Source organism: Acipenser ruthenus, chromosome 5 (assembly GCF_902713425.1).
Source record: "Acipenser ruthenus chromosome 5, fAciRut3.2 maternal haplotype, whole genome shotgun sequence".
Taxonomy (NCBI): Eukaryota; Metazoa; Chordata; class Actinopteri; order Acipenseriformes; family Acipenseridae; genus Acipenser; species Acipenser ruthenus.
The window spans coordinates 78,938,050-79,226,407 of record NC_081193.1 but is presented as its reverse complement, the minus strand read 5'-3'; the positions used below and the strand labels follow the sequence as shown (position 1 = coordinate 79,226,407).

Below are 288,358 nucleotides of genomic sequence, written 5' to 3'. Positions count from 1 at the left end.
TGTTACAAGATCGAAACATAACATCTTAATTATTATTGTTTTTTAATTTACATTTTTTGAACTTAAGAAAATTATGTATGGAAATATATTGTAATGTTCACTGTGTTGTCCAGTCGCTCTGGCTTGCTGTTATGTGACTGGCTGTTAAAATGTCTGTTCTGATTGGGTCAAGTTTGAGGATAGGGCTAATATCATGTGTGTGGGGTTCCGAATACTCATTTGCATATAAGGGGGCAGGACCGAGGAAATAAAAACAGGCTGTGCTCAGTGTTGCTGATTCGGAACTGTGGACTCTGAATCTGCCTGTGAAAGTGGCATCAATAAAAAGAGAATCTATTCCCAAACAGCGGTTTGGCTGTTTTTCTTCTGCTTTGCCAACACGCTACATTGGAGTCAGAAGCGGGATGGAGATCGATCCAGGCAGCATGAATCGACAGGAGACAGGAGATGGATAATCTTGAGAGGAACACCCGCTTCCAGTGGACCATTCTCCAAACTGCGCCATGCCCTGACCAGCGTCCCCGGGCTCGCCGGCCCATCCACAACAGCCTCCTTTACCCTGGACACAGATGCAAGCAATGTAGTCATCGGAGCCGTGCTGTCCCAAGGAGTCCCCGACAGCGGAGAGAGAGTGGTGGCATATTACAGCCGTGTCCTCAGCAAAGCTAAGCGGTTGCTGTGATTTCAGGAACCAGAAGGGCAAGTAGCGTGTTGCTCCAAACCTTTGAATTCGACACGATAATGCAGCTGCCCTGTCCAAGCGACCGTGCAGCGAGATGGGTTGCCGGTACCGCGATCAACAGGAGATTAGGGAGAGATATTCCTAACTCGGTTGGAATGACTAAATTAAAACAAACAAACAAACAAACAAACATAAAAAACACAGTTTTAGTTCTTTTCATTTTCAGCAATATAAAATATCTGCTACAGTGTTGCCAGGGATGTAGGAATATCCCTATTATTTCCATATTATACGTTTTTGGAGAGGTTAGCTGCATATAGTAACAGAAGTCAATGTGAAACCAAAAATTGGTTATATTTGTTGCTTGACTTGAACTGTACCATTGTGTGAATGATCAATTTCAGCTCTATGTTAGTATATGGGTTTATTCAGCCAGGTTTATCTCACAAGCAGTAGCGTAGCCCGGATTTTGTTTCGGTGGGGAATGGGTTTTTTGCAGATGGGTAATCATTTATAAAAATGTTTCTGAAGTAAAAATGAACTATACTAAAAAACTTGTAATGAAATTTGCCATAGATGGATAAATACCAATTTATCCATCTATGGCAGGGGTTGGCAATTAAATTTCATGGTGGGCCTAATGACCTGATGTGTGGCTGTATGGCGCATGGCATAGAGAACACATACTGAACAATTTCAGTGTATTTCAACCTATTATTCATATGATAGTCCAGGGCGCACGGCACATTTTAATAACCTATGCATTTCTGCTGCTGCTGCTGTATTTTTGGTGCACGTACATTAAGATGTGCCATGCACCCAGGACTCTATGAGCTTTAACTACATTCCCGGCGGCAATGCTTCAATAATCTTTACCTGCATATACGACCCAATGTATCGATAGCTGTTCCACGATGGAAAAAAAATGGCTGATTAAATTGTTTCACCAGCAACTGGCTCATCAATAAAAAAGCAGTTGAAAACAAATGAAAAAGGAATAAAGTAACAATTGTGATAGTGTGTCCTTGTAAACCCCAAATACATACATAGAGACAAATTAGTTTACTTTAACATTCCGATATGTTGAAAGTGAAACGTAACTCAAAATGTCAGCTGTTCAGCCGGTGCCCCCCACATTTGTCAAGTGGTTTTGAGTGACATATTGTGCGATTTGGTATTTCATCAAAATAATGAGGGGCGCGTACATTTTTGGAGGACTGCCTATTATTGCTGTCAAGTCACACTCACACCTGATATTTTAAAGCTGATCACAAAAGGAAAGTGCATCTGGGGACTCTCCCATGACAGCCCCCTTGCGGCAATATTACAATGACGTTCAGCTCTCGCTCCGCCCTTGATACAGCCCTGCCAAGGAGGCTTCCGCACACCAGACGACACACTGATCTATGGCATCCGTGATTATCTGCCACTTTTTATTTCTTGTCTTTGTCAGTTAAACTTCCAGACAACTTGCTAAATAGAACAGATTTGTGTTGCCCAACCATTACTTTAATTGTATCAATTTCTTCTTTGGAAAAATTGGTTTTCCTTTGCAACCCTGCCATTGTGTAATTACCTAATTGTTCACTGGACTTTAAAGTGGATTACCGAGTTACTGATTTTTTGGAGTGCAGATCTCTAAAGAGTGAGCGCAAGCGACGGCACTTGCAAAGTGCTTTATGAAATGCACGCAGCGACAACCTCTGCATCCTCGCAACCTCATCGTAACCACATTGCAATCACACAACTTATGAAACGGGCCCCAGGTGTCCTTAGAGGTGGTCAAAAGCAGAGGACGTCTAGTAACCTGGCTAAAGGTTACTAGAGGTTACTAAAGCTTTTGTGCATGATTTGTAAACAATTAACTGGGTTTAAACAACTAATTTTGTTGTACCTTCTTTCTCAAAGGCTACAATAACCATTTCGTCCTTTGAGTGATATGTATTTCATACATATCTCCAAATGAAACTAATAAAACATTCATTTAAATTATGTTTTGTATTTTCACCTATCCCCAATTTGGTTATGCCCAATCATTGTGTTTTACTGAACTGTATAATTTCAGGACAGATCAAACCAATTTTAATATTAAGGTTTATTGCGAAGGCTGGTATTTCTTTGAGGCGAATACCCTGGAAATGCTATATCTATTGTATAATAACAGTGACATGGTTGATTCGTACAGGAGTAAAAAGACACAGGATATTATCTGGGATAAAAAGAAATAGACTTCGGGCTTTAGATTGCACATCGTTTCTGCCTGGTACACCTGGTGGTCCCTGCTGGAAACACTGGTACGTGAGATGAAAAGCATGAAAACCACTGGTTTAAAGGCAGTAGAACAAATGAAAAAATCACTGATCTTTTAGTTATTCTTTCCTTTTCCTGTAATGCTAGTATTAGCTGAGGCCATAATTTCTATATTAATCTTCGACTTCGACATCTCATCACATGTCGGTTTGAACAGTACGTGCACACGCGTTGTACAATCAAAGGAGTCAAAGGCTGAATCTGGTGTAAAAATGACAGGACTCTACCCAATCACAACTAGATGTGTGTTTGATTTTTTTTAAGTGTGCTTAGGCAGGCACCCCACTAGCTACGTCACTGCTCACAAGACTATATGCCAAAAGGAAATTTGCTTAACACTACTTCTGGAAATAATGTGTACTGTTCTTGATGCCATCATATTTAAGCAAAATGCTATAAATACCATTGACTGTGTGCCACCAATCCTGTTTCATTTACACATCACAGCTCCCCCCAAAAAATAGCTGACAGTGCGCCCCCAACCAACACCAACCTGTTAGGTACAGCTGTAGTCTGGGGGAGGACGGCCATGGGGGACTGTGACAAGATGGTGTGGTGTGTGGACAAGAAGCAGATCCAAACAATATTTAAATTCCCCAAAACGTCCATGCTTTTTTTTACAAAACCAAAACAATAAATCCACCCTTCTATTAGCAATGGTATCGGGGGGTACACGGCAGGTTGCAGTCCCAAATAATATACATCCCACAGGTAATCCACGGTGCACGAAACTGTGCTCATCCAAACCGGGATGTGGTGCATGTCTTGTGCATTGCAGTGAGGGACAGTCAGGACTGTGAGCCCAACATTCAGCATGCTGCCACCCACTGCTTACAGAAAGGCCTGGTCCCTGCGGTGCCCACCAGGATGCTGCTTCAGCAGCAGTGAATGCAGTCTGTGTGGGGCTTAGTCCAGCAGCAGGTTCAGCTTCGGGAACTGTTGATTGAAAATACCTTTGCAACCAGTCCTGAGGCAGCGGGCCGTACTCACTTAGTACAAAGCCATCGACATGGAGGAAGCAGCACCTTTCAAGCCCCTGTCTGCCCTTGGCCCAGCAGGAGGTTGCTGAAAAGATCCTCGGTGAGATGCGGGAGGATGGGTTCATCCTCCACTGGCTGCGCCGGTCGTTATGGTCCGACTGCCTTCACCGGTTGGGGGCTGTAGCAGTTTAAAGTCATGCCATTTGGTCTGGAAAAACAGACTGACAAATTGATTTTTGATCAAAAACACTTTATATGAAGAAAAGGTATACCCCCCAATACAATCATATAAGCACTGTTACAACCCGACTTCAACTGCAAGTCTCCATTTGGCTCAATGCATATGTTTGTATTAGAACACAGATATCAGTGGGGTCAATTCAAGGAAATGACGAACCCATAACAGGAAAACACATATATTTATGCACAAACATAGTGGGTGACTCCCCTCCCAGTCCCCTGTTCAGTATCCAATTGTTAAGGTGAACACCCTGTTAACTCAGACCTTTAACACACCTCATGTTAAGGTGGGGGGGGATATGCCCACACCTATAGAACATTCTATAACATGTCACTTCTGTTACTTAAATGAACTTACTTAACCTAAGATCCTACTTTTGTTGCTGTAAAAGCCAGTTTAAACTAGTTTGCTCTTTCTGGTTCTTTCTCTTCACACCTTGCACCCACACATAGGCCTTTTTCCATCTCTCTGTGCATCTATGCTAGACACCTGTTACTTTGGCTGTCTGCCCAGACATCTTATTTGTGACTTTTAAGTCAGTGACAGGATTCAGATGTCTGGTTTCTGCAAGGAGAGAGAGAGACTTCAAAATTTTAATTCTTATTGCTATATTTGCTTAAAATATGAAATTACAAAACACATTAAAATATTAAACTTCATGATAAAAGAAAACTTATAATCAATAATGAATTACGTAATTAGTACTTTATGCAGAGAGCCATTTTTTTAAATTGTAGAGCAAGCAAACAAACATACCCTTCGTGATAGTCATTTCTACAGGGTAGCCGGTCCCTGAACAAGGCAGAGCGGCGGTACTGCGTCACCCAATGGGAGTTGCTTGCAGGAGTGTCGGCGGTCCGCCATTTCTGTTACTATCTGTGTGGATTGCCCTTCCTCATCTGCACGGATTATGCTGCATTGCAGTGGCTGCTTTCATCTATTGGGACCGGCTTGCCCCGTACCAGGGGAGGGTTGCAGCAACAACCTGGGGCTGGACCCTCAGGCTCACTTTTGTCCAGGACTTCCACATTGCCAGCTGGCTCTAACAATCAGCAGCCTGCCAGGGTGAGTCCCGCTGACAGCCCGCAGCCACCGTCCACAGTTGGGGTCTCCACAGTTGGGGTCACCCCAGCGACTGGGGGGCTATGTAGCAGCGGGTTTGTCTGTGGCTGTATTGCATTCCGGAACTGTTAACTTGTGGGACTTGATTGCTTGTAGCAGGGTGCTGAGACTTGGCGCTGGATTAGGCAGTCTACACAGGAGTTACCAGGTGCTGAACCCCAGTGGCAACGCTGTGGTAATGCTGGCAGTGGCAATGCTAGCAGTGGCAATGCTGGAAGGGGGAATGCTGATAGCAGAAATGCTGGCTCCTCCGGACCTGTAGCCAGCAGTGGCAACGCTGGCACCTGCATCTTCGCTTACCTTTGGGAACAACCTTCCCAAATGATCCGCACCAGAACAAAACATAAGGCACGGTGGCCAAAATAAACAGGTTTAACAAAACACACGAAAACGTAAACAAACAGACAGAACAGCATGGAACATATACCTGCACTTGCACCTTCACCTTCACCAACATTAACCCCAATCATTTCTTCTAACTAACACCTGTGGCTGGAGCCTTAATTAATCATGCAGTCATTTATTCAGTTCATAGCTCCAGCCACATCCCATGTGTTTTGACAGGGAGAAATGTAACCCCTTCTCTGCCAACTCATTATTCTTCACACCAACACATACACACGTACCTTGGCAGGGCTTTCATCCTGCCACTACTCCCCAGCATTGTTTAAAAGAAACACATTACTTTACCTTTACTGTGTCCCATGTTGTCCATAGTGCAGTTGTAACGCCCAACATATTCCTGATTTTATATTTTTTTATCCACACATAATAGGTAAATCAACTAGGATATTGCTTTTTTTCAACTTTTACTCTGGAACGTTCGGCAGGAGAAAGATAATTTTTCTTCTAAACATTGCAGTGTATCCAGTTCATGCTCCTTCCTGCACCAGTGCTGGTGCTCTGATTGAAATGAATGGTGGGAACAGAAAACCATCATTGATGCAGGAGGGATGGTCATCTGGATACACTGCGATCCTTAGAAGAGATCTTTCTTTCTCCTGGCGACTGCTCCTGAATAAATTTCTAGAAATGTATTTCCCGATTGATTTATGACATATAATATGTGATTAAAAAAAGAGTGCAAAATATAACTATATTATACGGACAACACGGGACATAGCAAAGGTAATGCAATGTGTTTCCTGTAAACTTTGCAGGGTGTTCTGTAACACTAAAATCTTGGCTAATGCATTTGAATTGCATTGTGTTCTTGCTAATTATCTCATTCTTTTTTTCACAAAGCAATTCTACTGATTAGAAAACCTGATTCAATCAAGCTCACGTGATTTTGGTAAATATTTACTAACATACTGGTTACCAGCTTTTGAAACCTAAGACACCGATTTCTATATGAAAAACCTATATGATATTTTAAACAAGGGTAGTATCTTTAGAAGACAGTACATTTAAAAAGCTGTTGATATCTCATGGGCCAGAATGTGGAGAATATGAATATGTTGTTGAATATGTTTGTGGAAAAATTGTTGTTTGAGGAACATCCTTTTCATAAGAATGTTATGTATGCAATACTGCTAAAGTAAGTTAATAATTTCAGAATGTCTGTCTTTAGACAACTTTCCTTTATTTTTACCCAAGGTATTTTAGCTGATGCAGTTTTAGTTACTAACAATGTGCACTCCCTCTCTGCATCATTTAGTTGTCAATATTAAACCCAGAGGTGTCAAATTGGTTGACCGGACAGGTTGCTGAATATTTACTTATCAGCTTGTTGTAATATGTGCTGACAGTCTGTATCCTTGCTGGTGTTTTGTCTTAAACCGAGATTTGTTGCTATGGACAGGTGGTATTCTAAAATAAATTTTCCACTGCATAAATTATATTCCTCTGTATTTTTTGCTGAAGGCGTAGTTCTTACCGTAGGCAATTTTTCTCATAAAATAGCCTAGATTTCCATTCCTGTCATCAGTGATGTAAAAAAGTAACCCAGGCTGTCCTGGGTTACTTGCAGTCCTTATAACATAATATTTAGGCCTTGGAATAATATTTACTTTCACTTGCGTTCTCCAGGACAAGCAAGCAGTGTTCACTTTGAAGCCGAAGAAATAAGAAAACATTGTGTGACGTTTCTTCTGTATGTGAAGGTTTTTACTTCAAGGTAAGTTCAAAGGATGGTGGCCTATTATTGGGGTCCATTCAGTACGTAAAACAGGAGGTTATACATCCCCAACAATGCATGTGAGTCTTTTTAGGGTATTTTTGTCTTTAAAGGCATGTGCAAAGGGTACGATTGTTACGCAAGGCCATGTGGAAAATAATATAATATCTTAATAGGTGTTTCTTGTAAAATGTTATTGTACAAACATGTCAACATCTCCTTTTTACCTTCCAGTATAAAGCTGCTCTGCACTTACATCTGGCATTCCCATAGTAACAGAGTGGGCGAAAACAGGATGGAAGCTTGTGTGGCTGCAGCTAAAACCACATTAGCATCTAGTTACGCAGACTGTGATTAGCACTAGTCTTGGACTAACTTACCTAAGGTTACACAGGAAATCCAATATTAGGGCTAATCGTGGTCTGTGAAACCTGCCAACAAGTCAGTTCTTTTATGTCCCTGAACTTGCAAATACCATTATATATATATATATATATATATATATATATATATATATATATATATATATATATATATATATATATATATATATATATATATTTTTTTTAAAGTATCTGATGCGTTATAATACAATGAAAATACCTATATGCCTATCTGTCTATCCATCCATGATTCATCCACCAGATCACTTGAAGCAGTTGTTTCTTCAATCTGGCAGGTATTTGGATCCTTCTAGGGGTATGGACGATGGTACAGTACACCCTTATGAGGAGCTGGAAGCCAAGCTGTCCTCAGCCCTGCTGGAGGAACTTCATGCCACTGTACATCAGGCATCTTCAAGATCTGCCCAGCAACATCCACAGGGCATTCTCAATACAGAACCATGGAATGGTGAAATACAGATGTTTGTCAGATAGATGATTTTCTCTAGACTGTTAATTGAAGTTTAGATGTTAGCCAAGCCAATATGCATATTGGTTCGAGTAGTGCTGGGACAAACATTTTCTTGTTTGAATATTCTTTCAAAATTTAAATGAAAGTATATTTTGTACCATATTACAGTAATAAAATATCTCTGGAGCAATATAAGCATGCATCAATTGACCCATTAAAGAAAGGAAAGAAACACCCCATTGTACAGTAGAGTGTGTGATATGTTTTTTAGATGTCATTCGTGCATTGGTTTCCTCTAGTGACTAATTGTGACATGATGGCTCATGTGGTGATGTCAGACCAGGAAGTAAATCACAACAGTACTGTGGTATGGAAGCGCTGATGCGCGAGTTTATTGAAAATAAAATATTTAAATACAAAACACTGAACAAAACAAAAGACACGATGGCCAAAACAAACAGACTAACAAACACTGACCTAACAAGTAGCGGTCTGGTGTAGAACCAGCACACGCAGCAATTGTTATTCTTAAGTTTTAATTCTCCTTCTCTATCCCGTTCCTTCTCCCTGAACACACGAACCCTGTGTCGGTGAAAAACGGACTCTTTTATGCAGCTGTGCCGGGCCTCACTTGCTAATCAATCATTCATTTGAATCCTAGCACAGTCTGCACGTGAACTAATTGTGCACTCCCCTTGCCCACATACAAATACCCACTTCAATCTGCATGTGAAGTGATTGTGCAATTCCCGTGCCTAAATACAAATATGCTAATAATGATTTGGTGAAAACAGAACATTTTAGTTTACTGAATTTAGTGTACAAATATCTATAGACATGGAAGCCTTCCAACTCCATTCTAACTTTTTTTTTTATAAATACAGCCTTTGTATGCAGTTATTGCTTTACTATGAAATGATTAAAAGCTGCAATTTTATGCATCCACTGTTAAGTTGCAATTCTGTTTTTTTTTGTTTTGTTTTGTTTTTACACTGCTGTGTTTTTCTAAAGTTTCACCTGCCTGGTATTTCCAGGTCAAGTAGTTTATGCTCACCAGTTCATGAAGTTATGCATGATGGAATAACTATCCCTATATTTTTATTAAATATTTATTTTAAAAAGTAATTTAGCATCACTGTGAATGGAGCTCATGTGATTCTGTCAATCTTCTGCTGCTGCATTTCAACTGCTAATATCTCATAAACCAAAATTGTGGCTTTGATATGAGTCAAGCGAAGGGCATGTAGATTAATCACAGGCTTACAAGGTATAAATTAAGAAGACTGGCTGAACCCATTTAGGTTTAGTGGAAGTCCTTAAAATCCTTAACACTTTAAGGTACGAGGGACATGTGTCCCACAAATAAAAATGATGCTAACTTTATTTTTGCAATGTGCATAAAACAGTTTTAAAATGTACTTAAAGATTGGATCTGGTCATCCAAATGGTCAGTTTCTTCATGATACTCGAGTCACTCTCAAATGTATTATAACAAAAATACGTTTGAACAACCACTCAATTTCTTTTGTACATTTAGGGGTTAAAGACTCAACAAAGTCATTTTTTTCGTGACTACTGTACTTCATTGCAGCACCGAGACCAGGACCAGTGGAAACAGATCAGAGGATAGTACAAAGAGTCATGTTGTTGCTACTGAGTCATTGGGATGCTTTAGGAACTGACAGGGCAATAAGTCCTTGGAAATGGTCTCTTTTCATTTTAATTGTTTATTGCTGTCCCCTGGAATTTGAAAGAAGCTTTGTATGTAACAGAGTTGAATTATTGTTTTAGAATTGTGATCATTGTAACAGAGTGGAATTATTCTTTTCAAGTTGTGGTCATTGTCTTTAGGTCAGACCAACTGATGTTCTGACAAGCTTCCATTATCTGTGCAACTGTACCAAAGAATTCTGGGGAATGATTACTTCTTGACCAGAGAAGCAAAGCATCTCACGCAGAGGTAAGCTGGGAATGTTAATTCAGTCAATTCTCGTTAAAACAAACTTGATTACAAACATTTGCTGGTATTATGAATTTTCTGCATTGCTCCCAACAAATTTAACAGTTGCTTATAATAAATTATTTCTTATAATATTAATTTCTTGTTTGTGTGAATTATTTTGGAACCTGCCCAGGGATGAAAAAATTGAATACAATGAATCGCCCTAGTTTGAATGTACAAGATATTGGGAAATGTATTAACTTGCATCCAGATTAGTGCCTCTGTACTGTATTTTAGTGCTTTTCTTCTGACCACTGATCCTATGTGCATTATCTATCCTCACAGACAAAAATGGAGGTGCAAAGTGGTGGATAAAGATGTTGCTGCGGATTTCAACATTCCTTACAACCGTATTTTCAAATAAAAAACAGTACTTTTAAATGCATAATACTTTTCATTGTACTGTAATTAAAAAATGATTTCAGTGTTATTGAAACTTAAATAAAAACTGCCAGTACGCATTTGGCTTAGACTCCTGACAATAAGAATTACTAAGACACTTTTTTTTTTTTGCTGGAACCTTGAAAGTTGACTGCAGTTCATAGTATGGTTTGCATGTTCCATCAAAAGGGTCTATGTTGTGACTAGGGGTGGGTATTGGGACTGAGGATCTGTTTTGCAATATATTGTAATACTGAAAACAATATTGTGATATATGCCCAGTAACTCATTTTTGTTGGATCATCTGAAGTATGTGCATGTCCTCCCAATTTGAAAAATAGAAAAACAGTGCTAGATATTTAAAATTCTCTAAAAACATTGATTTTAAATGTAATTTTTATTTTTTTATTCTAAATAATATCTGTATTTGCATTTTATATTAAACATATTTTTCAAAAGTACATCCTATGACACGGCCATAAACATGGTCAATGCAGAGACCAAGACTGACCTAATATATATATATATATATATATATATATATATATATATATATATATATATATATATATATATAACAAAACCATAAATAAGTGCTACACATTTAATTAAAATGAAAATAATCTATTTATGTATCTGCTTTGCTTGTTTTTTTTTTCCTCACAACTTACAGTACCAGAACTGCCATTTTTTTTATCTGATGAGATCAAAAGCAGTAGGGGTCCAGGGAAAAAAAAAAGACAGTCAGAATATAGTGTAAAATTACATTGTCCAGAACTGTGGGCAGATAAGTCTTTAAAAATAAATGTAAAAACAATTAGAATAGCACTGATACAGTTCTTAAATTGGTGATGAACATTCACCCGCTAGCTGCTTTCAAAACAAGCCAAAAATGGCTGGAAAACCGCCAGTCTGGCAGCACTGATCAAGGGGGAGTAGCATACAAGTAATTAAATGTTACCTCAAGTTCAATGTACAAATCAAACGTGAATTTGTATAATTTGTTTAAGAAAAATCTATACTGTAACTGGTGTTCCGGTACTTTAAGATATACGACTACACCACTGTATGTAAGGTTGGTTGTACCGCCAGCATATTTTACTTCAGCCTTGCATAAACAACATACAGCAATATTTGATGCTATACAGCCATCCTTCTTATTTTTTTTTATTTGGACATGATTCCACACATGTGACTTTCCATTACAGAATTTAAGCAGCTCAAAAGATTGGTGTGCTTCTGCCATATTTTCTTTTGTGTTAACACAGCTTGCATTACGAACTCTTGCGGGAAGTGATTATCTCGCGAGATAATAGCCGACATTTTCCTGTAGACGTTTCCCTGAATCAGTTTAACCAAAAATATTTCTATTGTTGTTCAAATACCGGTTATTGTATTGCCTGATGAATTATGCAATATGACGGTATATTGGTATTATCGTGCAGCCCTAGTTGAGAAAGTGCCAACAATGGTCAAGCTGCCCACCCTACCATATTTGTCATACCTTCATCTTTCCAGGGTATAATGCTACAGTTCCACAAGTCTCATTGCACTGCAACCCTGTAAGTAGTTATGATGTAATGAATAAACATATAAAACATTTAATGAAGAATCCAAACACATCCTCTTGAAGATGTTTCTTAATAAGAATGTGAAACGTTAGGCAAATGCTTAATGAGTATAATCAAAGCACAGACAGCAGTGAACCCTGATTATTTTTTAAAACTAGGGATTTGTTTATTCAAATAGTGGTATTTTTTTTAGCACATAAATTGACACTCTTGAGAATTGTATGCTTGTAAACTTGATCAATACAATTGTTATGTGCTGCTTCTTTAATATCTCAAGGGATGTTATTGTCAGCCTAATTGGACTTCAGAAACAAATTTTATGAAAAATAAATGTATAAACTTGAGGTTCAGATGTTTATTAAAGTAAGAAAAGGGTCTCCCTTTTGTGTTCATTTTAAAATCTGCTATATTAAATTGGAAATTGGTGCTTTTTAATTATTCGCTGTCTTGTTATTTTTTCTGCAGCAAAATAGAAAAAAAATCTCAAGTTTCAACAAAATAAATAAATAAAACAAAGCACTGGACCACATAGAAAGAAATATTGATTTATTCTGTCATTTGCCAAATGCTAGAGATACTATAACACTTTTCCAAGGTAAATATCGATTTGTTTAGAAAAAGGTGGCAACAAATCACTGAAGTAACAGATGACTGTGACATCACATCTGCAACTCCACATTTTTTATTTATTTTTTGCTCTCTTTCTTGTTTAACCATGGATATCTTTTTATTGTGGTGTGTGCTTCATTTTTTTTTTTTTTTTTTTTGTTATATAACTAGTTCTTCTGGAATTACGTGAACAAGTTGCTAAGGGCAAGATTTTCAAAAGTTTGTAAATGATAACTCCAGTCAACAAATCATTATTAATGTAGCATTAATTTTGACATTTTCAAGAAGTCGTTATGCCTATCTAATTATTAAATAATCATGCTAACGTGATTTCCGAAATTATGTTGATTCGTGAAATAATGTTAATATCTTAACGAGCAGGGCTTCTTGCGACTATTTCTTTTGTTTGCATGGGAATTTAAAAGCAAATCTGTGTTAATTGTCATAAAATTTGCACTTGGAAAAGGAGGGTTTTAATTAACAGAAGATTGTAACTCACCTTGAAACAGAAATTTAACAGATCACGACTGTGATGCCGACGATACAGAGACTACCTAGATAATTCAATATTTCTAGTTATGGAAATATTTTCGACTTTTATATACCTGTGGTTATGAATGAGATTTGTTCACTTGTTTTAACAATTTGTAACCTTAAGCCCGGAACACACTGCCGATGACATCGCAGGAAGGGATGCATGGATGCATAAAGTACAATGGCAATGGGGCGAAACAATAGGAAAAAATATAAGGCTATGGCAGTAATAAATATCTACAATTTTGGCTAGAACTTAAGGCAACATACATGATTGTGAAAACCACATGTTGTGTAATGTAGTAGATGGGAACCTTATTACAGGGAGATGGTGTCTGGTAGGAAGGTTATTCAGGAAGGAATTTAGTGGAGAGTTGAGTGCATGGTGAATGGTGTGTGATTAATAATAAAACGTGTTCATTAAGAAGTAATACAGGTGTGCACCTAAATCTTTTGCTGAAAACCCCAATCTACAACACCACATATGACTGGAGACATGCATGTACACACACATACACACATACAAACTGTAGCAATCTCGGTTAACATAGGCAAGCGCATCACACAGGGCGAGGCAATCCACACACATTATTTTGTATTTCCATTTGGCTGCTGCTCTCTGGTGGGAGAGCTGTCTCCCTATACACTAGTAGTTTTCATAACAGCGAATTATGCTTCCATTCATTTTTCTTGATCTCGTTAACATGCATTTTGATTGACAAGTTCCCCTTAGCTAGTCATTGAGACAGGAAGTGATGTAGATGACCTGTGACAATTAAGCTTTTTAAAGAGAAATGCATTCCTTAACAACCTCATCGACTCAATTTCAAAGCATTAACGGATTGATTAATTAACACATTTCGTTTGAAAATCACTTGCTACTAAAGCTCTCATTACTGTACCATGAGTTAACAACACTGTTTTTTGAAAATCTTGCCCTAATGATCCTCCTGGAGGGGAACTAATGTGGACAAAACATGGCCGCATTTCACTGCATGCCACAAGGACCCACTGGGTTAGGGTTATTTAAAGTGTTTGCTAAGTTAATATATATGTGTTTGTTTTCGAATACATTAAAAATATGTGCTTGTGTCCCTTCCTGTCTTGTCGACTTGCTTAAACCATTTTGCTATTTTAGACTTATTCATTGCAGCACAGAGTTAAACGTTACTCCCCTCAGAGGAGGAATGTACCTTATTTGACTGTAGATTACGTTTTAACAAGCGCATCACTTTGGGGAAAATTTTGCAGAATATCTGAAGGGGTCTGAGCTCTGTCACTGGAGTGCTAGCTGTGTGTGATCCCCATCACTAAAACATTTCAGTTTGGCTCGGAGTGCTCTGTGTGTGCGTGCAACAGAGGCTTTACATTCCAACAGGACTTAAGTGCTGCCAGTTGAGTCTGATTCCATAGCCTGCAATGGATAATACAATGGAGTCGACTAAATTACCCCAGATTATTGCAGTTTTTCTTCACTTTGGAAGCACATTTTGGAGAAGACTGAACAAACATTAAAGCTATTATTAACTAAAAAGCATGAGGGCTAGTTTACCGTAGTAAAGGACTGTCCTTCCAACCCAAAGGTATCCAGGCAGTTTGGCACAGCCGTGTAATGATTGCATTTCCAATACTTTAGCTCCCGTGCAGATTTCTGTAGGCTGCACTCATTTTTGAGGAGTACACATGCTTTTGAGAGGCTACATCTTTATACTGTACATTTGAACTACAATACAGCATAACCGGTTATAATGGGGTCTGACATGCATGGGATTGAAACTATAACCTTCAGTTTGCAAGCGTGTTGTGTTACTGTCATCATCAGTGCTACACGATTAGTTGAGACAAGCAGTATTTTGAAAGATGAAGTCAGCCAGCTGAGAATTCTCGGGACTTTGGTATATTTTGGAGATTTTTCGAGTCATTATTCATCTTCATCATTGGGGCAGCCTTGCCCAGCACAATGCAAATAGGCAGAACTGTAAAACAGATGGGGGTTTGTGTTTTTCATCCAAGTTTGATCCGCTTTTATTGTGCCTGAAAAACACAAGCCAAGTTAGTAGAAACAATTGGGGCAACCTTGGCCCCCATCGCTTTTACAGTTGTGCCTGTTTGCTTTGCACTGAGCAATGTTGCCCCAATGATCTCTTGAAACTTGGCTTGTGTTTTTGATATCTCCACTTTAAATGGCTGGACACTTTTGATAACTTGGCATTTTTTTTCATATTTCCAATGTGTTTTTTGTTTCAGATAATAATACATGCTTGATGTAATATGTGCTGCTTTCAAAATCCAATCAAGTTAGCAAATCAGTGCACAACAAGTACGATTTATAGTACAAAGTCTGCTTAAATTAGAATTCTGATTTTAATTATACTTTTTTTTAGGACCTCTTTTTCCTAGTCTGACAAGTAGATATTCATGCAGTCTAAAAAAAAGAAAAATAGCATATGTTAGGCCCCAAGGGTACTATCGAAAGGCAGGTCTCACTGTTCTTTAGTATGGTAATTTGTCACCTAATGCTAACTCTCGAGTCTAATGAGCACCTGTCTATTTAGACCCTTTCTCTGTGCTCTCAAGGGTGGTCTCAGACTGCCTGTTAGAAAGATGGGAATAATAGACTAGATATTGCTTGTATAGTCAAACATTGTTTTAATTGCAAGAAGAGAACAGATCTAAAACTACAAGTAATTAACATGGGAAATATAGAAACACTAGGGTGTAAAACTGAGAAGGGCCTGGACATCAACGTGCTGGCTGACCAGCTATCCCTTGCATTCCAGCAGACAGCCAAAGAGTTCTACCTAAAGACCACAGACAACACATGCAAGCTCACCCTCTGGACTCTACTGTCCACCTACACTAAGGGGGTCCAGGAGGTGTTTGAGACCAGCTCCTACCTGCAATTCTCAAAGGAGAAGCTGCTGAATGAGGGCTTTGCAATGCTTTTACCTGCCTGCCGAGAGTCGGAACTCTGCATCACGCTTGGTTTCACACAGATGGTGCCAGCACGATTGCGGTTAGGACAAAAAGTTGTTGTTTTTTCTTGGAACAGTCAGTTGATGATGATGAGAACTTAGGGTCAAAGTATCAGGAGATGTCTTTTTAGACCTATCTAGGCAGCTGATTATTTAATTGTGATACAGCCAGGTTACGAGATTCTTTCATCCGATATATGGAGGAACCTGTCTGTCAGTCAGTACGAACAGTTCAGTTATTCCACGTGTGAATGTAGGTCAAGATGATTTTACTTTTTCACAGTACTGAGACACTTGATTGATTGGCTGGTGAAAACTAGACTTAATCTTACAAACCACTTGACTGATTTTGATGAAACTACGCACAGGTCTATTATACTTGATATTGTTGGAAAGGGGCTTCAAGTTTTGCACTACAGACGGGGCTGTTTATTCCCAGCTCTGTAAGTGACTTCTTAATTCTGAGCTATCGGGCAATTAAAAAGATAAACAGATTAAAGAAAACGTCATTGTGGAATGAAAGATAATTGCATTATCTTTTTAATACATTAATATGGTTAACAAAGAAGATGAATACATATGTAAGATTCTGAAGCATGTTTTTTTTATATATATATATTTATATATTAGCCAATATTAAGTTTGTATTGTTAATTGACAGAAGGTGTTTGGGGAATCAAGCATTAGTAAGACATGAATGCAGTTTGTACTGGTGAACAGCGATATATATTATATGATAACCGATACTTTTTAAAAAGGCCTAGTAACTAATAATTTCTTCCTGGAAAAAGACAAAATAAGTCACTCAATGCTTCATTGTACTTATAATTCATGATTTCTAATAATGATTTCTATTTTCAAAATCATAGTGAGTACTCTAGCACTTGCTAGTTCTCACTGTTGCTGCCAGTGGCATAGCAAAACAAAATAATAACATTGATTGAATAAAATAAGTATGAATCAAAGTACTTGATTTAACGATTTTTTTTTAGTACTTGATGATTAGAGTACCATTACTCACCACTAATTTGTATTAGAAAGCAACTGTGTTGATCTGTAGCATCTTTCCTGGTTAAAATGTTTTAAATAGACATCCTACTGTAAGTGTGGACCTGCAGATGATGAGCGAGCTAAACACTATTGCAGTGTTTGGGTATGTGGCGGAGTTTTCCACCCCTATCGTTTATTATTATTTGTATTACTGTTTGCGGCACGGATAAAAGCACCGCGTATTTGTTATTGTTTTTATATTTTAAAAATCTTGTGAGGATGCGTGGCTGATCAGCTACTGATTTATTTAACTAGCTGTCAGTCACGCATCCTTACTAAACTCGTGCAGACTGTGGCCGAGGGGTAATAAGATAATTAATAGCTAGTTAACCCCTCGACCAGAGTATAAGAACCTGCAGCTGTCCGTGCTGCGGGGGAGAGTGTACAGCGGAGAGTACGGGGAGCGGAGAGAGCGAGGAGAGAAAAACTACATTTGAAAAACAACTGCTAAGTATTGTGCTGGTGCTAAAACCAGCACGCGTGTTTGTTTGTTTATTTGTTTGGACAACGTGCCCTTTTGTTTAGTTGTTTGTTTAAATCTTTTGTTTTGTTTTATTATTTAATAAAACGCTGAGCGCCGTTGCGTTCAGCTTCACCCGCCCATCCATTGTTTTGTTTCTAGTACTTCCTGGTCCATGACGTCACCATACACACACCACTCAACAGCTGATCGACCACATATGGTGTTAGGGGTGGGATACTCCGCCACAGGATACAGTACATCTTCTATTTATTTCTACTTGGTGGTCATGTATTTAATTAATTGATTTTAGTTTTACATTTTTTATAAATAGCTAAATGCACTTCTCTAGTCCAAATTACACTTGTGCTAACCACCTTTAAACCATTGTGTTGGTATTCAGTGGATGAACTGGACTGACAAAAGCCATCACTGTTTGCAAGCTCCCCAGCCAGCTGAAAGTCATGCAAGCTGAAAATAGATATACATACATTTATGTATTGAAATAATTACTATAAAATAACCTCTAGCTATTTCTTTAATAGAACCTTTCTCTTATTCGACCTCATTCATCCCAACGTGTTCTGACAGTGTAGACGGCCCCTTTGTCACTCTTAAAAAGCCTAAGATGAGTGACTTCTAAAATTACCTGAGTGTGCCCAAAGTGACGGTCCCTGAGAGACTCTGAGAGACTTGGAGATTAATCTCTACCGGTGCCTATGGGAAAGCCCTGGACCCAGTCAGGTGAACAGGTCTGGACTGCAGAAAACTATTCGGTGTCAGTCAGTTGCTACTGGAAACTGTTTTAACCCTTTTGTAATGACAGTTAACTGAGAGTTCACTTGGAGTACACCAGTATTTGTTACATGATAATGTTTCAGTGTTTGAAGACACAAGATACTTGGGTCAAATAGGCTAGTGGTGATAACAAACTATTATTTCTTAGTTTCTTAGTATGGCCCCATAATGGGGGGGGGGGGCACTTGTGTTTGTTACATTTATTCAGAAATACAGCAGGTGCTGTCTTGGAATACCTCTGCAGATGTGAAGTTTAAATATCTTAATATTCTATGTTCTACTTTGTAAAGTGGCTTGAGTCACAAGAGAAATGTAGGTACGGTATTTCTCCGGCAAAGCAAGTATGGCCCAAGGAAATACATGTTGGAAGAGAAAATGGTTGGATTTTCAAGGAAGTGACTTAACACAGAGAAGTTTATTTACAATCTGCAGAGCAATATGCTAACGCATGTTTGGATGTCAGCCAAGTATACTGTAAATCCTAAATTATGTATGGTGGTGCTGTGCATAATCTATAGCTTCATTTACTTTAGAAAATAAGGAACCAGTGCAGGAAAGGGACTTTTTCGACCTGAAAAAAGAAACATGGTCCAGGGGTCACAAATAGTGATTAGATAAAGGGGCATTCAAAACAGAAAATAGGAGGCACTTTTTTTACACAGAGAATTATTGGAGTCTGGAACCAACTACCCAGTAATGTTGTTGAAGCTGACACCCTGGGATCCTTCAAGAAGCTGCTTGATGAGATTCTGGGATCAATAAGCTACTAACGACCAAACGAGCAAGATGGGCCGAATGGCCTCCTCTCGTTTGTAAACTTTCTTATGTTCTTGTGTTCTTAAGCAAAGTACAGTGCAATGTTCCCTGCTCCCCTTTCCCTCACAGATCATGTATTTGTAGAGATACAGTAATTGTGAACACATTTTGCTTCAAAAAATACTGAAATCAAATTATTTTCTCTTCATAGCAGCTAAAATGTACTACCCAAAAGTTGTGTATATACAAGTGTATTCATTTAGTTTAAGTGGATGATCATAATATAAAAACATTACAGAAAGGTTCCCAAACATCTACAGCATATTCACCTATCTGTGTACTATAGGAATGTTTTTATAATGTTCTTAGCTATACTGTATGTGCTGTGGGGACAGGGGTATATAGAACACACCGTTGTCAGTCTGAATTCTTCTCACACATATGGGACTTGCACACAGATGTGCATTATTTGCACACATGTGCACACAACATTACACAAGCAATCTTCTGCATAAACAGATATTATACCGAGTGGTGTTGGCCTGTACATGACCATCTTCCACATAAAGCACATACTGTAAATAGAAAAATATTGAAGCATTATAAATTCCAAATAGAATGAGCAAAAAAAAGTATTGACCTGCAAAGTCTTCTTTTTAAAAAAAAAAAAAACAATTCTATGCATGTACATTTAAAAAAATAAAAATAAAAGTGCCAAAATTGATCAGGCTGGGTCTCACCCAGGGTCAGAAAATAATGGGCCATTTTTATGTATTCCATTTAGTTCCTGTTGCTGTTCTCAAATCATGAAAATTCGAGTTTTAAAAACGGATAGACCTGTTGCAATTGCGAAAACCCATTTTGGGTCTGAGTGCAGTAAAATGGGCAACAGATTCTACTACGCTTTTGTGTGCGTGAGTGTGTGTGTATGTGTGTGTGTGTGTGTGTGTGTGTGTGTGTGTGTGTGTGTGTGTGTGTGTGTGTGTGTGTGTGTGTGTGTGTATGAATCAAAATAATAATGGGGAGCATGAGTATTATTTCTTGCTAGTGGGTAGAAGATGATTTTGTCATATTTGTAATGCTTGATGAGTAGTGTCCTTGGGGTCAAGCTTAAGCCTGTGTCACTGTGCTGCTCATTCCTCTTGAGCTAAATAAGGGCAGATTGGATCTAAATTGCCTGCCGCCCAGGCCTCAGACGAGTGCAGCGAGCTGGGACGACCTGCTATTCAGGCTGGTAGTAACCCTGGTGTGCTAGAGCTGCATTAGCACAGCGCAGGTGAATGAGAGGCTACCGACGCCGCCAGCAAAAGGAATCTAAATGTAAAAATCCTTTGATGCCGGCCGTATTAGAATTTGAAATGTAGGAAGTGACAGGGTGATGGTACTTATCAGCTCTGGCAGGATTAGGGAACATTGTCATCTGGCTGTATTATGACTTAAGAATAAAGATTGCAGCTAAGCACTTGGCAGCTAGAATTTGGCAAAGCTGATACTGCCGCCTCCTGCTGCTTACACAGAACTGTTTTTCTTGCCCCCTGTCCTCGTCCCACACAAACACCTCCATCATTTCACGGGCCTGCTGAATCACTTTTTTTTATGTCCTGTGGAACTTTTTTTCATTCGATATATTCACAGACAGGATTGGTTGTTAAGAAATGTGTCTTTTTTTCATACAAAGTTTTCATATCATAGTTGCAGTAACTCATTATTATTATTATTATTATTATTATTATTATTATTATTATTATTATTATTATTATTATTTACTTTTTCATTTAATATCTTCACTACTGCCAGGATTGGTTGTTATGAAATAAAGGTTTTATTGTTATATTATTCTATAGAAATTATATACCACAAATTTCTCTTTGTTTGTGCTTGATTAATGAAAGTTACTCCAAATAGTGTGGGTGTAGGCCAAGGTATTCAACTTTTTCAGGCTTTTGACATGTCACATGTCAAGCTATTTAAAGCTTACCTTAAATTTGATTAAACCTTTTTTTATGGAATATTTTACAAAATCTGTTTTGTGACCCCAGACTAAAACAGGTAAATATGAAGTTTATAGAAACAGCATATATATAGTTAATGTTTTCTAAAAACATGTATTTCTGCCTTGCAAGACATGAAAATTGGACTGCTTCTGCTTGCATTTGAAGCAGATGTCTATCTATCATTTATAACAATGCTGGTATATGTTTCAGTAACAATAGCCAACAATTGCAGTTTGATTTGGCTTACAATAAAACAAATGATTTTGCTGCATTGCACTTGAGTTTCTTGAGGAGTGCTCCACTAAAGTGTTAGTGTAGAAGGTACTGCAGAGTAAAGCTGAAGTGGGGTGTGATCTACAGTATAAAATCACATTTCTGTACCATAGCCCTCCGATTTGTCTCCTAGCCACTCCGTGTCACCCACTGCAGACCCCGTCAACATTCACTCCTTTTTCTGCCAGCGGCTCCAGTTAATCGCTAATCAGGGTTAATTAAAGCCTAGGGGTAAGACTGAGACCGGAGTAACAGCTCAATGGTGCAGCTGTAATAGCCAATTTAACTTCCAAGTGAAAGAAACCAATAATTGCTTTGAGCTGAACAAATACAAGAGAATGACTGAATGGAATTCAGAGAAATAAAGGGGTGGGCAGGTGGGATACACAGAGAATTTTTTCTTTCACAATAGGCTGCAGATGTTTTTGTTTTGCTTTTATTTGGTTATTTTTTTACACAATCATTTTTACGATGTTCAGTATTCTGTCTTAAAATTCTTATCAAGGATCTCTTCCTGAAAATCTGCTGGTCTAGGCCTATATTGTTGATTAATTTTCATAGTTATAGATTGATGTGCCATAGTTATAATTAGCGGTGTTCCTGTGTTTTGATTAATAACCCCCGCATGGCTTTCTTTTTACATACAAAACATGATCAGGGTTTATAATGATATTACATAACTGATGGAGTAAACAAACAAATAATATTGGCTAATATATATATAATTCATGATGTAAAGCGGCTGATGATATGAACCAGGTTTCACGTTTGCCTATGACAGTTCATTACGAGTGCGAGAAAAAAAAAGAAAGACAACTAAGGTGAATTAAAGAGCAGTGTTTTAATGCTGTACATTTAGTCGTTCTTTACATTTAAACAAATGCATATAGTTTACTACAGGACAAATACGTTTTGTATCATTAACTGGAACGAAACAGTTTGTCATTACAAAAAAAAAAGACATAAATTGTCGACTGATAAGAGCTATCAATTAGGCGTTGCACTTGGTGTTTTTATTTATTTATTTTTGTGAATAAGACTGACTGTTAAAAAAAAGAAAAAAAAATTGGTGACTGGTGTTTTGTAACTGAACTGTATCCCGTTAAGACCGCCCACGCAGCATTTGACAGGCTGCACAAAATGACAGTTTATCAGCTGAGATGATTATTGGATGTTGGAAATTAATTCTATCCTGTGGTTACTTAGTAAAGCCCAGCCACGCAGCATTTGACGTGAATACATTTACGAGCAACATGAGGCAACAACAATGATATTTATACATATGTAAAATATATCTGTCCATCACAATATGTCCATCGCATTGATCGCAATATATATGAAAGACATTGCACAATTATAAATGACAAATTAATAAAAAATATAAAAAAAAGATGTATGTTTATACAGTAAATGATCTGTGGCTACCTCTAATCATGTAGACTCTTGTGTGTGTGTGTGTGTGTGTGTGTGTTTGGCACAACCTATTGAATATATGCCTTCTTTTGCACAAGTTCCGGCTTTGGATTGGTCGGGCTAATAAACTATGAAAATAACTATGAAAATGAATCACCAATGTAGGCCTCAGAACTGGTTGAAACTGTATGGTCATGGCAGTTATGTAGAAGCAGAGTGTTACACCTCTACATCCGTTTTGTGCAGCGTTTGAATTTTAGACAGGGTGAGGTAATCCAGTGGGTTAATACACTCTAATGTACAACAGTTTATTTTAATTTAGTTTAAAATATGCAGCAAAAAACGTTCTTCCTATCCTATGCTTGCACACTGTACAAGTGTTACTTACAGTACAAGCTTGTAACTGACACAAAATACACCTTCGAATTAGTGACAGTACAAAGCCAATTTCTGTTAAACAAGGTGAAGGAAGAGAACGCATACATTCATTTAATTTACATTGTCTGAACACACGTATTACAATTATGCAAAAAGTTACAAACAGTAACTTTTTCTAAAACAGGCATTTTTTACTTGTCGTCGCTGTTGTTAATGTAAGAATACTCAAATGTTTTTTTTGTTGTTTTTTTTGTAGTTGCCAGTGAGTGCTATTTATGATGAATTACTGAGGTTTATTTTAAGATGTCATTAGCTGTCCCTATTTTTTCTCCCCTCTATTCCTTAAATGAGGAAAGTGGGTGTCCTTTCTTGAAGCTGAGCTAAAGTACTGTATTAACTAGCAGTAAACTATCATTCACTAATATATACTGAACAGTTAAAGAGAAGTCAGGCAATATCAGATTAAACTGGAAGAAAATAGAGCGTGTGCTTATAAAATTGATTTTGTACGTTTTTCCCTGTCTCTTAACACCTTTATAGTAATGCAAGCTGTGGAATAAATCCAGCCGTTGCTTTAATTTTTTGGCTCAGCTCTGTAACACAGCTTCTCGTTAACTTTTTAATACCCTTTAGCTGGCCTGGATTTTCAGGTTGGAGGGCATTCATTTGCACATAAATAGCCGTTAACTGATAGATTCCCAAAGGTCTCCTGTTGCGTTTGAGCCGCGGTGACCTACTTAGCTAGCTCAAATTTGTTTTACTGTACCAAATTATTATAATTCCTTCCACAGATCTTATATTTTTTGATTAATGCTTTTTTCACGATACAATTAAAGTGTAATTACATAGTTTTGCAGTTTGCTATCGTGGCATTATCGTCATTAGAGGGGAGCTGATTTTGCAAATATTAGAAGAATTAGACTCCTGATACTTATTAGTTTTATCATTAACTAATTAAGACTGGAGGACCCTTTGTCTGCAAGATTAATCTAAAATGGCAAATCACTCGATCGCAACCGAGTTTCAAAATAATAAATTAGTAATTTATATGATCCTATTCATTACACATGTCTTTGTCTCAGACCTACAGCAGTGCCTGTCACCCCTACCCGTGTTCTAGTGTAATAATATCCCAGTGGGGTGTTGATGTATTTTGTTCTGTAGCTAGGACATTTTATCCATGGCAGGGTCATCTAATCCTCACCAATCAGTTCCATCTGCGTCTTCAAACCACATGAGATATATCATGCTGCAAAGAAACAAACACAGCGAGCGGGCAAAAGTTGGTGGTGTCTATTTTCTGACTTTTTAACAGTGGTGCTCCTGTACTAGATTGAAAGAACCAGGCAAAGTTAAATAGCATGGCAAAGATTGTCATTCAATTCCTGTCAAAGGCCAGCTGATGTCCCAGCCATGCAGGCATTGACCAGTAATGCACTGAGCGGAATTAATTGGATGAATGATCAGAAAAGATTACAGCACTGCCCTTGACAGCTTTTGGGGCTGCAGGAACCGGCACCATCTTTTATTCTCTCAACAGAACCAAAGGTTGGCTATAGACTGAACTTCAGCTTTTTCATAATTATCAGTAGTAGTTATTTTTCAAATTGTTTGGAGGGGGGGGGGGGGGGGGGGTTGAACACATTCAACTTGCTTTTGTTTTCTTATTTTATATTCACCATTTTATACCACAATAGGCAACTCCAAACTGTGCATTGCTGTTAATAATCAGACTTTGGTGGCTTAAATATGGATGTGGCTTATTGCTTAAATCCCTTCAATTCCATAGTTGGAATATATCATTGCTGATTTTCCACTTTTCCTGTATTTGACTAGGAGTAATTAAAAATTACAGAAATCAGTTAGATTTACTGAAGGGAGGTACCTGGCCTGCCATGCAATTGTTGAGCTGTCTGGTGAGCAGCTGACTTGCATACAGATCATGGATGGTGATCACGGTACACAAATATCTCTTAATTGCTTACTCTTCTGGACAGTTTAAGGAATCCTGTGTATTCTCTATTTATCAAACACATCCGTGGTGGCATTTCTGAACAGTACTTGTCTATGGCCATCCTTATATCCGAGGAATACGTATACTACTGTTAATCCACTTAACGTTACAATTGGATAGATCCTATGCCTTTCATTCCTCAATTTACTCTATGTAAGATGACTCTGTACCACCTTGTTTGTGGACCCATCAGGACCATAGGTGATGTACACATTTATATTTAAAGATAATGTGTTAGAATGCAATGACATCAGCCTTTCTTTCTCTAGGACTTTGTCAGAGGAATGTTTTTAAGATTTTTCTACAGTGAAAAATAATAATAATTATTATTATTATTATTATTATTATTTATTTATTTCTTAGCAGACACCCTTATCCAGGGTGACTTACAATCTCAGTGTGGCTAGAAAATGACAGCTGTTATAATTCAACATTTTGACCCTTAGTTACAAATTCTGATGGATTTGCAATGTAACTTCTTACAGCTGGTGTTTCTAAGGTGGGGATTGATCTATTGCAGCACTAGGAAAGGTTAAATGGCCATCATTGTAGTACACTGAATGCACGTCTCTGAAGGACAATGCCATAATGAAGACTGACGATATTTGAAGAAATAGCACCATTTCATTCTGATCGTAATACCAGTTTTACTGTGACATCTCAAAATTAGATTTTTTTTGGTGTATGTATTTCTTTGATATCGAAAAAGAAAAAAAAAACTGCAATTTTTGTTTCTTACTGAAATAAGAATATATATATAGGTTTCAAAATCTGTGATGGGTGTGAAAGCCTGTATTCTGCAGTAATAAGAGGGCTAATGAATTCAGACTGTAATCGATTGTCTCAGCTCAAACTAGATTAGGTGCAACCTTGCTCAGAAGAGCAGAATGTATGAAATGTGCACAGCAGCGCCCAACACGCGGGATGCTGCCTCATCAGTGGTTTGCTTTCATCCTGCGGAATGAAAGGACAGGAGGCTCAGCTCAAGCCTAAATAAGATTACAGCTCGTTCAGCAGCTTATCTGGGCTAATGCCAACTAGTGTGGCTTTGCGCATCCTAAGGGGTTTACAACAGAGACTGTTTACTGAGTATCATCAGCCAGCTCCGTGCTCGCAGGCTAATCCTCCTCCGTGCTGGAGAGTTATGGGATTCTGAGTGAGCCGCTGTGAGTGACAGTCGAGCCAGCCCCATCCAGCCTGCAACCTGATATTGATTTGTACCCGAGCGAGCTCCTAATTTATAACATGCTTTTATAACATGCTCTTGCTCTTATTGTATTACTTGTATTGTAACACTTGAAATGTATTTGCTTACGATTGTAAGTCGCCCTGGATAAGGGCATCTGCTAAGAAATAAATAATAATAATAATAATAATAACATCCCCCCCACCCCTTTCACAGGTAAATATATATATATATATATATATATATATATATATATATATATATATATATATATATATATATATATATGTGTGATTTCCACCTAAAGTTTTATATTCTAATATCACAGGTACGTTCTCTTCCCTGCATTGATTTCACAAAGTGCCTTTGCAGTGGTAGCCTACACAGTTTTATATCCTGTTAGGTTTCCAGTACTGGGAGGTCAAGTGACTTGTCCATGATCACTTGGTGAGATGAAATTCCTTTGTCATAGGCAGCAATAGTATTGATTCCTTCTCTGTGGCTGCTTGTTTAAAGTGACTCTATATAAGCATCATCTGGGGTGTTAGGAACAGTGAACACAGGGAACTAGGAAGCTGCAACAAAAATAATCTCAGAAGGAATCCGTAGTTCTAAAAGACTTTCTAGTTCTGAAGCCAGGACTGACTCTAGCTGAACAGTTTCTTACAGTACATATCCAACACTGGGTTACACATTTTAAGAAACCCACAGAATACCCTTAATATATGTGTTTCAAAGGATTAGACACAATCAGATAATTTGGTTTATCTGCAATTAAAAGTGTGGGTTTTGTCATTCTTCCTGTGAACATTTTTAGAAAAATAATTATTGATGTAGTGTAAGAACGCATGATAGGGCAGATTGATTTGGATTTTTTTTTTTTTTTTTTTTTTTTTATGAGTGTACATTTGTATTTAAATATAATGATTGCCTCCGAGTAGCCCTGTTTGTTTTTTGCTGGGTTCAAATCCCTCAGTTGGGCTGGACTGAAGCATAGAAAGACAATGGTTAAGGTGTGAAAGTAGTGCCCAGTATCTCTGTCATTACCACAAGGATGCAGTGTCACACTATTATAGGACATTGTTGTATTGTGCTGTGTTATGAATGAATGATTGATGACACAAAGTGCTGCCTGTTGCCTTGGGACCCTACCGAGAAAACTCAGTGTGTTATCTCTGTAAATTAATTTGAACCCCAAAAAACCCAAAAGCTTGAAACACTCTACCCAAACTCGTCCTAGCTCCTGATTCTCAGCAGCACCAGTGATTTTATTTTATCTGCAACCGTATGAAAAAAAACTCTGTCCTTTCTGTAGGATCTTCACTCTGCAACGATGCACATTTCCTGAATTAATAACCAGCTCAAATTAAATAACAGACTGTCTTTTAAACCAGCTAGGGCAATCAAACAAATAGATGTATGTACTGCACACTGCCCTAGATGTGTTCACATACATCAAATGCATTAACCTTTGATCCACTTGATAGCCATTTGTAGAACGTAGAATGCCTCTCCCCCATCCGTTACCTACTACTGATGGAAAGAGTCAAATATAATTACTATGGTAAGTGCTGCTAAAAATCTGTCTAGTGTATCTGTATATAGGGGGAAGCATTTGGTCTGTGAGAGAAAGAACATTGCTCTTGGTTGGCAAAGATTTGTGCTGTAAGATAACAGCATTCCACTTTTATGTCTCTGTTGTGCAGGCAATGTGTAAACAAAAACACACATGAAAGTTTTTTAAGACAACTTGTGAAATCCTTTTGCATATGCCCAGTGACAGAAATATTGTGGCTGAAGGGCACAACTAGAATATCATAATCAGGGGATACATAGAGGCATCAATCTACCCATGTGTTACCCTTATATTTGTACATGAATATATAAAAACATTTATTTGTTTGACATTCTTTACAAAAAGTTGTTGAGAGTATCTGAATCTGAGATTTTAAGGAGGTGTCTGTCAGTTTGAACACATTTTTTTATATATATACATACTGTCAATGTTGATTACCTGAAAAACAAGGGTTAGGCAAATCCTGTACTAGTATGTTCTATCAAATACAACTAAACCTGACCCACATGGCCAACAACCTTTCTTTTACAACCATGCAAATCAGATGCACGGTATATTACTGTACAAGTGTTTAAAACATTATATACATTTTATTTTAATTAATACAAGTTAAAAGTATAATCCTAATATGAACATTAGAGTTTTAACAAGGGATCAAAACTACTTCATAGCACAAAATGTTTTTTTTTTGTAGCACTGAGCTGCATTGCAATACATCCGACTCCTTGTTTCAGCAGGTGTTTGAATACATCTGCAGCGGCGTTGTGTGCATGCTGTTAGATTTATACTGCCGTGCTTCTATCCTGTCCCTCCCTGTAGTGCTCTCAGATGAATTGAGTAACAAAGCATTTCATTTCTCAGTGATTGGGGTTCAAACTATTTTTGCAACTGAAAACAGTATTTGTTTGAATATTCACATAGTTGTCCCAGCTCTACAGTAGTCCTTATTTAAAGTACCTGCATGTATAGTTGATGAGGTGGGGTTAAGTGAGGTTCCAAAATGGAGGTTCTCAAGGTGTATTTTTTTCTTATTTAAGGAATTTATGAAGCTAACAATTTTTTAATATCCTTTCAAAATTCATATTAAATTTGAAATGTCTTTCATTTTAAATTAGGCCAGAGAAAACATTACAACAATATTATGGTTGAGTAATAATATTTCAGGACTTTTGCTTGTACCTCACATCACATTACAAAGCTGCAGCCAGTAAGTACATTTCAGATAAAATATACAATACTGCACTGTTTTCTTTTTTAATTTTTTTTTTTTTACATGTGATACTTCTAGTGAACATATTTCAGGCAATGTGTCTTTGAATATTGAAATATTTGACCTTGCACTACTTAGTATTATATATTTTAATAATAATGGTAATAATAACAAATTATTATTATTATTATTATTATTATTATTATTATTATTATTAATAATAATAATAATAATAATAATAATAATAATAATAATAATAATAATAATAATAATTGTTCTCTGTTTGTCTGGTAGTGTATTGTCTTTAGAAAGGGAATACTATCATTTATTGACATGTATACTGATTCCTTGTTTCCTCAGCATCCACATAGGTTAATATCACTTTCATATTTGCTGTTCCAAATGAGCACAGGCTTAGTGGCACAGAAATGAGTGACTGTCTCAATTCTTATTGTCTTCTGAGTTTTGTGTGGAATTTAATTGCACAAACACAATAATACCTTCTGTGCATTAATGGGGATTCTCAATTGAGTTGACCAGAAGATAAATGGAAACAGGAATGATAGCGCGTTCATACAGATTATTTTTAATAAGCGTGCGTTTTAGTTTATCAGCTTGATGCTGTAATGCCTTCCCAACCAGCTCTCCTAGACACATTTGTTAATGCCTTTTTTCCTTCTTTTCTTCCCACCAGGAACATTGATTCCCTCCAGACATATCTCTATTAAACCTCTAGAAACTCGCAAGTTCAAAATTAGATTAAGTAGCAGAAATGGAGCTAGTGGAATCAAAGGAAATTGAGTGAGTTATTGAATTCATGCCATATTGTGTGAGATATCCAAAATTATAGAGAGTATCTTGCTTTCACTTAGCAATGCAACACCACTGCAAGATTTCATTGCTGGCTCTTTCAGCTTTGTTTCTTTTGCAAGTGTAAGTGCCCCACCCACCCCCTCAGTTATGGATGTAATTCTGTTAACTGCTAAAAACATAAAATAAATACAAAATAATCTTTAGTTTGTTTGATTCAAATATTATATCATCATCATCATCATCATCATCATCATAATTTTCAGCCTTTTTCAAGCCACTGCTGGATGAAGGCCTCCTTCTTCCTCCACAAAAGCCTGTCTGCTGAGTCTCTCATCTATGTTGCTCTGGCGTGTTTCCTAATTTCATCTTGCCATGGAAGTCATGGAGGTCTTCTTCTTGGTCACTTTATAACTCTTGGGATCCAGTCTAGTATCTCCTTGGTCCAGCGATGGTCTGTTCTTCTTGCTACATGTCCGGCACACTGCCATTTCAGTTTTTTCGCTCTTATAATAACATTGCATACTTTTGTTTGCACTCTTATCTATTCCTTTCTTTTCCTGTCTCTTCTTGTTATTCCCAGCATGCATCTTTCCATACTCTGTTGAGTCGTTTGTAATTTATATATATATATATATAAATATATATATATATATATTAAAACATCATCAAATTACCGAAAGTAGATCCAACTCTTACCCCCGTTACGCTGTTTATGGTCAACAGTTTTTATACAGACGCCCTCAAATTACATCATCAAGCTGAACGACATTCCTCTCTTCACACAACAAAATTAAATTACAAAATATACTACAAAATTAATTAGAAAATATACTACAAAACAAAGATGCTGCAAACACTAAACTTGTCATGAAAACTTTGTGTTTTCTGACTTCCTAAAATGCAAACAAATCCAACACAAACTCAACAGACTCCTTCAAGAATTCTATGCCGCAGTGAGAAAGTCAGACAGACAGTTCTATGCCCCCAAAAAAAAAAAATCCCTTTAATAACTGCACTATGGACTTCAAAAACATTACTTTCTTGACTGATTCATAAAACAAATATAAACTGCAGACCTCGGCTCATAGTGGTCTATGGGCAGCAGTCTGGAGTAGTGGTTAGGGCTCTGGACTCTTGACCAGAGGGTCGTGGGTTCAATCCCAGGTGGGGGACACTGCTGCTGTACCCTTGAGCAAGGTATTTTACCTAGATTGCTCCAGTAAACCCAACTGTATAAATGGGTACTTTTATGTAAAAATAATATGATATCTTGTAACAATTGTAAGTTGCCCTGGATAAGGGTGTCTGCTAAGAAATAAATAATATAGTTACCTCCAGGGCTTCGAGCATTATAGTTCCCTGTTGTTACTATAGTTCTTCTCTCAGGGGCCATCATTTCCCACTATACGCCTCCTAGTGGACTATAGTGGATAATTATTGACCCAAGGGAAGCCTATTGTTGCCGACAGGGGGGTAAATGGGAGCCCTGGAGGTAACAATAGTCTTCCCGAGGGGCATTTCATTTTCCATTGTGGCTGAGTCTGCAGTACATATTTAATATATGAATCAGTCAAGAAAATAAGTGAGGCAAGGTTGGATAGTAAATACGACTTTATATATTTTGTTTAAATATAGCTGATAGAGCATAAGTAAATAAATACATAACATAAATAAATAACGGAAAATATTTTTGAAGTTCATACCGCATAGTTAGCAAAGTTTTTCTCCGTCTGGTTTGTCGACTGCTGCATAATCCAGTTTATATCCCGCCCGTCATATTTGTTTTCATCGAGTTGAATTTGTTTGAATTTCAGAAAGTCAGAAAGCGGTGACTGTGATGTATTAATCACCATTTTAGTGTTTGGAGCATCTTTCTTTTGTAGTATGTTTTGAAATTAATTTTCTGTTAAGTCACAGAATCACTATGGAGCAGTTTTTTTCACATTTCGACATTTTCTCTTGTTGTGAGGAGTAAAGATGAAAGCCATTCCTTTGAAAAGGGGCGGGACTGACAGTGATGTGAACCAATCGCATGACAGATCGAGACTATTGCCCGGTGGTGTAAGGATGTTAGGGCAATAGTTCAATCTATTTTTGCTTCTGTAATAAGGTTTTAACCAACCACAGGGCAGAAAGTCCAACCATATTTATATCCTGCCATGGCTCAGCTATGATTTAACATGTAAAAATGACTCATAAATGGCCTTCTTTTACATGCATGCATAGCTAAATTAACACAGTCAGGATACCTAAATGTATTAATGATCACTCTGTGCCAATTATCCTTTAGATGGAGAATCGGAGGAATACACAACTGGTTTGAGTCCTTACTTTCAAGATGTTTGAGCAGCATCACATCATAAGCTACTTCAAAAAAATAAAAACATGATCTTTCTCTTTTAAAAACTGAAGATATACGGGAGGCAAATCTTAATATCTCCACTTTTTAGATTCCTTAAAATAGAAAATCAAACATATGATATTAGGGTCGATAAAAGAATATGCAGAACGCCAGAAAACATACTACTTAAGGGTTTTTTTTTTTAGATCTGCCTCATTTTATAATTAATTTAACAGACCCCATTAGCTGGGTATATTATACTATTGCAGTTAAATGCAACACTTTGGCTGGGCATTCAGCATGAGATACTACTAGTAGTAGTAGAAATAAATAAATAGTATCCACACTGTTGTGGTAAGTCATTTCCTACTTGTTCAAGTAAGCCTTTGTTGTCGTTTTTTATTAAATATGTAAATTACTTAGATTCTGTCCTAATCATCTTTATAGCCAAAAGAAATCTGTGCATAAAAAATTGTCCACATCCGAGCAATTGCTTAGAAACGCATGTGAGCTGGTAAAAGGTGATGACTGTGTTGTGTGTTGTATTTGGTTACAAAGTGATACAGGTTTCTATTTGCCAGTGTCAGAAATTGGGGGCAGAGAATGGAAGGATAGAAAACAGCCTTCATTGAAAAACATAAGAAACACTGTATGCTGCTCTCTTTGTATTCAATACTTGGGAGCCATGGAGCCTTAGCACTGATTTCTTTATGTTGTGCCTTTGAAGCAGGGAATCTGCTGTTGACACCAGGTGGTGCATGAATTTGGGCAGGTGTGGCTAGCATCCTTCACGGACTACAGCCCACCAGTTTGAGAAAAGCCTGCTAGAACAACATAGTGTCTCTCCATGGCAGGTACCAATATCCAAAGACTGTGTTTGTAGCCACACCATCAGTGAAGCAAAACAGGAAAGCCCCCTGCTCCAGGCCGATGGATACCCCTGGTATGCACATTGAAATATTTATAATCACTGTGTGTGCATAATGAGTTTAATAGCATGTATAGGGTTAACATCTTGCACTGGAAAGAAAGAACAAATGACAGTTCTTGTTTTGTGTGCCAGAAACTTTCATCCTATTGTTCTCTTGTTTTTTTTTTTTTTTCCTAATACAGCTGCAGCTCAGAATGCTCCTTTGCCATTCGTGGCTAAAGAGCGCCACCTAGCATCACCAGTGTGCTTTGGAAGAATTTCTTTCATTTCCTCAAGAGCCTGAGGCTGTCACAGACACCTCCTCCCCAGCTTGCCGACACAGCTGTAGGTCAGTATGATGTTCACACACGCACACAAAGGGATTGGATCACAATTCCTTTGCCTTCTGAATAGGGCTAACACCACACTCAGCAAGGACTGTTTTAGTGTAAAAAACTAAAATAATAATACATTGCTGCCTCTGTCGAATAACATTCATGTTCAAAGTAATTTCTGTTAATATAAACTTCACATGTGCCGTTGTCTTTTATATGAAGTTTTTTTTTTGTTATGTTTCAAATACATTTCTAGTATCATTTTAGTAAAATAAGAATAAATGGCGTAATGTGCTGTCATTTATATTTTTAAAATATATTTATCAGTGAGTTATATTCAGTTTATTGAATAACTGATTGTTCCCACTGAGCTTTATTTTCTTGTAGCTGTTTCATCCTTTCAGTGGCAGCAGGGGACATAAACAGAGCTAAAACATGCTTTTATTTTTACCAAAACCTCTTATCGCAGAAAATGTTTCTTTGCCAGTACAAAAGTAAAGATAAATTAAACTTTGTTTCTTCTTTTCAAATACGTTTTGCCACTGAACCGGGATCTAAAGTTTATTATAATTATTTGTTTATTTAGCAGACACCTTTATCCAAGGCAACTTACAGAGACTGGGGTGTGTGAACTATGCATCAGCTGCAGAGTCACTTACAATAATGGCTCACCCGAAAGACGGAGCACAAGGAGGTTAAGTGACTTGCTCAGGGTCACACAATGAGTCAGTGGCTGAGCCGGTAATTGAACCGGGGCCCTCCTAGTTACAAGCCCTTTTCTTTAACCACTGGACCACACAGCCTCCTATTATTATAGATATATGCCCATTTTTTTTTTTATAAAAAAAAACAAAACATGAAGATGTTTAGATTTGTTTAAACAACATTTTTTATTTGTTGCCATGAGTGCATATTAGACGAGATCTATTATAGTGGGTATTATAGTGGGTCTATAATAAATTATAGTGGAACATAAGTAATTCAAAGATTACTCTAAGTGTATTATAGTAGCTGTTTTTTGTTTTTTTGTTTTTTTACTTGGGCTTAACTGAAAATGTGAAAAAAAAGAAAGAGCAGTTGTATTTAAAACTTCAGAAAAAAAATATCAAAAGCTATTCAACTAGTGGGTAAACGGTATAGTGATGCAATATAGTGAAATAACAACTGAAGATCAACAGTTAATTCAATGTATTTATCCTTTTGTAAATCCATTTTTTTTATAATATACTATTAATGCTGCAGATTCTTCTTTGCTGGCAATGGACATGCACAGCTCCTTCCACCCTCCAGCCACAGCCACTCCTGTCTCTAATGATGGACTTCGGATGGGACGAGATGTTGAATCCACAGCTTATCTCCAGATACCTCATTCATAGCAGGTATTGATACAAGTCCTGCTAAGAGGTTCCAAACCAATTACACGGAAGCCTAAATTAAACAAAAAGGATGGATCATTTGGTGGCTGCTTTTTCAAGAGGCCCGTGTCATTTACTTATGAGCAGGTGACAGCTTAATTCAGCTGACCCTTTAATACAGGATTTGCTGTACACAATTGGTTCTTGTCATCTTCCTGGATTGGTGCATTTGCAGGAGATTGGAGCAGTCATTCTGTTTGGTCTTGTTATAAAATTACACTGGTTCAAATTCTTTAAAACCTGTTTCTAACTGGATTACAATTCTCTGTTTGTTCATTGTGCACTGCATCACCCCTGCACCTGTACACAATAAGCCACTTTGCTACAGTCCCCTAAGAACAAAGAATGATATTTCTCATTTAGTATAAATCCATTACAGCTGAAATCTGACCACCTTATTTGGTTAATAAAGGTCCACCAGAAGGCCTCCAGTTATCATATTGGACTGTGGGTATGTATCAGAAAAATTACATTTTCAGAATATGGGGATATATGATGGAACCTTTCTGTCTTTTATGTTGCCTGTACCAAACCGACGAGTGTCCATATACTGTAATCACTGGGTCATCTGTATACAGCATGCATGTTGCTAACTGTATTTTTTGATAAATATTATGATATGATATTGATAAATCTACCTGTAATTAGATTTTTATTACTAGTAAATTGTGCCTGGCTTTAAATGATTGAGCTTGCTAACAATTATGTAGTATAGAAGATGGCAAAAAAACAGCACAAACTAAATTAGAAGGATAATGAGTTTCTAATTCATGCCTTTCCCATGCATGCACGGTTTGTGGGAGTTCACGGTTCTGAACTCAATCATGCCTAAGTAAGATGTTAATGAAGTGACTGTCACCTTTGGCACTGCTGTCTTTGATACAGCGTGAATGCTAATAGAGCTGATTTGTTGCAGCCAAGACCTTTCATCTCAGAATAAAAGGTAAGCTGAAAAGAAAATGAGATAGAAGAGGTGAGAGTGCAACAAATAAAACAAGCTGGTTCCTAGTCTTGGAAGCAAACCTTAGTATTGGTTTGCAAGCCAGTATGTAATGCAGATCGGTACTGATGCAGGTCTTCATTTTCCAGATCCTTGTCAGCTGTTATCAAGAATCTGTGCAGAATGTATCTATCTACTAATTTACTAAAGCTGCTGGGCCATTCCATGATAAGTAATCAATATAAAACTGCTGAGAAGCCCAAGACTTTTTGATACTCAAACTTCTATTCATCACGATAGACTCATCGACACATAAGTGTTGGGCTTGATCTGATAGTTCATTTAACAGTGCAACAAACACACCAAAAAAATTCTACCGGTACACAATGTTTAATAAATGTGTAAAAAAAAAAAAACAATTACACAAAGTCTGTTAATCAGTTCAAGTTGTATTTGTTATGTGTAATCAAAAAATTGAAAAAAAATTAATAAATGGAAGTGCTCAAAAGTTTAAACATATTAACAAGGTAAGATTCAGTATCTTAGCAAATCATTACTCAGTACCATGGCCTACAGGCACGTCCTCTACATGAAAAACAAAATTGAAATATTAGTACTGCAGAAAAGTCTGACAACTACAGTAAGATGCTGTCTTTATGTGCTAAATTATGTTAATAGAGCTGATCGCAATAAACAGAGATGTCTGCATACTGAATGGGACTGACAGAAAGAGTGTTCTAAATGGTGTGCTCGTCACAAGTTCTGTGTCAGGGAATAAGATAGCTGAATATCTTTTACGGTCTCGTTTTTGTTAGAGCCGGGTTTGTTATTGTCTTACAGGGTGTCTTGTTAAGCACTGGGCTCTGATATTGGCCACTTCAAAAGCCTAGCAACTCCTATTCCGTATTATTGATTGCCTGATGCTACCTCATGCCCTCTTTCAGCAGGACAAAAGGGATCACACACCCCCATGCTGTCTGTCTTGAGAGGCAACCTTCCACTTTTCCTCCAGGTGAGTGGAACAGCTAGACATCATAGAGCAACTTGTACACGACTCTGTCAGGTGGCAGAGTCAAAGTAAATGGCTTGCTAGCTCGCTTCATGAAAAAGTATGCAGGCAAAAAGTTGATGTGCTGTTATATTTATTGTTTTTAGTCTTTTCCTCATCAGAATATCAATCATTTAGAATTAAAAATAAAGAATGTAGAATTGAATAGCCTTTTGTGGTGAGGCCAAACAAATGTAGTCTATATGTATAAGAATGGTTAGTATGTTAAGGTAAGTAAAGAATGGATGGAAATGGAAATGCATAAAACAGAACAGGACAGAACAGAGCAGAGATGAGAGAGCAGAAGTCCTGTTCCCCTACCTCGACCAGAAGGGTGAGGAGTGGGAGAGGACATAGAGAGGAAAGGGTGGCCGGAGTGGTAGAGATATCAGGGAAGATTCAGGTTTCAGTGAGAGCTATGAAGTCAAGAGAGAGGCGAGAGGCAAAGGCAGAGGTAATCAGCTTTGTTGGAAGCCAAACAACAATTCCAGAGAGCACCAGAGAGAGTGTCCTGGGGGGGGAAGGCAAGGAGATCAGGTTAAAGGATTTAGATTTGCAGCGGCAGGGAAAAGCCAGAGGAGAGGAACAAAAGGAAAGGATTACAGGGATATTGAAATTAGTCATGGTAAGGAGAAGTATAAATGGCTATGGGAGAGGGAGATGCCGAGAGGAAGGTGAAAACAGACAAGTGCAGGAGGAGTGAGAGCATTATTTAATAAAAAGAAAAGAAAGAAATGTATGCAAACCTGGTCTGGAGTTGGAGCCTTCACGTTTATTGCTAGGATAGAAAATGAGGACTACCATAGTTTAGACTACTGGCCCTTTGGTGAAAAGGCCCTTTGGTGAGTGCTGGCACACCAGGTTAGTGTCAGTGCATGTATAGTTCTCTAGAGGTCGAGAGCTGTGTGCATCAGACAATGGCTTTGCAAATTAGTCTAATCAAGTCAACCATGCCCTGTTGTGACTTGCAAAAATATGTTCTACTCAAAATACACACTGCCTAGTATCATTAACTTTACACCATCAAAAAATAGCAACAACTCTTTACTTACTTATGAGTGCGATCTGGCCCTGCTGCTTCCCTGCTTGCTGTTCTGTATAATGCAAACTCTGGCAGTTGCCAAGAGTAATTAAACTCCTCGCTTGAAATGAGACAGTTTAATTGCTGGTGCATCAGACAATGGTTTACATTACAAATTGATACATTACAACATGCTAAGAATGGGCACCAGCCCCAAGAACCACACTTTGCAGTACAGTATTGTTCATTCAGTGGGCAATGGTGAGATGGTAATCATATTATTAATGAGTAATTTAGCCCATAGGAAAAAAAAATTGAAGATGTGCCATCTGCTCAACTAATACATGATTCTGTTTTAGAAATGCCTATAAAAGGCTGCTGTCTCATCTTGGGGATGAAGGACAAGCAGAAATCCTGAACCTCAATACTGAGTGACTGCTTCATCACAATGGCAGCAGATCAGACCATCGGTGCCAGAGCCACACTCAGAAACAATATTCACACAATGTGTATGTGCATTTCTTTATTATATATATATATATATATATATATATATATATATATATATATATATATATATATATATATATTACTCTGGAATAAATTAAATAAGTCTATTTATTGTTAAAAAAATTTACTGTATATATTTATACGTGTTTTGCTCTGCATTTTTGAAAATAAAGGATGTAACTACACCTCTGGGGGTTTGTTTTTGTGACAGTGTCCCTATAAAATACAGCCTGTTGGAAAATTTCCTATGAAATCTCTTCCTAGCCAGTATACAGTAATAACTGTGTGTGTGTGTGTGTGTGTGTGTGTGTGTGTGTGTATATTATTATTATTATCATTTATTTCTTAGCAGACGCCCTTATCCAGACGACTTACAATCGCAAGCAAATACAAATACATTCAAGTGTTACAATACAAGTAATACAATAAGAGTAAGAAATACAATAACTTTTGTTCAAGTGTGACAAACCACAATTCAATAATACATCAGATAATAGTTATAGTTACATCAGGATAGGATTAAATAGTGATAGTTACATCAGGATATGATTAAATACAAAGTACTACAGGTTAAACACTTGGCAGATTACAGTATTCTGAAGTACAGGATTAAATGCAGTAAAATAGGGGGCAGATAAGAGCAAAATAAAGCACATTTAAATGAAGGGTGATAGTGTCCCAGGATACAAACAGAGGAGTTCTACAGGTGCTGTTTGAAGAGGTGAGTCTTAAGGAGGCGCTGGAATGTGGTCAGGGACTGGGCAGTCCTGACATCTGTAGGAAGGTCATTCCACCACTGTGGAGCAAGGGTGGAGAAGGAGCGGGCTCTGGAGGCAGGGGAGTGTAGCGGAGGTAGAGCCAGTCTTCTAGTGCAGGTGGAGCGGAGAGGTCGAGTGGGGGTGTAGGGTGAGATGAGGGTCTGGAGGTAGCTGGGTGCAGTCTGGTCAAGGCATCTGTAGGCTAGTACAAGAGTCTTGAACTGGATGCGAGCGGTGATCGGGAGCGAGTGGAGTAGTGGAGTAGTGGAGTAGCGTGGGCGAAGCGAGGCAGAGAGAACACCAGGCGGGCAGCAGAGTTCTGGATGAGCTGGAGCGGACGGGTGGCGGACGCAGGGAGGCCAGCCAGGAGGGAGTTGCAGTAGTCTAGGCGGGAGAGTACCAGGGCCTGGACCAGGAGCTGGGTAGCATAGTTGGTGAGGAAGGGTCGGATTCTTCGGATGTTGCTCAGGAAGAATCGGCAAGTGCGTGCCAGAGTGGAGATGTGCTGGGAATAAGAGAGGCAGGGGTCCAGGGTGACTCCAAGGTTCTTAGCGGAGGAAGAGGGAGAGAGTGTGGTATATACACATACACATAGGATAGGCTTTATTGTTTTTAGTGTTGGGAGTATAGTAGTGGTATTTCAAATTACTACTATTATTGGAATTGAAGCCCTAATTCAAACTGCTTCTACAGTACATATGCTAACATGAAAACTGAATCACCCAAGCACTTTATTTTTAAGGGAGGTGGAGGCCCTGTGTTTTCCATTTTGTTCTTTTACAGCTGTTTCAGATACAGTTTTACTTTGCATGTACAGTACATGGGTTGGATACAAATTTTGAAACACTGTCAAATAGGGTGTAGGGTCACCAGGATCTCACTGATTCAGGGATTCGTTTTGAGTAACATAACATATACTTGGTGTACACCTTAAAGGCTGTGAGTTTTAGGTAGCTTAGAAATGTCTTGCACCTACGCACACACTACGTATTTAGACAACGTGCCAGATAAAGTGGTCTGAATAGGAGAGTTTGAGTTACAGTTTTATCTTTCCAAAAGCTACTGTATAGGTGAATGCTGTTTTTTCACATTGTTATCATTATAAGTACTGGCGCGTACCAAACTACTCGCAAGCCAGGTCATTGTCCCAGGATGAGTTTATTTATAAAGCTTAGTTCCTCATCTCCATATCGTTGGTGTTTGCGCTGCTCTTGTTGAATGAAACGATGCTATTTCAGTAAAAATCCACTCCACGGACCTGATACTAAAGTCGTTTTTTAGCAGCACAGAACAGTGAAGTTAAGTGTAGATTTTAAGGATTGTGAAAAGCATGTATTTCCAGATACACTGTTTGTGACAAGCCAGCTCCAGTAACTTGCAGGCATAAGTAAATGAAAATTGGAGCTGGCAGAGCACATATATTACTTTGATTGTGAAGGTTAAGCATGCCTGAGGGAGATGTGGGTACCGCTCTGCATTGTATTGGTTTGTTTTTTCCAGTCCTTGGATCAAAACCATTATGTGACAAGAGTAACTGGGTGGTGCAGTGGTGTCATAAGATTTTAGGGTATTATTGTTTGGTTTCGCAGACCCTCACAAGCTACTCTTGGAATACCTAATGTTACATTGAGTAAGGCAGTTTATGCTTGGTGTGTAAAACCAGCCCTAAGACATTTGCTCTTTATCGATAAATGTATTTTTTTTTTTTAAAGGAAAAAAAATTTGTACAGTACTAGAAGTTTATAATTGAGTGGTATATTTTTTAAACAAAAGCAACTGGAATTTTGTGTGTGTGTGTCCTATCACACGGTCATCAACACTCGACACTCTGAGATCGACTTTCTTGCCTGATGGGGCTTAATAAAACCCTGTATTAAACTTGGCTTTATCTTTCTAAATTCAAGAAAGGACACAGGAAAACAAACTGAGAATCCCAGGCATGCTTGGCTCTAGTCGGGAGCACATTCCCATCTTTGACTGGTAATGGTTACCAATTAGTACAATGTCTACACTCTGCTGTGCACTTTATCATGTACAGTTTTATATGTTCAATAAATCTGGTTATTATTACCGCACTTAATGCAGTAACTAAAAGCCTCTTTAGGACACTTATTTGCCCAGGACATGAATCTTTTCATTATGAACGTAAGTTATTGAACCTGTGCTGTAACTGCTTGTAAAGCACAGGCACCTGGGGTGGGTTTTAGATGTCTCAGGAGAAAGGCTGTATCTGAAAGCCTTTATTCTAGTAGCCTCAGAATGGTAGACACGTCTCTGTAATTCCAGACTGTGTGATGACTGGGATAGCAGTACAATACCCTACAGGGTTTTTCTTTTCTTGAATGGATGTGGCCATTTTCAAAGGCAATTAGATCCAAAGTAGTCAGCCAAAGCAGCCCCATACATACTTTATTATATCACTACATTCTGTTGTGCTGCCCGGGAGAAAATACTCCATCATGTTATGGATTTTATTTGCTACAATATGGTGAATGTCAAAACACCTTGAAATACTCTTACAGTTTGTTGTAAAGACTTGATATTGTCCTGATCTGTGAGAAATATGATTACCAATCTTTGTCCTGGTATTTTACTGAAGGTTTGCAGTTAGTCAATAGCTGTACAACAATTCCAGATCATTAGGGATTCATAAGTTAAATGATTATTAACCACACCCCCAAAATGCATTTGCCACTGCTTGGCTGTGGGTTTGGAGGACACCGACTGACCTTTCATTTTGACTATTGTGGGAAGTTGCTGTAGTAAGAGAACAGTATTGGACATTATATATATATATATATATATATATATATATATATATATATATATATATATATATATATACTGTATATGAGTATTAGATTAAAAGAAACAGTTGAGATTAAAACCCATTTCATACATATCCTTGCTTGATATGGTACAGACATACCTTGTGCAAACAGCAGACTCTGCTCATAATTGGTTGGCCTGCAATCTGAAGTGGGAGCTGGAATGCTGGTTTGTAGCTGGACTGGGTGTTACAGTACGTGACTGCTTGAGGAAGGGAATCAGAATGCTTTCAACATGCAGTATGGGTAACACAGAGCAAGGAATCATGAAGTCGCAGTGCCTCCTCAAAATGCCTTACAGGTTACAACAGAATACAACTAGTCCAGGGTAGTAAAAGGTTGTTAATACTGATTTATCTGTCAGGTGAAGCAGTTTCACCCTCTCATTTCATTCGTAGTAAAAAAAAAAAAAGCACTTTATGATGCTATAAAACTGCTATACGGCCGACTAGTGCTTTGAAGGCCTGGGTTCAAATCCAATCTACAGTAGGTAGCATTTTAGATGATTTTAGTGATCCTCAATGGACTACAGTCAACTAAAAAAAAAAAAACACTCCACCATTGAAGTTGTTCTTGGGACAATCCCAAGACAGGTATCTAGCACTGCATATACCTGATGAGCACTAAAGTCTCAAACGCCAAATTAAAAATACATGAAAGAAGGTTTTGCATTCCCTTAGCAGTCATTGCCAATTAACTAGAGCAAAGCTGTGCTCCTGCCCTGCTATCCAATAGCCCAAAGACTACTTTTCTAGTCACGAAACTGATTGCGGTCTGAGGCACTCTAATAAGCTGCAGGAGATGTAGAATACAATAAACTCATTAAGAACAGCTTCTTTTTTCCCTCTCTTTCTCTTTGGATATACATGCATATACATCCCTACAGTTATTTGATATTAATCGCATTTCATGAAAGCCTTTTCTTGTTTTAGGACTGCATGTCACAGCTAAGAGAAAAGCCATATCATGTTTCAGACAGTTTTTTAAAAGTAAGTGCAGAATTGAGTCTGTGTGTCATCTCTTAGTCTTATCATGTGCAGAAGGGTGATTTCCTGTTGGAAGTGGAACTCAGCAATTTGTAAAGTACCACTGGAAAAGTGGGCCTATTCCTGATTTATTTAAAAGGTTTGTTCCGCCTGTCAGGTGTGACTTGCATCAATGAAACCTCTACTGGATCCCCTATTCAGATGTCGTCACAGTTATGTCTGGGGTTATCTGTTTAATCAAGATACAATTTAAAAAAAAAAAAGCATTCTGTCCTTGTGGGTGGTACAGGTCAGATCACGACCAGGTTTCTCTCTGTCTAGAGTCAAATAATTGTGTTAATAAAAGCAGAGTTATATTTTGTACACTCAGAAATTTCAAGCACGGATGGTGTTGGGTGTATGATGTGTTACCCTTCGCAGGGTCTGCGAGGAAGGCCAGCTGAGGCTAGTTCACCTCGTTGTGCTTTAGCGGCCCATGCTGGTTAGGCACCAGATGATTCCAGGCAGAAATTTCCAAAGCTGGGATCCTTGCCTCAAGAGTTCAGTAGATTGGTAACATCTGTAGATCAGGTTTAGCAGGTGGAAAAGGAAGATTTATAGGAACAGAGGTTGCAAATTGGTCAGAAAAAGGGGTAAAATAGAGATATAAGAATGCTAATGCTGATTCAGGACCTGTGTGGTCTTGTTTAGTTGATTCACTGCTTGGTTACATTGACAGTAAATTGTACATGAACTATGCTATACTTTACTCTGTAAGGACCATTCACTAATTCACTGTCCTGATTCCTGAATATGTTTATTTATTTATGTTTTATTTTTTATGTGTGGCAGGACGGCTGGGGGTGACGTCACAGATGAGGAAGATAACAGCCACACGCTGGGCTCACTAGGTTAACTGGTTGTTAATTATCTCGTTTACCCCGCCACCACATGCTGCAGAGGCTTTCCACGAATCGTGGTCGACTGCCAATTATCAATAATCCCATCATCTGCCGACTGTGCATTCTCACGGGTTTGTATTTTGGCAGAGACGAGAATGAACTACTGTCTCTGCCTACCAGATTTACAAATACACGTAATAATACAAAATAATACAGGTGCGGGCGTACCCCGTCAAAGACAAAAATTATAATAATACAAAATAATATAGGGACGGGCATACCCCATCACACTGTGCAAATCAAAAATAACTAATTCTATTTACTTTAGATAATATGGTAAGTTATCAGTCTTGAAGAATTGAGGCTCTACTTAGATAAATAAAAGCGTGAGCACTCATGCTGCAGAATAAATGGATCGTCCTTCTTACCTAAAGATGATTTTGCTAAGCATGATCGCCTTTTCTGTTTACTGTCAAGCCACAGTAATTCCAAACTACAGCTGCTTGCTCCTGCCAATAAAAAGCAAGTTCAAGAAAATAGACTAACCAACACCCCAGAGTACTTCTTAACTTGCGTGGGCTTTGAAAGATCAGAACAATTATGGTACTTTACAACAATTGAAAATCTGTCTGTAATTGCATAGCAGTGCTCAAGGAGGTCAAGACATACAAATGTTGCATATTCAGTATTGTCCATTAGTGCCACATGCAAATAATTTGAATGGAGACATACACACTTATAGAATGAATCCTAAGACACAGTGAATGGAGAAGAATTCCAAAAGCATTTATTGCAAGACTGTGATGCACCAAACTAAACCTGCTTACTGTATTCATTACTGTAAAACTTCAAATAATAGCATGTCTCCAATATGCGCCGGGTCTGCTGGCAAATGTTGTAAATAAAGGAGGAAGATGAGTAGGAGCTTGAGCGTAATGAACTGCTAATAAGTGACAGCGATGAAAGTGACTCTCTGGATTAATAAATAATAATAATAGAAAATGTAAAGACCGTAATAATACTTTCGCTTTATACTTGAGGGTGTACAATACAATGTAATTTTGTTATAAAACAAAACTGTTACTGACACACAGCCTTTTAACAAAGTTGCTGGAATGTTTAAATTCACCTAATTAGTGAGATAATTGATTGGACACTGGATATGGAGTGATTTCAGCTGTTGAATTGCAAGCTTGAATAAAAGCAATAAAGAAAATCACAGAAAAAAAAAACAATATGCCACGTCTGTCAAGAGAGCAGCATCTTCGTGCAATCGGCATGTTGGAGGCTGGACTAGGGCAGCGTACTGTAGCTCGCCGTCTTGGGTGCTCACAGCCAGCAATTTCAAACCTGGCGAGACAGCATAACCAGACACACTCTGTCAATAACAGGCCACGAACTGGGAGACCAAGAGTCACAACTGCCCATTTTAACAGCATATCCTTATACGACTGTTTCTTTTTTGTAACATTCTTATAGATAACACCTCCTGCAGCCCCTATTTATTGATTTTAAAATAAACATTTTACTTTTTTTTTTTTTTAAGAAGTGCTGTACCGTTCAAACAAATAACATGGCCTTGTTCTTATTTCAACAACATGCTAAGTTTCTGAAAATCCTACTAGAAGTCATTTTGTATTTCACATTCTCATTGGGGGAAAACTGTTGAGGGGGATTCTGCTTTTGATTTATTGAGCCCAAGACATCAAGGCTGGGCAGTTGGCAGTTTAAAAAATACACATAATTTTAAGATCTTAATGTACAAGGTTTCTTTTTTCAGAACCAACAGCAATATACACCATTGGAACGCAAAGGAATGAAATCAACAAGTGAGAGTTTCATTTTAATTTTTGAAAGCTGCAGCGATAGAGCTTCCTTCCTATCACATTTATAGATGTGTGACTAATCCTTTCATAGTTTCCCCTGAAAGAAGCGAAAGAGTAGGAATTCATTCAGTACATCTCATCTTAAGCGCAGTGCAATTCACTAATGCGATGCCTCAAATCCTGTTATGGAATAACCACTTTTAGGGAAAGATGTAATTGATTTTTGAAGTATATTTCTGTAACTATTTACTCTCCTATGTGCGCAGATGTTCGTTTGATGAAATATGTATTTTTTTTAAATTAACTGATAAAAAAAACAAATCTTTGTTTTTCCGTGACAAAAATAAAACACCAAAATTGAGTTTCCCCAAGCTACAGTATAGATAAGTAATAAATAATTTGAAATGACAATCATCACAGCATGTGTTTATTTATACACCCATTTGTTTTCAACATGAAAGCCTGATTTATGAACTCCTGTACGTGTCTATCATTTTAAAGGTGGTGCTGTCCACTGGTGTTGATAATTCAATTGATTTTGTTAAAAAATAAAAATGAAAAAAAAAGTGTAATAAAATTAAAATAGAAAATCGATATTTTTCTCAATTGTTATGCATCAAATGTATTCATAGCATCCTTGCCTATCAATAATCATGGGATTATGTGCCGCCCATCTGGATATGAAAAAAGACAGACAAAAGGGGGTAGACAAAAATGTTTTTACTTTGTGAATATTAAACATTTTCATTTCTGCTTAATGTTTGCGGTCAGCATTGATTTGAAGTAGCCCATATTGAACATCATATGTGACTCATACATGAGATAGACACTTAATATGCTATACAGTATACATACAGCATATCATAACATTATATAAAACACTCCCTACATGTCAGAAAGGGAACATACATGTTAATATAAGGCAAAATATATTGTATATGCATTATACACATATGCAACATACAGTATATTTTATGTTCCACTGTAAGGCTTTCATATCATTGATTCTGCACTGAGTAGCCTTTTTTCTTTCCATTATTTGTCTAATTGATTGCCTGACAAAAACTGCTACATATGACACAAACTAGAAATGACCATTTAATGTATTTGTATTCATTTATTGTTGTTCATTATGTAAATAACAACACATGGTAGTGGGTACACTTATGCTAAGTTATCATCTTCCATCCAGTAAGTATGGCATAACCATAACGCTTATGTGTGTTTTTGCAATATAAATATAGGGGCAGCTATTGAAACACATTCCTAGGTGACACAATTCAGTCAGTTTGCTGGACCAAGCTGTTTTCTAAGCAACAGTAAGTATAAAACCAAATGACTTGAAGTACATTTGTTCCTGCGTGTGCAGTATGTTGCAATTATATTGTAATAATGTAATTACCAAATCCTGCTCTTACTTGGTAACTATTGTGTACTTACATGGAACTGCTCTTGTGAACAGCACCTTAACACCTGCATGGTGACAGATTTGTACAGGCCACGCCCATATGATTATACACTAATTACATCAATAGTTACAATGTAATAGACTCAGTTATTACCATGTTATTACATGTATATGTATGCCCTGTAATCCAAGTTGCTGAAGCCTGCTTGTTTCTTGTGCTCAAGCAGTCTCATAACCTGATGCACATCTATCATAACTTTCTTAAAGTTCACATATTTCATGATGTACTTATTTTTTTTAATCTAGGTGCATACTGCCTCCTGTTGTCGGGTGCAGGTTGTGGCACTGTCCATAGCGGCTGCTGGGGTCCTTGTAGATGCTGTCTCTATGCCTTAGATTTCTAAAGTACTTTGTGGGATAAGAGCAAACTGTTTTGACATTTAAAAGCTAATATGCAATATCCAGAATTTCAGTACAGTAAATTCTGTCTAATCATCTACATACTGGCATTCTGTATAATTAGGCATCATTTTTGTGTTCCAACCAAATCCCTATTGAAATGAATGCCATGATGCTCTCTAAAATGTGGCATGATTTGTAAGTCTTGTCTGCCTAAAATCAATGGATATCTGACTGTCTGGCACAAAGTCATCAGATTTTTCATTTCTAAGTTTATAATCAAGTATGTTGCATAAATACACCAGGCATGTCACAGTACATTTACAGTAAAATCCTTGTTTATATAAAGTAACATTACAATTAATACAATCCTTAATTGTATACCTGGACACTACTTTTTAAAGTGTTCAGATATTGTATACATTTATTTTTGTATGTACGGTATTAGATTTTACAGTAGCTCTGTAAACAATCTGGCACAATGTTCTGGTCCCAAGCGATGGTGGATTTCAGTAATAATTTTGATGACATCAATTTTTCAATAGCAGATACAATAACTTTGGTATACAAAATGCAGTCAAAATTTAAACAAAAAACTGACTTTATAAAATCTAATTTGCTTACTTATGATATTGGTAATTTAAATCTTGGTATCACTTTATGGAATACATTTTAAAACAGCTTGCACCATCATCAAGCACTCAGAACGTCTCAGTGTTTGGCTTATATACGCCCACTGAAAGTATGTTTTAAAATTGATGGCCATTAAAATGTGTTATGCACACCAAACTAGCGTCCTAAACCTGTTAATGTATGCAGGGGTTTGCTTTATTGGCTTAATTGGAACTTTTTGTACCTTGAAATGTGTGAAGAAATAAAACAGGGAGGCAAACTTGGGCATTTAATACAACTCAGATTTCAATTCACACTCAACTTTCTCCCATACTGTACTTTAAAGTTTTAAACAAAATAAAAGAACCCCGAACTACAGTAGCCCCCTCAAACAAAACGTGTGCTTCTCTTGAGGGAAATCCCATTTATATTGAAAGTCCTAGTGATCAGGTTAAAGTTGCTTGTTTTTCTGCAGAAGTGGATGACATAAGGTTGGTCAGGCTATTCGCCAAATCCTGATTTGTTATCAATGATAACAAATAAAATATATATGTTGCCTTCTAACCTTTATTGCAGATCTCTCTATTCATTGCTTTTGTTTTAATGGGGGACATTCTTCAATCTTATACTGAGGCTCTGTACATATACATGTCTATGTTTCTATCCTGTCTGCTGAAGCTACATCTTCCATTTTTTACATTCGGTTCTGGAGAGTGAGATCCACTGTCTTTTCAGCTTTTATGCTGCAGAAAGTTACACTGCAAATGAGAGACATTCAGGTTGTTTTGAGGATGTTTTTGTTGGACTGTCACATAGGATCTTGAGGCTGCAGATGTTTTCATTGCTTCTGTTTCTCTCTCTTTTTTTCTTTTTTTGTTTTTACACAGCACCGATTCTGTGATGAGGCACCTGCAAGGTCTGGAGGTTGGGGCAGGTGAAGTATGGAGCTGGGAGGAAGCAAGTTGCTATGCCATTGGAAGCGAATGGGAGCGTCGGGCCATAGAACACCTCCTCCTTGCCTTCTGCGCTAACATCCAACACCTGGATAAAATAACACAGGATTGTAAACCTGCAAACTCAGAAAGAAAAACACCAGAATTACCTGATTCCATGATAGATCTCAGTAAATAAAATGGAATAAATAAAATAAAGCTTAAAAAAAAGGAATTGGTTAGTAGGTGAAATCTGCAGTACAGTTACATGTAGTAGATCACTTGTTTTGATCAGCCAGCAGATTTGTTAACAGATTTTTTAATTATTGAACTGACAGTTCAACTGAGAATGTTTACTCTCATTGTTTTTTTTAGTAGTGATAGCAAAATATGAATACATAAAAGAAAAAATATACAACTTCTGCATGCAATATATAACTCGCTGCCTTTTTTTTTTTTACATTTTTAAAGGAAAGAGCCTGCCAACCAAGTGGGAGAATTTTTTTTCTTTTTTTGGAAGTCTACTAAAAACCAAAGGCTATTTACACACACATACCTATTAACAACACCACAGTCCATTTCCTGTTTGTAAAAGATGCAGTAAGTTGTAATAAGCAACCTGATAAATAAATCACTGTCTTTTCTTTTTTGCCTGAATATTGCTCCTATACCACTTCCTGTCTCCACCTCAGAAGCACATTAAGACACACACACACACACACAGTGCCAACAGGGGCTAATCAATTGTCATTTCAGAGGCACATATTCACTTGCCATGTGTAACAGACCTTCCTTCTCAAGGTTCACTCACCTGGATACAAGCTAATGGCTCATTGGTCCAAATGGAATATCCCCCTACAAGATATATTCTTCCATTGTGGACAGCTACTCCTGACTCGTTTTGCCCTGGGAAAAAAAACAAACAGACTGATCAGGAGCTTAAATACTGTACATTTTAAGAGTAAAGGCCCTTGCACACTTGATCCGATTTTAACGTGCGTCGAAGAAGAAAAAAACGATCATGTGCATTCCTTATTGCACCTTGCACACGGAGACTGTAATTGTTGTACGACGATGATGCGTCAATTCTGGAACTGAAACAAGTTCGATTTGATCCGATTTGACGTGCGTTAAAAATGACATTGACCAATGAAAAACAACTGGGAAGAAAAAAACGTAAAATCTAATTGTGTGTGCTGCCAAACAAAAATTACTTTATGATAAATGCAACAGAGATTACAAAGACTTTGGGGGGAAAAAAAGAACACATATGGGAAGACATTGCCGTGGACTTGGGCATGAATGATATGTATTATAAAACTTGAAATTATGAACTGACAGCATATATAAACACAAGGATTTTGTGCAGTATAGGTTATTGCAAGCATATACTTTGCATTTCAATTGTAGTCGAGGAAGTAAAGAAACAATGGCCTAACCTGAAGACACATATCAGAGAAAGAAGCGTGACAGGGCAAGAGCGCTCAGAGCTTAACAGTCAGAAAGAAGGGGCAGTACATGAAAGTGATGGAAAGTATTTTTGGTAGCTCATTGCTAGCTTCCCAACTTTTAGATTTATTACAGGAGCGTGTTTGAAAAATGTAATATTGGTCATATGGTTTCTGATGCTATGTCAACTGTGTTGTGTAATATGTTTTTTTTTAAATTATTATTATTATGTATTGCGTAACAACATTATTGTAGATCTAGTAGAAATGTAATAATTAGCAAACATCTTAACTTCCATCAGTGTTTGCTGATCATTAAGTTTATACTACATTTTAAAATTGTTGTGTTCAAAGTTATGTAAGAATGAACAGAATTGTATTTATTTTTTATTAAAATACTGAAACTAGTTATATTTACTGCAAAGCCTCCACTGCACATCAGCACTCTGAAGTACGATATTAACGCATCTAGTGTGCAATGGATTGACGCACACATTTTTCGGATGACGGATGATAAATGACGGAACGGATCCAGTGAGCAATGACCTTAAGTAGCTTCAAATGTCATTTTTTAGTTGAAGGTCCCATTCTCACATGAATGGAATGAGGATGTCTGATCTGCATGATCTGCATTTATAGTCAGCTCAGTGCAATCTCAGAGCCAGGGAAAAGTCAAAGCGAGCAGTGATGGTAAAGCACAACAAAATGACATAATCAAGTAAAAACAGCAACTAGACTTTCATTCATGATGGTGAGGCCCATGAATGTACAATAAAAAATAAAATATTAAAAAAGGATTGTTTCAAAGCCAGAACTGTACATGATTTTTGCCAGGTGTTCAGTGTTTGGTATTTGACTTGGTTAAAATTGTCTAAATGAGTTGATTAAGAATCTTTAGAAATAGCCATTCAAAAAGACATGATTTTAATTAACACAAGAACAGCGAAAGATACGACCAGGCCTCACTTGAGTAATGAAGATCGCCTGATTGCTATTGGCATTATTGAAGGCAGCCTGTCTGTGAGAGAAGTTGTCCGGAGAATGAGATGTTCTGCTGCAACAATCAGCGAACTAGTCCAGAAACCAGGAAACCGGTTCTGCGAGGGACAGGCCACGTCCTGGAAGGCAGAGGGTCACCACACCGGCCCAGGACTGTCACATCCAACTGATACAGCTGTGTAATCGTTTTCAGACTGCAGTGGCTACAGCACGAGAAATTCCAGGAAGAAATAACCTGCACATCAGCAGAATGACTGTAGATCGCCGTCTGCATGAAAATGATGTGCAGGCTCGGAGGCCATTCAGAGGTAACATGTTGACATCTGAGACGAAATTGTCATCTTCTGTGGGCCAGAGATCTGAGGTGGCAGCAGTGAGAGTGGTGGAGTGTTTTATTCACCAATGAATGTCGTTTTGCCCTTGACAGACCTGACGGAAGACAACATGTGTGGAGACGTCGTGGTGAGCGTTATGCTGACTGTTGCGTTGTTCAAGCCAACCGGTGGGGTGTTGGAAGTGTGATGATGCGGGGAGGAATCTCCTTCAACACAAGAACGCCTTTGGTGCAGATTGAGGACAACCTTACTGCTCAGCGATACATTGACGAAGTCCTTGAGGCAACAGTTTTTCCATTCCTGCAAGCCAATCCGGAATTATCAATTTTCCAGCAGGACATTGCAAGACCACACAGTGCTAGGATTACAATTGAACGACTTCAAGAAAACAAATGTCGAGGTCTTGCCGTGGTCAGCTTTTTCTTCTGACCTGAGTCCAACAGAACATCTGTGGGACCAAATCGTCAGTGACATCCACAAGAGACAACTGCGACCAGCCAACCTTCGCCAGCTGAATATGAATATGAATATCTTTACCCCAGTCTTCAAGCATCTACATGTCAATACCATACTGGTGTTCGTGGTTATTAAAACAGCTTCTTCAAGTACTCATTTATTTTCTAATCAGCTGCTGCAGGTGGAGCTCCCATATTCTCTGGAAATCCTGAGACCTTGAGGCAGGTACATCTCTTTATCCCTTAATATAATAGGCATAGGAGCAGCTGCTGACTTCCTTAATCAAATGTGATGAGATCTCATTCTGGCAGTGCATTACTGAACAAGGGAAGGAGAACAATAAGTAACAATTAAGTGTTGAATGTAGAAAGCCAGCAGAGTTTTGAGCCATTATACAGTCGCACATGTCAAAACGTATGACTTAAAAACATGCACTGTATGTATTGGTATTTAATCAGTGGGGTGTCAGTAACAGGAGACCATGGGTTCAGTACCACATGCTAGATGGCAAAGTTCAAACCCAAGCCTGCAGCTACACCACAGAACTGATTTCCTGCCTTCACTCCCTTCCTGTGTACCAAAGACAGACGTGAACCTACCTGTAAGCAAACTGAAGCTGCACCGTGTCCACTGATCCATGTCAATGTCGTAGGAGTCTATGTGCCGCACCAGGATCCGATCGTTGTTGTAGTCTAGATCGTTTCCCCCCAGGACGTAAAGCTTTCTGTGGACTGGTGCCATTACATGATACACTCTCCTCTGCAGCATTGGACTACGGCTAATCCATTTGTTCTGCAGTAGAGGGGGGTGGGTGGGGGGGAGGTTATTACACAGCAAGCACAAATTACACAAGTTTCAGCAGCAGGTTCTACTACATACGTTGAAATCAAGCTTTGTTTTCACCTGTGTTTTCTTTTTTCAATATGCCATCATAAACACCATGACCTATATCTAAAAAAGTGAAAAATGCATGCAGGTGTCATACACACTAACAGACAGTTCCATATATACCCAGATTGTGACACCTTATGCTAAAATATTTTTTCACAAATGGATATGCTGTTCTCTCTCTGTATTGTCTTGTGTAATGGTTTTAATTTATATAAGAAGTCTGCTACTAGAGCTCCTTATGTTAGTCATTTTCATTGGATTAAACAGTCAAGAACATTGAAAGAAAAAAAAAATGCTAGTTTGATCAGCCATCAGACATTTTTTCAGTTTTGGGAATTGATCTTGTCCTCAGCTGTGATATGTTGTTGACTGTATCTCATTCACTAAAGAAAACCTCTTTTCAAATCCAGGGAGAACAAAAAAAAAAAAAACAATCAAAATAAGTTAGTGTCTTTAATCCGTGCATATAGTGGATAGGCCCTGTGAAGTATTACACACATGCCAACAGAATTAAACTCTCATCCCACATTGACAGGGATTTGTGGGAAAGTGAAGATACTATCTGTCCCTAGCCATGTGTGACTACCTTTCAGAAAAGTTAAAAAAAAGAAACACCATTGAGATACCATTATAGTAGCAGTGTACTACCCAGAGGAAGCTTCTGCAGAATCATCATAGAAGATCCCAGCAATAACAACAATGACAACACAGCCAGTGGTCCTAATATGGTGACACCTTGCTTTTCATAGAAGTGCTGCAACGAAGTACAAGCGCTTCCTGGTGCATTGTGATACCCTGGATTTGTAAACATGCTGTAATATATCATTGTGTTGACAGTAAAAATCTTTTGGCAAGTCTTACCCTTTCTAGACATTAAGGAATGCTAAGCACAGATTGCCTAGCAGCATTATCACCTGTCACACTTTCCATGTGTTCTTTTGGTTCTTTTTTTATATATATATATATATATATACTTAGGACCTGTAGATATTTCAAATTCAACATTATAGCAGAAAAAGTGTTGCTCCTTCCTGGTACATAATCATTTCCTGGTCATGAGTTCAAATACGCTCTAATAATGGTCTAGCTGTATACAGACAAAGGGGCATACAGCACATATCCCTAAAGCAAGCCAAAGAATCAAAATACGTTCAATGCAAGAAAAGGACCAGTGATAATAAGAAGTAAGAAAATGTATTTGAAAGCATTGATTATTAACACCATAAAGATTGAACAGCGTGCAACTTACATAAGTCAAAAAAGGTCCATCTGCTTTTATACAGTGTGACATGGTTAGTAGGTTAATTATTTTTGTTGGACAAATAAAATTTTGTCACTGCGTTAATATTCTGTAGTCCAATAGTTTAGGAGGCTGTGTGGTCCAGTGGTTAAAGAAACAGGCTTGTAACCAAGAGGTCCCCGGTTCAAATCCCACCTCAGCCACTGACTCATTGTGTGATCCTGAGCAAGTCACTTAACCTCCTTGTGCTCCGTCTTTCGGACGTAATTGTAAGTGACTCTGCTGATGCATAGTTCACACACCCTAGTCTCTGTAAGTCGCCTTGGATAAAGGCGTCTGCTAAATAAACAAATAATAATAATAATAATAATAATAATAATAATAATAATAATAATAATAAACCAAAGAAATTTCACTTTTGCCGGTCTGGCTTCAATTTCATCTTAAGTCCCTTGTGAAAATAGTTGTACTTGTGACACTGCTGCAAGGTACTAGTTCCTCACCTTTCATGAATATTAAATATTATTAAAAAAACAACAAATGATAAGATACCATGTGAATTGACATCATCAACTATCATCAGTACTAACAATAAAAAAATCAAATTACATTAGCTTTCTGTTCCCTGTTATTTAATCATTACTTCCCAATGTTTCGGTATGTGTTTGAAAAAAAAGAGTGGAGATAGTTATAGGCTTTTATATATATATATATATATATATATATATATATATATATATATATATATATATATATATATATATATATACATATATATATATATATATATATATATATATATATATATATATATATATATATATATATATACTAAATCCCTGACAGAGTCTCTTCCAAAGCTATTTAATTATTTACATTACCATATTAAGTTTTGTAATGTTTGTGTAGTCAGAATTAATTTCTGGGTTAGCTGCTACGTCCCCTGACAGGAGCCTGTAGACACCATCTGGCTGTGTGAGGCTGAGATGTGTCCCCTGGCTGCACCTCCGCTCCCCCCCTCCCTTCCTCTGCAAGGACTGGCAGGTGAGCCATCAAGCTCTGCATCGGCAATGAAGCTCAGGGGCCTGGAGGGGTCACTCCTAATAAACCACTGTTTGAATACTAATCAGTGGTGGGAAAGCGGAGGTCACTGCTGCCTGCTTGTTAGCAGGTAGCTGTGTGCTCTGCGGCAGATGGCACGCATTATCGGTTCCCCGCACACACGAAAACAGAAAAAAAAAACTGAGCAACACAACCACCCTCCCCACCAGCAGATATAGTGATTGGGATTCTGCACAGGAAGTCACAGGCAGATGGAATATTTGCCTGCTTCTTTGTCTAAACAATATAGGGAATGCAGTGTGCCCAGAGCTGACAGAGAAAAGAAAATCCTGACACGTGCCTTTTCTTATCTGAATTAACCCTTTACCAAAACCACAATTTATAGACAGACACCCCCACCCTTCCCTTACCAGTATTATTATTATTATTATTTATTTTTCTTAGCAGACGCCCTTATCCAGGGCGACTTACAAGATATCACATTATTTTTACATACAATTACCCATTTATACAGTTGAGTTTTTACTGGAGCAATCTAGGTAAAGTACCTTGCTCAAGGGTACAGCAGCAGTGTCCACCACTGGGGATTGAACCCACAACCCTCCGGTCAAGAGTCCAGAGCCCTAACCACTACTCCACACTGCTGCAGTAGTTTTGCCTACAGTACCTAAGCCTAGTATTTTAAATTCAAAGGCTATCTGTACTGTCATTTGAAGTTAAAGTAACTGGGTCGGTACGATAGTACACAATTTTTCAGATCTCTGGAATGGCCTTATTGTATATGAGATGTCATCTTGTGTAGTCTGGACGACCCTACACACGACATATTAGATTATTATAGATCACAAAATTTGGATGATATTTACACATTATAACTCAAGATGCAATTAGGTGTGTATTCACTGATTTTAAGGGCTGTCGTGTTGCTTTTGATGTAAACCTACTCCAACATGCTCAACTTGCTTTCTAAACACATCGCTGTGCAAGATCAATGGTGGGTACATTCCTGCACTTATTACTAGCTTCTTCACATGTACTGACAATCTACACATCAAAACATACTGGAGCAGCTGAGGCAAAACAATATAACTCTCCAAATTGACTGGATCTGATCAATGTGTGTCACTAACATGAGGACTGGTCCTGCAAACAGGTGCAATCTAGTGATAGTGTGCTTTTCTGCAGCTGATTAAAGGAGAAGCATCAGAGGCATGTGCGAGAGAGAGAGAGAGAGAGAGAGAGAGAGAGAGAGAGAGAGAGAGAGAGAAATAAAAACTCAAAACAATTGCAAATGTCATGAGATGAGATGAGGTGATGAATTTCAGGAATCTGTTTCCATGCATCGGGATATTCGTTGGGAAATCCTGACTGTCAAACTGGAATTGCTGGCATGTATGAGCAGTAACTTGCTGGAGAACGATACGCACCTGACTTGGGTCATACACCATTAATCTGTTCTGATACTGTGCAGTGTTCGTTACACCACCTGCAACATGAAAAACACAGAAAATACAATTCAATCTCACCTGTATTTTTGCACTCTGCATTGGGATGTTCTAAATCTGCATTCTTGGATACTTCATTTGCATATTTATAACCAATGCAATTAAATAAATATGTATAATAATACAAAAAAGAACAACACTAATAATAGTAATAATAATATCACAGATGCAGAATGTGTGCTGCAGTTCACTACCTCACTGTGCTTTTTTATATATTAATCCACCAGAATGAGATCCTGCAGATTTGCATATAGCCTTGACTATCCCAAAACGGATACCATATTAAAATTGATTACCGTACCGTGTTTCTTTAATTTCTGCAAGACTGTCGAGAGTCTCCTTGCCTGTAGTTCTTCTCGTAGCTTTGAAAGTCATCAGGCTGATTTGTCAGAGTTTAGGTTATGATACCACATGCAGGCACCGCTGTCCCTTGCAATCAAAGCGACTGCTTAGATTTGGTGGCTGCTCTAACAAGTATATTATATAGATTGACAATTTTGATTCCCCACCCCGGGGAGTTAATCTGCATTTTAAGAGCTTTCTACCCAAGCAACTGTCATTAAAAGTACCTAATCCTTCACCAGTTTCACTTCAATAGACAGATTTTTTTTCAACTTTAAAATGGTCCCATTTGTGGGCTGATACAAGTGCCTCAGGCCTCCTTGCTGATTCCCTTTGCCAGTGATTTATTATTTAAACTTGCTTCAACCCATATCCTTTGAACAGCCAGTAAAAATGATATTCACCATGAAAGAGCATGAGACCACATGATCGACTGTGTACCCAATACTCAAATTGAAGAATAAAAGCTTGTGTAAAATGGATTCAAACTGAAATTATTAAATTATTAGGGCTGCTCCGATTAATAGATTTGCTCGCAGATTTTTTTTTTTGGACAAATTTAATTGTGCAGAATTTTATTTTTGTATATAAAATAAAATCAACCAATGGAAGATCTGCATTTTCTCTGTGGCAGTCCAAACATAAGTGAGCAGAGGCAGGACATAAACAGTTGAAGGTCTTTAGTAGGTTTAACCAATGGGAGAATCAAAGACCTGCCCCTTGTTATACAGGTGTCCAATCATAAGTGAGCAGAGGCAGGACATAAATGTGCTTGGGTAGGGTGTAAGAATAGCTGAATTTCGTGCAATATTGCTTATCATAGAGACCGTTATTGAGAATTATACTGAGAACTTCAAAGTAATATTTTGAATTGCTTTTTACAAATTAAAAAAATGTCATCAGACAACGGAGGAAGGGAAGGGATATACTCGCCACTTCCGAAATTGAAATTATAAAAGGTATCAGTGGCTTACCGGTAGCTGTCAATTAAAAAAAAAAGTATACTGCTAGAACTGTATTTTGTTCAGTACAGAAAAGGCAATATGGAACAGCACTGGCAATAGCAATCTAGGATGTCTAATGAAGTGAGCACAAAAACATTCCCAAAGTCACTTGCGAGCCACTGTAACACTCAAAACTTTTGGACAAACCCGGATTGATGTTCAACTGGATGAGCAGAAGCGTAGGGAAACAATACATCACAATGAGCAAGTAAGAAAAAATCATGAGGTTCTCAAACGCTTGATTGATTTTGTTGTTTACCTTGGCAAACAAGAACTGGCATTCAGAGGGCACGATGAAGGCACCAATTCCTCAAATAGAGCCAATTATGTGGAATTAGTTTCTCTGATTTCTGACTATGACAACATGTTAAGCAATCACTTGTCAATAGCCACAGTATTCTCGGGTACCTGTAACAAGATTCCGAACGGCTTAATCTATTCAGTGCCCCAGGTTCTGCTAGATGCAGAGTACAGGACAGTCAAGTATGCAACTATAGTGGTAGATTAAACAACCGATGTTGGAAACGCAGCTCAGCTGTCTTGTGTTTTCCGGTACTAGTATGTGACTGACTGTGGCCCAAAAGAACGGTTCTTTTTACTAAAATAAAAATAATAATAATTATGCTTTTAAAAAGACCAAATTCCCATTGGGCTTATTTTTTTTTATTTTTTTTAGATTGTATTGATTTTTTAGTATTACTATGCAGGACAGCCACTTTAACATCGCTACCGTCATTAAAAATGTGCAAGGATTAATCAACTAATGCCCATAAATTAACCGATCAAAAGTTTGATTGACAGCCCTACAATACATATATTTTAGTTTGTGGTCTGGTCCCAGAACTATCTTGAGAAAGAGCTCAGACTCAGTACTTTCAAGCACATACGTGATAATTAAAATACAGAAAGCTGTTCTTGTTTTACAGAATGTTGTTTTAAAGGTTTTTGATTTTGTGATAGTGGCTGGATGGGCTGATATTTGTAACTGAATGACGTGTGTGAGATATTTGATGTTCATGTGTATTTGCTGCCTGCTTGGGCAGATCTCTTTTCTAAAAAAGATTTTTAAAGTCAAATGACTTTCTGATCAAATAAAGGCGACTGTGACAGGCTGACCCAGGTAAGGAGACTCAGAGTCAGGATGTGCAGGGAAAATAAGACTTTTAATTAAACAAAATACACAAAACAAAAGGCACGATGGCCAACCAAAAAAGACAAAACACAAAAACAGGCTTTAAACAAACTATACCAAAAAGAACCACTCAAACAGCGGCTGCTGTGGAGCCTGAGCTTCACGCCCTAAAAAACACAAAACCACCACAAAATAGGCTGCACCCCATCACAGCGACGTAAACAAAAAATGCATGATCCCAACCATTATTGGTTTGTCCATTGATCACCACCTCATTAAAGATGAACTGAAGGAATGATATCATTTAAAAAGCTCTAAAAGGACTGGTCATTAATCTTCACTTGATTTTGATTTCTGACCATTTATAGGGTGTGAATTCTGCAATTCCACCACAGCTACAGTACTTCATAGCCTCTGAGAGACGCAAGGTCTATACCACAGTCCCTGCATACTGTATGTACCACTGATTTGTACTAGTTCTATGTAAAAGTACAATCAAGAGTTTCCCATGCACTAAACACACCCCAAACTTATTACAATTGTCATTCAATTAATACACCTAATGGGCTCTATGTAGCATTGATTTTTCTTTTGTATCTTGACTTTTCGTAGGTTTTTGTGACTTCGTAGACCTACCCGCGACGTATTAAAACCATTCCCATAACTTAGCTATACCCTGCTGCGGTAGTTAGTTATGACTGTTCGTTTCAAACTACTTTTGTATGCAAATGTATGAATCTCATTATAATACCGAAGTTTCGCGCTTACCCTTGATGTATTACATTTTTTCTTGACTTTGGTTTGTGCCTGTTATTTCACGCATGCCTCTCACTGGTGTAGATTCAACTAGCTGTTCGTATGTTTAAATGTTTACGGGCTTTTAGTTACTTTAAATTAAAGCACCTTAAAATATTTATTTTAAATGTCACTGTTATTACTATTATAATACTGTTCTTGTTCTATTATAGATGACACTGGCTACCCTTTGCATTCCTGGTTAATGACTCCAGTTATGAACCCAGAAAGTGTAGCAGCACGAAAAATACAAAATATCTACTGTACTTTTTTCCTTTACACAACTAAAATATACGTAGACTCAAACAAAAGTTGTCTGCGATACTATTAAATTAGTGAAAGCAGACGGAATCATGGTTCGGGTACAGATGAGCACAAATATGGTAAACTACAGAATTAGGAGGCTGTGTGGTCCAGTGGTTAAAGAAAAGGGCTTGTAACCAGGAGGTCCCCGGTTCAAATCCCACCTCAGCCACTGACTCATTGTGTAACCCTGAGCAAGTCACTTAACCTCCTTGTCTTTCGGGTGAGACGTAATTGTAAGTGACTCTGCAGCTGATGCATAGTTCACACACCCTAGTCTCTGTAAGTCGCCTTGGATAAAGGCGTCTGTTATAAACTAATAATAATAATAATTACTGTGCAAATTTACCATGGTAAACTTCCATATATAGAAACAAGCTTAGTTTTATTTATGCTTTCCGTTTTTGTGGAAATGTTTTAGTTTGCTTTCAAGGTGCCCAGGGTCTGTTTGCGCAACGTTTAACACATCACATTCAGTTTGTCATAATACATTATTACATTGTAATTTTCTTTGTGGAAATTAGTTTTCCTTTTTTTCTTTTGACCGGTGCCGTGAGCATCAATGTCAGAATCTGAAGAAGCCACAGCTCGATCCTATTATATATTTGTCTATTACTTCTTTCTGTTCACTATACCACTCATTTGTCTTTACTGGAAGGAAGTTCTAAATCTTGACTTTTGGCATTGCAAATCTATTTATAATGAAATGCAAATTCCGATCTCTCCTGTATAATGAGCACTCATTTATGCTGTTTGTAAACTTGCGGTGATATTACAGTAGTTGTTCAAGAAAAATAGTTTAGTACATCGCACGCAAAAATTCTACGAAGGGCAGAGGCTACGAATTCGCAGTATTTACGAACACGTAAGTAATATTAGTACATGGAGCCCAATAAAAGTAACTAAATAGTTCACATCATATTGAGGATCTGTTTAAACTAAGAACTGCTGGTATTGAATGCCTTTTTTTTTTTTTTTTTTTAGCTGAAGACAGCATACATCATAAAAATCTTAATACAGGCAATTACTTCTCAGTACACACCAGTATGATCTGCATAAAGCATTACTTCAGCAAGGCAAACACATGGTGGATATTCTTAATAAACAATAAAACAATAAAAAAAAGTTCCAAGTATTAAACCTTGGGGCACTCCAAAATTCACTGAAAGGTTATTAGATTTCAGGCCCCTGAGATTCAGTGTACAGAGTTCAATGTACAACTTAAACCAATTAGGAGCACAAGCTTGGGAACCATGAAGTTAAATATTTATACATATTAAAGGTTAACCAAGCGCAGGTCAGAAAAATAACCAAAAAGACAATATAGAATCCCTGCTGCTAACAATTATTATTGTTATATTTTGAAAATCCCTTGAATATTCAATGATGCTATACAAAAGTAATTCAGTAATAACGGAGTCTACGGGCCATATTCACAAAGCATTAGCCCCCTAGTAAAAACATTGGGTTCTGTGCATAACCTGAATGTTAATGTCTTATCAACACACACCTATAGAGAGAGAAGTCAGCGTACCATTAATAATGTAATGAGTGAGTGTACGTGTTTGAGTGTTAATTAAACATGGGTTCAGTGGCAGCAGGCTTATTTGAAACCTTATCGGAAAAACGTGTGTTGATACATTTCCCAAAAATGTATTACAATGTGCATTAATACTAAAAGCAATGCATTTTGTTTTTCTTGAAGATGAAAGTTAAATCGATGCTCAACTATTTACAATGTAAATATATTGCATATAGAGACTGATCCCTATAGATATTGACTGGCTTTCAAACCAAATCAAGGCTGTTAAACTGCTGGTAAAAAAGGATTTATCAAACCTAGAATTACTCAATCTCTAATTATGTTAAAGGGAAAACAAATTAAACAAGAAAACATGGAGCAACTCAAAACAATAACTTCACTTTCCCTACCTGACTATGTTATTGACTGTTAAATTGTTTCTTGGTACTGTACAAACATCCCCTCAAAACCAGGCCTAAATATGTACAAGGTTATTATTGTCTTAGTACCTGAAATGTTTTTTTGTTTTTTTTTACCTGCTATCCAGAGCAGCCCGTCAGCCACACAGCCAGCATGACACGACAGCGATCTGTCAAATGACTGCACAAAGGTCCACTTGTTTTTCTTTGGACAGTACCTCTCGACGGTGGGCAAGACTTGGCGGAGCTCGTTCCTGCCCCCCACTGCATACAGGTATTCATCCAGAGCCCCCAGTACAAAGTGTTCTCTGCAGTTTTTCATGGGAGCGATCTCGGTCCATTTGTTGCTGCGTGGGTCATACCGACAGGCAGTCCTGACAGCGCTGCTGCGCCCCGTGGCGTGTTCCACCTCCCCCCCCGCCACAAAGAGGAAGTCCCCCATGACGGCCACACAGTGGTGGCTCCTCCCCACGGGCATGGGGGCCAGCTCGCTCCAGTTCGACACTCCGGCGATGTGGGCATGCTCCTGGTTCATGGGGTTGAAAAACCTCAGCTCTTTCACCTTACAGACCTCCCTCTTCTTCCCCCCCACGATGTAAAGCGTTTCAGACTGGAAGCGAGGCTTGGTCTGAAGGGTCTGCCAGATTGGCTGTGCGTAGGGGCTGCGGTGGTATTCTAAGGCCTCCTTGACCAAGGCGGTGGCGGTTTCACTGGCCTGTACCAGAGGGTGTGACTGGGCTACAGTGTGGAGGGCACTGACGTCCATAAGGCCATAACGCACGTACTGCAGGAGCTCCTCCATGTACTGGTAGTGGCAGTCATGCTCCAGCCATCTCACAGCCAGCTGCAGAGGAGAACACAAGCACAGGAGTTTAGAGATTTTCAATATCAGTTATTAGTTATAGTGTAGAAGGGTGGGGTAACATCATAATGGGGGCTATATAAATAAATTTACTGCCGTGGAAATCAAACAGCTAATATATACAGAACAAGCAAGAAACAACTAAGGTTGTGAGAGCGCCTTAAATAACATTGTTTTCCTTTTAGAAAAGCTGGTGTTATCCTAGCACAGTGGTAAGTGCTTTATTGCCCTGGCTCCTTACAAACTGTGAAGTCAAAACAGAAATAGTAGATAGAAGTAGATAAATGATTGAGCAAAGAGAAAAAGGTAAAAAAAAAAAAAAAACATGGATATGGACTCTTGTTGTGTAGTGTTCATTGACATTACCATTAGGTCCCTGTGCATCTGTACACACTGTGCGTATCCATCTGTCTGTCTGATAACATGATAACTGCATCTTATCCAAGCTTTCAGATAACGTGTGTATAATCCGATAAACTATTGATTTTATAAATATTTACTGCACCCATCTTTTGTGAGTGTGTTTGCTTTAACTTCAAGACAACTATTCATTCATACAGAATTCTTTACAGAAGGATGAGATTAATTGTATTCCATCTTTTCCTAATCATTTTTGTAAAGTTATCTTGGGTAAGCTACCTACTTGAGTGACTGAACACCAATTGAAATAGTTGAAATTACCTATATTTTGAGAGGGCTGCTTTTATTTACCCCACAGTAAAATTATATATATATATATATATATATATATATATATTTTTTTTTTTTTTTTTTTTTTTTTTTTTTTATGGAAATATAAATTGTTAATATGGTTATGCAAAAGGTTTTGGCAGGCCAGGCAGTGAATTTGAAATTTTGAAAAAAGTATTTTGAGGTTCTGTTTTATTATTAATATAAATACATAAAAAAAAATAATAATAATAACAGGAGGCATCAGGAGGTAGTGGTGTCTGATCCAATTAGGATCAATGCTTTTTTTCCAGCTTGTGATAGAAATCTCTGCCTTCAAGTGTTTCTCCTTGAGCCAGATCCAAGAGAAACTTTCAATGGATTTAAACTGACAAAGGAGAGTGGAACAAAGGGAAATGAATTGGACTTGAGAGCAATTTCAGGTTGTTTAGCTGGAGGAAAGACCTGTACCTAAGAATGAGAAATCCGTGTGAACATGGCTGGAAATAAATTCTTCTATTATTCTGAGAAACAAAGTGCATTTTAGAACAAACAGATCCTCAAGTACAGGCAGATGGGCTGAGGTGAACATACACAACTAGGAGAAGATACATTCCCTTCTGTGGCATTTCGTAATGTTTGAATATCACATTGACATCGTATGTACCTTTAAAATATTGCTTCAATAAAACATTTTAGACACAGAAAAAGGATGAACTCAGTATGAAATGTACCTATAAAAGGAGATCTCAAATAGCTATCCAAGTGCTAGAAGTTTACATAAATGCACAGACTCAGTGGAAGCTCTGTGTTCGCATTCATTTCTCTATTCCCCTCTTTGGTTTGGTCATGCATTTATAGTAATCAGCAACTAGCTCTGGGATTAGTGAGTATTCCACTGGACATGTGTGACTTTATGAACAAAACCAAAGCATCCCCATGTCACAACAATGAGCATTCACTCAACCTTATATAGACACATCAGCTTGTGATGCAATCATTGTTAAATTAAGACCACCAAAAGGCAAACTAATGGTTGTTTGGCAGCGACAGTCGACAGATTAGATGTAAAATATTAGACTGAAAGTCACATTTCAGGACCCAAGTGCAGCAAGAACAGCTATTCAAAACACTATATAAACTTGAAGATTTGTATGTGGATTTTTAAATTGACCAGTCAAGCATTTTTTATCCAATCCCCCCCATGTGTAATCAGTAGACCTTTATAAGTAGGGCAGTTTTGAAGATTAAGAGGCGATCAAGGGCAATGGCATCCATCAAATCACCCAAGCAACCCCCCCCCCCCGGAAAAAAATACACTTTGTCCAAAAAAATGAATAAAACAGTGGTGCCATCATGCTGCTATTTGCATTAATGAATGCTCTGCTGCGTATTAATACATTCCAGCACCTATGGAACAACGAGAGCTGGTGAATATCAATGGCAATGAAGCATTAATGCTGCTCAAGCTCAGACTACATTAAAGTAGTTATGAACATACACCTGCAGTGCAGTCTGATGTTACGGTTTCTTACTGTATCTATCTATGCATATCTATAGATGCACATTTAGACATACTGAATCAAACTTAGTAAATTCAATGCTGAAATTATTTTTATCACTGGGTGATGCGGACTCCGCCCCAAGTGGTAAAGTGTGCTCTCTTCATGGTCCCATTAGGGGGAATGTGCGCGTGCTGGTTTTCATGTATTAGCAATTAGCCTAGCACAGGTGTAAATTGCACTAAATACAGTATGTCATGCAGGCAATGAATAAACTTAAAAATAAAAACAATTCTAGGTAAGAAAAGGTAGATGGCAGACAAAAGAGAAAAAAAAGATAAATAAGAAAAAAGAGTTTAATTCAGTATTTCTAGATGTATTTATTTATGGTTTGATGGTTTTTTTTGTACAAAAGCATAATTAGGGTACACACCTTTTTAGCAATATCAAGATTACTATTTCAAGAAACCAAAGCTATTCTCCTACTTCTTTTTTTAAATGGATAAAACTTACAACTGGTCAGCTTTGTTTTGAAAAGCAATAGAAATGTACTTTGTGTTGAACATGGTGGACTTAAACCATATGCACCTCTGTAACAGACATTTTAGCATCACACTGCTGCATACAGTGGTGGTGGGTGTTCAACACATCATTTCAACTGTCTTTGTATCTAGACCCCCCACCCCCCACCCCCACAGAATAAAAAAACCCTCCCAGGATACAGTACGACTAAGGAGCAAAATCCTGTGAATGCTACTTTGTTAGCTGGCTGTGAAGGTCACATAGCATAAAATAACTTCCTATGGGCCAAGGATAAATTCATTCCCCAAGAAAAAAAGAAGAAAACAGAAAAAGAAAATGTGATTTTCAGACAGCCTGAGACTCAAACTTTAAATGACAATGACTGACAGCTACACTATATCCGTGCAATATCACAGACTGCACGTTCTCATTTACCTCAACATTGCCAGCGAGCGCCCATTAAACATCCGTCTGATGCCCAAATTAACCTTCTCTGCAAACTGAAGGAGGCACAAACTATCATAATCAACCTTTCATTATCACAGCAGCATCTAGTTAAAGGGTCAGAATAATTGTGCCATCAGAGCCCTGATTGTTTTCAATCAAGAGCCGGCCAGAGTGACAGCTTGGTGATTGAACAGTTTGATGAAACCACACTAGGCTTAATCAGGGGAGATGAAAGGGAGGCATGATTGGTGCAAATGAACAGTCGTGCCTCGCCTCTTCTCCCACAATCTGAAATTACACTTAAATTTGGCTTTCTTCCTCTGCGAGTGCCATCGGAGAGAAGGTTTGATTTGTTATGAGTTATGACTGTCGTGTGTTTAGCAAATACAGGGAGGAAGGCTTCAGTGTGGTCATCAAAAAAAAAAATTACAAAAAAAACACCCACAACACCACCAAATTACAGAAAAGCACAAAATGACAAAAGGTTATCTTCACTTAACCTTCCGCAGAACAGAAGGAAATAAGGCTGCTCCATTGCTGTGGTTAGAACGACTGCCAAAATACCCCCATTGAAATGCAAATTACTACGTTAATCAAGAATTCAAGTAAAAGCAGAGAAATAAATAATGCTTAACACAGAGGCATAGACTTGAGTTAACTTTAAGACAATAAAGATGAAGACAGTATACAGGGGGGTTTACATCTTAAGAACAGGCATCCAGAACAGAAAGATAGTGTGGATTTTCAGTATGCAATTCTCTAGTCTCATTTTTACACTCAATAATGATGGGAAGGGTAGGTAATGCTTTAGGTTCACAAGGGACGAAGGCAGCATTTCACAACTGAGAAACAGATTCTTAACTAACAAGTATCCGTTCATGCTACTTAACAAACCACCACAACTCTTTACTGTTCCAAGCACTATCATTTGCTGTGTACAAGCCCAATTTAAAGCTATTCAGCATCACATATTATACCACCAGAAGCAAATCTTCTTTTACTTTCTAATTAATGCAGGGTATTTTAATAATGTCAGGTAATCCACACCGAGGCTTGATTAACACGTGGATGCATTAGCTTGTAACAACACGCTGGGTCATCGATCCAATTTATATTGCAGGGCCTCCATTCGCTATGCTGCAGCTGAGTGTACAATTACCATAACTCTTCTGATATTTATTTCCCCTTGTTTATGTCTCCCTGGGAGATGCGAGTGCAACAGGGAGAGGAAGACCTTCCCACATGAAACCAGGGAACATAACGTTAATGAGTACTGAGTGAGTATCATTTACCCAAAAGATGGACTCTTTAAATGAGTTTCAGTCCTAAAAAGTAATAAAGTTTATTATGTGCATAATACAATGCATAGTGTAAGGTTCTGGTGGGGTCCTATTTTCTGTGAAGCAGGAAGTAAACCAGTAGCGCTGTAACAGGAAAAATGTAACAATGTCTGGAAAACAAAAATGGCAAGAGAAATGCAACAAGGGGCTTCAGTGAAAGTTGTTGAGCTGGTCACAGGGAATCATTTTTTTGGATAAGCAAGCAACACTGAAGGTCCATGCACTTTTTTTTTTTTTTTTTTTTTTTTAATAACATAGGAGTATAAAATATGGTATACTGGTGCACAACAGCTCCCTCTAGCACCAGATCTGCACGGGAAACGTGGACAGGACAGGAAGCAGCAGGTGTATTCTACCCAGTGACAGAACCTTTGATACATCCTGAATCCGAGCGTGAAGGAGTGTGCTTTTGTGCACTTACAATTACTTCTTGTTGCCAGGTGTCAGTACAATCTCTAGTACAGCTGACTGCTTGTACAAACAGGTACAAAGGGATTGATTTCAGAACATTATCCTTTAGAACACATGCTTCACCATCAATATAGTGAAACAAACATTTAATTACCTGAAGGGTGCTGTCATAATGCAAAGTACTGTACAAAGAAGGATGTTTAACTGTTTAACCACGGTCATACTTGCACACTCCCCAACATGTAACATGTAAAAATGGAAATACAGTATACTGATAAAATGAATATTGTAAAAGGGTAAAAAACTACAAGCAGATAAATATTTTTGACTAATGCCCCCATCAACTTAGTTTTAACTATGTTTAATATTTGACCTAAAGCAGTGGCTCTCAAACTTTTTGGACACACACACACGTACATACACCAGTAAAAAATAATTCCAACATGCCACAGGCTGTTGTGTTTTTTCTTTTGCACGAACCAGCCACCGATCCATCATAATAAGAGCAAACTTAACACTGCATATAATAGTTTACCGATTGTGTCCAACGCTTACTGAACTGCACACCATGTAGTATGCTGATAAACTACGTACATCACCAGATGGCAGCAGGCTTTGTCCAATAATAATATGCAAGCTTAAAAGGCAAGTCAGATGCACAGTGCCATCTAGAAACATTGACATGCCAGGAGGTGTCAGCAGTAAAATCTCACACACATACACACACCCCCAGGATACATTCTGCACCCCCTGTGAGGCCCGCACCCCCCAGTTTGAGAACCACTGACCTATAATTGAGGACATTTAAGCTCAGTGGCCTTTAGGAGATCAGCACTAAGCAATTCTCTAGTCTATAGATATTGAGTTTGCATCTGAGCTCTACTGCACTGTTCCTGCTCGTGGGATGCAGAGAGACTGCACTGAAGTAGAAGTAGGTTAATACACTGGTATTAAAATGATATCCCAATGACATTTTTCAGGCTGTCCTACAAAGGACAAACCTAAAGTAGCAAGTAGCTTCAAAAGTAATTCTATGTACTTGTACCATGTTTCCCTTTTGCAACCATTGAGGCTTGATCTGGGTTCTCAATATCCAATCGTTTTTCTCAGTACATGTCTATAACTGTCTTTAAACCTGCTTTGAGCTTACTTGGCTTTGAAATCTCGCTGGGGAACTCTAACAGCCTAGCACTGAACAGCCTTCTTCATTCCATTCAAACCATGTGACAACATGACATTTCTGCTGGCCCAACCAACTCTAAATATACAGTACAGAGGGTGGGACCTGCGTAGTTGAAAAGCCATTTTGTCACATGATTTGTAATGAGGAAGTTTGTTCAGTTCCAATGCATTTAAACAAAGTGAGAGGTAAAGATTAGAGAGAGAGAGAGAGAGAAAACAATTGCAAACGTCATGTAAAGGCAACTGGCCTTTTTTTTGGCAGTCAATGAACACTTTATTAAAGCGAGGCAGGCTTGGTAATAAGCAATTCAGCACTTTAATGAGATTTTGTAGCTCTGTCTCCGGCCTGTCCATCAAGTTTCTGTTCTATAAAGCACCCTGACATTTATCCTCCATCCCACCCAATCTTCACCTAGAGCTGGGTATTAGATTCTTTCATGGTATATCTTGCATTAAAAGCATAACCTCAGCAGAAATCCAAGCAACTTAACTGCACTTGAGGCATTACGGACAGCATGATTAGATTTTTTTACACCACACTACCGAGTATAAAGGAATTACTCAGACAACTCCTTACGGCCCACTGAACACCTAATTGGGCATCATTTATGTGTGCCTTTTAAATCTGTTTATTTTTAAGTATTATAATAAGAGAAAACTGCTACCACATAAAAGGATCATACGCTTTTACAATGGAAAATTGAGGCACATACTCTGTGGGAGGGCTAGGGTTACTTAAAGGGCACACCCTTTTTTCAATGCAGGCTTGTCCTCTCCTTTTTGGTTTGGCAATTTTAATGGAGAATGTTTTACAATCCATTTTACTTACTCTACTTAGCTTAACATTAACACTGGTTTCCCCTTCATTGTCCTGAGTTTTTTTTATTATTCATTTTTTTTAACCGTAATTAAGGCATATATTTGAAGTACAAAACTATAGATAAAATACTGCATCCTGGTGCTGTAGGTCAATGATTGGCGCTAGACCACTGGAGTGAGTTTGACACCAAAATGGATTAGATACCGGAAAGCAGTTGAACAAAACAAGCATACTGTATAAAACATTTTTTTAAACATACAGTAAGAAAAAGGGGGGCATTGAAATGTTTCTAATGCTTATAAGAGCTAAGGAAATAGCATTCAAAAGGATCTATTTTTCTGTTTTGTTTTGTTTGTTTGTTGTTCCGTAACAACTTTTTTTTTTTGTTTTTTTAAATTTAGTTGTCACCAATGTTTTTCTTTTTACCCCAGTTTTCTCCCCAATTTGGAATGCCCAATTGTTATTTGAGATCTGATGGCTCCACTGCAGAACCGCAGGCGCCCTATCGGCCACAGGAGTCGCTGGTGTGCAGTGAACCGTGGATTCTCCTGCCAACCTAAGCCCTCCCTACCCGGGTGGCGCTCGGCCAATTAGGTCGCATCTTGAACTCCACGCGGAGTGCCTTTACTGGATGCGCCACTCGGGAGCACCTGTAACAGCTTTTTTAAACAATGCACTGCTGCAAGTCATTCTTTTGAACCTTGAGAAAGTCCATCATAGTTTTTTGTTTCAGTAAGGCAAAATATGTTTGCCGGGATTCACTAAGTAACTGCCTCAGGAGAACTACTGTTACAGAATCGGCATCCTTCTGCTGCTCATATCAAGAAATACATCCTCCCATCTGTAGCATTGCTGTCTTCGCGTCAACTCCACAGGCTTTAGACTGGCGCATGCATCGTTATGTGTGTGTGTGTGTGTGTGCACCATGGCATTAAGTCAACATTGGCAATAATGTACTGTATTTCAGAGAGAAAACTTGTCTGGGAGCTGCGGGTTATTGAAGTCACGGATGAATGGGGTGTGGATAAATGAGGTTCTATATATATATATTATATATATATATATATATATATATATATATATATATATATATATATATATATGGCCTAAAGTTTGTGGTTTTAGAAAAAATAAAATTAGATAATGTACAGTATAGAAGAATAAAAAAAATGGATAAATAGACTAGATACCATGATGCCTGAAGGTTTAAATAGAAAGGAACAGTAGATTGCTGCATCATTATTATTATTATTTATTTCTTAGCCAGGGCGAATTACAATTGTTACAAGATATCACATTATTTTTTACATACAATTACATTATTTTTTACACATTATTTTTACATACAATTACCCATTTATACAGTTGGGTTTTTACTGGAGCAATCTAGGTAAAGTACCTTGCTGAAGGGTACAGCAGCAGTGTCCCCCACCTGGGATTGAACCCACGACCCTCCGGGCAAGAGTCCAGAGCCCTAACCACTACTGCACACTGCTGCCCATTAGCTATATAGTGAATGATATCACAAAGACATTAGATTCAAAGATAAATAAAAGCCTATAAATACCTCCAATGTTTGTTTTCAAACACACTTTCCCTTAATATATATAAATATATATCTCTATATATATATTGTTTTTAATGAAACATGCCTGGTGCCAGAATTGAATGTTGCTGGCACTATATGAGGTACCCACCAAATTTGCACCCCTGTGAATGGCAGCTGAAGCATTAACGCTTTGAAGAAAACGTATTGCCCTGAAAGGACCAGTCGATAAGTAATTAGTAATGAACAAGGTGGCTCAGATGCTATCTTTAACGTGTGTGAGAACTTAACAGCTTCACTTTGGGCAGAAGCTCAACTTCACAAACTTCACACTGAACTCTACAGCCTTGCACTACTAGAGGCCTTTTAATAGGCGTAAACTAGCCTAAGTGCTTAGTGGTTACAGGATTGAGAGGTCATGACTTTAATTACCTAGTCTAGACTTAAAATGCACAGGTCACTGGGGAGTGCTGGCCTTCTGTCTGATATGCAGATAAGTTCATGTGATTATAGCACACAAAAAATAAATAAATAAATAAACCTTAGGGACCAGCTGCTTAGGCTATTGCAGAGATGGTGGGTGCTGCTAGCAATATAAACCAGAAAAGGCATTATGAGGAATTTCATTTCAACAGTCGGCTTATAAGGAGACTTTTGAGGTTCTCCAATCCATCACCTGTCGTGAGGTTCACTCGCTTTCTAGTGCTTTATTCACACCACAACAGCTATAAAACCTTAGCCCCCCCCCACCTTCTCCACGAACATAAACAGCAGCCTTTTAGCAAGGCTATCCTGGGTACTCTGTTTCAAAGTGCTTCACTCTATTAGCACATCAATAGTGTCAAAGACTCTCATCTGTTCCGAAGTCTTCTGTGCTGCTCCACACTTATTTACATCCTTTTATCTTGTGCTCGCTGCAGGTTCAAAGAATCTCTTCAGTAGATGTTGCCTATACACTGTTGTCTACAATGCCTTCTCTGCTGAGACGCTTGCATACCTCCCTCGTGGGTCAGTGATTTGAGACCCCCCCCCCATCCCCCCCATTATCAAGATAGGTGAAAGTTCACCATGACCGATTCTGGTTCCCAACCTAAACCTGCCATTGGAAGGCCTTGAAACCTCAAGCGCAAGGTCAGCACATTCAGTCAGAGTGTGCTGAACCGCTACACCAGCCTTTGTTCCACGTTTTGTTTCATATGTAAATGAGTGCACCATCAACAGGGAACGGAGATGTCTAGAAAATAATACATTCAGCTACAAAAACAGGAGGTGAGCGCTAAAGACCAGCTTAACAGATAGGGGCACATTTCCAAAAAACATGCCGAATCCATCAATGGCCCATCAGTTTTAATATACCATTTTCAAATAACACGACTGCCCAATATATTTGAAATATAACTTATCTCTCTGTTTTACTATGTTCATAATAGTGGTGTTATTTTTTTATTCACCATAACTCACTCTCTACAGCAGGGGGGTGTTAGAAGGGTGTTTTATTTTTTTATTTTTTTTAATTACAGTGCACATCTTAACCTAGGATATACTGTACAATGGGCAGATACTTTATTTGGGCTTTATTGGCTATTGTGATTGGATCGCCAATAATACTTCCACCAATCAGAGGGCTGCATACAGTACTCCTAGCAATCCCACCCTCTGTCAGACTGGTATACAGAACAGATTAAAGAAGCGCTGGACAAGAGAAATAATGTGTCAGATATCAAAGTGCATATGAGAATGGCAGTGATAAAGCCAGTTTGCTTGAAAACATTAAAAGTAGACCGGACATTTCCATCGAAGGATTTAAAAAATGCCTATCATAAAAGTTTACTGGTTCTTAAAATTAAGGGCCATATAAGAACGATAAATACAGTAAATGATTAGAAGGCCTTCTTTGTTGTTCTCCAAGTTGCTGCAGTTACATAGCAGATGCTCTACAGCATGGCTGCACAATTCTGGTCCTCAAGATCCATATCCCTCTTTGCCCATCCAGGATATACCTGCACCCCATGTGACTTAACCAAACCAACTGAACCTCCTTCCAGACCTTAGTCAGGCAATTATTTAAGATATTGATAAAACCTGAAGGCCCGGATTTGTGCACCCCTGCTCTACAGTATACCTTGTTTATGGCACAGTACACCTACAAATTCCTTTCCCTCCAATACGGCATTCAACACGGCTAAGTGAAGCAGAGACAGCAGACCACATGGTCTGTGCTGTTATTCAAGGCTTTCAGCCCATTCTTCTCCCAGCCCAGACCCCGCTTGTCAATTCATGGTCAGTTTAATATATTTATATTTTACCAAGCTGCTGATTGTTTGCCGTCTACACTCCTAAACTAAGTGCTCTAGAACTGTGATCATGTTTATAGAGCTGTTGGCTGTCCTGTATGAAATCTGCCAAACTGGGTTCCGGTTCCCAGCTCTTGCTGTAATGCTCAGCAGGATGGTGTGAACACTCTGATGCCTACCTGCCAGATCTGCTCCTCGCTGAGCGATGTGAGCCGGTCGCTCTTGAGCACCTCCCGGAGGAGACGGTAGGGAAGCACCAGCACCTCCTCCTGGCGACTGCTGAGCAGCTCAGACAGGTGCTTCACCAGGAAGCTCACCACAGCCTCCTCCAGCAGCGTCAGGTTAAACAGGTCCGCCAGCTTGTACAGGTCCAGGTAATTGAAGCTGTTCAGCTCCTGCAGCGAAACACAACACGCACACTGAGCACTTTGCTAAGCAGAAAATAAGCCCCCCATTTCACTAAGGAGGCATACATTTAATATAAGAGTAAAACCAGCCTTATTATACATTATAGTAAACATTTTTGAAGTCACTAAATTAAATAAGTTGTGTCTTCTCATTACAGTACAGTAGAAATGTATGATATAATAACAATATCAATAATAATAATAATAATAATAATAATAATAATAACAACAACATCAATAATAATAATAATAATAATAATAATAATAATAATAATAATAATAATAATAATAATAATAATAATAATAATAATCAATAACAATAGGGTTCCTGCAACTTTGTTGTTTGGCCCCCTAATAATAATGCTCTACTTGTTGTTCCCAGTCCAGACCTACACTGCGCAGGGACCTATGTGGAAGAATAACTAACCAGAAAAGGCATGGAGACACCAGAAAACAGAGCGTGAAGGCTGTCTATCCCAGCTGATGCAAATACCCATCAATCTCTTTCCCTTTAACAAGATGTTAATTGATGGGAACACAAAGATGAGTGTAGCTGGAAAGCAGTAATGAAGGAAGGTAGAAAAAGATAAAAATAATAAGGTAACTAGATAGATAGGCAAGTGTGGCTTTTCTTTGAGATTGATCCTGTACACTAATTAAAGATCCCTCTGCATGCTAATTCAAATCACATCCAAATAAAAGATAAGGAGGTCTAGGTGATGCAGTGGACTTAGAAAGTGTCCTGAGGGCATCAGATGATTGTTAATGGTTAGGTTTAGGGTTAGTATTGGGTTTGAGGTTAGGTTTTAGGGCAGGGGTTGCTTAAGGTTAGGATTGGGGTTAGGTTAGGGACAGGGTGGCTTGATTTCGTAGAGTTGTCGAGCTCTGGAAGTGAAAGGTGGGAGTGCTTGGCAAATGCCCTAAAATCATCTGATGCCCTCAGGACACTTTCTAGGAGATATTCCTTTACGCTGCACCCTGGACTGGGTGGTCTGGCAGTTCATTCCAGGGTCAGTCAGAAGTCAGCCATCCAGAAAGGGGCAGAGTCACAATACCAGAAGTCATCGTCTTAATGCGGTAGGTGATGTGTCAGTCATGGATTGGAGGATATGTGATTGCACTCGCTACTGAAGGAGGGGTGACTGAGGGTATATCAGGGGATGTGGCGAAGCAATCTGTTCCTTTGTTATGGTTGCGTTAAGAGCTGTAAAGGACGTACGAGAGAAAAAAAAAACGTGAGTGTTTAGTGTTGTCTTATCTGTCTGTTTAAACTGTTGTTATTTGTTATTCTAGACGGCTAAATATCGGGGAGCTGTCGTGTTAAGCCAGCATCAAACCCGGACTACACTGCACTACTGTATTAAATCACCACTTGCACTAGAAGCCTCACTATTGGACTTGTGATCGTGTGTGTATTAAGTGGGTGTCATTATTAGTATTATTATTTCTGAACCCTGTGGTTTAACTGTGCCAAACACATTGCTGTGTAGGGCCAGTTATTATTATTTAAGAGTTGCAAGGACGCAACCCAGCCAAATAAAGAGCTGTTTTTCACTGTGAACTGTCTTGTGTCTGTTATTACTGAGCACTGCAATCACCTCTACACCTGCGCACTGCAAACCACTTTGCCACAGTGGCATGGCTGACAAATATCCTGGTGATGGTGCTACAAATCAGTCAGTATAAACACATTGGAGCAAAAAACACAGAAAAGTGAAGTTTAGTTTCTTCTAGATCTAGACAACACCCATTGCCTATACAGTATACCATGGAATTTTGGCAGTTTTTACACATAGAGAAATATAATAAAAAAACAAACAATGTGGTTATCAAAGCAAATCCTCAGCTGTTGATTGATATGAAACGGAATAAATGAAATGTTTTAAGCAGAAATAAAACAGAAGACTTAATTTAATGTTTTAATATTTATTTTTATTTATTTATTTAATTTATTTATTAGTACAGCAGGAACGATTTTAAAAAATGACATTATTTTGAAGGACAGACCAGTGACTGTAATGTCATCTTAATGCATGCATGAAAAGGTGAAAATGTATTTTTTGGCAGCAGTATGATTTTAAAGCCCAGCAGTGCCAAACTCCAATGTACAGCATTATTGAAAGTCAATCACAATCTAAGCTAAAATAATATTGCTCAATTTGGCAGTCTGCCTTTTTTTAAGGTTTATTCATTGCATTTTAAATATGATCTATCTTTGTTGTAATTGTACTAAATTATGTTTATTGTTTATGTGATCTAATGTCTACTGTGTACTATACGTTGAGCCCACTACTTTGTCATTTAAACTGGGTTTGAACCCAAGTCTCCAGAGGCAAAATGTGAGGGAATCACCCCACTGCGCTAAATAGCAGCACATTCATTTTATAAACAAACAAGTTGTCATCATCAATGTACCCTTTTCTAAGCATTGTTCAATATTGCTCTACAGTATGTGGCATCATCTTTATACTTACAACATTTTAAACATAATACAACTGCTACACAATGCGCCACAATACACTTCAATATGAATCCCCTACTGGCCATTCTATTTAATCTATATTTTAATATTTATATGAAACAGCCAACACAGGATTTGTCTAAAGACAAGTTGCATTAAGTGGAGCCCATTTTAGCATTAAGTCTTCTTATGAATGATCTAAGTACATGGTAGGTCTTAAGCACCATTAAGTATTATTAAAGGGATGAATATGAAATCCGTTGCTAAGACAGCAAATGCACCCGTCCCATAGCTGTATTATAGTGTAGGCTCTTAACTATGCTTACATAGGTGCTCTCCAATATTAGCACTTGAATTACCATGATCTCAATCCCAGGGGTGACAGTATAGAAAACACACAAACAGAAACACAGATTCATTAAAGAGCTTAAAAATCCCATAACTCAGCCAGGTAACAGAACCCTGTTTACAGTGTGCTGTCGATACGCCAGGAATAAAAAAAAAAAAATTGTTAGATTGGTCCTATTCATGGTATCCGAGTTCAAATGTCATCTTTCAGGTCACACAAGTGTTAAACTAATGCTGCTTAAAGACAAATTAATAGCCATCAATAAACTATAGCCGCGGTTAGTGAGAAAATAATTTGCCATTACAATCTCATTATTGGACATGCACCGTGTTTAATAAGCTGTGTTTAATTCATAACCAAATGACTGATGCATAAAGGAATGGAGATCAGCCTTGCAATTATTTTCATGGAAGCCTGTCCCCTTATTTGTAAAAACCTTGGTGTAATTTACATCCAAATAAGAACAAATGAGCGATTTCACAACGCAGAGTAATAATTGGCTGTTCCCTCAATAACAACGCTGGATTGAACAACTAAGTGAATGCTATTTAAAAATAAAAATGTATCTACTTTAAAATTATTACATTTATTAAATAGTGTTAGGCAAATAAAGCAAATTTGCAGCTGATTATTCTTGCAGTCTCTATTATTAAACAAAATTAATAATCCTGCAGAGAGAATTTGGAACCTCAGTAATCTTCACAAAACTAGTGAGATGCTGCCATCTGCTGTTCAGATAAATCCTTTGCACCATTTATATCTGAGAGAATGTTATACACCCAGAAATAAAACACATGCAGACATAGTAAGGAGTTTTGAGTGGACGGCCAAAAGTCAGGAGGAGTCTCACTAAAACTGAGTAAACACAAAATAAACAAAATACAAATAAAGGTCGTCTTGGTACAGACTTTTTTTTTTTAAAATCAAAGAAATAAGCTCTGCAGAAGCAGAGCTACACAAGGACGCAGGCAGCTGTCCTCTCAACAATCGTTCTTCTCCTGAACTACACTACAGTTCTGTAGCTTTCTTACTGAGGCAGCTGCTTTTAGACACGTGGCCAGGTTAAACTGGAAATCAATACACCAATTTAACCTGACCACGCATGTATGTGTGCCAAACTTTCCAGAAACATACAATTTATGAATATCATAGTACTGTGACCCAATTCGTCTATTAATTATACTTATGCATGAAAAAAATATATATATATATATATATATATATATATATATAAGAAATATTTACTTTAAAACAATTTGTTATCTTTGGTAGATGAACCATGCTGAGTTGTTTCCAAACTTTTTTTTTATTTATTTATTTTTTATTTACCCCAGCATAACATCGCGGATCTAGTACCGGCAACCTCTTCACTGAAAACCTAGTAAGACATATCCATCCGCCACAACTGTCAATAACACAGAATAAATTGCACAGTTCCTGAAGTGAATTTCACCTTAAACATGACAACTGTGGAAACCTCGTTTGGCAAAGAGCCTTCAAACACAGAGAAGCCAGGAGACCAGACCAGCACCTTTCAATGGGATAGTATCTGACAGAAATTAAGTATCCACAAAACGACAAACCAACTTGGCAGTTAAGCTTTTTATGACTGGGTGAGTGAGAGTAACACAAATATAGACTTGAAAACTGTCACGATAGAACAGCTTAATACAGTTCTACAACAATTTTATGCCTCTGTCAGAAATACGTATGGCATAAGCAGTTATGTGGGTCTTAAACAGACACTTAAATGAACCGCCCCTGAGCCGTAACATTATACTGGCAATTGCAGAGTTCAACAATGTGTTCACGGCATACATAAAAAACTTGAGAAGTCCTACTGTTATTATAATAATATCTTTATATAGCACCTTTCATAATGGATCACCATCACAAAGCGCTTTACAGAGGTAGGCTGTGAACTGTGCATTATATGCAGAGTCACTTACAATAGGACACTGATTTAACATCTCATCCGCAGGATGGAACACAAGGAGGTCAATTGACTTGTTCAGGGTCACACAGTGAGTCAGTCATTGGCAGAGGTGGGATTTGAACCAATGACCATCTGGTTACAAGGCCTGAACTTTAACTAGCTATTTTAGCTATTTTCGAGTTTTATGTAAATCGTTTTTTCAGGGCTTTCGTTTTTGATATACAGTATGACATTAGTGTTTTCGGTTACTTTCCAAAATGCTTGAGCGGTTTTTTTTGTGTCAAAATATGTATAGTAACTCGACAGTACTTGCACACTTAAGTTGTACCAGACATGCAATCCCCAGTATTTCATTGGAGGGAAGTGATTACCTATTCATGTCTCTTTTCAATAGACAAGTACAAATACAGCATGTAAAGATAAAAATATATGTGCACGTTGGTATTAAAACCAAAACAGTATTGTCTTCTGTATTTAACAGCTCCACTTACAAAACAAAAAGTAGCAATTTAAATCAATTGGGAATGCAAAAACAAAACAAACAAAAAAAAAAGGTGCTAACAGACCAAACTAATGCTTAGAAATGAAATAGACGCAGAGGAGCATTGTATTTTATTTTATTTAGAGAAAAAGGTAATAGATTGTGTTAGTTTATAATATCCAGTCATCTACATTACATGTATACATTATTGAATTCTGGGCATCTTCCCTCAAACTCTAGTCCAGTGGTGCCCAACCCTGGCCTTGAGGTTTGTTCCAATCCTGTCCTAAATTAGACCTGGGCCTACACTAAATCAAGGTTTATAGCGGTGCCATCAGTGCTTAATTTGAGCTCTCAGATTTGACTTTTTTCGTTCAGGCACCTAATTTACCTGGATCCGGTACCTCTCGCGGCATGATTTATTATTTTTTCCACTGTTTGCACTGTAAACATTCTAATAAAAGCGATCAGAGTTAAAGTTGCTTCTGCCTCCTCGTTATTTCTCCCGTCCCCCCAGTAAAAGCGCATCCTATCCTGCCACACCGATTCCAGACCTGCTCTCTTATTTGTACATAGAGGTTATGGGGCGGGCCGGCGAGGTAAAACTGATCTTGAAACAGTGGTGGTCAGCTAGTGAGAGGTCCTACGTAATCACGACACGTAGCCTAGGCTAATCGTCGCTACTGAATTTGAAACGTGTCGTGGGAAAGGAAAGCCAAATCAAAAATGAGGGGGAAACTGCTCCTGATGGCGATGCCTTAGCATCCAGTTCAGCATCACCGCCGGCACGTCCTCCGAGGTATGACACAGGCCCGGTTTTTGGGATGGAACCGCATAACAGTCTCGCGTTTTGATTGGTCCATGTCTGTCACATGAATACGTCGTCACACGAGTGGAAAAGCGTGCAGGCATTTTTAACATTGTGATCAGATAGAGAGTGATCTGCTTTCCACAACCTTACCATTAAAATATAATGTGGTATTACACTGTACTGATATAACAAACTATGGGTGATTACTTTATATAAATTATCATATTATGCACGAATGTAAGAATTGGCTTTCTGTGGTGGTGTACTTTTTTCTTTCAAGTAGCATATATCTATAATCGTTTTTGCGATATATTTTAATATAAAACATATACGCTATTGCAGTTTTGTTACAGGATACATTAGTTTATCTCTAATGTAATCACAGTTTTACATATAGACTGCCCCTGTTTTCATTTACGTCGCAAATTCTGGGCCGCTTTACTTTTCAGATAATGTCCCAAATTCTGGGCCGATTTGGTTTGCAGATAACATCCCAAATTCTGTGCCGCTTTGGTTTTTAGATAACGTCCCAAATTCTGGGCCGCTTTGGTTTTTAGATAACGTCCCAAATTCTGGGCCGCTTTGGTTTTTAGATAACGTCCCAAATTCTGGGCCGCTTTGATAACATCCCAATTTCTGGGCTGCTCTGGTTTTCAGATAACGTTCCGAATTCTGCATTTTCGAATTCAGGCCAGTTTTTGAGATATTCTGCTTAGCTGACAGCCGAGTTTCTAAGTCATGCATGCACAGACCATAAACGGGACCGTTAATTCATTTAAGAGTACATGAATCAAAGTTAATGTATTTTTTACTCTCCTCAGAAAACATTTAGGAACATGGTATTCCAAAAAAAAAAAAAGGTCATCTCATTTGCTTATGTAATGTCCATCAATATATAGTGAGGCATAGGGGTTTATCAGAACTTCTGGGTTTAAGAGACCAGTGCCCTTCAACAACTTCAAATAAATCCTATTGTATTGTATTAGTCAGCATTTCCCTTATCGCTTCCTGATCATTTATACTGTAGGTCAGGGGTTTTCAACCTTTTTTTGAAACTGTACCCCTTCTATCTGGAGGTTTCAGCTCGAGTACCCCTTTACAATTTTCGCTCAACTGAACGGTACCTCAGTTACAATAAAATGGAGAATAATCTGATGACCCCCCTCCCCCCCCCCCCCCCCCCGTTTATTTAATAAATCTGGGTGACAAACTGCTGGTTTAGGACAGAACAACAAACAGTAAGCTTAATTCTTAAAACTTTTAACTACAAGTATTTGGATGCACAGAATTAAAAAGACAAGTATTGGGCTAGGAGCACACCTATTTTTTTGTAACTTTGACGGCCTTTTGTAAAAGTTTGAAGGCCTTTTGATACCCAGCATACACTGCAATACCCAGCAAAGTTATACACTGATATTCTGATAGCACAGCAATTCAAATGAAGTTTGTAATTGGTTGTGTTCCTCAAATACACAATAAAAAGTGATATTTATAGGGTATAGTTATACAGCGATACAGTGGTTTCGGACATCTAAGAACAGGTACTGCGAGCATCTGGATTCATACCCAGAGGTACTCTGTAGCCTCCTGGGACATTCACAGCTTGTTTGACACCCTCTTGTAGTTGCCCATTTCTGCATATAAAGCAAAATGCTGTTTGTCAATCTCTCTTTTTTCTTATAAATCAGTCTTTGCAAGAATCATTCCAAAAACACTGAATCAGTTAGGCACTACCAGTCTGACACTACAGGCCTTTAAATTGCAGTACCAATTTGCAAGTTGCTAAGTGGTTGCGTTCCTCAAATTTGCACTGCAAAGTGATATCTTAAAGAATAGGGTATATAGTGCTTTTTTCCGATACACTCAGGCTGATACTGTGATCACAAAACACTTGGAATGGACTTAAATTGGTGCTTCTGTACTCTCTTTAGATGCACAACAATCTTAGCTAAAGAAAATGGGTTCCTTCGAGTTCGTAAGACCCACGACCACCATTAGCTGAGCCTTACCCCGATGGTGTTTTTATAATGGGATTTGCCATAGGGAAGGGGGTGGTCTCTTATCGTACCCGTATCTCCACGACCCCTGGGCCAACAAACTCAGAAGGACATTCTTTGCGTGCACAAGAGTCTTAGCTAAAGAAATACATCAGCCACGGGTTCAAACGCCACCCCACCTCCAGATGGTGGGCGTTGCCCCAAAGGGGTTTTATAATGGGATTTCCCATAGAGATTTTTCAGGGTGCTGTATCTCGGGTTCCGGGGGTCCCCAAGACTTGAAAATCAGTATGGAGGTCCACCTTGGAGCCCCTGTCGATCCCTCCAAGTGACGTGTCCCCAGCTAGAAAGGACACCAGTTTAGACTTTTTTTGCCAACCTGGAGCTCAAAAGCTATTGGAAATGCAACCTTGACATGCCATCATGCTGAAAATGTGAAAATTTGTTGAAAATGTAGCATTTGAAAACGGGTGGCTCCCTGTGAAAGAGGGCCCCCAGACATGACCCTAGGAAGTTCAACCCGGTTTCTAGGTCCCGGGGTCATAGAGATATGACCCCGAAAAGGGTAGTTTTTGGACATTTTTGACAGGGTGTATCTCGGGTTCTGTAGGGGTTAGGAACTTGATTTTTTTTTTGCGTTGGGGCCCCATGGGGCCCCACACAAGGAGTCACCATTTTCATGGTTCAAATGCCAGGACGGGTTGGCAAAGTGAATTTTTTCGTCATGACATGAGTTTTTGGGTGAACCACCACACCTTTTTAGGGGGTGGTTTGGGGTGCTCCCCTGAGTCTATATCACTTTGAATGGTGGTTCTACGTGCTCGGGTTCGAGAGATATGCCTGAAAATGTGTTTTATAACACTGCCATAGACATGAATGGGGCTGAATACCCTAAAATATATTTTGCAAAGAATTGCTACGGTGGGTGTATGCGTGCAGGGGTTGCATGGTGGTGTGTGCGTGCAGGGGTTGCATGGTGGTGTGTGCGTGCAGGGGTTGCATGGTGGGTGTATGCGTGCAGGGGTTGCATGGTGGGTGTATGCGTGCAGGGGTTGCATGGTGGTACACGTGTGTGGAGGGGAATTGGAGTTCAGGTTTTGCGCACAAGAGGGGCGGGGAAAAGACTGGGAAGGGTAGGGTAAAAGAAAAATTACTACAATCATTTATTTTCACTTTCGACTCCCAGTCTCCTTTCCCTCACTTTATGATTTTATTTTGTGATTATTTAATTATTGTCAAAATAAACGGCCTTCATCTACTCACAGTTGCAGTCTCATTCCTGTCCAAAAAGAACCTGAAACACTACAATATACTGATGGACGTTACATAAGAAAACGAGATGTCCTTTTTTCGGAATACCATGTTCCTTCCCAAAAATGTGTTTTAATATTAGCCTTTAATAAAGGAAAACGACTGCTTAAATTAATTTTCATGTATCTATTTCAGTGCAATGTAGTTTCTTACATTTTTGTTTTTTTCATTAAAAAAAAAGATTTCTGGGGAGAGTAAAAAATACATGAACTTTGATTAATGTACTAAGGGTTACTCTCAAATGAATTCACGATCCAGTTTATGGTAAACTGTACATGCATGACTTAGAAACTCGGCTGTCAGCTGATTCCCCAAAACTGGGCTGAATTCGGAAATGCAAAGCGGCCCAGAATTTGGGATGTTATCTAAAAACCAAGGCTGCCCAGAATTTGGGACGTAAATGAAAACAGGGGCAGTCTATATGTAAAACTGTGATTACATTAGAGATAAACTAATGTATCCTGTAACAAAACTGCAATAGCGTATATGTTTTATATTAAAATATATCGCAAAAACGATTATAGATATATGCTACTTGAAAGAAAAAAGTACACCACCACAGAACGCCAATTCTTACATTCGTGCATAACATGATAATTTATATAAAGTAATCACCCATAGTTTGTTATATCAGTACAGCGTAATACCACATTATATTTTAATGGTAAGGTTGTGGAAAGCAGATCACTCTCTCTCTGATCACAATGTTAAAAATGCCTGCACGCTTTTCCACTCGTGTGACGACGTATTCATGTGACAGACATGGACCAATCAAAACGCGAGACTGTTATGCGGTTCCATCCCAAAAACCGGGCCTGTGTCATACCTCCGTCCTCCACTAGCTAGCAGCCCTACTAGTGAGTCAGACTCGGCGGGAGAGGGGGACGGGGAGGACTAGTGATGGGCAGTTCGATTATTTTTAGTGACTCGATTCATTTGATTCAGTTCAGTTTGGTGAATCGATTCATTTCGTTCATTTGATTCACTGATTCAGTGACACAAAACCAATCAATATAGACCGCATTAAGATTGTTTACGTAGGTTTATCTGAACCGGAAAAAACGAGTCGTTCACGAACTGCACATCACAAAAGCAAGGGAGAATCTATATTTGGTTGTCTGGGTTCATAAACATTAAATTAAATATAGTTTGACAAAATAATAATATATATATATATTTAGAATACTGGAGATAACATAACAGTTTGACCATTAGCATTGTTTAGCCATCAGTATCAATCTAATTTAATTTAATCTTTAAAAAAACCAAATAGTCAATTGCATTTCTTAGGTGTTTTTTTTTCTATACATTTGGAGTCAACCATTGTTTTTTTTTACAACATCAAAAAAGAGAGGCTCGAACGAGTGGTATTTGTGGAACTAATCCGTGGTATTTATTCAGCACATAGCAAAACGCTGTTTGCCCAATTCCTCTTCTATCCATAAACCTTTGGGATTAGTCATGTAATCAATCGCCCGTTGAAGCACACCCATAACCACAACATGTACATTTTATATAAACAAAGTTTAAACGTGTATATATTTAGTAATTTTTTAGTGTTTAACACAGTAAAATAACATTTAGAAAATGTATATTTAATGTGTGTGTAAAATATAATAGACGTTTAAGAACGTCATCCATTTGAATGTGCAGCCAGTATATCCTCCTAAAAGGTTGTTGTATCGTAGCTGATACTACGTGTCACCTTGTGGACTAAGGGGAATCGCCGTCATTATTAAATTATAAAATATTTAACCGTAGTTGTAAATTGTCATGTATAAAATACATTCATTCCTCAAGGTCAAATATTTAATCACAAGTTATATAATTAAGCCTTGGGTACAATAACGTTACAATACCAGTAGATGTTTGTATTTATTTATTTTGGAAATGAGGTGTATATCTCAATTATTATTATTATTATTATTATTATTATTATTATTATTATTATTATTATTATTTAGTAATTTGGCTGACTTTACTCAAGATGACTTAGAAGTATTAATCATAATTTGTGCAAAATAGTTAACTGTAGATATGATTAATTTTGTATGTGTATAAAAAATAACAAACACACATAGACTACAACTAGTAGTGATTCATTTTATTATTTATTTGTTTGGCAGACTTACACAAGGTTACGTACATAGTAAACTAAGAAGAACTGTAAGAAAAATAAAAAATAAAATTACGGTGCACAAACCTGTAATCTGAGTTTCTGACAGCGTGAAGCAGCACTCTAGAAAGTACACACCGTCTGGATCATAGATATATAGCTATGGTCTGGAGGATGTAACTGACGCCATTTTGGCTCACACAGAGTTCTTATCATGCACTAAGTAAGCGCGAATTTGGATCCAACATGGCACATACGGTCTTCAGTTTCATAACACTCAATGAGTTGAGAGACAATCCGGTTTCATTGTTACCACGAACAAATCAGCCAGACTCGAGAGGTAAGGAATCATTTCATGACTTTTGATAGGCTGGTAACTCGACTCCTGCGCCACGCAGCTTGTTCATAGGATGAATCAAAAGAACCGATTCAATAGGGACTCTGATCCGATTCCTATCGTTCACTAGTGAGTCGTGCAAAAAGAACGATTCGTTCGCGAACTACACATCACCAGGGAGGACAGTGCATCCACCGACGAAGTGCCCGGAGCAGGTGCAGTTTGGACGGAGGCTCAGTTCTAGTAAAAGCAAACGTATAACCCCTGGCTTGTCATGCAAAATTCAAAGCTGGGCTGTACAACATGCAAAAAGGTAGGGAGCTTGGGTCCGGAAAAGACTGGAGGGATGAAACTAGCAAAAGAGTGGGTGGAATGTACAGTAACGTCCTCTGCCTCCGACGTAAAAAAAAATAACAAAGAGCCCTCAGAAAAAAAGGTTTTTGAACACCCACGAACCAAGGCCCATTTAGCGGCAGCAAGCATTGTAGCCAAGGCTAAAGATGACACCTTAACACAGGTTATAGTTACAGTGTGTGGATACATTGTGTTTGTCACTTTTTTTCTCATGCGTTCTGGTAGCTCAGAGCCCCCCCCCCTCTCGCGCGCACTATGTGTTCCGGCACCTCCCGATTTACAAATTAAGCACTGGGCACCATAACTATACTTTATAATGAGCATGGCGTCGCCATAATTTTTATTTAATCCAGGCCTTATTTTGAAAAAGTATCTGGACTGGAATTGATGGAGTTGGTAAGTCACATGACAACAAGGAGACATTCGCCTCCTAGCTTTAACAAGCCTTGTCCATCTGAATCCTAACCCTAAAGTAAAGGAAATAAAGCCTATTTTCTGGAACATTCTGCTCAGAGACACCCATAACAGAGGAATAAAGACTGATGCCTGGTGCTTTATCATTAGATAATTGACTGACGGCAGAATAAAGGACCAGGACTAAGGATTGAAGCCAGGTCTTGGTATCTGCTATGCCAAATGAGCCAGAATCTATTAATGTAATTCCTGTACGCTGTGAAGTGCTTACTGTAACTCTGAAACTCTTCTGAAGGTACGCTCAGCATTACACTAAATATTTACCAGTCCTAATAGTTTTAGTACAGCAGGGAGGCACGGTGCACTGGCTTCTCCTGTTTCTTCACGTACTTACTACATTTTTATATTGATAAAAACTTTTTTTTTTCTTTTAACAGCATTGAATATATTTTTAAGTCAAAATTTGAAATCTGTCATTTTTGCCACTTGGTTCGTACAGCTGTTCGGTGGCGAAGTCATTCCTTTATAATCTGCCAGTGGCAAGGGCAGTCTTATTATCCAGCACGTGCTGCGAGCCAGTTGTAAATGATAAGACTGTGAACCCCTGTGCTTCATAAAAAAAAAAATACTACTACTATGACTACAGCACTGACATCGAAACAATAAAAGAGTCACTTACCTGGATGAGATAGTGAGAACACAAGCTGAGGAGCTCCAGCAACTGAAGATGACTCCCTGCAGCCAATAAAAGAGTCACTTACCTGGATGAGATAGTGGGAACACAAGCTGAGGAGCTCCAGCAACTGAAGATGACTCCCTGCAGCCAATAAAAGAGTCACTTACCTGGATGAGATAGTGAGAACACAAGCTGAGGAGCTCCAGCAACTGAAGATGACTCCCTGCAGCCAATAAAAGAGTCACTTACCTGGATGAGATAGTGAGAACACAAGCTGAGGAGCTCCAGCAACTGAAGATGACTCCCTGCAGCCAACACGTCCTGTATCATACTGGGATCCAACAAGATCTGACGAGGCAAAAACAAATAACGGGTGTGACATACACGTCAAAATACAGGCTCATTAACAGCACCAGAGCTACACTGTCCTTGCACTTGCGTCACACTATTTAATACATGTATGTAAACCAGTTATATGATTGGGTAAATCACTATATATGGTATAGATGGAGTTCCATTCTTCCATTTACAATACATGTTGTGAGTATTAGTAAATGGTAAATGCGGTGTTTCTACATGTGCAGTAGTTCATGTACTCGTATTATGATGTGTAATGTATAATAGGGCATCAATTTTACATTTGTAACTTCAAAATACATTTAAGTTTGATACAAAATTCAGAGGGAGTGGCAGCATATGCCACATTTCAATACTTAATTGTATTGAATCTAAGTTTAAATGCAACATCTGACTTATTATTATTGAGAAATGAAATAACATTGCAGCAAGGTATTAATTGTGATGAGTGTTATTCTTGTGTTGTCCACTAGAGGGAACACTCTACCTAGATTATTACAATTATTGGGAACTGTTTATTTGAATGTGTTCGTTTTTTTTTGTTTACTTTGTCACTTACGTCATTTAGAATGCCTGTCAAATGAACCAGAGACACACGAGGAAAGAATCAAACTAAATGATATGTGCTCAGAATTTATTTTAGTATGTGTCTCAGCTTGAGTGAATTACATTCTGGTTTACAATCACAATAACAGATTTATGTTGATTCAGCAGAGTTTATTAGGTTTTGTATTAGCTGAACAGTATTATGGTTAATTACTGCGAGGTCGCCATTACACACTCAGCGTCTGTCTGGGCTTTGTTTAAATCTTACGAAAGAGCACCCAAACAAGAGTAGTATGGGGCAATTTAAATAAAAAGGTAATTGTAGCCTTCTCTTGGACAGCCCGAGATCTGGGATTGTGTCAGGACTCATAATTCCTATCTGACGTAAAAATAAAAAAATCAGCAATGGCATGACCCTGTTTTACCCAACTGGGGCTTCATTACACTACACATGTAGACAACTGAGACCAAGATTCAAATCTGAAGTAAGTTACCTGCACCACATCAGAAAGCACTAGTGACTCGAAGCAGTGGGCCAATCAATTTCACAGTCCAAAATCAGGGCAAAGGTAATTGCTACTTTTTCTTCAATTCTTAGACAATAAAGCAAGATAATCTGGTTATATTTACATCTTCAAATGTTTAAAGCACTCATTAATCTGGGTTCCACTCACGCTGCTCTTCAGCCATGTCTTAAATAAGCCAGCAGTGTCAGCTTTGTTATTTCACACGCAGCCTCTGCCATGCTGAATGCCAGGAGACGTGGCAGGGATGACACCGGGTAGATTTAGCCCTTGACCTCCAAGCCATTTTCACAGAGTGGGCTGTCCAGAAGCATATTACACATTGATCAGCTAAGCGTTTACTATGCCAAGTTTTGCTCGGTTTGGTTTGCATTGTGTTAGTACAGTACAGTGATTTGAATGGGACCAGGGTGTGGACTATACCTAATTAGAGGTTTTTATCACATTCAATTAATAAATCCATCAGCAATTGAATGTGTCAGTGCAACGGCTGCATGTTTTCTCAGAATGTGTCAAAGTATCAACACCCTTCGAACAGTAGTAACAAAAGGTAAGGACACTTAGTTGAACACTTTGTTAGCATATGTTATACACCATCACAACCAATCAGATCGCTGCGTTGCCATAAGATATGTCACGATACACTACAGCTTTTGATTTCAGTAGTGTATGAAATAGAACTAGTTTAGCATATAGCATATATATTTAGCATATATACTAGCATATATACTATAGACTGTCCTGCTTGAAAGATGCAGACACGGAACAAATACTCTCCCTAAATGATGGTAAATACTGTAATTGTTCATCAGTATGCCTATTTTCATCATCCAATCCTGTTTCTCTCTCTCAGGACTTAACAAATCATAACCAGCGTGAATTCAAAATCTGCTTATTTTACATTCTTTATTAACAAATACATATTAAAACTAAATATTAAAGGATTGATTTTTATGCATTTTTCTAATTTGTACCTCTTAAATATCCTATTACATACAATAGGATAATATTATTATCCTATTGTATGATTCTCTAATGCTGTTTCTGCTTAGATCTGTATTTGTCATGCTTACTAACTGTTCCAGGAAACATTGCTTCTGAAAATACTCCCCAAGGCTAATTGTGGGGAAACATTAGTGATGCACTAAAGTCAATATGTGGTGCATTGTGTAATGAATCCTGTGTTCTGAATCATAAATCCTTATGTTATTATTTGATATTTCAGATTTGTGGATACTAATAGACATAAAATAATAATGTTGCACTTATGTCACTGTTTTTTTGGTAGTGACCCAGTCCTGTTAACGGATGTGTAAAAAGAAAAAGCTGAACTCTTGCTGCAGTACACAAATCTACCAAAATTACATACGTTTATTGTCACCAAGCGTTACAGCTATAGATTATGTACAATTCTGTCAGCCAAGCCAAACAACCTTTAATCAAAATATATTTTTCTATACAATTTCAGGACAGATAAGGCCAGGCTATGTTATCCTGGCATCCCATAATTTACTTGCAACGCAGCACACGCTGCATTGGGAATGCATCCCATATACATCACCAAAAGCCTCAGTATATAAACTTGTATTTTACAAAATATCCCCTCCCCCGCCCCACACACACACACAAAACCACAAAGCTAAAAATAAGGTGAAGAGGTCAACTAAAGGGCAAATATACTTAAAAAAAATTGCAATCAATACAATATATAACAATCAAGAAGAACATTGTGCAATAAGGTAAAAACTAGCATAATTTAACCAAGTACAACCAACTCCTGTACACCTAGTATAAACAGGGATTCATTGAAAATTCTGTACAAATACCCCGTCAGAACTGCTGTCATAATATAACAGGTTTAGGGCCTGACCACAGCTGAAGCCTTTACTATTGCTATTTTAGTCTCATATTACAGACTGATCTCTCACTGAGCAATGTTTGGTACACAATTTTAAATTACATATTAATGCTATAGTTTTGTGTTTTTTTCTTTTTTGTATACTTTATTTGCCTTTTTATGATGCTTACATGGTGCTTAGCCCTGTTGCCCCAATACTGAGATATGTGTAAGACCATGTGCCATGTACATTTGCATTAACTCATGAAGGACTTGTCCAATACCACAACTAGGGCTAGATTTCCAAAGCTATATATTCATCCAAATTGTCATTAGCACAGTTTAAAAAAAACAAGACTAAATACAAAGCCCCACCATTAATGCCTTAGTAATGATTACACCGTGTAACAAATATATATATCTTTTTTTTGGTTCCTGGGTAGTAAGTAAGTGTTATTTCCTAATTGCTTATGCCTCAAAAGTATAGAAAATGGCTATTATTCCCCACAAACTTTGCTTTTGTGACCAGGACAGTGATATTTTGAAATTTACCTATTTTCCAGAACATTCCAGATAGATTCAGTGCTGAGTAAACTTGGAGTAACTTCTAGAACTTTCTAGAACTTTCCAGTAATATAAATAGAAGTATAAATACAGGGGCCTTAAGCCCTCCAGTTCAGTTTAGTTCCAGATGCCTAAGTGGATACATATCTGCATTTTTCTGAGATGGCATCAAGGTGATAGGAGACTTCAAAATGGTGGCATTCCTGATGGGTCTCCAAGGCGGTTTTACCAAGTTTCCCTGCTATCTTTGCCTTTGGGACAGCAGGGACACCAAGGCGCACTACCACAGGCGGGACTGGCCACAGCGGACCGAGTTCTCTGTGGGGAGGAACAACGTCAAGTGGGAGCCACTGGTGGACCCCCGGAAGGTGCTGATGCCACCACTGCACATCAAATTGGGCCTTATGAAACAATTTGTCAGAGCTCTAGATAAGGAGTCGGCAGCCTTCAAGTACCTTCAAGACTTCTTCCCTAAGCTGTCTGAGGCAAAGGTCAAAGCCGGTGTCTTCGTCGGACCACAGATAAAGAAGATCCTGGAGTGCAATGAATTCCCCAAGAAGCTCACTAGTAAGGAGAAAGCGGCTTGGAACAGCTTTGTCGAAGTGGTTCGGGGCTTCCTGGGCAATCACAAGGCCGAAAACTATGTGGAGCTGGTTGAGACTCTGGTGAAGAACTACGGCACAATGTGCTGTAGGATGTCCCTCAAAGTCCATATCCTTGATGCTCATCTTGATAAATTCAAGGAGAACATGGGAGCGTACTCGGAGAAGCAAGGCGAGCGCTTCCACCAGGATATACTGGACTTTGAACGCTGCTACCAAGGACAGTATAACGAGAACATGATGGGAGACTACATTTGGGGGCTGATTCGTGAAAGTGATTTACAGTATAATCGTAAATCTCGAAAAACTACTCACTTCTAAATCTTTTGTAGTCATTTTTGTATTACATTAGTATAAATACATGTTAATTTGGATTCATATGTTGTTTTTTTCTGACTTTATGTGAACGAAAAGACAAATTCGCCCGTTTTCTCATTGGAAATAGGTACATTTCAAAATATCACTGTCCTGGTCACAAAAGCAAAGTCTGTGGGGAATAATAGCCATTTTCTATACTTTTGAGGCATAAGCAATTAGGAAATAACACTTACTACCCAGGAACACTAACTACCCAGTGATCAGTTAAAAAGTAAGTTGAACTAATGATGGCATATCCAACATCGATATTAAACAAATGGAGTAATTTTGCAGATTTAAAATAATGTCTTATAGGTCAGGTGTGATCTAAATACACACCCCATGACTATACTGTAGATAGGAGACCCCAAAAGGGAAGAATGGTGTGTGCTTTTTTTATTTGGATTTGTCTAGGACAGATAATTGTGGTATTAAAGTAAGTCAGTATATATACAGTATATTTAGGTCTGTACTGCAATGGAAACCAGCTGATAAGCATTTATAGGTAGCCTGCTTTGAGACGTTGATTTAGAAATGTAGCTGTGCTCTTTGCAGCTGTCAATGATCAGCAACAGCATGTGGTCTAGGAGAAAAAAACAGCAAAAAAAAAACTAATATTATCCACTACACTGTGAAACACAGTTGTTTTTGTTAATCAGCACTCACCTGCCCAGTGTATGCAAAGTCTAGAGCCTGCTTCAATCCCACGCTGGTGACACCGTGTAAATTCACTTCGTCAGCTCCACTTTCCACCATGCACAGACTAAACATGGCCTAGAAACCCGAAGAAAAAAAAAAAAAAGAAAAAGAAAAAAGTATTACTATCACAATCATTTTACTGATTTAGAATTATTTTAAAAAGGCTTTTTTTATAACATGTAACGTATGAGGTTGTTTGCTGTAACTTGAACATGATTATCAGTACAATGAAGCTACTTTTTAGCTGCTGGGGTCTGGATTAAGAAGGAATTTGATTATATTCCCTTTAATTCCATAGAGGCTTGGTTTAATTTAATTGTGCTTATCTCCACAGCACTGGACCTTGGAAGGACAGTACAAGATGAAGCTTTAATTTTTTTTTTTTTTTTATTTTTTTTTGGGGGGGGGGGGGGGGTAGTCAAATAGCTAAATGTATCTATAAGAAACTTAATAGGAGTGATAGGTTTACCTGAATCATTTAGTACAGTTAGTGGACAGATTATTTAAAGCAACAATATATGAATAACAAGCTTAAGTTAAGATACTGCCCAATACAAAAAAAACAAAAAAAAAACAGCTGGAAATGTATCCTGATACCTTTTGTGCAGTTTAGTGATTTGACCACAAGGCATTTCTTCAGGGGTGAGAAATACACCAGATTGGGGTGCTGCTGCAGTTCTAACAGGCTTTCAACTGTCAGTCAATTGTCAAATGAAATTCTGCTTTTGGAAAGGCACATATTCGCAAGCCAAACCCTTTACACAAACAACCAGCTGCGCCACTTATACAACTTGGCTGGCAGACTTGCACTCAGAACCTTTATAATGCCTTTCATCCACAAGGATCTCAAAGCAGTTTCCTTGAACACTGTCCAATTGAAGCCCTGAGCAGGCCCAAGTGACAATTACGTATAAGCTCCCTTCACAGGGGTGTTTAATTATGCAATACCAGATGCACAGCATGCATGAGTGAGATATTATACTAAAGCTGACGTTTCACATTCTTATATTATGCTTTCTGTATCCCTAGCTTAGGGTAAGGGTGTTTAAGTCTGTGTTTTGTTTTGTTTTTGCCTTTAGAATCAAATATGTTTAAACTTTAACATACTGGGAATTTTGAATTCAGTGCCAGTGCCACTGCCAGAGAGCCATGCATCGCAGCTGCTAGCATCACCACTGCTGGAGTGCCCCACGCCACTGCCAGCATGGGCAACATGAAAAGTGCTTTTTATTATCAGATGCCATGGATCTTGATTCTTTTTATAGATATTACATATTTATAAGGATGATCCCTTTATTATAAACTCACCCAGGGATTACATTTTGAATCAAAGCAAGAGTGCAATTATTCAGTGCTAACACTGAAATAAAAAGCCCAGCTGTTATTACTAGCAGTCACTGATTTTGAAAGGCACTATAACAATAGCTGTGGCATAATTACAATGTCATTACTCTGACCCAGATGAAGCACATGTTGCAGGTTATAGGATCCCATCTGAGTTGCAAACTTTGTGGTGTCAGGATGGGGTCTAAATACTTGTAACACAGGAAGTGAATGGTGAGAGAATCTCAAGTACTATACTTCTGTCTAACTTCTAGTATGGTGGCAGGAGGCACCTTAGAGACTTCTAGTATGGTGGCAGGAGGCACGTTAGAGACTGTTTCTCTTCATCGTTCTACAGAAGACCCTACTGGCCAAGCATATCCTGAAGCAATATAAAGTACTGTCATGACCCCAAGTGAACTGTGACATACTAAGTTACTATGCTATGCAGAAAACTTGCATATTCTAGTTACTTCCACCAGTGTCTTTGTTACTGCTTGTATTATCACTGCTACAGACAGTTAAGCTGTTCTTTTGAGACAGATCAAGGAAAATCCAGATTGGATTCTAAATCATAACCATTTGCTTCTGAGAATATTTAGATTAGGAAAATATGTTGTCCCCACGTGAACAATAAAAACAAGCAGCATGAAATCCAATTAAATAAATAAATAAATAAATAAATAAATAAATAAATAAACCTGCTAAACATTTTCTTAGTATGCTGTGTGGTCCAGTGGTTAAAGAAAAGGGCTTGTTACCAGAAGGTCTCCGGTTCAAATCCCACCTCAACCACTGACTCATTGTGTGACCCTGAGCAAGTCACTTAACCTCCTTGTGCTCCGTCTTTCGGGTGAGATGTAATTGTAAGTGACTCTGCAGCTGATGCATACTTCACACACCCTAGTCTCTGTAAGTCGCCTTGGATAAAGGCGTCTGCTAAATAAACAAATAATAATAATAATAATAGTATGTATTCTCATACTGTAGTGTAATCCAGCCCTTTGATGCATCACACATATTACACCTTGGACAGACAGCAGGCCTACATCAGTTGGATGACATTCTACTGCTGTTGACTTTCTTGTCAGCTATACATGCGCATTGTAGGTCCAATAAGTTTGCCTGATACTGTGTTCATATTTTAAAAGTTCAGAGACAGTATTCAGCCAAGGTTAATGCTGTAATTTGATCATAACAAGCTCAAAGATGCTTGACTCAGCCCGGTCTCTAAGTGGTGATGTAATTTACCAGGTGAGCCACTCTGGGAACCTAAACCTTTTCAAAGCCTTGGTTATCAGTTACTTACCAGGCTAAATAGAAATTAATTCAGTAAATCTCCATCTCAGAGATGAGCGAGCAGCTAAAGCCATATACTACTGTACATTTTACAACACCATCAATAATTCAAATTACTCCACCACGCTAGTGACCATGTCAGGGGAAAAAAGTTAGATTTGACAACAGCATGTTACACTGAAATCCAAAAGAACTGATATGAATATGATATTCCACTGTAAACCATTATTAAAGCAAAGCGATCAATGCATTACAAAAAAAGATAATGGTATGCTTCCCTTCTTGTTTGTTTGGTGGGGTGGCAGAGGGGGAATCATTGTATTCAAATTGTTTCATCAATTGCCTGTCATACTTGGAAAGAGCTTGAGTGAAAAGCACACAACAGAGGCACTTGGACTTTCGTAATTGTGTACTGCGCTGAGCAGTTAATCTCTGTCTATAGGGTCCACTTTAAAAACATGGACCACCATGCAATGACCACGTCTCTATAGTGTGAACACGATGCCTTGCATTTCCTCAGATCTCCTCCAAACTTTTATTAAAAGGCACCTTATCTCCTATTGACCTTTTGGGTTACATTTGGACAGAGTCTAATAAATCATTAGTTTTATGCAAATTTTACAAATATTTAGTATAAGCATTGTTTATGAGGACCGTCCATATGTATGTGCACTGGTTCTACCATTTGATAAATCTGTATTTTAATGTAATTTTAACATTACATTTTGGAGTGAGAGGTTAGTTAACTGTCATGACAGAACAATCCTTATGCCCTTGACATGGATTAGCAATGCACACATGTGCCAAGACCCACGGCTCTGCAGTACTACTGAAAAAACTAAGTGTCAATCTCAATGTATTCACTGCTTTTAACCAAATCATAATGCACTTAGTATGGTTTAATATGCATTTTTAATGAAGAAATGATTCATCTGTTTCAATCACTCGGTTCTGTTAAAATAAAGGTCCCATTCTGACCATTAAAAAAATAAGATTAATATAATAACCGCAATTGATATGATTCAACTTCGTTTATTTTTGTTAAGTGCAAAAGAGTTTAACATGTTTGACAAGCAATTGAATTATGCAAATCAGCAAATCAAATTGGAATGTGTACAGCAGAGCAGTGCTCTGTTACACTTTGTACACCAATTGCTCATTGCAACAATTACATAGTTCAAGTTGTAATGCAAAATATGAATTAAACACTGATGAGATACACAAGTCCCATTTTTATTTTCACTTTGACCACTTTTTCTGTCATAAAAATATGGGCCATGTTTAGTCTTAAATGAATGAGAAAAACAACTGTTAATATTTTGAAAAACTAGCCAACCTGACAAACAATCTAATTCAATGACTCTTAACAGTCTCAGGTTGTTTGTTTCTCAATTTTCTAAGATTAGTATGGAATCAAAAAGTGAATTAAATACCCCTATAGTTCTTATTAGCAAAACCTTTTTATAACACAGCTACTTTTTGCAGTGCCATGCAAACATAGCAACACTCTATGTTCTGCCTGTCATTTTAATTTGAATGCTACTTTGTCGCTTCTGTTTTGCAGTTAACAAATTAAAACAGATGTAAAACAAAAAAACAAAAAAACATACCTTTATTTTTTCAAACACTGGCATTCAATGTTTTCTATATGCTTCTTTCAAAGCTGTACATACAAGATGTACACAGCGAATGGAATGCACGACTGCTTTTAAAGGGTACATAAGGACCTTTTTATTTTTATTGTGTTACATGTTCCCACGTGTTGCTACAACTGTTTACGTAAGGTGTGGGTATTGTTATTTTTTTTATTTTTTTACATTTTGACCACTCGGCCAATTGAGCACCGCCCCCTGGGAGCTCCCGTCCACAGTCGGCTGTGGAATAGCCTGGATTCGAACTCGCAACATCCAGGCTATAGAGCGCATCCTGTACTCTAGCGAGTGCTTTTACTGGATGCGCCACTCGGGAGCCCATTTTGACCACTTTTTTAAACTTTTAAATTACATTCCTTGCCTCAAGATGGCTTCCCATGTACCCACATGGACCTCTCAGAACTACATTTCCCACCATCCTGGTAAATCCATCTCAGTTACATATGTGAGCTGGAGGATGATGGGAAATGTAGTTCTGAGAGGTCCATGCGGATACACAGGAAGCCATCTTGAGGCAGGGAATGCAATTTAAAAGTTTAAAAAAGTGGTCAAAATGTAAAAAATAAATAAATAAATTAAAACAATACACACACCTTACGTAAACAGTTGTGGTAACACATGGGTAACACAACAAAAAATAAAAAAGTCCTTATGTACCCTTTAAAACCCAGTAAATGGTTCATCTTAAAAACAATTAGGCATAAACCTTACCTTCTTCAGATTGTAATCATGTATGTTACACAGCAAATGAAAGCCTACTGTGCACTCTGTTCTTATTAAAAACGAATCAGAAAGGAATGACCTGCACCCATGGATTTACATTACCCTTCCTTTTAAGCATGCCATTCCACCCGTGCGCACCAGTGGATATTGTGCAGGGGGTCAGACCTCCAGCTTTCGATCTCTTGAGGCAGGGTTTATGCTCTGTGCCGCGCAGGAGTTTTCATGACTAGCCCTTCTTTCAATGATTTAAATAACATAGGTTTTCAGACCAGCCACAGTTTAGATCTAAATAGACTTCATAAACTGCTGTAACAATATTTTTCAAAACGAGTCCAAATCTGATTTTTGTGTGGATTCCTGGTTCTTTATGCAGCTATTGGATTTGCATATTGCGCATCAGCACATGTAGTCGTCATGCTGTGATGAATCAGACAACCCCTGCCTAGAAAGGTTAGTTACAAGATGAATTAATAATTCATCTTGGTGGATCCCTCACTATGCTGCCATTGAGACAGGCACCACAGGAACTGACATTTTTGAAAGTCAATTAACAATTTGTTTCTTACACATCTTGATCATACGCCAGGGGTGTTGCCTTCCTGCACATTGTGTCCACAGACTGCCTATTGAGTACCAAGAATCAAAGAGTCTAAGAGTGGTAATCCCTTCATAGTTGCCTGGTCATTCTAAAGGTTTATCATACTAGAAACATAGCAAAGTGAAATAAAGCATAGTGAAAGCATGGCAAACCGGAGTAAAATATGGTAAATTATTCTCCAAACTCGGAAATGTTCATTATATGATATTAATTAATATTATTTTTTTGTTGTTGTTCTGTGAACTAGACCTTTTAAAGTGCTTCTCAAGTAATATTACATGTAAAAAAAAAATGTTTATTACCTTATAGTAAAAAGTATCAATATGGGCATTTAATTAAGTTCTCGATCTCCTAGTACTGTCTTCTCAATGTCACAGTGCTGTCTTCTCAATGTCACAGTGCTGTCTTCTCAATGTCACAGTGCTGTATTCTCAATGTCACAGTGCTGTATTCTCAATGTCACAGTGCTGTATTCTCAATGTCACAGTACTGTCTTCTCAATGTGCACTATACAGATCTGACAGGTACACATACTATATGCACAGTGATACAAATGATCTGCCGGTAGTTATTTCGAGTTGAGTTAGCTGATGATAATTTGTTCCTGTACTGGCTGAATAAACATGAGATTGTTTGCTGTGGTAATGCACATACATCATATGATGATGTCAAAAAATACATGCAGTATATAAACCAAAGACCGTTGGTAAACTGCAGTTTATAACACTTGGTTTCAGAGCAGCTTTCATGACACCCTGTATATAGATCTTCAATGCCTGGTCATTTCAATGCCTGGTGGTCGTTTATACTTTCATTACTAGTGGTGTTATACAAAATGAACTGCCCCTACTTGTGTATTATAAGAAAAACAGCACCTGCTACGGGCCACAGGGGGAGCTGTACGAATGAGTAACCCATCACGTAGCAGCTCTGGACTTGATTAAATCACAATTATGGCATTGTTACTAAATGGCAGCACCATAAACTTTGATTGAATTCAGGACTCTACCTTCACTAGCAAATTTCAGTTCTCAGTGACTAATACCATATACTTTATAACCAACATGTAATTGCAGACATACTGTATAAAACTGGTACTGTATAAAGTACCAGTATTTGTATATTTGAAATATTAGGAAGGGATTTTCATTCACAAAGCTAATTAGTGTCATTAGAGAAAACACCAATCGACGTTACAAAACTGAAGGATTTAGATACATGGCTCTGAGGTCTTCTTAAGTACTGTAGTTATGTTGTTGTTTTATAAGAGGTGTTTTCCCATTTCAGAATGAATGAAAATGAGAACTTTGGAGTCCAAGTATCATGTTCAAGAAACAGAATCAACCGAACTGAGTCACAACACACAGCTGTGCATTGGCGAATACTTCCAAGTGCTACTAAAAAGACTGTAAAACGAGATGCATGAAATGCCACATCTGACCATCCAACAAATGCTCAAATAACAATTAAAAGTAAATAGCTTTGAGGATCTTCTGAAAGCTAAAATTACTACACAGTATCTAATAACAATGCAGTACAATCTATCATTAAACAAGATACCAACAGAATGCTTTTGAAAGTACATTACCAGAAGAAGAACACGCAAGAGAACATAAACCCCAAAATGGCTGGAGCCAAGCCCAAAACCAATTAAATATGCAGTTATGCAGGCATGATCTAAATACTCTTGTAAATGAGGACAGAGCTTTCAAGCATATACATTAAAGGAGACAGGGCTTAAAAACCGTGCACTAACTCTGCACCTAGTACTGAGTTTCAGAATTCCTTTGTTTGGATATATTATTAAAATGACTAGAAGCCAGTAGTTTGAACAATTAGGCCTGTGATAAACTTGTAGGATTAATAATAGGGGTTGTTCATACAACTATAAGGCAAGAACAATATAATTAACATCAAACACCTGGCTTTTTCTGAAACCCAGAAAACAGACTACAATGAGTTTCAAACCATGAAGACAGGAAATAGAAATAGCTTTGATGGCTTTTCATGAGAAGAAATTTGGAGGAACTTACCCTGAAATAGTCACTGCATGCTGCCAGGACAGCCTTGTGGGCATGGAATTTCTGCTCCTCGGCAACCAGGGTGACATCACAGAGTATCCCATCATGTCTCTGCTGGTTCAGAGCTGTGAGGACAGCATCCTTGTGAGACTTGGACTGGCAAAGCCTTTCACCTGTGAGCATTTCTTGAATGCTGGACAGAACAGAATCAGTCGTTAGCTGAAGGTAAGGGCCAGGCAAAGGCAAAGGCAAAGGCAAAGGCCAAAAAACTATGTGTCCATGCTTTCCGTGATGTGTACGTTCAAATGATCATCAACCACCACCTGGTAGAAAAAAGGCCACACGATGGATTAGGAACAAAGCCTAGCTGGTAAATCTCTTCGCCGCATGCAGCTGGGATAATCCTTTTGAATAAGGCGGAAAAAAGGGGAATGAGGGCAGCAGCAGTAGCGACATGTGCTGTGCGCCTGGCAGTGAACGCAAGCAAGCTGAAGGAATACATTATAGCACAGCGGCAAACTGCTGGGCAGATCCTTAAATAGCCTGCTTTAAAGACAAACGGTAAGGGAAGGCTGTGTTTGAACAGTCGCTGAAAAGTGGTATGCTGTACACAGACAGGACTGTATGTTTCCTATTAGCACTGCACGTATTTTAGCAGAAGTGTTGTAGGGGATATAATGTTCATGCTGTTCTGTAAACTAGTGGTTGTTAAGAGTCTTTCGTTTGTGTTCTTTTATTGCAGTATCAGGTCTAAATTGCAATATAGGTTTGACTTTTTTGTTACACCTGCATGCATATTTATGTTTCATTGTATGATAAACGTGTAGCTAGTATTGATGTGTAGGCTGTATGACAAGCAATTAAGAAGCTCTCATTCTAGCTCATAACCTACATACTGCCCATAGAGCAAAGACTGCTTCCGTAAAACTGCTCTAAACATGATCCTTCTCTCTTAAAAATACATTCTGTAGAAGCATTTGCAAATGTCATAGTAAACATATGAATGTAGCTGCATACAGTAGTAAACACCAGTGTGTTTAGCCTGCAAGTTGCTACCAAGCCATTAAATACATGCTTAAAAAATGAAAAAACAAAATGCTTCAATGACTTACTGTTCTCTGCTAACTCTCATAATAAGAACCACAGAATTTGCTCCACCAGGTCATAACCATTTGGGTCGCAGTAAGAAGATCTATTTGCAGCAACAACAATAACAAAAAAAATAACTTCCTGCCCCTTATCATGCTCCCCGTCTGAATTATGGCTCAGTTAGATAGCGCAAGCTCAATGAGGATTACATCATACATCACTCGCAATAGGTCTCTGTCATACTGTACCTGAGGCAAGTCTCAGACGGCATGCTCCTGTCCTGGTGCAGCAGGAGGGGGACACAGAAACCTCGACTGGGGAGCTGCTGGGAGTCCAGCTGAATAGGAGAAGCAGGGAGTGAACGATAGATTATTTTTTCTATTGTTTTAGTGTATGATGTTTTCTTTTTACAATCTAGAGGCTTTCTTAAATCAAATGTAACTGTGTGAGTTTATTTATGATTATTTAATGCAATTCAGTTTAATAAAGAGAAGGGGAGATTCATTCTCATGGTTTAGTAGATTTTTTTTTTTTAGCGAGATCAATTGAAATGTCTATTCTTGGCATAGGCTCCATGTTTGTCTCACAAACAGAATATTCTGTCCGCTGCTGTATGATAAAAGCTGGTATCTACCTCCGAAGAGGTCGCAGCGCTGACCTTGAGTGGGGTGAAAATTAGCTTGTATCCTTTTTAAAAGATTACCGCAGCATTTTTGCATTGATTACCATTGATTACCATGTTCTAAAGTTTGCATTACCATAACTCTCTGGGCATTATAATGCTTACGTATGCTTTACGATGCATTCACTCTGCTTTATTACACTTCACTTTTATAAGGGATCTTACAGCAGACACTACACTTTTTTGTATAATGTCGTATGTAGTTGAATAAGAACCATTAATCAGTATAGGTAACTCTTATGTGACATCATTTCCATCCAGATGACTGTATCACATCAATATTATAGGTCTACAATGTATTATACAACAATTATAGAACAACATTAAATATACCTACTGTATATATTTACAGTAGGACGTGTTTTATATGGAGGAAAATTACTCCATAAAAAGTGACCAAACAAGAAGAAAAAAAATAACCAGTCTTTGAATTTAGGGGCTTGTATGATTGCAAGTTGGTTATTTTTATTTAAAATTACAGGTTTCCATGTAAGAGACATATACAGACACAATTACTGTTAGGGTTGTTAATAGTTTGGAGTCTAAACATTTAAACATTAGCCAATTACTAAATTGTGCCAAACGTTGAACAAAACACAGGTGCAAGCCAATTTATTTTCTTATTCAATATTTCTTCAGTCTTTTCCATATATAATTAAATGCTGTACATATGCATTCCTTTAGTTATGGAGGGCTGCTTATGATGGCTTTTTTATATCCCTAACATGTTCTAAAGTTTAAATGTGTAGGAAATTAAAACTGACCAAGAAAACAAAAACACAACAAAGAAAACTGCTTTGGATGTACACCTTGTGAAAACAAGGTAGGAGAGACACTAGAGAGTTGCATGACATTGTCTTTGGGGAGCTCTGTGTGTTCATTTATTCAACTTTGCATTCTGTATACCACCAGAAGCTTCCGAATCAATTATAACCTTGCAATTCAGCCCATCTATATATGAAAAAAATATTTAGCAAAGGGTTTTTTAAAGACATAATGAACACAGATTTATAGCCTTCACTTTCCAGAACAGTAGCTCTAATGGTCTATGGTTCTTGTTTCTCTGTATGGCTCTCATGGGTTGTTTTTTTGCTCCACGTTTCTATCTAAACACTGAACTTCTCACCCTACTGTATCTTACTGAGTCTGTGTTGTTGTTAATAAACAGGGAGTTACTTGTTTATTTATTCAGGCTTTATTGGACAAAGGATGAATGTCAGTAAGGCTTTATCTTAGCCCATGGCTAGCTTGAATAATTGTATTTCTGGAAAGCTCTAAACAATATGTCTTTCATAGAAGAAAAAAAAATGCATCTCTGCAGCTCCTTTCTGAAGCACTGTAGTTGAAGCTTGGCTCGGCAGTCTGGCTTTGAGCTGAGATTTGAAAGATGGCCTCCATAGATAACACAGATGATTCTGTTTCGGCTTGCCCTGTTATGTTTTGTTCATCATTTTTCAAGTCAGCCGTGGGCCAAAAAAGGCCTCATTAACACAGAGGGTATTGTAAATATTAATAAGCGAGTCTATGAATCACCCCTGAGAATATGAGTTTAAGAAAAGCAGTATTTAGTTCCTCCACTGTAAATTACTAAAACAGACCCCATACATGCTGTACAGGATGATGTTATTATAAATGCTAATAACACTGTATAACAGTGAAATTATCCAAAAGTCCCTGCCTTAAATGCAACCCTTATTAAAGTGGATCATAGTAAAAGCATAGCAAAGTGTAATAAAGCATCGTGAAAGCATGGTAAAGCAAATCCTAGAGAGGTATGGTAAGGCATATTAAAAAAGATACAGTAAATGCATAGTAAAACCATAGAAAAATCCTGGGAAGCTTAAAAAAAAATGCTGTGGCAAACATGTTTAAGTCTACCTTTTATCTATTTAATCGTCTGTAGGTTTTGTGGTGCACTGAGCCAGGTAAGAATCAGCGAATCAGAGTACAGCCACATAGAAAAACACTTCCATGTTTACCTTCTTTGTAGTCTAGAGCTGTAATTTAGAATGCTCATTTTAGATTCTGTCATAGACTGCAGTTTACAGATGACAAATGGCTACCAACTGAAATAATGTTCACTTTAGCCTCAAACAGCCTGGCTTTTAAACTGATGACTTGCAGTTTGATGCACATCCAAGATCAGCATTGATCTGATTACAAAATGACCTTCAAAATATCCAATGGCCGTGACCTGGACTAATTAAACCAAACCGCCCGTCGGCACATTTTCCGTATTAATCAATTGGGGGGGGGGGGGGGGGGGGGACAAAAAAAACACTTGTTTGAAATATGACTTCAGGGATCAGCATTAATGGCTTGTCAGGGTCACACTCCAAGGCCTGCACAAGTCAAAGGGGTTAATACTGCACTGAATTTGCAGTATTATCCCATTTGCTAATCTTTTTAAACCCCTTTTGACAGTGAGATTAACAGAGCAAGAAAGGAGAGAGGTTCTTATGAAACAGGAGACCAACAGCAACCAAAAGCCAGTAATTGATGTTCTAAAGGCCTATAGTTGCTGGATACTATGTTAGGATTAAGAGAATGTTTGCAATCATGTGGTTCTAACAGCATAATAGCAGACCTGCCTATTCTCACGTCACTGGGAGACTCCAAGTACCTCAATACCAAAGCATTAAACTGTATGAATGTATTGGTTTTTGTAATAGATCTAGATTGACTTTTCTTGGCATCATGGGACTCCAGCTTCTCCAAGCTCTCCTTCTCAGTGACAAAATACTGCTTTTCCCATGACTAACATGTTTTAAATTTCTACACAGTATGTTCCTTCGTGTGACTCTTGAGGCAAGCGTACTTTATGTGCAAGACACACAGTTCATAATGGATGCAATGGAACAATATTGGACTTAAAAATCTTTCAAATAAGTTTAAGGTCATATTTGAAGTACTATGATTCAGTAAAATTAGTAAAATTGCACAGCGACACAGCACCAAAGGCCTCCATTATAGAATGCAAGAGATTTGCTAGTGTTGGCAGTTATAAAATTGGATTATTCAGCCCCTCCAGAACACTGCCAAAAAAGGTTAGCTTGCAGATCAGGTGTATTTATGAAGACTGGAATATGTTCAATCGTAATTTCTGATGAGGACAGGCAGTACTGTCTGTTGATGTCTGTTGCTTCAGATCAGATCAGATAATTAATGTGTTACATGAGGACAAGAAGTGCTTGAATTATGGGGCGGCCGGGTATTTTGGCCACCTTACTTCTCATCAGGGGTGCTAGAAATGTGTTGGCTGCAGGAGGACTTTCTATTTTGCTGGATATTTCTTTTTTATATATATTGTGAGGAAAGCTTTCTGCAGTGTACATGAGAGCATACATTCTCTTACTACCAAATTGCTGTTTCAGCCACGTGCAGTACGAATGATTGGAGATGCTACTAATCAAATTGCTATTTCGGCTGCACACATTATTTTATAAATGTTATTTATTTATTTATTGCATTTATATAGCGCTTTTTATACAAAAGTATCACACAGCACTGTACATAGCAGTAATGTAGTACAGTATTATTATTATTATTATTTATTTCTTAGCAGACGCCCTTATCCAGAGCGACTTACAATTGTTACAAGATATCACATTATTTTTACATACAATTACCCATTTTTACTGGAGCAATCTAGGTAGAGTACCTTGTTCAAGGGTACAGCAGCAGTGTCACCCACCAGGGATTGAACCCACAACCCTCCGGTCAAGAGTTCAGAGCCCTAACCACTACTCCACACTGCTGCCACACTGCTGTATTTAATGTAAGAATATAACAGTCTACTAATGTTAATATAATGCATCAAAAATACAGGAATCATAATACTTTAAACCACGTGTTACAAGATAGCCAAGTACTGATGATGACGTTCCCAGACCAGACAGCTGACAGAGACACACAGACAGGTACTACGGGTGAAAATCGCTTGTGCGCCGATTTTATTCAGAAATAAATAAAAAGGTTGTACATAAAAACATTGCTCACAGAGCAAAAATAAAAGGTTTAAACAAAAACAAATCACGAACACAAACTGACACCAACAAATACAGTGCTGACGATTCCCAGCACGAGTAGCAATTATTTTCTTTTCTTTTTACTGTCGTTAGATTCTCGCTCGCTCACGTTTCTCCTTCCAAACACCCACCCGACCAGCAAAAGCTGCGGGGTTTAAATTTAACAATAAACTATTCAATTTCGGAGATGGTCACATTCTACATGAGTTTTAGTTTGCATGGCCTACAGTCAATAATCCTTGGCTGCCGACCATGCATTCTCATGAGCTGTCTGGCAGAGACGAGCTGCTAACACCACCTCTGCCAGACCACATTCAAACCAATAACAATAACAAAAACATTGCATTTTTTAAATAACACAACATGCATTCAAATCATACAATAACAACATCCCCTGTTTAAATAAACAATACATTTTAAATCATGCAATACATTAAATCACCCGTTTATATAACCAAAACAATACAGTATTTACAATATATTTATTTACATGCAGGCTAATTATGTGTATGGCTTGTCTTCTGCCCTGCCACAGCACCTTTCTAAGCAACGTTCTTATACTTTCAGTCGTCAGTGGCAATTGTTTCTCTTTTAGACACTTGAGTGTCATTGATTATTTGTATTTGTAAACTGTGAGGGTGGCTGATTTTTATTGATACATTTTATCAGTTTGTTGCAACGTTGCCAACCTTAAAGACCTTTGTTTTTTAGCATTGAAAAGACCTAACAGGACAATACATGATGTTTAAAGTATAATATCTGTTTTTCTTCAATTTAAAAAAGCTAAATATTTTACATTACCTATGTGTTTACTTTTTATTTCTTTGAAAAAAAACAAACAAACCAAAAAAAACAAGCATCAATATATCAAACAGACAAATATGTTGATTTTCTATTAATAGCCTTCTTGTGTGTCCTGGAATACTGTGATTTAGCCTACATACTGTTCGTATATGCTTGTGAAGTCTGTGAGGAAAACATTGATTTGCTGTGCTAACAGTCACTTCGGACTCCCTACGCTTTGTCCTATAATTCAAGCACTCAGGATAAGTCAAGATGTCAAAGCAGAAGCTGTGGCTCAACAAACATATACATTTAAGAAAAACACACTTACTTTTCAAGCTGTGGCCAAATGATACAGGAATAAATAAAAATGATGGCAGCGACAATACCATTATAAATTATATTTAAGGAGACTTACTGAGTTAACTTACTAGTGATGCAGGCTGATTCTCAACGCTGTTTTAATTCAGTCTTTAATTACCTGCTTTTTGAAAGGTGAAAATCACCTCTTCATTTTTCAAACAAAAGGGTGCTTGCCTAATACAACAAATCCCCCCAATTAGAGTTTGCAAATATATATTCTCATAGGCTACTTAGAACTTAGTTGTAGGCGTGTTAATAATAATTTAGAGTTTAAATGCTTTGAATTTTTCCGTTCAGCTCTTGTCAAGATTGTCAAGGCCAAATATTGGTGTTATCTTAGTGTACAGTGTCGGCCAATTTATTTCATGTTCAATAGTTCTTCAGTCTTTCTCATATACAACAAAATGCTGTACACATACTGTACGGTTTTACACACAAATGAATGTTGCAGTTCATTATAAAAAGTGGCGAAGGGCTACTTATGATGGATTTTCTGATTCCCAATTTGTTAAAATGTGTTTCTACTGTATTAAAATACTTAGCAAGGTCACAGAGATTCCAGAAATAAAATATTGTTCGAATAATCTTTCAATCTGCAACTTCCAAGCCCTTTATTAAAAATAAGACATTTACAAACAATAGATCTGTATTGCATCTGTCTGGCTGGGAAGTAATCTTCAGTTCTAAAACCCCTCCTCTCTCTCTGGCAACCCTTTTCAACAACATATACTGTACACCGGAAATTGAAAACAAAAAAGCTATAATTGTCACAAAAATATGTCCAAAGTAGTTCAAGCTTATTTCTGTTAACTTACTGATATATGATGTTCTATATTTCATCATTCATCCTGCATTTTGAGTATTTATCTTCTTACCTGTTTAATATCCTAGTATGTATGTTCGCTATAGTTCCATTCTGTAGTTCTTGAATTAGGGTTCTGATTTTAGTATAAGTATAACTTTACTTGTTTTTCATCACTGTATAAGAAATGGTCATCCTTCTCTAGCAAATGTCCTTGGTTGATGCAGAAGCTAAAACTAGAGGAATGATTGCAGCTTTTTTCGGTTTTGTGAAAAAACACACACACACACACACAACACTGCAGTGAATGAGAAAATTGGCTGGTCAAAAAACTGTTGCACAGGAGAGTAGGATGACACATTTGTGATAGCTCTGTATTAGTAATACCCCAGAGGGTAAATGACAGAACAACTCTGTCTGCCTACCCCGCTATCCCAGAAACTTCACAATGGGGTTCTTTTAAAAAGCTCTCTCATTCGATCATCATTTAGCAGTTACGGGCTATAAGGTTTTATATTTAAATGGCAAAGGAGGGGTACATCATTAAGGCTCTCTCTCTCTGTAGCCTTGCACCCAGCAAATGGTGCCCGCTTGTCTAAAAGAAACAAAATAACAAACTGGTTCTTTTATGATTCAAAGGGCAGTTGTGACTTCAGGCGGAGGACCTTTGTTTATGCAGGAGTTGCTTTGCTAATTAAACTGCTGATTTTGATCACAGGTGTGAACCACAGTCAAGCCAGCTGAAGCTGGCTCTGATCTACAAAAATTTTGGCAAAAGGTGTCATTATTATTAATTTAGCAGACGCCTTTATCCAAGGCGACTTACAGAGACTAGGGTGTGTGAACTATGCATCAGCTGCAGAGTCACTTACAACTACGTCTCACCCGAAAGACGGAGCACAAGGAGGTTAAGTGACTTGCTCAGGGTCACACAATGAGTCAGTGGCTATGGTGGGATTTGAACCGGGGACCTCCTGGTTACAAGCCCTTTTCTTTAGCCACTGGACCACACAGCAGCTTTAACGTCTTAAATTATTGTGCATCAACTCATTATGTAACTAGGTAAGTTGCTGTGGAATTAAATCCTAACCTCGAAAAAATAGCTGTCAAAAAATGTTTTAGGTCGCAGACTGGAGCTCTGATACGTTAATGTGACCAGTTCTAAATAATGCCATTTACACTTACAGCTCAATGTAATAGGTAAGGGAAATCAACGTCACTTTCCAGAACTACAATAAGGAGCTCGGCTTTTCAAAACAATTCAAAGAAACGTTCCAGGTAAAAACGAAATACCTGAGCATAGCACTCAGAACAACTGCAAAGATCATAAAACAGGTAAGAGAAAGTAATGAAGCTACATTCAAAGTTACGTGCTATTTAACAAAAGACAAGGTCAGTTAATAACATAAAACAATTAATAACATAGAACATATCACAACTATTTATATTAAAGTAACACAACCAAAGCAGTGCAAGCTTCTTTCTGTTAACTTTCTGTAGATCAATACATACTCGTTTTCACCAGAACTCGGAAACTGGTTCTCATTAAGGCAATGAAACACATCTTTTCTGCAACAAATTGCAGCTGATGTTTCCCTATGTTCACCAAAAGCAAGAAACAACTGTCTGAAAGAGAACTTGTGGTTGAATGCCTTAGGGTCCCAGTCATATGAGGGGCTGAATCTCTTAAGTAATTAATTTCTCTTGATCTCTCTGTGTAATCTTAAAGGGATAGATAAATCTCTGATTATCTCAGTTCACTTCATTCTTGAGGCCATGAAGCATGAGGCAGCTTTTCTTTCTAAAACCTGTTGAAATATTTTGATCTTAGTCCAAAGGTCAAACTTTTCCCTCAAATGATAACTGAATTGGGTCCTAAGATGGAATCAATAGTGGTAGGATGCTATGACTTCCCACAGCACTACATCTGCTCTGCCATAACACTGTCAACAGGGTGAAGGGTTGCGATAGTCAGCCAGGACAGCACTGGTTTGAAATGACGAGTCTACAGGGTGTCTTGGAAGGTTACACGACCATTGCGCAATAAACTGTCCGAAAACATGAATCAATTAATGATCGCCGTGGTTTTTGTGGAGCCTTGCATAATGCATAGCTTGTCTTAACTTTGTCTTTATTACGCCGGTCATAACCTGCGCTTACAACTGCATTGTCATATTTTCAACATTTTCTTTAAATTCTCAAATGACTAACTGATACCAAGGTAGTAAAAAGAGACCCGGGTCGGGTCAGGTACCCATGCCAACCTCATATAAACAAAAACACTTTTAAACAAAACGCACATAAACCAAACATAGGTTTAACTTTTACACAGTACCTTTTTCACAGTATATGACACACAGTTAGGCTCTTCACACAGCAGCCTTGAGCAGACTGGCTGCTCTCCTTTTATACTTGGCAGCTGGCCTCAATTTACAATAACGAGGCCAACTGCCAAAACAATAAAACACTTAACAAATAATCACAAATTAACAATAACACCCATTTGCACGTGTGTTTGGCAGGGAGGATTTTAACCCCCTCCCTGCACTGTTACTATATATATATATATATATATACATATACATACACACACATACATACAGTGCCGTGAAAAAGTATTTGCCCCATCTGATTTTCTGCATTTTTGCATATTTTTGACACTGAATGTTATCAGATCTTCAACCAAAACCTAATAGAGAAAAGGGACCCTGAGTGAACAAATAACACAACAATTTGATACATATTTAATTTATTTATTAAAGAAAGTTATGCAACACCCAATGCCCCTGTGTGATAAAGTAATTGCCCCCTTAGACTCAATAACTGGTTATGCCACCTTTAGCAGCAATAACTCCAACCAAACGCTTCCTGTAGTTATTGATTATTGTTATAGTTATAGTTATTGTCTCTCACAGCGCTGTGGAGGAATTTTGGCCCACTCCTCCATGCAGAACTGCTTCAACTCAGTGACATTTGTGGGTTTTCGAGCACGAACTGCTCGTTTCAGGTCCTGCCACAACATCTCAATGGGGTTTAGGCCATTCCAAAACTTTAAATTTCTTGTTCTTCAACCATTCTGATGAAGACTTGTTTGTGTGTTTCGGATCATTGTCTTGCTGCATGACCCAGCTGCACTTCAGCTTCAGCTCAAGGACGGATGGCCTGACATTCTCCTGTAGAATTCTCTGATACAGAGCAGAATTCATGGTTCCTTCAATGATGACAAGGCGTCCAGGTCCTGATGCAGCAAAGCATCCCCAAACCATGACACTACCACCACCATGCTTGACCGCTGGTATGAGGTTCTTACTGTGGAATGCAGTGTTTGGTTTTCACCAGACATAACGGGGCCCATGTCGGCCAAAAAGTTCCACTTTTGACTCATCTGTCCATAGAACATTGTTCCAGAACTCTTGAGGATCATCCAGGTGCTTTTTGGCAAACTTGAGATGAGCATTCGTGTTCTTCTCAGTGAGCAATGGTTTCCGCCTTGCTACTCTGCCATGAATCACATTTTTGCCCAGAGTCTTTCTGATGGTGGAGTCATGAACACTGACCTTAGCCGAGGCGAGAGAGGCCTGCAGATACCTGGATGTTGTTCTAGGGTTCTTTGTGACTTCCTGGGCGATTTTACGCCTTGCTCTTAGAGAGATTTTGGCAGGATGGCCACTCCTGGAAGGATTCACTACTGTCCCAAACTTTCTCCATTTGGACAATATGACTCTGACTGTGGTTCGGTGGAGCCCCAGAGCCTTAGAAATGGCTTTGTAACCATTTCCAGACTGATAGGCATCAACAACTTTTTTACGGCGGTCTTCAGGAATTTCTTTTGTTCGTGGCATGATGTGCCTCTAGAACAGGGGTGGGCAATCCTGGTCCTGGAGGGCCGGTGTCCCTCCTGGCTTTTGTTCCAACTGTGCTCTAAATTACTTAATTAGACCAATAATTGGTAATAATCAGTACAATTAAGTAATTTAGAGCACAGTTGGAACAAAAGCCAGGAGGGACACCGGCCCTCCAGGACCAGGATTGCCCACCCCTGCTCTAGAACCTCTGTGCTGACAACATCACTCTGATGGTAAGGGCCAAAGTTAGTCAGATTTATATTGGGCAGAGCTGCCCCAAATCAGGCCTGGTGTTAACCAATGTACTCAAACAGCTGACGCTAATTTAATTGGGTTGAGTTAACTAGGGGGGGGGGGGCAATAACTTTTTCACACCTGAAGACTGCATGTTTGATTACCTTGCACACCAAACAAATGAAAGAAGCACCAAACTTTGGTGTCATTTTTTCTCTCAGACTCCCTCTACATACTACTACAACCCACAAAAAAATCTGCCCAAATACTCTAGAAAGAGTGCAAAGAAGAGCAACCAGAATTATCCCATGTTTAAAAGGCATGTCGTATGCAGACAGGCTAAAAGAAATGAATCTATTCAGTCTTGAACAAAGAAGACTACGCGGTGATCTGATTCAAGCATTCAAAATCCTAAAAGGTATAGACAATGTCGACCCAGCAGACTTTTTTGACCTGAAAAAAGAAACAAGGACCAGGGCTCACAAATGGAGATTCGATAAAGGGGCATTCAGAACAGAAAATAGGAGGCACTTTTTTACACAGAGAATTGTGAGGGTATGGAACCAACTCCACAGTAATGTTGTTGAAGCTGACACCCTGGGATCCTTCAAGAAGCTGCTTGATGAGATTCTGGAATCAATAAGCTACTAACAACCAAACGAGCAAGATGGGCTGAATGGCCTCCTCTTGTTTGTAAACTTTCTTATGTTCTTATGTTCTTAATGTGAAAAATGTGCAAAAATGCAGAAAATCAGACAGGGGGAAATACTTTTTCACAACACTGTATATATATATATATATATATATATATATATATATATATATATATATAGTAACAGGGCAGGGAGGGGGTTAAAATCATGGGGTTGTGGTGGAGTATGAACATGCATGTATTAGAACAATGAACTCATAACTGTCCAATGGAGTCGCTGCTTTATTATACGGATACGAAAGCAGCTACCAAGCGAGCAGTCTGCTGTCACTTCCATTGTGACTGAAATAGACTTGCAATAGGCTACTTGCAGCTTATGATGTCACGTTTCAGCTATAGTGGTATCTCAGCTTCTGGCGAGTGAGCGGCGTATTTCAAATCCTGCTGTTTACATTTTGTCTGATGTTGTATTGAACGATTTACAAAGAATTCTCACTTGATTTTCACTTGCTGAGAGAAAGAGGGTGAGCTGTACTGTGAAAAGTGATGAGAAGGAAATGGTAGTTATCACTGCCATGTACCTCTATGCTCCGCTTCAGCACGGTACAATACACGGTACAAAAATGTGGCTTACAAATATTCAAAGAGAGAAATTCACAGTCACTTAACACACCAAAGTTTGCAGTCGACATTTTGTTAAGAAAGACCTAATTGAACCAACACCAGGAGGCCGTCGGAGGCTGCATCAAGGCTCTGTTCCAGTTCTGTTTGACTCGAATCAGTACTCCTTGCCAGCTCAAAGGCTTGGTGTGTTGGACTGAAGAGAAAAGCCAGCACAGAGTCCAGAAGAAGAAATGGACTGTACTTCTGCAGTGCAGTGTCACGACTACTGTTCGAAGCCCGAGCCATCAGCCCTTGATTTATCCATTTCTAAAAACGAGGAGTTGTCAAATGAGATCAAGGTTTTAAAGCTCAAGCTAAAAGAGATAGCGTCAAAGTTTTGGTCTAAAATGGTTTGCAGGCTCCGACGAGTCCATCCGATTGTACACACGGTTAGTATTATTCACTTAATGTGAGCAAAAGCTATTTTGTTTTAACTTAGAGTTGATACGTTTATATAATGTAGTGTATGTTCTTGATCAAGTATGTTTATGCACACATTTGTGTACCGGGCGTTAGCTATTTAAATTTGTAGCATGCAAATATTTACAAATGCTCATTTTATTTCAATGATAATGTCGTGAAAATGTACAATTTTGTATTCATTGTTATTCTTATATAAAAACAGATTTGCAAGCTACAAGAACTGGAACTCTGAACTTTACACCCTACTATTAAACTGTACGGCTTCTCATTCTTCTTCAAAGATTTATAACAGTGAGCCCTTATCTTGATTTCTGCTGTCACCTTGTCTTTGATACAAACAGACAAAGGAATTTGATGAGTTTGGAGAGTACTTTTATAATAATAATAATAATAATAATAATTATAATAATAATCTATTTTATATAGCGCAATTTATGTAGCACATTTCAAAGCGCTTTACAATATAAAAGTCTTTGATCGCCTGTGGGAGAGTGTTCAATGGCTTGCAGATTGCCAACTTAGTTATAAACACATCATGCACCACATAAAAATAACGACAGACAAAAAGTAACACATGCTAACTGAAACAGTTTAAAATTCAGTCGAGCAATGCTGAATTAAAAAAAAAAAATTAAAAGAACAAAAATTAAAATAAATACATCGACAAAAATGTAATACTCCCCTTCTTCATAGTCACAGAGCTGGAGGAACAGCTTGAACCCCTTTTCTAACTGGCTTGATGGAGCTTTGCATGAGGCTTTTGCAATCCTGTGCACTTCATTTATTGTTAACATCGGAAGGTCTTGAGACATCTCATATAAAATAGGTCCATTATAAAATTTGATGATAAATTTGAACTCAATGGCAAAAATAAAAGATGGAACGATTGAGTGGTAGCAGCAGCAAACAACACGTCATTTGCACTGAACGGATGCTGCTTTACTGGTACAGCTAAATGCAGAAGTATGAAGTGCAAGAAGCCTATAGGGAGATGCAGCTTTCATGTATTACTGAATACATGTCAGGGAGGTCATTTACTTTTGAAGGGCAGCCAATATACACATAACTATGTGTGTTTCATTCTGCACATTTCTAATGTTTTGTCCAAGCCCTGAATATGGCATATGGTTTAAAAAAAAAAAAAAAATAATCATAATTATATCTTGATTAGATTCAATAAAATAGATTGAACAGAGCAGAGCTTGATTTTACAAGCCTTGGAAAGGCCTATTGAATTTTTGCATGCATTTATTAAGTCTTGCATATATTTATGAAATTGTGCTTGCGGTAATGTATTATTAAACTTTGTCTCTATTTTGGGTGGTTGAGTCACTGGATTCATGTTAATCCATAGTAGATTCAAGACTATTCTATAATTATATGTACCAAAGGATTCGAAAGGATGACATAATACATTTTAAAGAGCAGGAGAGATTTCTAGCATACCATTTCCTCAAGACGTGCACTCAACGTCCTACGCAAAGGTTGTTCTAGAACATTCCCAGTAGAAAACATGTGCTTCTACATTATTCTAGAACGCTCCTGTGGAAGAACTGCCACACAATTAATAGCTGTGATGTCATCCCAAATCATTAGTCGGCAACACAATTACGCCATGAATTCTACAAAGTCACACAAGAAACTATAGGCCACATCAAGTTTCCTACCCGAAGGAGGGTGAAGTCACAGAGTGGAATTTGCTCAGTATAATGGAAACTTAAGTCAACATGTTCATTGTCTGACTTGAGATGGAATGAGACGATATTATTAAACATTAAATTAAATGGTACTATTTTTTTTTTTTTTAAACTCAATTATAAAGAATAATGACCTGGAATTTCCACTTCCCCTTATTAAGTTGTGTTGTAAATAGCTCTTTGTTTAAGCCACGCATGCCAGTTTAAGGAGCATGCAACATGAAAACGTTTCTTAAGAGTAAAAGAATAACAATTGTAATTTAAAGCCCACCATACACGGGGCGATTTTGTCACCGGCAATTTATCGCACCGACAAAATCGCTCAATGTATGGTGAAGCTGCCGACGCCAAGCGAGAAGTCGTCTACAAATAGAGCTACACTCTAATCCCGGCGACAAATCGCCAAGAATTGGCCAATAGGAAGAAGCTGGTTTTGTTACGTGACAAAACTGAAGGTTTTTTTTTTTTTTTTTTTAATAATTTAGTCGTTGCCAATTATTTTTATTATTTTCTCCCAATTTAGAATGGCCAATTATTTTTTTAAGCTCAGCTCACTGCTACCACCCCTGCGCTGACTCGGGAGGGCGAAGATGAACACACACTGTCCTCCGGAGCGTGTGCCGTCAGCCGACCGCTTTTTTTCACACTGCGGACTCACCATGCAGCCACCCAAGAGCTACAGCGTCGGAGGACAACGCAACTCTCGGGCAGCTTACAGGCAAGCCCGCAGGCGCCCGGCCAGACTACAGGGGTCGCTGGTGCGCGGTGAGCCGAGGACACCCTGGCTGACCTAACCCTCCCTCCCCCCGGGCGATGATCAGCCAATTGTGCACCGCCCCCTGGGAGCTCCCATCCATGGTCGGCTATGGAATAGCCTGGACTCGAACTTGCGATGTCCAGACTATAGAGCGCATCCTGCATCCACTCGGGAGCCCCCAAAACTGAAGGTTTTGAGTTGAAGTTAAAACAACATCAACACAATAATAATATCCCCAATCTTTTGTAGAAATAGATGAACCTCCTTCAAAGTGATTGTTGGCCTCTCTGTGGCTTCTCTCACAAGTCTTCTTCTTGTTTGAGCGCTGAGTTTTGAGGGACGGCCTTTTCTTGGCAGTGCCTGGGTGGTGTGATGTAGCTTCCACTTCCTGATTATTGATCCAACTGTGCTCACTGGGATATCCAAACACTTGGATACTATTTTGTACCCTTTCCCTAATCACTGCTTTTGTATTACTTTATCTCTAACTTCTGTAGAATGCTCTTTGGTCTTCATTTTCCTTCAGATTCACAGCCTGACCAATGATCCTTCAACAGTGGGGTTTTTATCCAGAAAATGTGACAGCAACTTTAATGGTTCACAGGTGGAGGCCAATGGTAAGGTAATTGTGTCCTCGTTAGGGCAATTTCTTTCATCGGTGTAAACTGGGAGCTTTCACAGCACAGGGGTTGAATACTTATGCAAGCAAGATATTTCAGTTTTTTATTTTTCTTAAAAATATTTCCCAACATAAAACCAATGTCACCTTACAATAATTGATTTTGAGTTTCAGTGTTTTAAAATAAAATATCAAACAGAACGAAATTTCAATGTACCATTTGTAATTCACTAATATGAGAGAATTCGTCAGGGGTCTGAATACTTTTGCAAGGCACTGTATATATATAGCTGCCCTCTGGTTATATTATTCTCCAGAAATGTTCCACTTTGCTGCACAGCACAAAATGTACACGTCATTCTAACTGCTATCGCTGTCATTATTGATTACACTAGTTAGAGCGGGTGCACTTGCCTGTTAAATGCTCTGTGTTGATTGCAAGACATAAAAGGAACCACAACATTAATTAGAGGACAGGAAATGTACTCCATGTTATTGGTAATGCTTAATTGAATACTTCTGTTTTAGTTCATTATTTTTGTAATACCAGCCACGTTTAAACTGGTTCTTAAGTAGGACAGGTAGGCCAATAGGAGTCAGAAACCTTTCTGTTGAATATGGTATAAGATTTAGTAAATGATATTCAATGCCATGGCAATGTGATACGATATAAGTAATGTTTCTGGATTGTATATGATAATCACAATGAACTGCTAGTCTAAACATTAGTCATTTCATTTATTACGTTTATTTTAGTATTTCTAAATAGGATAAATAGGATAACCACTGAAAAAACGCTGTGGGTTACAGTTTATTTGTTTTGCTCATCTCTGTTCATGATGAAGTTTACTGTAAATTTACAAGGTAAAGTGTGCACTAAGATTCCCATCTGTGCTGATATTTGATTTTGGCAGTTCATAGGATGAATACAAAAATCCAAGACAGTACTTTTGGGTAGTAGCAGAAAGAACCAGTCAATTCATTTTTCATTTTATATATATATATATTATATATATATAAAATTGTCATATTATTTATAAATTATGCTGTTGTTTCCTGGTATCTTTTTCTGTCCTGCGCTAAGGGTCAGATTATGTGAACACAGCTAGACTCCCTAATTTAGGTATTCAAAAAAAATGAAATCAGTGATACTGCTAATTAATAGAAAGTAAAAATAATAATAATAATTTAAAATACACATCACTCCTTAACTGTATTATTCACTGCACTACATATCATGCACTCTATACTGTAGTATTTACCAATTGACAGAGAATTATGAATCGCCAACCATCTTAACCAACTAAACCCAGAAATGATTAAGTTCATGGCTGTCCCTTAATTAATTTACGCCGTGCTACTAGCAAATCTTACATTTGAAGTCACACGCCGCCTCTGGTTAATTACATACATGATGACCGTAATACTTTTGAACCTTTGGGGATAAATGTATCCTAGCAACAGGGCAGCTGTCACAGTTAAAACACTCACGCTAAAATAACATTTAATTAAATGAGCATAGCCGCCTACAGCTGTAATTGTTCAATGGCTATACGTCTCTTTCCCAAGCCTTTCTGACCTTGTTGAATGTCTTGTTATTCCAATACAATCACGCCATAGCTACCGGTAACCTCATCTTATTTGCAAGGTGCACCATGTAAGATCTACGTACCTCATGAAGCTGTATTCAAGTTGCCTTTCTTGTACCGTTTTGGAAAAACAAAATAATAATAATCTTGTCACATGATGTCCTGAAGCCAGAAGTGTTCCGTTCAAGGTAAAGGAAAATAAATAAACAGTGACTTCCCTGACAATTGTTTGTTTCTGCTTCAGTGTGCCGCTACATTGTACTGATAGTGTCATCTCCAAACTCCGCCTTCTCCTTAGTCTCGGTCACATGCAAATCAACAGGGGTAGACACAGCTCCACCTAACGTCGGTAATTCAGGAAGCTGGAGTCCGTTGTTTTCTACAAAATTGTAATTTCCTGCAACAGCTTCTAAAGAACCAGGGCAAAATCTTATATCACGTTTCATAACCAACCACAAAATAGGTCAGGCACTCAAGCACTTGTAAATTCAAATACGTGTGTGTTGAGAAGGAATTATATTTCATTAATATAGTATTACATGTTATATTATAATAATAATAATAATAATAATAATAATAATAATAATAATAATAATAATAATAATAGTAAAAACAAAGCTTTAAAAATAATATTTGACTCAATCAAGATACCAAAACATGCAAGAAATTGTGCATTGTTTTACAAGAAGACGTACTTTCTAAATCAGTCACTTTATTTACTGGGATTGATGTTATTCTGCCAGGTAAAACACAATCCCATAGTTCCATCTCCTATTCTCAGGAGTCCTCAGTTGTAACCACTGAGAGCAATGAACCTTGTTTAAATACATTTATTACGTGAAACGTACAGCTTGAACTGGACACGGAACTTTGAAACAGTCATGCAGTGGTGTTTTTTTTTTCGGGGGGGCGGGGGAATGTTTTAATAAAGGTGGTTCACAGCTGGTCTTCATTGCCACGTTAGAGCTACTTTAATTATGTAAACAGTTTACCTGGTTTCTGAAAGCATAGCCTTGTTGGATTCTGTTTAACTGCTTTTCAATGTGGTTTCTACAGAAAACAGCGGCTGTTTAGTTGTGCTGACATTAGGAAAACATTCTACGTGTCTGTACTGTTTACACATTTCTTATAAGACCAGGCGTTTATGCATGTTCAAAAATGTTTGCAGATATTTTACGAATGACAGGCAAAGCAATAATTCCCATATATTCTTGCTGAAGCAGACAGATTCAACAAGCCAGAGACATCCGTAATTTCCTGATGCTTTCAATTTACAGTACTATTCCAGGGCCTTCTGGGAACACCTTATAAATCCATCAGGCATGAGCACCCACAAAGTAGTAAACACGAGTTAAACACTTCCGTGTTAAGAGTATCATACAGTCAAACCTGCTTAATAGCCTGTTAATGCCACCCTCTGTTTATTATCACCACATTGAAATGTGTCAATGAGGGACAGGCTCCTGATAATATCGCTTTGGTTATTGTCACACTTCGGTTAGTACCACTCATATTTCACAGTCATAAAACTTCCACCCGCGTTGGGTTAACATGTAAGTGAGCAGCTCTACAGTAAATGTCCAGACTATAAATAAGTAGCACAACATGGCCTACAGAACACTTATTTTGCCAAGTAATTGGTGAATAAAGCCATCTCTTATAGCCATGTATGCTCACTCTTTGAAGTGCTATTATAGTGCTAGTTTTTATATAGTATGATAATTCACTCTGATATCCAGTGCTTTCAATACATTGGCATCATGTGCACATCCAGTTCTCCTCCTTTTGTGATGGAGACTACTGCTGTAAAATACAATTTCTTATGCTCTCCTTGCATACGTTGCAGTTTTCAGCATAGAAGCTGCCTTTTGTGCGGCTGTACAGAAATGTATAATTGGTGCTGCCCGCAAATAATTGAATCTGTATAAAATATAAATACTGTATTACTCGTGTTATCAAAAGCCATTCATTATGCCCATCTTAGAAATGACAGTGTGAGTCATAGAAGATTAACTCTTTCATTTATATAGGTTTAGGAAATAAAACTCTACTCAAAACTGCAGACTGCTCTAATACAATAGGAAAAAATGATCCCCTCCAAATTACAATCATGTAAACTAATATACTAATATGCATGTCTGTGTTCATCTTTATTTTAAAACATAAGAAACAGAAATGGTTTAATAAGTCATCCTACCAATGCTCCACAGGTGCAACAGTTTAAACTGTAGACTCCCTGGATTTTGTATGGGTATGTGAACCCAGTTGTGTGTGAGCTGCCTTTTGATAAGGTTTGGTAATAAGTCCCTAAACAGAGCTACCCAGGAACAATGACCAGAGTGGGGTGGAAGGAAACAGAGACTCCAGAGAGCAGTTACAAAATAGCCAGTGTTTTTTATTTAATCAATTAAAGTTACTTAGTACTAAAAGGGTTAATATAGTGTAGAAACAGGCCACAATTTACTATTTTTATATTAAATAACCATAATTACTTCAAGCTTCCATAGTGTACATTGAAAGACCATTCATGCTATTAAAGGTTGCACATATCCTGTGTGTGTGTTCATGCCCTATTATTAATATAGTTTGTGGTTGGAGGACAGAGTTGTGTGGGAACTGACATCATTATAAACAATCAAGTCAAAGTAAATTAATTCCCTATCCACTGATTCAGGTCTCAGTGCTCAACGTCCAGCTGTATAAGTAACTGGAATCTGGGGTTTCATTGATGGCATTTAGGCGACTTACCTTTGGAAGAAAGTTTGAGCCAATTCTAGTTTAATTTATTTTCGAGCACTGTTTAAATCATACATACAAATGAATAAATACCTAGATTAAAAAATATAAAAACTCGAGGAGCTAAAATGCAAGAAGGTGCAGAGGCCTTACCAACACCACACCCCAGGAAAAAAACAGAAATTAGCACATTGTACAGTGACGCTTCTATTATACAAATAATTACAGTGTTTGTAAAATCAATTTGACTTACCCTATCAAGAAACATCCATAAAGAGTTTTAATACAACCCATTTAGTTTAAAATACACAACATCCAATAGCTCCACTCAATTTCCAACTGTGTTCTTGTTTCTGTACTGCACTTAAAGTGTTTGTTCGGTTTAATTATGTCAAGTCCTTTTAATATGTTAAAGACTTCAATCATGTCCCTCCTAATGCTTGACTCCTTTAAGCCCTGAGATTATTCTTGTTCTTCATTGGTATCTCTTGAGGGCCACAGTGTCCCTTTGGTACTGTGGTGACCGCAATTGGACTGTGAAGTCTCACCAGTGCATTATACAACCTCATCATAACCTTCTGGCTTTGTACTCTACACTTTTGGTTATATATCCAAGCATTCTGTTTGCTGTTTTGATTGATTCACTGCACTGTCTGGTTGCTGTCAGTGATGAGTCTATTACAACAACAAGGTCTTTCTCTTGGTGAGCCTGTTCTAGTTATATACCTCCCATCTGGCATTTGGATCCTACAGTATTAGATTGTATTGTACGGTAAGTGTGAGATTAAGGGCTAGTTACAAGCATTTTCTGTGATAACAAAGCAGAGGAGCACTGCACACAACATGACAGGTTACCAATGTTTTGATAATCGCAGGTTTAATGCAATGGTATTTGGATGGAAATGAGTGTCTGAGGTTGTGCTGTCAAGTCGATTCTGTTCAATACTAAATGATGAAAGGGTACTAAAAGCCCTGGTTGTCCTTGCCATTTTAAAATGTGTACAGTAATAAAAGCTTTTCACATTATGCTATGAATTTACTATGGATCATCTTATCTATGCTTTACCATACTTTTTTGTGATTTGCAATGCTTGTCTATGCAAAAACATGTTTTCACTATACTTTGCTATTTCTGTATCAGTTTTGTAACAGTTTTTCTTTTAAGCAGTTGGATCTTGATGCACTTGTTCTTCATAAGTAGGGCGTCTGATTTTCAGGTTTTACCCGATTTAATTTACCCAAATGTTTTTTTCTGCATTCAGGTTAAACCCCAAAACTCCCGACTAGGAACATACTGTATATGAATAAATGCATGCGCAGTTGTCTGTGATTGACATGCATCAGAGAAGAACTGCCATCGATAACGGTAAGCTGATTAACCCAATAGAAAAATGTGGCTTCTTAGTGTAATATGTATGTGTATATGTATGTATGTATGTATGTATGTATGTATGTATGTATGTATATTCAAAATTACAGCAATATAGCTTTAAGGTTTTTGCGTTTGTTTGCACTCTTTTCTTCCCAGTTATGTGTGTTTAAGCCAAGAGAATTTAGATGTAACAGTCGATCATTTCCCTTGTTAAAACAGTATGGAGTAAAGTTGTTTAGTTTTCCCATGTTCTGTGTGCAATTATACTTGCAACTCCACTACAAAATAAAACTTGATTGGAACGGAGAAATGCCTCCATATACAATGTGTGTGTGTGAGAGAGAGAAAGAGAGAGAGTGGAGAGAGATAGATGTTGTCAAAATTTTGCATACCCCAATGTGTGGAAATATACATACGTTGCGGATTTAAACCGTTGACGACAAATAAAACCAGATTTCTACCTGAATATTTATTCTTTCTTGATTATATATTTAAAAAATCCACTCGATTTCACCCATTTTTTTCACTAAATAATTCTACCCAATTTTTAAAAAAGCATTCACCCGAATTTGGTGGGGGGTGGGGGGCTTGCGTGAGGTGTGAGTGTCTGTGCTGTGATTTTTGTACTGTGTTGAAGTGTAGTAATGAATGCTAATGCCTAGCCTACATGTAGTTATTCTTTTGTTGAAACCTTTTATTTTGGCCCTTGTGCCGTGTTTATTTTGTTCCTGTTTTTGTGTTTGTTTTGGTTAATAAAGTGTGCAACAGTGCTTTAAAACTGCAGCTTTCTGTCTCTCGGTCTGCTTCCTGCCGGTAGCCAGCCTGGGCCGTGACGCCACGCTGTCACAGATGTATTTTAACAAATCTAAGATCTGCTTTTTTCAGGGATTGTATCTGTTAATGATGTAGAAGAAAGGGATATTTTATTAAACATTGACTGACAAATGAAAAGAAAATCCATTCTGCACACTTACCTTTTTTTCACTGCAAACTCTTAAGTCTCCAAAGAATACCCTCCTTCCACACAAGACAAACCCAGTGAAATGAAGCCCTGATACTGCTAAAGCAGGGTGGGAATTCATTTCAAACACACAGTCTCTGCATTATTTCTCTATTCTTCGATGAAATTCAATTAAACTTTTCAGTGTCATGCCATAAATTGTAAAAGCTAATTTACAAGAGTGTTCCAGATACATCAAACAAGCACTCTGTTACTGCAATCCGCCTTTCATGTGACATGCATACCATGCACAAAGACACCAGTCAGATCTGAGACTTACAACTTAGAAATATTGACTTTAAAAGCATCTTTAAAATACATCAGTGCAAAATCAAGCAATATTGATGCACGTTATTAATCGTCAATAAATGTGTACGCTTCATCAATCCAGTAATGGGTAGGTCTTTGTGATAGGGTGGCGCAAGAGATGAGGCCCAGAGACAGACTGCAGTTCAAACACAATACTTTTATTAAATAGAAAACACAAAATAAACAGGCACGAGGGCCAAACAAAAGGTTTTTAAAAACACAAACAATAAACACAAAGTAAAACTTACAAAAAAAATAATCTTCCAGGCTGAGCTTTGCCTTCACTGGACTGCAAAATTAAAAAACAAACAAACAAAAAAAAAAAAAAACCCAGCACACAAAGAAAAACCACCCTTCCTTCCTCAGCTACCTCTTCCTAATGAGGAGCTGAGGCCTCCTTTTATGTCAGGTGGCTGGGTGCTGATTGATTGTTAATGATTCCCACCTGACACAATAAACCTGGGCAGGGAGGAGAATTTAACCCCATCCCTGCCAATATTTAGTCTTGGATATGACTTATTATCTATTAGTGTCCACTGAGACTTGTCAAATATGTTATGCCATCAGTCCTGGGTTTTAACTGACACTTTCAATTGTCCTGAATAATATGTGTTCATTTGGAATAGAGGAATCTTGATTTGTTCTTTGATAGCACAACCTAGGATTTGTTGTATTTGATGTATTTGATTATTTACCAAGGTAATAACCCACTGAGACTGGTGCCTCATGCCTCCTTTCCATTCCAGCAAATATTTTGGCGAAACAGTGTACAATGCCTGGACACTTTATCAGGTTCCAATCGTGCTCCAGTGAATGGAGATCGTAGGACTGTGGTGGCCTTGGAAGATGCCTGAAATCTCTATGATGCTCCTCCTACGATTCTGGTATCATCAATATAGGGTCCTTAATCGCTATCCTTCAAACTATGTTTCAGTTTTATTCCAAATTAATCTGTAAACATTTTTCTTTTTTTTTTCTGTGCCTCCTTACCATTGGCAAACTAAATATAACCCATGCTCCTCAAACCATTAGCGCACAATTCTGGCATGGCGGATGGGTGCAATATCATATTTTAAAAGCAGCCCTCACCATCAGGGTACAAGTGCTGCATTGTTGGGTGGTCTTGATCCACAACACTACAACATTCATTCAGCCTTTCAAAAATAACCCAGGGTATACAAGCGGAAAATGCCCCACACCAATCTAATCGGATAGACAGGTCCAAATAAAGTGGCCAGACAGTGTATGAGCTTTACAAAACCTTCAGTCATGACCACTTAAACTGCAATAACAAATACATTCATTGAAATCCAGTGAGCAATTTAGTCAGAAATTGTTAGTACAGTATTAATGCCACCTTCACATTGCCAAGCTGTTGTCATAGTTGCAGCTAGTTGTAAATACTGCATCATATTTGTTGTAGCCATGAAAAGGGGAAATATTTATCAACACGGATCAAAATCTATTGGGAATTAATGAGCCTTTATAGCCGTCATAGTGCTGTCATCACCTGAATGTTCAATGGTTGCTTACACATCTGAAGACACACAGGGGTGGTGTCTGTCCTTTACTCTTCCGCAATAATAATTCAACTTATTTAAAGCAATACCTAATGCCCGCTGAATGTGCATAACATTGCAGTGTTCTGTCTGTTTATTACCCCAGGATATGTGTTAATTATAATTTATTACTGTTTCAACACCCATAGATATATGCCATGTTTAATAAAATCACCAGCAAATGTTACCTGAGATTTGAGCAAGCCTGAGCAAGATTGAATTTATGTAATTAGGCCAGTATAAAAATGACTGCTAAGGGTGAGCACTGGTCATGTCTCCCTGCTGAAAATGTGAGTGTGTTTACACTGGCCTCATTACACAATTCCCATCAGGATTTCTCAGAGACTGCGCTAGGTAAAATTTGCTGGTAACTTTATTAAACATGTCAAATATCCATGAATGCAGAAACGGTAATAAATGAGGAATGCTCATACTAAAACTGTATTCCAATCAAATCTGCAGCAAAACAAACCAACATTTATATATAACATTTGCATACGACTGATTCTTATTTATAATTTTCTCCCTTTCTGTATATGTTACAGTGTTATACCACTGATTATTTTTGTACCTTGGCCCTTTTTGCGGATATCACATTTATAAGCTGATACCTTTATTTTAACCTTTCTGTACATGTAAAAAAAAAATGGTCAGATATACTAAACCTGTTTTAGTTAACCTGCACTTCAGTTATCAGTCTGCAATCTGTTCACTAAGCTACACCCAAGTTGAAAGAACAACCACATTTGTAATGCATTTTATACAGTACACTATAATCAAAACAGTCACTGTAAAAGTAATGTAATAACTTTTGGGACACATTACAGACCTCCAGTGGTAGGAATAAGTATGACAGGCAATGCAAGTGACAGCAATGGATGTAATAAGTGAAACATTACATCATATTGAAGTTTCTTCCTCATTTATGATTTGAACAGCAGAATACACCAGGAATCAACAAATACAAATCCTGTTCAGTTGATTTCTGTTACCTCTCACCTGAATCATATTAATGCACAAAGAATACAAACAATACCTGATTTAAAACAATCTGTAAAATACTGTACAGGATTGCTTTAAGAGCCCCAACTTACATATGAGTTGCTTCCTCAGTGTAACATTACCAGTTTGTTTTTTCCTTTGACCAAAAAGAGTGCAAACTCACAGCACTGGTGAACTCTTTGTATATATGGCCCCAGTTTGATTCAATGGCTAGCTCTTGAACACCACAATAAGACTCTTCTTAGAGGCAAAGGCTGGACAATTTGTAGTTTTTGGTAGAAAAAACTAAACAAATGGTGGTATTTGAGTGTTTAAACATGTAACATATTTAATTATCCCTAGCGTATTGCTTATCTTTGTTATCTGACTATTTTGAGGACTTACGTTAAGTTTATGATACCCAACATCAATAACATTCCATTTCTATTTTTTTACGGTTTCATGACTGCTAATAATGCATTTCTGGTTTATGTTAACTTACTTGTCTCTAGTGTGTAACATAATAATAATAATGTTAATTGACACCATCTGATCATCCTGAATATTCAACTGTATCAGAGGTGATGTTTGTGGATTAATTGTTAATTGACGTCACATGAACATTCTTTACTTTTTTTTTGCTATCTACTAATGTTATATATAGCATGAGCTTTTTAGACTTGTGGGAATTCCCTTGAATTTTTATTGTGACTCCTCAATAAAAAACTTTTTTTGTTTGTTTGTTTGTTTGTTTGTTTGTTTTGTTTAGTTTTTATGGCTCCTTAAGAAATTGGTATGGCTCATCTACAACATGATTTTGATGGTGGCAGTATACACACTGTAATGTTGATACATGGTTATGAATGTGTGAGCCCCGGGGTGCCTGTCTTCATAAATTCTGATGACAATGTTGTGTTTTAAAATGTTTAATACAAAAAATACTAATCTCCTCCTACAAGCCATTACACAAAACAGTATGTTGTGAAAAGATGTGGCATTAATTAATTTTACAGTACAACACAACATAATTTTAGCCACTGATCTAATTATATGGCCTACACCCTAACCTTGCAAAACAAGTCATCTGAGTTGTCTGTGGCTCATTCATCTGATTAGTAGCTAAATTTAGAGCAGAGATGCCATCTATGGGGTTGATTTGATCAACCTATAAACTGGAAGTAAATAGAAATATAGTTAAATAAAAGTAAATATCCACAACCATCTAGAATAGATAACTTTAGCATGGATCTGTTAAAAACAATAAAGTGTTTATTCCAAAATCCAATTGTGTGTGTCTAATATTTTACTTACTGTGTGTTTATTGATCAAGGTAACCGGCTACAATTTAAACTTTAATTCAAAGTTTTGATACAAACTATTAGTCTTGCTCTTGCAAAGTTTCTTCTGAAGACTCATTTGTGATTTACTGGCACTTTCAAACTATAGCATCCAAAAGGGAAAGCAGTTGCAGTTCTTAAAGGTATACCAACAAAAAAAATAATATTTCCCCTTCCAGAAGCACATCATGTTAAGTCATATTACAGACATATACTTGTTAATTGCATAGGCCATGTGCCTACTGTAACTGTTTTATCCAAATACCAGCATATGCAATTATCAGTAACATATACAGTGTAATACATTTAATTGTTATAATTGCATACAATTGTGAAGTACATTTCTTTTGAAAATGTATGTTCCTTATTCTGGTTAAATGAAAATGTATGTTCCTTATTCTGGTTAAATGCACAATACAATGTTGGGGAACAAAATGTTTTAAGACCAAAAAAAAAAAAAAAAAAACTTTAGAAAATGCTCTAAAATTAAAAATGTACCTTTAAAAAAACCTCTGCCCATTTCTTTCCTCCAATTTGCTCTGAACAGAAACGTGACACCTCTGATCTGGTAACACTGATGGAGAGTCAACCTATCAGGAAAAGGGACACTGAACAAAGAATGCTATGGAACATTTAATGGACTGTTTGGGACTGGCAGACTGATGCCAGGAGGAGTGGGATCCCTTACCACGAGGAGTGCATTAGAAGTAAGTTAAGAGACTGGTTAGCATTTGTATACAGTGCACGGTTGTTTTGCGTGGTCGAGGCCTACAGCAGCCAAGTGCATTCAGAAGTCTGTAAACAGTTTATTGCAGCCTCTTCTTTTATTAGCTTAAAAGGGACTGCCAGCTGCTACATACATACAATTAACACATTAGCATTTATAAGCAAGTTGTTAAAATAGACTACTTGTTAACAAAGTAAAAGAAAAGTGTTGTTTAATAAATCAGATTAAACGGGTACCATGTTGTTATTACACAATGTGTACAGTACCAGTACTTTATCTTTGTGTCTGATGACAAAATGTATGTTTATTACATCAACTATAAAGTGTTTTCATGCACTTATAACAAGGTTGCATGTAATTAGACCCCACATAATTTTCCAAAGGCAACAGGTAGAATGATAAATTGAAATGTCCCCTTTCACAGAAAAACAAAAAACAAACAAACAAGCATGACTCATAAACTTAAATCCGTTACTAAGGAAGCTAGATTTGATTAATAACGATGTTTCCATTGAAAAGAGTAATTTTAGGAAGTAGTACGCCAGCACGTTAAGGAAGTTAGAGTGAGTAAGGTACCGGTAAATAACGGCAACCTGTTCAGAGCAGTCGGTGTATCAACAAAGCACAGATGGAAAAGTTTAAAGCAATTCTCAATTTGGTTCAGAAGCAGCAGACGACCCTAAGTTTTGGGTTTGTTGCTTTGTTCACAGTTGGGGGAGAACACATCTTTTCATCCGTTGTCTTCAGATGTCCTTGTAGTTCCTGGAACTTTCTCTACGGCTGTGTTTTTCTTTTGGTGCCTTCTCTCGTGCTGCTGTTGCTGGGTTACCTGCTCAGCCGTAAAACATGGAGGCTTCTAACTGGCTGCTGTATGAATACATCCAAGATATTCAAGATGAATAATATTTGTGGCACTGTCAAAGTGCTCGTACAGATTACTGTAAATGCATTGGTTGCACCGCTTACCTGGGTTGCGGTAGCACTGCTGCACGGTAGCTATTATGAATGTGCTATGACTGGTTTTAACAATACAGCATACATTCACAAGGTATGCGATGGCAAGTCCAAATGTTTTCAAGACTTTCATAAGCTGCCTTGTGACGGTAAGTCTTCTTTGTCGGCATCTGACAGGGAGGATGTTTTACTGGCGATACGAGCGCAGTCACAGGTAAGAAACTTTCGATTATTTTATTTTTTATTTCAAGTTCATAGTTTTTGTGTGTGTGTGTGCTTTGTTTTTTAAATTTTGCTAGGTCTGGGATTTTATTATTATTATTATTATTATTATTATTATTATTATTATTATTATTATTATTATTATACTTTAACATTACTACATGTGTTTTTGTACATGTACGTACGGTGCAACAAGACAATTAGAAAAGCTACAGGTATTTAATATTTGAATAAATGTATTAAATAGTGTTTTCAATTATCAGTTTTATGTGCACACAATAGCATTTTGTGGGATGAAATACACATTCTGTGGGACAGAATACACATTTTGTGGGACAAAATGCTAATTATGTGCACAAAATACCATTTTGTGAGACAAGATGCTAATTAAGTGCACAAAATACCATTTTGTGGGACAAAATAAACATTCTGTGGGACAAAATGCTAATTATGTGCACAAAATACCATTCTGCGAGACGAAATGTTCATTCTGTGGGACGAAATGCACTTTCGTGGGTCACATGACTATTTGTGACATCATCATGGCGCACTGTCACTGTCAATGTGCAGATTGCATGCTTTTCTATGGAATAATGGGTATCACGTCTGACTAACGTTAGCCTTTTTTCAGTGTTTTTGTCTGACTTTTCTCCTCCCCTTTACAAATTCAAATGATGATTATTGAGTCATTAGTGTCTCAACAACAATGCAAAAATGTGTCATTTCTGTGCTCTGTTTTGTTTCACATCATGGTTTTTCAAAATGTAACTTTGCTACACAGTTGACACAGTTTTTCTGTTTATATCCCATGTAAAAAAAAATAAATAAATAAAAAAAGCTTCTTCTGAATAGCGCAGTTATCTAGTTTACATTACATAAATATAAACGCTGATAAACCTTGTCACAATTCACACATTTCTCAGTTTTAATCAGGAAACAAAAACACCACGGGGAAAATCATAAACTATAACTTAGGGCTGCTAGTAAACAAACAATGTTACTTAATAATAGATTTTCACGTTCCTCACCCAATCAGAGTCCTGTACAGCCATGTGGGGTCATGCATCTGGTGACCCCCGTGTAGACTGCCTGATCCAGCTCCAAGTTCCAGCACCCTGCCGCATGGTGCAAGTAGTCAAGTCCCTCAAGTTAAGTTAGGGAATGCAATACAGACACAGACAAAGCCGGCCTGCCTGCACCCACTGCTACAATAGTATTTAGGGTGTATACAGGAGATCTCGTATTTCAAAAAGCCAACAGTAAATAAGGGAGATGCAAGTTCTTCTGTTTCATGAAGTTCATTTGACTCTGTTTAATTTCCCATAGTCTAGTACAGCTTGCATTTATTTTGGTTAAAATGCTGTTACCTTAAACGTGTATCCTGAGGACAGAAGTTTTGCAGACTTTTGAAGTAGTTTTTAAACCTGCACATTTTTTTGTCAATTGCCATGCATAAAGACTGCATATTGTTTTATCTATCTAAAAATGAGAGAATTACATTATTTTGTGAACAAGTGTTACAGTAGTAGCACGCCACTCTGAATGTTTACTCAGATGTACAGTAGGTATCTAACATTTACAAATGTGGTTAAACATATATAGGTGTTATATATATATATATATATATATATATATATATATATATATATATATATATATATTTGTGCAATACTTATTGCTCTATTTTAAAATTAAAAATCCATTAACATACATGTTGTTGTAATTCATAAATACAAGTTACACATCAAGGCTTCTCAAAACAACATTTCTGATTGTTTAATGAGGATTCTCAATATGTTTTAAAGTTAAAACATTTAAAAAATGAAGCCTGTTAGTAAATTAAATAAATAAACCTCGACACAAGTGTGCCTTAATTGCTCATTGGTATTTTTGTAACTAAACATGTTTCAATTGGTGTAGGTGCTGGGATGGATGCTGATAGCGAGCATCATGGCCGTTGCCCTGGCCTTTACCTGTGTCACCCGGTGCTGCTCCCCCGTCAGTTTTCTTCAGTTCAAATTCTGGATGTCTTACATGCATCAGGAAAACGAGCTGTTTGAAAGCCTTGCCACAGAACATGCGAAGAACCTTGCCCAACAAAACGTCAGGAGCTTTTTTGAATCAACAGAAGCTCCTACAATGGAGACGCCTGACAACAAAGCATGGGAGAAAATCTCAGCCCTGTACAAATTTAGTACTAAAGATTATTACTACAGCACTTTACACAAATATGTTGAAAGCTGTGGTGAAAATCATAAGAAATCAAGATGGTCCGGAGAATGTGATTTAAAAAATCCTACTTCTGAACTTTGTTGATGGATCACATTGTTTGTGAAGGCGTGATTTATCAAAAGCATGAATCAGAGAAGGGCAACTCCATTTTATTGGGCCATTTTTCACCAGGTTTAACAGGTGTTGAGATCAGTAACTGGTTTAGGATCTAAATAGAGGTATTATGGGTTAATTTAGGAACTAGAAACATGGTTACAACAGAGACCTGGTAGGGCCAGAGTTGCCCATACCTGTACTAAATTAAGTCACTTAATACACTTCCAAAGTGCTGATACATATGTATTTTAACTAATGGGGGTGGGGGTCAGTTATTTTTTTAGTAGTAATTAATAATTTTTTATTAGTATTTGTCTTAGCTGTTGGAAAATGGATGTTGTCTTTCCTGGTAATCTGAGACTACCATACTCCTTAGATCACACTTTTGGGTTGATAGTTTATGATGTTTTTAACACACACAACTAAGATTCATTACGGTCTTTACACCAAGGAAAGGAACAGTAAACTGTTACATTTGACTAAACTACAAACAAAAAACTTGGGAACACAAATCCCCAAAATGTTACTTCCTGTTGCTAGATTTGTTGAAAAACTATAAAAATAAACCTAAATAAGTAATTTCAAAATTGTTCAGAACAGTCTTTCACCATCTGCACCTGTACATAGAGTAGAGAAAATGGGACCATGGGATTCATAGATTTTTTTTACATCTTTCCACCTGGGGTGAAGACAACAACAAACCCTGTGGTATAAGACAGAAGCCTTGAACATGTGTGTTCCTTTAATATTACTGCATAGTCTACCATGGAGTGTTTTATAGATTTAAAGGGTTACTAGTTTTGTAACATTAGCAGTTGTCATTTTCTTTTCATTAAAAAATATGCAAATATTACTTTGCTCTAAAAATCTGGTCCATTTTGATTTCCTTTACAGTCATGTTGCTTAATTCAGTAATTTCACTGGAAACTGTAGACACCACAAAATAAAGCATTAAAAAGGTCTGTAAGGAAACTTCAATCCATATTTTTTTTTGAAGGACTAGTTCCATATTGCCTTGATGTGTTTAATTACTTTTTTTTCATAAGTCAGTGTCAATGATTTATTTTGTTTTGTTTTTCAAACACCTGTACTGTTTAATATTACACTTTGTTCACCACTGTTTAAGTACAAATAAAAGCTTTTTTCAACAGATCATTGATGAAGTTGCTGAGATGTCTGGCACAAGCTAAAATAAAAATTGTGTGTGAAATATTTATAAACACTACGCATGCCATGTGACAGTCCCAGTTTTTCTGTATGTGGATCTTATATTCAACTCGAACTACCACTGACCCTTTTTATTGGAATTCAAATGTTCCACCCTCTGATTCAATGAGTTCCACCCAATCACAATACAAGCTGCTTCCAGAATATGATGGGCTGTACCTCTAGACAACTGTAACTGTAAACAACACATGCATACAGGATACAGTACAAAGATGTCAAAGATACCAGTGAAACACAGCTTTACTGATGACCCTCAACCAACACTTACAGATTTGATAAATTGATATAATGTATAGTAGACCCTCATATTGATGTGATACACCCATCCAAAATCTCTTTGTACCAGATATTCTGTATTAGATGGCTTGAGTCAGATGAAAAGGGTAAGCAGTAACAGAAGCCATTTTAATTCATTTTTTGTTTGTTTGCTTTACTCTTGCTAGTCTATGGTGTTTGTAATCATTTTGAGTGGTTATGTTCCTAAAATATTACATTTTTTCATTTATCATCTAAGTCTGCCTTTACCTAGCTTTGAGGCTGCTGTGAACCTGCTTATAACTGGGTAGAGACAATGCCTGGGCTGAACAGTCTTCCTCCAGAGAAGTTCAAAGGAAGAGGCGCAGAACACAGAACCGCTCCTAATGATTGTAAACACATTAAAATTGTAAAGGAAATGTAAATAAATCTAATAAAAAAAACATTTGAAGTTACTTACTCTTTATGTTTGCATGGTAAGTAAAATAGACAAACCATGAGCTATTCAGGATAAGAAAACCAGAACTTGTGCTAATAAGAAATACAAAAATAAATGGTAAGGTCTTGATTATCCAAGTACTAATAAGGCTAAAACTTTACCACAGTAAAGAGTGATGTAAGTGTAGGCACAGTGCAAACTGATACGTATTGGCCTGCCCTTTTTAGCATGACATCCAGAAATGTGCCTAGGACTCTGGAAAAGGTGGATTGTGCTATCCCTCTAGACATTCCAAATGTGGTCTAAAAGGAACCAGCGGCTAATTAGTGCAGAGAAGACAGCACTATCACATGTGCAGTGATAATGGTCCCTAGATTGACACTGGGGTCTATCTTATCCCTCAATTCAGCTATTAGGTCTAGGATGACCTGTGGAGACGATAACACTTTAGCACTGCATCCTCCAGCATCCCAAACAAAGGGACCCTGGAATTGAATATGTGGGGCCTTCATCTCCTCCAAACTTGTTCCTGTCTCACTTCAACAAGAGCCAAGTGTTGCCGCATCAGCAAGTGTTCCACAGCAGTCATCCTGAAGCCAATGACAGGTCTTTGCAGGTGTGTGCTTTTATACAGCTCTTAGTTACTCGCTCCTACAATGGTTTGCACCTTGTATAAGAGGTGTAAAGTTTTTGGAAGGTCAGCAATTGCCTAAGTGGAAGGCAAAATCCTTACATCACATTATGTTTACGACCGCTTAGTATCCAGATCCCACCCAATTCTATGCTCTTGTCTTCATTTTAATGCATTTCAATATAATTGTAATGGTTTAATAATGGTGAGGCAAGGTGGCTTTGTGGTGATGTCAGACTCGGAAGAGAATAGACACACACAGACAGCACTGGGTATGAAAAGCACTGCGGTGCATTTTAATTATAAATAAACAAAAGGTTTTAACAAAACAAAACACAAAATAAAACAGCACAGTGGCCAAAACAAATAGACAAACAAAACAGACACGAAACGATACAAAACAAGTGTCGTGCTAGTCAGGTGTGAGAAAAGTATTCAAACATGTTACTTGAGTAAAAGTACTGTTACTTGGGGAAAAAAAGTAATTAAGTCAGAGGCAAAGTATCCTTCTAGAAAACTACTTGAGTAAAAGTACAAAAGTATCATATCTTAAAAGTACTCAAGTATCAGAAGTAGAAAGTAGCTGTCCTTAAATTCTACCCATGGAAATCTATTGTTACCCTGAGTTATACACCAAGTATATTTATCAGGGGGTACTACTATTTTACACACACCTATACTAATATACATTGAAATCTTAAATCAGGAATTTAAATTTTAGTCACAACCTTTATCCATAAATAAAACACAATTCATGAAACAATTCTAGGCTCAAATGTTAAAAATGTGAAATCCTGTTTTGAAACTGCTTGTAGATTCCCGTTACTCTTCTAAACTAAATGCATCCTCTGCAGCTAGACAAGAGGGACCACAATAAACACAAATGAGTCAAATTACTCAAAAGCAGTATCTTCTTCTTCGTTGGGGGTTCCGTTGTGTTTGTTGATTGGTTATTTTAAAAATCAAAACGGTCTCTGGTTGGGCATCAACATACTATGTCAGGGATGGTTTGCAGGTGAACCTTTTTTTAAGGGGATGTAAAACGTTATACGGTAACTTTTTAAAACAATATTTACATTCCTTTTTTTGTAATTAAGTTTTTATTGAGCACATACCAACAAAACAAAGTTTTAAATATTGCAGTATTGCTAAGTATACTACAGTGAAATGCATGAATCACATTTTATCACGTCTGAAACAATCACAATGCAATTCATATAAAGAGTTTGCTCATTTGGCCCGCTGCATCGGTAACAACCATTACCGGTGTACCTTATTTTTTTCAACTGTTATATATTTACTTCCTTAAACATATCTACTGCTTTTACATTTTGTAAAATAACTAGTAGTAGATAATATACTTTGTGGCATTGTGTGTTTTTTTTTTTTAAAAAAAATTGGAAAAAGACAGCTGTGGTTGTCTTCATACAGTGAAGGAAAAGCAGGTTGTAAAAATTCTCAAAAAAACAAAAAACAACAACAAATGTCTCAAAATAAATTATGCCTCTGATATGAGTACATTTGTGGATAGGCTATTCTTTTTTTTCAGCGTAGTTTGACACCTGCATTTCCCCCATAATGTCAAGATTTCATTTTTTTTAAAAAAAACCAGCATCAAACATCGTCTGAGATACAAGTACTGTATGTGACAGTAAATATATTTTCGCTCGGATTATGTCATTCAGGGTTTTTTAGGCTCCCCGACTCCGACAATTTTAAATTGTGTCGGAGTGTGAAGTACAGGAGATAACGGTAAGCAAAATTCTTCCTCCCCGGACTCCGAGAGTCCTGCTGACACATCCATAGCTGACTACATTTACATATGGACAGACTCACTGTTTTTGACTGCTTCCTCCTGGCCCCGGAGTGCAGCACAGCAGCATAAAACTGTCATAGTCGAACAGAAACATTCAGATAATAACGGATACAGTCAGCAATGCTCAATTACTCCGGGGCGGGGCCATCCTTGCAAATCAAACTGACTGGCTTTCTGAAGTGCCACTCAAGTCTGATTGCGGGCATGGAAAAAAACAAAACAAAGAACAACAACCAGCAAACAGCTGCTGATTTAGCGTGCCAACAAATACGACTCTGCATGCCACGCATGCCATAGGTTTGCATTCCTTTTCTATGTCATCAAAGAGAGCTGACACGTTGCTCTTAGGGTTTTACCCAATCAGAATCCTGGCCAGCACAAGAGCCAGTGGGTGCGTTCACGAGAGGCAGACTTTGCTAAGTCTGCGCAGATTCTGCAAAGATTCTGAAAATTCATTGGATACTTGCTCTGATTCTGTGCAGATTCTGCGCAGAATGACGAAAGTCTGCGTGTCGTGAACGCACCCAGTGTGCTGAAAGAACGAGTAACGAGATGCTTCTGGAAATGTAGTGGAGTAAAAAGTACAATATTTTCTAAACAAACGTACTTGAGTAAAAGTACAAGTATCCCAAAAATAAAGTACTTATGTAAAGTACAGATCTCGAAAACAAATACTTAAGTAGTGTAAAGAAGTATTTCTACTTTGTTACTTTCCACCCTTGGTGCTGGTATATAATCAGCATGTGTAGCAATTGTTATGTTTAAGCTTTAGTTTATCTTTCACTCATGTCTCGTTCCTCCTCTGAACACACTCTCCTCGATCAGCCAGAGCTGCGAGGTTTTATATTGATGTGGCTGTCCTCAAACTGGCAATCTATTAGCCAGTGTCAAGACAGCCACATTCTACACAAGTATTTCTAGCAGGGAAGGTTTTTAACTCCTTCCCTGCCAAACAAAACATCAATAAATAATAACTGAACAATACATTTGAAATAATAATACAACACAAATACACACAGGGGGTGGGTGTACCCTGTCACAGAAGGCAAAGTGCAAATTTGAGAGTGAGTGCAGAATGCCAGGTGAGCACCATTATGGGGGTTTTGCACCCGCAGATCACTCTGTGTGTATCCTTACGTCTACCCCTAAATGTATGGTAATTTAGCAGTTTTCCTATGCACTTCCAATACATTTACCATACCGGTAGTTTACCATGGTTTGCCATGTTTTTTGATATGCTTTAAAATACCTCTCTGGGCTTTGCAATGCTTACCTATGCTTAACCACACTTTCACTTTGCTTTACGTCATATTTCTTTACTACGTTAGACTTTTATAAGGGAGAGCAGACCAGTCTTCCTCCTGCAGTGTGATGACAATGGCTTACAACCGGCAATAATGTGGTTCTACAGAGAAAATAAACCGTTATTCAACCAGGAAATACATCTTTTAATCATAATGATTTTAAACTGTAGTATAGGATTGCTATAACTACCCCCAAAGCCAGATTTACCATAAACATTTTCCAGAACATTATTTACCTAATTCACATGGTGTTGGTATATCAAGGTTAAATTAATTTTGTTACTGGATTCGGTCAGAAGAAAATGCTTGAGAAAAGGGCCACAGAGTAAAACCAGATGTTGTTTCTTGCGAAATTGCAGGCAAATGTACTGTACTTTAAAAGTTAAAATCAGTCCAATATACTTTAAATTCCTACTGGTCAATGATCAAGTAATGTACATGCTTTATAGAGGTAACCCAGTTATTCCCATGTTAGTCTTCTGATTTGGGCAGATTCTCCTCCAGTCTTCCCAAGAAGCTGAGTCTTATCTCTGTCTTCTTTTCTCCTTTTCCTCCATTCTGAATTAGTTCTACATGAGCTGCCAGTCGGACCTGGAAATAATAGTAATAATAATACTAATAATAATACTAATAATAATAATAATAATAATAATAATAATAATAATAATAATAATAATAATAATAATAAGCACACAGCTTCTATTTCACAAATATATACAAATACAGATAATCCCGCATTCAAGTCAATGTTTGTCCAGAACTCAGGACACAAAATGAGGCAGATTTTGGCGACCAGAGATAGGGACGCACCCTATAGTGATTTATTGGCAAAAATGACTAGTTAATATAACAATTTTGAAGTTACTGGGAGCGGTCCTAAACCAGTGGCTGCAGTAGAACCCCCACAAAAAAGAGTTTCATGGAGAAACGAGGGCAAAACTCACGATGTAAGGCAGGCGGAGGGTGAAAGACTCCCTCCTTATAATCCGAATGATAAAAATAAAAAAGGACTGTATATTTGTTTTAACTGTGATAAGTCCAGGCACTCCTTCAGGAACTGCCCTGAACCTAAAGCGTCCTACCGTGAATTGAAATAAGAACTCAAACCTATCAAGAAAGGTGTTCTGGGGACCACAATAGGGGTGTCAGGCCTCTATGAAGGTGGCAGATATATAAAAAGATAGTTACGGCAGACCTGAAGCCAAGGCTAGTCTAAGAGGCCAGTCTATCATTTGGTTAGTTGATACAGGAGCCTCCCTAACTATTGTACATTCTGATCCACCTCCCACTGCTTCCCCTTCTGAAACTATCATGCTTGAAGGCTTTAATGGCAATATTTCGCGGGCAGTACAATCTCCTGATCTCCCTTGTAAAGAAAGCAGTGACAGTTTTCCAATTAAGGTATGGTTTAGTCCCACGAGTGATTCAAGTAATTTTCTGGGCTCAGATGTAATGAGAAAAGGGGGCTATATTATTGACTATGCTAACCAGTGTATTTGGAAGGGAGAGACTGGTCAATTAGATAGCACTACAGATATTGTGCAAGCAATATAAATACCCCAATGAAACAATGCCTTATGTGCAGAGCACAGTGGACTCATTGCTGCAACAGGGTGTTATCAGTCCGTGTCTCTCCTCAGTAAATGCTCCTATCTGGACAGTCAAGAAACCGGACGGTTCTTGGCGCTACACTGCACTTGATGTACAACTATTGCAACCATCTGTTACCTTTCTAGATGTACTTATTGAAAAGGGCAGCAGGGCGGCAACTGAAACTTCTCTTTTATTACAGGAAATTAATACTAAGCTGTGTCCTGTTGCTAACGCCTCCAGGCTGTTGAGCATGCTTTTGATCCATGCACCCGAGACCTACTGTCTGTCTATTGTGCAGTGCAACATTTTGAACATTTTATTACAGGTTTCGCTGATATCACTGTACACACAGACCAGACACCTGACGTTTACTATTAAATGGTAGTATTGAAGGATTAGCCGATACGCGATTAGCTCCTTGGACTCTTTACTAAATACTAGGTAGCACACCCAGGTGTCACAAAAACGTCAACTGTATGGCGAGCACGCAGAGTCACAGATTCAAGATGCATTTACTGATTTGATAAATGATAAGTTCCCAAGACAGATCTGCCAGAAGACATCATGAAGCAAGTGTTTGACCCTAAGTGTGATCATAAAGATAGGTGGATGGCTAATTACACACAATGAAAACAGGTAATTTTCAATATGCCATACGTAGCACAGGTAAAGCAACAGGAAGGTAATTTCCCGAAACGTTATTAAATACAGAAAGCTTGTAATATATGTCACCCCTTTTCATTGAACTGCACCCATATTACTTACAACTGTGGATTGTTCTAAGAGAAAGGAAACAGACCCCATAATGATATATAAATTGTATTGTCGTTGTGCTGTCTGGAATACTGATACATGTAAACCACTGCCGATTCTTTACAGCACAATGACACAAATGTCAGTGGCCCTGCCGGTACAAACAGTTAACAACATTTGGGATGATATAAAGGATGGATATGAGATTGCCTTTGTACAAGTGATTCCCCTGTTTACCGTATAATGTGTTCCACCAGACAGCAGTAGTCAATAACATAGGCTATATGCAGGGGTCTACACTCTTAACCTGTGTAAATGCACTCAAATTGATGGGTAAACCTGAATCTCATGACGAATGGTATGGCTACTGATTTGACTTATTGTGATAGTACATACTGTCATTATTTGTGTTCCGGTAATGAGATGAATGCTATATTTGAACCATGCTTAGTGGTAAACAGTAGTTCTGATGTGTGCCTAGTGAAAGCTGAAACCCAAGGTCATTCAGTTACTAACAACGCCTTTGAAGGAAAAGGTAAATATTGCATTTCTACCACAATCCCTTCCTGCTTATCAGTCTCCTCAGAAGACACAATAGAGACGACCAAATTGTTACAATATTAACCTGTTGTGCACGCTGATACGGTTTTGTACTTTAAAAACATAATAATACAATAGCAAAACCGGGACGATTAACAATTGTATTGTTTCTGACCAGGAAACTGTGACAATCTCAATTTTCCCAGGATGTCTGGTAAACATTATGTAGTTTCCTGAGACATGTTTTGTTTTTTGCTCTACTTGTTTACTCAGAATATGAACTAAACCGCAAAATGTTTACTTCCAAGTGGTGTTACTTTGTATAGTTAGTTTCCTGTGTGCAAAAGTCCAGCTGTTTTTCACATTGAGGTTTAGCAAGCGAACCAAACACGGTTAATTTCCCAAGCAGACTTTGTTGTTCACATTTCTCAAACTGTACCGAGTGCGGACCAAACCCTCTAAATGGACCCAGTGTGAACACAGCCTTGGTCTGGGACCTCTGCACTGGATCTGGTATCTAAAAAGACATATCTTGCTTGATCAATGGAAATATAGGAGGTTGAGGAAAGAAATAGAGTTGTGTGCAACTATTCAGCAGCAATCAAGGGAAAGAAGAAGGATCTGTGTGACCTCATAAGTGGGCATGACACAGAGCGTAGTGCCCGTGTTACGAGCTGCATTGATAAGCTGCACCGACTCATGTGTGACTAAATGGGACCCACCTTCATTCTGCCATTTAATGCATCTAGTATTTTCACAAAAATATTTTGGAAGCCACCTCTTCAGTTATAATATAATAATGGTTCATTTACTGTGTGCAAACATAATTCCCTTGCTGTTTGCAATGTATTTTAAAGTAAATCAAACTTCTCAGATTGTCTCAGTCTAGTTTGAACCAAACCAAACCAGCACCCAGCGTGGATGTGACCCACACATAAGAATACCCCATTGCTTGGTTGAATTAACTCAGAATGCATAATGATGAATTAATCAGAACTATGTGGTTGGCACCAGTGATATCTTTTGACATTCAGAAGGACATTGATGTTTTGTAAACAGTCTCTTATTTTCTAGGCAAGTGTGGAGGCTGCAAAGCAAACTTATCTTACTATCAGGGCAGTAGGGACAAACAGGGTAGTTGTGGCTGCACTTCCATTAAAATCTACAATTTAACTGCCCTTTCTATTATTTTGGATTGCCTACCCTGAACAGGTTTTGAGTGGACTGGATGTTTAAATGAAGGAAGTGGTGTTTTATTACATTCCCAGCAGGAAACCGTCTAGGCAAGCTAATCGAAAACACTGTGGCAGCCAGTCTCACACCAGACAGACATTCCAGCTACAGATAGAACAACTAAATTACAAAACAACGATAAACTTTGGTTTTAGGTTTTAACTGATACCCACCCCCCCACCCCCCAAAAAAAGAACAAAATAAACAATGAAATACATCAGCGACTATTACTTATTATTATTATTTACTTTTACACTGAAAAACAGAAGACCTAATAATGGATGTTTTTATACAGTTGCAGTCCTGATCTATTACTCCAGGCCCTGTTCCATCGAGTTCCATCTCTGTTTTAAAAAAGCGTGTTAGGGGATTAGACATTACCGTTTGTAGCGCTCCACGCAGAATCCCACACAGAAGGTTAGAGTAGAGGAGGGAAGAGTGTCCTTCAGGAAGTTCTTCTATAAAGTCTTCTAAAGGATTGCTGTCCAGTAGCAGAGAGAATTCGTCCCCAGCGGGGCTACTGCTGGTCACACTGGGGGTCACTCCCAGATACATCTTGAAAGCAACCTGTTAACAAGAATCACATGTCAAAGAATCCAGCCCTGGACTCCTGCATCCATCATGCATAGTGCTTAGAGGGTTGCAGAGCACACGGTAGCGTTTACAACAAAAACATTACCTTTGTTGTTTTTATCATTTGATATGTTGATTTGATATTTTTAATCACACATCCTGCTTATAAATCTACGATGGCTCATTAAGGACAGGGGACTTTTTTATGAGATCTTAGGATATTGACATTTCAAACCGTTATGTAGAAATCAGTTTTATAACCGTTTATCCGCCATGATCAACCTCTTCAGCAACGTTAAGTTCAGATATTGTAGCTCAAGATTAGTTCAGATATTGTAGCTCCCACTAAAATTTTCGTACGCTGTGCTGTATGTGCTCCGTGCGTTACCATAGCTGGTCGTGTCACGTGAGCTGTTCAGTGTGTTGATATGTAAATAAGTTCTGTTCACCAGCAGGGCGTATCAACTTCAACCTCCGTCTCGCATGCCTGCCTGTCAATCAGCAGCGAATGAATGCACTCACACGACAGACAGCTATTCTGTCACAAGCGTTAATACCCTGTATTTTTCTAAACAAGGGACTTAGGGGAGCTCCATAATAAAAGCTGAATATCAAAAAAAAAATTGTGTGAATATAGTAATTGTTACAGCTGTGTTTAATGGTATTTAAAGCAGGATTCATTCATCCGACTTTTTACATATCCGCCCTTACTCTGGTCCCTCCGCATTCAGATATTGGACGGACTAGTATTAAGGTTTACTGCATTGTAAAAGTGTAGTGAAACAGCATAAAAGGATAGTGAAAGCTTGGCAGAGGTAAATCACTGCAAAGTACGGCAGATAAACATAGTAAAAAAGCATGGTATAAAGCGATTGCAAGGCAATCTGTTAAATTAACATTAAAAATGACTGTAGTATGATATTATAAGGGCATCAGGGGCATTGTACATAACCGGCAATTTGGAGGAAAACTGTCTGCTGTTACATACCCCAAATTGCTTTGATTCAATCGTTATCCAGACCCAGTGTTTACTTTTCATTCTTTGTTGTTTTTTTTTTATATATTTTACCAACTCTTGTGAAATATCTGTCGAAAAGGAAAGGTAAAGTATTTTCACATCTCTGTCAGCATAAGGTTTTATGTACTTTTGCACATTAGCAGTTTGTTGTTAACTAATAGCAGATGTGAATGAAAACCAGTGGCCTCAAGTATTTTCTAGTCTTATCTAGGTCAGGACAAAATCAATCATGACTGTCAGGGTAACTTTAACCATTTTACTGTCAGTTAGCAATGTATCAACTTGTTTGGGCATACCAACAGTCCAACTGCATGTGACTGTAACTTAATCTTTAGGAATTTGAGGGGCAGGCATAAAATGGCCCCTACATAGACCTGGGAACTTTAAAACATTTTTCAACTGTGACTGTTTTCTAGACAGGTTTGTCAGATAATTACTGTCTTTTAATATTCTCTTCCAACCTTTTGAAGCAGATCAGAGTTGAAACTCTTGCAGTTAATCTGCAAGACTGAGAAAACCACTGAGAAACAAAAGTAACTAGACATGAAAGCATTTTCATGAAAATGGGTCAGGTTTCATGGGGAAGTCTGGTTGAATAATTGTACTGCCAGCATGCACCAGAGAGAGAGAGAGAGAGAGAGAGAGAGAGAGAGAGAGAGAGAGAGAGAGAGAGAGAGAGAGAGAGAGAAGGGAGGGGCCCACAAAGAAACTGGTGACAGAGGCATGACAAAAACAGATTCATTTTCAAACAGATGCATTGTTTGTGCTGTCTTGCAGGAAGTGAATGTAGTGTGGTTTTTACATAATTCATGTCACTTCCTATACCTCTGTCTTATGGGAAAGATACCGATATTTTCATTATATAGACTTCTTTTTCTTTAACAATTAAAAGCATATTTTTTCAAGCACTTTCTTAAAAATGGATGGCATACAGACCGTTTTCAAATTCTTCTTAAATCAGAAGACAACCATAGGATACAGCTTCATGGCACTCCTGACCGTGGGTGGGGAGCGCATTTTTTCAATGGTTTCTTTCCAGTGTCCGTGCAACAAAAGCCAAAATTTTATTTATGGATTTGTTTTCATTGTGGGACCGGCTCTAGTGCTCTTCATTGTTGGCTATTTCCTCAGCTCCAGGACATGGAAGCTCTTCACTGGCTGCTGTCTGAACCCAAGGAAGCTGTGTCCGAAGGGAAACTCCTGCAACTGCGTGTATGTCTTTCTACAGATCACGGTGGGGGCTTGCATTCCCCCTGCGATGTGGCTCACTGTAGCTTTGCTGAACGGCACCTTCTACGAATGTGCTGTGAGTGGCCTGGAGAATAACCATGTAGTCGATTTGTTCTGTAAGGGTAAAACTGATACGTGCCGGGCAGAACTACCAAGGGTGCCCTGTGGAAAATCCAGCCTGTCTCCAGCAGACAACCAAGAGCTTCTGCTGATGCTGCGGGCACAGTCCCAGGTATGGAACGCACAATCATTCTGTATGCCGACATTTGAATAACTGAATAACCCTTTACTGCCCTAGGTATATTCCCATAACTATTTAATGCCAATTTTCTCAATGTGAATTATATTGAGACACTGGGCAGCAAAGGGTTAATTAGTGTGAAAAAAAAATGTGCAATATGATTTTGACTCTACCAGACTGAGAAGTTCTTTTTAGTTTTGCACAGATTTTAAAAGGGGTTTTAAAGTTATGTATGAATGTTTAATTCTAATTTCCTGTATGGTTTTAGGTGTTTAAAGGTCTTTTTTTGTGCCAGCTGATAACATACATTCTGCATTTGTCAAATACAATATTTTACCTTGATAATTTATAGATAAATAACTCATAACTAGATACACTGCTAGATTAACTAATTCATTTGAGTTTTATTGTGTTTTTATTTTATTAAAATAATAAAATCTGGAAGTGGAGAGTTGAGATGAGTCATTTTGTTAACAAGAAAGTCAGAGGGCCCTTTCAAAACTTGTTTTGTCAATCCAGTATATCCCTGTTAAGGTATAATTAGTAGATATAAACCTAATTATAATATAGCAAGATCACATGGTCAGATACTTCATGAACTAGGATCATTTTTCAAAGGAAGCTCAAAAGCTTTGTCCTGTCTACAAGAGAACGCTCCCAAACTTGTGTTAGCTTGAGGGATGCAAATATTCCTGTGGTTTGGAGGGAATTACATTAAGCAGAGCAGCAGCTGTTAGCCTAAGTAGAAAGGGACGGACCATTAGGAGATAGTTAACGCAGTAAAATAATAATAATAATAATAATAATAATAATAATAATAATAATAATAATAATAATAATAAACAAACAGTGAGACAATTGTATTTCTCAGTTAATATTTTTTTGCAATAAAACAGAAAAGCACAACATGCAGCAGTTTTGGATCAGTCCAACCGCTGGGAATTTTAGAATCAGCCTGCTGGTGTTCCAATACAAAACCATTCTCCAGACATAAATGGTCAGCTGCTTTAACAGGCGAGTCTCCTCAAAACAGCTGCTTTAACAGGCGAGTCTCCTCAAAACAGCTGCTGGGGCCTTATTCACAAAGCATTTACCACTGTGCTAAGTTTCCACCATTTTTTTTATGATCAATTTTAACCTGTTGTTGGTATTTATTTACTCAACAAGGCAGTCTAGGTTCAGGTTTGTGTGTAAGTTGTGGAAGCAAAGTGAAATCATGGTACAGCTGCATGGTAAATCAGATAGCATTGTACTTTACATGGTAAAGCACAGTTAACCATATGAAGAATGAACATGGGGCACTGCAAAATTACTGTGCACAATTACAGTGTTAAACTTCTATAAGGAAAGATGGTAGGTCAGGCACTCATATTAAAGAAGTGTCCTTTTTTCAGATACTGGGCTGGTTGATTGTCTGTATTGCCACAGTCATGGGCTTGATCGGCACCTGTTACAAGAACTGCAGGTCTCAAGTGAGTTACCTCCAACTCAAGTTCTGGAGAAAGTACATCGAGAAGGAAAAGGAGCATTTCGACAGCTATGCTACAGAGTATGCGACGAAACTGGCAGACAGAAATCTGAAGAGCTTCTTTGAAAACAAGGACCCAGAGGCCTTTCCTTTCCCCAGTCACAGCTCATGGGAAGATATCTCCGCCTTGTATACCTTCTGTAGGAGCGAGCAATATTACAGCACCCTGCAGAGGTACGTGGAGAAAGGCAACAAGGGCAAAGATGACGAAATGAAGTGTGCCCTGGATTTTGTTGACGGGATAGAAATGATATAAAAATGTTTTAAGCATAAGACAGTCTGCCAGTGGGATTCTGTTTTGCATCACTTTGAATATATTCTCTATGCATCCAGAATGTTTTTGGTTGGATCTCGGTTCCATCAATGACTACAAGGTTTGTGTTTTAAAATGACTTCACAGGTAAAGGCCCTAGTGCAAAACAAAATGACTGTCAACATTTTGCACACCCTGAAGAACTGAATTGTTACCGCAGATAGAGAACAACTGGACAGTAGCATGTCAATTTCCTCTTACATTTACATAAAAAAATGAATGTTCTTTTCAACTGTTGTCAGCAAACATAAAATGTGTTATTATTATTTTAAACCTGTGATTCTCCTGAACCATTGGTTGTACTCTGTTAACCATTGGAATGTTTGCAGCCAGTCAGGATGCAGGATATTTCCAAGCCATTTTATAAGGTCAGTAGGTAGTATGAAGTCATCATGTGCATCAACCGGTTTCTATCCAACTGTGCAACATGCAAGTCTATACGAGGATGATGCAACCAGAAACAGTTATTCATTCATAAACATAAAGTAATAAATGCCTTATTTTTTGCACTGTTAAATATCTTTCACTGTGGCCTAAGAAGACCAATCTACCCCTTTTATATACTTAACCAACAATTTTTAACAATCTTTGCTCTGTGCATGTTTCAATAACCCAATATCAAAAGTTACCGTATGCTAAAACATTCTTGTTATTAATATCACTCAAATCTGCATGTTAAAAGGATTATATTTATTAATAGACTAACTGATGCAACATAGGGGCCCCTCAGAAATATTGTATTATATAATTTCTGTCTGGATTGCTAAGAGCTGTAGAACATACAGTACCATACAAATTATATAGTATAGTGTGACTCAAAATACTACAGTTATCATAATTACATAGATATACGCATGCAGTAAGATTTCCTTTTACAACATTAGAGTCCTACAGTACTTTTTTCTTCATGCATCATAATTTTGAGCTTATTCCAAAAGTTGTTCAATCGTTCAATTTACTTACTGTTTCATGTTCTATTTGGACAACATAGAGGGAATTGTTTTTGACTCTTTTAAATTGTTTTCTAAAATTCTGAATTAATACAATTTTGTGTATATGTTTTGTATTTTGGAGCTAAAATATATTTCACCTATGCTTATAATAAAGTTTTAATATTTTCCAAAAAACATTCAATTTTGTTTGCTATTTTTTATTGAAAACAAAATAAGTGCAAAGAAACAAGGGTTAATTCAAGCTCAAAACAAAAGTTATTACCAAAATGAAAAGTTCAGATGTAAGAAAAATTTCATCCAGAACTCAATCATGAATTCTGAGTTAAAACTATTAGAAAGTCAAGCGGACAAACACATAAACCAACGCCTTCATTACTGATGGGTGACGATGTCCTGTTTACAAACAGATTGGTTTACTTTACAATCAGCTGCTAGCAGTAACATGTCAATGAATAATGAATTAATAATTCATTAAAAGTTCTCGAGATTTTCTATTGTCCTAATCTACCCTCCTTCTCACCCCTCTCGGACTCTGATCTTTGCTCCCTGCTCCAGAGCCATAAACCCACCACATGTGCTCTGGATCCCCTCTCCACACCTTTTCCAGACTGCTGCCTCTGCTCTACACCCTTTCATTTCCTCTCTTCTCAACACCTCTCTGCTATCTGGCTGTTTTGCCTCTGCCTTCAAACAGGCCTGCATCACCCCCATCTTAAAAGAACCCTCCCTTGATCCCTCATCCCTCCAGAACTACTGTCCTGTCTCTCTTCTCCCTTTCCTCTCTAAAACCGTCACGCGAGCGGTATATTGCCATTTCTCTGCTTTCCTGTCAAAACATTCTCTGCTCGACTCCCTCCAATCTGGTTTTCTCCTGGCACTGAAACTGCTCTTTATTCCGTCACTAACTCTCTACTCTCTGCCCGTGCCGCCTCCCTCTCCTCTGTCCTAATTCTCCTCAACCTGCCTTTGACATAGTCGACCACTCTATTCGCCTGTCCTCCCTCGCTGACCTGGGACTCTTCGGCACTGCTCTTGCCTGGTTCTCCTCCTTCCCAGAGTCCTGCACGGGTCTGATTTGTACGACCCGCTTCCGACCTGGACCTGCTACTGCAGGACCCGAACCGGCAACCCACTGCAACACGGACTTCTAACCCGTGACCCGACACGACCTGCTTTAATAAGACTTTTGTGTTTGTTGTTTACCTACTGCCTGCATCGACTGACTCTCTCATGCTCTCACATTCACACACAGATATATCTACCATTCTCCAAAGATTGACTTTACACAATAGGCTATACAACGTGGTAGCTTTCTCTAGTGGTCTGGATATATTTTAACACTGTAACATATTAACTATCTCTACTTACTTTACTATAAAATACCTGTCTATTCCTTTCGTGCCACCAGTTGAAAGGGAGCTACACCTGTGCTTTTGCAGAGATGTACCAGTTTTGTGGCTGTCGTTCACAAAAACATAATGACAGGTTTACAAGCAACAAATCCAGCCACATGTTCATAATTTTCATTTGTTTTAATAGATGTTTGTCTTATTGCCCGCAGTGGGCACTGTTGTCCGTGGCCAGAGTACCGACAACGGTACACAGGACCACAGGAATACCAACACTGGTAAAACAGTTAAAAGCTGGCGCACTCACAGGTGCTCAAAATAATAATGAAAACAAAAGGCGAAATGAAAAGGAAAAATAAAACACAGTAATAAAACTACAAAATAAAGGTGCTGCTTATGCAGTGCCCCCACTGCCGCTAAGCCGGTCAGCTCGGGTCTCCGTCCTACGCTGTTATGCATTATACACTGGGGTGGCCAAGGTTCCCCTATCACTACACACGTATCCTTGGGTACTTAACAAGAGATTTTAATAAAATTGTTTATTTATTGCTGGCTGTCTTCATCAGCTGTGCTTGCCTGTTTTGGTCGCTCGCTCCAACCACTGGCCTTCTCAGCCAGCGTCTCTGTGTGTTTCCAATCACGGCCACCCGAATGCACAACCAAGCGCAGTTCTTATGGGCTGAGCAATCCCCCAAGGCCCGCCTCTCAGCCACTCAGAGAGAGGGAAAGCAAACACACCCTCTTCCCCACCTCTCCGTGTCATCGCCATGACTGACAGGTGGATCTTGCGTGACTGCTGCCCTCTTCCTGCAGAACCACGGATACACCGGATAGTCAGCACAGACTGCAAACCGCAAAAAAGTTCACATTCCAACCAAAACCCTACCCGCTTTTGCGGGTCACTGGCGGGTACCCGACCCAATGCAGGACTCTGATCCTACCTCTCCGATCGCATGTACCGGGTGTCCTGGCGTGGCTCACTCTCTGCCTCTTGCTCTCTTTCAAGCAGTATCCGCCACGGCTCAGTCCTGGGACCCCTCCTGTTTTCTCTCTACACCCGCTCCCTGGGTCCCCTCATCTCCTTCCATGGCTTCTCGTATCACTTCTATGCTGATGATGCCCAGATCTTCCTCTTCTTTCCCACCTCTGATTTCGACATTTCCTCCCAGATCTCTACCTGTCTCTCAGCCGTCTCCTCCTGGATGCACTCAGATCATCTTAAACTCAACCTCTCCAAATCAGACCTCCTTTTCTTGCCCCTCTTCCTCCCCCACTGCTGATCTCTATCTCTGTTCCTTTTGAATCCACCACCCTCTCTCCCTCCTCATCCACCAAGAACCTTGGTGTCACCCTCGACCACTTCTTATCCATTTATCGTACTTACTACGTACTCTTAATGGAATTTACCTTTTTAAGCAAATATTTTTACTGTAAGTTTAACTGCTCTTAGTCGAATTCGCTCTTTAATTATTTACTGTATTCTTTATTTTGCTCTTATTTGAATTTGATCTTATTTTCTACTGATTTTACTGTACTTTATAACTGCTCTCATCTGTAATATGATATTCTGTAATGTGATATTTTATAATGGGATACTTTGTATTGTGATATTTTGTAATAATAATAATAATACACTAAATCAGGGTATTGGGATAGATTGAGGGAATGGAGTAGATTATGTAAATTTTATTCAGTTACTACAACCTTCAAGACAATACTGGTGGGGTAGATTCTGGGAGGAGGGGGTAGATACTGAAAGACATCAGAATCTACCCCAGAAACTACCCTGGGGTCGATTTTGGGACCCCCAGAATCTACCCAGGGATAATCTGGGAGGGGGTGGATTTTCAGACTTTACACCGGGATGCACTTTTCATAAGAATACAGATCAATAATTTGTGCCCCTGGAAAGCATTGGACACTCCCTCAGCTCTGTTAGCAAATGTTACAAGCTTGTTAATTAGCTCCCTGAGCTAAGTCATTAATGTGGATAAGAAAGAAGCAGAGGCCCCAGCAAAGATCCCTGCAGCACCCCACTGAGTACATGACCTGAACTAGAAGTGGACAGCCACCGATTTGAGTTTCAGGATTAGTCTCTCATGCAGCACTTCATTAAAAACCTTTTGAAATCCACACTTTTTAAATCCATTATGTGAAACGCTCTATGTTAGCATCTATCCTCTCAGTAACTTCTTCAAAGAAGTCTAAGGGGTTCATCAGACAGGACTTACCATTTCCGAGTTATATGCCTACAGTGCTGTGGACTGGGAAATGTGAATCATGAGATACAGTATCTATGTGACCAGTAGATGTAGAAAATCAAAGACTTTTCATGCAAATCTGTTGAAGGAATATAGCACTTTGGGGTCAAAGAAAAACAGAGGCTTCCATAACTAAAGGTGACAAGAGAAACGAAGCAAACACAGCCAGTGGCACATTATTCTGCGTAATGGGCTATGAGGTGAAAACTGATACAGTAACTTCATAGAGGTTGTCACAGGTTAAATAGACTATAGTGTAACAGAATGAGGGTCATGAAAGTAAGTTACAAACTCTCTCAACCTAATCAAATCATTAAGCAAAATTACTTGGACTAGACGGACTCCCACAAAAAAATCTTGTCTTATAAAAAAAATATTTATGTATTTTAACCTTGAGCTGCACTACAGATTTTATTTGTGATGAGTATATATACTGTCTTTACACCCTAACATTTTAGTCGACTTTGTGCTAATCAACAAACAAATTCTGTGTACAGCCACACTCGGTGTTAAGAACTGTTTTTTGAATTGACATGAACAAGCTGTGGTCTGGACATCCAAGTTCATATTTTCTTTTCTTCAGAAACAGAATATTATTGTCTACAGAAACAAAATACATTGTTTTTACTTTGGTGGTGCTGCGATTTGGTTATATTGTGAGATCACAACTAATAATATAATAATAATAATAATAATTGTGGGCAAGTACACAATCACTACACTACGACTGATTTGGAAAACTCAGTACCCTGAATAAATTCTACTCAAACTGAATATTCAGTATTCAGAATATAATGTAGGGATATTCAGCTACTTTCAAGGGAACCCCTCATTCCAAATACTGTAGCTCTGCATTGTGTATGTTCAAGTGTAGTATTCCTAATACATACTGGAGAAGCCTCCAAAGACCCCCGACTGCACCATTTATCACAACACAGGGGAAGTAATGCCATTTATACAAGCTGATCCAGTGTTATTCTTCAGTGTTACTGTGGATTACAGCTTCATAAAAAAGGTACTTTTAAATATTAGGACATTTTATATCAAATCATTAGCTTGAGACAGTAGTTTATTTTTGTTTTTTATATTTTGTAAACCACAGTACTTATAAATGTCTTAATATTTGTTTAACAAGGTTAATAGTATACCGCACTGTAAACTTTGATTAGCCTCATTCATTACCTATTTTTTACCATTCTTACACTGTGCTTTATTAAACTTGGCTATGAAGGTACACTTCTATAAGGATACTTCAAATGCAGTTTATTTAAAGCTAAACATTTGCATTCTGACATTCAGAAACAAAATTATTTTAATTCTAATTCTAATTCTAATGTGTAAGAAAAAGCATGTATCTTCTGTAAAAGAGTATGGTGTATGTTGTATAATTAAAAAAAAAATCAATTTTAATGGCTACACTAAATCTTTACGTCACATCACTTTAAAAAAATCAATACCATGAAAAATGGCTGGCAACAGTTTTAGTACCACTCAACTGACCACAAGATTTCCGAGATTCTCTTTCCATTGACTTATCGTTCTTAGCTCCCAGTCCTGTTCTGCAGTGCTGTTTCCTGTAAGTCTACGTTAGGGTTTTTTTTTTTTTTTTTGCTGGGGTTTTATAATTTTAGTCAGTATATTATGGTCTATTCTCCGAAACCTAGCATGCCTAAAGAAATGAGAACTGTTCAAATTTTAATTGATTTTACCTTTGCAATGACATCTGTGGTTTCCTGATAACTTTGACATTTTTCAACACATGAACGAGCCAGAAAGTCTTCAATAAGCCTTACTCCAATATTGTAGCCCCTGGATTTTGAAAAAGAAAAGTGTTTTTTTTTTCTTTTTTTAATATTCTTTTAATAAATATATTAAAGAATACCAAACTGAAAAAGGTATGAAGTGTAAATAAAAACCTAAATATAACTATGCATCATACTACGGAACCCCTAAAGGGACATGGTGTGAATTAAAAAAAAGCTTAGTATCTTGTGCGCATGAGATACTAACTTTCTTTTTTAATTCACATCATGTCCCCTTTGGGGGTTCTGTATAATACAACTTATTTGTATTTTTATGGTACACGTGTTTAAGAGAAACTGCTATTTCACACTGTGGCAGTGTGGCAGTGTGAAACCCTGCCAGTGCACATGTGTGTTGGTGTGGGGAATATGGGGTTGGCAGGGAGGGGGTTAAATTTCTCCGTGTCAAAACAGGCAGGAATGTGGCTGGAGCCGACAATTAAATAAATGATAAAATGATTAATTAATCCAACCACAGGTGTTCACGAGTGTTGGGAGAAAGAAATAGTTTAGAGTTAATGTTGGTGTGTAGGTTTGTGTTGCTGTGGTGTTGTACTGTGCTTATGTCCATGAGTGTTTTGTTTAAACCTTTTGTTTTGGCCCTTGTGCCATTCTGTTTTGGATAATGTGTTTTGTTTAATGTATTTGTTTGTTATTAAACGTGTGCATTTGTGCATTTAACCTTGCAGCTTTCTGTGTCTGAGACTCTGTCCCTGCAAATACCTTCTGGGCTGGATGGCTACTGTGCCACACACACACCAATTCTTTTAAACTGGGAGGGATTTACAGCTAAAGCACAAAGGCTAATTATCAGGGCCCTTAACCATTATTAACTCACTACTCACATAGTCTCTAGCCTGTGGTTGATCTCCTCATCATTGCTGTATTCTTTGCACAGATCGGACACCAGAGCCCCATAAGTCAGCACAAACAGTTCTGTGCTCTGCAAAATATTAAAAACCAAAAACATGAATATTAATAATCATATAAGACACATATTGCTAATGGAAATGGTTGAAGCATTCAGTCAAATTACTGTATATGTGCAATCCAAGCATTTCTGATATATTAATTTATTTTCAAACTGGAGGTGCTGGAAACAATGTCCCAAGGTCCATTTTATGATTAATATTTTATTTTTTTAGTTGTAGCGGCAGATATCCACCAGATGGTGTTGTATATTTACAAAAAGGAGCTTCTTGCTTTACAACATGTTGTCAATGGTCTAGCGCAGGGCTGGCTATCCCTGGTCCTGGAGAGCCGCAGGGTCTTCTGGTTTTCATTCCACCTGAGTTCTCAATTACTTAATCGAACCAATTATTTTCTTAATTGGTTAACACAAAAAAAATTTCAGGTCTTTAGCCATTGATGATTTAAAGATACCCAGAAAACCTGCAGGATTGTTGCTCTCCGGGATCAGGGTTGGCCACCCCTGGTCTAGCATATCTTAACAGTACAACATATGCTGATAAATGAATTGTTGAAAAATTATCTATGTGCAATTGTAGCAGAGATTGTGTTAAGTCGTGAATCTGGCTCTTACAGAGCTCCTTTTTGTATCTGCCACTTATTCACATATAGAAGGATAAAATATGAATTATACAATGGAACCTGGGACATTGTTTCAATCACTTAAAATTTGAAAATAAATGAATATCACAGAAATGCTGGGATTGCCTCATGTGAGTGCTTCGAATGATTCCATCCATCAACAGTGCAGTGTAATTACAGCAGCAAAATGACAACCTTGGCACCTTTAACAGTGTCAGGTGCTGAGTAATGCACATATTTTAATGTAAACATTGCACAAATGAATGAATACAGTTTTAAAAAAAAACATTATTTCTACCTACTATATGATGTGCCGAACCAGAAGAAGATAGAGCAGGTAAATGCCAATCCTAGAATAAAATGCAAAGAACAATTAGTGATATTAAGGATGAAAACATTTATTACAGGGATAAGCCCACAGCTCTTAGGAATCACCCTGGATTGCATCAACCACTTCTGTGTTTATCCTGGGAGAACGATCTCCATAAGTTGTTAATGTATTCCAGGTGGATTCCCAGGTACTGCAGAATTCTCTAAAAAAAATCTAGTCGTGACTATCCTGGCAGGTAAAGGTTGATCAAATCAAACACCTAAATCAGGGGTTCCCAAACTAGTGGCCGGTGACTCACGTGGGGCCGTAGCTCACACAAAAATGATCTCTCCCAAATGATGCTGACAAACAAATATTCCCCAGACCGGGGGCTTAGTTCGTTTTCACAAACACTGCTGTTAGGTGCTTGGAGTTATTATAAATACAACATTAACGTCAACTCGTGCCCGCGCTGACAGTATGTACATGCCATTACACAACAAAAGAGGGTGATGATTGTAAGGAGAACAAAATGGGCAAGTAAATTAATGGACTTTATAATTATAACATGACATGTTTTCATTTAAATAAATAAATAAATAAATAAATGCAGGATTTCTGGTAGAAGTTATATATATATATATATATATATATATATATATATATATATATATATATATATATATATATATATATATATATATATTACCCAGACACTTTTGGACTAATATCAAAGCCTTTCACATGCTGTTTTTTTTTTTTTTACAGTTAATTTCATATTATGCAGTCTCATCTTTTTAAGCAAAACAATAACATGCATAGTCCCTTACGAAATCTAGATTAAAAGTAGATACAATACATTAAAATACATAACCAAGGATGTGAATGGGTTTCAATTTTATTTAGTAGGAATGTAAAATCCACTGTTATCTTGTAGGCTAGCTCTTTTTATAAACTAAACACATCACATATCATGCAGACATTTCAGATAATAAATACATTAGTGGTTAGGATCATTCTTAAAACCTTACAATTGTATGGATCCCTGATTTTCTGATCTGCCGAGACATGGCTTGTGGTTTGTTTAGATAAGCTGCCCCTCTGATTAGAGTGATGCCTGCTTACCAGCTAGTAGAGTTGAACTGTTCACATAATATGCAACCTCCCGCTTTTCATTGGAGACGATGTGCTCAGCAGATACTCCGCCTGTTTTCCGCAAGTCGTTTTTTTGTTTTTTTTTAACAAACTGGTGTACAAGAAGTCAACCTCCAGCATCGAGCAAAAGCGCCATCTGCTGGGGAGGAGAACAAAATGAACATTTAATGCAGAGAGACAGCAACACATTTGCTGTAGGAGTTTATAAAAAATATAAAAATGCTAATTAATTTGGGGGGGGGGGGGGGGGGGGGGGGGGGGGGCATAATGATACAGCTGTATTTTGTTTTACTATACTTTTTTATTTTCCATATTTTTTATTTATATTGATATAATAAAGTTAAAGGATGAGAAATTTGGTAGAATTTTGTGTTTTTGAGTGTGTGAGTTAAGTGTACCGTACCCATGCACCATTATCCAACATTATTTATCGTAACTTGTCATTCTAAAGCAGTATGTGATCTGCCTACACCCAGCAACCTAGCTGTTTTTTAAAATTAAAAATAGAAGGTGGTGATATACTTTTTTTTATTATAATGACACAGAGAATTCCTACACAGAGAATTGTGAGGGTCTGGAACCAACTCCCCAGTAATGTTGTTGAAGCTGACACCCTGGGATCCTTCAAGAAGCTGCTTGATGAGATTCTGGGATCAATAAGCTACTAACAACCAAACGAGCAAGATGGGCTGAATGGCCTCCTCTCGTTTGTAAACTTTCTTATGTTCTTATGATTCCAGCGTGAATGAAGAGGAATTACAATATATAATTAATCTTTTGATAATTTTAGGTAAATTTAATATTCATAAAATTAAATTTTAGGGGAATTATTATATTTATTCTGGAAATAAAAAATATATATAACCACTTTAATAGGCATAAAAATTTTAAAAAATAAAAGTAATAAAAACGTTATCCTTATTAAATACTGTTCATTTGTGTAAGTTGTCAAGGAAGGAGTTTGCGCTTGTTTTGTTTTGTATGGTGGACATCTGTCACTTTGTACATGTTTCCTCACATGTTGTATTGTGTAATTGTAGTGTTTATGTTGTATTCAATTTAAAAAAAGAAATAAATAAAAAGAAAGTGATCATGTCACCTGACCTCCCGTTCAAACTTCAACATTGTAACTCAACACGTGATTAAAACAGCCCCAATTCATATATCCACGAAATAGCGGTCGGCGGAGTTACACTTATTGATACAGTGGATATTACATTTAAGGAAACCAAATGAAGATTAATATTAGAAATACTTAATACATGTTAAATAGACCGGTGTGGACATTTTTGAAAAGATATTCCAGATAGATTTAATTTGCAGATGCGTCTCGCCCGGCATTGTTGAGAAATAATAGATCTTGCTGGGCCTCGGTTCTCTTTGGGTGACAGTGTAAATCGGAGGCAATATTTCAATGTAATAATCAATGGAAAATTGAGTAGGTGAAAATGACGGATTACGGAGAGGAGCAGAAGAATGAGGCGGAGGCTTTAGAGTCCATCTATCCGGATTCGTTTATACAGGTAGTGTGTGTCTATATATATATATATATATATATATATATATATATATATATATATATATATATATATATATATATATATATATATATATGGAAGCAAATACTTAACGTGGCCGTTACTGTTCATTAACGCCAAATTCATTTAATAATAAAATAATAATACAAACTGCCAGCTATAGCAATTTGCAGTCTGTGGCAACACACAGGTATTTTACAAATACAAGTACAAACATGTGCTTTGTAAGGATTCAAGTAAATACTAGATATTCTGTCTTAGTAATAATATTTGTTGTGAAACTAAGTAAATTCATTTCATACCGCAGACTCGGGTGTTCCTGTACTTTGTATTGTATGTAATGTCATGCATTGGCAGGGTTCACATACTCCACTCCCAATGCTTTAACTTTTTAAACTGTATATTACAAGTGTAAGGACAACACAGCCGTGGTGTATTGCTCACGCCTTCTGAAAATGGGCCGTGCCTTGCAACAGTTTGTGTACAGTATGCTTCAATATATAAAAGCTGCATTTCCCTGTTGCAAATTCTAGCATAGATACAATCTTTAGTTTTTAGTTTCCTTTTGCACTTCTAGCAGAAAACCCAACGAGTTTTACAATCACTGAACTATTCTAATGGTGTGTGGACGCATTAAGCCTGACTAAACATGAAACGGTACTTTAGTGTGGACGCTTTGAGCTGTATTAATATTAATTAGAGCGGTTTTGAGTACGGTTCTCGAGATCGATTATGTAGTGTGGACAGGGCCAACTTAAGCCGCTTAACAATACTATAACATTCTGTTTCAGCAAGGCAAAAGACATGTATTTTATTTGAAAACACATAGATATTTAAATGCCAGACCCTACCATTTACAATACACATACATGTTATATTTAAATTGCACTATAACTCCGATTCCCATTTAGTATATGCCAAACTTAGTCCCACGTGAAAAACGTCATTACAGACTTGGTGAATTCTGATAGGTTTGCAGAGATATTAAAAATGGTGCCGGTACTAGACAGTGCTATTAGTGTATGACTGTTAATATGAATGCCTCCCTGACCAACTGCAGCTCTAGTTACACAAGATTGTACTAATGTGATTAATAATAGGATTGTACAGCCACAGCTGTGTTAAAAAAAAAAAAACGTTTTTTTTTTTCAACCGTGTACTTTCACCTGGGATTACTGACAGTAATATTGCGCCGATTCTGACATTACAACTCAATAAATCATAGTGAGACGAATCCTTCTTTTTAAAATAATAAATGTTAATTATTTTATTAAATTGTTCCTCTTTCGAATCCACTCTGTTACTTTTACCAAAATATATTTAAGCACATTTTGAAGAGATAGCAAACAACAACAAAAAAAAACTTCGCTGTGATCTTGTGAAGCTGCGTGTTTCTGTCTTGCCGTCTGTGAAAAGGTATGTTTGAAACCATGACTGCTTCACCTCCCTGTGACCAGTAGAATCAAGGTCATATTTTAGTTTTTTGTACTTTGGGCTTTCATTGGGCAAAATGAAATCAAACTAAACAGTCTGTATTGATTCATCTACCAGTACACGTTGAATGTAATCGTGCTGGCAGTCTTGCACAAATACATTTTTCAAAGCCTTCGCCACCATGGCGAACTTGGGGAAAAATAGTTGAGTCACAAGGGAAAAGGTTTTGCATGTGGTGACGTGGCGAGCGGCTAGCGAGAACGTAGTGTACCAGATGTCAGGTTGGGCAACCACTTTCCCAGATTACAGTCCCGACACAATGTGGCATAGCCTCCACTGACCTGGAAGGCATCTCAATGGATGTTAATCCATTTAATAGTTCACACAATTGGTGTAGAGATGTAGGCAGAGAATTGTGATGATGAAGGGGTCATTTAAATGTTGGCTTGAGATCCAGGGATAGTGGTTGCCATGGAAGCTGTCTGCAGTGTCTATCATGCATGCTCATGTGGATGGGTGTATTACCATTGAAAGTGTCCATTGACATCAGGGCACTGGTGCAGTATTATTGGGTGGACTTGATCCGCAATGATGTTTAAGTAGACTTCAGCATTCGGTCGGCCTTTGAGAGCAATCATGGGACCAAGGGTTTTAGAACATGCCCCTCACCCGGGCGATGCCAACTACAATCAGGCAGGCATTTCTGAATAAAGTGGCCAGACAGTGTAGGTAACCACCATTTGGTCCAGGTTTCAGGGAGCCCACAAACAATTGCTGTGTTTCTTTAATGCAATGTTTCATTTCATTTGGCTGTATTTGCAAAATGTATTACCTGCCCATATTTTGTAATCCAGAGCAATATTCTGTCATTGCTGATTGTAACTCTCTTTACCAATCATTCTGAACATAAGGGTTTTATATGTATGTTTGTTTTTTGCGGGTTGAGAAAAAGTACCATGAATCTGTTGCATTATTACAGTGTATGAATCATGGACAGAACTATAGATAATGGAATTGTAGCAATAGAAAAGTAAACATGTGGACATGTTGTTGTAATTGTTGATCAGGGCCTATACATTTGTGTTATCCCATGGTAAACTGTGACATAAATACAATGATTATTGGTTGTAAATCTCCCTCCCAACCTGTGAGGGTGCTAAGCAGCAAGAACAGAGTTCTTTGGACGGGCTGGTTTGACAGTTCTTTCCCTGGGTCGGGAAGTCGTCCAGTCTGGATGAAGGCAAGACTGTTGCAAGAACGCATTGACCCGGAAGGGAAACGACATGGCAGCCTCAGATTGGAGAGGTTGTTGCACTCATTTACCAAGGGGTCATGTGTGATGGCATAAAAGGGACGGAGAATCGCTGTTCCTTCGCTTGGTTTAAACTTTTGAACTGTAAGGACTGTGAGAGATAAAAACGTTTGTGAGTGTTTTGTTTGTCTGTTATTGTCTTCTTTTGTATATTACTAGACGGCTAAACACAATTCCGGAGCTGTCGCTAAGGGCCAGCACTGCACGATTGTCACTAATAAACTGTAGCACCCACCACGAGCACTGCTGCACGCACCCAGTACTGGTGACCGTGTTAGTATTATTGTGGGGCAGATATATTTGTGATTATTATTTGGTATTGCAACCCGCTGTTATTTACGCCGTGCACTACACATTGTTGTGTATTGCTGGGGTCTTCTCATTTGGTCACCAGACCTGGATATAAAAATAAAAATACCTTTCCAACTCTCCTTCTTCGTTTCACCACTCACTGCATCACTCCTGCACCTGTACAGAGTCAGCCGCTTAGCCACATATACATATTACAGAGCAAAGTTAAATGTGTTTAAATCTACTTTTTAATGCAGCCAGTTATATCTCTCTCCCTCTAATCATTGTTTACGTACCTACAGAAATATCCAGACGAACCTCCGCTTTATGAAATTCTGGAGACAGAGAACCTTGAAGACAGTGATGCCACAGACATGTTGACATTAATACAACAGGTAAGCTTTAGTGCTTTTAACCGTTAGTGTGTTTATATTATCGAGTGTTGTGCGGTTACTACATTTCTATATCATACAGCACAAGTCTCTTTTCAAGTATATAGGAGGCTATTGGCTCAAACTCCAAAGCCACTCTTATTATTTAGGAATACCCTAGCTTTAGCAAACATACTGTTTTAATGCTGGTCCCTGTGCTGAAGAAACAACCTTATTTTTGTGCTTAAATGCATCAATATTTGACTTAGGCTAAACTGACCTTGTTTATCATGAATAATGGAGCCAAGTTCAACATGCATCAATATCTACTTTCAGGTTGTTATGTCAAGAAGTTCTAGCTAGGGCCAGTATGTGAGCATGGACACGTTAAGTTTTACTTTGGGACTGGGGACCTGTAGCTGTGTTATAAGCTAATACATTGTGCGTAGGCGGGTTTATGACATGACATCTCGTGAAGTTTGGGCGAGAGGACCGTGAAGCGAAACCAAACTGTTCGAAATGACGTCTCTTGTACATGTATTGCAAGTTACACAAATTTAGTTTGTACAGCGTTTCCACTAGGAAAAAAATGCAGCCTGTCACAGTGACCTATTCCTAAATATTTTACCAGTCACCACACAAAATGAACCAGTTATGTCCACTCTACACATATTCAAAATTACACATAGAAAAATTCATTTTGCATTCATATTTTTAATTAAACATAAAACAAAACAGTTAAATCATTTGTTTCCAAACGTTGAGATTTTAGCGTACATCTTTGCTAAACTGGTGACTTGGAATGTCATTTTGTGCCATGTGATAAACAACTTTCAGCTGAGTAATCAGTTTGCTGGCTGACGATTGACTTGCTTATCACAGTGCTTTTTCATGTAGCTTGCTACACTAGTATAGCTCAAGTATGGTCGCTGCACTCGGCGTGTGCTGTCAAGGAAGAAACTTGCATATTAACCAAGCCTTTAGTAAATCCATTTTTACGTGCAGCTTTTATGCAAAACTGGCAAAATACTTGGTCAGTGCCATCGACATTTTCGTGTCGTACCCACACAAAAAAAAAAAAAAAATTCCCACACAGGGTTGTACAATCTCTTTATTTTCTTACTTGTTGAAGGCTTTGTAGTAGTTTTGATGTCTTCTGGCTCTTCAGGCACATCCAGTTCTGTTTCTTTTTCACTTGCAGCTGTATTTGAAGCAGCATTTTTGAAAAAATGTCCCTATTAGTCTGATGAGACACATCGGCTCGCAACCATAGACATATATTTACGCTTGCAACCTGCAGATTTTTCTTCAATGAAAAAAAAGAGCATGGGCTGATGTAAATAGGCACGAACGCGCCAAGACGGCAACTGTCTATGGGAGCGTTCAGTAAGTGAGCCACTCGGAGCGAGAATTTTTTTGCCGTTTTGCTGCCAGTCAAACTGACTTGAGGCTTCCGCGTCTGCCGGTCAACGAGCTTCTGAAATGGTCGCTGACCGGTATTTACCGGATAACGCAAACTCTGATTTGTACTTGGGAATAGCTTTAAAACTAAAAAATGTTTATTTTTGTAAAACATAATTTATCCCCCCTCCCCAGGTCGTGAAATGGTTCAGTCCAAAATTAACCGCTGGAGAAACATGCATTTTTTAAAGTTTGTAGCGATTTTGATAATATTTTCTTTTTGAGAAACTAGTGTCCAGTTCATCAAAATTAAGAAAGAGTGAAGTTAATAGGATGATGCATTTTACAAAAGGTGCCAGGTTTTTTTTTTGTTTGTTTGTTTTGATTTGATTTTTGAACATTGAAATTAGGTTTGGTATTCTGTACACAGGATAAGATGTACTGGAATTTTTGCAAATACATCACTTTGATTTCTGATATGTGATATATAGGCTTGCTACTATTCGATTTTAATTTTTTTTCCCAAATCAACGGTTAATATCAACGTTTATTTTCTAAAGAAAATAACGTTTTTTTAATTAATCTTTATTTTTCAATTCAAACAGAGCATGGGTAAAAATAAACCTTTATGCTTAAAAAAAGACATTGAGAAACGTCTGATTTAGAGAAACCCCTTTATCATATTCAACATGCAACAAAACCATGGTTACCAACATTCTAATTGAAATAACGTTTGGTCACAGCGAAGCTATACCTATACAAATTAAAACAATGTCTCAACCCGTAGAAAACGCAGCATATAAAGTTAATTATACAGACTTTTATAGCATAAATTTACAAGTAAAAACAATATGCACAGAACAAAACATTAGATAGTTGAACAGAACTAACTTGCACTTATTCCGAGCTCCGCCCCTCTCTTTAAGCACAGCTGGACTCACTGGAGGCAAGGCAGATGGGCCCGCTTCGTCCTGCCGTCGATCAGGGTATTGTGCACAATATTTATTAAGTGTTTTCCTCTTGCGCCCCATTTTCAAATCAAACTAATAACTGTCACAGTATATACCTATAATAGCAAAAGCTTATCTACACCTTAACCCACTAATTTCACTGTAGGCGCTTTGAATGACAGCTGCTGTTGCTGGCAAATGAAAGTGCACAGTCGGTCTGATGATTGATAGTCATTTAAATGAATGAGAGCATTCTAGCGCTGCTTCAGCCAACGAAATCTGTCAGGACAGGATGAAATGACTGACCGTGAAACTACACTAGCCTATTAAGGAATCACCGATTTGACTGACAGTGACCCCTAGCCATTCAGAGCGGAACGGAGACAGGAGAGACAGCAAGTATAAAAACCACAGACTAGAGATGATTTCTTAAATTATTATTTTTGGTAAGAAAAAAATAGGGAGTGGTTTTACTGACATTTAACCTATATAAATTTATTTCAGTCTAATTCATATTTTGGGGGAATTAAACGTTTAACGAGCTTTATCGATTACAATCGAAAAGTAGCAAGCCTAGTGATGTACAATAAATATAGTGGTGATGCTTTGAACAGTCCCTCACATAAGGTGATTACATCTTATTACACATCATACAAAGTAGGCCATTAGGACCATCACACATTGTCACCTGGATATCTTCATACAGTATATATAGTGATCTTAGAAACATCTGTTAACTAAAACTCCATTTGTACAGGCAGAAGAAAACCTGGGCATAGTGATGATATTCACACTATTGACTGCAGTGCAGGACAAATTAAATGAAGTTGTCGATCAAATTAAGAACAGATGAGAGGAGGAGAAGAAGAAAGAAATAGAAGCAGAGGAGGCAGAAAAGGTCTGTATATGGGTGGAGTCGCATGTATTTGAAGGACTGGAAACAAAATCTGTGTATGACCAGAAATCCACTTTGAACCAATGTCAAAGTGAAAACGTGAACCTTCACTCCTTGATTCATTTGTGCTCTTAATGATTAACAGAGGCCTCAGGCACAGCTGTGCATTTAGCTGTGTGTTTTACCTTGGAAGTATTTGTGCTATGTCAAAGGTCAAACGGCATTCAAACATTGAAACTTGAGTCGCTATTGAAACAATTTTAAAGAATGTATCAATGTTCTGTAAATGTGTTGGCTGCAAAAAAAAAAAATGTAACAAGCAGACAAAAATAGATTTTTTAAAACAACCTTGTGACAAATTCAGCGACGGTTTCAAGTTTTGTAAACCTTTTAAAATTATGTTGACACTATTGAAAAGGAACGTCCAATTTACATATTTTGCTTGGTAAACATTTAACGGCAAACCTTAAATGACAAAACCCAAGTTTTTGTATTTCTTTACATTTCTAATACTACATAGAAATAATTATGAAGTTTTAAAACCACAGATACCTTCAAATTATTAGTAAATTGTAACATCATATATGCCACTGACTCGCTAGGTCAATGTATTATTTGTTTATTTAGCAGATGCCTTTATCCAAGGCGACTTACAGAGACTTGGGTATGTGAACTATGCATCAGCTGCAGAGTCACTTACAATTATGTCTCACCCGAAAGACGGAGCACAAGGAGGTTAAGTGACTTGCTCAGGGTCACATAATGAGTCAGTGGCTGAGGTGATTTGAAGCAGGGACCTCCTGGTTACAAGCCCTTTTCTTTAACCACTGGACCACGCAGCCTCCTTGTACAGACTAATTTAAGTATAACTCAAACACGATCATGAAGTCGGTATTTTTTTGACCCCGTTGCCATAGTAACCAAATGCACGGCGCTGATAAAAGTATGACTTTACAGTGTAAAATGCTGCAAGGAAAATAAAATGCAGATTTTTCACGGTAAATTGCAAGGAGCTGAAAACAACTTTTCATTTTTGCTTACGAAATCAGCTCTCAGCTTGCCAACGCCAGCATTTGTTACCGTACACATTCCAAACACACACTCATTTTTCACAGTTCCCAAATATTTAAGACAGAAAATCGTCTATAGACGGAACACTTCCACCTCTGTCTTCAATACGCCTGTGTACAGTAGTACTTACTTTGTACAGTAGTATTTGACAGTGGCACACATTTGATCTTTTGACTTACTGCGGCTTCCTTACCTAGCATTTGCTCAACGATGTCCAGCTCTTCCCCGATTCAGGCTTTTTTGATTTTGCAATGTGCAGATATGCAAGATACAATATTTTCAGGGCTTTTTTTCAGTTCTTTTTTTCTAAGAAATAAAAGCCACAGCTGTTTGTGCATTCTAGGTAATTAGATGCCTTTTTAAATTTGCAAGCCTAGATGGTTTCCTTTGCAGGCATTTCTAGGCACAACACACACTTTGGAGCTAGTTCGTTTTCAGTCCCACACACAATGAAGCCAAACTCAATGAAATGTGGTCATATTTCATTGAAACAGGTTTGCTTTTCTTTTCATGGAGGCATTGGACTTGTACTTAGATCGCTAGTTCTCCTGTGTTTTAAAAATGTATCCATTTTAACAAATTGTTTGCGTAAATACACACTACCAGCCTAACTACCGCACACTGGTGAGGTGACGTTCAGTAGGAGCACGTGATCGCTTTCTGGTCCAGACCATTTTACATGCGGGTGGGGGGCTACATTGTAATTAGTAATTAGTCTAGTAGTGATCTTATCTTTTGTCTGTTTTGTTTTCTCAGATTAAAAATATTTAGGGTAATTATTTTCTGATTAATTTCAAACTAAAAATATGTTTGTTTTACTTTGTTTGGTTCCGCGACTCGCTCCGATACCTCTTGCGACCCACAGTTTGGGAACCACTGTGCTAGATGACTTCACAATAGGGAGCTACTTTAGACCAGAATTTGCTGCCTATTCAAAAATAAAAATAAACTAGCTTGCACACTTTTACTTTATTTAAGTTAATCTTTGCAAAAAATAAGATGTTAATGCTAAAGTGCTGTGTGCTTGGGTTTATCCTGGACTTAGAACAAGTGGAGGTGGTTTATGTATGTACATCTTTCACACTAGAGTTTTATGTATACAGAGAGAACTGCGTTTTTGATGGCACTTGCTACGGAAGGATCTTTAGCACTGTAGCATTTGAGATTATCAGATTCTCCTCTGCCTGCCTGTCATGTTTATACTGTGGATGTATGTCATGGTGATTTTACATTATCAATATTTTCATTTTTTTTAATTTTATTTTTCTGTATTTTTTATTTTGCCACAGTTACAATTCCATGGTACTATTGTCACAATAGAAAACTTTTTGTCTTGGAGAGCAAAATTTGAATTGGCGATGGCAGAACTTAACAGAAGAAAACAGAAAAAAGTCCAAACTTACTGGTAAGTGAATCGTTTGGTTTTATACTGAACTTGTAACGTGTTGTTACTATTTTGTATAGCGATATCTCGGGGCACACGCTGGATTTCAGCCCTATAGCTCTTTGTTTCACTTCTTAACTCTACAGCATAATGGCAGTTACCTTTGAAACAGTGCTTTTTATCTGATCACAATGGTACCTTGACTTCAGCATGCTGATGTTGAAAAGCTGTAGACTCCAAGCAGCCCTTCATACTTAAGCGATAGTGCCCGTCGATGTTGGCTCTACCGTGTGATAGTTGATCGCAACGGGAGTTGTGTCCCGAGCCAAAGCAAGGACGCTAACAAAAGTCAAGGTCAACTATCACATGGTAGAGCCATTGTCGAGAGGGCACTATCGCTTTTAGAAAATTATTTTTTACCATTTTTTCTTTTAAAAAAACACCTTAAAACCTAGATTTACCTTGAACTTGTACTGATTCGTCGGGTACCTTTCCTCTGGGTAAAAATGTTCTAAGAAAATAGCCCAGAACATTTTTTAAAAATAAAAAACAAGGATGACATTCACATAAAGAGAAAAACAATGAGTTTTTATTTAGTAAATCCATTTTTATTTTGAATTAACTTGTTATGGTTGTTATCAAAATTCTAGAGTTTGATTCATTTTTTACTAAATGATTTTAAAACTGACATTTTTCTAGAATTTTGTTATGTAGCTATAAAAAATAAATGGTTTGCATTTCTCACCAATGAGTGTGTCATATGTCCTCAGTATACTTTATTTGTGCCACAGGGGATTTTGAATGAATACGATGTAAATTAGGTGAAATATTTGACTACTTGACAGTCATCACTTATACTGTCAGCGCACTGACTACTGTAGTTAATGTTGCATCTAGATTTCCTGTAGACCACACAATAATTTCCAAACTGACTAACGTATTTACATTGAATTTTATATAACAAGAATAAGACATTATGCTGAAGTGCTCTGTACTTGGGTTCAAGCTTTACTTGTTCACCAGCACAATAAAAACCTTATCCCTCTTCATTACGCTGTAGCATTGTCACAGCACTCAGCCATGGTTCAGTACACTCTGGGAAAGCATGCTGTGGGTTTGGGTGTTTAGTTTGGAAGCAAGGGGCAAGTGCAATGCACATGGTTACTGAGCTGCACTTGCCTTCACACAATCTACTTTGGGATAAGTTTTTGTTTTTGGTAATTCATTCAGTATCACAACTGCTGTTCAAGGTAGGATTAGTTGATTTTGGGAGTCAGGTCAATATTTCCCTCTAATGTAAAGGCAAACTGTATTTAATCTAGCTTCCAGAGTGCTTTTCCTAGCTAATAAAGCCTAAAGAGGGTAATCAGTATAGATCTACACTTCATTCAGGTATGCATGGCCTATTGGTGTAGTTATTGTAGCCCAGGCAATCCAATTACTGAATAAAAAGCACTGTAACAAGATAGCGTAACTTATAATAAAAAAATCCACTTTCGTTATTTCTTTTTTTTGTAGGAAAACAGCTGTTTGAAACCGACCATAATCTTGACACGTCCGATATTCAGTTTCTGGAAGAAGGTAAGGTAGAAAAGAGCAGCTTCTATTTCACTCTGTTTCAGCTTGTGGTATTTCCAGAGAGTTGTGGATTGTACAAACTGAAATGTTCTGCTTCTTGTGCTTGTGTTCCAGCTGGCAATAATGTGGAAGTGGACGAGTCTTTGTTCTAAGACATAGATGATTTAGAGCTGGAAGAGGACAACCCGGATTTCAACCCTGTAGATCTAGGAAGCGATGAGGACTGAACCCGTTCAACCTGTTCACAGTACCTGTGACTCCCATCTGTAGCATAGTTTAACCTTCATAGTGCTGTACATACATTATTTTTCTATTATATAAACATAGGGTGGCTGTGTGGTCCAGTGGTTAAAGAAAAGGGCTTGTAACCAGAAGGTCCCCGGTTCAAATCCCACCTCAGCCACCGACTCATTGTGTGACCCTGAGCAAGTCATTTGACCTCCTTGTGCTCCGTCTTTCGGGTGAGATGGAATTGTAAGTGACTCTGTAAGGTCGCCTTGGATAGAGGCGTCTGCTAAATAAACAAATAAAATAATTTTTTACCTGAAAACTTTGTGTTTTGCCACTCGTGTTGGGTTATCTTGGTGAGTCCTTTGTGTATTTTTGATGTTTGACCCCGGAAATAAAACTCAGCCATCAAAGTGCAACTTGAAATAACACAGACTGTAGCAGGAGTCAAGATTTACCTCATTCCCACAACAGAAATGCATTTTCAAGACTCATGGTCCACAGTCAAGAATAAAATGATAATTACAGGAAAATGAAATATTGCTCCAAGAGCCACCATCTTACAATATAAACCTCAAAAATTGTAGACAGTAAAGCTGTATTGACAGTAGTTTTCAACTCCTTCAATATCCAAGCACCAAACATTTCAAAGTTAATTTTGGGATACTGGAGGATACACAACAAAATGATGTGATCTAATTTAGAAGCGGACTCGAGACTACATCCTGAGGTGGTCTGGAGTCCGGTTCTCGAGTATGGTGTTAAATGCTTTGTCGTGTAGATGCTAGCCATATTTAGCAATTTTAAGCTGGTTTAAAATACTTTTTAAATTCAAAGTGTGCACAGGGCCTCAGTTATCATTCTTAACACTGAACAGTGTGCTTAATTAATGTAGGAAATATTACTGTATGACATTAGGAATTGGGATTCCAAATCCTGGTATCCTGCAATAACAAGACATGGTACAGTTTCAACAAATGTCGCAAACACTCCCATTGACAGCACAACCTGCCACAAAGAGTGACTGATTCTATTTTTAGGCATTAGCACTTACAGGAGCATGGAGTGTACTTGGGGAAAGCTGTCTCCATCACTAGTATAAAAACTTGGAAGACTGCCTTGTACACTTAATGCACCCTGTAGTTATCGCTTGATTAGGAAATGGAAACTGCAGTGTTAGTTCAGGTCAGAACTTGCATTGTACCAACAATTGCTGTCCACATTTGGATATGAAAATATCAATGCCCTGAAAGTTTTTATCTTGGAGATACACAACACCTTTAACCAGGTGTAATCAGTTTTCTAAATGGTATATTCTTTTATTTGCTGTTCTGGTCATTCATCTTATTTGAACATGGCTGTGGCAATGTGCCCCGCCCCTGTGTGCATTTGTGTGTTATATGTTGTATGTAGTGTGTAAATGTTGGTGTATAGATATTGCTGCACGGGATATAAATGGGTGTGTGTAGCACGAGTTATTTAAATGTATAATTGTATTTAGGCACGGGGATTGCACTTTACTTCACATGCATGTAAAGTATTTCATAATATGCGAGCATGGGGTTTTCACAGATTAGTTCACGTGCTGGGATGCAAGTGAATAATTAATTGGTAATTGAATCCCAGCACAATTGTATATATAGATGCACATCTCATTCACTCGAGGTTGTGTGTGCGAGAGTGGAGAACGGGAGAGAAAGAGGAGAAACGTAAAAAGTTAGTTAAAGTAAATAACAAATGCTAATCGTGCGAGAGGGCGCACGATACTTGTTTGGTCTGTCTGTCTATTTACTTTGGCCAACGTGCCGTTTTTGTTTGTTCAGCCTTTTTATTTGCAGTAAACAGGCGCAAGCAAGCGCGTTTACCATTTCATCTGTCCTGTCTGTTACTGATTTCCTGGTTCTGATGTCACCTCTCAGCCTGACTGTCACAATGGCAAACAAAGCACTTATGTTTTTGTTTGTCACAGAGGCTCTGTGAGGGTCACCCAAGCAGTTGTGGTTTGCAGAACAGAATAAAGTAACTCCAAAATAAATGTCATAAAATATTTATTTTAGAAAAATTACACCACTATCAAAAACTTATTACAATCTGCAAAATGCATTAAGTAGCACAAGGGGGTTCTTAGAGGTCTGCTGCTACCCATTCCCTTACAAAACAACAATGAAAATCCCTCTCCCAAGATCAGGTAGTCCCATATATATATATATATATATATATATATATATATATATATATATATATATATATATATATATATATATATATATATATACCTGGGTGGACCAAGCTCATCCCATAGCTACACCATTCACCAAGGAGATGAATAATAAATAACATAGAAATAACTTGTATAAAACATTAACATAAGTTATAATAAACCCACATATTAATTTACACAATGTTCATCCAAAATATTACTCTGGAAATAAATCAAATTAATAAACAATATAAACCCACATTGAATTACAAAAATAACCTTTCCCCCCCAACTAGAGAAAAGTGAGCGCGCTCCCATTCTAAATCCTAACGTTAGACACGCGCACCTTCCCTAGAGACAGCCGCGCTTGCAGTTAGAGAATACTGCATCGCTCTGCACCACCCAGCACTCAGACAAACCACAGATTATCAAACAAACCTGGTAAGATTTATTTATTTTAACCGTTATACTAAACACATACAACCTTTATCTTCAATAAAAGTGTGCACCCTTCTAAAGAATATAAAACGGTTTGGTTTTGTTCTTATAACGTTATTTACTCTCATTGCGGTTTACCAGAAACGGTTTTATCCGCAGGTCCCAAACAAACACAGAATACATAACGCATTGTTTGATATATTTTACATAGGCATCTGTTAGTATATCAGATGTAATATTCAATGCCCAATTTTATTAATAACTAGTTGTATTATACATGCCCGCCGGCAGCTCGCGTCGTTTATACTTATTTTTTAGACAGCGCGGGCGAAAGATATTGTTTCCCTCACAGGCTCCCAAAATAAAGCTAATAAGAATGGAATGTGGGGGTGCTGTGTAAAGAGAGCTTGTTTGTTTGTATTGAGTTTTCCACTGGCATGACGTGTCAACCTGAAGATAATACATGATATTATCTTTGGAGACTCCCAGTTACATGAATCTGAATTACTTAGTTACTGGACAGCCGGTCAGTATAGACACTAAGTAAATAAACAATTCCTAGAAACCGTCTATGATTGGTCAGGTGATTCTTCCAGACTCCCACAGGCCCTGGACAGAGAACTCAAGCAGAAGACACAGAATGTTGCAGAGGAGCCAAGGCAATGTCACATGGGGGTAAAGCATCTGGACTTCCGCTGTTGGACTGCATACTCAAAAAACTGTATAATTAATATGATTTTATTTGTTGTGTCTTGCATATCTACGAGCCAGAGTGACACGTGGTTTAATTCAATCAGTAATCACAATTACAGGTATGAATATGGTACCTGTTAATCAAATGTCAGGCATCCGGTTCAATATATTAATATTTGTAACCAAAACAATATTTTCATCGGATTTGTGACCGATTAATAAAGCAATAGGTTTTTACAGTATACCTGAGAAACCCAGCAGTGTTGTGGAGCACCACTTTTTTAGTTTTTAACCTCTTCTGTGAGGAAGCTGCATAGAGAACAAGGTTTTATTGGTTCAGTTAAAACATTTAGAACAGAGTTGGAACAAAGACCAGGAGTGGAAGGACCAACTTTGGCCACCCCTGTAATACAACTATGGCCAAAAGTTTTGAATCACCTAGAATTTTGGGATTGAGACATCCATATTTTTTTTTTTTTAACGATAAGAACATAATTTAGATATTTTATTTAAGATCATGTATTCAAAGAAACTACAACATGTTATCGCAAAATTCTGATAGCCATAATAGTACAATATTTCATGTCATCCCGTCTGGTGCTGTCAGTGTCCGTTTCTCACACACAGTACAGTTAGTCGCTCAGTAACAAGGTGCAAACAGGTGATTGAGCGATCTGTGTGAGCGTTTACGAAGGTGAGGTGTTAAAAAAATATGTAAATCTAAATTATTTTTTATCTAAGCCTATTTTTATTCCAACTTAGGCACTTGTGGCACACCTGGATCATCTCTTCCTAAGTAAGGTATAAAAAGTGAATCTTATCTTTGTGTGTGTGTACCATCCCATAATGTGATCATACCAGCAACTGCCACAATCCGTTAAATAAATTGGAATTAGTACACAAATACAGGACTCTGGAAATTAGGAACACAGAGAATAACGTTTTCATGAGTAAATACGAAAAATGGGATTACTCAGAGCAAGAAGACTAACATGGGCTCTAGCTTCAGAAGACTAACTTTATCCACCTTCAGCGGTTTCACAGCCCCCAATTAGCACTAGTCTTGGACTACTTTACCTAAAATAACATTAGTTAATCCAAGATGAGTGATAATCATGATCTGTGAAAATAGGCACTAAAGTGGAGCTTTTGTGTCAGCAAGGCAACTCTGCAACAGATACAGACTTGAACTTAAAGGTATCTGCATTCACCTTTTTTGTAACTGCTCTTATTTGAAATCGTTCTTATCCATTTATCGCACTTACTACACACTCTTAATGGAATTTACTCTTATAAGCAAATATTTTTACTATAAGTTTAACTGCTCTTAGTCGAATTCGCTCTTTAATTATTTACTGTATTCTTTATTTTGCTCTTATTTGTATTTGATCTTACCATCTACTGATTTTATTGTACTTTATAACTGGTCTTATCTATAATGTCATATTTTGCAATGTGATACTTTGTATTGTGATTTTTTGTAACAACTAAGTCGCTCTGGATAAGAGCATCTGCTAATAATAATAATAATAATAATAATAATAATAATAATAATAATAATAATAATAATAATCTTTAATTGCCAATCCCAGTGAGCTAATCAACCTTTGCTACATAGAAATAACGCTCTTCAATGATACTAACTTTAGTTAAATCACTTGGATCAAACTCGCTTCATCCCTCTGTTAGGAGCATCAGGTGAGCTAAATTAATATATACTGCAAATTTCTGAACAGTTTTTAGAACAAACACCTTGCATGGATTGAAACCGAACAGAAAGCCTTGCACAAGTTCACAGAAACAAGGCTCATTTTGATTTAAATGTCGAGCTTTTCATTTAAATGTCACAGGCTAGTGGTGCAACACTCTACCCTGCCAGCTATGCAGCTCAAGCTGGTTTCGCTTTATTGTCTGCACACGGTTATAAATAGAGGTCACGTACTAAGTCTTCATTGTGTACCAAGAGCTATCCAACGAATGAGCCGCAAGGCTAATAAACTCCAGAGGGATAGCATGAGTCACATGAGTGTGATCATCCTCTGTGCACACTGAACATTAAGTTCATAACCTTTTCATACCACGATTGAGAAATTTCATTGGAACTGGGCAAATAAACACACATCACCAAGTTTAAATATTTTGTAATGGGATGTTGTTGTTTTGGGATGTTGATGTTTTTTTCTACAACGGTAACATTTTTATTAAGTTATATTATGCTGCTTACGTTATTATTAATAAACAGTCTAACTGTGAATTATATTTTGCTCATCGACTGTTAGAATTCTGGGCGTTTCAAAACCAGATGATGTTCCTCAGCCTAACAGTTCATTGTAAATTTGAATGTTCTGATGAAAAACATGAAAGTAGTTGAATGTTTTACAGTGCATGTGGCATATTTTTGTGTTTTATGTTGTATGTGGCATGTTATTGTTGGTGTACAGGTGATTTTAAAAGGTATATTTGTATTTAGGCACGGGGATTGCATAATCACTTCACCTGCAGAGTAAAGTGTGTATGTGGGCACGGGGATTGCACAAATTAGTTCACGTGCTGGAATTCAAGTGAATGATTCATTAGTAATTGAATCTAGGCACAGCTGTATATAAGGGTCATTCCAGTAAAGGAGGACCAAATCCTAGGGAGACATTTCCTCCATCCGTGGTTAATGACACTGCGGAAGGGTGGTGGGCAATTCACTGACACACACGGGAGACAGAAGGTTTACTTGAATACACCGCACAGGTGCCCAGTTTTATTTCTTTTCTTTTTTATTTATTTTAGCCCGCAGAGGGCGCTGATGTCTGTGGCCTGTATACCGGCAATGGTAATCAGGACCACAGGTTACCAACACAGGTAATTGCAGGCGCACTCACAGGTGCTCAAAAATAATAATGAAAACCAAAAGGCGAAGTGAAAAGGGGAAAATAAAACAGTAATAAAACTACAAAACAAAAGTGCTGCTTACGCAGTGCCCCCACTGCCACTATGCCAGTCAACTTGGGTTTCAGTCCTACGCTTTGCTGTGCACTATACACTGGGTTGGCCAAGGTTCACCTATCACTACATGTCCCCTCGGGTACGTAACCATATATTTTAATAAATAGTTTATTTAAGGGTGGCTGTCTTCCTCAGCCGTGGTTGCCGGATTTTATTCTCTCGCTCTCGGTGTTTGTGGTTTCCACGGTCATGGCCACCCGAATGCACAACCAAGTGCAGTTCTTATGGGCCAAGCAACCCCCCCCCCCCCCCCCCAAGGTTGGGGGAGAGGGAAAGCCAACACCCCTTCCTCCCAACCTCTCTGTGTCATTGCCATGATTGACAGGCAGATCTTACGAGGCTGCTGGCCCCTTCCTGCATAACTGTGCATGCGCCAGATAGTCAGCACAGATCCCCCCCCCCGTTACAGACACATAAACCACATGTGATGGAGGAAAGTGTTCCAGAGCAGATGCTTTATGGATGCATATGAAGATCTGTATAACGCAAGCACCCCATGGTGAGATAAAATGCAACATTTATATGATCCTGTTTCCCTTATACTACTGGAATGGAAATAAGACTCCCATTCCATAGCAGTTTGATCTATTCCTGGATTTACTGTGGGTTTAATAATATGCCTGTTACCTATACACTGTGGTTAATAAAGCTCATATTAAAACCTGGAATGGGTTAAACCGCTATGCAATAGCATTCCTGTACTGTATTGATTAGATGAATCATTACTGCATTTTAATATAAGCCATTTTGACCACTGTGTTCAAAAATCACTGATGACAGAGCTATATTTTCTTAAGATCCTCCGCAGTCCATTAACCTAGTCCCTGTTGTCTCTGACCATTTATGTACACTAACTTTCTTCTTTTTGTGTCCAAGAGACTGTGGTGCTAAATAGTAAGGCAGATGGAGCAGAAACAAAATGCCGAGGAGATGGAGCAGAAGCAAAATTATTTGCAATCACTGTCGCCTCAATCCAAGGAATCTGCTCAGCGGTCATCTGGTTCTCTGTTACACTGAGGTCCCCATGGCATCAATCAAGCTCAAGATCTGCTGTATCCAGATCGTCCCTATGAAAGAGAGACAAGCATTTCCACCTATCGAAGGACATAAACTGCAATTTCTGAAAATTAGAGAAATATCAAACTTCTACTGAGTGGGTCTATTGATGAATTCTATTCAGTCCTTTCTGTCAAGTATTGATGGTCTCAAACTTGCAAAGTGACTGAATGTGACTTTTTTTTCCTTGTCTCTATTTTCAACTAGTTTTTTTTCTCTATGCATGAAGTACAACTGCAGATTAAGCTCAGAGCAGCTGATTCAAATTCGCCGCAGTTCTGAGACAGGGGGGAGGGGTGGAGCCCGCAGCACAACACAGATAAACAAAAGCCAGTCAGTCGTCCCAGCGACAGCATGTGGAAGCAACAGCTTGGGAGAAGCACAGTGGTGGAAAAGTACAGAGCAGTTAGAAGCAGTTTGAAAGCAGGTTGACAGCTGCAGAAGCTAAACTGAACTTCCTGAAAAAAATTAACATGGTCTTCAAGCCAGTAATCTGTGACACCTGCATGATGTGGGAAGTCCAAGAAAACCCAGCAGAGCTCAACCAAGTGTGTGTAAAGTGCCGCATGATCCAGGACTTGCTTAAACTAATAAGTATGCTAGAAATAGAGCTGCAGGAAATGAGACAGCAACAGGAGCTTGAGGAGCTGACACACCCACAATTCATGCAATTCATGGAAGTCAGCACCCCTAGCAGACTGAAAGCCACCAGGGAGATGGAAGATGGTCAAAACAGTTGGGTTCAGGTAGGCAGAAGCAGGGAAAAAAAGAAACATCGTCAAACACAACCACTGTCAAGCACACTACATGCTCCTATCACAGTGGGCAGGTTTTCTATTGTGTGGTTGCTGCTGTTTAAGCAGGCACCTCCATCTCCCTTTCAAATGCCCGAACGCACATTTCACAACCATTATAGCTCTGCTTAAACAGAGCTAAAACAAACTTTAACTACCTTTTCCTAAGGCAGTATAATCAGAGACTGGTTTCATTACCTAGGGCAGCAGTGGGTAAGCTGGATCTGCTAGAACAACTACTGGAAAAAGAATGTTATTAATAATCCTGGGTAGTGCTAGGAATAATGTGGCAATGTGCCCCTTTCTATACAACATTGAATTTTTTAACACTCTGGTGTCATGGACTGTTCCCGGCTATACGACATTAATATTCATAAAGTGGTAGCGATCAACCAGGGCTTGTGTAACAATGAAATAACAACCCTTTTGGTTGTAATATTCCATAGAATTTCCAGGTGGACAAATTATAGGAAAGTGGCTCCTGTCCACTGCACAACCACAATCATGTGAATATCATGTTCAAATCCAGATGCTATTTTACTATTTCCTCAGCATTACTTAGCCATATAACTTTAGGTAGGAGAACAGACACTATAGCATGGCATGCCTGGAGGACACTTTCACCGTAGATCGACCAACAACAAACAGGTGTGACAGTGTCCCATGGAATGATGTTAATTGCACCAAATTGGCACTGGCCTAACATTTCCAGAAGCTAGAAAACTATAGTATGATGACATGAAAATTCTAGAAAAAGAAAGTTCTGGGTGCCAAAAGTTATTGTAAACATAACCACTGTGAAGCACTGCTAGTAGTATCTTTCAGAAAGAGAACAAGAACAACATGATTGTATCACCTAGGCCTACTTGGGTGATTAATGCTTGTTATCTATTAAAAATGTGGGTAGGCCTACGTTAAACTGGGCAATGTGTTTAGCGTTATACATTTAACTATGATAACAGTTCATTCTGGCTTAGACCCAACCACACTTGCTCCACCCCACAGAAAACAAAACAACCTTGATCCATTATAAAACCGTCCATAAAGTGTGCTTATTTGATCTCACAGGGTTGACATCATGGCAGAAGATACTACCCCTGTAGATTACAGTCTTTTCCAGTACAAAGGGTTTAACCTGATCGGCAATTTACATGAAGTACCATATTTGGACACTTTAGAGAACTTTGGAATTCGGGACAGCGACGTGTTTGCAGTGACTTACCCAAAATCTGGTAAGGAATTTTTTATTTATTTATTTTTTTATTCTGTTGCTGCCTTTCTTATTTTCCCCACAAATTTTTGGCCATGCAACATTTTCCTTATGTTAAGAGAAAAGAAAATGTCGAAGACGTGTCAGATTTTATTACTACTGGATATGCCAGACTAAACTTGGATGTTTTGTGAATTTAGGAGGAAAAGATAGGGACAAATAAACCTTGTTAAAATATATATAAGTATCTATGCATGCGTATGCAGAAACTATGTACATCTTCAGTATATTGTGTAGAAAATGATATACCACTCAATCACAAATTAAAAGGCACTGTATAACGTATATATGCATTTTCAATAGAATGCCAGCATTTTGATAATACAGTGGTGTGTTCAGGAGGAATTAGTACAGGTCATAAAGAAACGTTGTATTTGCTTTATTGACTCTACCTCTCAGTGGCTAAGCAATATCACTTTCTTGTAATGCTTCAGTCTTTTGAATGTTAAGACCATGTGCTTTATTTGACTACAGGAACCATATGGATGCAGCATATTCTTGGATTAATGCATTACAGCAATGACTTGGATGGACCAGTGAGCAAATTAACAGTTCAAGTTGTTCCTTGGTTGGAAGTGCAACTGCCTATAAGAAAAAACCAGGACCCAGCAACACTAACATCACCACGCTTGCATGTCACACACCTGCCTCAACATCTAATGCCAAAAGGTTTGAGGAAAAAGAAAGGAAAGGTATGATGGAGTGACATTTGAAATGGATTGCTACTGTAAAATAGCAAACCCTTTAATCTAAGACATATATCTCTAAGTGTTTCTAAGCAGATTAAGGGAACAATGCAATTAACAGTTTTTAAAAAAAGTTGTTTTATGAAAATATAAATTCATGAAATAATCACAGAAAATTTTGAGCAGTGTCTGTTTTACCGTCAGTGATGTGTTTTATCGAATCAAAATAGAGTCCTTTACATTTGCTCTCTTTGTTTCAATACATTATTGGTACATTATTATGCGAACTTGTACTGTATTTTAAATAAAAATGCACCTCAGATACTTGCAGTTTGGCATAAAGTGGGCAGTGAAGTAGGATTAGTCGTCATTTGGTAATGGGAAGATGCGAAGACTATTGCTCTACTTATCTGATGGATGAGTCAGGTGAAATTGATGGAGATTCATGCAGTAAATTGGGGAGATTCATGCAGTAACATATCAGAGCTCATTGTCTACTTTCTGCAAATTCAGAGAGCAAGGTGCCATTTATAATCATTAAAAAAGTATTTTGTAGAATGATCTACAAAAACATAATTAGGTTAAAATGTTTTTTTTTTCTGTTAAGTGAAAATTATCGTTATTGGTGATCCAATAATGTAAAATTGCTTACTTTTAAGGCATCTGGCATCCTTCATTAAAACATAACAAAATGCTAATTGTGTTAATGGGAACTGGTGATAGTTATAGTGTGGTGTCCTTGACAAATGAATTGGTTTTATTTAGATTTTAAACCTCATTGAAATAAAATCTATTTATCTATGTATTTTTTGATGACAATCAAATCATTTTTTGGAAAGAAACAGGTGACTAAAATGTATATATTGTGTAGGTTATATATGTGGCACGGAACCCCAAGGATGTAGCTGTGTCATTTTACCATTTCCACAACTATTCCCTAAATCTGGAAACCCCAACAAGCTTCCACCATTTTCTGGAAAAGTTTCTTCATGGCCAAGGTAATGCTTTTCTGTACCCAGCACATACTGCTGAGTATTTGCAATAATAATAACCACCCAGAATGATTGCAAACATCATGAAAAAGTGTAAGGGGACAGTACAAAACTGCTTGTTTTAACTTTCAGGGTATAGTACTACACTGTAGGCGATCACAACAAATCTAACAGGTTCTTCCTGGTAGCTAATCACTTCCTGTGCAGTAGGTCACGTGGCCTGATTGCAGCAACACCATTAGAGTGAACCTGAGCGCAGGAAGTGATATGCTACCAGAAGGCAGCAGTAACTTTTAGATCTGTTTAGCATTGCCTTTGAAATATCTGCATATTCCACGCTGGTATAAAATACAAGCAAAGAACAAAAGATATTTAAAAGAAGACGGGGTGCATTGATAATATCATGGGTGCCAATAAGAATGTAAGAAATGGATCTATATGGAGGATGTAACAAGAAGAGAGTAAATTGTAGTACGATTGGGTTACTTTTTATAATAAACCATAAAACTAAATTCCTTGCTTGTGTCAGTGCTTTTAACGTTGAAAGTTCAAAATAACCAAGTTTTTGTTTTTTAGTGTTCGGGAGTTCTTGGTTTGACCACATCAAAGAGTGGTATAAGCATAAAGAGGAGTTTGACTTTCTATACATCACTTATGAGGAAATGGTTAAGGTAAGGGAGAACAATAATAAATTACACATCTACTGGTATGTGTCTAGAATATTTTTTTCAATTGTGAATACCAAAATTGTGTCATGAAAAAATGTCTAACATTAAAAATGCCCCTAGAGAAGTGTTGGGCACCTTTTAAGAAAGGGTTTGTGGATTTATATTGCTTAATATATACTTTGAGTATCCTTTGAGTAAGTACTGTAGCTTCAGATTGCACTTTTTGCCCCTTTACCTTTATGTTTACAGTCATAGATATAGATATTGTAACGTTTTCGGGTTCCGGCCATATGGACTCAGACAGAGGCAGTGATAGTAGTGAACTGGTGAGGTCAGCCCGTATTTATTTAGAATAAAGGATACAGGAGTGAAAGAGCACAAGATAGGCAGAAGTATGGGGGGAAGGGTTGAACACACACCCACACACCCACACACATTGCTCTCCTGATGCAGCTTGTTGCTAGGACTCCTGTCCGGCTTCCCTTCTCCTTCTCACAGTTGCTCCTATGGCTCGCCCTCTTCCTTCCTTCCACAAGGTTCCCAAGGGGGGTAATGGCACAATGGCGGTCGGGGCCCATCTCTCGGCTGGCCGTATTAATGGTGGATAGTGGTGGTTCTCTCTCTTCCTCTCTATTCTTACTCGTCAGTTCCCTTGTCGGCTCCCTCTCCCCCTCCTCGTGTCATTCCCGTCACTCTTATATAATGGCCCGCCCCCTCTCACTTCTCAGATCCGGTTGGAGGAGACCTCTTGGCAGCCTTTCCCCTCCACCCAATCAGCATCCTCACCACCTGTCCATCACAGGGGTCCTCAGAGATTCCCTCCACTATATTAGATTTACACTATATTACATATATCAAGGCACTGGGTGATATTTATTAATTATGACAGGCAACTAGAACTGAGGAGCAGCTCTGAACTCAGGTGAAAGCACCATAACACAGACTATAAAAACAAAAAAATTAAACCACACTAATTCAGTAATTGCGATTGACTGCAGTGATCATAAATGACAAAATAAGGGGAAAAACAACTAATGTAATTTGAAGCTCTTAGAAATGTGGAATTTGAGTAAAACACCACATTACAAACCAACACTTAGGCATACAAACTTATATACATTTTTAGTGTTAGTAAAAAAAAAAAAAAAAAAAAAAAAAAGAATAATAATGTTCTTTTATCACATGTCCTAATGTTCATGTACTGTAGTAATGCACAGGTTGATGCAGAAAACCAGTCTGCAACATTTATTACTGTGTAAAAATATCCATTTGTGCTGAACTGTGCATTATTCTGTTCATATCTCGTGTAGGACCTGCGAGCTGCTGTAGTCAAGATCTCCAACTTCCTGGGGAAACAAATTGATGACAGAACAATAGAGACTATAGTGGATAAATGCACATTCAAGAACATGAGATGCAATCCAAGTGCAAACTACCAGATGATCCCTAAAGCATTCCTTGATCATAAGAAAGGAGTATTTATGCGAAAGGGTAAATATAATAATAGTTTTGATGCCTACCATAGTTCACTTAGAGCGTCCAACTATTTTACCACGTTTGTCCCCCATTTAAACTGTCCATGTATGTTCCCATTCCGCAGCAACTCCCCACAGCTGCTCAGGATATGTCAAGGTCACTGGTTGTCCTCTGATCCCACTGCCAAGCCAATTGGATCTTTACACCCAGGCTCTAGGTAGCATGCAAACTACCAGCCCAGGGAGGACTCAAGCTCACTGGGTGCCTGTCCTCATCTATTTTTTGCTAACATTGAATTGCTTATCATACCTGTTTAATATCCTATTATGTGTGTCCTGTATTATACTATGTTTTTCTGCTTAGATTGCAATTTACCATGCATACTAACCAGTGGTGTAGTCCTAAATCTTAAAGTACCGGAACACCAGTTCAAATATAGATTTTTCTGAAACACATTACACAAACTCATGTTTTATTTGTACATTGCACTTGAGGTAACATTTAATAAGCAATGCATGTGTCTCGTATGCGACCTTTAGGCTACTCACCCAGTGCTGTCAGATTGGTGGTTTGTTTATTTTTTGGCTATTGTTATCATGCATTTTTTTTTTCTATTCCTTTCAATTATGAGGTCATCACCAGCGCAGAACTTCAGTCACTACGGTGCCCTGTAGTATTAGTATATCGCGTTCTCCTGTGCATCCTTAAAACTACGAATCACACAAACGCTCAGATATTTTTTATTAGTCACCAATTTAAGAACTGTATCAGTACAGGTAAAATTGTTTTTGTTTTTTAAATATATTTTTAAAGACTATCTGCCGACAATTCTGGAAAATATCATTGTACTTTACATTCTGAATGTGTATTTCTTTCCCCTGGATCAGATAAAAACAAAAACAGTGGTTCTGGTAATGCAAGTTGTGAGAAAAAAAAAACAAGCAAAGCAGATAAATAAATAGTTTTATAACATTACTTATCAATGTGTTTTTTTTTTAATAAATGTGTAGCACTTATTTATGTGTTTGTAATATATATTAAATCTTAAAAGCAAGGGCAGTTGTTCACTATAATCCCTGGGTCTCTGTGACCGATGTACAAAGCAGCTTTAAATTAGTACTGTAATTTGTAATAAAAGTCCCTAATGTTTCATTGCATCACAAGGACGACTCACTGAATCAGAGGATTTTGAGGGAGTTTCGATTTCTCATTTAAAATACGCGCCAGATACTCCGATTCGGAATGTACCATCAAAACTGATATGTAGAGGGCCTCCAGAGTGGTGCATCCAGTAAAGGCGTTCCACGTGGGCGTGCAGGATGCGCTCTATAGTCTGGACGTCGCGAGTTAGAGTCCAGGCTATTCTACAGCCTAGCGTGGACGGGAGCCCCTAGGGGGTGGCGCACAATTGGCTGAGCGCCGCCCGGGGGGAGGGAGGGTTAGGTCGGCCAGGGTGTCCTCGGCTCACTGCACACCAGCCACGCCTGTAGTCTGGCCAGGCGCCTTTGGGCTTGCGTGTAAGCTGCCCGAGAGCTGCGTTGTCCTCCGACGCTGTAGCTCTGGGTGGCTGCACGGTGCGCAGTGTGAATAAAAGCGGTCGGCTATTTAACGCCATAGTCGGCTGACTGCACACGCTTCGAAGGACAGCGTGTGTTCGTCTTCGCCCTCCCGAGTCTGCGCAGGGGTGGTAGGTGTGAGATGAACTTAAAAAAATAATTGGCCATTCTAAATTGGGAGAAAATAATAAAAAATAATTGGCAACGACTAAATTTATAAAAAAAAAACAAAAAAAAAAACTGGTATGTAGGGAATCAGACACTGATTTTTTTTTGTTCCTAGTGGCGATTCAATGGAAAGACTAATCTGATATTGGGACGGAAAATAGGTTGCTTTATGGGGGGCCTTTCCGTGTGTGTTCTAATTTTTCTCGAGTCATTGTGCTCGAGCCAATTAAAAAACGACCCTATACATTTGGGGGTTCCACTGTCTCAATTTATTTAATTCGAAGACCCTCTTTTCACCTGACATCATGCAGATTTGTAAATAAGGAGGAGGTCGATATGCAAATTACCCATGTGTAGCGTTCTCGTGCTGTTTTTGTAAGACAGTGCGGGAAAATGTGGTTTGCATGCACAAACAACAGGTACACGAGAGAATCTCACCTATGAATCTATGGTCCATTGGTGGGGTGGCATGTCGTTAGTAGTGAATAATATTTAAACTAATTAATCACACGACTTATTAAGAAAAAAGAATATAATTAACCCAGCGGTATATAATGAAACTGTCAAACCCAGCTAATGCAGATCACCATGGCTGAAGTGAAAACCGGCGGAGAGATCTGTGCCAGACACCTTCCACGTATGCACCAAGGCTGTCTGGATTGGGAGCAGTGGACGTTTTCAAGTGAAATGCGGGTTTCCTTGTGGAAATGGGTGTGGGTTTCTCGTGTTTTTAAGTAAATAAGATTTACCCTATCCCTCTCTGTGGCCGTTATTTTCGACCACAAACCTGATTATGTCCAGCTGTTCTCCCAAACTTCCCCGCATCGTCACTTCACGTGTAAATGACCGCACATGGAAACTAGAGCGGTCGGGCACTATATTAGCATTTTCATAACAAATCGGTAAATGTTCTTAGGTTAATTCTTAAGTCAAGGTTTTGCCTATAGAAAAAAATACTGGAACGTGTTGCAGCTCGATTACACCACTGATGCTAACCTTTCCTGCAAAAAATGCTTCCTCAAGCTGATTGCAGGGAAACTCCAGGCTTTAGTCCACAGCGCAATGCCAATATGAGTTTCTACATGACTTCCTCACAATCAGCCTTGAGATCTCTTTTTAGAATAACGTTTTGCTGGAACAGTTAGGAAGCATGGTAACTAATGATCTAAGCAGAAACACTGGAGAACAGGTCTGTAACATACATCCTGATCATGGCTGTAAATTCAAAATTAAGTATGATAAAAACAAAAAAAAGTCAATGTTCATGACTTATATCAACACTGTGTACAGAATAGTATAGAATATAATGTTAGTAACAACAGTAACATTATTAGACTTTATCTTACTATACAAGTTTTCATCTATAACTAAACTGACAAGTTTTTCATTCTATTTTAGGTAAAGTTGGAGATTGGAAAAATCACTTCACTGTGGCACAGAATGAGAGATTTGATGAAGTCTACCAGGAGAAAATGAAAGAAGTTCCTCTAGATTTTATTTGGGATATCAATGATTAAAACTGTTCTTCTTTGTTTATAATGCATAAAGATAATATATTTAGAAATACAAACTCTAAAGGTGCTCAGTACATTGTCTGAAGGTGGATTTTAAATGGTACCAACATTATTCCAACCTGTTTAAGAATATTTTGGAAAATAAAATAAAAAAAAATTTGGGAAGACTTTTACTGGTGTGGTTTGCAGAAGCATGTTACATGTTCTCTTCTTGTGAAAGGGTGCCCTCTACTGCCACTATTTGGTACTGCTTGTGTTTAAAGCACTGGGTAATTTGCAGTCTGGCTTAACTGAGATCTCTGGCTGCAGTAACCTGTAAAACCCATTTCTGAGGGAAGTTCATTTTCAAACTCTCTTCTTGTCTCGTACTTGTGGCAAGTAGAGGGTGGGGGGTTAGGTTATATGTATTTTTACACTGTTAAACTCAGCACAGTTGAAAAAGGAAGGAGAGGACCTCACATCGCCAACTGTCCAGAGCTAACCGCAAATGGGAAGTAATGGGTAGTATAATAAAACCTGTTTATTGTGATTTTAAATAGTGTGTCGTGCCTGCTGCTTCTGCTGGAGTCTCAATAGATATTAAGGAAACAGGTGGTCTTGTTTTCTTACAAATTGGTGTCCACGAAGGGAGCAGAGAAGTGAAAAGTCTAGGCTCATGGCTATTCAATTTCAATAAGAAGTTGAGACTAGCCGCATTAAGACCCGGCAGTCATTTTTCATTCCCAGCGTAGGGAGTGAACAGGGAACAGGTTTTCAGAACTGACTCGTGGTGAATTGTATGTAGAGAACCTACTGGTAATAAGGATCATAACCTAATTACTATAGGTAGGGAAACAGTGTTGGTTTTACCAACCCCTGATTATAGGATGTAGCTATGGAGTTTATTAGAAAGGCAGGGTCATGTCTGGAGACTCTCCAACGACAATGGTGTAAGACTGTTGGCACACGTGCCGGGGTCCTAAGTACTGGGACAGAGAATAGATTTTGCCGTAGTTGCTCTTTGCCATTATGGTAAATGGGAGAAATTATAGCAAAGTGTACTGAGAAACGTGAACCAACAGAAGACCTTCTTTTGGGCGTGGGGCATAGAAACAATCAGAGCAATTTGAGTTCAGCTTGTCTGGGCTTACAGACAAGTCACAAAGTGCAGATAGAAAGTTAACTTCATGTCAAGAGAATGCGTGCAAGCTTAAACAACAAACAATACGATGTTAAACATCTTAAGGTCTGGACACACCAGCGCTTCACGTTACTTTTTTTTTTTTTTTTTTTTTTTGGTCGCGCGGTAGACTATGCCACACCAGGTCAATTCCCTATCTGAATATTCTTCACAGCAGTATATATAAAATTAGCTGTTTTGTTAAAATAATAATAATAATAATAATAATAATAATAATAATAATAATACATACATACTACACATATATTTGAACATCATTTTTCACTTGACTTGAAATTCTTAAAACATGGAATAGTTAGTCTTCTAACCTACTGATTCTTAATGTCAATTCTGTTCAAACCATAGTTGAAAGCTATGCCAAGCCGGCAATTTCTAATGACGTTACAGCCAAACTAGCAAAATTGTTTGAATTCGAGTCACTGCCGATAAAGCCCCGTAATTATATGATGCGAAGGACCAACGTTTGAACTTTTATTTTTAACGTTTTATTCCATTTCAGTCTCGAGCAGATGTTCTATAGTCATGTAACTGAACGGACGTTTGTTCAAAGTGTTTACAGCTTTTTCATATTCATAATACATTTTCAGTTAAATTGGTCGTTTTTGGCTCACTATGTATGTAACTTTCACTGTGGCAACAAGGGTCTCGATATTTATTATTTTGCATACCTGTAATGTAAATGTGGTCCATCGGTTTGTGCAGACTCGGCCGTGACGTAATAAGAATCCTGACGTTACGACTGTCGCGAGGAGGCTTCTGGGAATGTTAGTTTAAGCGATTGACTGAGAGGGGCGCCATATTGTTGTCTGCGGCGTCGCCACAAATACAAGCTACGCATTTAACTGACACACCTACTGCAGCGAATGGGTAAACCTTGACGGTGTATTGTCTTACGTTTTCTTTTGTTGTTAATTATTTGTTTGTAATTATTTTCACAGCACGTGTTAGTAGTTAGCGAGTTGAATTAGTATTAGTGTCTGGTTCTTTAATGGCACAGGTATAAAACATTGGGAATTGAAATGCGTTACAGATCGACTGTAGGCGGCCTGCATGCTGGATTGAATTTATTTAAACTAAGGGAGCAGATTTGACACCAGGCCTAACCGGGCATTATTTCAGATCAAACGCATGTTGAACGGGGCTATATAAATAATTATAATAATGAATAATATTATACCTCTGATATGTCATAATCACCAAATCTAACGTCTCTCTGTGTTTTTTAGCATGGTTGGTTGCTTAAGTGAATTCCATTCTTTTATTAAATACATTAGCAAAATGCTTTAAGTAGTGATGGTAATTCAGTTTACCTAAAACTGACAATGGTGATTGACGTGATATTTAAAATAAATAAATACAAAAAGATAAAACGTTAATACATAGTAATAATTTTGTTACGAATGCTGGTGACAGACAATAGACTTATGTTTTATTATTAATAATAATAATAATAATAATAATAATAATCGTTAGTTACAGGCGCAATCATGGCAAGCCCAATAAAAGATAACTACAGAATGAAGAGCTACAAAAACAAAGCGCTGAATCCTCAGGAGATGCGCAGGCGAAGAGAAGAAGAAGGGATTCAGCTTCGGAAACAAAAGCGGGAAGAGCAGGTAAGTGATCTTGGTTTCGTGTGCTGCGACTTTAGGAAGCATTGAAGTTTACATCCCAAGCCTGCTCCACGGGGCACAACCATTTTGATGGATACGTATTATGGAGTAGGTAGAGGTTTATTGATAGTACTAATCTTGGACTACCATATACCTCAAGTAAAATTAAGTCACTAATCTTGGACTACCATATACCTCAAGTAAAATTAAGTCAGCGGTGCACGACTCTGTCCCTTAAATCCTCTCCAATCTAGGTCTTTTTTTTTCCAGGTAGGTCCTGAATTAGTTTATTGACGCAGTATGGTTCTGTTAACTAATATGGAATCCGATTGGAAGAGTGCCATATTTGTGTATTCAGTATGTCATGCTAAGGCTTAAAGCACTGTAGTGTTATTATCACCTGTGTAAACATTAATTTAGTTCTGCCCAATATAGATTTGTTGTGGTGGCCAGGGCATTGATTTTTAAACTATTCAGCAATGAAGATTTTGAATGTGAGACATACTGTGTATCAAAATAGCCAATTGTACCTGCTGTGTTACTTTTGCTTGTTACTGTAAGACATATTTTAAAAAAGTCATATTGGATGCAGTACCTTTTTGTGTCATTTTCTTCTAAAATTAATTTCTGCAGCCAGTGTTTGTCTGTCCGAACCAAGGACTTGGATACAAAAATCAGAATTTAAGAAGCATAAATGAAGGATATCAATAGTCAGTTGTTAAATATCTGTAGTTACATAATTCTGTAATTAAATCTAAAATGCCTCAATTGGTTTGACTAAATAGTATTCCAGAATGAAATAGAAATATACCTAGGTTGTTAGATTTGCTTACCTCTCCCCTCATGTTTTCAGTTGTTTAAGAGAAGAAACGTATCGCTTCCTACTAATGAAGAATCCATGTTAGAATGCCCAATACAGGATCCCGACATAAGCTCCACAGTACCACATGCAGGAGTAAGTTTTTAATAGACATTTTTGTAAAACGTAGAGAGCGCTACACTACCATGCATTTCATTTTATCATTGTTTATATTTAAATCTTTAAGTAATGGTGATTAACACATTTCAGGAAGGAGTAATAACGCCCGATATGGTTCAGATGATTTTCTCTGATGATCCTGATCAGCAGCTTGTGGCAACACAAAAGTTTAGGAAATTACTGTCCAAAGGTAAGGCCTATTTCATCACTTTCTGTGTTGCTGTTGGTTTTCCTCTGCTGTATTATAATCATGCTCTGTGTCTGATGCACAAAAATGAAGTGTTACGATAAATCATTTAAGTGCCTACCTACTCTAGATATAAGAGATGATATTTTAGCAATTTTACCATCACAGCTCCATGCTGTTGTATAGTAATGCATATGTATAAACATCTGGGCCACGTACATTTTCACTGATCGCCAGCAGTGGGGTTGTTCGGATGTAGGCGCATAGGTTATCATATGAAAACAAAACTACATTTTTGCAGGAAAAATATTTTCAAGTATAAAATCCATGTGACTATTTGCTCGAGTTGTATGGTGCAGATAAAATTGTTGAATCAATCTGTGTCGGTCTTAAATCAAAATCTCCTGTAAACATAGAGTACATCAAATGTGTTGGGTGTGACTAAATATTATTTTGCATTTTATTTACATAGAACCTTATCCGCCTATAGATGAAGTAATACTTACACAAGGAGTTGTAAACAGATTTGTAGAGTTTCTCAAAAGAAGTGAAAATTGCACACTGCAGGTATGTTGTCTTGGTAATATTACTATTTGGATGCAATAGATTTTCTTTGGCCTAGGTGCTGTTAAATCAAAAATGGGTTGTCAGGTGTAACAAAAACTAAGATCTAACAATATTGTAAAACTATTTGCCAGATGTATCTAAACAAATAAAACTAATAGTGTAGCTGTTGTATGAGAGAGGTATTATTGGGGGGCAGGGGTTGGGGGCTTTAGCTTTAGATGCATTCAAAGCATGATGAAGCAGTATTCGACAGGGAAAGCCTTATTAGTAAAATAATAAATACAGTTCTATTGGTAACGTGTTGTCTGTGTCTCATTTTACATCTGCAGTTTGAAGCAGCATGGGCTTTAACGAATATAGCGTCTGGAACATTCCTACATACCAAAGCTGTTATCGAAACTGGTGCAGTACCAATTTTTATAGAGTTGCTCAATTCAGAATATGAAGATGTACAAGAACAGGTAATTTAAAATAATAGCATGGCTATGTTTTTGGGGTATGTGGGGATGTGGTTTTGTTTGGTTCAGTTTGAGAGATCAAATGCAGACTTCTTGTCAAGGTGGAGTTCTGTTCAAACACATTAAATATTTTTGCATATGGTTGTACTGTGCAGAATATTTGTAGCAGTTGCAGAATACCTTTATATATATATATATATATATATATATATATATATATATATATATATATATATATATATTTTTATATATATTTGCAACGATTCACAATCGCAAGCACCTTGCAAATAAAAAAATGGGTTTCATAAAACCTTTGCAGGGCTGCGACATTGTTGATTTTCACCAGAAACCTGCGACTGCCAGACAGCAGCTGCAAGTAGCAATTTTCATTGCAGATCCTGTTTTAGGACATACCATGGCGCTCATACTACTAGCTCGCTGTGGAACTGTACGCTTTATTTAACAGATTTCTCAGGTAAAATATTCTGATGACAGTATAAACCTGTCTCTGTATTTTTGTCATGCAACAATTATTACATTAATAATACAAACAAAATGAAATGTGTACAATAAATATGTTAAATAACACACAAATGTGATAAAAATAAACAAAATGGACCAAACTCAAGTGACAAAAATAGTGACAAGCACCTCTTTTTCACTAAGCTTATATATATTTGTCAGTTGTTACCAATTGTGTGGATGCTGAAAGTGGTTCTTCATATGGACACATTTTCACAGAGCAACTTCAATCCATGAAAGAAGACCGGGTTAACCAACTGACGATGCTTAAGTTTAATAGCAAAATATAATTTGAGCTTCTTTTTATTTATTTATTTATTTTTACATTATATTCAAAGAACAAAACAAAGAAAAATTAATAGCCACAGCTTACATATGTTACAGACTCTATCAAATGCCCAGATTCAGTACATTATTATAATATCTATAGTGTTCAGGGATCGGTGCCAGAAAATCCTGTTCTACGTATTCACAGGGATGTAAATGTCAGTAGCCAACAGCATTTTGTTTATTAATCTGCGACTACGTACTTTGTAGTAATGGAATGAGTAATTCCAATGGTTAAAGTAATGTAGTGGGATAATTCTTTAATGATTTCTCATTACGTGGCTTACTGTGGAGGCCATATCGACATCTTGTGGCTGTAGGACTAAATTACAGGTTAAAATATGTGTAAAACGCAAGGCCCTAATCATGAATGCCCATGGTAGTCCCAGTTTACAGTGTCAAGCAGAGGATTCCATTATTCGTACCTGCTACATCTGCAAGTGCTGCATTCCTGTCTGAAATCATTTTATTTGGTGGTGGACCCTTAAATCTAAATGTAGTGGTGTACCTGTCCCTCTAAAATGCTAAGTTAATTTGGACCCCGGTAATGGCATTCTTCTCTGTAAATTGTGTTGCCTCATGGTATTTCAAATTGCTCTTGTTTAAGTTTGAATGTATTTTAATTTACAGGCAGTCTGGGCGCTAGGAAATATAGCTGGAGACAATGCAGAGTGCAGAGACTATGTGTTAAACTGTGGAATACTTCCTTCACTCTTAAAGTAAGTAATATTTATTCATTCACTTTTTTTTCAGCCAGTGGCGGTGCATCTGTTATTTAAGAATTAATCTTTTGAGACTAGGCAAATTTGATTCTGTCAAATTGTGTTTTATATATGAAAATATTTGTTCTATATGAAGTTCCTCAACAGGTTGAAAACTTGTTAAAGCTGTATGCTCCACTGTTCCCATATATAAAATAAGTAACTTGAATGGATTTTTATTAAGCTGAATAGTTAATAACATTTTTATTTTTCAGATTACTAACAAAGTCAAGTCGACTTACAACAACAAGAAATGCAGTATGGGCTCTGTCTAATTTATGCAGAGGGAAGAATCCTCCACCAGATTTTAGTAAGGTATGTGAACATTTTGTGTTGCCATTTTTGTGACTCATACATGGGAACATTTACTGTACTGATTGAGATTTAGACATGTTTAGACATGCATTTGTTGTATTGCCTTGAATGTGATTTGAATTTTAAAATTTGAAGGTCATGTGGCCTAAATGTTTACAAAAGCAAGTTTGTTCTAGACAAAATTATATGAAAGCCCAACAGAACACTTGTATCAAGGCATTTTTTTAAGAGCAATTAATTCTTGTAATCTATTGCTAACCTCATGATTTGTCTCCATTAATAATTTAGGTATCTCCGTGTTTGAATGTATTGTCAAGGCTTCTCTTCAGCAGTGATCCAGATGTGTTGGCAGATGCTTGCTGGGCCCTTTCATATCTCTCGGATGGACCCAATGACAAAATTCAAGCAGTAATTGACTCCGGTGTTTGTAGAAGACTAGTGGAGCTTTTGATGTAAGCAAAATATAGAAGTATTTTTTTTTTTTAAATTCTGAATGTTGTGTGAAATACTTAAATGTTAAACCAAAGATAACCAAAAGCATGCACGTTCAAGTCACTGACCACAGAGCCGTATAATTTTGTGTTGGTAGCATGAGGCATTTTAAGTATTTATTATTATTATTATAATAATAATAATAATAATAATAATAATAATAATAATAATAATAATAATTGCATGAAAGGTCCTGGTCTTACTCTGGTAGTTACTATATTCCATTCACAGACCACCCATTGCTGCATCCCCATACTTTATGCATGTTTAATTCTGCATTATATTAACACTAAGTAATTGGCCGATAACTACAGGGAGTTTACAGAGAATATGAGGAGATAAGCATTCAGCAGGATAACAAGATTTGAAGGTGAATTGCAGAGAAATTCCGAGTAGTAATCATATGTAAGGCCCTGTGAAAATCGCAGAAATTCTTTAAAATTCAGTGCAGTGTCACAGGTATTTCACGGAATGTGCACAGAACTGTTTTATAAATTTATGTGTACAGATTATTATTATTTTATTATTATTAATAATAATATTATTATTATTATTATTATTATTATTATTATTATTATTGTAAATATCAAATATAGAGAGAAAGCACTGACATCATCAAAATCAACATCAAAGTTATTCAAGCGCTTTATAATAGATTGTGAAACGGTGTTGCAATTTACAGCCTGTAGGTAAAGTGTATCTGCAAGGACAGCTTTCACTTCTAGTACGTCGGATGCATGTTCACCATTTAGGTCTTGCAAAACAAATACAATGTGTAACCCATGCTGATCTTGGGCATCAGTCGACTCGTCAGTGACCACTGACAAGCAACCAGACTGTTTTACCAATTCCATAATCTCCTGCTTGTGATACTCAGCAACTTTAGGTCTGAAGAATTTACGTAACTTGGTTAGCCAATTTTTCAAGAGGGATTTTTAAGCAAACAAACGCCTCTGTCAGGTCAAAAGTTTTACATAGGCTCCCGTTAATCCACAGTACAGCCTGGTACATACAGCCCGTTGCCGAATTAGCAGATTCTCTTGATTTCAGAATCGGAACAGAAGCAGCATTTAACTTTTTTTTTTTTTTTAAATAGGAACAGTGACTACAAGGTTGTTTCCCCTGTGTTGAGAGCGGTTGGAAACATAGTAACAGGTGATGACGTTCAAACTCAGGTAAGAGTTATTTTCAATTCTATGCAATTTTCCTACCAAAAACGATTTGAATTCAGACTTTTGTTGGTTGCGCTATTGGTTTAGTTGGAACGTTTGGTATTCAGGGCGGAGGGGGGGGGACCATGTTATTTGAGGATGAATTTGGACCGGCTTTTAATGAGAAGTACACAATGAAAAGTACTGGTTTAGGGGGCTCCCGAGTGGCGCATCCAGTAAATGCATTCCGCGTGGAGTGCAGGATGCGCCCTGTAGTCTGGAAGTCATGAGTTCGAGTCTAGGCTATTCCTTTGCCGACCTGAGGACGGGAGCGCCGCCCGGGGGGAGGGAGGGCTAGGTTGGCCGGGGTGTCCTCGGCTCACCGTGCACCAGCGACCCCTGTGGTCTGGCCGGCTGCCTGCGGGCTTGCCTGTAAGCTGCCCAGGGCTGCGTTGTCCTCCGACGCTGTAGCTCTGGGTGGCTACATGGTGAGTGCAGTGTGTAAAAAAGCGGTTGGCTGATGGCACACTCTTTGGAGGACAGTGTGTGTTCGTCTTCGCCACTCGCGAGTCAGCGCAGGGGTGGTAGCGGTGGGCTGAGCCTAAAAATAATTGGACATTACTAAATTGGGGAGAAAACAATAAAAATAATTAGCGACCACTAAATTAAAAAAAAAAAATCACAATGAAGCTTGTTCTGGTAATCGTCTTGATGTATGTTTGAACCAGAATACAGTAGATTAGTGATTTGTTTAGAGTGCTAATTTTAATCAACTATACTAAAAATGCCTTGTGAAGTCTTTTTTTATGTTTACTTACATATTGCACTGAAGAAATGCATTTTCCAAAACATTTGCCTACTTTTTATCAAAAACAAAACATAGATGGTCATTCAGTCCCAGACCAACATTGAAATGTGAAATAAAAGTACATGCTACTGTTCAATTTTGATTTTGATAATACATGGGATTATTAGCTTTTTATAACTAGCACAATACGTGCTGTTACATCTAACACTGCTCCCGTAGCTGTTACTTGTTTGTTTTTTCTCTTAGGTAATACTTAACTGCTCAGCATTGCCTTGTCTTCTGCAACTACTGAGTAGTCCTAAAGAATCTATAAGAAAGGAAGCCTGCTGGACTGTTTCTAATATCACTGCAGGAAACAGAACTCAGATCCAGGTAATGCATTTGATTAAGATCTGACTAGAATTTAAAAGTATACAAAATATAATTTAAATTAAGAGTTTAGTTGGCAATCATGATTTTAATGTCAGCAGTTAAAAATGTGCATTTTTTCTTAATATATAAGAAAAAATATATAAATAACATTGAATGGTGTACGACATTTTTTTTTTTTTTTTGTTTATTTGCAGGCTGTAATTGAATCAAACATATTCCCTGTACTAATTGAGATTCTTCAGAAAGCTGAGTTTCGCACAAGAAAGGAAGCCGCATGGGCCATCACTAATGCAACATCAGGAGGAACACCTGAACAGATCAGGTACTTTATACACTAGCTAAGTTAATAGCAGATGAGTTTTATCTTGTATTCATTTATACTAGGGATGCAATGGTTATCAATTTCCGAAACTGACATTTGCATACAATTTCAAACTGAGCGGTACCAACAAGAGAACCGAATTGAAACCGATTTTTGTACAATGAAAAAACAGTATCAGTTTTTAGCACTACACCAGCAGGCATTTTCGGGAGTTCATCACAAACTTTTCTGCATGTAGACGGTTCATATTAACACCCTTAATCATTTTTATATGGTAACATAAATCAAAAGTTATAACAAGACTCGTCTGAATGATTGACAGCCCTTAGTAGGGCAAACCGTGGCTTCATACTTAGTGTGGGTGTTCAGATGTCTTGAGCTGTTTTCTGTGATGGCCCTGCAAAACACAAATACAAATTAAAAAAAACACATACAAATTGAAAAACACAATTACAAATCCCACAACACAATAGAAGTATATATACTTCTGTCAGTGTTATAATTGGTATCGCAATGGTAAGCCATGCCCACTCACAATAGGCATGCTTAAAATTGAATTCATCCTGCAAAGCTATACTTTTCATTTAAATGTAGGAAAATGAGCAGTGCTTAATTTGTACAGATAGAGGTGCCGGGGCGCAAACATTAGCAGTGCTTAATTTGTACAGAGAGAGGTGCCGGGCTGCAAACAGTGGCAATACCATTCTTAACCCTTTGCAGTCCATTTATTAAGTGCGTGTCAGGCCCGTCGGGTCCAATTTATTTTCACACGTGCAGTTAATTTTAGACGCGCTGTTTAAAAGTGTTTTTTTTCCACAGTCAATCGGGTTTAAAAGGCCCTGCATATCAACAAAGCACTCACTAGGCATCTCCAGCCCCGCCCCACCCTTTCGTTCGCTATAGCTTTCACATATGCTAAGAAATAAATAATAATAATAATAGTCGTACATATCGATCGATCATCTCCTGATCACTCGTTTTATCACCAAACTCCTCAATAATGCGATCCAAGTCATTATTTTATTACTATAACATCTCAAAAAAGCTCTGCAAATGTCCGTGTTATTCTCTGTGCACTGATTCAGTAACAGGCAGCTTGTTTCCTTATGGCCGCCCCTATCTGATGCGAGGGGCAAGTATGACTAATAATGAGATACGCCCTTTGTTTTTTTTTTGTTTTTTTTTTCGTTTTGTCTCGGCTCCTGTCGCTCCCACTCGGCCATTGAATGTTTTTTTCTGGCGAAAAAACGACTAGAAACCCGTTTTTTTTTGCGTTTTTTTGATGATGTCGGACAGGGTCCGACATTGGACTGGGTAGGAATAATTGCAATGTCGGACCAGGTCCAACATAGGACCGCAAAGGGTTAAGAATTTGCATTCAAAATCCTAACAAGTTTATTTGAAAGAGTAGTGTACTAATAGTGTTATAAGTTGGTTGGCCGTGGTATATTTCTGTCAGTATAATTGGTATCGCAACGTTAAGTATCATGTTTACCATAAATTAATTTGTGTACAAATAACGGTTAAAAACTACTATTTTAGTTTGACTTGTTTTTTTGTAGCTCAAAAAATTGTGGCTTAGATGCTTGTGAATTATTATCTTACCCTAATATACACACACACACACACACACACACACACACACACACACACACACACACCATTGGTATTGCTTAACATTTCCACAATGATGGCCCAGCGAAAGATAAACTTTATAGTACTCTAAAGTTTGATGACTTAAAAGTAACTGAGAAGTGCACTTATATTTAACCCTGTGACCCAGAAGTAAACTTTTGATATTCGTGCATTGAAAATGCACTAACCTCAATGTCATTGTGTAAAATACTCACAATACTTTTTGAAAACAACTAGAAATTCACAGGCATCGAAGCCAAACTTTTTTTGAGCTACAAAAAAACAAGTAAAATGTTGTCTAACTAAAATAGTAGTTTCTAACCGCTAGTATTACTGTATACAAAATTCATTTATGGTAAACATGATACTTACCGTTGTGATACCAATTATAACACTGACAGAAATATACCACGGCCAACTAAGTTACTAAAGAATGCTTTTCTAAACTGCTTCAACTCCTCCAGAAACGGATGGAGACTGTGCTGGGGTATCTGGCGGAGTGGCCTCAATTGTTACTTCCGTTGTGTTGTGGGCTTTTCGTATTTGTGTTTTTCAATTTGTATTTATATTTTGCACTTCAGGGCCACCGTAGTTTTCATAGGTAAACACTCATCCTAACCTAAGGCTATTTTCGCCTGTTTTTTTTGTACTGTCGTTAGATTTGTTGTTAGTGATGACTGCCCCAGTGACAAATGAAACATTTTATTTTATTTTTTAGGTACTTGGTGTCCTTGAATTCCATCAAGCCTCTTTGTGACTTGCTGACGGTGATGGACTCTAAAATAGTTCAAGTTGCTTTGAACGGGCTGGAAAATATTTTAAGATTGGGAGAGCAAGAAGCAAAACAGAATGGCACAGGCATCAACCCTTACTGCTCCTTTATAGAAGAAGCATATGGTAGGATTTCCATGTTTTTATTATTATTGTTATACAGTTATAACAATTGAGAAAAAAAAAGCAATTCACTTTATTATAAACTTGTTTCCTTATAGGTCTGGATAAAATTGAATTTCTCCAAAGTCATGAGAACCAAGAGATCTATCAGAAGGCTTTTGATTTAATAGAACACTATTTTGGTGTGGAAGAAGAAGATTCCAGCATTGCCCCGCAGGTTGACGAGACCCAGCAACAGTTCATCTTTCAGCAACAGGAGGCACCAATGGAGGGGTTTCAGCTGTAACATCAAATCCAAATATCCTGAACAGCCTCCAGGCAAGAGTGCTCCAAGTTTATTTTATTATCCTCTAACATTGTTTTTTTTTTTTTTTTTTTTTTTAATTTTCTTCACATGGTCAAAACCTGAAACTGTCCTGGTCTTTCAGATGGTTAACCTTTGTTCTTAGCAAGGTAAACATTTTATTATTTTTTAAGTTTGTTTGTGTAAACTATTTTGTTGGACATTTAGAACTTTTTTTTTACCCTTTTTGGTGTGATTTGTGAACTTTGCATCAGCAGCCGGGAAACAAAAACAAATTGCAGGTTTAAAAAGTAAAGGAATGTTTAACACAAGTCAAATTGGTTACATGAATGAATTGCGACACTGGTATCAGGACGCACACCTCCAAATCCCTTCAGAGTTAAGCTACCTCTTGGAACAACATTTAAACAAACAAATTAAAAGTAAGAATGTAGAAATGTACATTGTAAACTTTCATTTAAAAGCATGTTAAACTTGTGTCAAGACCACAGTGCATAAAAGAGAATATATCTTTTATTTTTATTTATACAGTTGTATGTTGACTTGTCTTTATGCTATGGTTGCAATTAAGTATGTTCATACAACTTCATCTACAAAATCATTATTCCAATCAAGCTCTGGTAACCTAACAAGGTTATCTGCTCAACTAAATATGCGGGCAAATGTTTCAATCTTTAAACTTGAAGAAAACTGCACTTAATTTATATATTTAATTTAAATAAATGGAAATAACTAAATATTTGCATGGTTTGTACATTCATTTCAGACCATGTAATACTTTAATGTCTATTTACCTTATTTATTCTGTTTAAAGAATCTAGTAGAAAAAAAAAAAGAAATATTTATTCTGTTCTATATGGGTTACTTTATACTGTTTACACAACAGTTCATCTAAAAGCATTTTGTCTGCTGCAAAGTATTTGTCAGTGAATTTGACTGCTGGTTGTACTTTATATTAAGGTAAAGGGCAGAACAGAAGAGAAGTACAGTTCTCGAAGTAATTTTGTGATTTTAAAATGAATTCTGAATTCAGTTTGATTTGTACTGCTTTAAAGAACACTTGCATAAACTTTAAACTTTCTTCCACAATAAAGATGTAGATTATCGGCTTATTACATTACTGTAATGAAGCTCATTAAATACATTTATTTGTTGTCGAAACAATGATGCTGCATCACATTTAATTGAGATTTCAGTCTTTTCTTCTTTATTATATTTATTGTCTGTAAATAGATATAATTGAATAAACCTGGATTCCTTTGGTACTGTACTACTTTATCAATTAAATTAGGGCCAAAATGTAGATCTGACCTGTTTTACTAAAGTTCTCTGCTGTGAATCAATGAATCCTTTGTATATTATATATACATCAAACCTTTGTAAAGACTTGGTAATCTAAAATTTATATTGCAATTGTCATTCACAGGCTTTTGATTATTTAATATAATATTTTTGTCTTTGTAAAAATGTTTAGTTATGTTCAAGCATTGATCAGATATACTAAAGTGTATTATATTCAGTCATTTATATCAGGTTTTTTTTTGTATACCATACTGTGAATGTTTCTAGGGATTTAAAGTGTTTCACACTAGTATTTTTGATGCTTACATTAGTTATTACTGGTGTCAATTGCAATCAAATCGACTGCATTATAATGCGAGATATTATTTATAATGGGGAGGATGGGGCAGTTTTTGTTCACTGCTTTCTGTTATGTTTAAGGTTTAGTTCTGTTGTGCTGGCATACCTCATGTTAAGCAGTTTGTTTTTTTCTACAGAATGTAAAAACCTTACAACAAAGCAATGAAATGCTACACTACACTTTTACATTGTTGTAGAATTCCTCATCAGTGATTCATTAAACCTGTATGAACATGATACAATTATGTCTATGGAATTATGTAATCCAGTGTTTGGGGATTTTTACTCTAACTATATACTGTCTAATTTATTTTAATAAAGAGAAACAGTATCTGAAAAGCACCTAAAATCACCATAATGTGTTCAGTGTTTAAATATTGTGGGAATTATGTTATAACTGAATGGGTTTAGCCAGTGTTTTTAATGTTTAAAGACATTGCTACTGGATTTTTATATATTTTTTAATCTCAAATGTAAATACTGAAATAAACTATATAGTTAATGCTGATTTATTAATGGCCATACACCGCCTTTTAGAAATGTTATCTTTCTAATTTAAATGGACGTAGTGGGCACAGTTAAGTCCGTGTTCATGAATTTTTTATAGTTTGATACTGATAACATTTTCATTGATACCAAACTTTATTAAAAATTAAAAAAAAAAAAAAAAAAAAGAAGCCTCACAAGGTTTTATGAATGGGGTCCTAGCATTTGTTTGTAGAAAACTAACTGCTGAAGTTTTTCATAAAACCACAATCTAGTTAAATACATTACTTTTTTACTTTATACAAACAGGTTTTGTAGAGAAAATCCATGTACAGTATGTCACAGGCCAGAGAAAGTTAAATGTTACATGTACTAAAGTTTATTTCCTTCATATGGCACTGTTACATTTAATCATGTCTAGCTTTCTAATATTTTTCAGGCTTCTACATTTGTTTTCATTGAAAATGTGTGCTGTATGTATACATTTTGTATTTTTTTTTTTTTCCTTTTGAGCACTGTTGCTGGTAGAAGCCACAAAACAAGACAGATATACAAGAACTTTAATGATTGCTTTACCTACACATTTTGTCCGGAACATTTAGCTTAAAACAAGAGGACTGCCTCATACTGGACTGTAAAGAGGTTGCTAACTTCTGCTACCTTATATATGTAATAAAGCAATCAAAACCCCATAATCAGTACATTTTACAACTAGAACAACGAACAATAAAATGCTCTTTCACAAACCTGTTGATAGACAGTAGACATTACATTTCATAATCCTGTGTAATAAATTATGCATCTGATATGCTTCCCACACCACAATATGCCGTCTGAGATTCTGGGCCAAATTTTGATCATGCCACAAGCCAAATGATATACAGTCGCAAACAAAAGTATTGGTACCCTATGTATATTACACCATAATTCAAGGTAAAAAATTAAGGACAAGCATTTAGTAAATTTTAACCAGTTTTGGTTTCATTGGACCAGAGAATTTTGTTGAATGCTTCAGATTCCTGTTCATAATTCTTGGAAAATTTGAGATGGTTTGATTTATGAATTTTTTAAAAAGGTGGTTTACAGACAGGTCTATGTGCAAACAACTGTTCTGTGTTCAGGTGCCTTTGTACAGTTCTTTCATGCACTATTATGCCTGATGCTTCTAAGTCTTTCTTTTAAATCATTGGCTTTTAATCTTGGATTTTATTTTTCTGCTGAATCTGTTCTGCATTATTATTGCTCTGATTGTGGATTCTGGTATTCCATATTTCATTGAAATGGCTCTAGCCATTTCCTTTGCTGTAGTTTGCTACGAGTGCTTTTCTAAAATGTGAATCCAACTCTTGCCTTGACCTTCAAAAAGTTATTCAACAAATTTTGAAAATAATTACCGCTTTTTCTTGTTGATTGTATAATGCATATTAGTTCATGTGTAAGGGTTTTCAATCGGTGAAAATATTGTTTAATTCGATTACATTTTTACAGACTTTTAATGTAAAGGTCTAAAACTTTTGTCATGAACAGATATTTTAAATTAAGTGCTTTTTTTTTTTTTAAAATATAAAGATTGTTAAACTATCAGAAATTGTGTATTTTGGTCTTGTCATATCAATTGGTGGCTAATGTTCACTAAATACTGCATTGAACATGTTTTCCTGAATTATATCACTTTGTGTTTGTGTATCTAAAATAGCATCTAGATTGACCAGTTGTTAAACAGGCTTGGATACTTTGAGTAAGACTTTGATATGACTACTGTACATTAGATCATTTTTCAACTTAACAACTTGACAATTTGGTCAATCAAAAGCAGATGCGGATCTGTCCTTCAGGGTACTGATGTATAAGGTAATGGTGTTTGCGTTTCGCCTTGTACTGTGATCAAAATGTGACTCAAAGATCGTTATTTCTCATGGAAACTCAACATAAACTTCATATCCTTGAAATAGTTATTTAGCACCCACGTTTGTTTAAACTTCAGTCCAACAAAACCCTGATGTTCATAGGGTTGCTGCAGTACAGTAATAATTTCTACATAATCCTGTCCTTTTTGTTTTTGCATTTAAGATATTTTTTTGTGTGTTTCTGTTTTTGTGAAGAAAGTATCATGTTTTGCAAAAAAAAAAAAAAAAAAAAAACACCAGATGAACAGTTAAGTTTTGCAGCAGCCTTTTAAGCATCTGTAGTAATGTTTTATTGTGTGTGTATCATATAGCCTAGCTAGGATATCCCTCAATAAAATAACATATACTGTAAAGGTAAACAATTTAAGGAAATGGTACTCCGTAACATTCAGCGACAAACACACTGTTTTACGGTCTCTTGAAAGCAGCTGCCAATGCAAGCTGCTGCTCACACAAACCTTCTTCTCTCCATTTTGCCGCCTTTTCTAGATTACAGCTTGTGAGGGTTTCATGATGTCCGGCAGCCTGGAAGGTAAAGATTAAGAACAAAACACCATTTCAAGTTCTTAAACAGTACATGAATGTAACTGAATTGGTTCAATGTTATACAGCCCAGCCCATGTACAACCGTATGCAAGTTACAAATTAATTTTCCCTTTTCAGATCTGCTAGATGCAGTCTTCTGCAGAAATTTCTGTACCGTTCTGAAGAGATGATCACAGCTGTGTGTGTGAAACATTCAATAAAAGGTATTAATGTTCCTTGTTTCCTACCTGTTTACCGGATAAAATCGTAGCAAAACAGGCAATCACTGTCATTCCTATCATTATGTAGCAGGTTTTTATTCAAGCCTTGTAGCTTTTTTTCTGTCAAAACACAAGCTTACTTCTTGAAATCTGTAAAACCCTGGGATGAAGTACAAAATTCAGCCAATCTTCAAGATAATTCAGGATTGAGTGGTGGCATTACATCTAGGTACAACTTTTCTTCTGTTCTACATATTTAGACTACAATGAAACCTGCAATTAAGGTCATACTTAATAGACCACTTCAATGTTAATAGACCCTCAGTATTAACTCCACCCCACTATTAGGGCCACAACATTGAGTTGGTCCCTTGAGAGGTTCCAATGATCATAATGGTCTTCATATGGAACTGGTTACAAGGAGTAATAAACCTCTGTGTAATGCATAGTCTACCTCCCTTTAACAGCTCATATTTGACGTTAAGCTCATTTGCATTTCTCCACCCAGGTAGAGGGTAAAGAACAAAGCTTGGTGTCTGGTTGTGGGTAGTCGATGAGCAGGAGAGTCAGGGAGCGGTTAAGCAGTACTTCATTTTCATGACCTTTTAGAGGCTTTTTTTTTTTTTCTCCTGTTAAACTGTAACTTGATTGAGACCATAGGCGCCAAACCCATAGGGTACAGGGGAGACAAACTATATATTTTGCTAAGTGTGTACACACTATTCTATATTTTTTTGCCCTTAAACAAAATGTAATTAAAAAAAAAAAAAAAACGAAGACACCAGAGGTCCGACATTGATAAAAAAAAAATTATAAAATGAATATTATGTTAAGTGGGCATACATGTGAAAGGTTTGATGAGTAACATTTCAAAATCTATGTTTGTTAACTAGCCTTGTGTGATTTATCATGTTGATCCATCTGGTAAAATGACAAGTTATAAGTGAAGTAATTTTTTAATTTCTTTTTCTGCAAAAAGTCAAGTTCAAATTTGCTTCTGAAAGTGATCCAAAATGGCTCAGAATGCCTGGGAGCGTATCTAAACCCAGAGCTTCGGGGGGCCTAGACCCCGGCCAAAAGATTGGGCGCATACAACCCCAGAGCTTCGGGGGGCCTAGACCCCGGCCAAAAGATTGGGAGCATACAACCCCAGAGCTTCGGGGGGCCTAGACCCCAGCCAAAAGATTGGGAGCATACAACCCCAGAGCTTCGGGGGGCCTAGACCCCGGCCAAAAGATTGGGCGCATACAACCCCAGAGCTTCGGGGGGCCTAGACCCCGGCCAAAAGATTGGGAGCATACAACCCCAGAGCTTCGGGGGGCCTAGACCCCGGCCAAAAGATTGGGCGCATACAACCCCAGAGCTTCGGGGGGCCTAGACCCCGGCCAAAAGATTGGGAGCATACAACCCCAGAGCTTCGGGGGGCCTAGACCCCGGCCAAAAGATTGGGAGCATACAACCCCAGAGCTTCGGGGGGCCTAGACCCCGGGCAAAAGATTGGTTTTGCAGTCTATTACAATCAAGAAACGTCGAATGCCTTTTTCTTGGTTTTCATAAAGTGTGACACAAAAATATTGCAGTAATTCCTTCAAGTTTTGACCTACATTAAGTTAATTCATTAAGCAACCCATGCCAATAACATTTAAAAAACGAATTATCTGGGAAGCATTTGCCTGAAGTGCAACTGTGATTTAATATACAATAATTGAAAACTTAGTATATGGCTGGTTTCACAGACCTTGATTAGCACTAATCCTGGACTACCTAATGTAGTTCAGTGTTAATCGGGGTCTGTGAAACTACCTGTCAGTTATGATGCATCAGCGATTAAATAATGTTTTATTATTATTTATTTCTTAGCAGACGCCCTTATCCAGGGCGACTTACAATCGAAAGCAAATACATTTCAAGTATCACAGTACAAGTAATAATACAATTATTATTATCCTCTCCTCTCTAGCAGTGACTCAATAACAGCTGTACGTCTTTCAGCAGGATTCTCATACTGTTGTAGGAATGAGTGTAAATATGCGCTTTTCAATTCATCATGGCAGATATAAATACTAACACTGTTTAAATAATAAAATAGGAAGAAACCTGGTGTTTTACTTGCTTTCAAAGATAAAAATGACATTTAGAATTTACAATGGCTCTATTACTTGCCAGCATTTAGATCAATTGAATAAAACCCATTGTGTTAAAAAAAAAAAAAAATACACCAGACCTTAAGATCAGTAGCATACGGACAATATTGTGATTTGTTATTATTTTATTTAAAAATACTGCCTGCTATTCAGTTTGAATAGGATGGCCTTGGCATGGGTGTTAAATTATATTTCAGATATTATTGTGCTGAGTGCTTCATGCACCGCATTTAAACCATTTCTTTAAATAAGAACAGCATGAACTGTGCTAATGAAGATGTATTCTCTACTTTTGAATACCAGGCCTTCCGTTTTCATTAAAGGCTGGTTAAAGAAGATATGAGAATATAAAATAAAACCTTCAGTGCGACACTTCAAACACACTTCAGTCAACTTTGTACAGGCAAGGTAATCCTAAAACACTGTTATTCCCAGCTGGTTATGGTCAGCAATACACAACATCTGTTGTTTGAAACAAGCATGATGTAAACATAAAAAAGACATTGGCTGTGCAGTGATCTGCATTTATTTATGTATGTATTTATTTATTTTTGTGATGTTCCCTTGTCATATTATATAGAATAATAGCAATAACAGCTTGACAAACAGTTTATCTTCCCCAAGGCTACATTGTTTACTTGCTTTGGAGAGTCATGGCATTTTCCACTGTTGTCTTTATAAATACTTATGGCACGTCCCAGAGAAATGTGACCTACCAGGGGAACTCAGCAGTTAATTTTTATGGGATTTAATGTCAGCTGTCTGTGTTACTTCAGTTCACACAGTCTTTAACCAATAAAATGTATTTACTTCTACCTCATATAACCAGTGTGTGTTTGTATTTCCACAGCTTGCTTTCTGAATCTAAATAAACTTCTGATTGATGAATTTGACCCTGGAGATTGGGTTTGTGCAAGCAGTTCACTGACCTTTGTGCAACACAAAGTCTTTCTATTGAGTGTGGTATGGGTTCTCTACACTGCTACACAGTACCATTAAGGGAGGAAGAAGCAGCTCCTTAAGTATTATGAAGGGAATGTGTTGTAATGACACAGTCCATAAATTATAGATTGTATTTTAACATGACTAGAAGCAATGACTTCTTTGGGAAAGTTAAATGGTGCTACAGTATGGAATGGCTTATTATAATACACAGTGTATTAGACACTTATACAGAGAATTTTATAATAGTCAAACCAATCTGTAATATGTTAATTCCCAGAAGGGAAGGGATTACAGACTTTCCAACCATTGACATACAGTCATTAATATTTTAGTTATGAAGTGCATATTCAAGCTTTGCAACCTCATTGGGAGGTTTTCATTACACTGCATATAAACTGCTATTTTATTAAGACCTTTACCTAAAGCAATTATTGAATTGTGGTTTGTCACACTTGAGAATTATTGTATCTCTTGTTCTTATTGTATGACTTATATTGTAACACTTGAATGTATTTGTATTTGCTTGCGATTGTAAGTCGCCCTGGATAAGGGCGTCTGCTAAGAAATAAATAATAATAATAATAATAATAAAAAGCTGGGACCACTTTTGCCCAATCACAGCCTTGACACAATGTGGCATAGACTCCACAAGTCTGATGAAAGGCAGGTGATGAAAGGCACTTTGAGGGATCTTAACCTATTCAGTCATTAATATTTCATGCAACTGGTGGAGACAGGTAGGCAGAGGATAAATGCATCATAATACTTCATCCCAAAAAGAATAATTGGAATTCAGACCCGGAGAACATGGTGGCCATGCAAGATGCCTGAAGTCTCTGTTATGATCCTCAAGCTATTCACACACAATTCTGACATGGTGGATGGGTGCATTATCGTTTTGAAAGTAGCCTTCACATCAGAGTGTATGTGTAGCATTGTGGGGTGGACCTGAACCACATATAATCGAGACTCAGGGTATACCAGGGGCCGGTTTTTCAAAACTTTGGTAATCTGATTTCCGCGTTTGATCTGGATTATATTGTGCAATTGGGTTTTTCAAAACATTGAAATGCGATCAGGATTACTGTGATCTGGATTTTGTTTTGGTAATCCGATCGCACTTTTAATTACGATTAAATGTTGCAATTGGGTTTTTCAGAATTTAAAGAGGAGATCACGATTACTTTGATCCAAAATACCAAGATTATTGTGATCCTACTGCAGAGGTAGATTTAGCTTTTAAATGATCGTAGAACATTGATTTTCTTTTTTTTTTCCTTTTTTTTTTTTTTTTTAATTGTCATAGCAAACACACACTATATGTCCAAATAGAGTGTTAGAATATAATATTTACATACTTATTTACATTTTGTATCCATGCAAGCAAAAAGCAAAACACATATTTTTAGTGGTATAGTTTTAATTTAAATAAATAAATAAATTTAAAAAAAGCATACACATATGCCTTCACATACGCCTCTTTGTCTTGTCTGAGATGCTGGACTCCTGACCGACGAGGAAGACGATGGAGATGTCTAAAAACACGTCCTTTAACAGGGATAGGTTGATTTCTGATATTATTATTATTACAAACCCCACTGCCAATGTTTTATAGTGAGTAGAATTGATTATGCATGAGTTCACCAGGTTCTGGGGATTTACAAGGAAATTCTCACATGAGTTACATCATAACCATTATCCACTTCCATCTGTCTCAGCTGTCACGTATTACTTCCCAGCCTAACTAACCAGCTCCTGGGACAAGAAACAAACTAACCAGCCTAACTAACTAACCAGCTCCTGGGACAAGAAACAAACACACCGACTGCACAGAAATATGTACTGCACTGCATGGTTTTGAATGCCAACTATATTACACAAGTGAGTATGGTCTATTAACTCACATGTTTGGTAAAGCTGTTGCTTTATCACATACAGAACCATGCACTGTTTCTATACGTGGTAGAGAAATAATACAGACAAATCAAAGGCAGCTGTTTTTTAGGATGTTAATTATGACATTGCAGTAGTAGTCAATGGCAATTTATCATGTGTATATAAATATTTTATTTTATTATTTATCCTAAACTAAATACTGTGCATTAAGTAAAGTAAAACAATTAAATAAATTTAAAAAAACTACCTGCATGTGGTATATCAGCTTTGTTTGTCAGACGGGTGTAGGGCTTCGCCTACGATTGTTTGGTTGTTAGTAGCTTATTGATCCCAGAATCTCATTAAGCAGCTTCTTGAAGGATCCCAGGGTGTCAGCTTCAACAACATCACTGGGGAGTTGGTTCCAGACCCTCACAATTCTCTGTGTAAAAAAGTGCCTCCTATTTTCTGTTCTGAATGCCTCTTCATCTAATCTCCATTTGTGACCCCTGGTCCTTGTTTATTTTTTCAGGTTGAAAAAGTCCCCTGGGTCGACCTTGTCAATACCTTTTAGATTTTGAATGCTTGAATCAGATCCCCGCGTAGTCTTCTTTGTTCAAGACTGAATAGATGTTTCTGACCCTCATGTCAGAAACATGACCCTCATGATTCTTAGCCCTGGTAAACAGCTTGAACAAGTTCAAGTTGCATCTGCTTTGAGTTTCACAGAACGTGACTGCAGCCCTTTCTTCCAACAGGACAGGCTTGTGAGCTTTGCATATATAGCCCGGTCATTGACACATTACATAATTACAGACCTCAATTAAATTACAACGGGGACCCGTCCCTTTGACAAGAAGACAGAGCAACTCATTACAGTCCATTCGTTGACTGACACGGCGGCAGATCTAAATACCACCATTGTTGTGATCAATAAAATAGGGTACTAAATGTACATAGGAGACAGTGCCTCCGAAAAATGAATTAGTATAGCAGACGCCCGCTAATCCAAACCAGTTGGGACCGAAATGTGATTAGATTAGTGATGATCTGATACATCCTGTACCATACTTAAAGGCCTTTTCTAGCCTTTGTTTATGTGTTTGAGACTCTCCCAACTTATATTTAATCAAAATCAATCATAATAAAAAAGGTAACTTTACAGTTATGCTAACCTCCTCTATGCAGTACAGGAACAAAGAAAACATTTGGGTTGGCATTTGCAGTTATTCACACACACAAGCAGCATAGAAAACAAGGCAGCAGTCAAAGCAAGGAATGAAAGAGTAATCTACTACAGCAGGCTCTGTGTATTGGCAATGTTTGTTTTTATGGTAACTGCTGTTACTGGCCAATCTAATATGTTTTGAAGCAGGTTTGCAAAGGTAGTTTATGTAGTTATACACTGGAAGGATGATGCAATAAGTACAGGTAACAGCTCAGAAATAATAATAATAAAAACACACATTTGCTCTCATAGAAATAAGTATTTCTGGCACCACCTTGTGGATTACAAAAACAACCCAGTAATTACAGGAATTGTGCTGTATCTTATCTCACTGGGTGAACAATACACAGTATCATGCATAAAATGCTGTGTCTAAATACAAATGACAATGGGAGGAGATATGCGTAGAGATATTCTTTAGACCTTCTTCTGTTGCTATGCACTGGAAAACAAATACATGAATATGTGCAAAGTCAGCTTTGCATACATTTATAAACTTTAGACTTTTTATTTTTTTATTGTCATTATAAAATCGTAGTTGGTTGTGCTAATAAAAAGTATCAGGTTCGAAACTTTCTCTAATAGCTAACAGGACTTAAGAATCTTGACAATATACATTTGAAGAACCCAAAGCCATGTAGTCCAAAAAAAACAGTATTAAGATGCCATCATATACAAAAACAATTGTTTGGTTTATATTAACATTAATAACCTCTCCAGCAGTCATTACCTGTACATATTACATCAATCTAGGTTTTTTTAAAAAAAAATTATTTTACCTGAAAGAAGTTTCTGGGATAAGGACCTGAAAATTTGAATTAGGAGGTAAATTGTCTATGATGCATACTGGATGTGCACGCAAAGCTGCATGAAACTCCAAGTACCATCACCTTGTAGGCTCCATAACTCTTAGTAATTGCTTCTTAATCTACACAATGGCTAAAGCTGGCTTACTATGCATGAAAAGCAATGTTTTTCTTACTTTGGTACCTATCAGAGTCTTTGCCAGCAGAAATGAGATGAAAAAATACCAGTAGCAGTTCATTTCTTCATCGTCTTCTTCCTGAGACCCTGGACAAAAAAAAAAAAGCAAAAATAGTATTTATTTATTTATTCATTAAAATATGTATAATACACTCATAAACAGCAACAGGTTTACAACAATCAAAGACATAATGTATAACATGACTTTGAGGTGATAAAACCAGGTACTGGTATAATCAGTGGCTATTATAAGGATGTACAGTTGGGCTCCTGTGATGATTATGGTAGGAATTTTTTTTTCCTTATTACATTCTATAGAATACACCATGGAGTACTAATGTAGTTCTATCCCAATTGAGGATGGGGAAACAGACAACCTCATGAGTGAAATAACCATAGCACTATATAAAACAAATACAGTATAATATATGACCTCAATAAAACATTCTGAAAAGAGCTTTGAAGTGATGGCTTAAATACAGACTACAAACACACCTTGAACCTGAAGAAAGGTGCTGGTGCGTCTCAGGGGCGTGGACAGAGACACGTGTCTCACATTTGGAAAGCTGCCAAGGCTGTCTGTCAGTCCATCTCTCTTCACAACAGTCTTGATGTGGGGAACCTCACAGGACATGGGGTCTGGAGTATTTCCCATTTTTAGAATAACTACTAAGGGTTTCTCTAGATTTGTAAAAATTAAACAGGATATTCAAAATATTTTGATGTAAAACTACAAAGGAAGTGGTAGCTGGAAATATTGGACGGATTTGCCCGTTTAAAGCATAGCTTTCAATAATTTTGTTATTTTTTAGCAGACGCCTTTATCCAAGGCAACTCACAGAGACTAGGGTGTGTGAACTATGCATCAGCTGCAGAGTCACTTACAATTACGTCTCACCCGAAAGACGGAGCACAAGGAGGTTAAGTGACTTGCTCAGGGTCACACAATGAGTCAGTGGCTGAGGTGGGATTTGAACCGGGGACCTCCTGGTTACAGGCCTTTTTCTTTAACCACTGGACCACACAGCCTCCTATAATGCAGTTATGAGTAAAAATGACTGTACTGTTTACATTTTAAAACACATATAAATGAATGTTTCATTGTATATTTGTGCAGGGTAAGGATAAACATGTAGATACATTGTAATAACAATGGAGATTACATAAAGTTCCCGCTCTTACACAGTAACATGTGTTATTACATGGTATCATCATGGTGCAATTCCCATGTAAAGTCAAACCTATTCCACCAGCAATTACTTTTTAAAGCAAGAAACATTAACAGTTACCAATGTATTACTATGGTTATGTATGCCCCCTAAGCTAACTTTTTTCTTTCAATAATTAAGCTTATTATTGAAAACAAGCCTTTTACCTTCAGATTGTCACCAGTGTCCCCCTGTAACCCAGCAAACACTTAAAAAGCTATGTTTGCATGCTTACCAATTTCCTTTAGCATCAGTGATTTAAACAAAACAATAAATGAATACCTAAACAATTAGCTAACCAGAACACAGTACCCACCCGCCAACTCTCGCTGATCAATTTATGTCCATTTTATCATTTATTTTTTTAATTCAATTTGCACTTCAAATTTAAACAACAACCACGACAGCCATGCTGGAACTGATGAGTGTCTCTGCTTGATATTATTGGTTGATTTATCACAAGCAAGGCACACATACATTTTAGACTAGTAGAAGGATGCATAGAATAGAGTTAAAATGTTCCATGTTGAGGAAGAAATTTCTGATCTGTCCGCAGAAAGGTTAGGGATACTGACTGATGCATTGTCAAGCACTTTAAAAAGAAGAAACAGAACAGGGGTCCATTTAGAAAATGTTGTTGTATTTTTCTCTTGATTTCAGCCGTTTAAAGGCTTATTGCAATATGTAGCTTATTGCCTATAAATAGTGAAACTTAAACCTTAATAAAAAACGCTTTACACAAAGATGTCTCTGACTGCACTGTAATTCCACATGTGGTTAATTAGCAATTGCATTGTAAACACACCCCTTGTGTTACAGTGTAAATACAAAAGACGCTAGCAACTGGCATCATTTTTTATTTAGTAGTTAAGCATGTAGTTCCATTGTAACAAACAGATGTGTTATAACTGTGTAACTACACTGCCGATAGATAAATGTTTCGAATGAAGGCACTGGGAACTACAGTTTGTCATTGCAGTTATTGTTTCTTTTAGTATTTCTAATTTAAATTTAATTTCTAACTTAAATATAATTGCTCTATCCAACGTAATAATGATTGTCATCAATTGATGCTTAAAAAAAAAAAAAAAAAAAAAACATTACACAGCAATGCATGAATATATTATTAATTTACAACATATCTTTTATAGTGTAACCATTCTAATATGGATCCTTACCTATGCGCAGAAGTACCAGATGAGCTATGGTTTGGAAATTCATTCTCTGTTCATGGAGTGGCTTACTGTCTGGTGTTGTTTTTGTCTTGTATCATGCTAAGTGGAATATTCTGAAGGAGTGTCTTACTCTTGAATCAGATAGAGAGGAGTGGAAATCAGCTTTCCTGTTTGGTCAGTTGTGAGGCGAACCCCATACTATATTATAGCAGTAAATGCCAACACTTGCCTATTACACTACTTTGTGTTAAGGAATCACCTGAAATAATCTTGTCAGAATTAGGACTTATTGGATCCCTATAGTGTTCTTTTAACTATAGAGTTTTTTTTGTACATGGATTGTATTGTGATTTCTGTGAACTATTGACCTATTTAGCTAAATTAGGTTAACCACAGTTATAAAAAAAAAAAAGATAAATGACCAGCTTTTATAATTTCCTTTGCTTATGGTCTCATCAAAAGAATTAACAAAACATTTCTGCTTCCAACCCACTGCATATCCTGTCCTAGATACAAGATGACAAGTCACAACATGGCTAAGTCACAAATAACCATCATGAAACCAGTTTGCTTGTAATGTAGTACTGCAGGGAAACTACAGTTACTCCGGAGCAAAACCAAACAGGGATCAATTAAAAATGGTCCATTCTTGCATGTGAGCAGGGGAGGAGGATATTATAATACACAAAATGGAGCAGTGCTACATTTTTAAAGTCAGCCTGATAATTCTTGCAAGCTCCATAGAGCCTGAAAACAAGATATTTTAAGATATCAGCAGGGTCATTCAAACGTGATATAAGATATTTCAGCTTCCTCTTGTAGTACTGGGGACAGTTCCCCTGTGGTTCTTGCATGCAGGGTCAGGGGTCTTCTCCAGTACTGCTCTTCATGGTCTATCTTTAAACCCAAGGTCATGCAACACTAGTGTGTTCAGGAAGTCACATAAATTGTTACAGATTGTTCTTCACATGAGTGACATTTACATTGTTCTCAACTTAAAAATATCAACCGAAAAAGAAACTCACGGCTGCTGAATTGATCAGCTCGTCCACCAGCACCAGATGGTTTAACAGGGTGTAGTCAGGGAGTATTCAAGGGTATTATAAGAAATGCTAATAAAGGGCCCACACCCTCAGTTCTCACTACTTGTAAACTGTTCCTGACTAGCTGAACCTCAGCTGTTTTTTGCAAATCAGTTACTGGTAAAATGGACAGGGGGATAATGTTCATCACAAGAATCACCAAAGCCTTATAAAAGTTTACTGCAGTATTTCACATGGTGAAATAATAGTCACTATATAAAACACAAACCATTATTGTAAAGCTTTATCTAAACCATGGAGAAGCATGCCAAAGAATAATTAATACAATTTATATAAGCATGATAAAAGCATAGCAAACTGCGAATCCATTGAGCGCCACATTACAGTAGTCCCTTTTCAATAGGATTACTGCTCGATTGTGGCGGCTTTAAAAAAATGACAAAATGACAAAGTGAGAAAGATAGCTGATGATTTGGCCATTTTAAGCAGTGTTATTACTAAATAACTGAGCACAGTTATTGTAGATTTTGTTATGTTGTGCTTTTTAATATATACCACACCTGTTTCCATATTAAACTCTCTTAACTCCACAAATCTTCTCTTGTGACCTTTTAAAATGGGACCATCTTCAGTTTGAACAAGATTCATGAGTTTTCTACTCTTTCCTAATGATTCCAATGTGTTTACTGCACATTACTGTGGTTAAACAACCGTTTTACAGTGCTTTACCATACTTGTCTATTGTTTACGATGAGTGCACTTCACTATGCATCTTTACTATTGTATAAGAAAGTCAACATTAAAAAACCAAACCGGTCAGGAAAGGCCATACATGACTTATAATTAATTAATTACAGTATTGATAAAGAAAAAAAAAACAGATGTGTTGGACCTGGATGACTTCTTCATCTTCTTTATTATTATCATTTTTTATCCACACACTATTTTGAGCATGCTGCTGTTGCAAAGAGAGAAGACTATTGCAAATATAATGCATGCTAAAATGTCATGTATCTAGTATGCAATACCCTAGCTTTATAATGGATATTCTAGATAGTAACAGATGTTTCCTTTAAAAAAGGGAAGTACAATCTGTGTTGTTATATTTGCCAATCTTATATGTGCAGACCAAAAATAGTCTGTGAATTTATCAGCCCAGTGAGTAATATCAGAAACGGGCCGGGCAAATACTTGGACTTTCTGAGTAATTCCCTTTATTTGTTAGCAGGTATGATTTGAAGTCTGTTAAAATGTGCTAATATCAACCAGAAAAGCTACCTTTCGCAAATTTATTCAATTAAGTTCTAATCCATGGCAATGAACTTCTGCTTTCAGTTATTTAAAAGCCAGGGTACTTACATAAAAATAAAAAAAATAAAAAATCATGAAAAGCTTACAGTTTTTACAACCTAAAAAAAACTTGAAAATACAAAAAAATAAACACAGAAAAGTTAACACTGGGTAGACCGAGACTAGTGCTAATCGGGAGGCTGTCATTGTTGAATGTAGAGATATTGGCCAGTTAAACTGAATTTCTGTCTTGTTTCGATGTTGCCTTCAAATGTTTTTTTTGTGAAGTGCAACCTCATGGCATAATGCCTTCATAGCAGCTCACTCTAAATCCACTAGAGATGACCGGTATGCCTCTTGTCAGAAATGCTTGTGAGGTTAGTTCTCATGAGTAGCCCTGGCTACCATCAGGCAAGGTATATTATGGGGGAGGACAATTAAGCCACAAATCTGCTCCTAGATGTTACTATATAGTGCAAAATGATGGTACAAAAATGAATTTACCAAACATGTACATTACCTGTTGTACCTTGCACACAAAGTCTGTAATTGTTGCACAAGAGTGAAACATTGATTTTACAATGAAAATTAGTTCAAATGAAAATGAACAATAATATTTACTGTGGCAGAAATCTGCCATTCATACAATATAACCATGATGGAATTATCTAACTTATCTAAGAAGCAACATGAGTTTGAAAAAAAAATGATCATATTGGCTGTAGACAAGCATAAAAATTTATATGAAAAATCAGACTTCAAGGACATTGTGAAAAAAAAAAAGAAAATATATGTCAAGCCATTGCTTTGGAGTTGGGCGTGAATGGTGGTGTAATACAATACATTAAGAACCTATTTGTGCAGTAAGGTGACACTAAGAATAAATACTGTATTGTATACATTTCTACATACTGTACATACTGTATTGTATTTACTTTCAATTAAAGTTAAGGAGGTAGCTGTAAGGATCTGTTTGAGCACATGCCTTTAAAAGAATGTCAGTTATTAAGTCCAGTCTAAGAGTGAGGTTCACTCTTAGACTGGTTCGAAGGTTCGTTCGCTAGCCAGGGATTCGAAGATTATTTTAAACCTTCAAAGGTTCGTCAGACGGGTTCATGCACTGTATTGTTTCCCCCCCCCCCCCCATTAACAGAAACTGTTTGACAATGTGTGAATACTATAAATCACACATTAAATGTCACATGCAAAATTTGATCTTTTGATTTGTATAATGCATATTACGTAAACAAAAGTTGTTAATAAAATCCGCTACCAAATCATTATACATTACATACAACTGGAGCAGTGTATAGTATCCAAAGCAGTGGGCTTGTACCGGCTCTAGTGGCTGTACTGCTTCAGTAAAATATGTGCTGAATACCTAGTGTACAAGACAGTGTAAGATAAGTGCTATTGTAGAATATGTTTGAAACATACACTATATACGCTAACACCGTGTAACAATTTTTTTTTTTTTTTTTTTGGTTCCTGGGTAGTAAGTGTTATTTCCTAATTGCTTATGCCTCAAAAGTATAGAAAATGGCTATTATTCCCCACAAACTTTGCTTTTGTGACCAGGACAGTGATATTTTGAAATGTACCTATTTCCAATGAGAAAACGGGCAAATTTGTGTCTTTTCGTTCACATAAAGTCAGAAAAAAACAACATATGAATCCAAATTAACTTGTATTTATACTAAAGTAATACAAAAATGACTACAAAAGATTTAGAAGTGAGTAGTTTTTTGAGATTTACGATTATACTGTAAATCACTTTCACGAATCAGCCCCCAAATGTAGTCTCCCATCATGTTCTCGTTATACTGTCCTTGGTAGCGGCGTTCAAAGTCCAGTATATCCTGGTGGAAGCGCTCGCCTTGCTCCTCCGAGTACGCTCCCATGTTCTCCTTGAATTTATCAAGATGAGCATCAAGGATATGGACTTTGAGGGACATCCTACAGCCCATTGTGCCGTAGTTCTTCACCAGAGTCTCAACCAGCTCCACATAGTTTTCGGCCTTGTGATTGCCCAGGAAGCCCCGAACCACTGCGACAAAGCTGTTCCAAGCCGCTTTCTCCTTACTAGTGAGCTTCTTGGGGAATTCATTGCACTCCAGGATCTTCTATAACTGTGGTCCGACGAAGACACCGGCTTTGACCTTTGCCTCAGACAGCTTAGGGAAGAAGTCTTGAAGGTACTTGAAGGTTGCCGACTCCTTATCTAGAGCTCTGACAAATTGTTTCATAAGGCCCAATTTGATGTGCAGTGGTGGCATCAGCACCTTCCGGGGGTCCCAGCCGTACTCATCATACTTCAAGGCGTCCAACAAGGTCTTGATGCTGTTGTAATCCTCTTTGAGACGCACCGAGTGAGCCAGGGGAAGAGATGGGTACTTGTTACCATTATGGAGCAGCACGGCTTTGAGACTCCTGGATGAGCTGTCAATGAATATCACTCCTGGTCACAAAAGTTTGTGGGGAATAATAGCCATTTTCTATACTTTTGAGGCATAAGCAATTAGGAAATAACACTTACTACCCAGGAACAAAAATTGTGTTACATAGTGAATCGAAAACTGAGCACCATCCACCCCTTCCCCCTCCAGAGGCAAACCTTTAATTTCTTCATTCTCCATCTCAACAGCAAAGCGCTGTATGGCATAAGCTGTATTTAAAGAAATGTCTCAAAACCATTCTGCTGTTAAGGATTTTTTTGTTGTTAAATCACCAGACAACCAAAAAAAAAAAAAGTTGAATGCAAACTGTGCAAGTGACTAAAATAATAGGATTTTCTATCAAATATAAACAAGTAGCTATGGTGACATCACCAATACATTATGCAAATGAGTACCATCGAAGGTTTGAACCTTCCTTCAGTAATGTGTTCCGAACCTTCGAAGGTCAAAATGTACCCTTCGTTGCAGCCCTAGGCCCGGACCAAATCAAAACTTTGACAACCCGCTAATCGCACATTACAAAACCGTATTTCATAGCGTTTTCTTTTTTTGTAAGTATCTTATTTCTTCTACTCATAAAAAGAAATTGCTATGAAATACAGTTTTGTTAAGTGCGATTAGTGGGTTGTCAAAGTTTTGATTTGGTCCCAGCCCTAGTAAGATACACCTTACACAGTTCATAAAGAGGTGGGTTTATACTGTGGATCGGTGTACAGTCAAATGCACCTTACACAACTCTTAAAGATGTGGTCTAACTACATTTAATAGCTCCTCGAACTACTGCAAATCACTACACCCTTAAATAAAAGCAGGTTTGCTTGTCAAGGTAATATAATGGTCATTTAAAATTCATACCCAACCTACAATGCCGTTCTGAGATCAGTGTGGCTTAATCCTTTTAAATATAACTAAAATTAAATGCATGCTTTATTCAAATGACATTTGCCATCAAGACCCTTTTGGGAGGTGCAGGTGCAGCCCCCAGGTCTCTCAGCTCACTTTAATTGTGTACTTCCTCTTCTTCTGGGCTTTTCTGTTCTGTGAAGTGTTTACTCGGGTATCTGAGGTAGTGATATCCTGGTATGATATCATTCCTCACTGAACAGCTGAAGGAGATTTAACTCAAAGGGATCAGTATTCTGTACCCAGATGGGACTGGTAGGATCTTATTATTTTATTGTGTTTTTGTTTTTTTAACAGCTTTATTTGCTCCTAATGAACTTATGGCATTGGATTGTCAAGTATATAACGTGCGGTGAAGATTCATATTTCTGAGATTGTAAAATGTATTTTTAATGTAGTCTATCCTGGGGAGGGACAACAGGTGGTAGGTATTCAAAACCTTTTGTTCAACAGTATTTTATTTACAGTAGTCGTTGACAAGGACAGCCGGAAGCTCCACAGGTTGACTTGCGCTAGGATGTCATGCTGATATAGTTTGATTAAGGAACACCTAGCGCATCCAGAATGCTACTATGTACGTGTGTTAGAAGATTTTATAGAACAGCTAACTAGAGAGAGAGAGGAATTAATTGGAATCATTTAATACGCAGGTTTTTTAATGTTATAAAATTACGGATGAGCATCCCTGTGACGGGAGAGCATAGAACACGTATAAATAAATGTTTGGGATGCTCTTTCACCAACAGAGCCTATGTGAAATGTATATATGTGTATACAGTCTTCCTACATATTTTATGTATTTTTATTTAGTGGATAAGGTAAAACATTTATGATCGCACTTTTAATTTTAAATATTGCACAGTTAACAACTTAAATCATTTATACGTAGATACATGTTGCTTCCTGATGGTATTTGTACCCTTTAATTTCAATTTGATAACCATACTGTCTGTAAGTTTATTGCAATTGTTAATGTTGATAGCGATATTGCTTCTGGCTGCCAGAGTAATGAGCGGCAATGATAATTTTATATGCACACACATTTTATTGGTAAATGTCAGTAAATTTGACAGTATATTATATATATTTTATGACAATTTACAAAATTACTATGAAGAATCTGTTAAGATTACACTGCTGCTGCATTGTCCTACAATATTACATATTTTGTTACGTGTACATGAGATATATACATATACACACACACACACACACACATATATATATATATATATATATATATATATATATATATATATATATATATATATATATATATTTACAACATTTATAAAGAATGTAAAGAATGTTATATATCATTTTTTGTGGGACAGGTTTCGATTGTGTTTACATCGCATTGCTAACACATTTGAAACAGAACCATTCTTTTGGCGGATTACACCACTTAAACGTTCATTACTTATTCATTTAGAGCTCCTAATAACCTCAGAAAATGATGCATGAAATGCATTCTGCTGGTGGGTGAAACAGATGACCATTTTACAAAATAGGAGGAAAAATCCAGCGGATTTTGCCGTTTCCAAGGAAAATGAAACCCGTTTTGAAAACCGGGCCCATTGTCTGGCTATTGCTCAGTGTTGACTGGCTATGATTCCTTGAACTTACATACTTCTATGACTGTTTACACACTTCCCAATGTATTGTAAACCCATGTATCGTACTTATCTAATATATAAGATCAAACAGTACTTTTAGCACATTACAATACATATTGAAAAGAAGGTTGGGGTTTCATCAAATGGGACATATATCTAAAGTGTTTACTCCAGTCACCTTTTAATTAAATCTATGACAATTTTGTGTGGAAATGACATCACTTTTGATATGATACAGGTAATTAAAAAGTGTTTCTTCATTTCATTTTCTTATTCTGGACTCCCCTGTATTTCCCCATTGTGTCACAGTGGGTAAATACTGGTACTAATTTGTTTCTGGAAATTCTGTGGACATGGTCTCATGAGCATGTACACCCATGTGTATTGAGTAACACAGCTCAAAATCACATTGGGGACATACCTTAACCCACCCACACAAAAGGTTGTCATCATGATGTTACAGTATATGGCCAGATCTCCCATCAATACACTACTGTATTTCTGACAAAAACGCAACATCTTCTGTCCACTACTACAGTATATGCACACAAACAGATTCTACCAACAGGAAAAAAAACTAATTTATTTTGTCTTCTTTTGCAGCATCATTCTTGTCCTCAACCACTTCCTGGAGACATCCTTGAGTTTCCTAGGTCAAAGCATTTTTCCCACTTTGGCATTTATTATGGCGAGAGAGACGGAGTTCCCTATGTGGCACACTTAACAGCCCGTGGTAAGTTCTACACTGTTAAGCAAGAGATAACCAAGGCTTTAAAATCTATTTTCTTATTTTTGGCACAACAAACTGACCCCTCCTTCATCATAATGAAAATCTTTTAAGTTCTTTGCTTGTTTATACTTTGATTCAGCATACTATACAGCTATACTGTAGAAGGTCATACAAATAATCTGATCCCTTCTGTGCTGTGCTGTAAGTCTTATGGTCTAATTGTCTGCAACCAGACTGAAGTGAAATCAACCTACACTGGACAGGGTTTACAGTAGATGCCATTAAGCATCTTTTAATCTACAGTATTGAATATTATATTTACAAATTCAAATCTAAAACCCAAAGATCTTAATTATGATAGCTTTTGGCTATTAAAATGCCACCTGTTATATGGCGGCTATGTGGCACAGTGAACTAATTCTTCAGACAATTTAGCACAACGTCATTCCAGTGTAACACTGGTAGTTCTTTTTTTTTTTTATATACCAGGAACAATTTTTATGTTTTCGGTATTAAAAAGATGGCAGCTGATTTTCTGCATTTCCCTTAGTGTTGCCAGTCATGCATGGCATGCACATTTAGGTTAAGTTGAGCAAACAGTTAAGACACAATTACATGCTGGTTAGCTTCCGAGATCTGACGAGGCCAGGATTCAAGTAGTACAGTTTTATACTAAAACCTTGAATATCTTTTTTATTATATAGATTCGGATTCCAAGATCGTTCTCTTTGGCAGGGCACTGAAATCCACAGTGAAAATTGACCCTGTTGATGTTGTGGGTAAAAAATACAAAATCAGTAATTACCTGGACGGCAAGCAACCGCACCGGGACTTCCACACTCTTATTAAACCCGAGATTGATGAGGCCGTGGGGAAATACGTCACCTATGACATCCTCTTTCATAACTGCGAGCACCAAGCAACACTGTTCCGCTACGGGTTAAAGAAATCAGTCCAGGTAAGAAAGTAACAGTGGTGGTGGATGCCTCAGGTTTAGCACATTTACCTACGCTTTTGTTTTTAACCCCTGTATTGTGAATAACAAACACACTGCATTCAACAGCAGTGAAACGGTTCCCAGTACAACTTTGTGTTTTGATTTTAACTCCTTTTTAAAATACACATGGCCAGGATTCTCATCTGTTGTTGGTCAGGGATAGATAGTTTTCAACCCTATTCCTGCCAAATAGAACAAAAACTGTATGCAATTGTTTGACTGATTGATTCAGAGAGCGAGAGCAAGAGATACTCACCTATTTAACAAACCTCTCCCTTGAGCTGAAGTAGAATCAACCAACAATTTCCTAATTAAATAACAGAAAGGTAATTATTAATCAACAGTAATAGATGCATTTGGGAACATAACAATCAAAAGCAGGAAGCATTAATAATTGAAACATGGATATGTAGAGTTTTCACAAAAGCATTCAAATACACTTGGAAGCATGTCTGTGCTAGTAATATTAACAATGAATGTTTAGCTGAGGCTAACCCAAGATCACCAAGATCAAAGAAGATAGTGATCAACACACTAGGCTGGTTATTATTTTATTAAGAAATACAAAACAAACCAAAACTAATTAAGATTAGGGTTTTGGTCAACGATGAGCCTAAAACAAAGTCAACTGTGACAGTAGGATGCGCTGCTTAAATATGTATGTGTGTGTGTGTGTGTATATATATATGTATAGTAACACAGCAGGAAGTGAATGCACATTTGGTTTAATTTAATTGTGTTGTTAATTGTTTTATTGTTAATTATCCCCTGCACCTGGTGGTAATTGTAGATCAGAACCAGGTGCAGGATATTTAAGAGAGGCAGTCTGTCTGCTCAGGGCTGCTGAGGAGAAGGAGGCAGAAGGGGTGCTCTGCTTTCAAGCAGTCGTGAAAAGGACAGAAAAAGTAATTACCACCAGGTGCAGGGGATAATTAACAATCAAACAACCCCCTCCCTGCTGTGTTACTATCTATCTATCTATCTATCTATCTATATAATTATTATTATTTTTCTTTTTAGATTGAAAGTATCTACGGAAAGATATACCCTACCTGGGAACAACTCTTTGAGAAGAAACTTTTATAGAAGAAGGAAAGGAATGTTTGCAATTGTTGCATTTAAATAGTGTGACGATATACGCCCCCCCCCCCCCCCGATTTAACATGACAAATCTGCAGTGTTTAACCCTAACCCTAACCCTAACCCTACCCCCTACACACCCCCAATTCAACATGACAAAACTGCAGTGTTTAACCCTAACCCTAACCCTACCCCCTACACACCCCCAGTTCAACATGACAAAACTGCAGTGTTTAACCCTAACCCTAACCCTACCCCCACAGCCCCCCAATTCAACATGACAAAACTGCAGTGTTTAACCCTAACCCTAACCCTACCCCCCACACCCCCCTGATTCAACATGACAAATTTGCAGTTTAACCCTAACCCCCCGATTTAACATGACAAATCTGCAGTGTTTAACCCTAACTCTAACCCTACCCCCACACCCCCAATTCAACATGACAAATCTGCAGTGTTTAACCCTAACCCTAACCCTACCCCCACACCCCCCCAATTCAACATGACAAATTTGCAGTTTAACCCTAACCCCCCAATTCAACATGACAAATCTGCAGTGTTTAACCCTAACCCTAACCCTACCCCCCACACCCCCCTGATTCAACATGACAAATTTGCAGTTTAACCCTAACTCTAACCCCCCACCCCCGATTCAAATCTGCACAGTGTTTAGCACGGGAGTCTGTTCTCCTAGAATAGCCTGTCAGCATCAATCCTTATGTTAATGAAACATTATTTGTGTAGTCATTGATTCAGAAAGACTTGTCAGCCAAGCACCTGCTATCAACTTCAAAGTTTGTCAGATCTTGTGCCTTACCCAGACTGTTCCTTACTATCAGTAACCCTCATTTTTTCCCTTGCTAGATAAAAATCTTGACTCCATCTTGGATTTAATATATATGTTTTTTAATATATTTGTTTGCTTGTTTGATTTTTCTATATAAAAATGTGTTTGTCTTTGTTGTTACTAAAACAATATGTTTAAAATTGCTTGAGTTCTGATCTAAGATGAAAAATTTGGGTGTGATTTTTGATCCTGGGTTAACTTTTGAATCGCGTGTTCTGAATACTGTCAAGGTTTCTTTTTTTCACCTTAGAAATATTGACAGACAGCGTCCAATGCTTTCTCTACCTGCAGCTGAAAAACTGGTTCATGCTTTTGTTTTCTCCAGGATCGATTACTGTAACGTCCTGCTCGCTGGGGTGTCTAATAGCATCCTCACTAAAATTCAATTTATCCAAAACTCTGCAGCCAGAATTTTGTCTCGGTCCCGCTCAAGAGATCACATCACTCCTGTCCTGGAGGCCTTGCACTGGCTGCCTATCAGGTTCAGAATTGATTTTAAAATTTTAATGCTGACATATAAGGCTCTTCATGGTCTAGCTCCGACTTATCTGTCAGATCTTTTATCTTTTTACACTCACTCGCAACCTCCGCTCTGCTGATCTCAGACTGCTGTGTGTCCCGCCTGTTCGTCTGCGCTCTATGGGCGACAGGGCCTTCTGTTGTTATGCCCCCAAATTATGGAACTCAATTCCACTAGAGATCAGGGACTCAGCCTCTTTGAGTGTTTTAAAGCTAATTTAAAGACTTACTTTTTTAGAAAGGCGTTTTTATGATTTTTATGATGTTTTATTTCCTTGTTCTTTTTTATGTATAATCTGTTTATTTTATTTCTGTACTATTAATTGTGAAGCGCTCTGAGATGATTGCTTTTAAGGGTGCTATACAAAATAAAGTTTATTATTATTATTATTATTATGTAAAATGAGAGGTGCTGCAGCAGCATGCACACCAGTGTGTAGAATACATTATAAAACAGTGGAATTGACTGATCCTGCGGGTAGGTGAGCCCACTTAAACTTTTTTTTTCCACATCTCAACCTCTAATTACCTGCCTGATTCTTTCTCAAAGTGCTAGCTCCACATACAAGACTGTTAAATGGCAATGCTAATGTGTATCTATTTGTATATGTTTTTATTTGTTTTTATTTTCATAGTTTTATAGATAAAATAAAGGTACTTTGATTTGACATTCATCAACACTTGTTCAGTCTTTTACATATTTCAAACCATCAGAAACTGATATATTATTATTATTATTATTATTATTATTATTATTATTATTATTATTATTATTATTATTATTATTATTATTATTATTTATTTCTTTGCAGACGCCCTTAAATAACACTTGACAGATTACAGTACTCTAAAGTACAGGATAAAATGCAGTAAAATAGGGGGCAGATAAGAGTCTGCTAAGAAATAAATAAATTTAAGGAAGAGTGTCAATATTATTATTATTATTATTATTTATTTCTTAGCAGACGCCCTTATCCAGGGCGACTTACAAATGTTACAAGATATCACATTATTTTTTACATACAATTTCCCATTTATACAGTTGGGTTTTTATTGGAGCAATCTAGGTAAAGTACCTTGCTCAAGGGTACAACAGCAGTGTCCCCCACTAGGGATTGAACCCACAACCCTCCGGTCAAGAGTCCAGAGCACTAACCACTAGTCCACACTGCTGCCCAATAGGGAAAAAAAATAGAGAAGTTCTACAGGTGCTGTCTGAAGAGGTGAGTCTTGAGGAGGCGCCGGAAGGTGGTCAGGGACTGGGCAGTCCTGACATCTGTAGGAAGGTCATTCCACCACTGCGGGGCGAGGGTGGAGATGAGCAGGCTCTGGAGGCAGGGGAGCGTAGAGGAGGTAGAGCCAGTCTTCTAGTGCAGGAGGAGCAGAGAGGTCGAGTGGGGGTGTAGGGAGAGATGAGGGTCTAGAGGTAGCTGGGTGTAGTCTGGTCAAGGCATCTGTAGGCTAGTACAAGAGTCTTGAACTGGATGCGAGCGGTGATCGGGAGCCAGTGGAGTGAGCAGAGCAGTGGAGTTGCATGGGAGAAGCGAGGCAGAGAGAACACCAGGTGAGCAGCGGAGTTCTGGATGAGCTGGAGTGACGGGTGGCGGGCGCAGGGAGGCCAGCCAAGAGGGAGTTGCAGTAGTCTAGGCGGGAGAGTACCAGTGTGTTGAAATGCAGTGTTTTCATTTTTACTTCACCTATTCCCTGTCTCATTTTTAAAACTAAGAAACAACAGTGTTTTACTTCCAGCAGTCAGATTCTAGTGTTGACAGGCACAGGCATCAACTTGAATCACATCCTGTGTCAACAAAATGTACTTTTTAAGGGTATGTTGAAAACACTTTGCACTATAACTGGCTATGTTTTACTTTGAGAAATTGTCTCTCTCTGTAATATAAACAGCCCTCAGCAAGGACAAGGACATTTACCCACTCAGGAGACTGTTTATTTCCTTCTACAATTAGCATTGCATAAGTAGCTACAGTATATAGTTTTTGTGAGCATGTTTGCAATAGGATGCACCTGGATAGGAAACCGCAGCTTTGTCAGTATCTCTTGAGAGAAGAAACAAATTGAGGGTGCTGAAGGTCAAAATGCCCATATCACATTACTTAATGTATGCATCTAATAAAATACAGTGTATGGTATTTAAAAAAAAAGATATATATATTATTACATAAAGGTTTTTATTTGTTTATTATGGGGAGATGAAGCATAAGAGGGTATGTTCCCATGCTAGATGCAGTTATTGGACCTAATATTTTGGCATTACAGACAGCTCCTTGGCTAAATAAGACCTGTCCAGCACACCTGCCTTTATTAAGTGACCCCTTTCAAGAGTGTTTATACATCACCATCAGCCTTGGATCAATAAATAAATACTAGGGATTGCCCACCCTTACATCTGCACAGTGCTCTGATACTCTCTTCAAACTAAATGAAGCTTTTCTTCAAACCTTAAGACTTAACATGGAGATGCTTTCCCTTCCACATTTCATTTTTTGAAAGCAAAGGGGATGTTTAATTACTGTTCATTTACCACCTGCACTTGAGTGTTACTATACAGTAACACTCAAGTGCAGCTGCATTCTATTGATTAGTGTGTTCTACTGTTACCCACGCTCCGCTAAAGAAGCTTCAAACCTTGTCCACCCTTGCCCCTCAGTGGTGGAACGACCTACCCACGGATATCAGGACTGCTCAGTCCCTTACCACCTTCCGGCACCTCCTCAAGACACACCTGTTCAGACAGCATCTGTAAACATCACAACTCTCGACTATACTGGACTATGTGGCACCCAGCTGTATCAGTACTTGCATCATCTTGTACTTGCACTTACCGTATTCGCGTGAGTAAAAGTCGACCTTGTGTAAAAGTCGAGCCCCCAATTGTTAGGGTGAGATTCGGGTATCATTTTTTTTATTTCTTATTGAAACAGAGATGGTAAGTTTAGTGTAACAGAAAACAAAAAGCAACTCCTGAAATCGAAACTGTTGTTACTGTTGGTTTTGTTAAATATATGTATTAGATATCCTGATGGCGTTTGAGTGGCAGATTTGCAAAAATAACAATTTTCTAAGCACTTCTACATAAAACCGCAGGACATGTTTTTTTTTGTTGTATAGCCTAAAATAGTATTATTTTAGTATACAAGCCCCACCCCCAGTTCCTTCTTAGCCCACATGGAAGTATGTATTTCAATGGAATGTGGGGAGTGGTGTGGTCTGGCTGTACACTGCGTTACGTGGCAGCTCTGGATGTATATTTATACATAGATAATGTAGAGCGGCAGCAGCAGCAGCAGCATCTGTGTGTGTGTGTGTGGGGGGGGGGGGGGGCAGGGTGCAGGTGCGTGGCTAAGTACTGTATGTGAACTTGCCTCGTGCACTGAATGCATGCCTGCCACAGGGCTCCCCTGGGTCCTAAACCCTTCTAGGTACAGATGGGGATTGCAGTAACCACACACAGGCCATGACTTTTGCAGACATTAAAGGTTTGCTGACATAAAGGTGTTTTTGCTTGAGTATTAGTCGACCCCCCCAACTTCAGGATTGTGTTTTGGGGTTAAATTTCTCGACTTATACTCGAGTAAATACGGTAACTGCTCCACACTTTGCTGTATTCTACTACTCCTCTCAATAATAATTATATTTTCTGTATCTTGTATTTGATTTTACTCTTAACGGTAACTGTATTCATGTTTTTTGTAATTGCTGTTATTTGAAATCGTTCTTATCCATTTATTGTACTTAATACGTGCTCTTAATGGAATTTACTCTTATAACCAAATATGTTTACTGCTCTTAGTCAAAATCGCTCTCAAATGTAATTATGTATTGTATTTTTTATTTTCTCTCATTTGAATTTGCTCTTGTTTACTACTGATTTTATTGTATTTTATAACTGCTCCTATCTGTAATGAAATATTTTGTATTATGATATTTTGTAATGTGATACTGTGTAACAACAGTAAGTTGCCCTGGATAAGGGCGTCTGCTAATAAATAAATAAATACTAATACTAATGCTAATACTAATGCTAATACTACTACTACTACTACTACTAATCATAATAATAATAATGTGGACAGATGATCAGACAGATAGACAGCCTGACATTAATAAGTAAACATAATAATGAGGAGTAAAGAACATATATTGAAATTCTTACATTTCACACTTTTCCTCAAAATCTGGATATGCAATCTACATTTTCAATTTATTAATGTAATGTTTGTTTCTCATAGACTGACTATGGTGTTCTCAATATTCAGATGCGCAAAAGCACTGCAGATTAACCTAGCTGTAGATAAACCTGATGTTGTGGCCAATCCTGTCATACTTGAGGTAAATTAGACATCACATTTATATTTATATTTATATTTCTTTTAAAAACGCACATACCAAGCTCATGCATTTTAAACATGTAAGGTGCAACAACAAGGCTTTACAAAGATGTTCTTGGTATAATAATATTCTCACAAATGTTTTTTTCATTTAAACATTTTCGTTTTCCATTGTGAAGCACATTGTTCTTGCCACAGCACTCCCAGTTCACCTTATGTGTCACAGGTTTGAACCTCACCTGAAACTTACAACCACTTACTGTCCACAACCGTGTTGGGTCCCAATACCTGTAACAGATATTGTACTGGAAGGATCAGTGGGTATCCCAAGTTGAACTTGAATTAAAGTCTGGGAAAAAATAATACAAAAAAAGTTGTTTGCTTGTTAGAATCCCTTGGCTACAATTTTAAGTAGTCAGATCACAATGATTAAGACAGTTAACCCCCCTGCTTATAATTCATGAAGTTTGCACACTTTTTAATTTTGAGATGTTAGCAGTTTTATTTTACTTTTCTAATTATTTAAAAACATGGGCACAAAGATGCCGTAAGAGTCATACACTTTTAAAACAGTTCAGGTGAATAATGAAGTCCGCTAGTACGGAAAGCTGGAACCTCTTCCCCAAATTGATATATTTAAGGTTACAAACTTTAGCTGGCCCTGCACCCAGTTCTGGATTCCAGATCTATCTTTGATTGAGTATATTTAAATTACCAGGTAAAGTACCAGGCGTTTGAGGCCCCTGCTAAATTGTTCCTCCCTATAGCTGCACAAACAACTCCTAAGAGTATACCTACTGACTAAGAAGTGATAGCTATTCATACTGTGATATCTGTGATCATTTCAGAGCACATTTGCAGTAGCAAGGATCCTATTGCTCTCATTCTTGGCACCTGCTAATTTTGATAATATACCTAAACAAATGTTTTGAAATCCACGACTGGATGCAGGACTATAGAAGCACCTAACCCAGGATATGTTCTGTGGAAATTAAACAGATTTAGAATATTTCATTAAATCTCTCCAGCATCTTATGCATTGGACTTGCCCCTTTTGTTCACAAAACAGCCTTATCTAAACAAAAGTATTATTAAACACAATAATGATATTGACATAGAATTTATTTATGTAATTGTATTTATGTAATTGTATTTATGTTAACTGTATGCTAAAAACTGTCCTTTTGTTGTGTTTTATTTCGATTCAATAAACTTGAATCACAGGCATGCTTATGTGTACAAAAAATGAAAAGCCTCTAGAGGGCAGTGTTCTGACAAATTTCACACTCACTATACACTGTATACATACACTACACAATTATAATATTTTACTAATTAAAGTATAAAATACAGTACATCTTTTTTTCTTATTTTGAGTGAATTAAAATATAGTACATAATAAACCATCATGATCTACAGTATTTTTTAAACCTTTACGTTTTGCAACATATTTTGCCATTGATAGGGTTTCATTTTGATAAGTGCAAGATATTGGCATTGCATTTGTGTAAATTGTACTACTACCAGGAGATAAGAAATCACAAAAAAACAGATAGTTTGAGATATGAAGTGCTATTGGCTGGTTTTTACATTGTTGTATTCATTAAGCATCCCCATCAAATCCCCTGCTCCCTACTATTATTTCATAAAACATTTAAGCTGTGAACATCATATTTTAAGTATTACGGAAACTCATCGGGCTGTTCACTTTGACTTTGTGCTGGGATGAACATAGTATTTTCATGTTAGGATATCTGTTCGAAATTTGCAATACGATTTTGATTTTATCAGGAGTTCACCAATAACCTAAAAAAGGCATTAAAAACAAAGACAAAGCTTTGATACAGCAGCTGTGGACTCATATACAGTAAGCACACCCTCAAGAGGTATGCACTGTTTAATATTTAATAGCTCATACAAGATATAGACAAAATGTATCAAGTGATGCATTTGGCTGTTCAACTCAATCAAATCAAGTGAATCAAAGACTTTGCTGAGTGGAAGAGGCTCAGGCTTAATTGTGCTTCCTTAATCATGTGGCCATGCACTGTGAATGAACTGGTTTGAATTGATACAGTGAATTTCTAAATGTATAAAAGTAAACATGATAATGTATTCCCTGACTGTCCTCGGCTCCATTTACTCAGGACTCATTGGTTTGGTTTAGTGAGTAGAGCAAAGGCTTTGAAGCTAGCAGGTCCTAGGTTTGACCCACACAATTGCTGTAATACCTTGAAAAACACAATCAAATCAAAGAAAGTCTGCCTTATGGTTCTGTTGTTTGATCGAAAATCTCCCATTGTGAGATGTGTATGAACAAATGTACATCTATGGCCAAAAGTTTTGAATCACCCTATAGAATGAACAAATTGTGCTTGATAAAGTCAAATGAAACCTGCTGAATAATGTTACATTAACATATTGAATTACATACCGCTTTGTAGTTTTCCCATATACTTAACGACAAAATGACAAATGTGACATTTTGAAATCTAACATGAAATACTGTACTACTATTATGGCTTCCAGTAGACTTTTGCAAAATCATTTTGTACTTTCTTTGATTACATGATGTAAAATAAAATATCTAAATTATGTTCATATTGTAACATTTCACAAGGAGGCAGAGAACTGGAGAACACATGATTTATTCTCGGTTCCAATAACCTTTTTATTTCAGACGTTATCTCGCAATCGCCAGAGACCACTGTCCGCTTCACACAGGTACACACAAAACCATGGCAACCAGAACTCAACAACAGTAATGAAGCGTGAAATACACTTTGTATATGGCAAGCGAGATCTCCTTCTGTAACGCAGGGGAGGTGGTCCTCTTTCTTGCCTGCCTTGTCTCACACCCGGAATTGAAATCTATGAAGTGTGAATTGAAGATGTCACAGTCTGATCTGGTGCAATACAAAGCTTCTTATGTCTCATTTTCTTTTTTTTTCTGTTTCTCTCCAGGCCGTCCATCAGAAAATTTTGGACAACCATTTATTTTTTTTTATTGTGAGGAATAAAGATTGAATTTGGAGAAGAGAGGACTTTAAGAGATTTTACGCAGAACATGCAGGTTCAAAGCAAGAACTAGTATATCCAATGCATTACTCACCAACTTTGATCCAATTTATTTGACCGTGAAAACGGTGATTCCAATAAATTGGACCAGCTTGTGTCCAGCTGTGAAAACACACCTTTCCAACGCAAACATGTTTAGCCCAAAAATAACCCTGTATAAAATAGGTACTTGATGCAATCCTAGGATATTCACTGGTTATAAATATCAGTTCTATAGGTATTTCTTGAAAAATATTACCAGTATAAATATAACAAGTCTGTTAATAGGTTGGGGGTAGGGTGTCTGTTGTTATTATTACTATTTGTATTATTTATTTATTATAAAAATGTATTGCTGTTCTTTAGCTTTCTGTGTACTAAAAGACACAATATAAGATGTTATAGAATTCAGATGGTTATTGCTACAGTATAAGAAATGTGTCTTCCTTTGAGGAATCTATACAAACAGGATATCTAATACTCAATACAGCTGCGTAGCTTACAGTACAGAATGCTAAACTCCAGAATAACGTAGTAAAAAGGCACCAGAAATATATATATATTTTAGTTCAAAGACAATTGTTGGACACGGGAGCTTTACAAATAGGCTCTTATCTTTAGAATACCTTTTCCTGCCTTCTTTCAAATCCACCACAGCCCTTTAGTCATTTTCTCAATTTCTATTAACCTTTAACTTACCCCCCACCACTCCACCTCTGCTTCATAAGACTGCCGTCTTACTCATTCTCTGGTCTAATGAAGAGGCTGCCTCGATGTCTCCTGCTGGTCTACTCAGCTGTTTTTTCGAATACACCTAAATGCATTTAAATGTCAGTAAACTGCGTTGGATTCAAGCGTGGTTGGTTCTCATTTCTTCAAAGGCTGTTTGTAGTGCAGTGTCAGTGAATACATCTCAATTTAATTTCTTTAGTAAAGTTATTATATTGAAATGCTCTGCCTCTATAGAAATTAGATGATGCATTAAAACGGCATGCAGTGTTTCCCACAATGATGATAATCATTGTTATGATAAAATAAAATTCCTCAGAGTCTGTTTTCTACTTTGTTCCCCCATGAAACCTGCTTAGTTGACAGTAAGTCAGTAGACCAGTGGTTCTCAACCCTCAGGGACCCCTGTGTCTTCTGGTTTTCATTCCAGCTGAGTTCTCAATTACTTAACTAAACCCTTAATTGAACTAATAATTAGTTTAATTAGACCGTTTTAATTCTTTTCAGCTTTTTTTATAGTTCAGTTAAAATCTTAGAATCTGCAACTTTTTAGGAGCTGAGAACAATTAAAGGTATAATTAAGCTAATTATTAGTTCATTAAGGGCTTAGTTAAGTAATTTAGAGCTCAGTTGGAATGAAAGCCAGAAGACCAGAAGACAGAAGGGTCCCTGAGGAACAAGGGTGAAAACCACTGCAGTAGACAACAGTCATCTAAATAAAGAGTAAGTAACAGGGTTCTGAAAAATATAGCGCTACACGTTCCCATGTGTTGCTACAACTGTTTAAATAACGTACCTGTAAATTTTATTTTCATTGTTAACATCCTGACAACTTTTTTGGCCGCTCTAGTGCACTGATGGTGTAAGGATTATTGCCCACATTGTCAAACAGGTAACACAGCAATAATGATCCATGGTGTGGTATGGAACAGAAAAGCCAGAACACTTGTTATGTTTTTTTTTTTTTTAAATCACTCTTCCTGCAGTGATTTAGAGGATAGATCTCAAACCGCAGTGCACAAGAGCAAACATTTTGAAACATACTTTAAGTGTAAAAAGTTGTCAGGATGTTAACAATGAAAATAAAAATTCCAGGTACATTATGTAAACAGGTTTAGGAACATGTGGGGACGCACAACGCTATATTTTTCGAACTTCGCTACTTACTCTTTAATATCTTTCTTTCTTACTATTTTTCTCCCTTTTACGGTGTTTGCAATCCTTCTCGTGGTACTCTGTTGGCATTGAACAGTCATGTCAACTTTGACACCATCACCTACTCTGCATTGATATTGACAGAGAGAGTAAGTGGGGCTGGCAGAGTTGAATGGTCAAATTGTCACATGATTTGAACCGAACAAGGGAGGCTATTTTGTCATGGATGTTTAGCTTAAAGACAGATAAAGGCTAATTTTGAGACAAATGATAATTTAATGTTACTACAATGGAACCCAGAGACACTTGGAATGAATGCAAACACCATAAAATAGTATTGGGAGACCAAATAAATTATATTTGAAGCTACTTACTCACAAAAGGAACATAAGTTTAACATGTTGATCTTTGATTTTGGTTTTCTAGCAAGGAGAGTATGGAAAAATGTATAGTATGACTCTGGGATTGTTAAAATCTAATTCAGTCTCATTATTGCTAACATTGTGTTTTCCTCCCCGTCTTGTATCATAACCTCTGGTAATACCTCTGCTTGACCTACACAGAGAGAAATGTCTTATTTTTACTCTCTTTTCTTAAAACATTCATATAACATCAGCAGCAAGTTACATAACACCCAATTCACCATCTCCAAGCCTGCGTTGTGTGACTTGATGCATAGCAACCTAATCAGAGCTATAGCCATTATTTTCTGTGTACTTTTACAGCACTACAAAGATGCAAAAATAAACCCTGAAAGGATTAAAGAAGATAACCATAGCTACAAAAGCAAGGAATAATGATTAAAACCTGATCATTATGATAGTTACCAAGGCAATCAAGAGGCTTCTAAATCTACTTTAGTGAAAATCTTTGCAATTTTCTCTCAGGGTTTGATTAGGTACACAGAATATATATTAAAAAACACACACACACACAGATTTTGGAAATCATACCATTCTTTTATTGATTCTAGCAAATTGCTTAAGGACCCAAAACTTAAACAGTTCTGTTTACATTTTTAATTAAAATGAGAGTAAACAATAAATAAATAAAATGTGATGTCTGCTTTGTTAATCCAACAGCAAACATAATTATATAATTATATATCATTTCTATTATATATATTTACATAACAAAAAAATCCATATAAAAGGTTGGGGAAATGGAAAGCACTCCAAAAAAGCATAGCAACAAACTGAGTGTAAACTTACACAGTGCTGGTGGCTCTATGGTTTTTGTAAGTGACTGTCCCAAACTTCCTATAGTGTTTGTTTGCAGGATAACAGGACGGAAAGGGACCAGAAGCTGCAAATAAAGACTCCGGACTATATTGCTACATGTATCCTCCTCAGTCACTATACTATATCAATTTAAATGGAGTTACAATATGTTTAAATTGTGCAACGAACCTAATACGGCAATTGTGGATGTTTACGCCAAAATAAATAGACAAACAAAACGGACTAACACTTAAACAAACGATGGACTAACAGACAAACAAACACGGTGAGTAAAACTAAACAAACAAGTATTGTGCTGGTCCTACCAGCACGCAATAGCAATTGTTAATATTTCACTTTACTTTCCTCCTCTCTCCCGTTCTCTACTCACCGAACACCCAACCCCGAGTGAGTAAAACGTGCATCTATATATACTGTTGTGCCGGGATTCAATTACTAATTAATTATTCACTTGAATCCCTGCACGTGAACTAATCTGTGAAAACTCCATGCTAACATATTAAGTACTTTAAATGCACATGAAGTGAAGTGCAATCCCTGTGCCTAAATACAATTATACATTTTAAACACTCGTGCTCATTACCCACATTATATCCCATGTGCCAAGTACAATACACCAACATTAACACACGCAACATACAACCATTTTAATGAGTGGATTGTGAAAAATACACACATTAGAGTAGATTCCAAATCATCATTACCACAATTATTTCAGAAAACAAAGACACATGCAATAAAGATACAAAACTAAATGAATAACTCAGACATTTAATATAGGGTCTGGTAAGTAGTCTTAAGTTGTTGGTTTTTATTCCTTTTAGAATTGTAATGGGATATTTTTTCCTTTCAGATAAAGATTGCACTTATGATGATAAATAACTTTTGTTACCTTTACTCCCCATTTGAAACAACTTGTCAACTAAAAGAGGCCTTGATTGGGAAATAACTATTTTTAACTACTGCGTAGCTGCAAAGAGATGTCTATAAAATATGTCTTGGTTGCTGTGGTATTTCTGTTTTTCAATTTTTTTTTTTTTTTGTACACATCTTGGAAGGACAAAAAGGAATGTTTCAGTCTGTGCACTTCACATTTTATAGGAATGACTTGATTTCTCTGAATTTCATATAAACGCTGATTTATTGTCAGCTTGGTGTGCTGTCCAAGGTTACCAAGCAGACCCCCTTTATTAACACTACAGAGGGTTGCTTCTGCACTGAAACTGCAGTCTATACAGCACATCTCTTCCTTCAGATGTTGCTTATGACTAGGCTTGCTACTATTCAATTTTTATTTTTTTGCCAAATTGAAGATTAATATCAACGTTTATTTTAGAAAGAGTTTACCGTTTTTTTCAATCTTTATTTTTAATTCAAGCAGAGAATGGGTGAAATCGACCTTTATGCTTTAAAAGAAAACAGACTTTTTATGCCATTGAGAAATGTCTCATTTAGTGAAGCCATGGTTACCAATATTCATACCTTGTAAAGATAAAGATCCTACACAAATTTTAAAATGTTCTCAAATAAACTGTAGAAAACGCAGCATACAGACTTTTATAGCATACACTTAGAGTAAAAATATGCACAGAACAAAACATTAGATAGTTGAACAGAACTAACTTGCACTTATTATTCGGAGTCTGAGCTCCCCCTCTCCTGCTTCAGCACAGCTGGACTCAGAGTCACTGGAAGGCAAGGCAGACAGGCCTGCGTCGTCCTGCCGCAGAGACTTCAGCCGTCAGTCAGGGTATTGTGCACAATATTCATTAAGTGTTTTCCTCTTGTGCACCATTTTCAAATCAAACTAATAACTGTCACCATATATACCTAAAATAGCAAAAGCTTACCTACACCTTAACCCGCTAATTTCAAAGTAGGCGCTTTGAATAACAGGCGCTGTAGCTAGCAAATGAATGTGCACAGTCGGTGCAGATCTTGATGATTGACAGTCATTTAAACGAATGAGAGCATTCTAGCGCTGCTTCAGTCAATGATGTCAGAACAGGGTGAAAGTGACAGTGACAGTGAAACAGACCACTGAGAAGACTGACAACGACCCCTAGCCATTCAGAGTGGAACAGAGAAGGGACAGACAGTAAGTATAAAAACTACACAAACTAGAGATGATTTCTAAATGATTATTTTTGGTAAGAAAATTAAAAAAAGCGAGTAAACATTTCTGTTTGGCTAATATTTCAGTTGATCAACATGATTTAACCAGAATTTACGGATTGCTAATTGTGAGTTCAGATTGCTTTTGGGTGTAAGGATGAGTGTCAAAAAGGCCCACGGCTTGTCTGGAAAATGAAATTATCAAAAAATGTCAACTGATAGTTGACAACATGCCCTTCATAGAAATTAAAAAATATATTGATGTTTCCCTTTTCTGTATCATTGTACTTGAAACTTCGCTAGACAACTTGACTATAACGTTGATTCTGTGACATACTGTCAGAGCTACATGATTAGTTGAGAAAACAAACATATACAGTGCACTCCGTTTATAAGAATTAGTGATCAAAACCACTCGGACAAAATCATTCCAATACTAACCAATGTAAAATACTCTGCTTGTAAGAATCAAGCAATCTGCTTATAAGAATAATTTCGTGGCAAACTGACCGCATGTAATACAATATTGTATCAACTGCAATGATACGTACAACCAATAAAACTGTTTTTGAATTTGAATTTGATCACATCTCGCGTGATTAGACACGTACACAGCTTGTGCAGTATAATCCCTGATCTGCAGCGACTCCCAGTAGAAAAAAAAGCAAGTCGTGCAGCTTATGTAGGGCAGGAAAGAGAAAGACTGCATTGTACAGGTACTGTTTGTGTTCTCTGTTAGTGAAAATGTGTTTTAATGAAGTGAATACACATTCATCGAATACGTACTGAGTACAGCAGTGTTATTGTGTGATATGCATGTAGAGGAAGGGGGATTGAGTAGAGGCGTTGTGAGGGGGTGGGGGTATTTAAAATGCTGATGCGCGGAGGCACGCTTATGCTAATTGTGTTTTTGTTTCAGATATCACTTTTTTCACTTAATGGATAATAACACACATACACATTACGGTAATAACACAATTATTAAACCTATATTGAGGCAATGTATTGCTGTTTGGATAGGATAAATGTAAACAGTAGCCTAGTCTGTTGAAAGGGTTAAGATGTGAATCTGTGTAGCATAGCGGTTATATAGTTGGAGTGAAAGTATGAGTAGTTAGGGTTCAAATCCTGCCTTATGTGTATATATATATATATATATATATGCACGTTTAAGTTATGTGTGCAAAAGTATGTATGTTCAATGAAAGTGTCATTCATATAAACTACATTTTTTCACATAAAAAAATGTGTTTGTTACACATAAATAATTATTTTTTTTAAGTTTGCAATATAAACCCTGTGTGGGAATCAAACCCAAGACATGCTTCTAATGCAGACACCCTAGCTTTCACACCACAGTTTGTCCTTCCATTTTACAACATTTGCAAGTAGTATAGCAGTAAAGTTACAGTTTTTAACAAGTAACGTGATGAACAAGAGTTTGTAAATAATGATTATGTATTATCCCGATTGTATTGAAAGCTTTCATCTGATTCTGCAAACTATCATAATAAGCTTGATCCGTTCATTTAGTTTATTGTAACATTTTCATGTTTAGGAAGCAGTACTCAAGGAGACGATGTTGAATTCTCAAAATGTTTGTTTTGTTTGAAACTACAAAGGATTCCTGTCAGGGGCCGGAATTCACGCCACCAAAATAATAACCCTACGTTTTAGTCTTGGCACTTTCACTGCATATTCTCTCTGGTCACAGCTCACACGCTCGCTCAGTCGCACCCACAGTTTCTCACTCAAGTTCAGCGCTGGACTGTCTCCAGTCCCCAGGCTCATGCACCCTCTTATATAACCTCCATTCATTTCCTGCCACTGTCCGGCTCATCAACCAGCCACATCCATGCTCTGCAGCCCCCGAAAACAGCAACACACATTCTCCCCACTCATTCACTTACTCCCCCTTCCCAGTCCTGCAACAAAGCAATTGTCAGGGTCATTACAATATATTTTTTAATTTGAAAAATAAATAAATAAATAAATATCAAGCTAGATAAAGAAAGAAATACATGTCTATATATTGATTTATTTATTCATTTATTTCAATATGTATTAATGTATTTATTTATTTATGTCTTACTTTTACCAAATATATAAGCTATCCTTCAGCATAGCTAATTCTCAGAAAAATGTACGTTCCTTTTTGTCCACAAATACAACCAGTATCGAGAGGAAACCATACTTCCTTGCGCCAATAGGGACCACAATGAGTGTTACACTGACAGGAAACCAACATTTTTCAGAGATCAAGATCAGAATCTCAGAATGATGATGATGAGATGACTCGAAAAAAAAAATCTCCAGATAAGTCCAGAGAATTCTCAGCTGGCTGACTTCATCTTTCAAAATAATGCTTGTTTTCTCAACTAATCATGTAACACTGATGACAGTATAACACAACACGCTTGCAAATTGAAGGTTATAGTTTCATATCCCACGCATGCTAGACCTTTTTTTATATATATTTATATCATGTAAAAAAAGATATATTTTGCAGGCAAATGTTCAATTTTAAAACAGAAATAAATCATTAAATATAGATGTCACAATAAGTGTGTTCCCTAGTATATTTCCATGTTGACAAAACAAGTTAATTGTCATTAAACTCAGATGTCGTGTAATATACATATGTGCCTAGGGTCTGTACAAATCTGCAAAAAAACAGGAGAATAAGGAGAAGGACATTTTACCTTACTTTGTCAACTGATTTATCTTACTGTATGACAGGTATTGACTTATTTTTCTACATTTCAACTAAGACTGTTGGAAACTACAAATTAAAAGTGAAATGGTGCTTTTGGCTGATTTACTTCTGCTGCGCCAATACCCTGAAAACATGTAAACTGTGCGTGCTGTATAGAGAGTCTCTGGCAGTTCTCGCTGATAACTTGGTGTGAGGAACTACCATTCCGCTCAATAAAGATTATACTATAAGCGCTCTGGTAGTTTGAGAATATCCTAAATATTAAGCAGTATTTGATTTAAAGCACCAAGTAGAAATGTTAAGAGGAACTTGTGCAGCCTTTGATTAAAGTGTCTTGAGTGTTTAAGTGTGGGTGTAGGCGTGGTAGGTTGTTTTACAATGAAGCACAGAGATTACACCTCTGGTATAATAATTAATACAACGTGCATTGTGCTGAAATCAAAGTACCACTTGTGGTGAACCTACATGTTGTACTTACCTTGTTGTTATCTGTTTTACACTGTATTCCTCTTGCTGCTGTTACACAATCAGTTGAAACATGTATGCGGATTGGTAGCTATAAAATCCTGGCTTTTCCATTCATATGTTACACAAGAAGTGCTAGAGGTAGAGACAATTGGAAAACGACAAAGTTCAAGTACTGAAAACAGCGTGTCATATTTTGCTTAATAGAGATGTGAAAAGATGATTGTAAGTTATTTATTATCACATTGCCGCATTTGTATTTTTTCTACTAATTAACAGCGGGCCTATGAGGGCTTATATTTCAGACCGAGAGAATGCGATTGGTTACTGGAGGGGATTGATGGGACCCACGAAAGCGTTTCGAGCCCTATACACAGCGCCAGAGTCCATACGGGGTGTCTGCGGACTGACGAGGCACCAGGAACACAGCACATGGCTCAGGTAATGATTTCTCTTGGAGAGGTCCCTGTCTTATACAATCAGGGAGCGCCAGTTCATGTCCAGGCTGTGCAAAGTTGTTGCTCTTCGCTGGGAATTCCACAGGGCGTTTCTGAGGGGAAGGGAAGAAAAATCATCAGGGACTTTACAGCGGACCCTGCTGCTCAGGCGCATGGTGAGTCAAAGCGAACACCTGCTGGGCTAGCCTTTGTCCTCCAGGGTAGCTCACCGTTATCCAATGGGTGTAGTGGCAATTGACTTCATCAAGGGATCAGAGGACGTCTTACAGTTCTCCTGCACTGTTATAGAGATTGTTGTGGTGAGAAAACATTAGACATTCTTAATTGGGTAAAATAAACTGGACGAACACACTATTTTGAGGGACCTCTCCACCACATAGCCAGAGTGACCCACCATTCAGCCAGTCCAGTAAATGCGCCCCTTATTCAATCATGCTGGCTGGGGAAGTTGTCTACTAGGCAAGTACAGAGGGCATCCAACAGGTGTCACTAACAAAGCAACTTGGAGAGTGGGTAAAGTGGCTGAAACTGGACTTGAATAGTGGGTTAGGAGGTACATCAAATGAATCTTCCCATGGTGAAGCACTAATAATGTACATTGCTGCAGCAGTGAGAAGGATGAGTGTCTGTATCAAGGATTTTGTGTGTGAAGAGAAATAAGACATCTGAAAGTCATATCCTCAGTCAAGGTCTTCACTGGAAAGCAAAAGTAAAAATCCAGTTTAGAAATGAAGTGTTCACCATATAGTAATGTGGTGTTGTAGTACAAATTAAACCCAATGCTATACACTAATAATAAAGCTGCATACGAAGAGACAAGAATGCAATGCCCTACTTGAGTTAATGACATGCATTCATAATTGTTTTTAGACTCTGCAGAATCTGCCACAAGAGAAATCTCCTATTTCTTCCCAGACTTCAACGTGAAGCAGTGGTTTGAGAAGGAAGAGCACCTTTTCATGGCAGTGGACATTGTCTATGATGAGAAAAAAACAAGTTCACGCTCTTAAAGAGAGTCTTTGATGACGCAAGCTATGTTTCTCCTACAGCTAGCTATCCCAGGTTCATGTACTCGATACTGCTGGATATGAGAAGGGGAAGGAACGAGAGATAACCTGCTGTAATCAGGCTGCAGGGATAAGATAAGACAGTCAGAGTGTGAATATAAATGATGTGCTTGTTCATTAACCAGTCCTGAGTGAACAAGGGTTAGTGTTATGATTCAAATCTCATCTAAAATCTCATCTTTCTAATAAAGACAATGGTCATTCAGGCTGATCTAATTAATTGGTACTTCTTGACGTTCTTATAACTGCACATTTGCCAATGCAGGTACACTGTTAAAGCATTGGTAACCAAGGCTTACAATCCATATTTGTTTACCATTTATTTTTACTATTAAAGTTGCGCTACATTTTCCCTATTCTCTTATTATGTTGTGTTGAAAACGTCATTCAAGTGAAATGTGCCAGTTTAAGGGACATGCTACAGGTAACTATGTAATTAAAGAGTAAAATGAAAATATGAAACAGCTATAATATGATTATAGTACTGTTGAATTCAATTAAAGTTAGAGTTATCGGTACAGCTCAGTGGAAAATATAGGTCAATATCACCCTTATCTTGGGTCATTGCTTGTTTATTTAACATTAATTCAGGAGATTACAAGTTACGTCCTGGTACCTAATTCCTTCCTGTTTTCTTGGGCGATTTACCCCACGTGCTGTAACTGCAATTGTAAAGCCTTGGTTACAGCACTTCCCATACATTCTTGCACATACCTTGTCACTCAACATTCTAAGCCTAAGGCCAAGTGGATCATCGCCTTAGCAATGATCCCCTTCTTACAATGTCAACCTTAGCAAACTGGTTTTCTGCCATTCACTGTAATCATTAACATTTCCCTACAAGAGCCAGACTTGAAAACCCACGTTTTCCTAATTCGATTAGAGGGAGATGTGATGCTTGATGCTGCCATCTAGTGAGAGGTGAGGGAAGTACATTTGACACCTTTGTGCGCAATGGGTATCATTCATTCATTGATGGAAGGAATACTAATAATAATATGTACAGCAGGCACTAAAGGGTTAACGTACATTCGTTCATTGATGGGAGGAATACTAATAATAATGTATAGAGCAGGCACTAAAGGGTTAACGTACATTCGTTCATTGATGGGAGGAATACTAATAATAATGTATAGAGCAGGCACTAAAGGGTTAACGTACATTCGTTCATTGATGGGAGAAATACTAATAATAATGTATAGAGCAGGCACTAAAGGGTTAACGTACATTCATTCATTGATGGGAGGAATACTAATAATAATGTATAGAGCAGGCACTAAAGGGTTAACGTACATTCATTCATTGATGGAAGAAATACTAATAATAATGTATAGAGCAGGCACTAAAGGGTTAACATGCGTTCATTCGTTGCCTTCATCAGACTAAACAAGAGAGACACACTGTAGTGCACTTGACCTGCTCACTTGAATGTACTCCATATTAGAGTCATGGTGCTATTTGGCTTTGCAGATACATAGTCTTTTATATGGTAAATTGCTATATAAATGAGTGACTAAATGAAAGTGAAATTGGCTGACCCAACAGCGTTCCATCACTATATTACGAAGTAAAGGAAGAAGCCACCATCCTCAGGCTGCTCATAATGTATTTGCTGTAAAGCGTGTGACTGTTCATTCATCCTTTATATTGCTGTTGCGGATTTGTTTTTGAAGTGCCAGCAGTGGTTAAGTTTATTTCTGATTCTCTTGACGCAAACAACCACCACAAGAAGGTTTATTAAGAGACAAAAAAAAATAAACCCTGAGACAAAATTAGAGCCTCATAGTTTCCATTTATTTTTTTTAGAAATACAAATAGCAGTACATTGCAACTTGAATTACACCAATTAAAACCAGAACGGGACATCTCCATGTAATTGCTGTAGTAAAAACTAAACATTTATGCAATCATATTGTGAATACATTCAGGATTTATTTGAACTACTTACCAGATTATTATTATTATTATTATTACTACTAGGACATAAACATCACAGCTCCACAATGACCACATAAACTGTGGCATTCCTACTGGCATTCTCAATATGAGTAAACACATATCTGGTTTCATTTTTCCAAACTTGACTACCATAAAGATCCCTAATATAATATTTGAATGTAACAGATGGTAATAATAATTGATCTTTCTCTTATTCAAGTATACGGTATTGGTTCTCAGTTACTCCATTTCTGTGATGTATTTTCCTGTTTTGAGCCACCCTGACCTGAGAGTGCCTAAATATCTCAATGGAGGTCATTGAGTAAGAAATAACCCATGGCATGGTGTGCGGTAAGACTATAATATTATAGAGTATGATATGATCTTTCTCAGCTTTAACCCCAACGCACCGTACCGTACACCTGAATGATGTGCAGCATAAATTATTCACAGCTCCACCCCGGAGCAGTCTGTTCTAGCCAGAGATGTAAATACCATACCTCCTCCACTCATTGCATTTTATATACATTAATGAACTCTAATACGTTCCCAACCATAATTTTTCTTACGTCCCCTTTCTATAAATTTCGATTATTAATGATAGAAATATTTTTTCGTCGGTCTGTGAGTGTGAGTTGAAATAGACATTTATCAATGTTAACCGATAAAAATCGAATCCTGCCAAGCCTAGGTATAAATCACGACGGGCCGTGCGGTTCCCATGATATATACCACGCCTGGGGTGGTGATAAGGTCCGAGATGTAAGCCAAGGGCCTTTAACCATCCCAGAAGCGGTATATATCATCGGAACCGCACGGCCCGAAGTGGTTTATATCGCTTATAACACGGCTAACTGTAATTTGGAGGATGAAAAATAATTTGAATAATTAAAACACATTTTAAATTAAGACAAAACCAGAAACTTTTATTGTGTATACAATGTTAGTGTAATATAGTCGCAAATTTAATTAAATTTAATGTATTGTTCGCTTATTAAAAATAAATCGCACATGTCTTTATTGTGAATTTCTGCATTGAAAGTGGCATCTCACTAGAAACTAGAGGACTGAGCACATGCTGATGATGGGAAGAGTTTCAAATGACACCGAGGAGGTAAGGGGAGCAGTTGCCATGGATGCTGAATCTGTCTTTTCAGGTGAGTTTGTGCCCTCGTTATATGCTAGGCACACATATTCAAGTCTGTTTTCATCCTTTCGGATCTCAAAAGATGTTTTTGTTAGTTGTTGGACATCCTCATGTCCAAGTCGTGCCAGATTAAGTTTAATATCAAACCAGACTTTACACACCAATCCGACCGCGGTGTCAGGGGACAGTGCCTCAGTTTCCTGCAGATGCTTCAAATCCAGGCCGGTAATCTGAGGGATGGTGTCTAGCCTTATCTTTACCTGCTTTTCTAAAAGTTTTCATGACTGACAGGAATACGTTCTTGTTGGTTTTAAACTCGCTATCAGCAGAGACGTTAAAACTTCTACTGTTAAAATATCTAATTAGTCCAGCTCATCGTTATAAAACTGGAGATTGAATACTGGTCCCCAGTTAAACTTCTTGCACTGGCATAAAATTCCCTTATGTTATTGAGAGTTTTTTTTTACTTATTTCCTTAAAATGAATGTCCATATTTCTTTCTTTAAGCCAGTCTTTAAGTACATTAACAGCCCATGCTGTAGTTTTTTTTCAATCTTAGTTTTCTTGTTTCATTTAGCTGTTCCTCATCTACTGTTATGTGTCTACTCTTGACAGTTGCTGGTGCACTTATTTTATTTGTATTTCTTTTTCAAGTAGACTGCTGTCTTCACTCAGCAACTTGGTGTTGTACCAGTTATCTGGAGTTTCATCCCCAAATATATTAAAGGAAATAGGTGGAATGTCACTCATTTTTGGCAGTAGTTTTGTAACTAATAACAAATAAAATGGCAGTTTGTCATGGAATTTAGAATGCACTAATGCACAGTGATTTACTCAGTGTGAAGTGGTTTATTAGCATGCAAGCCATGGTATACGCTATATATACGCAGTCATGTGATGCTGTTTAACCAATCACAGGTAATATATTACATGCTGAGTGAGACTTGCGTTGTGATTTCTAAGCAATACAAAAAAAGCCCCTCCTGCCCAGCTTGTCTCTTCTAGAACATCTTTATCCCAGGCAGTGAAGTATCTAAAACGCTGAAATGAAGGTCATGTTTTAAAATACAAATCTGTTTCCCACACTTTATCCAATGTGGTTCAGTATTTTCACTTAAGCACGTTGCCGCCTGCCTCCTCTTTCACCTTCTCTCCAGGTTCAATCAATTCGATTTCTCTGTGCTCTTCCCTGTCTTGTCTATCTGGCGGATGCTCTGTGTGACTGTGATTGTCACCTGCTTGGTTGACATTCTGTTGGCTTGCCATTTAGTCTGTGGAAGTAATACAAATACAAGTTACTGGGTAAGTGAACAAGTGGAGTCTCTGTCTACTAGTGATAAAAGACACGTCATGATATTCATTTAAAAGAACCACAGTCAATAAAATATATTTACCGGATAAAGCCTTTTTTGTAAAATGGCTCTCTGAGAATGTGACGGTGGATTGTTTTTTAAACATTTTATTATGCTGTTCATTACCGAAACAGATTGTTATCAAAAACACTACATTATGACATTACAAAGTGTGATATTTTGACTGCCCAACAGTTTTTTTTTTTTTAATCTCTTGAATTTTTATGATGTTTGCAATCACTCCGAGTGGATCTTACTGCAATTACATGCCTCAAATTCTGTGGGGTTTCTTTTTTTAAAACTGTTTTAATGAGTAAGTAGCGGGGTTCTGAAAAATATAGCATTACACGCTGCTACAACTGTTAAAAATAATGCACCTGTAATCTTTCTTTTCATTGTTAACATCCTGACAACGTTTTACACTTATACCTTTAAAGTCTGTTTCAAAGTTGTTTTCAAAATGTCCACTCTAGTGCACTGATAGTGTAAGGAATATTGCCCACAGCAATAATGATCCATGATGTGGTATGGAAAAGAAAAGCCAATCACTCTTTTAATCACTCTTCCTGTAGTGATTTAAAGGACAGATCACTAGCGTGGCCATTTTGAAAATAGCTTTGAAACTTACTTTAAACTTATACGTGTAAAAAGTTGTCAGGATGTTAACAATGAAAAGAAAGATTACAGGTCCGTTATTTACACAGTTGTAGCAACACGTGGAACGCTATATTTTTCCAACCCCTGCTACTTACTCTTTAAGGTGCTTCAGCTTACATGTTGTTCATGTCCATTTTAGTTATGCCACAGATGCATACAACCAAAGTGTCTTTATAGAAAAAATAGTCTGTACCATCTGATGATCTGCAACTTTGGCCCAAGTTTCCTTTCATTTTTTTTGGCAGATCTAACCTACATTACATATGTCTACGGCAGGGAACTAGAACATAATCAAACTGGAAGGGGCAAAATGGAAGGTCTCCATGTACCTCCTCAGTTCTGAGCACGCTCCTCTTCTGCACTGTGGTGCCCAAGGACTGCAGGGCCGTCTGCTGTTTGTTCTGAGACGCTGTGCTCCTGCTGGCTGGTTTGATCTCATTTAACACAGGGTCAGAGATGGCAGAACACACCTTCAAATAGGCCTGGGCTGGAGCTGGGAGCCCGTCATCAAAGAAATCAGCAACTGTTGTTAAAAAAAAAAAAAAAAAGGGTATATGTAATTTTATATTGATCTCCATATTCATTATTCATCAGTAAAAACTGATGATATTGTAAATCTCTCTCCTGACCTGTGAGGGCGCTAAGTAGGAAAGGCTTTGGACGGGTTGGCCTGACAGTTCATTTCCTGGGTCGGAAAGTCAGGTAAACGAGGTAGAAGCTGCAGGCAATAGAGTCAGCTGTAAACGTTTACCAAGGGGTCATGCATGATCGTATAAAGGGGGCCGGAGAATTGTAAATCTTTTCCTTCGCTTGGGTTTGAGAAATACGAGGAACTGAAAGGACCGGGAGATTTCCCACAGTAAAAAGAAAAAGAGTTTCTGAGTGTTTTGTTTATTTAGTAACTGTCTGTGTTTTTGTTATATAGCACTAGACTATATAAGCAGTGTGGGCAGCAGTGTGGAGTAGTGGTTAGGGCTCTGGGTTCAATCCCAGGTAGGGGACACTGCTGCTGTATCCTTGACCAAGGTACTTTACCTAGATTGCTCCAGTAAAAATCCAACTGTATAAATGGGTAATTGTATGTAAAAATAATGTGATATCTTGTAAGTCCCCCTGGATAAGGGTGTCTGCTAAGAAATAAATAATAAATAAACACGAATCCGGAGCTTTCGCCAAGGGCCAGCACAAAACCGGATCAACACTGAACTACAGTCACGATTAACATTGTTATCAAGCATTTGTTTCACCACTATAGTACGTATTATATTGTACTTCACCGCAAGCACTGAGAGCACTCACTTTGGACTTGTGATCGTGGGTGTGTTTAGTACTGTACTTATTGTTTACGGGACTGCAAACTTTTTCATTATTATTTGCTGGCTGGTCATCACACCATTGGATTTACAATCATTAAAACAACCATTTCACCCGTACTTTGTTGTCTGTTTGTTCTTGGGATTACTGCATCCGCACTACACCTGCTATACACCTGCTACTAATTACCAATTTGCCACAACTTCACACACTTCATGGCTTCATGCTAAATGGCTTGGGATAACATGCCAATATGTATCTGCAAATCTACAGGATAGATGTCTTTCCCAAAACCTACCTGCCATGTTTCATGGATTTACAGCATTTTTAGCTGGCATATTGAACTTTGTCAAGTGACTCAGGAACCACCCTTGTAGTTAAAAGGCTTTAAAATTGATACTTTGATCTATGCTCGACATATCCATAGCAACCCTACTCCAGTAAGTACCCATGGCAACAAGATTCCCTTGGAAATAGCATGCGCAGCCAGTACACCTATTTTTTTCTGCCTCTTCCAAGATGCTCCAATTTCTAACCCTAAATTACAAATTCCTAGAGATAAAGTACCCAAGCATTTTCATGTTCTACATTCCCAGGTAATGATTTTATAATAGTGGTAAATGCTTATACAGTGTTCCCTTAATAAATTCACTACATTTGTTAATTCACTGTTAGGCCATAGTGCATGTTTTCTGTATAAGTGCTCTTTCAGTTATTCACTGATTTCAGTATGTATTTAAGTTAGATAGCAAAATAAAGAAGAGGAGTACTGTTGTACACTTTTACCAGCTTGTGGTGTTCAAGGATTTTGGACCATTACCAAGAATCTTGACTGCTGAAATCCCATGAGACACAAGCACAATTCCTACTCAGGTTTACATGGGTTTTCATGTCTGTTTTTATCATCAGAAAGTGACTGACCCTGCTCTTACAGTCGCGCTGACCAAAGGACATTCTTTTGCTGTTTCACGATGTATTTGCGTGACAACGTCACACAGTCATGACTGTAGAGTCGATTTTCACGTGCATGTAAACCCATCCATTGTTTATGCTTTATAGAAATAGGATTCCTCACTGTGCCTCTGAGGGGAAATACAACAATAACCAGCTGTATTCTATGCTGGTCAGAGCTAGTGGTTTACTGGTTTTTAGCTGGTCGGGCTGGTTCAGGAGATGTTGCGCTGGTTGAGCTGGTAAAGTTTGTTGCCTAACTTCAAAGTAATCTATTTGCAGTAAACCTGGGATTTGAAATACCTGCACAATAAGAGGCTTGAAAATATAATTTCAAATGATCAGCTCCCAGAAATCTGGGGTCAGGGAGACTTTGTTTCTTGACAGTAGGAGAACAGGGGCTATAACCTCTAGGTCAGCAGTGCAGTGCCAGTTCAGTTCAGCAGTGGTGTAGTAGAAAGTCGTTTCCATTAAATGGACATTTCCAAGGTGAAATGACCCATGAAGTGCAAGTATAACTGTGGCAGAGCGGTTGCAGTGCGCAGGCTGTGGCATACTGGCAACCTCAGTAGCATGAAAATACACTTTTGCAATAACATGTGTCTTTCAAAACTGCACATTTGAGAATTATGAAGCTGACAGAAGTGAAAAATAGGTACGATTTATGGAATTATTTTGTTAGCTGTGATCACTTTAAGACAGTCGTGATCAGTGTGTCTCATACCACAAAGAAATTTCCACAATGAATATCCATGCAACATATGTGTGCTTTATCGTCTCCGCATTATTGTAACAAAAGGAATCGGATTATTATGGATGCCTCTTAATTTCCTAAAGAAGCCTTTGTAATTGTGTCTATAAGGTACATTAAGGTGTCAGTTTTATGAATAGCCTATTACTAAGTCAATGAATGTTGTTACTATATATTGCATCTCAGTGTACCACTTGAGGTATACAGCTATGGCCAAAAGGTTTGCGTCACCCTATAGAATTAAGAAATGTTGCTTCATAAAGTCGAATGAAACCTGCTGAATAAGGTTACGTTAACATATTGAATTACATGCAGCTTGTAATTTTCCATATACTTAATGAAAAAACTGATAAATTGAAAAATGTGACATTTCAAAATCTAACATGAAATACTGTACTACTATTATGGCTTCAACCCTCTATTTATTCAGCTCTAATAATCCATTTTGTTTGGCACTTACTCATCTTCAATGGAAGAGAAGAAAGGCAACTTTTAACTAGAAAACTATACCTACTACCTTCACACAATACAGTTATTTACAAGTTAAGACATTTACCCCTGTTGATTAAACTAGAAAAAAATGTAATGTAATGAATTGAAATAAAGGCTTCAGTTGAACAGGGATTTTTTATTTTAAGATTTTTTATTATTTTGGGTGCTTTACTGGTCTTTGTTCCAACTATGTTCTTACTTGTTTAACTGAGCCAATTAAATTTACATCCACTGGAGTTACCCACTCCTAGTCTACTCTATATTTATTAGCTCTCAGCACTCTGTTGGATCTTTGTATTTATGTATTAACAGCATTACAAACTATCTTTGCTTGAAGACATTAAGAAAGTATTCTATCGAAATTTAAAGTGCCTTTTAATAATACTACATATACCACTATTTAATATTTTTGTCACAGATGACCCCAGAAGTAGAGCAACGAAGAACAACTGGACTTCTACCCGAGTCAGTATAATCCTACAGAACACAAGCGATGAAGAAATAAAGTGCTAACCAGACTTTATGGTGTTCTTCTCTGACTCGGAGGAGTTCTCAGAGGGGATGTTCTGAATGGAGGAGAGTGGGATGTCTGTGTCAGTGCTGGTTAGCCAGGTGGACTCGGTCTCCTTGGTCCAGCTCTCCAGGTATCTGGGTTCAAGAGCATCTGTCCGGCTCCCTCCACAGCCCATGCTGGCTCTGCTCTGTAGAACAACAGAGGGTCAAAGAGTCAAGTGGGTGAGAGCTTGCAAGACACAGGCAGAATGGGACAAAGAAATATTAAACTGTGTCGACGTGCCAGATCACAACTTCCTATAACCACTTGAAAGGCAAAAGTCTTGCTTACCAAATACAGTATTTAAGGAATTGCATGGTAGATCTTGGTTTGCATTAAGCAATTTGCACGGTTGACATCAACAGTTCTCGGGTGGTCAGGATCATTAATATTTTCTTAACAACCTTGGTTCTGCAGCATTTTTATTTTGCTTGTTTAATCACAAAGTCTTCACAGATTGTAAAATAATGTTCATTCTAATCGCATACATATTTGCTGAAAAGTGTACACACATGTCTTGAAGCTATGCTTGCAAGGTTCTCTATGTAATTGGAAATTTTAATAATGCTTTTTAATCCAGCTGCTCACTGCCTCCCATGTTCAGAACACAGCAAGTCTCCTCTATCATCTTCCTGCAAATAGAGATCAGTATTAAATGAAAATAGGCTGATCAGAAACATTGCCCAATATACCGGTATGTAATATGTAAATAAATAATAATAAATAATCTATTTCTTAGCAGACGCCCTTATCCAGGGCGACTTACAAGATATCACATTATTTTTACATACAATTACCCATTTATACAGTTGGGTTTTTTTTTTTACTGGAGCAATCTAGGTAAAGTACCTTGCTCAAGGGTACAGCAGCAGTGTCCCCACCGGGGATTGAACCCATGACCCTCCGGTCAAGAGTCCAGAGCCCTAACCACATGTAAGCAGTAAGACCTGACACAGAGGGCATTACCAGGCATTATACGACCGTTTGGGTAATGGGGCCCCGAGACAAGGTAGAGGGCGCTATTACAACCAAACGGTCGTATAATTAAGCGATAGAGCCCATCGATGCGGGCTCTACTGTGTGGTAGATGACCGAGACTGGAGTTATGAGTCCTGAGCCGTAGGCGAGGGCGCTAACGAAAGCCAAGGTCATCTACCACACGGTAGAGCCCGCATCGAGAGGGCTCTATCGCTATTAGAAAACAATTTATTTCTTTATTTTCTCTTTAAGAAAAAACTTTAAAACCTATATTTACCTTGAACTTCTGATATTTCGCCAGGTAACCTTCCGCTGAGAAAAATAGTCCCTAACATAATTAGAATATAAAAATGACATAAACGTAGAGAAAACAATTTTTTATTATTATTATGACATTGCCAGATAAATTAACTGTAGGATTGTAGTCTGTGTAGTTTAGTTAGACTCGAAACTTGTTGTTGGAGGCGGGGCGTCATTGAAGCTGAAAGGGAGTGGATTGGCTGGTGCGGAAAGAACTGAAACAGGGTTTGCAGTTTGACTGGCTGGTTTTGAGGCAGGGCGTTGTTTGGATCCATCTTATGACAGCATTGTTGACCAATCGTGTCTTTCCTGTTGGTTTGCTGTCCAGTATAGCCACGAATTGAGCCTTCATTACGGTGTCCTGTTACAGACATGCCTACACTTGTCTCTAAACCAACGTCAGAAAGTTATGTAGCTTTGTATGTTATAAGATTAATTGTAGATTAGAATGTTAAGGGAAAAAGCCGGTATTTATGTGCATTGATTTAAAATTTAATTCACAGTTAAACACGTCAACGTTCCAGCGGGCATCTATGCAGAATAGAAGCCCACTAGATCTGGAAGCTGATTGGCTGTTTGCACTCAATCGTTTTCTAATGCCTGGTAATGCCCGATGTGGAGGGTGTTATTGCTTATATACTTCAATGGTACAGCAAAATTAACTATAATTTGTATCGATTTTAACTGAATTTATTTAGGTTTTCCTTTTTTTTTTAAACGTATCCTTCCACATAAGCACTCTGAAATGAACGTTCTAGAAATATAGTCCTCCATAACAACAAACAGCGTTTTAAAACTATACTTTTATTTGAAAACAGAGAACAAAAGATTGTGAAAAAAAAAGATTATTATTATTTTTATTATTATTATTAGTGAGGTTATTAAAAATGCTTCCGTGAAAATAAACTGAGGACAAAGATCAGGAAAAAAAAATGTGCATTAGTCTTTTCCTTGTTAATTGATTTGAATAGTTCCAGATATATCGAGCAGTAATTTAAAATGCTTCCGGGAAAGTTGCCTAGTACTTGGACAGCAGAAGCAGTGTGCTCTTCGGAAGAGCTTCATGAAGAAACCGGTTCAGTTTGTCCGACAGTACTTCTCTCTGTACTACTTACAGCGACTGTAGACATCTCAGAGGTGCTCGGATTTTCCGGGATGTTTTGATTTAGCCATTCCTCAATTGACATCTTATTAAAAAGGTTCAAATTTACTTCAAAATGACATTTTGTTAATAGCTGATGGAGTGATCTTGTTTGATTTGTTTTTGTGATGGGGTTACAAAGATTCTAAGGGCATATATCAGGGATGATATCCCTCTAGCTCAACCGTATTTAGAATGCGTGTAATCTTTACATTGAAGTATATATAATAGTACTATTTCAACTCATGCTATACACTGAAAAATGAACCCGCATTCTACTCTGCTACATAAACAATGCATCATATGAAAAAAACAACACCACATAATCACAAAATACTTTTAAATTGCCTGGTACATTGCAACTCTGATTCTTGTAAACTAGAATGTCAGGTGTAACAGGCATTGTTGTGGGATGCACAACTGATTCTGTGGATGACGTTTAAAGCTCTATAGCCACACCTGTAGAGGATCCTGGCTCTTGTATATAGTGCTTATATAAACCTGGAATATGGAGGCACCAAGTGAAGGGCAAAAAGATTTTAGGATCAACACCATGGGTTAGAAAGGGTCCTCGACCCTACAAGCTTAATGACAGTAACTGCTTATTATTATATAGGAACCACTTCCATGAGGGTACACTACAAACCGTTCAGGAATATTTAGGCATTTATTGAACCACCCTGTACATGGACCATCTTATTTGAAGCCATCTTTCCAGTCACTAGGTCATTAGTTAGTGTTTATTCTTAAATTTACTTCCATATCAAGCAAAGAACAATACTTTTATTGTTAAAATTAATATTAGCAGAGGAACAAGGGTTACATCAGTGGGACCAAGGAAAAGGCAGATCTATTCAAATCTTGCCCTGGGAAGAAAATGTTGCTTGCATTATGTATGAATAAAACCACGTAGTCTGATGAACTCCAGCGGACGACTGTTGAGTGTTATAAATACGTGTATGTCTCGTGTGCAGTAACGAACTGAATACCATACTACAAATTAACATCATCACATCTAAACCTACACACAATGAGATGTAACGGTGCTTTACAGTATTACCATACTCTGTACCAAAAAAATACCACTGATTTGTGAATGTTCATAAATAATATTGTTCACACCCGGTCTTACTTAATTAAACCAGAATAAAACTGTGCAACCTGTCAGTTATAGACTCCACGGCAAAAGACGCATTACTGCCTCCAAACACAACATATCGCAACTGCTATTCACGTTTAGAAACGGCAAACAAACTTCCAAAACAACTTACTTCACATTAAGTCTTTGCAACGCATTTATTTTGTATCTGTTGATTAACAATTAATTGGAAAATGAATTAACAAAACAAGCAATACAATCATAAACCAATCTTCTACTTAACTTGTTCAATTAGACAACAATAAAATGTCATTTAACGCGATCAGATCATTATTAGGTGCGTATTAGGCACAATTATTTCTCACCCATGCGATGTATCCTCAGTCAGTTTGCACATGTGTTTTGGTACCATCTGCCACAGGGATCTTTACTCTCACTCGATGCCTACCACACCCTTGTGAAATGGTTGGATATAATGTGTTTCCTGCGTTTTTTCACCCTTTTTTGTCAATATCCATTAAACATAGTTCACTACCCCTCATGTACACGAGTCGCTGTGATTGTAGCATTATAAATAGCCAGAACACAAGGCGCACAATTGCCAGTTCCAAGATTGATTAGACACAAACTGGTTACTTACATTCATTCATTTGCTTATCAACGGTGATCGCCATCCAGTTGTTTTTTTTTTTGTTCTGCAAAAGTTGCTCAAATGCGTCTTTTGAACCTAAATTATCCAGAGAAGCCTAAATGACAACCAACGATATTGTCCCCAGTCTGAGGAGCTGGCGGACACTTGCTTTATTTTGGTTAGGTGGGTTGAGCAACGCTCTGTTTCCAGGATCCTTGACGTTGTGGGTGTGCAGAATACATGTAGAACGGTTGAGTGTCAATCACATTTACAGTTACACAGGCACTGCACTCGGCAAACGCTGATGATGAGAAAAGACCCTATTGCTGCTCCTGCTGCGTATATTTTTATCCATCGCATTCAACAACATCAGTCATTAAATGTTGGAAACATGCAGCTGGCTTTTGAAAGTAATAATTTCAACATGTAAACAATACAAATATAAGGTTTTATCAATACAGGTACTGGTGTACCCATGGGATGTATGCCTCAAGCTTATACAGATTGTATTCATCTCTATCTAACCTTAATTATACTGCCGTGCCTAGCTTAATGTGTTTGTACTTTGTAACTGCCATTAGCAACAAACGAATGCACTTCAAAATGCGGGTACATTCACTCAATGTATTAACACAGTAATTAGCATGTACAAATATTGACAAAATGCAATCAGCACACGCTTCTGTTGTTGTGAGGATGGAACTCCGTACATTACAACATGCTTTAAACCACAAAAAAAACACACACACCTATCATTTTGTTGCACAATAATCAACAATGAAATAAAAAAGTGGTATAAGACAACAAGTGTAATGAATGTATTTTGAAAAATATATTGCAGTATTATAACTTTAGTATTTTGTATTTTGGTGCGGTTAGAATTTTTTTTTTAAAAAGACTGCTAGGTCCAGTTCACACCCCGGGCTGCACTGTAGCTCGCAAATTATATTCATAACCTCCAGGTGCTGCAAGTAGATGCTGGATAATACTGGTTTAACGCAGTGCGGAAGGCATTTTGATGGCGTAACTTTTGTCTGCTTGACTTTAACGTTTTTCTTCAGCAGATATTTTAAACCTATGTAAACAAACAGTAAACGGTAAATAGCCTAGTCACAGAGGAACATGTGTTAATATATTTGTGGGGCTTCTGTAACCTGTGATTACTGTTAAATAAATGCAAAAAGTATTACATTTAAAAAGGAGGTTTATTGAAAAGGTAGTTTTATAGATTTGAACATACATGGAACACGATGGTTAATAAACTACCAACAAGCACTCTAGAAACACAAGATTTATAAATATAGCGTAGCATGTAGCTGGGGATCTCTAATTACTCTCTATTCTCATTTAATCCCTGATTCTGCACTCCCACTGTCTAGTGTAGTGCTGCCCAAACCCGGTCCTGGAGAGCCCCTATCCAGCAGGTTTTATAGGTAACCTTTAATCATCAATTTCTTAACACCTGGAGCAATTTCATTGTGATCAATTAAATGAAGTCATTTAGAGATCATTTGGTACAAAAAATGAACTACCCTTTTCAGCCCTCAATGGCCTGGATTACATGCTGGGAAAATGTCATGATTTATCTGTCTACAGTCACAACTTATTTAAGGTGGTACGGCTGAATTACTCCCCCGCTCCCCAGTACCCGCTGCCACAGAGCCAGCACAATTTACCGTTCCATCAGAAGATCCGGTCCTGGACCTCCATCAGGTACGCTCAACGTTTAAAGACATATCCAGCCCATTACAAACTCTATTAAACTCAGTGGCGGCTCGTGACTCTGACTGGTCTCCTAACATACTCCAACGACACTGCTGTACTGCAACTCTTCCACCGGCGCCTCACGGACCATGGTTTTCACCGCAACGCCCCCATCGAGTGTCTACGGGGAGTGGTAAGTTGCCATGGTGACCAGGCAGCTTCATCAGGCAATACTCGATACTCAGATTTTCCTCTCCTTCCCCACCTCTGACTCCACCATCCACTCCCGTATCTCTACCTGTCTGTCTGCTATCTCCTCCTGGATGCACTCGCATCATCTCAAACTCAACCTCTCTAAATCTGACCTCCTTTTCTTTCCCTCCTCCTCCTCCCCCTCCTCTGATCTCTCTATCTCTGTTCCTCTGGAATCTACCACACTCTCTCCCTCTTCCTCCGCTAAGAACCTTGGAGTCACCCTGGACCCCTGCCTCTCTTATTCCCAGCACATCTCCACTCTGGCACGCACTTGCCGATTCTTCCTGAGCAACATCCGAAGAATCCGACCCTTCCTCACCAACTACGCCACCCAGCTCCTGGTCCAGGCCTTGGTACTCTCCCGCCTAGACTACTGCAACTCCCTCCTGGCTGGCCTCCCTGCGTCCGCCACCCGTCCGCTCCAGCTCATCCAGAACTCCGCTGCCCGCCTGGTGTTCTCTCTGCCTCGCTTCTCCCACGCAACTCCACTGCTCCGCTCACTCCACTGGCTCCCGATCACCGCTCGCATCCAGTTCAAGACTCTTGTACTAGCCTACAGATGCCTTGACCAGACTGCACCCAGCTACCTCCAGACCCTCATCACTCCCTACGCCCCCACTCGACCTCTCCGCTCCGCCTGCAATAGAAGACTGGCTCTACCTCCTCTACGCTCCCCTGCCTCCAGAGCCCGCTCATTTTCCACCCTCGCCCCGCAGTGGTGGAATGACCTTCCTACAGATGTCAGGACTGCCCAGTCTCTGACCACATTCCGGCGCCTCCTCAAGACTCACCTCTTCAGAAAGCACCTGTAGAACTCCTCTGTTCTTCGCCTGGGACACTTACCACTCTTCCTTAAATGCGCTTTACTTGCTCTTATCTGCCCCCTATTTTACTACATTTAATCCTGTACATCAGAGTACTGTAATCTGCCAAGTGTTTAATCTGTAGTATTTTGTATTTAATCATATCCTGATGTAACTATCACTGACACTTATCTGCTGTATCATTGAATTGTATTTTGTCACACTTGTACTTGCTTGAACCAAAGTCATTGTATTTATCTTGCTCTTAATTGTATTATTACTTGTACTGTGATACTTGAAATGTATTTGCTTACGATTGTAAGTCGCCCTGGATAAGGGTGTCTGCTAAGAAATAAATAATAATAATAATAACATCCCTGCATGCTTAGGGTCATATATAAAAATGCTGGCCAGGCCGCAAGAGTAGACCTCAGTGACTTTGACAGAGGGGTGACTGTTGGGGCGCGTTTGGCAGGAGCTTTTCAGTGGTTTTGAATGCAATTACTCAAGTACAGCGTTTTTTTTTTTCATTCCTTTGATAACTATGCACTCAGAAGCTGATTTTCACTTATAGTTGCCTGTCATAATATAGGCTAGATCAGCCCAATTGTCTTTAAAATTTGTAGGTGCCAACACCATGCCGTGACAGTGCCTTCTAAACTAAAGGAAACTCGTTTCCTACAGTAACTGGCTGATCACTAGACCTCCACCTTAACACAGACTTATCAAACAATCAATCAAATTTCAACCTACATGCTCCCAAATGTACTACTGTTTCTTCTTGGCCTCTTTGTGTATCTAGTATTCTTTCTGGTTATTGTTATGATGTTTTTTTTTTTGTTTGTTTTTTTTTTATAACATCTGCTGCATCAGCGTACGCTTGTTAAAACAGAAATAAATCAAAATTTTTCTGTATTTAATAGCTACTCGAAAGCCACAAAGCAAGCTAAAAACCTACCAGAAACATGAATTTTACCAAGCAGGTGTTTAGAAAACAGTTAGCCAGGAGCGAGGCTAAATTAAACATGTCTCTAATTAAGACGGCGTCGTAGATGAGGAAGCATGAACTTCCTGGTAATTACGATGCATTTTCTTGTGAATAGAACCGCAGATTCCGTTAATTAGAAAATGTAAACCACCGTGTCTGGTTTTGAAAAGCAGACTGTAATAATTAGACCAAACGCTTGAAATTGTATACAAAATATGCAGCTGGTATCAGCGTTGACTTTCAACACCACTTTTGACAGTAGCCTTTGCAACACAGAACACTAGCTGCAGTTTGTTTCCTCAGACTGTAAATAAAGTAACCTGTGTAAATATTTTTCCTATTTTAAAATTGAGACACATACATAAAACAATAATAAAACACCGTATTTGAGTAATTGCACTCGGACTCTCCTAATAAAATAAGAGACACTCTATTCTCAGTTCTTTGCGATACTTTCGTATAAAAAGCGCTATATAAATGCAATAAATAATAATAAGAATAAAATATAAAGATACACAAAGAAGCATGGCCCATCTATTCTGGGCGCCAAGAGGGAAGAAAGTGATAACGTCAACACTTTGCGGGATTTGTCTTCATTAATTGCACTATAATCAATCAATAGTAAAACGTATTGTAATTAACATAATTAATGCATCAATTAATGATTCATTCAGAGATAGAGGGATGTGAGTTTTCGGTGCTGGGGGGTATGTATGATTTGAGAAAGGCTCCCTTGTACTGTCTTGTGGTTAAAATAATGGTTCAGGCTAGTCACTACAAATAATACATGTTTGCCCTTTAGCTCCAAGGGCTATTAATAACATATTCAGTAAAATAATGTCTATGTCATTAGATATATCAAGGAGATTGATCTTCCTTGTCAAGGGTTTTCTGATCCTTAACATATACTGCAGGTATTGTATCTGAGAGGCAAGAGAATTTGATTGATTTTTTCTTTATACATCACATATCAGAAGTTAAGATTTGTTAGAATGCCAGTATTGTATATCATGTCCTGAGTACCAATGCCACCCTGTGCATGGACCAGATGGCACGAATGTAAAGCAGTGTTAATATGTTTTATGTATTGTGTCTTGTCAGAGACATCATGATGCACAGGTTGCATAGTTTTGCTTCATGGTGTTCTTAACTGCACAAGATGGCATCTCCTAATATTATTATTATTATTATTATTATTTATTTCTTAGAAGACGCCCTTATCCAGGGCGACTTACAAGATATCACATTATTTTTTACATACAATTACCCATTTATACAGTTGGGTTTTTACTGGAGCAATCTAGGTAAAGTACCTTGCTCAAGGGTACAGCAGCAGTGTCCCCCATCTGGGTTTGAACCCACAACCCTCCGGTCAAGAATCCCGAGCCCTAACCACTACTCCACACTGCTGCCCATATATTGTGGAGCAGCCTGAATTGTATTCTATTAATACGTGATGGACAAATGATGCCATGTATACAAGAGGTTTATGTGGAGTGTGGCGTTCAAAGTTGAGGTTGTGTAAACTTTAGATTAGATTAGTTTTGCCTGTGAATAATGTTGCTTACAGGTCAGATTTTGAATTTACTCAAAGACACAATGGGAATGAAGGCCAACATTGACAATGAAAATTCAGGACAAATATAAATTAGGAAGAAAAATAAAACAAAAAAGGTAAATCAACACAACACATGCAAAACTGTAAACAGGAATTACGTTCTTTAACCACTGGAGGGCAGTATATCCCACACAATGCAAACACAAAAACATGCATTCAAGATAAAATATGGTCTGCCTGTCCGTCTGTCGGGGTAAATGCACTAACTGTCTTGAATTTTCACAGACCTGCTCCAAACCTGCTCCTATTGTGTTGTAAAATCTGCTAAACTCTTGATTTTATAAACTCTTTAACTAATAATTTACCCAATTAGACCTTTTTAATTGTTTTCAGCTCTTAACAGTTGCAGATTTCAAATTAGCTATAGCATTTTATAAGTAACTTGAACTCTGCCACTGTTTAACAGATAAAAACAATAAAAAAAGTCTAATTAAGCAAATTATCAGTTCAGTTAAGGGTCTAGTTCATTGAGAGCTCAGTTGGAATGAAAACCAGCAGACACGATGGGTCCCTAGGATCCAGGGTTGAGAAACACTGCTGTAAATAATGTCTTGGAGATATGGTCTCCACAAGTTGCCTTGTGAATGGGATGCTGTATCCCTTGGACTGTAGTGGATACATATCGTAAATAAATAAAACGTGCACTTTAACAGTGGTATAAGATCCCATTGAACCTGAGCAAGGATGCGAGGGCAGTGACTCACAGTGTGTCAATTACACAAACGATGTCTCTCGCAGACTCTTGACAGTATATCAATACCACACAGAGATATTTCACCAGCTCAATATCATTTTTACAGAAGGAATTATTTATCCTGAGTAGAAATTCCATACAGAAAGAAACTGTAAAGGGGAGGATTTTTTTTTTCATAGGCATCCTACAATTTCAGATAGGATTATTGATTTGTTTAAGAACATGGTTTTAAGCTAAGCTTCAGAATACCAAATGGGATTTATGTCCAGTCGCAGACAAAAGTTATTGGCACCCTACACTTAATATAAGATAGTTCAAGAAAACATGTTAAATAAAGCATTTAGTGAACGTTTGCCTCTAATTAATATGACAAAGGCAAAACTACACAATTTCAGGTAGTTTAACAAACAATATTTATAAAACAAAATAAAAGCACTTAACACATTTCAAATATGCTTTATATTTAGAGTGTACTCATTTTGCTTTTATTATGGCTTTCAGGCTTTATGATCATTTTTAACCAGTATTTATTTATTTTTTTATTTTTTATTTACTTGTCGCCAATGGTTTTTTTTAACCCCGGTTTTCTCCCCAATTTGGAATGCCTAATCGTTATTTGTATCCCGGTTCACCGCTGCAACCCCCTGGGGACTTGGGAAACGGAGGCTGGAAGACACGTCCTCCGAAACGTGCTCCTGCCAATCCATCGTTTTTTGCACTGTGGATCCATAGCGAGGCCACCAGACCTATAGTGCCGGAGGACAACACAGATCTGATGGCTCCACTGCAGAACCGCAGGCGTCCTATCGGCCACAGGAGTCACTGGTGCACAGCGAACCATGGATTCCCATGCCAACCTAAGCCCTACCCCGGTGACATTCAGCCAATTGTGTGCTGCCCCCTAGGAACCCTCGGTCATGGTTGGCAGTGACATAGCCTGGATTCGTACCTGCGATCTCCAGGCTACAGGGCGCATCCTACACTCCACGCGGAGCGCCTTTACTGGATGTGCCACTCGGGAGCCCTCTTAACCAGTATGTTCGTTTGTTACATCTGGGCCCATTCTGTCTTGCATATTTCCTTCAGCTCAGAGAGATTGGATACACAATGCTTGGCTACAGCTTTTTTCAGATCAGTCCAAAGCATTTCTATTGGATTGAGATCTGGTGATTACAAAGACCATTCTAGAACTTTTATCTTTGTTTTCTTCAAGAATTCCAGAGTTGACTTTTAGCTGTATGCTTTGGCTCGTTGTTGTGTTGGAAGTAAAACTGTCTGCCAATCAGCCTTCCAGCAGATGGCATCATTGTACTTTGTGGAATGTTTTGATACATGGCTGCATTCATTCAATCTTCAATCACATCAATGTTTCCATTTCCTGATCTGCTAAAAGACCCACACAATGATCGACATGTTTAACTGCAGGTACAAGGTTTTCTTCATTGAAGGCTTTGCCTTTTTTTTTCTCTGAAAAATACTATTCTCTATTTTTGGGGAAAAGTTATATTTTAGACTCATCGGACCAGAGAATTTTGTTGAAGAATGCTTCAGATTCCTGTTCATATTTCATGGCTTATTTAAGACGGTTTGTTTTATGAAGTCATTAGCAGTGAGGTCTACATGTATACAACTCTTCTGTTTTCTGTGTCCTTTGTACAGTTGTTTCATGCATCATTATGCCTGAGTCTTCTAAATCTTTCTTTAAGTCCTTGGCTTTTAATGTTGTATCGGACCGTTCTGCAACCTGTTTGTATTTGTCATTTTCTTTGGATGTCCACTTCTTTCAAGTGTTTTGGTTGAATTTGTTCTGTGGTACTTTTCAATTATTGCTTTGATTGTGGATTTTGGTATTCATTATTTCTTTGATACTGTTCCTTTGTTGTAGTTTGCTACGCTTGTTTTAATCAAACGGGAATCCAACTCCTTTGTCTTGACAATCATCTTCAACAGATGTTGGAAATAATGACCTCTTTTTCTGGCTATTGACTTATTGAGTCAATATTGCTATTGAGTTACTGTGTAATGGTTTTCAATTAATGAATATATATATTTTAATTAGTTCCATTACATTTTACAGATGTTTAATGTAAAGGTGCCAATACTTTTGTCATGAAGAAATATTTAAAATTACTTAAGGTTTTTTTTTTTTTTTTTTTTTTTTAATATATATATATATATATATATATATATATATATATATATATATATATATATATATATATATATATATATATAATATTGTTAAACTACCTGAAATTGTGTATTTTGGTCTTTGCCATTAATCAGTGGCAAATGTTCACTAAATGTATTTAACAGATTTTCTTGAATTATCTTATATTAAGTGTAGGATGACAATACTTTCATCTGCGACTGTATATAAAGAACCTGCTTACAACGATACACTGTGCTCAAAATACATGGCAAATTATAATATTTCAAAATAAATACAATCTAGTTGAAAAAGAGAATAATATGTGCATATGTAATAATGTAAAGTGACCCATATTTAAGCAGAGTAATTTCTATAAAGTGGCCTTGCTCCTCAGGGGTAGGAGAGGTGTTTAGCTTCTAGATGAGAATGGGATTTTTTCTTAATTTCAAGTTTTTTTTGCATAATGATAGCAGTCATTTACAGTTAGTGTCTAATCTTTTTTATATGTCTTCTTTAATGTCTTGGCTGCTTTGTGATCTTTCTTTATAGTTCATCCTCGCCACTTTGGAGGTCTATCCTCGAGACTCATCTCTCATGAGCGCTGCTCAACCAGGCCAAATCATCCCTAACCTGTCGACTGGTCGCCAACAGATTATTATAGACGCTCCCTGTTAGCTTTGCTCTATAGACCGTCTAAACCCTAACGGAGCTGTTATAAACTGTAGGAATCTTTTTTAAGACATGGGATACCTTCAGGAGCAGTGGTCACCGCCTATGCTTTCTTTTGCAGAAAATAGATTACATCTAAACAAGTAAGCCAGCCTAGTCTTTTAAAAAAAAAAGTGAAAGTATTTCAAAGTGCTGAACAGAACAGCTGACTTTTTACCAGCATCCCCGTAAGATATTGCAGCGTAATTGTTGAGGACAGCTTGAAATATTTAAATATTTCAAACTAATTTTGGTATTATTACTTTAAATAATTGAGAGGAGTGTAATACTAAACAAGTGTATTTTTTTTTTGTTGTTCTCATTAAAGTTCATGCAAAATAAGCACTCATTCTCCATCAGGTATTTAACTCGTATACTTGCACAGCTAGATTTGAAACCACTATACACTAGCAGTTATTGTATCATGGTATGTATATATAATAAGTGAATGTGGCTGGTAGCCCACTACCGAATCATGTACAGACTACCTGTAAGGAAGTTCTAGAAATGTATGACAGCATGCTTGACACACTGCAGTGATTGAGGATCGAACCCTAGTCTCCAGATTCATTGGACTCTCTCATGATAGGAGTGGAGCAGATGATCCAATATAGATAATGCTTTGTAGCGCTACAGGTAAGTACACATTTCCTATTGCTTATGAAGTAAATCCATGAACAGAAAGCAGGTCTTGACACCATCACAATGGGCCTTCTGACAAAGCATATTTTCTCCTTGCGACTTTGATCACATTTCCTGGGATATTTTCCACTGTCTTTCGTGGATATAGCACTCTTGACAACAGCAAGTAAGGTTTAAACAGGACGGTGCCTGTATGTTTATTTTTTACCAGCGCTCCTTTGCAGATAACAATACATTCAAAATAAATCCCAGGATTTCAAAAACTTTCCAGTACATGGTAATCGGGTCTATACACAGGCCTGAGCCTTCACACAGACAACCCCTGATTCCTAAAAACATTCTTTATAGATCTGTCTGCTTGATTACAGAAAATTGTGCCTCATTAAGGAACTCCGTAAGTTTTCACAACCTGGCTTTCACTGATCACAAAGGCATGCTGGGAAATATATATATTTTTTCTTCCTAAAACGCCAACGGCTACATTTAACTCTCCACTTATTTCAAAGCCTACTGCACCTAAAGGGTATAAGCGATGCAATATTCTGAAAGAGCTCACTTTTTAAGAGCAGTGTCATTTCTCAGCCATGCTTTCTTTGCTGTTCTGTTATTGAGTAGAACAGTTGATTTCCAAAGAACCATAGGAGAGCAGTAATATTTAGAAAATAATTCAGTAGCGTTGGCCAATCAGATTCCAGCTCTAGCAGGCAACAGTGCACTAACCATACAATCAATTTTAAATGGCTTTTGTGTTACCTTGACAATGACATTCACTCACAGGATAGACAAGGCAAACTTCCCATTGCATTTTGGCCATGCATTTATTTTAAGCATGACAACTTATTTGTAATCCTTCTAGAACTTTCTCCCATGCTCCGTCACAGCCTATACTTTGTTTTCGCTTAGAAAAGGAGCTGAACAGATTTCAGATTTTAAATCCTCACTTGGTTCCTTTTCATTTTCAAGGAAAACAGAAGTAGATTGCAATCACATTCAGAAGGCACATATTAAGTCTGTCTAAAGTAATAGTGACAGATACCAGAATAAATTTATGTAGTATTCTATGTAAAATAATTAATCAGATTACCCTTAAATCAAAGCTTTGATTAATGACATAACGCCAAGTACACCTTGCAAAGGAAAATGTGATATCCCAGGGCAGTTCTTACAATACAGTACCTAGACATAGTTCCTGCATTTTGATTAGCTCATGGTTATTCAGTATATACAATAAACCCTCTGGTGGCCTTATCTCTGAATTAACCATTTTATCAAATGAATAAGTCTGGTCTAGGGGAGTGATATGCTGCACATAGCCAGCTGGTTGTATTTGACAGCAATAACGGTGCCAGTAAACACAGCAGAGACAGGAATGGAATCATTCAGTTCATTTCCAAGAAGTTCTAATGAATCCCAGTGTTTATTTATTGCCCTGTCTCAGGCTGCAAGATTGGGACTGGATTTGCGTCTTCCCAAACCTATGGGTTCAGGGGTCAATGGGGCCCGTCTTGCTATTATGTAGGGAATTGATTGCTTCTGCAGGCAAAAAGAAAGGAAGAGGAGGCTACATGTGACGGGATTACAGCTGGAGATGGATGACTTGTGCAATGTGTGCATGATGAACTTCTTCATTATTGGAAGGGGAGGGGGTTGGTGCCTCCAACTAAGATGCTATTTGTTTCATATGTAGAAAGTTGTGGATTGTAATGGAGGTCTGGTTAGCAGAGGAGTAAGAATACCCTCACAAAGAACCTTCACATCTGTGATAATACTGAGGATATAATTGCTGCTGCATTTGACCACTTACTATCGGTCTGCTCATCCGATCAAACCAGTCAAACGTTTGTCTTATATTCTCTGAATTGCTTTATGTTACCTTAGGTAAGATAGAGATTAGAGCTAATCAGGGTCATAGCCATGAATATATCTCCTTAGAATTAATGAACAAGCCCTTATGGAAATTTACCACAGTGTTTTGACAGTATGTGTATTACCCAGCTCTACCATGGTTAATGCTTTACAACAGTTTTGTGTGATTTACTGTGTTCACCTGTGCTTTGCCTAGGCTTTCAGGTGTACTACACTTCACTTGTTTTTACCATGGAAAATCACAGAAAACTTTGTTTTTTTACAGGTTATGGGTGCAGTCACTAATTAAAATGGTTTATTTGCAAGATGCAAAGTTTCCAGTGTCTCAACTGCTTCTGATTTTCAGTGGCAAATTTCCATTACCTGCCAAACTATCTGGACCTGAACTAACAACAGAAGACATGTACACAATGGCGGAGGTATCCACTTCTTTGTCACCTCAAACCTGGACCGAAAACGATAAGAAAACAACAGGAATGTTTCACTTTGTCTAAGGAACAAGTAACAGCTCTTAAAATTGATGACCCTGACAAACCGTAAATCCATTGTAATGAAATTAATTTGCATAACAGCTACAACAAAATCAATAGAGACGAAAGCCCTGGTTCAATACATCTGCAACACCCCCAGGACATAAATACCAGCATTGAAGCTAAACAGACACCTCCTCTCTGCAGGTCCTGAATTAAAACTTCAGCATATTTAAAAGTGATCTTGTTCCAAACTAAGTTATAATACCTACAGCCAATACAATTACCGAGAGCATATTGAGGATGTTTGAAAGGCACCTGTCTGCATACCAAATTTAATTTTTCCACATGCATACAGTTTAAAAACTGTAGTTTATGTTTTTATGATGTTCTTGATGAATCTGATTTTGAATTTACAGCCTTAGCAGTGGAGGAATGTCATTGACCTGCTTGTTAGGGGTTAAATGAGCCATTCTGCATTGGTAGTAAATGGGTAATATTACTCTTCATAGGGTTTATAAGCCTGGGTGCTGTAACAAAGATATTTTATTGCTGAGATGAAACTTTTACAAGGCTCGTTGTAAATGTTGGTGTTACCATTTTAAACTTGTTATAAAAGTAATCATACCTGACAAATGCTTGAGCATTTGAACTACGCTGCTGTTTATTAAACAGAAATGCAATGTTTTATGCAGTATCACACACTAATTCTGAGACACTATGCATCTGTGTGATGCATATTAGACATATGGTACATGTATGTGCCTTCCCAGTTTTCCAGTTTTCCCCATAGTTAACAGTTTACAGTTTGTATTTTTTTATTTGTTTTATCTGGGCTTTACATGTTGTCATAAATACTAAAAGAGACCTAATAAAACAATGTGTTTTATTATTTATAGTGTTTAATAGTTAGATTCGATTTAGCATATTTTCACTACACTTTATTTTACTTTGCTATGCTTTTACTATGGTAAACCTTTATATGGGTATACTGTGTGACAGCAGGCTGAGATAAACTCAGTGGGGTCGGTTATAAAACCATGACCCTGACTGATAAAACCATGAACATACTATAAATGGAAAAAAGGCTACATTTAAGTTACCATTGAAATCGTAACTGTAGAAAAAAACAGATTTAAACGTCCATGAAAACCTGGGATAATGGTGTGCTTGTTTTAAACAAAATGAATTTGTGCAGCTTGCCTCCTTTGGCTTTTACTGTATGTATAAAACCTTGCTTACTTGTAAATACTGTGAATTACCACAAGAGGGTACTGAAGGCTAGGGAAATCTGAACCATTTGTGTTTCTGAAATTTCACTGATCTATATAGTTGACAACTGTGTGCTACTTTTAAACTATGGATCTTTTCTTCTTTCTCTTTCCTACCATCCATGTTGGCGCTCCACTAATTCTTTGCATAGCACAGGCCTTCCCTCACAAGGGTGCTTGCAGTTGCTCAACTCGGGGGTGCCATCAATCCTCTTGACCAAAATAATCTCCTGCAGTATTTGTGATGCCCAGTTCTGATGCTGCTGCTGGTCTCTCTCATTTTTTTTTTTTATTGTTCATTGTTTTTACAAAATAACAGCAATACATTATCAGTTCTGCTGCTAGAGTACAATCAACAAATCATAAATATCAGTCAGTATATTCATAGACAAGCGGTGGTGCCATCAATGAAAGGGCAATTCAGGTTTTAATAAATAATGAATGAAACAAAAATACATTCATGTGTAACATTTTAATCACAATCCATATCCCTAAAATACAAGGAGGCTCTGTGCCATACTTCTATATTTTTCTAAATAATAACTAATTCTTTCCAAAGTAATAATTTCTAAAACAGACCCCCCCCCCCCCCCCCCAAAAAAAGTGCTAATACTGGGGGTTGAGTGTCCTTCCTGGAAGTGAATACATATTTTTAGCTATTAGAAATAATGTGATAATTTGGTTTAGTAATTCTGAGTGCAGAAAGAGCTGCTAAAATCTTCTGCTGAAATCTATCACCTTCTGCTGATTTTTTTTTTTTTAATTTAGTCATCGCCAATGTTTTTTTGGTTTTTTTTACCCCAGTTTTCTCCCCCTGGTGACTCAGTAAACAGAGGCTGGAACACGCATCCTCCGAAATGTGTTCCTGCTAATCTGTCATTTTTCGCACTGCGAATCCACAACAAGGCCACCAGACCTATAGTGCCGGAGGACGACACAGAGCTGGAGGCTCCACTGCAGAACCGCAGTAAGCACAAAGGAGTTGTGTGGTCTGTGTATTGTACACATCATGGAAGGGTTCAGAAATGCCTCTAGCTTGAGACAGTGGAGTATATAGTAAAGAAGTAGTACTGTAATTATAAAGGACATTGCTGTCTGGTACTTGATCATGTTTGGAAGGGAGGAAGATAAACACTTGCTGACAACAAAAAGGGAAATCTATATTATTATTTATTTATTTATTTAGCAGATGACTATCCAAGGCGACTTACAGAGACTCGGGTGTGTGAACTATGCATCAGCTGCAGAGTCACTTACAATTACATCTCACCCGAAAGACGGAGCACACGGAGGTTAAGTGACTTGCTCAGGGTCATACAATGAGTCAGTGGCTGAGGTGGGATTTGAACCGGGGACCTCCTGGTTACAAGCCTGTTTCTTTAACCACTGGACCACACAGCCTCTATTATCGTGATTGACAGTAGTTATTTTTTAAACTGAATGTGCAACGCAATGAATGATAAAAACCACAACAACAGTGTGTATGAACTTTCTTTTAACATGCTTTACAACATTTAAAAACAAATTGAATAAAACCTTGCTATAACAGTGTATTTTTAATTTTTTTATCTGCAAATATTTTTTTCATTAATGCAAATGGACTTTAGAGAAACAATCCTTAAAACCCTTTTTAAACAGTTCTGTGAATGTGGTCCATTGTTTCTGTCAATAAATCTGTATTTTGTTGCAGTAAGTTATTTTTGTTGCAGAACGTTACTGATAAGGAAACACATTCCTTAGTTGGGTATGTTTTGTAATCTTCTGTAGCAATGTCTGTGTCCTATATCTTAGTAGCAGGGTGTGCATGTCAAATGTATAAATTGTGAGTATGTTTATCTTAAAAAATTAGAAGTGACAGAGGCATAAAAGGTAAAGGAGGATACCAAGCTGTACTGAAGAACAGTTAGAAAAAGTGCATCATATACCACAATATGTGCATCATATACCACAAGATGTGCATCGTATACCACTCCTAGAACTACGGTTACATGGGAGTAACCCTCATTTCTAGGGACATGGATAAGGTACACTATCCACACTTATGGCAGACTCCTAGCAGTTCTCTGGGAGGAGGGGTAAAGGTGCACATCCCCTCTTTAGAAAAAACAGACTGCAGAACCAAGGCTGCAAGACAAGCATCCCACAATAACTCAAGGTCGCTATGGTAATGGGAGGTGCAGGTGTGTGCTGACGTCCAGGTAGCCGCCCTGCAGATTTCTGGATAGGAATGGAAGCAGCCATTGAGGCAACAGTATATCTGGTGGAATGAGCCTTATGCCCTGTAGTAGGCTCTCTATCAGCCAACCTATATGGTTATTTCAATGCTTTGAAATGCTAGAAAATGGTAATAGTGCATTGAGACATGTCAGTTATTTTCATACTTGCATTGAGATCAATTGAGCTGATTTGGCACCGGCAGACAGGAAGCCCCACTCCAGGCCTGCTGGGGAGATACCTTGACGTTGAAACGAAAGGGCAGATAGGGGACTCGATACTTGACGGCTGAATGAACTGACCATGCTGAAACTGATCCGTCTTGAAGGTACGCAGCCAAATGATGAAGTAAGCATCTGAAATAGAAGAAAAGGTCACAAAGACGAATACCCGCCACGAGGAAACTAGAAGCAGAAGAAACTGAATTCTGAGCTTCTGAGGAGACTGAAGAAGGCTGAGAGGCAGATGATCTCCATAGGTAGATCCTTGTAGGGGGGGAAACGGCCTTTCCGAAGAGTAGAAATGAGCAAATGGAGAATTGATATAGACAGACGGGAAGGCGAGGCAGGGGGGAAAGTTCTTAAGAATCACACTGAGGGTCAGGCGAACTGCTGGTATGGAGAGAATGGAGGGAGATGGAGATAATCCCTAGCGTGGATGATGAAAGCCAGGATCCGGTTTTGATTGAAGGAATAGGATGAATCCGATTATGGGCACAGGTTGAAAACACTGACCAGGCTTTAAAATAGGAAGCTCTTGAAGAAGGGGCGAGGGCTGCAGACATGTAATGCTGAGCAGATTGAAGGAGGTTACTGAGAGTAGAATTCAGTCAAATAGCAACTGGTGAAGCTGTGGATTCTGGAGGGGGGTTGGGGAAGCAGAAGGGACCAGCTGACGTAACTTGAATACCGAAAGTAGAGGCAGAAGGAGAGCTGGAACTGAGGGCTGAGGTGGCAGCTGGAGCTGAACGAATATAAGAATCGACTGCTGAGGAAGCTCAGCGCCCTTTGCGCCCCATTCTGGAAACAAGGGCAGAGAGATGAGATGCTGACCATCCTATGTGTTAGTTAATACGGGATCGATCAGCGGATTGCTACCATCATGTCTGCTTGGAATGGAAAAGGTGAACTCACATTCAGAGGTTTGGGTTACACAACTCCAGTCATTCTCCTAATAGTGGAACTCCTTAACTCGCAATCAAGACAGATTTCCAGTCTCGTACCACGTCTCTCACCATGTATTAATGCTGTAATATTTGAGAGGATGAGCGGACATATGAATAGATTGCTGAGGAAGTCAAGCGCCTCGTATTTTGATTAGATGGGGATTAGCCTTGATTGCGAAAATGCTGCCACGATCTGCGTATTAGAGGAAAACTGGAGCGTTGCAAGCTCTGGAGAACTGCAGTTGCAAATTTAAACGGTAAACTAAAGCAACTTTTGCATGCTGCAATGGTGAGCAGATCTGAAGAGGGAGCAGAGATCTGCTGTAGCGAGCAGCGATTAACAGTAGAGGGCGGGATCTGCTGAGCAGTGTGGAGATCTGAGGAAGTAAACGATGGAGTGCTGTCAGTAGTGTGCAGTGGCCTGCTGCAGACAGCGGAGAACTGCTGAATGCGAGAAGATTACAGTACTGAGGACAGATTACGGTACTGAGGCACAGAGCTCGCAATGCCTGATGAAGCTGCCTGATCACCATGGCAGCCTACCACTCCCTGCAGTCTCTCAATGAGGGCGTTGCCGTGGTAACCATGATCTGTGAGGCGCTGGTTGAAAAGTTGCAGTACAGCAGTGTCGTTGGAGCATGTTGTGACCAGTCAAAATTACGAGCCGTCACTGGTTGAAATTGAGTTTGTAATGGGCTGGGTAGGTCTTGTAAAACGTTGAACGTAGCTGATGGAGATCAAGGGCAGGATCTTCTGATGGAACGGTAAATTGTGCTGGCTTTGTGGCAGCGGGGGAGGGGCGCTTGATTGCAGGTGAGGAGTAGAGAGATTCCGCAGACAAAGCTTCGTGGTGGATTTAAATAGAGCTAAGGCAAGGCAATCACTGACAACGGGGATGCTGATGTCTTGTCGAAGCAGTGTTGAAGGTTTAGCGGAGGGCCAGTCTTTCTGTTAAAGACGCAGTCAAGTTGAGTAATGAAGCTTTGGACAACGCGATTTCTGGGCCGGAGACTGGATGGAGCAGGAAAGACTAAGTTGGCGCTCCTGGAGCCAAATAGAGAAGCTGAATGAGAGAAGAATCACCGGAGCAGGTAGGAAAATAATTGATAATATCTAGCCGGCGCTGTGCAGAGGAGTGACCTGCAGCGAAAGGAGCAAGGCAACGAAGTTTAGATATTTGCGAAGACGTTAAGCTGATGCACGAAATGCCGGCGTCTGTTATGTATGGGGGAAAAATTGGAACTTTTACAAAAAAAAAAAGAGTAACCAGGTCTCTTTACCGCACAAGATGGCGTCATGAAACTCTCCACGCTTTCACAACATTGCAAGCCAATGGAACATGCACAGGAATTCTGTACAGCCGGGTGGCAGAACATTAGCCGGGAGCAATTTTAACAGAAAAATAAACTTGCATAACCTTACTACATAATACAACAAATGATTTGAATAAGGTGTTGTCTTTCGTTGACTATCTGGTTGCGCTTTTTTATGTTCTACATTTTCTTTTTCATTACTGTTTTTTATTATGGTAAATTACCGTGCTTATTTAGGCACTCTATGATTTGACTGGGGAAAGATAACGTAGGGTTATTGGAGTTCACACAAAAAAACGGTAACCTTTTTACTTCCTTTTTAGCTTAATTATTGAGCTTATGTTTCACTTAAATTGTTTTCTTTATGTTAAGTTTTCAGGGTATTTTGTTAATGCACGTCTATTTTTTTCGCTCTACGTTTTTTAATGCAACTGTTCATTTTAACCTTACTATATATATTACCTTACAGTACAATAATACAATAAAAGATGGACTGAATGATAATACCCGAAAATAATCTTAATATTTTTTTTTAAATAAAGTAGCCGGCGCAAATACAGTATTTCGCTGTGGATTGTGCCGATCGCCGGCTTATTTTGCCCCCCCCCTGCATTCATTGTCACTATTTTGGCTTTGAAAATAATCGGTTATTTTTTTTAGCAGTCGTTTTTTATGTTTTAGCCTCTCGAAGTGCTTAACACAGAAAACCCGCCCCTTCAACTCTCTGATTGGTTAAATGTTGTGTCAAGATGTAACACAGCTGTCATGTGGTTCCAAGATTTTTTTTTTTTCACCCAGCAACGCGTAACTGATCTCTGCTAGAAGCGCAATCCTTATTGTTAAAGGCACAATCGCATCTGCAAGACGGGCGGCGACAGCCACTTTTGCCGGCTGAAAAAGTCTGGGGAGAACCCTGATGCAAATGTGTGGTCAATTCCGACAAACCCTGACAAAGTGATTAAAGTGCAAAGCTTTAACATTGAGCACCAACTCAACCCTTTGCCATTATAATATATATATATATATATATATATATATATATATATATATATATATATATATATATATAATATATTCTTATCAGTTTCTGTATCTTTTAAAAACTTTTAAAAACTTTGATGTTAAAGAGTAACGCTGTACCAAAACAACGACCCCCCCCCCCCCCCCATGCAAGTTCTACCGTAGTGGCAACAAGTGTTTATTAGTACAGAACAAGTCAAGTCAGTACAGTATGCTGCTATAGGGTTTCACATCAGGGTAGGCACTAAGAGACAGCACAAAGGCTGCTGGGTTTAACAGCACAAAGGCTGCTGGGTTTGAGAGAGTTAGCTGGAAAGAGCTTTGTTTTCCATTCCAAACCTTTAATGAACTCAGAAGGGTTTAAAACACAGAGCACTTGCTGCACTAAGACATACCTGTCGATAAAGTGCTGTGCTGATCGATAGGCACAAAAGTAGATTACTTAACAGAGTGCTCTACAGAATAATTAATGTATTTATTGTAATTCACTGAGTTGCAATTTTGCAGAATGGATGAGGGTGGGACATTAGGTTTGATGAAAAAAGGTAGCTTTAGGTTGAGGTTAATTAAAGTTCAATCTTACCTTGGCTGGTTTCCAACTCAAATAAAAGATTCACAGCCTTTTTAGTTAACACCCCTTTTAAATGATTCACAGATAACTTCACAGATTCTATACAGGTTTTTTTTTTGTATACATGGCCCACCAACACCCTGTCCTACTGTATCCTTTGTAAAAGTTTTGTAAAAGCATTGCAGTAAAGTGTAGTAAATAATTTAATTTCCAGGAGTAATTAATCAAATGCTCCCAAAGTAATTCATTTTACAGTGTCTTTCTGCATACAGTAATTCTTTATGAAATACTTTACCTTGTTTGAATATGCCAAACAATGCTTGCACTATTTGTTCCTATGCTTTTCAACTGGATGCTTTGGCAGTTCATTCCAGGGTCAGTTGGAAGTCGGCCATCCAGAAAGGGGGCAGAGTCACAATACCAGAAGTCATTGCCTTAATGCGGTATGCGATGTGTCAGTCAGGGATTGGAAGCTATGTGATTGCACTCGCTACCGAAGGGGGCGTGACTGAGGGTCTATCAGGGGATATGGCAAAGCAATCTGTTCCTTTGTTATGGTTACGGAAAGACCTGTAAAGGATGTACAAATGAAAAAGTACCGTGAGTGTTTAGTGTTGTCTTATCTGTCTGTTTAAACATTGCTGTGTAGGGCCAGTTATTATTATTTAAGGTTTCCAAACAAGCAACCCAGCCAAATAAAGAGCTGTTTTTCACCGTAAACTGTCTTGTGTCTGTTATTACTGAGCACTGCATCACTTCTACACCTGCGCACTGCAAACCACTTTGCCACACTGTGATATTCCATTGTCAGTTTTACTAAGGGACCACTGAATACCGTTCTGAACACTGTAACATTCCAGACAAGCATGTGTTGGGCTGAATTGCGTTCATACATTTTCTTATGTACTTATCTTCAGAGAAAACCTTGTACTGCTACAAGCTCTAGTCTGAATAAAAGTCCCAACCTGGCGGTTTATAATTGAGTAGGACTTTACAGGATATTGCTGCAATATGAAGTTGATCCAGGAAGCTGGAGATTTATCTTGAGACAGTCTGAGAGGTGGGCAGTGGAATTGCTTTGAGAGCAACACCCTGGCAGATTAACGACCCATGACATAAAATATCAAGTCTGCAACAGTAAAACAAAAAAAACAACAACACTATAAATGTATCAGTGGACTTGGAAGCACATTCCTTGTGCAAATTTATCATGGTAAAAGCACAGCAAAGTGTAGTAAAACAGTGAACGCGTGGTAGCTCCCCTTTCTGAAGCTCCGGCCACCGTACTCCCTGTGATGGAGGTGCGGGAAGCAGAGACAGCTCCTGCTGTTCTGCTCCTTGCAGTGGTGGAGGCAGAGGCAGCTCCTGCTGCTCTGCTCCTGGAAGTGGCAGAGGCAGAGGCAGAGGCAGCTCCTGCTCCTCTGCTCCGGGCGGAGGCAGAGGCAGCTCCTGCTGCTCTGCTCCTAGTGGAGGAAGCGGTGGAGGTGGTGGAGGCAGAGGCAGCTCCTGCTGCTCTGCTCCTGCCGGTGAAGGTGGCGGAGGTAGAGGCAGCTCCTGCTGCTCTGCTCCTGCCAGTGAAGGTGGCGGAGGCAGAGGCAGCACCGGCTGCTCTGCTCCTGCCGGTGAAGGCGGGAGCAGCGTGTAGTCTCCTGGCGACGAAGGTAGGAGCAGCGTGTAGTCTCCTGGCGACGAAGGTGGGAGCAGCGTGTAGTCTCCTGGCGATGGAGGTGGGAGCAGCGTGTAGTCTCCTGGCGACTGAGGTGGGAGCAGCGTGTAGTCTCCCCCTTTTGCAGGGGACTGGTGCTGCTCTGCCTCTCTTGCAGGGGACTGGTGCGGCTCTGCCTCTCTTGCAGGGGACTGGTGCGGCTCTGCCTTTCTTGCAGGGGACTGGTGCGGCTCTGCCTCTGAAGGGGAAACCAGCAGGCATTCTTCCTCTGCTGGTGGAGATGGGGACAGCAGGCATTTTCCCTCTGCTGGTGGAGATGGGGACAGCAGACATTCTCCCTCTGCTGGTGGACATGGGGACAGCAGGCATTCTTCCTCTGCTGGTGGAGGTGGAACCAGCAGGCATTCTCCCTCTGCTGGCAGCTTGGGTCCTAGGGCTGTGGAAGCCCCGACTTCCCTCTCTTCGGGCTGTGGACGCACCGACTCCTCCCTTTTGGGCTGTGGACGCACCGACTCCTCCCTTTTGGGCTGTGGACGCACCGACTCCCCCCTCTTGGGCTGTGGACGTTCGGGCTCCCCCCACTCAGTCGTAGGACATTCGGGCTCCTCCCACTCAGGCATACGACGTTCGGGCTCCTCCCACTCAGGCGTAGGACGTTCGGGCTCCTCCCACTCGGGCTGTGGACGCTCTGGCTCCTCCCCGCTTGGGCTGTAGACGCTCTGGCTCCTCCCGCTTGGGCTGTGGACGCTCTGGCTCCTCCCGCTTGGGCTGTGGACGCTCTGGCTCCTCCCGCTTGGGCTGTGGACACTCTGGCTCTTCCCGCTTGGGCTGTGGACACTCAGGCTCCTCCCACTCAGGTACTGGAGAGGGCAGCGACAGGGCAATACATTTGTACAAACCACAAAGGTCCTCCAATTTGTAAAGCTTCCAGTTTAAACTCAAAACACCCATAACAGTCTTGACAACACAACTAAAGAATTTTAAAATTCAACATTAATACAGATATCAACTGATTTATTCGAGAACAACTTTGCAGGTAAAATTTTGGAAACAGAACACATATTTTTGATTTTCACATGCTTTACGTTCTGGGTTTTGGTTACTGGGATCCAATGAGGTTTTCTTGTGTCCTACGCTCTCAGAGTCTCTCTGTGCTGTTAACAGCTGGCAATGCTCTTGTGACGACTCTACCAAATAGAACTACAGCAACTGAATGTACAAACTTATTGCTCAAACTTGTTTTCTTTTGAATGTTTATCAGTTCGTATGCCTATGATTCTGCTGCAAGTCTCACATACATCTCCAGTACAACCGAGGGCTGTTGCAAAGCCTTTAAAATTAATGAGTCTAAAAAAACTGCAATGACTGCCACACGCTCTATGACATTTAGAAGAAAATGAGGGAATTAATTAAAATGTTATTTTCCAGGCCTATTTTCCTGTTGAGAGGTTGTGTAATAAAATCTGTATTTTAGTTCCATAAAAATGTTTATGGTGAAAATGTTTACACCAGAACAAGGCTCATTTCCAACAGAAGCCTGCAGGCAAGAAGTAATTTACAGAGTAATACATCACAAATACATGCAAACACTATGTACAAGCTCACAGTGAGATTAAAATAAATGAAAACAAAAACACAAACCACTTTAGCCACAGCAGCTTGTCTCCTGTCACAATGATTCATGGAGACAGATGTAAAGCAGAAAAAGCAGCATCATTTTATTTATTTGTTCCACCTTTCCCTGTTCTTTTTTATGGTATTCTGGGTCTCTGATGCTCCACTATCGAGATATTATCATTTCTCTCTCTATCTGTCTTTACCTGGCTTTGGACTTGCTTTGAATGTCCCTGAAGAATTTGAACTGCCTGGCATTGAAAATACTTCCTTATTCCATTCAAACCATGAAACGATGTTACCTTTCAGCTCTTCAGGCCCAATCAACTACATAAGCAGTCAGTATAAAGAAGATGGGACCAGCCCAGTTGAGAGGTAATTTTGTCATATGATTTGAATAGAATGAGGAATGTTCAGTCCTAGGCAGTTAGAGAAAAATTATACTAACTCAATATTGAACCCCAAGCTACTCAACATAATTGCAAATGTCATAAAATAAAAGGGCATGGGAAGGTGAAAATGAATCTGTACAATTCCATGTGTAACTATGTGCTATTATCTCTATCTTAGAAATGACTTAATATCTGCCGTGGTCTGAATACAGCAAGCTGTGAAATATGGGACCCCCTGTGTCTTTACCAGGACACATCCAGTTTGGAGCTGAGATTTTGCTTGTGTGCTCAAATACCGTTATTCTAATCCTATATGGATTGTAATTCAATAACGGTTGATTTGATCCATATTTTAAATTCTCAACTTGCACCATCGATTTAAAATACTGGTTTGGGTAATTGAGCTAAATTTCAAATGTCTGACTTTCTGACCCACATGGTAATTCTTGTGTGTAGTGGTAGATTGGGGGAATGGCTCTGTCTGTATCTCATTTTAAACACGCTCAATGCTCTGCTCTCTGTTAGGAGTACAATCTCTATTGAACTCCGTCCATCCACATTCTCGGTCCTTTCCAATCGTTCAGTCACAGTTAGTTTAAACTCTGTAGAGTTTGGGTGTACATGACCTCTTTTAATCATGTTCTGCCTTGGGTTTAACTCAATTGATAAAAGTCCCAACCCGGCCTAATCAGAAGGACTTGTATATATCATCTTTAATTGATCTATGCTTTACAAACTATCCTAACAGGTACACAGAGGCAGAATCTTTCTGTAATGCTTTTAGCGATCATAATACAATTTACTGTATCAGAGATGTGCATATCCCTAAACTTAAACTGAAAATTCTCTTCAAAAGACACTATAAAAATGTTAAAGATTCAGGTTTTTTTAACTACGGTGTCCCATATTGATTGGACAGTATTGTCATGCTTTTCACAAGTTGATATTGCTTGGGAGTATTTTTTTAATGGATATACTACAGTTATCAATAATCATGCTCCATGGGCTAGAGCACGGAAAACAACATCTGAACATGATTGGCAACAGTTTCGTACTTTGAGAAATAAGTGTACGAATTTAATCAAGAAAACTAAATCTGATTATTTCCTGAGACTAACTACTGATAATATGCATGGCCCATGTAAATTCTGGAAACTTGTGAAAAACATACAATGCACTACGATATTATCAGCTCTCCCTCATCAGGTTACATTTAATGACTGTAGTTATACTGGGAGTAAAGATATTATTTTTGTAACACATTTGTCAACAGATTTGCTTGGTGACAATACTCAGTTACACATTGATTCTAACTTAGACAAACTAAGGGATAATAAGGACTACAGATACATTTTATTTTTGAACTATAAAAACAAAGGAGATACTTTAATTACTAATGAACCTTGATCAATGAAAGTCTGCTGGACCTGATAATCTGGAGCCATACTTCTTAAAGTCAGCAGCTAAGATTGTTGCTCAACCACTAGCTGAATTATTTAATCTTTCTCTAAACACCAATCAATATGGAAATCGGCATATGTTGTCCCTGTTTTTAAGGGAGATGAACACTCAGATCTTTATAATTACAGACCTATATCTGTCCTACCAGTTATTGCTAAAATATTTGAGAGGTTAGTAAGTGAGCAATTAAAGAGTTTTTTTTTTTTTTTTTTTTTTTAACACAGAATAATATCTTGGTAGGACATCAGTCCGGATTTCCATCAAAACATAGTACCCATACTGCTGTTCTTAAAGTTATCAATGACATATCAATCGCTTTGGATGATGGGGAATATGCTGGTGCCTTATTACTAGATTTAGCCAAGGCTTTTGATTCAGTTGATCATACTGTTCTCTGTAGAAAATTAGATGGCCTGGGAATTAGTGATAGGGCTGTAGATTGGTTCAAGGACTACTTAATAAAGTGAAAACAAGCAATAAGAGCTGATGGAAATATTTCAACCTTTCTGTGGAAAGGGGTTCCTTAGGGTTCTGTACTTGGACCATTACTATTTACTTTGTATATAAATGATTTGGGATGTAACTTAGGTACTACAAATTCAATCTATATGCAGATGACACTATTCTATATACAACTGGATAGTCCATACAGGCTTTTCAGAGAGATCTGCAGAGTGAATCTGATATCGACTCCCAAAAACCTGGAACCCTTTTTCACATGGTTTAAGAGTGAAATTTGATAACCTCTCATGTTTTGGTTATAAAGAGCGTATTAGGGATTTGCTGAAACCTCCTTGCTATTGCTTCTCTTTGAGTCCACATTGAAAAAAATATATATATAAATAAAACTGCTGTATTACTTGTTGTTATTGTCTAAGGCTGGACCACACAAATATTAATTGTGTTGTTTTATGTATGATTGTGTCTGTGCAGGATGTGATTTGTTGTGGGGTTGTGGGGTGGGGAGGGAGATTCCCCTGGCTCTGCTTTTTTATAGCTGGCTCTGCACTTTCAGTTGTCATCCCAGGGGGGGGGATAAATCCCCCCCCCCCCCCCCCCCGATAATAGATTTTGAATTAACAATGATTTCTATGGAAAATTTTAAACATATCTAAAATGAAATGTATGCTGCATCATTTTTAAGCAAACTGACTACAAATAAATCTCGGTCTTAGGACTTCAGACCATAAGATCAGTAGCACATTGTATTAACATGATTTAAAATAAATAAATAAATAAAAAAGAATGGAATGGAGTTTAGTTTCACTGGAGCCGGATCATAAAGTTTGGCTGTATAAAGTGGATCAGGCTCGGATTCCACTCACCCGTCATTGTCATCCAACAGTAGTGCTGTACGCACCGTATCAAGGCAAATTGACCAATGAAAATCAACTACGTCAACGCCATTCAGTTGTATTTCAAACTGTTATTTTTTTATTATCGTTGGAAGTGCATAGTATACTAAAGAAAAAAGAAATGAAGACAGGACATTAAAAATCCATAGTAGCTTTTAAAAAAAAATACATATGTTGTATTATGTTCTATTTATTGTTGTTATACTCTGTGTAGTTATCAATGAGGTTATGTGCAACAATGCAAGTACTTGTCATGAGTGCGTTTTAACATTATTTTAGTTGCTGTGACGTAGGTAGTTTTTGTTATTGCCTTTTGATACCGTACATACATGCCAACAGTTCCTATATGGTCGGGACAGTCTCGATTTCCTAGCAAATGTCCCGCGTCCCGATGCATAGGAAGAAAGTCCCGATATTTACCCATAGAAAAGAAACATAATTTATTCTGCACAGTAGTTAGTGAAAACCACACGCTGTGGTCTTCGTGCGGCTGAGATCACTAACTTATAAAAGGTAAGAACGCTTCATTATGTCTATTTTTACTGATGGTCGTGTGGTGTTGAGTTGGGGGATACATCTATTATATGATAATATACATGAACAGTTTCCATATATGGTAAATATGACCATATCCATAAGAAAATAACTGCATTTATCCTGCATGATGGCGGATTTGGCAAATGTGTGATTCCTAAAGATTTTTTAGCAGTTGATTCGGTATAATAAATAAATAACTTGGTGACTCTCTTAACTGTTTAAATTGTGAACTACAGATGGATCAAGGCTTGCAAGGATGTTTTGTTGTTTGTCTATTTTATCCGCCCCACTGGAAATTTGACAAATTGCACCCTTTGTCTGTGTATGACAGGACCCCCTTGTAAATGAGGCCTTGGCCTCAATGGGTTAATTTCCTGTATAAATAAATAAATAAATAAATAAATACAAATGTTAATGATTTAATAGCCTACTGTATCTGTTATTTGTCCATTTATTTTCGTCCTGCCTTCAAATTTCCAGGGAATGTGAAAATGAGTGTATGGTTGTATGGCACAGCAAAGCTTTATATCTAGGCTTCTTTAAAAGAGATAGTTGATATATACCGGTAGTACTGATGTTGTGTCAGTCCTGGGGTCGCATTTGGTTTTCTGACATTCTCTAACTTGTTAACTTTCTGTTGTTCTATCAGAAGGAATAGGATGTTTGGTGGAAAGCTCATACAGTATGTGCTGCAGATAGATTTACCCCACTCTTACTCACTAAATTCAATACACATTACAGCACTCCCATTGCATAGCATCTGTACGGATAGTAAATTGCTGCCTTTAGCATCATGGAAAAATGTAGAAGGCTACCCATGTTGTATTCATTGTGAAACTTCATGAATACAGCTCGAAGTAACAAAAAAAAAACACCCAGTATATTTACACTCTGTTGGATATATGTACTTGTATTTGGTCAGAGGTGGTAGCGCTGGTTTTTAGCTGGTCATGGTGGTTCAAGAGCCTATAATAATGACTAAAAAGCTACTTATTTGGTTCAAGAATAAAACTACAATAGTCTTTTTACTATAACATTCAAGTGACTGTTGTCACACTATTAAATAAATATCACTGCTGTAAACCTGTAGTTTTATAAATGAATACGTTCATGTGTGTTCCAATTCCCAACTCCTGCTCCTCAGCAGTGCAGAAATGGCAGAATACCTGAGTGTGAGTGACTGACTGAACATTGGGCTGTCAAAGAGACTGCGGAGATGATCCAGCTGAGTAACCATCAAAGTGAGCAGTAGGTTGACTGACAGGTGCATGGAACAGCTCAGCTGGTTGTTCCACAAACAAACCATGTACCTGATAGTAAGACCACATTGCTAACTAATAGAATGTTCATGTGCCCCACCTTTGTCTAAAAGGCCACTGGCGGCGTCATCCTGGCTCTTAACTGACTTAACAATGTGTGATGATGGACCACAAGGAGGTCAAGTGAGGAAGCACTATTCTTTTGCAGAATAGCAGTGAATACTGATGTCACGTGCTGAGCAGGTTGTTCATAAAAACAGACTAATTTAATGCTAATCACCCCACGTTTAAATAAATAGTACTATAACTCTTCAGGGTGCCCAGAACAGGGTCTTCTGATTGGCTGAAGGCTGAATATCCTTTGGCTACATTTTTGAATGATGGTATATTTGGGAGTGCCAACACAGTATTTAATCAGGAGGAGTGTGCATGCTTCTCATAAATCCAGGATTGTTTGGCAAATACACGGAAATCACAAAAGGTTTAATAATATGCACCTTTAAGTCTTTAAAGCTAGTAGCATCACTTAGATAGAAGGACTGTGTGACAGGGCAGAGGCCCTGCACATGGGTTGTGTTGAGTTGGCAGGGAAGGAGAACACCTCCTAAGAGAACACCGCCTAAGGGAATACCTTTGTGGTGAAACAGATTTTTCCAATTGTAAATGCTCCGGCAAAAGGAACACAAACTTCCTTTAAAAGAACACGTTTTTGTCACTGATAGCTATTCATTCATAATGGATACAGTACTGTTTTGTAATCTGATAACTCATCATCATCAAACTTAAATTAAAATGGTTTATTCAGTCTTTTCACTGCGAGAGTGTCTTGAGGCACACTGATGGGTTTATTAAATCTTTCCAGAACTGCTGTCATATCATTGAATTGTTTTGTATTCTGATTTCCACGAGTGCACCTCATCGCTACAAAATGGCATGTAAACAAACGGCAAAATGCGCCGCTGTTTCTCTTGCTTCAAAAAGTTGGAAATTGTTTGAGCTCTTGAAAAAATCTGAATCAGACACCAGTCGCCGAGCTATTTGGTGTTTCCCGTTCTGTTGAGTTTCTTCTTTCTGTTAAGTAATATGCATGTCTTGTATATTGCTGCTGCATTTTTTAACATGTGTAGGGATGCTGTGTCAATTTAGCTTGACAGTTAGTTTATTAACGTTAGTTTGTCTGTTACTTTATTATTATAGTTTATTAACATACACTTGCCTATTGCTTTTATTTTACTTATTCAGTTCATTTCATATGTTGGTGCACATGCATCTTGACAAGTAATACATATTTATTTATTTATTTATTTATGTATTGATTCATATTGTGTCTGGTGCCCAAATCTGTTTTAGAGAACACTTCAGCTATAAGAACATGTGGCAGGATAGCAGCAGAGGGAAGACTCAGAGACAGAAAGTGCAGTGAAACCAAAATATTTTAATTAACAAAACACAAATAAAAAGGCACGGTGGCCAACCAAAAAGACAAACACAAAAACAGGCTTTAAACATAAACTATACAGAAAGAATCACTCACTCTCTCACACACGTCTTTTCACTGTTCCGAACACTCACCTCCTAACAAACACTCTCCTCCTAACAAACACTCTCCTTTTATACAGGTGCCTGGGCTAATTGGGCAATTCGCACCTCATTAGCCCAGGCACATTCCACACATTCCTCACACATAAATTCACTGAACCACACCCCAAACTCACTCACATCCACTCTAAACAATACAAAAAACACAGAACCACCACAAAATAGGCTGCACCCCATCACACACCTCCCCTCCTTGTGTGCAGCACAACATGGCCTAAATGGCCACCTCCCCCCTCAGTCTCAAAGTCCCGGAAGAGGGGGAAGCACAGTGTCCATGGGGGTGGCCATGGTGGGAGGTCCGGCACCCCCCGACTCTTCGTGGCCGGCAGGTCCCTCTTCCGGGGCTCACGCCACACACTATCCTGCCGCAAACGTGCGGCTGGGGGAGCTGGTCTCCTGACCTCCCCCCCCTTCTTCCCCATTTCCCCTCCGTGGGGCTCCGACCACACGATCTCCGGCAGCGAAACTGCTGCGAGGGGAACTGGTCTCCTGATCTCCCCCCCTTTCTGCATGGCTGGCAGCTCCCCTCCGTGGGGCTCCGGCCACAGTGTAGCGACCCCAGGCGAAGCAGGACCCTCAACGACCCCAGGCGAAGCAGGATCCCTGGCGACCCCAGGCGAAGCAGGATCCCTGGCGACCCCAGGCGAAGCAGGATCCCTGGCGACCCCAGGCGAAGCAGGATCCCTGGCGACCCCAGGCGACGGCAGCAGCAGAGGACCCTCGGGAGGCGACGGCAGCAGCAGCGGACCCTCGGGAGGCGACGGCAGCAGCAGCGGACCCTCGGGAGGCGACGGCAGCAGCAGCGGACCCTCGGGAGGTGGAGGCAGAGGCAGCTCTTGCTCCTCTCCCTCGGGTGGTGGTGGTGGTGGAGGCAGAGGCAGCTCCTGCTCCTCTCCCTCAGGTGGTGGAGGCAGAGGCAGCTCCTGCTCCTCTCCCTCGGGTGGTGGTGGTGGAGGCAGAGGCAGCTCCTGCTCCTCTCCCTCAGGTGGTGGAGGCAGAGGCAGCTCCTGCTCCTCTCCCTCGGGTGGTGGTGGTGGAGGCAGAGGCAGCTCCTGCTCCTCTCCCTCGGGTGGTGGTGGTGGAGGCAGAGGCAGCTCCTGCTCCTCTCCCTCGGGTGGTGGTGGTGGTGGTGGAGGCAGAGGCAGCTCCTGCTCCTCTCCCTCAGGTGGTGGAGGCGGGAACAGCAGCTCGTCTCCCTCCGGTGGCACTGCTGGCTCCTCCGCCAGCGGGGGTAGGGCTGGTGGCGCTGCCGGCTCCTCCGACAGCGGGGGTAGGGCTGGTGGCGCTGCCGGCTCCTCCGACAGCGGGGGTAGGGCTGGTGGCGCTGCCGGCTCCTCCGACAGCGGGGGTAGGGCTGGTGGCGGGCGTCTCCGCTGGGCTCCCTTCAGCAGCAAAAACAGCGGCTGCTGTGGAGCCTGAGCTTCACGCCCTCGTCCCTCCCAAAAAAAAATAGGGGTTTGGGCCTTCAGCTCCTCCCCTCCGGACACAGGACGCACTGGCTCCTCCCCTCCGGACCTAGGACGCACTGGCTCCTCCCCTCCGGGCCGTGGACGCACCGACTCCTCCCTCTCGGGCCGTGGACGCACCGACTCCTCCCTCTCGGGCCGTGGACGCACCGACTCCTCCCTCTCGGGCCGTGGACGCACCGACTCCTCCCTCTCGGGCCGTGGACGCACCGACTCCTCCCTCTCGGGCCGTGGACGCACCGACTCCTCCCTCTCGGGCCGTGGACGCACCGACTCCTCCCTCTCGGGCTGTGGACATTCGGGCTCCTCCCACTCGGGCTGTGGACGTTCGGGCTCCTCCCACTCGGGCTGCGGACGTTCGGGCTCCTCCCACTCGGGCTGTGGACGTTCAGGCTCCTCCCACTCGGGCTGTGGACGTTCGGGCGCCTCCCACTCGGGCTGTTGCAGCGGCAGCTCCTCCTCCTCATACTGGGTGGGGCAGATGGCCACTGTGTGTCCATATGCCCCACAGCCGGGGCACAACTCTGCCGCGAGCCCTTTTAAAAATAGCTCCCAGCTGTCATCTGCCTCCTCCTGGGCCAGCTCCATTTTCCTCCACCTCATCCTCTCTTCCTTTTTTTTTTTTTTTTTAAACAAAACAAAAAAAACTGCACTTCCGCTCTGAGTCTCCAGGGGGCGCTATCCCACTTCTGACACCAACCTGTGGCAGGATAGCAGCAGAGGGAAGACTCAGAGACAGAAAGTGCAGTGAAACCAAAATATTTTAATTAACAAAACACAAATAAAAAGGCACGGTGGCCAACCAAAAAGACAAACACAAAAACAGGCTTTAAACATAAACTATAAAGAAAGAATCACTCACTCTCTCACACACGTCTTTTCACTGTTCCGAACACTCACCTCCTAACAAACACTCTCCTCCTAACAAACACTCTCCTTTTATACAGGTGCCTGGGCTAATTGGGCAATTCGCACCTCATTAGCCCAGGCACATTCCACACATTCCTCACACATAAATTCACTGAACCACACCCCAAACTCACTCACATCCACTCTAAACAATACAAAAAACACAGAACCACCACAAAATAGGCTGCACCCCATCACAGAACACTTCGCTTGCTGCAGAAGCACGCCGCAAATTGATGTTCCCTCTAAAGTTTCAGGATTCTTGCATTCCACATAAACCCCCATATCCCTTCACTCACACTACATACATAAGTGCACTGCAGTGCCTTAACAGTGTAGTATGTTTTGATAATGGAAACGATACTTAAACAAGAACGCTCATTTGGGATTATTACTTAAGAACCCAGTTCATTGCTGCCAAAGCTCTCCCAAAAAGCACCACTTAACTTCCACAGGATAAATATCCACTGTAACTTTGTATAATGTGCTTTAATGATCTTTTAGTAATTGGTTAATGTACCTTAAAGTAATGTTGATAGTTTTTTTTTAGCACCATCTACTGTACTGAATATCTCTCCTATTTGCGAGGAGGGTGAGAGCTGTGAAGATGTTTCCAGAGTAACGTGGGTTAACTAGCAGTGTACATTTTAAAATGATCTGACTCTGTGACATGTATTTTACAGACTTGAACTGTGGAACTAGGATATGTACGGGTGTGACAGAAATAGAATGATTCTTGGTGGTAAATCTCCCTCCCGACCTGTGAGGGCGCTAAGTACAGGGAACAAGGGACCGGATGGCCTGACAAATCATTCCCAGGGTTAAAAGGAAGTCGGTCATCTAGAAAGGGGGTGGAACTCCGGTGCACTAACTCATCAACCCGGAAGGGAAACGATGTGGCAGCAAGAGAGGCTGCAATCGTTTACCAAGGGATCACGAGTGACGGTACAAATAGGGGACGGAGCGACGTGATCTGTTCCTTCGTTTATGGTTAAGGAAATGACCCGGAAGGACCTGTGTTGAAAATATCGTACGTGAGTGTTTTGTTTGTTTTGTCTCGTCTCTAATTGTTGATTATTGTTATTAGTAGACGGCTAACACGAACCCGGACATCACTACACCTGTATCACGATATATTATATTTGCACCACGAACACTGCAGCACGCACCCAGGACTGGTGACCGTGTTTGTATATTGTGTGTGTAACGGGACTGTGTTTATTATTTGGGACTGCAAACCCTTTATT

The 288,358-nt window shown here is 38.1% G+C and overlaps 8 protein-coding genes, 1 long non-coding RNA gene and 2 pseudogenes across 20 annotated transcripts; 8 read left to right on the top strand and 3 right to left on the bottom strand.

Annotated features, from left to right (window-relative positions):
• Window positions 1–46,806: 46,806 nt before the first annotated feature.
• On the bottom strand, window positions 46,807–119,807 carry LOC117402502 (kelch-like protein 32). 4 transcript variants are annotated; one of them, XM_059024580.1, is made up of 11 exons: window positions 119,562–119,807; window positions 102,590–102,678; window positions 101,265–101,445; window positions 93,604–93,711; window positions 88,400–88,498; window positions 74,680–74,895; window positions 63,023–63,749; window positions 57,311–57,369; window positions 53,290–53,482; window positions 50,264–50,358; window positions 46,807–49,561 (listed from the first exon to the last, which is right to left on the bottom strand). In XM_059024580.1, exons 2-11 carry the CDS (start codon window positions 102,610–102,612, stop codon window positions 49,400–49,402), a joined length of 1,863 nt encoding a protein of 620 aa, XP_058880563.1. In that variant the 5' UTR covers window positions 102,613–102,678; window positions 119,562–119,807; the 3' UTR covers window positions 46,807–49,399. The 4 variants fall into 4 exon arrangements, with proteins under 4 accessions (XP_058880563.1, XP_058880564.1, XP_033859606.2 ...); XM_059024581.1 differs by lacking the exons at window positions 102,590–102,678; window positions 119,562–119,807 and adding an exon at window positions 102,365–102,495; XM_034003715.3 differs by lacking the exons at window positions 88,400–88,498; window positions 93,604–93,711; window positions 101,265–101,445; window positions 102,590–102,678; window positions 119,562–119,807 and adding an exon at window positions 88,154–88,213.
• On the top strand, window positions 101,384–127,750 carry LOC131737174 (uncharacterized). The gene is made up of 3 exons (XR_009328743.1): window positions 101,384–101,477; window positions 123,477–123,580; window positions 125,642–127,750. It is a non-coding gene; the product is annotated as an uncharacterized LOC131737174 (long non-coding RNA).
• Window positions 127,751–129,907: 2,157 nt separating this feature from the next.
• Window positions 129,908–134,402, top strand: LOC117402695 (calcium homeostasis modulator protein 6-like). Its single transcript, XM_059024583.1, has 2 exons — window positions 129,908–130,667; window positions 132,596–134,402. The coding sequence occupies exons 1-2, from the start codon at window positions 130,128–130,130 to the stop codon at window positions 132,989–132,991; spliced, it is 936 nt and encodes a 311-aa protein (XP_058880566.1). The 5' UTR covers window positions 129,908–130,127; the 3' UTR covers window positions 132,992–134,402.
• Window positions 134,403–136,952: 2,550 nt separating this feature from the next.
• On the bottom strand, window positions 136,953–157,149 carry LOC117402394 (trafficking protein particle complex subunit 3-like). 2 transcript variants are annotated; one of them, XM_034003482.3, is made up of 6 exons: window positions 157,049–157,149; window positions 155,916–155,963; window positions 154,908–155,005; window positions 153,970–154,069; window positions 143,176–143,361; window positions 136,953–139,266 (listed from the first exon to the last, which is right to left on the bottom strand). In XM_034003482.3, coding segments are annotated over exons 3-6 (408 nt in total). In that variant the 5' UTR covers window positions 154,910–155,005; window positions 155,916–155,963; window positions 157,049–157,149; the 3' UTR covers window positions 136,953–139,146. The 2 variants fall into 2 exon arrangements, with proteins under 2 accessions (XP_033859373.2, XP_033859372.2); XM_034003481.3 differs by having other exon boundaries at window positions 156,955–157,097.
• Window positions 145,090–154,202, top strand: LOC117402393 (calcium homeostasis modulator protein 5-like). The gene is made up of 2 exons (XM_034003480.3): window positions 145,090–145,847; window positions 147,251–154,202. Exons 1-2 carry the CDS (start codon window positions 145,305–145,307, stop codon window positions 147,638–147,640), a joined length of 933 nt encoding a protein of 310 aa, XP_033859371.1. The 5' UTR covers window positions 145,090–145,304; the 3' UTR covers window positions 147,641–154,202.
• A 911-nt stretch (window positions 157,150–158,060) lies between the features above and the next one.
• On the top strand, window positions 158,061–169,839 carry LOC117402585 (RWD domain-containing protein 1-like; annotated as a pseudogene).
• Window positions 169,840–176,158: 6,319 nt separating this feature from the next.
• LOC117402406 (amine sulfotransferase-like) lies at window positions 176,159–186,204 on the top strand. Of its 3 annotated transcripts, none has more exons than XM_059024577.1 (8): window positions 176,159–177,661; window positions 178,778–178,941; window positions 179,454–179,671; window positions 180,537–180,663; window positions 181,234–181,328; window positions 182,636–182,816; window positions 182,926–183,062; window positions 185,924–186,204. In XM_059024577.1, exons 1-8 carry the CDS (start codon window positions 177,639–177,641, stop codon window positions 185,999–186,001), a joined length of 1,023 nt encoding a protein of 340 aa, XP_058880560.1. In that variant the 5' UTR covers window positions 176,159–177,638; the 3' UTR covers window positions 186,002–186,204. The 3 variants fall into 3 exon arrangements, with proteins under 3 accessions (XP_058880560.1, XP_058880561.1, XP_058880562.1); XM_059024578.1 differs by having other exon boundaries at window positions 176,160–177,661; window positions 182,926–183,018; XM_059024579.1 differs by lacking the exon at window positions 182,926–183,062 and having other exon boundaries at window positions 176,175–177,661.
• A 1,738-nt stretch (window positions 186,205–187,942) lies between these two features.
• Window positions 187,943–207,310, top strand: LOC117402405 (importin subunit alpha-6). Of its 6 annotated transcripts, XR_009328742.1 has the most exons (17): window positions 187,943–188,086; window positions 188,693–188,835; window positions 189,686–189,787; window positions 189,902–190,001; window positions 190,471–190,565; window positions 190,895–191,026; window positions 192,503–192,591; window positions 192,849–192,948; window positions 193,237–193,400; window positions 194,537–194,615; window positions 195,646–195,771; window positions 195,966–196,093; window positions 198,447–198,625; window positions 198,721–198,940; window positions 203,450–203,492; window positions 203,624–203,709; window positions 206,701–207,310. XR_009328742.1 is itself a non-coding variant. In XM_034003498.3 (14 exons), exons 1-14 carry the CDS (start codon window positions 188,083–188,085, stop codon window positions 198,906–198,908), a joined length of 1,629 nt encoding a protein of 542 aa, XP_033859389.1. In that variant the 5' UTR covers window positions 187,943–188,082; the 3' UTR covers window positions 198,909–201,278. The 6 variants fall into 6 exon arrangements, 4 of the variants coding, with proteins under 4 accessions (XP_033859389.1, XP_033859390.1, XP_033859391.1 ...); XR_004544457.3 differs by lacking the exon at window positions 206,701–207,310 and having other exon boundaries at window positions 203,624–205,920; XM_034003498.3 differs by lacking the exons at window positions 203,450–203,492; window positions 203,624–203,709; window positions 206,701–207,310 and having other exon boundaries at window positions 198,721–201,278.
• Window positions 207,311–219,075: 11,765 nt separating this feature from the next.
• plaat1l (phospholipase A and acyltransferase 1-like) lies at window positions 219,076–225,420 on the top strand. The gene is made up of 4 exons (XM_034005472.3): window positions 219,076–219,212; window positions 221,177–221,306; window positions 222,008–222,261; window positions 223,321–225,420. Exons 1-4 carry the CDS (start codon window positions 219,204–219,206, stop codon window positions 223,384–223,386), a joined length of 459 nt encoding a protein of 152 aa, XP_033861363.2. The 5' UTR covers window positions 219,076–219,203; the 3' UTR covers window positions 223,387–225,420.
• Window positions 225,421–229,000: 3,580 nt separating this feature from the next.
• On the top strand, window positions 229,001–242,038 carry LOC131737227 (nucleoside diphosphate kinase 6-like; annotated as a pseudogene).
• Window positions 242,039–243,880: 1,842 nt separating this feature from the next.
• baalcb (BAALC binder of MAP3K1 and KLF4 b) lies at window positions 243,881–255,637 on the bottom strand. The gene is made up of 4 exons (XM_034003407.3): window positions 255,409–255,637; window positions 251,212–251,398; window positions 247,519–247,712; window positions 243,881–246,451 (listed from the first exon to the last, which is right to left on the bottom strand). Exons 1-4 carry the CDS (start codon window positions 255,412–255,414, stop codon window positions 246,344–246,346), a joined length of 495 nt encoding a protein of 164 aa, XP_033859298.1. The 5' UTR covers window positions 255,415–255,637; the 3' UTR covers window positions 243,881–246,343.
• Between the last annotated feature and the right edge of the window lie 32,721 nt (window positions 255,638–288,358).

What these genes read in the sequence shown, in the direction of transcription:
- LOC117402406 (XM_059024577.1), top strand. Translation starts at nt 177,639, where the DNA reads ATGGTCAAAACAGTTGGGTTCAG. An exon ending in AAAGTTTCTTCATGGCCAAG is followed by an intron (nt 180,664 to 181,233) that starts GTAATGCTTTTC and finishes TTTGTTTTTTAG; the next exon opens with TGTTCGGGAGTTCTTGGTTT. An exon ending in CTTATGAGGAAATGGTTAAG is followed by an intron (nt 181,329 to 182,635) that starts GTAAGGGAGAAC and finishes TATCTCGTGTAG; the next exon opens with GACCTGCGAGCTGCTGTAGT.
- LOC117402393 (XM_034003480.3), top strand. Translation starts at nt 145,305, where the DNA reads ATGGATGGCATACAGACCGTTTTCAAATTCTTCTTAAATCAGAAGACA. An exon ending in TGCTGCGGGCACAGTCCCAG is followed by an intron (nt 145,848 to 147,250) that starts GTATGGAACGCA and finishes TCCTTTTTTCAG; the next exon opens with ATACTGGGCTGGTTGATTGT.
- LOC117402502 (XM_059024580.1), bottom strand. Translation starts at nt 102,612, where the DNA reads ATGCCGTCTGAGACTTGCCTCAG. An exon ending in CCGTCTGAGACTTGCCTCAG is followed by an intron (nt 101,446 to 102,589) that starts GTACAGTATGAC and finishes TGTTCTGTCCAG; the next exon opens with CATTCAAGAAATGCTCACAG. An exon ending in GCGAGGAGCAGATCTGGCAG is followed by an intron (nt 63,750 to 74,679) that starts GTAGGCATCAGA and finishes TCTCCTCTGCAG; the next exon opens with CTGGCTGTGAGATGGCTGGA.
- baalcb (XM_034003407.3), bottom strand. An exon ending in GAAGAACACCATAAAGTCTG is followed by an intron (nt 247,713 to 251,211) that starts GTTAGCACTTTA and finishes TTTTAACAACAG; the next exon opens with TTGCTGATTTCTTTGATGAC. An exon ending in GCGTGCTCAGAACTGAGGAG is followed by an intron (nt 246,452 to 247,518) that starts GTACATGGAGAC and finishes TTACTTCCACAG; the next exon opens with ACTAAATGGCAAGCCAACAG.
- LOC117402695 (XM_059024583.1), top strand. Translation starts at nt 130,128, where the DNA reads ATGGAAAAGTTTAAAGCAATTCTCAATTTGGTTCAGAAGCAGCAGACG. An exon ending in CGATACGAGCGCAGTCACAG is followed by an intron (nt 130,668 to 132,595) that starts GTAAGAAACTTT and finishes CAATTGGTGTAG; the next exon opens with GTGCTGGGATGGATGCTGAT.
- LOC117402405 (XM_034003498.3), top strand. An exon ending in AACAAAAGCGGGAAGAGCAG is followed by an intron (nt 188,836 to 189,685) that starts GTAAGTGATCTT and finishes TCATGTTTTCAG; the next exon opens with TTGTTTAAGAGAAGAAACGT. An exon ending in CTCCACCAGATTTTAGTAAG is followed by an intron (nt 192,949 to 193,236) that starts GTATGTGAACAT and finishes TTAATAATTTAG; the next exon opens with GTATCTCCGTGTTTGAATGT.
- LOC117402394 (XM_034003481.3), bottom strand. Translation starts at nt 156,993, where the DNA reads ATGTCTCGGCAGATCAGAAAATCAGGGATCCATACAATT. An exon ending in CTGGTTCGGCACATCATATA is followed by an intron (nt 155,006 to 155,915) that starts GTAGGTAGAAAT and finishes AATATTTTGCAG; the next exon opens with AGCACAGAACTGTTTGTGCT. An exon ending in AACCACAGGCTAGAGACTAT is followed by an intron (nt 154,070 to 154,907) that starts GTGAGTAGTGAG and finishes TTCAAAATCCAG; the next exon opens with GGGCTACAATATTGGAGTAA.
- plaat1l (XM_034005472.3), top strand. An exon ending in GGCACACTTAACAGCCCGTG is followed by an intron (nt 221,307 to 222,007) that starts GTAAGTTCTACA and finishes TTTATTATATAG; the next exon opens with ATTCGGATTCCAAGATCGTT. An exon ending in GGTTAAAGAAATCAGTCCAG is followed by an intron (nt 222,262 to 223,320) that starts GTAAGAAAGTAA and finishes TTTTCTTTTTAG; the next exon opens with ATTGAAAGTATCTACGGAAA.